This window comes from Phyllobates terribilis, unplaced genomic scaffold (assembly GCF_046119375.1).
Source record: "Phyllobates terribilis strain yellow unplaced genomic scaffold, ASM4611937v1 Scaffold_2__4_contigs__length_985480577, whole genome shotgun sequence".
NCBI lineage: Eukaryota > Metazoa > Chordata > Amphibia > Anura > Dendrobatidae > Phyllobates > Phyllobates terribilis.
This window is the reverse complement of record NW_027362762.1, coordinates 186,190,773-186,479,130: the sequence shown is the minus strand read 5'-3', so window position 1 is coordinate 186,479,130 and position 288,358 is coordinate 186,190,773. Positions and strand designations below refer to the sequence as shown.

The 288,358-nt window shown below is 46.9% G+C and overlaps 2 protein-coding genes across 3 annotated transcripts; one reads left to right on the top strand and one right to left on the bottom strand.

Moving 5' to 3' along the window:
* The first annotated feature begins 89,060 nt into the window (after positions 1–89,060).
* On the top strand, positions 89,061–99,135 carry LOC141201340 (cathelicidin-1-like). The gene is made up of 4 exons (XM_073663367.1): positions 89,061–89,329; positions 94,612–94,713; positions 97,589–97,660; positions 98,836–99,135. Exons 1-4 carry the CDS (start codon positions 89,141–89,143, stop codon positions 98,968–98,970), a joined length of 498 nt encoding a protein of 165 aa, XP_073519468.1. The 5' UTR covers positions 89,061–89,140; the 3' UTR covers positions 98,971–99,135.
* Positions 99,136–115,141: 16,006 nt separating this feature from the next.
* Positions 115,142–244,102, bottom strand: LOC141201287 (retinol dehydrogenase 16-like). Of its 2 annotated transcripts, none has more exons than XM_073663364.1 (5): positions 243,957–244,102; positions 196,602–196,926; positions 184,690–184,948; positions 154,330–154,493; positions 115,142–116,257 (listed from the first exon to the last, which is right to left on the bottom strand). In XM_073663364.1, exons 2-5 carry the CDS (start codon positions 196,912–196,914, stop codon positions 116,064–116,066), a joined length of 930 nt encoding a protein of 309 aa, XP_073519465.1. In that variant the 5' UTR covers positions 196,915–196,926; positions 243,957–244,102; the 3' UTR covers positions 115,142–116,063. The 2 variants fall into 2 exon arrangements, with proteins under 2 accessions (XP_073519465.1, XP_073519464.1); XM_073663363.1 differs by lacking the exon at positions 243,957–244,102 and adding an exon at positions 222,783–222,993.
* Positions 244,103–288,358: the final 44,256 nt, after the last annotated feature.

Genomic DNA, 288,358 nt, shown 5'->3' with positions numbered 1-288,358 from the left:
TGTCTGTGTGCTCCTTGCTCCTCCAGCACTATCAGCACTGGGACTCTCACTACCATCACTCCCAACATCCACTACACTGCCCTGGGGCTGCACTCTTCCCGTGGGGAGTCACACCACCTCAGCTGCATACACCATCAGCCCCAGCGGTCTGCCCAGTAGCGGCGGTTCCTAATGACCGCAAATCCACGGGTGGCGTAGTCGGACATAATCATCAGCGCATAACGGACTACCACTGGCCTGACCACCCTGAGCCACGGAACCGGGTTGCCACTACTACCCCCACCGTTTCCCTATTGCCCGGATCCGAGTGCCCCACGGCCCAGGGGGCGAGTCAGCTTTGGCGTAGTCGGCAGGATTGCAACCAACCCGCCACAAACGGGTATTGCGTGCCTGAAAAAGACTTTGCACTTACCTGAAAAGCGGTTTCCCGCCGTCCGGAGCCGTTTCCCGCCATTTCCAGCCGTCTCCCGCCATCTTCCATCGGTTCCCGCCATCTTCAGCCGTTTTCCCGCCATCGGACGCCATCTTCAGGACGCCGCGCGGGAAGAAGAGGGGCGTGGACGTCCAAACCGCGCGAGACCCGAAGCTCCGCCCCACGCACCGACGCTGCGCAAGGTCCTGGAAGGGAGAGAGAGCGACGCTGACGTCACCAGGACGCGACGCAAGGTCCTCGTCCAGAGCAGCAGCAGCGGAGCCGCGGCCTACAGAAGAGGATTGTCGGAAGGTAGGCCACGCTTAACTAGGGGGGAGGAAGATGTCGGACACAGAGGCGCCCACTACCACCAACGCAGCTGCAGCAGCGGTGATGCCCTTTTCCCTGCCCTACATCCCTGGAGCGGCCTGGCTGCCCAAGTACTCAGGGGAGCCCCATGCCCTAACTGACTTTAAGGAAAGGCTGTACAGTTTGTTCCAAGTCTACCCTCTGACAGAGGAACAGAAGGTCAGCATATTAACAGGGCAGTTAACTGGCGCAGCCCAAAGGGAGGTAAAATCATGGCCCACTGAGGAGAAAAGGACCGAGAAGGGTATTCTGGCCCGGCTGCGGGGTACCTTTGACACACGTACCTCCGCTGAAATTAAAATGAGGTTCTATGGATGTAAGCAGCGGGCACAGGACAGCATCAGAGACTATGCCCTAAATTTGCAGGAAGCCTTGAGGGCCATCCAACAAGCTGACCCTGGCAGCGTGCAGGAAACTGATAAGCTACTAACAGAACAGTTTATAGAAGGTTTGCTATCTAGCGCCCACAGGACCCAGCTGCGCCTCATGTTCTTCCAGAACCCTGACCTGACCTTTGCCCAATTCAAGGACAGGGCCATAAGGGTGCTCCGTGAACCCGCAACCAGTAGCGCTATAAACCCCCGACGTCCTGCTCTCACCTACCACCAGGAGGCAGCGCCATCCCCTATGGACTCTGTGGGGGCTGATGCACAGGCCCTGAACCAAGCCCCGTCGAAAGATCTGCACCACCAAGTCCAGGAGCTGACCAGGAGCGTCGCGGCGTTGACCAGGACAGTCCAGGCGTTACAAGTGGACCCGTCAAGACCCATCGAGCTGGCTTCAAGTCCGGAGGATGTCCCGTGGCGTCGACAGAGGAGGATCTTGTCGTTCCGAGGGAGGCCCACAGACCGCTACGGAGAGGATGGACAGCCCATTTGCCGTCGATGCAACCAGCCAGGACACATTTCCAGGTACTGTAATTTAAACGGGTCCAACCTGGGGCAGAGGGCCAACCCCCAGGCATAAGATCACCAGGCCCTTATAATTGGCGTGATAAGTACGTTGGGGGGCGCCCGGTTTTACCCGTGGTGCTGGACGGTATCCCCATGAGCGCCTTGCTGGATACTGGGTCGCAAGTAACCACTATCCCTTATGTACTTTTTAAGCAGTATTGGACTGATGCTGATATCACACGGTATCCAGACAGTAACTTGAGCATCATCGCCAGTAATGGCTTACCCGTGCCGCAGATGGGGTTCAAGGAGATGACCATTAAGATTGGTAAAGTTGAACTGCCGGCACAGGGAGTAATTATTGTGGACATTGACCGTCGTGAAAGTCACCCTAAAATAACTGTGGGTACTAACGTGATTGAAAATTGTCTTTCAGAGGTAATTGTAATTCTACAACAGGTGGCGGTGAATGCTAGTTCCAGCCAACAGAGAGTCCTCAACAAGGAGATAAAAGCCCTGATGAGACGGCAGCAGGTAGAACTGTCTGGTGGTGAGATCGGTAGCGTAAGACTGAGTGACCCATTCCCCATTTCCATGCCTCCCAAAAGTGAAATGATGATCTGGTGTCGGACTGCAGTCGGGTTGAGAGGTAGAGACTACCAAGCCATGGTAGAACCCGTGTACTCAGACAGCAGGCCCACCATTTTGACAGCCCGGGGGGTGGTTGATGTCCGTCATGGGAGGGTGCCCGTCCGCATCCTCAACATTGGGGAGAGGGAGGTACACTTACCCAGGTACGCTACACTCGCCAAGCTGTTTGTGGTCGAACACAAAGCTATCAGAGCCGTGGAACCCTTGCCCCCATCTCCTCAGGCGGAGGGTAATGGCTCCCAGAAACAAAAGGAGGACTGGTGCCAGAAACTCCATGTGGGTGCTGACTCCACTCCCCTGCACCAAAAACAAGGAGTCTACCGGGTGGTACAGGAGTACGAGAGAGTCTTTAGTAAGCACCCGCTAGACTTCGGCAGAGTAAAGGGGATAGAACACCACATCCCCACAGGGAGCCACCCACCAATAAAAGAGAGACAAAGGCCTGTACCCCCTGCACATTATCAGAACGCCAAGGGCATGCTAAGAGAAATGAAAGAAGCTGGGGTTATTAGAGACAGCTGTAGCCCCTAGGCAGCCCCCTTGGTTCTGGTCAAAAAGAAAGACGGCACCATGAGAATGTGCGTGGACTATAGACAAATCAACCGTATCTCCCACAAAGACGCATATCCGCTGCCTAGAATAGAGGAGTCTTTAGCCGCACTAAAATCAGCTAACTTCTTTTCTACTTTGGACCTTACTAGCGGGTACTGGCAGGTTCCTGTGGCAGAGGCTGACAAGGAGAAGACCGCCTTCACCACCCCGATGGGACTGAGTGAGTTCAACTGTATGCCCTTCGGGCTCTGCAACGCACCAGGGACCTTCTAGAGGCTGATGGAATGCTGTCTAGGGCACCGAAACTTCGAGACGGTCCTCCTTTACCTGGACGACGTGATCGTCTATTCGAAGACCTACGAGGACCATCTGAAGCACCTGGCCGAAGTGTTCGAAGCCCTGGCAGGCTATGGCCTGAAGGTGAAACCATCGAAGTGTCACCTGCTGAAACCAAAGGTCCAGTACCTAGGGCACGTGGTAAGCACGGAAGGAGTGGCCCCCGACCCTGACAAGGTCACGGCAATCAAGAGCTGGCCAAGCCCCTCGAACATCAAAGAGGTGAGACAGTTTCTCGGGTTGGTAGGCTACTACCGAAGGTTCATCCCCGGGTTCACTAAGATAGCGGCTCCCATGCAGGACCTCCTAATCGGACAGTCTAAGTCCAGGAGCCAAAAGCCGCCCTTCAAGTGGGATAAACCGGAAGAGGAGTCCTTCCGCTAGTTGAAGATGGCCCTCAGGGGGATGAGATCCTGGCCTACCCTGATTATGGTCAGCCTTTTATTCTCCACACGGACGCCAGTAATGTGGGACTGGGAGCCGTACTGTCCCAAAACCAACAGGGCAGAGAAAGAGTGAAACCAGGGGAGGAGTCCTGAGGAGATAATTTGCATATTCCCACTGCATTTTGGGGTAAGTGAAGAGTCTCCGCGAGCTCAAAGAACACTGGATTTTGGCTGTTGGAGCTGAAAAGAGGACATCGGTAAACCAGGGGAGGAGTCCTGAGGAGATAATTTGCATATTCCCACTGCATTTTGGGGTAAGTGAATAGTCTCCGCGAGCTCAAAGAACACTGGATTTTGGCTGTTGGAGCTGAAAAGAGGACGTCGGTAAACCAGGGGAGGAGTCCTGAGGAGATAATTTGCATATTCCCACTGCATTTTGGGGTAAGTGAAGAGTCTCCGCGAGCTCAAAGAACACTGGATTTTGGCTGTTGGAGCTGAAAAGAGGACATCGGTAAACCATTTTTAAGCTTTTTTTTGAAGCTTTTATTACTGTTTTCAGAACATTAACAGTAAGAACATGGAAGAGTCCAGGAGCCATTTGGTGAGCTGCATATCCTGCTACATGTTCACAGACTTGCCAGTGGAAAAGCCAAACTTCACATGCCAGAAATGCAAGCTTGTGTCCCTGTTGGAGGAAAAGTTGCGAAATCTAGAAGAGAGGTTAACTACCTTGAAAATCATTAAGGAAGGTGAAGAGTTCTTAGGCAGAGCAGAATTATCTCTTCATGATTCAGAAAGAGAAGAAATTCGAACTGCACCTGACGAAACAGAGAAATGGAAGCATGTGACCCACAGAAGCAGGAGGATCGAGAGGCAGTCAACACCCATACTGCTCAGGAACCAGTACCAGGCTCTCACGCAGGAGAACCATGAAGAAATACAGCAAAATAAGACTTTGCCAGCAATGAATAACCTTGTAAGCCCTCAGAATCCTCCTGGATGGAGAAGGAAGAAGGTTGTGAAGAAAAAACGGAGAGTGGTGGTCATGGGGGATTCCCTGTTGAAAGGAACAGAGGAAGCTATCTGCAGACCAGACATAACCTCAAGAGAAATGTGCTGTCTTCCAGGAGCAAAAATTAAAGATGTGTCTGACAGGATATCAAGACTCTTCAGACCTACAGATCACTACCCATTCCTGCTAATACATGTGGGCACAAATGACACCGCAAGAAAGGACCTGGAAACCATCTGCAGTGACTTTGAAGACTTAGGCAAGAAAGTGAAAGAATTGGGAGCGCAGGTGGTCTTCTCATCCATCCTCCCAGTGGATGGCCATGGAACAATGAGGTGGAATAAGATTCTACAGGTGAACAACTGGCTACGTCGATGGTGCCGTCAACAAGGATTTGGATTTCTGGATCACGGAATGAATTACCTATACGATGGACTACTTGCTAGAGATGGGGTGCGCCTTACGAAGACTGGAAAACATGTATTTGGAAGTCGCCTTGCTACACTCATCAGGAGAGCTTTAAACTAGAACAATGTGGGAAGGGAAGCAAAAGGCCAGAAAAAGCCATACAGCTGACAAATACTATTGAGATCTCTGCTACTAGAAGTGGAAAGGAAGAACAAAGACAAAACAATTTAAATAATAAAAATATGGGAGGAAGAGAAACCAATCACAAACTAAAATGTTTTTATACAAATGCACAAAGCATGGGCAACAAACAAGGAGAATTGGAAATACTAATGCAGGAAAAGAAATATGATGTCATTGGAATCACTGAAACTTGGTGGGACGATACACATGATTGGAATAAAAGGCTAAAAGGATACAACTTATTTGCAAGAAACAGACTTGATAAACGAGGAGGAGGTGTCGCATTGTATGTTAGAAAAGCGTATATCTGCACAGAGATTGAAGCTTCAGAGACTGGGAGTTCTGTGGAAACTGTTTGGGTAAGAATACAAGGAGAGAACAACGGAAAGGACACCCTTGTAGGCATTTACTACAGGCCACCTGGGCAAGCTGAAGATATGGATGAACTCTTTATGTATCAAATGACCAAGTTCTCCAAAAAATATGACGTAGTGGTCATGGGAGATTTCAACTATCCAGACATTTGTTGGGAATCTTTCTCAAGTAAAACTAACAGGTCAAGCAAATTCTTATCCTCTCTTGCTGACAATTTTATCTTCCAAAAGGTAGGGGAGAAAACAAGGGGATCTGCTACTTTGGATCTAATCCTTATAAACAGGGAGGAAATGGTTGAGGAGGTAAAGGTGGCTGGGACCCTAGGAGGCAGCGATCATGCTATTATAGAATTTTGGATAACTAGAGGAGGAAGACATGTGAAGACTCAAACTTCAAGGTTAGATTTTAGAAAGGCAGATTTTAAGAGACTCAGAAAGAGAATAGGAGGGATCCAATGGCTGGATGTCCTTAAGGACAAAAATGTCCAGGAAGGATGGGAAATTTTTAAAAATGAGATTCTCAAAGCACAATCGTTAACAATCCCGAAAAGTAGGAAGAATGGGAAGCATTTAAGGAAACCAGGATGGATGAACACAGAACTTAAACACATGCTAAAAAGAAAGAAAGAAATGTTTATTAAATGGAAAGAGGGAGGCATATCTAAAGAAGATTATAATGCAGTCTGCAGATCCTGTAGGGCACGTATCAGGTTAGCTAAAGCTGACAATGAATTAAGGCTTGCAAGAGATGTCAAAAGCAATAAAAAAGGATTTTGGGGGTATGTCAAAAGTAAAAGAAAAGTCAAAGATGCTATAGGATTTTTACAGGATGAAAATGGAGAAATGGTAAGAGAGGATGTTGAGAAGGTCGAACTTTTTAATTCCTATTTTGAATCTGTTTTCTCTCAGAAAGAAAATGTAACATCAACTTGTCTTCACTGTCCTTTTAAAGGAATAGAGGAATCCAAGTTATCTGTAAACAGAAAGATTGTGAGGGAATATTTAGCTAACATAAATGAGTTCAAGTCTCCAGGTCCAGATGAATTACACCCCAGAGTACTGAAGGAGATCGTAGAAGAAATTTTAGAACCACTCTCCATAATCTTTGAAAATTCTTGGAGAACAGGAGAAGTCCCAGAAGACTGGAGAAGAGCAAATGTTGTTCCTATCTTCAAAAAGGGGAAGAAGGTGGACCCAGGGAGCTATAGGCCGGTGAGTCTGACTTCTATACCAGGAAAGATCTTTGAACAAATTATTAAACAACATGTATGTAAGTACCTGGATAAGAATGAAGTGATTAACCAGAGTCAGCATCGGTTTGTAACTAACAAGTCATGTCAGACTAACTTAATTTCCTTCTATGACAGAATCACTGACTGGGTGGATCAGGGAAATGCTGTAGATATAGTATATCTTGACTTCAGCAAAGCATTTGACAAAGTATCTCACACCATCCTTATTGAAAAAATGAACAAGTATGCAATGGACCAGGCAACTGTTAGGTGGATTCATAACTGGCTTAGTGATCGGACTCAAAGGGTGGTTGTAAATGACTTCACATCCAGCTGGATGAATGTCTCAAGTGGGGAACCACAGGGCTCCGTCCTGGGACCTGTATTGTTCAACATCTTTATCAATGATTTAGATGAAGGAATTGAGGGTAAACTGATTAAATTTGCTGATGACACAAAGCTAGGAGGGATAGCTAATACTAGAGAAGAGAGAGAGAGGATTCAAAAAGACCTAAATAAACTGGAGCAGTGGGCAGCAACCAACAGAATGATTTTAACAGGGAAAAATGCAAAGTACTACATCTGGGCAATAAAAATGAAAAAAGCATATACAGAATGGGAGGAATAGAGCTAAGCAACAGTACATGTGAAAAAGACTTAGGTATACTAATAGATCATAGACTGAACATGAGTCAACAGTGTGATGCAGCAGCAAAAAAGGCAAATACAATTCTGGGATGTATTAACAGAAGCATACAGTCTAGATCACGTGAAGTCATTATCGGTCTTTACTCCTCTTTGGTCAGACCTCATCTGGAATACTGTGTACAGTTTTGGGCACCACATTTTAAAAAAGACATAGACAAACTGGAGCAAGTTCAGAGAAGAGCGACCAGAATGGTGACTGGTCTGCAAACCATGTCCTATGAGGAACGGTTGCAGGATTTGGGAATGTTTAGCTTGCAAAAAAGAAGACTGAGAGGAGACTTAATAGCTGTCTACAAATATGTCAAGGGCTGTCACATTGTAGAACGATCATCTTTATTCTCATTTGCACAAGGAAAGACTAGAAGCAATGGGATGAAACTAAATGGAGGAGACACAGATTAGATATTAGAAAAAACTTTTTGACAGTTAGGGTGATTAATGAGTGGAACAGGCTGCCACGAGAGGTGGTGAGTTCCCCTTCAATGGACGTCTTCAAACAGAGGCTGGACAGACATCTGTCTGAGATGATTTAGTGAATCCTGCTTTGAGCAGGGGGTTAGACCAGATGACCCAAGAGGTCCCTTCCAACTCTACCATTCTATGATTCTATGATCGCGTACGCCAGCCGGAAGCTGAGGCCCACCGAGAGGAACCCAGAGAATTACAGCTCCTTCAAGCTAGAATTCTTGGCGGTGGTGTGGGCCGTGACGGAACGCTTCAAGCATTACCTGGCCTCCGCAAAGTTCACCGTGTACACGGACAACAACTCGTTGACACACCTGGACAATGCAAGACTGGGTGCCCTAGAACAGCGGTGGATGGCCCGTCTCTCCAACTATGACTTCGTGATCAAGTACCGGGCCGGCAAAACCAATGCCAACGCTGACGCCCTATCGAGGATGCCTCACTTACCTGAAGGTGACGAAGACCCAGAAGAGCTGGAGGAGGTAGAACTCCCCGCGTTTCACCGGTATGGAGCCGCTCAATACTCCCACTGCATGAAGGAGGAGAATCTAACAGCCGTGATGATAAATCCCCTACCTCACCACAGCTGGGCCGAGACCCAAGATAGTGACCCTGCCATCCGCCTGGTGAAAGATCTGCTGACCCAGGAAGATGCCCACATAGATCCGGATGCTCCAGAGGAAGCCAATCAGCTATGGAAAGAGAATAGCAAGCTGTTCCTCTACTAAGGCAAGCTGTGCAGAAGGATTGTCAACCACCGGACGCACGAGCTGACCTGGCAAGTCGTGGTCCCAAGGCGGCATGCAGCTATGGTCCTGGGGGCTTACCATGACAGAGCGGGACACATCGGTTGGAAGAAACTGGAGTTCCTGCTAAGAGGAAGTTTCTTTTGGGTCGGCATGATAGGAGCTGTAGAAAAATGGTGCAGAGACTGTGGCCCTTGTCACCTAAGGAGGAAGGACTGTGCCAGCCAGAAGACACCCTTGAGGCCCATCATCACCACGCAGCCTCTTGAGCTGGTAGCTCTGGACCACGTCAAATTGGCTCCCAGCCGGTCAGGATACATCTATGCCCTGACAATCGTGGACCACTATTCCCGTTTTCTAGTGGTGGTCCCGGTAAAGGACTTGACAGCCCAAACAGCGGCCAGAGCCTTCCAGCAATACTTCTGCCGTCCACACGGGTATCCGGAACAGGTCCTGACAGACCAGGGTCCAGCGTTCGAGGCTGAAATCTTCCAGGAGTTCTGCAACCTCTATGGCTGTAAGAAGATTCGGACAACGCCTTACCATCCACAAACCAACGGGATGTGTGAGAAGATGAACAATATAGTTATCGATCTCCTGAAGACGTTGCCCCTGGAGGAACGCAGCCTGTGGCCAGAAAAACAGCCGGACCTGATAGACTTATACAATCATATCCCGGTGAATGCTACCAACTGCACCCCGGCTTACCTGATGCGAGCCAGACCAGGTAAGCTGCCCGTAGACCTGGAGATGGGAGTCCTAACACCTGAGGACACCTCCCCGGATGCGGACTGGGATACGGAAAGGCAACTGCATTACAAGAAGGTACAGGAGAGTGTGGAGAAGAGCCTGGCCCAGGTGAGAGAGAGGCAAGAAAAATTCTTCAACCAACACGCCCCTGCTGGTCCCCTAGAACCTGGTGAGCAAGTCCTGAAGCGGAAGAGAATGCTACATAAGTTGGACGACCAGTGGGAAAGGGAACCCTACACCGTACTGCAGTCTGATCACGACAACCCGAAGGTGTGCGTGATCACCAAGGACGGAGGAGAAACCACTAGCACCGTCTCCAGAGACCACCTCAAAAGATGCCCCGAGCAACTCCATAGTGCAGAAGAGGATCAGAGTGACCTTGAACCCGCAGAGGACAAGGAAGAAATGATCAGCGCCATTCTCGGAGACTTCCCTCAGTCCTGGACTCGCATAAATGATGCCATAGTGGTACCCGTCCTGCATTCCCTGCAACCGGCACAGCAACAACCAACACCAGAGCCGGAAGGTGAAGAGGAGCAAGCGGTTCCAGAGGCAGAAGAGCCTGTACCAGCAGCCCAGGAGAGTTAACCCTCTGCTGACAGTGAGCCTGCCATGCCTGCGGTAAGCCAAAGGACCCGCAGACAGCTGCCTGCCCTACCTGTACACCCAGCTGGTAGCTGCACCCCTAACGCTAGTGGGGAAAGCCAAGTCAGTCCACCACCAGACAGTGGGTTAAGGAGGTCAACCAGGAGCACTAAAGGGCAGATACCCGCTCGCTAGAAAATATAGAGCGTACTAAGATTGTAAATAACCCTGTTGCCAAATGTTGAATTGTTTGCCAAGTTACATGCGTGATTAGTAATTGTGTGTTTCAGTTTCTTGCAGCTACCGTAAGGACTCATAGGTTATGGACTTTTTATAACCGGGACCTTGTATGGACTGCGTTCGGAGCCTAACCCATGAATGAACTAAGACTGTGAAGGACTTGAGGTAGGACAGACCCCCACCTGGTTAAGGCTCCCCGTTGTATTGGTGATATGGACACCCGGTCACAGACGACACTGTGACCTTAAGAACTCAATCTGTGCGTCACTTGTATACTAATGTTTTATGGTATGCATATTGCCTTTGTTTACTGTTAGTCCCGGAGTACTAAATTTCACTAGGGGGGAATGTGTCACCCTGGCCTGGATGCCACAAAATGTAATAAAGCTGTGTCTGAGAGCAAGGGGGAGGTTCTCTAGTCAGGGGAACATTAGCATGCAGTACCTCCTGTCTCAGGCCAGTAGGGGGAGCAGGCTGCCCCTATAAAAGCTGGTGCTGGGGGCAGGGTTAGAGAGAGCTGGAAGACCTGTCTCAGGATTCAGGTCCCAGAGCAGAGAGGGACAGTTGTATTGCACCTAAGAGGAAGTGTGGCAGTAGGAGAGCCACAAGCCAGAGACAAGAGGCGAAGAGAGCCTGTCTTGGCAGATAACGGACTTAATTTACCAGACTTTGGTGTCTGAGGCTGGGAGGATTCCACATTCTCCAGCAGATAACCAGTTCGCAGGGGACCGTATATTCCTTGGCCAAAGAAGCCTGGAGGCCCTGCCACAACAGAAGGGACCAGCAAAGCCGTACAAGGCTGGGAGCAGAAAGGAACCCACGTCGCAGGCCATACAGGCGAGAATACACGGAGAGCTCGGAAATGTGGGCTGTTACCCTATAAGGAGGAGATAGCCAGAAGGAGCACAGAAAGCACGGTAGGCCTACACCCTCACCCTGACCAGGGCCAATTTTCCCGTTGCTCTCAGACATCCAGGTCCCCTCCTAGCTGGGACTGTTTGTGGGTCAATTTACCTGTTCTAGTAAAGACCCTGGACTGCAACCTGTTGTCTGTGTGCTCCTTGCTCCTCCAGCACTATCAGCACTGGGACTCTCACTACCATCACTCCCAACATCCACTACACTGCCCTGGGGCTGCACTCTTCCCGTGGGGAGTCACACCACCTCAGCTGCATACACCATCAGCCCCAGCGGTCTGCCCAGCAGCAGCGGTTCCTAATGACCGCAAATCCATGGGTGGCGTAGTCGGACATAATCATCAGCGCATAACGGACTACCACTGGCCTGACCACCCTGAGCCACGGAACCGGGTTGCCACTACTACCCCCACCGTTTCCCTATTGCCTGGATCCGAGTGCCCCACGGCCCAGGGGGCGAGTCATAAACACTTACCAGAAGTCTCTGTAAGATAAATAAAAAGTCTATGCCAATCAATATGAACAATTTTGATCTCTTTATCTCTTGTTTTTTTGGTTTATCAATCTATCTATCCCATCCATCAATTCATCAACACATTCAGCCATCCATCCATCACTGAGGGGGAGTAGGGTGTGTCGCCCTGCTGCGCATTGGTGCCACAGATCCCAGAGGGGTGCATGGACAGATTCCTCCACAAGAGGCCCTCAAAGCATTCACACACCTCTACCTTCCACCTCAGACCACCAGAGGGAGCCCGTTAGGGATATAAAAAGGGAAGGTGGAGCTAGGCAGTTAGTGAGTCTGGAGTCTAGCCGCAGTCTAGTCTGAAGTCTGAAGCCTGGAGTCGCAGTCTAAAGTCAGTCTGCTGCAGCCAGAGAGGTTGTCAGTAGTGTTGAGCCACCCCCGTAGTGTTCGAGTTCGGTTCGGTTCGTCGAACACCCGTGTGTTCGCCGAACTGTTCGTCGAACTGTTCGTCGAACACCTTCGAACACCGTTAAAACCAATGGCAGGCAAACAAAAACACATAGAAACACATAGAAAACACCTTCAAAGGTGTCCAAAAGCTGACAAACTGCTCAGAAGACACAACTAACACATGGAAAAGTGACAAGTACATATAGTCATGCGAAAAGAAAAGAGGTGGAGGAGTAAAAGGAGGGGGAGACACAGATATAGGCATGTCATGCCCTTCTAAAATCCAAAAAGTGAGAAGCCGACACGTTCAGTCCGCTCCTGCCCGTGCCACCTCCGTGTCGCCGGGTTTGTGCCAGAGCCGCGGTGAACCCTGACGGCCAGCCCCCCTCTCCCAATACTGGTGCCTGTCGAGCGAGCCCCCCTGTGGTGGAGGCAGCTCTAAGCTTTTTAATTTAAATTGTCTCTCTAATTTGAATAAATACACTTTAAATCCATTTACAAGGATCTATTGGAGGGCAAGTCTCATGCCAGCAGCCGCGTAATTCCAGCTCCAGTAGCGTCCACTAAAGCTGCTGCAGTTAAAAAGCTTTTATAAGGATCGAGCTCGGCTGTCCACCGCAAGGCATCCTACTGCCAGTCCGAGACCCTATGCCTTGGGGTGCCTCCTGATGCTCTTCACTGAGTATCCCGTGGTCCCGAAGCATTTCCTTTGAAAAAATGAAGTGTCCAAACTACAGGTGGTGTAGCTTGCTTAACAGCCGGGATAATCCGCTGACTAGCAGACACTGCTACTAGGCACAAAGTATTTCCTGGGCTAGATGCAGTTAAAAATTTGTAATTAGATACTCTCGTTGGATGCTGAGAAAGCATTCCATAGAGTCTCCTGGCACGCCATATATGATTCTCTTAAAAAGCTTGGGGTAGGGGTCTAGGGGACCCTTTTATAGCCAAAATCACGGCCCTGTATCGCAATACGTCACCTAGGCTGAAGATAAATGGAACTGTAGCACCCTGAGGGCTCGGTTGCTACAGAGGTATTGCACCTCACCCAGAGGTGTGATATCTCACTCTCAGGTAAGGATGTAGTGTGGATCAGGACCTGACACCTGCATGCATTACACCACATTGCCGTGGGGCAGGACGACCAATATGCCCCTGAGATGGGCACGACAGTCCCTGTCCCTGGCTGGAGTGGGGGGAGGGAACACTGAGGAAGGGGAACCCTGTAGTGCAGGAGCAGGGAGGAAGCGGTTCCTGGGTGCATTGAGAAGGGAGTATAAAAGGTGGGCACCATCTTAGTTCAGTGCAGAGAAGTCTGAGCAGAAGTGGCAGGGAGCAGGGGCTCTGCATGAGCTCTGCTCCGGAGGCGGGCCTAGTAACAGAGGCCCAGGCCTGGAAGAGGGAGAAGGAAGGAAGAGGAGCGGAGAAGGCTCCAGGAACGAGGAACGAAGGGATCTCAGGGGTGCGGACGGGCGAGTCGCCACCGCACGCCCGAATCCACCTGCGTGGAGGGGTCAGGCCAAAGGGGGAGACCGGTCCCCGAAACTAGTGGAGGCAGGAAACGACCCTCAGCTAGAAACAGGAGGCTGTGACATTTTATGTGGCGCAGCCCCTCGCTACACCCGCTAGGAAGGCACCACATAGGGTCAGGGAAACTGGCGCCAAGTTTACCAAGAGGAGGCCCGAGGCAGCCGGACAGAAGGGTTGGTAAGAAAGGCCAGACAAAGGACACACAAAGGGGGTCCTGTGAAGCACTCCAAAGTTATCTGGGAGTTGTCTGAGCCCCTCACCTGGTGAGCACAGTACGACGTGGGCAGCCGTTACCTGCAGACGTGATCTGGATAATAAGAACTGTGAGTAAAGGCCCTGGACTGCATCACTGACTCCGTGTCATTACTGCTGCTGCCCTGCACCATCACCCCCATCCTCCGCATACACTGCCCTGAGGCTATACTCCTCCCGTGGGGAGTTATGCTATGCTCTACTGCACCCACAACACCAGCCTCAGCGGTCTGCCCTGGAGCGGCGGTTCACTCTGACCGCAATCCACGGGTGGCATAGTCGGACATTTAAACATCAAAACCACATAAATAGTTCCGCCACTGGTTTGACCGCCCTGAGCCACGGAACTGGGTTGCCGCCACGGAGACTACAACCACCAGCATCCACCAAAAAGGGTCCGGCTCCGGGTGTCCCAAGGCCCAGGGGGCGCGTCAGAACATTTTCATCACCTTTCACAATCACCAATGGGACAAGGCAGGGATGTTCTCTGTCCCCTCTCTTATACATCCTAGTGACGGAGCACCTGCTCTCATCAATTCGCCATAACCCCAATATTAGGTGGATTGAGGTGGGAGGCACCGAGTACAAGTGCTCTCTATTTGCTGATGATGTCCTAGTATATATCACTCAATCACATATATCCATCCATGCTGTTATGGCTGAAATAGATCACTTTGTTACATGGTCAAATTTTAAAATCAATGCAGCGAAGTCTGAGGCCCTCGATGTCTCCCTCCCCAAATCCATATAGGATTCCATCCAGTCCAACTTTCCCTTTGCCTGGCCCTCACAGGGTATCAAATACTTAGGAATTCCTATTCATAGAGACCTCTTCCATCTATGTTATCTTAATTTTGGGCCCTTTATTGAACAACTCCATACAGACCACGGTTGGCAAGTTAGAACTGTAAGATTCACTACGTGAACCACTGGTGTTTTGTGGAAAAGCACATGTACACTGTGTTCCAAATTATTATGCAAAAAGTGTTTAGGAGTGATAAGGGAAGAATTTGTTTGTTTGTCAGTTAAACTCATTGATGGTGATGTGTGTCAGGGCTCTTTATATCACTGTAAGCAATTGCAGACACCTGTGCTAATTAGTTTGGCAGGTGTGTCCAATGAAAGGCAAGACTACTTAAGAAGGCTGTCTCACATTATTAAGCAGCCTACATTTTCTGCCAAAATGGGAAAGAAAAAGGATGTGTCGGCTGCTGAGAAGCAACAAATTGTGGAGTGTTTAGGTCAAGGCATGACTACAATCAACATTGTGCGATGATCAGGATGAAGTGTCTTGGCAATCAAGAAGTATGTAGCTGATTCACAGTACACACGTGTGCGTGCTGATAAGGGCAAATTGAGGACTCTTTCCTACAGGCAATTACGTCAGGTTGAAAGAGCAGCGGCAAAAAAGCCTTGTCATAGCAGCAGACAAGTTTTTGAAGCTGCTTGTGCCTCCAACGTCCCCCGAACAACAAGATGCAGGGTCCTTCAGAGGTTTGCAGCTGTGCATACGCCATCCTGTCGACCTCCTCTATCCACTTCACACAAGCAGAAACGGCTCCAGTGGGCCAAACATTACATGAAGACTGATTTCAAAACTGTTTTGTTCACGGATGAGTGCCGTGCAGCGCTCGATGGTCCAGATGGATGGAGTGGAGGATGGCTGGTTGATGGACACCCCACGCAAACACGGCTACAGCGCCAACAAGGAGGAGGTGGAGTAATGTTTTGGGCTGGAATCATGGGGAGAGAGATTGTCGGCCCCTTTAGGATCCCTGAAGGCGCTAAAGATGAACTCCATAATGTATGTGGATTTTCTCAAACAGCACTTCCTGCCATGGTTCAAGAAGAAGAACCGTGTATTTCACAGCAAGATCATTTTTCTGCATGATAATGCACCATCTCATGCTGCACATAAAACATCTGCATCTCTGGCTGATATGGGCATAAAAGGGGACAAACTTATGGTGTGACCCCCATGCTCCCCTGACCTCTACCCCATTCAGAACCTTTGGAGCATCATTAAAAGGAGTGTCTATGATGGCGGGAGGCAGTTCACATCTAAGCAACAGCTCTGGGAGGGTATTCTGTCCTCATGCAAAACAATTGAAGCAGAAACCATCCAAAACCTGACAAATTCAATGGACGAGAGAGTTCAGAAGCTCCTTTCGAACAAGGGGTCCTATGTGAAAATGTAACATCACCTAGAATAAAGTTTTGAGTTGAAAACTGTTTGATTTCAGTTTCTAACAACCTGCTAATGCTTATAATTTCAAAAATGACCATTTTTTTGGTCTTTATTAAAATTAAAAGGTTGATCGAAAAGTTTGGGGGATCTAAGAGTGTGGCAACCCAGTAGTCATGATTACTTCGAATTCTGACAATATGAGGGTCATGCTGCAGGTAGTGCAGCAAGAAGGCACTTATGTGTCTTGCGCATCTCGGAGCCCCAAAATTATTTTCCGGGCTAGATGCAGCTAAAAATTATTATTAATTTTAAATCTGGTGAAGCTTTAGTATAGATGGCCTAATAGGATCAGTGCTGCACACTGCTACAAAGCCCAAATTATTTTCCAGTCAAGATACAGATAAACATGATTAGTAATTTTAAATCTGGTGGAGCTTATTATAGATGGCCTAATAGAATCAGTGCTGCACACTGCTACAAAGCCCAAATTATTTTCCAGCCAAGATACAGATAAACATGATTAGTAATTTGAAAGCTTAAAACGGTTGGTAGGGTGATTTTAACCAATCATCAAGCTTTTACTCTCCCCAGGATGACACAGGGGTAGAAAAGTCGTTTCGGATCCATGATTTGTTCATCTTTATGAACGTGAGTCTGTCTACATTATCAGTGGAGAGCCGCGTGCGCTTATCTGTCAGCACACCACCAGCAGCGCTGAACACACGTTCAGACAGAACGCTGGCTGCGGGGCATGACAAGATCTCCAAGGCGTAAGTGGCTAGCTCCGGCCATTTATCCAGATTGGAAGCCCAAAAAGAGCAAGGGTCCAGTGACACAGTCGTGGCTTCAATGTTTACTTGGAGACACTCCTGTACCATCGTCTCTAGGCGTTGACTATGTGTCAGACTTCTTGTCTCCTGTGGCCTTGCAAAGGATGGGCTAAAAAAGTGGTGAAATGATTCCGCAAAATTGATGTTACCAGCAGATACTGTGGTTCTGTTACGGTTTGAGTGCTGAACACTTGACGGTCCCACGGTTGGCAAGTTGGAACTGTGAGATTCACTACGTGCACCACTGGTATTTTGTGGAAAAGCACATGTAAGATTCTGCAACAGTCTCTGCTGATACTCCTGCATGCGTGCATCCCTTTCTATGGCAGGATTAATTTCTGCAAATTTACTTTTATACCGGGGATCTAACAGTGTGGCAACCCAGTAGTCAGGATTATTTCTAATTCTCACAATTCGAGGGTCATGTTGCAGGTAGTGCAGCAAGAAGGCACTCATGTGTGTTGCGCATCCAGGAGCACCAAGTCCCTGTTGTGTTGGTGGCGAGGTAACAATCATGCTTCCTTCCTCTGTCCTCTCCCCCCAACCTCGCACAACAGAAATGTGATCAAGGTCTCCCTCATCTGATGAGTCTTCCATCAGTTCGTCCTCCACTTCTTCCTGGGCTCCTGCACCTTCCTCACTAGTTTGGCTGCTACCATGCGCCCTGGTAAAACCATCTACCCCACCCTCACATGCCTGCCGCCTTGGTGCTGCCGACCGTCTGGACCTTGCAGATGTTAGCCCTTCCACATACAACTCCTCCTCCTCTACTTCCTCCACCTCCTCTTGTGCCACCACCTGACTCCGAATTCTGTTTAACATGTGCTCCAGCATGTAAATCACCGGAATAGTCATGCTGATAATGGCATCGTCAGCACTAAACATCTTCGTCGCCATTTCAAAACTGTGCAGAAGGGTGCATAGGTCCCTGATCTGAGACCACTCCTCCAGCGTGATTTGCCCCACCTCTGGATCTCGTTGACCCAGGCTATACGTCAGAACGTATTGCACCAGGGCTTGTCGGTGCTGCCACAGTCGCTGCAACATGTGCAGAGTTGAATTCCACCGGGTAGGCACATCGCATTTTAGCCGGTGAAGTGGCAGGCCCAACGACTTCTGTAGAGATGTAAGTCGCTGAGCTGCGGGATGCGAACGGCGAAAGTGAGCACACAGCGACCGTGCCCTCTGCAGAAGGCCATCTAGTCTGGGATAGTGGGCTAAAAATTGCTGGACAACCAGGTTCAACACGTGAGCCATACAAGGCACGTGTGTGACATTGCCCCGGCGAAGGGCCGCACCCAGGTTTGCAGCATTGTCGCACACGGCCTTCCCTGGTTTCAGGTCCAGTGGAGACAACCATTCATGAAATTGGTTCTCCAGAGCTGACCACAACTCCTCAGCTGTGTGACTCACATTTCCCAGACATTTCAATGTAAAAACTGCCTGATGACGTTGAGCCCTACTGCCAGCATAGTAAGGAGGTGTGCAGGATCCCTTCTGTGCAGTTAGAAAGCTTGTGGCATGACCAGACAGGCTTTGGGTGCAGGTGGAAGACCGAGAGGAGGTTGAGGAGGCAGAAGCAGTGGAGGAACTTTGACATAAAGAGGATTGACGCACAACTCGTGGGGACGGCAAGACTTGGACAGCAGCCCCTTGTCCTGCTGTCACCATAGTTACCCAGTGCCCAGTCAGCGACATGTAACGCCCCTGTCCATGCCTACTCGTCCAAGTGTCTGTGGTGAAATGCACCCTGTCACACACAGAGTTTCTCAAAGAAGCGGTGATGTTGTGTGCGACATGCTGGTGGAGCGCAGGCACACCTTTCTTTGAGAAGTAGTGCCGACTGGGCATCTGGTACTGGGGCACTGCGACGGACATAAGGTCTCGAAAATCCTCTGTGTCCACCAGGCGGAAAGGCAGCATTTCTGTAGCCAAGAACTTGCAGATGGTGAAATTCAACCTCTTAGCTTTCTCATGGCTAGGAGGAAATGGTCTTTTACTTGTCCACATCTGAGGGACCGAGGGCTGGCTATTGTGCTTAGACGGGGTTGATAAGGGTGTCCCCGGCAAACTGCCGGTCTGTGAGGAAGATGCAGGCGGACATGTTAGGTTGCCTTGATCCAAAGGTGGTGCTATCGATGTCGGACAGCGCTCAACACCAGCTGGTGTTACCACCTCCAAAGAAAATGATAACCTGCCAATCACGCTGGCTGTTGCGGGTAAAGAGGTGGCAGGTCTGCGCCCCAAAACAGGTGTGACTTCTGTCCCCCCAGTCACAGAGGATGAAGAGGCCGTGGATGCACAAGATATGGCAGACGGTGGTTGGCCCGGCCGGCTAGGCCGCATTGTAGCACGCTGAGCTTCCCACTGCAACTTATGCTTCATGTCCATGTGCCGGTTCATGCATGAAGTACTCAAACTATGTATTTTTTGGCCTCTACTTAGCTTTTGCTGACAAATATTACAGATAACACGAGTTGGGTCATCTTTATCGATCTGAAAAAATGCCCAGGCTATGCAAGGCTTAGCACCCATGCGACCTGAAGAGCCACCACGACTTGTGGTGAGAGGCAAAGTTGTGTTTGAGGATGCAGTTGTTGACGTGCTTCCAGTACTACGTCTCTGTCCAGGAAGGCGCAACCTGACCTCGTCGTCACTAGCATCTTCCTCCACCTCCTCTGCTGACCTCATCTCTTGGCTGACTGTGGGTTGACAGTAAGTGGGATCTCCAACCTCATCATCATCACCCTGTGCGTTATCACACCCGTCGTCCTCAGAGCCAACCTGTTCCTGCCCTGACAAAAAACTAAAGTTGTCGCTCCAATCAGGTATTTGAGTCTTATCATCGTCTTCCTCATTGTCTCCACCAACAGGAGTTACAGTTTGGGAATGAGGGTCTACATTATGGTCAGAACCTTCTGCGTCTGGTCCTGGATCCGACTCATAAAGATTCTGGGCATCAGTGCAGATCATTTCCTCGTCTGGATTCACAGAAGCGCTGGAGTCGACCTCTGATTCCCAGGCTATAGTATGAGTAAACAGCTCTGCAGACTCAACCATCTGTTCTACCTCATACTCAGACGGGCAGCTGGAGATTTGGGAGCTGTGAGGAAGCAAGTGCGATTGGGGTGACACCTTTGAGGACTGGAGTATTTGTGATGTTGAAGTTGATGTGGAGGAGAGCCCACTTAAAGGAGCACTTGATATCCGTTGAAGCATCTGCTGTTTTTGTGCCTCATCTGGAATTTGTAGCGATTGGCGTGGCCGTAAGAAAGGGATCTTATCACATTGTCCGCTAAAAGAAGTAGACATTTTAGTTTGGCTGAAAGATGGTCTTTCTTCTGCAGATGTTACTGTTGCTTTAACACCTACCCCACGGACACAACCTTTTTTCCCCTTCCCAACACGCCTATTCCCCTTTCCACCAGCAGCAGGCCTTTTTCCACTCATTTTGGTGGTTAACTAATTAACAACTCTGGAGTTGTTTGCACAAAAAAACAATGGATGGGAACCGAGCAGAGCTGAGTGGCCAAACTGTGGTATTAGGCCAAAACTATTGGCTGGGTTAGATGCAGAAAAAAATTATATTCAATTTGCAACCTGATGGAGGTCAGTATAGATGGATTAATAGAACAAGTCCCACACACAGCTAGAAGCCCAATATTTTTTCAGAGGTAGATGCAGAAAAAAATATATTCAGTTTGCAACCTGATGGAGGTCAGTATAGATGGACTAATACAACAAGTCCCACACACAGCTAGAAGCCCAATATTTTTTCAGAGGTAGATGCAGAAAAAAATATATTCAGTTTGCAACCTGATGGAGGTCAGTATAGATGGACTAATACAACAAGTCCCACACACAGCTAGAAGCCCAATATTTTTTCAGAGGTAGATGCAGAAAAAAATATATTCAGTTTGCAACCTGATGGAGGTCTGTATAGATGGATTAATAGAACAAGTCCCACACACAGCTAGAAGCCCAATATTTTTTCAGAGGTAGATGCAGAAAAAAATATATTCAGTTTGCAACCTGATGGAGGTCAGTATAGATGGACTAATACAACAAGTCACACACAGCTAGAAGCCCAATATTTTTTCAGAGGTAGATGCAGAAAAAAATATATTCAGTTTGCAACCTTATGGAGGTCTGTATAGATGGATTAATAGAACAAGTCCCACACACAGCTAGAAGCCCAATATTTTTTCAGAGGTAGATGCAGAAAAAAATATATTCAGTTTGCAACCTGATGGAGGTCAGTATAGATGGACTAATACAACAAGTCCCACACACAGCTAGAAGCCCAATATTTTTTCAGAGGTAGATGCAGAAAAAAATATATTCAGTTTGCAACCTGATGGAGGTCTGTATAGATGGATTAATAGAACAAGTCCCACACACAGCTAGAAGCCCAATATTTTTTCAGAGGTAGATGCAGAAAAAAATATATTCAGTTTGCAACCTGATGGAGGTCAGTATAGATGGACTAATACAACAAGTCCCACACACAGCTAGAAGCCCAATATTTTTTCAGAGGTAGATGCAGAAAAAAATATATTCAGTTTGCAACCTGATGGAGGTCTGTATAGATGGACTAATACAACAAGTCCCACACACAGCTAGAAGCCCAATATTTTTTCAGAGGTAGATGCAGAAAAAAATATATTCAGTTTGCAACCTGATGGAGGTCAGTATAGATGGACTAATACAACAAGTCCCACACACAGCTAGAAGCCCAATATTTTTTCAGAGGTAGATGCATAAAAAAATATATTCAGTTTGCAACCTGATGGAGGTCTGTATAGATGGATTAATAGAACAAGTCCCACACACAGCTAGAAGCCCAATATTTTTTCAGAGGTAGATGAAGAAAAAAATATATGCAGTTTGCAACCTGGTGGAGGTCAGTATAGATGGACTAATACAACAAGTCCCACACACAGCTAGAAGCCCAATATTTTTTCAGAGCTAGATGCAGAAAAAAATTATATTCAATTTGCAACCTGATGGAGGTCAGTATAGATGGACTAATAGAATGATGCTATGCCCAAAAGATTTTACTTCACTAGGTGCAGTAAAAAAATTGGTATTCTATACACAGGTGGTATATCTTGCAACACAGATAGGCTACTCCACTGACTAACACACTCTGCAATAGGCCAAAAAGGATTAGCTTTGCTAGATTCAGCCAAATGCTGTGAAAAAAACTTGCACAGCACTGGCACAGACCTGCCTGGCAAAAACTGATAGGAACTGATGTAACCTAGTCCTGAAAAGGACTCCAATTACAATTAGTCTTTACTCCCACAATCTATCTATTTAAGAGCACAGACCTGCCTGATAAAAGTCGTAGGAAATGCTGTAACCTAGTCCTTAAAAGGACTGCAATCACAACTATTCCCTACTCCCAAGCTATCTGTACATTTGTGCGAAAATTGGCTTGAAATTAACAAGGTATAGCGCACACAGCAACAGCGGTGCCGTCTAACACGCAGCTGCAGCAGTGAGAAAATGGTGGCGACGGGGAAAATGGCTTGGTCTTATAGGGCAAGGACATGTGACATACAATGCCAATGACACATGCCCTTGCTTGTGTGAAAAAAAGCACTTCGCTCCGTGTGTGCGCTGCTGATAGTCTGACAGACCTGCCTGATAAAAGTCGTAGGAAATGCTGTAACCTAGTCCTTAAAAGGACTGCAATCACAACTATTCCCTACTCCCAAGCTATCTGTACATTTGTGCGAAAATTGGCTTGAAATTAACAAGGTATAGCGCACACAGCAACAGCGGTGCCGTCTAACACGCAGCTGCAGCAGTGAGAAAATGGTGGCGACGGGGAAAATGGCTTGGTCTTATAGGGCAAGGACATGTGACATACAATGCCAATGACACATGCCCTTGCTTGTGTGAAAAAAAGCACTTCGCTCCGTGTGTGCGCTGCTGATAGTCTGACAGATTGCACCTCCCCACTGTAAATGCGGGAAAGAGAAAAAAAAAATGAAGATCTTCATTGTTCCTGCAGAGATCCATCCCCTGCCCCTCCCCCCACCCCGCTGTACACTCAAACTGCGTATTAACATTAATTTTCATCATTACTGAGAAAAAATCCAGTTATGATTTTGGTGCACGAACAGTTATCGAACATAACCTCGAACAGCCGAATTTTTCTCAAATTGTTCGTGTTCGCCGAACGGCTCGAACACCGCCCAAAACAGCTCGAATTTGAGATTGGCGAACAGTTCGAGTAGAACAACGCTCATCTCTAGTTGTCAGGTCAGTACAGACTCAGTGAGCTCAGTTAGTGAGCCTAAGGCGTGCTGACGCCGTTAGAGCGGTGAAGAGTAGCGAGGCCTACTGCCAGTGTGAAGCCTAGTGAGGGCCCCGAGCGAGGCCGAAGGCAAATGGAGTAAGCGAGCTACATAGGGGGCAGAGGAGCTTAACCAGCTCACCCCACAACCATTTACCGGACACCGGGTCCGCATCTGCAGGGATCCCTAAGGCCCAGCAGAAACAACCGGAACCCCTGGCGAACTACATGTCCCAGGAAGACCAAAAGCTGACTGTTATACCAGGGTCAGGAGTCACTGAGGCCCAAGAGACCAGGGAGTGTGATCTCCAACAGAAGGCCCTACCACTAGGTCAGCCGGTGCAAGACAGAGACCAAGTTAGGCCTAGCTCCAGGCAGGTCATAAACTTATCAGGATAAAGCAAGAACCTGGAGGCCCCACACCCGCTCACTGGGGAGAGTCCTGATATGCACCCTTCACCCTACAGTGCCCTGGACCGTGCCTGAAACACCACCAGTAAAGGTACTGAAGTGAACTGTTGTGAGTGTGCCTATTCTTCCTCTGACCCGGCTGGGTCCCCTTTGTCCTGCATCCCTTCTCCTACGCTGCCCTGAGGACCCGCTCCACCTGTGGGGAGCCGCACCAACTAAGCTGCCTGATCACCGGCCTCAGGGGACTGTAGCAGCGCTGGTGATCCTCACCAGACACCACGGGTGGCGTCACAAACTTTCCCTATCCCATATAACTTTCCCCATTCCTTGCTTTTTAAGAGTGACCCCAGGGTACAGGCCCGGGAGCCGACCACCGCGACATTCCCCAAGGTCAGGCAACAAGAAGGCCCAGGCGCTGAGTCGTCCCCATCCCCTGGGCGCGTCATCTCTTCCTGGCGTCACGAACAGGATTCCGTGCCCGCTGCAATGACGGAGTGTTGTGCCCGTTGCCACCGGTAACTGTGCGCCTTTAATCAAAAACTGTGTATTTAACTGTGGCGAAGATAGCCGCCATTGTTGTGTCGCCGAGCGGGAAGAAGGGCGTAACCGCGGGAAACTGAGAGGCGTACCTGCTGAAGCGAGCGAAGCCCCGGACACGCCCCACGCCTCGACGTCAAACCAGGAAGCGCCAGGTCCTGGAAGGAGCGCCGGTGAACGCTCTGACGTAGGATGCAAGCGACGCAAGGTCCTGAAGAAGACCGTCACCTGCGGTGCTGCGGCCTACCCGAAGAAAAGAAGAGAAGGTAGGCCACGGTTCGCTAAGGGGGGCGCCAGAATGTCCGAAGAAAAGCACAACGCCGGGGTACCGGTTAACCGCCCTGATGTTCAACCCGCGCTCAGCGCCGAGCAGGCCGAAGCAGCTGCTCCACCAGCAGGGCTTGTAACCCCTGTCATACCCATGGCCCTACCGTACATCCCTGGAGCGAAGTGGCTCCCCCAGTACAGCGGCAAACCAGATACCCTGTCTGGATTCAAAAGGAAAATATGCGGTATACTGGACATGTACTCTATGACAGGCAAGCAAAGAGCTGCTGTTGTATTGGGACAATTGACTGGTGCTGCGGAGCGAGAAGTAGAAACCTGGTCGGCCGCAGACCAGGAGTCAGTGTCCGCAATCTTTAAAAAGTTACAGACTGTCTTTGAGAATCGTACTGAGACAGACCTCCGGATGAGGTTCTACAACTGCTCTCAGCAACTGGAGGACAGTGTTCGGGCCTATGCCTGGTGTTTACAAGGGGCCCTGCGAGCTCTGAAACAAGTTAGTCCAACCAGCATCAATGATGAAAATAAAATACTGAAAGAACAGTTTATCCGGGGACTGAGGTCTCAAGAGGAGAGCAGGACTGTGCGTTGGTGGTCTCTGGATCATCCAGATGCCACCTTTGACACCCTTAAGGACATGGCTATAAAAGGACTGCTGCCCCTGGAAACAACTGCTATCCAATGTTACCAGGGTGGGGCCATCCCAGTGCCTGCAGCGTCCACCTTTTCCCCGGTGGCTGCTGAAGCCAAGGTTCCAGCAACGTCCTCTAGTGAGCTGGACAGCCTGCGCTCTGAAGTGCGTCAGTTGAGCAAAACCCTGACCACTGTACTGAGTGCCTTGCAGCTGCAGACGGAGCCCGAGGAGGAAGGAAGGATCCTGCTAGCCAACAGCCCTGAGGATGTCCCCTGGATGAGAAGGAGAAGGAGGACAACGCCACCCCCTGGGAGGATAAGCGACCAACGCCGCCCACCGAGGGACCCTGTCTGCCACCGTTGCCATAAGACAGGTCACGCCGTCCAGAGCTGTCTTTTAAACGAGCAAACCCTGGGGCCGAAGGCCGACACCTAGGCGTAGACCCCCCAGGCCCATTAAAGTGGTACCGCAGGTTCGTGGGAGGAAGACCTTTCCTGTCCATTGTGCTGGACAGCATAGCGACACCCGCTCTGCTGGACACAGGATCTCAGGTAACCATCATGCCTGATGTCGTCTACAAGAGGTTCTGGTCCATAGACGAACTTCACCCACCAGATCCAAATCTTTCCGTTTATGCCTCAAACGGCCTCCCCCTTAACCTAGTTGGGGTTAAGAATGTGGCAGTAAAGGTGGGAAGAGTGGAACTGAAGGACCAGGGACTAATTGTAGTAGAGACTAATCCTGATGATACAGACTTGTATATGGTACTTGGCACTAATATTGTTAGTAACTGTTTGGGAGAAGTGTTGTTGTTGCTCCAACAGATAGCTGACACTGCCAGACCAGGGCAGAGAAGGGCGCCTCAGAAAGAGATCCGAGCCCTTATGTACCAGCAACAGGTAAAGCTAACCGGCGGTGAAATTGGTAATGTACGGGTGACTGACCCGGTACCCATTGTGATTCCCCTGATGAGTGAAATGCTGATTTGGTGTAGAGCAGCAAAAGGTCTCAAAGGACGGAGCTACCAGGCGGTAGTAGAGCCCCTTAGCTCGGAACATAGACCTACACTCTTGACTGCCAGAGGGGTAGTGGATGTACGCAATGGAAGGGTGCCCGTACGCCTCCTAAACTATGGGGAGGATGAGGTTAGATTACCACGCTATGCCACTGTTGCCAAATTGTACACAGTAAATAACAACTCCATACACACGGCGGAGTCCTTAACCTCACCAGACGAAGTGGAGGATAATGACCCGGCAACCCAGGTGGAGGATTGGTGTCAACAGCTCCATGTTGGGACAGACACCACTCCTGCCCATCAGAAGCAGGGTGTACACTGGGTGGTTCAGGAATACGCGCAGGTATTCAGTAAGCACCCACTTGACTTTGGGAGGATTAAGGGGGTTCAACATCATATCCCCACAGGTGACCATCCACCCATCAAAGAACGTTACAGGCCTATACCACCAGCACACTACCAGAAGGCGAAGGAGATGTTGCACGACATGAAGAAGGCAGCGGTAGTAAGGGATAGTTGTAGTCCCTGGGCAGCTCCCCTACTTCTAGTCAGGAAAAAGGACCGAAGCATGAGAATGTGTGTAGATTACAGACAAGTAAATCGCATTACACATAAAGATGCATACCCTTTACCACGTATAGAGGAATCCCTGGCTGCCTTGAAGTCTGCAAATTACTTCTCCACCCTCGACCTCACTAGTGGGTACTGGCAAGTAGCTGTTGCTGAGGAGGATCGGGAGAAGACGGCCTTCACCACCCTGATGGGACTCTGCGAGTTCAATAGTATGCCGTCTGGACTCTGCAATGCCCCCGGAACGTTCCAGAGATTGATGGAGTGCTGCCTGGGACACCGCAACTTCGAGACTGTACTACTGTACCTGGACGCCGTGATAGTGTACTCCAAAACGTATGAGGACCACTTGAAGCACCTGGCAGAGGTATTTGAGTCGCTGTCCCGGTATGGGATGAAGCTGAAGCCCTCAAAGTGCCACCTGCTCAAGCGAAAGGTACAGTACCTGGGGCACATCGTTAGTCCAGAGGGAGTAGCACCAGACCCGGAGAAGGTCACTGCCATCCAGAAATGGCCGGAGCCGAAGAGCCTCAAGGAGGTACGTCAGTTCCTGGGACTAGCCTGGTATTACCGGAGGTTTGTGAAGGACTATACCAAGAAAGCGGCGCCTTTGCAAGATCTCCTGGTAGGACAGTCCGGGAGAGGCAGAAACCCCCCGTTCCAGTGGGGTAAGGAGCAAGCTAAATCCTTTAAGGTGATGAAGGAGATCCTGACCTGCGAAGAGATCTTAGCCTACCCTGACTACAGCCAACCGTTCCTGCTGTACACAGATGCCAGAAATGAAGGATTAAGAGCTGTACTGAGTCAGAAGCTGAATGGCAAAGAAAAGGTCTATGCAAGCAGGAAGCTCCGCCTGACCGAGAGGAACCCAGAGAACTATAGCAGCTTCAAGTTGGAGTTCCTGGCCCTGGTCTGGGCCATCACCGAGCGGTTCAAGCACTACATAGCCTCCAGTAAGTTCACTGCCTTCACTGATAACAACCCCTTGACTCATCTAAAAACAGCCAAGTTAGGAGCCATGGAGCAACGATGGATGGCTAGGCTGTCAAACTACCAATTCACTATTAAGTACTGGGCGGGGGGCAAGAACGCCAACGCCGATGCCCTGTCCAGGATGCCTCACCAGTCGGACACTGAAGAAGAAGTGGATGACCTGGAGGAGATTGAACTACCTGCCTTTCAACGGAATGGGATGGTCCACGAGCAACGAGCCTCCAGGAGGCATCGTGGTAAGACGTTAAACCCCCTGCCTCACCACAGCTGGAAGGAGACCCAGGACAGCGACCCGGTTATCAGCCGTATCAAAGAGCTGATAACCCAGGAAGGTTCCTCCCTGGAGAAGGACGCGTCTCTACAAGCCAAGCAGCTGTGGAATGAGAAGAGCCAGCTGTTCATCTATAGAGAGAAGCTGTGCCGGAGGTACGTCAACCCCAAAACCCATGAGATGGTATGGCAGATAGTGGTGCCCAAGACAGACATCCAAATGGTGTTGGAAGCCTACCACGATCAGGCGGGGCACTTTGGCTGGAAGAAGCTAGAAACCCTGCTGAAGTGTCGGTTTTATTGGGTAGGAATGCGCAGCTCCATTGAGAGGTGGTGCCGTATTTGTGGACCCTGTAGCCTCAGAAGAAAAGACTACAGCAGCCAGAAGGCCCCCCTGCAACCCATCAAGACAACTCTGTCACCCAGCAGGTCAGGATATTCCTATGCCCTGACCATGGTGCATCACTACTCCCGGTTCCTGGTGGTCGCCCCCGTCAAGGACCTGATGGCAGAAACTGCGGCGAAGACGTTTCAGGTGTACTTCTGCAGGCCCCATGGATACCCGGAGCAGGTGCTGACAGATCAAGGCTCAGCCTTTGAAGCCGAATTGTTCAAGGAGTTCTGCCATCTGTACGGGTGTAAAAAGATCCGGACTACACTGTACCACCCCCAAACCAACGGTCTCTGTGAAAAGATGAATAACATCGTCATCGACCTGCTGAAGACCTTACCACTAGAGGAGAGAAATCAGTGGCCAGACCTACTACCTGACCTGGTAGATCTGTACAACCACATACCTGTGAGTTTCACCAATTGTACTCCAGCATATCTCATGCGAGCAAGACCCGGGAAGTTGCCCATGGACCTGGAGCTTGGTGTAGTAGAACCAGAAGCAGATATGTCCACTGAGGACTGGGATACGACCAGACAGGAGTAGTACAGAAGAGTATAGGCCTGTGTCGAAGACAGTCTCACTCGGGTAAGGGACAAGCAGGAAGCCCACTACAATAAAAGTGCGCCCGCAGAACCCTTCACACCACGAGAAGTGGTGTTAAAAAGGAAAAGGAGAAACCACAAACTTGATGACCAGTGGGAGAGAGAACCCTACTCTGTGTTAAATTCAAGATTCGATAATAGGAAGACCTGCCTAATTAGTAGAGACGGAGGAAGAACGACTGCAACGGTATCTAGAGACCATCTGAAGTTGTGTCCCGACCTGCTAAAGCCCCAAGAAGAAGTGCCTCTCACCGTTCCTGAGGAGCCTAAAGAAGCAGTAATCCATACTGACTTAGGAGATTTCCCGGCAGATTGGCCTCAACTAGGAGGAGCAGTAATAATACCTGTGATCCACTTCTTTCAACAGCCAGAAGACCCTCCACAGCAAGTAGAGCCTGTAAGTGCTTCAGAAGAGCCTGCTCAAGAAGAATCCCCGGAAGAAGGATCCCCGGTTGAAGCAGAGCAAGAAGGCCCAGCCAATGGTATACTTGCCAGTCCTGTAGAGAGGATAAGGCAACCCTGCAGTTCCCCAACACTTATAACTGACAGAATGGGAGGTAGTGCAAATACTAGTGCCTCACGCATCCCAGTACCACGTAGGTCGACACGTAGCACACGAGGTCAGACCCCTGTCAAATACAGAAAGTAAAGAAGGAAACTCTGACAGTGTAGATAGTTGCCCCTGGGGTATTATATTGTGTATTTTCATGTATATGTATTTATTAACTTGTGTTTTGCCTTACTAATGGACAATCTAAGTGATATGGACACTTCCCTTGTTACCTCTAGTTACCCGTCAGGGTACATAAAGAACTTTGTGACTGAGGACTATGTGCAGCCCAAAAACTTTTGCTGTAAATAATTGCACTCCCTGGAGTGCCCCTTTAGGTGACCTCAGAACAAAAACCCGTCTGGTGTGGCACAAGCGGAGGTCCAACTCAGGATCGCCATGCCCTGCAGCCACCCCAGGGCCTATGTGGAGGGTTTGCTTTGGACAGGTCCCTCAAGCTACCAAGTACTCTAACCTGTGAGATGGACATCCTGTCAGGGAACCTCACCGGAAGACACTTGAATTCTGGGGTTGCTTATTGAATTGTACATATCTATTTATTATTTATAATGTTTTATATGTAACATTTAAGCAAAGTGCCTCCCATAAAGGGAAGAGTTATTGTTGTTGTAAAAATTACTTCAGTCCGGGAGTACTGAGCTTTGCTAGGGGGGAATGTGGCGCCCCACTGCGCATTGGTGCCACAGATCCCAGAGGGGTGCATGGACTGATTCCTCCACAAGAGGCCCTCATAGCATTCACACACCTCCACCTTCCACCTCAGGCCACCAGAGGGAGCCCGTTAGGGATATAAAAAGGGAAGGTGGAGCTAGGCAGTTAGTGAGTCTGGAGTCTAGCCGCAGTCTAGTCTGAAGTCTGAAGCCTGGAGTCGCAGTCTAAAGTCAGTCTACTGCAGCCAGAGAGGTTCTCAGGTCAGTACAGACTCAGTGAGCTCAGTTAGTGAGCCTAAGGCGTGCCGACGCCGTAAGAGCTGTGAAGAGTAGCGAGGCCTACTGCTAGTGTGAAGCCTAGTGAGGGCCCCGAGCGAGGCCGAAGGCAAGTGGAGTAAGCGAGCTACATAGGGAGCAGAGGAGCTTAACCAGCTCACCCCACAACCATTTACCGGACACTGGGTCCACGTCTACAGGGATCCCTAAGGCCCAGCAGAAACAACCGGAACCCCTGGCGAACTACATGTCCCAGGAACACTAAAAGCTGACTGTCAAACCAGGGTCAGGAGTCACTGAGGCCCAAGAGACAAGGGAGTGTGATCTCCAACAGAAGGCCCTACCACCAGGTCAGCTGGTGCAAGACAGAGACCAAGTTAGGCCTAGCTCCAGGCAGGTCATAAACTTATCAGGAAAAGGCAAGAACCAGGAGGCCCCACACCCGCTCACTGGGAAGAGTCCTGATATGCACCCTTCACCCTACAGTGCCCTGGACCGTGCCTGAAACACCACCAGTAAAGGTACTGAAGTGAACTGTTGTGAGTGTGCCTATTCTTCCTCTGACCCGGCTGGGTCCCCTCTGTCCTGCATCCCTTCTCCTACGCTGCCCTGAGGCCCCGCTCCACCTGTGGGGAGCCGCACCAACTAAGCTGCCTGATCACCGGCCTCAGAGGACTGGAGCAGCGCTGGTGATCCTCACCAGACACCACGGGTGGCATCACGAACTTTCCCTATCCCATATAACTTTCCCCATTCCTTGCTTTTTAAGAGTGACCCCAGGGTACGTGCCCGGGAGCCGACCACCGCGACATCCCCCAAGGTCAGGCAACAAGAAGGCCCGGGCACCGAGTCGTCCTCATCCCCTGGGCGCGTCATAGGGGATAATCTTTATTGCCATGATTGATGCCCATTACAGGTGATCTTGAAGCTATGTGTGATGCTGGTGTTGGAGTTAGAGGGATTTAGGCAGACTTGCAGAGGCTGTGTAATGGATTGTTTGTAGTGTAGCACAAGAAATGAGGAGACATGTAGCCAGAAGGGAGCAGAGGAATCTGAAGAGTTTGTCATGGCTGTGTCATGGCTGTGTAAAGAGGCAAAGCCCTACAGAACTAATACTAAGGAGAGATGTTGTAGAGGGGACGCGGTTAGTGAGTGCTCCGGGTGATGTCAGAGGTCAGCCCCGGAGAATAAAAAGCGAGCGCACCAAAAGCAAGGAGCACTTGGCGCCAAGAAGAGAAACAGTGAAGGACACAGCAGTTCCCAGAGCCATCAATTCTTATTAACCTGTTAAATAAAAGAAATAGACGGTTCCGCCTATGCCTCTGCTGTTGCATTCTGATCAGCTGCTTATAGTTGCAAGAGCAGAGCTGATGCTAGAGCACAGGAAGTGAAGCAGAAAGGTACAAAACAACAGAAAAAAATACATGAGCATCTTTAGGGACATTATCCTTAAGCATTTATGGCAAAACCAGTAACTGAGTGTTATGTCTGCCGGCGTCCCCGCCAGCTTACTCTTAAAGGGGCTGGGCATGCATTTGGTAAATGCTCCCAGCTAACAGCTGAGAGGCATTTAGTTAAAAGTGATCACCTGCAAGATGCCTCCCAGCCTATAGCTGGCAGGCATCTTGTACATAAGGCACCTTCCCCAATAGGGCCTGAGCAACCCCTATAGTTACTGTTAGGTGGTTTTGTGTGTGCAACTGTATATTGCCAGGTCCACCGTCCCTAGTCTGTAGTACTTTTCCGTTTCCTGTGTTTCCATAGCCTATTATAAAGTTACCCTATCCTGTACTGTTTTTGTGGTCGTATCTAGGTTATACGTTACCCTGAAACCGCGTCCGCAGTATCTGTACCCCGTGGCCGCATCGGTGGTACCAGAACTGTTTCCCAAGAGGGCATCCTGTCTGCACAGTCTGAACCTGACCCACTGGCCGTCCTGTCTGCACAGTCTGAATCTGTCCCAGTGGCTATCCTGTCTGCATAGTCTGAACCTGTCACAGTGGCCGTCCTGTCTGCACAGTCTGAACCTGTCCCAGTGGCCGTCCTGTCTGCACAGTCTGAACCTGTCCCAGTGGCTGTCCTGGTTGAACCGGTCTCAGTGGCCTGTACTGTCTCAACCTGTCCCAAGTGGTCATCCTGCCCTGACTAAGAATCTGAATTATTGTTGTATTCCTTGGGGTCAGCTGCTACTGCCAGATGCCGCCCTGGAGTGGTAGCTGGCTGCTACCTACCGTACAAGCCTGACCTCACCACTAGAGGCTCCAGCGAACACCAAGGTAGCTTCTTAGTTATGCCTTCCCAGAGTAAGTCCGGTCTGTGGCACAGTGAGTCAATGAACCAATTGCTCCACCTATGAGCGTAACAGTTTGCTCAGGCCATAGATCCCGCTGATCCCAAGATTCCCCAGGCCTCGGATCTGTATCAAGAAATCTCTCGTCAGCGTGATCAGCAAGAAAATTGTTTGTCATATTTAACCCCTTCACGACCTTAGACATATCCATATGTCCAGGTCGGTAGGTAGTTACTGACCTTGGACGTATGAATATGTTTAGGATATTTTGCACGCACAGAGGATGTAAGCGTGCGATCGCCCCCTGGTGTCAGCTGATACTGCTCTTGGCACTTTAACCCTCTAAATGCTGCGAAACAGCATTAAAAAAAAAAAAAAAAAAACTATTCCTGAATTGCTGTTTTTTGTTCATTCTGCCTCCCAAAAATTGGAATAGAAGGCGATCAAAAAATGTTATGTGCACGAAAATGGTACCAATAAAAACGTCAACTCATCTCGCAAAAAACAAGCCATCACATGACTATGTCAGCAGAAATGTAGCAAAATCATAGCTCTCAAAATATGGCGATGCAAAATTTGTTTCTGCAAAAAAGTGTGACAGCAGCCAAACATAAAAAAACTGATATAAATCTGGGATCACTGTAATCGCACCGACCCAAAGATTAAAATCATCTAAACTCTTATACTTCATGAGGAACGGCGTAAAAAATAAATAAAACTAATTCTTCACCTACTACTGATTTGTTCACTTTTTTTTCTATATTATTCATTTTATTTGCAAGTCTTGTATGTCTACTGTAGTTTATATAATGGTCTATTATGTGGTAATAGCTTCTTTTGGTCTGAAGTATTCATCCCCTTTAGAAATATGATCACTTGTAATGTCCTCCATCCTGATTACCGCGCCTCCCCGCATGGACTAGAAATTTTGTTGTCTTGGCAACATGCTTTTCTGTCCCAAGCTGCGCGCTCCATGTGGATCTGGTCATCCTGGTCACCCAGGCAACGTGTACCTCCGGCCACTCGCCGACTCCCCCTATCCATGACCTGCCCTTGGGTGTGCTCACATCACACGTGGTGAATGGGTGGCTGCTCGGATGCCGCACCCAGGGGTGCCATGGTGTGGACTTCTCATGTGAGAGCCATCATACATCTGCATTCCTGCTCATGTCAGTGCTCTCAGACAGGTGCACTTCCCTCATGGTCATCAGGATCACCACATGGACCGCTTAGAACTCCCCATACAGGTGCTATTGCTGCGTTTTTGGTATAATGCAGCTGATAGGCTGCACCAACATATAAATACACAGCATTCCTCTACTCAGTACACCCTTTCTGAGGAAGCACTAGGCAAAACGTGCGTCAGAGGGTTCAAAATTGGTAAATTTGAAGTGTTTATTTGTAGCTTGAAATGTATTCAAGTCTAACTACTTTCATTATAGACCCTGATATTCATGTGTCTGGACTGTGCCTGTTTCATCCTCTATAAAAGCACTTGCACTTTTTATTCTTAAGATACTTTGGAACCAGGAGCTTCCTGACCCATGAATGTCTGGTAATTTTTGTGTATCTGAGGGTCTCATTTATTTGGCCTTGGATCCATGATTTTGGACATGGCTTTGCTCCTTTAAATAAGTATATGATCTTTGGGTTACAAGCACTTTCACTTTGGTGTATTATGATTGAATATATAATTATTATTTATTCTTTGGTGCCTCCTACTGGTAGATTTACATTAGAATGTCAATCATCTTTTTGGATACTAGGGTATTTTTCATTGAATTCATACACATTATTTCATTCTCAGCCATAAGACATGCATATGTTTGACCACTAGGTGGAGACATTGTACTATTTTTTCATTTAAAAACAATCATGTATGTTTAAATTTTGAATGCTCCTCCTTTTTCTCCATATAGATCTCTAACTGATAGCAGAAGTTCTTTTTAATGAGTTTTGATTGACTAACATTTCTTGAGACTGACACAAAATAATTTATACTTATCTGTTATCTCTGCAGTTCGACTTCTTTTAATTGTTTTTATCTATATTTTTGTTTATATGTATTTCTAATTAAAGATTAATTGTATGTGAACATGAGAGTACATTTGTTGGCTTTATAATTCTTGTATACTCTCATATACTAACAAGACCTTCTATAAGTTACTAGGTACTAAGCATGGAGGTTGCCCAAACTTTTGCATTGGCCCATTTTGCTTTTTGTAATTTTTAAAATGTAAAACATGAAAATATATACATTTTTCCTAAAGTTCAAAGGAAATCTGTCATCTTTAAGTTTAGTCCTTTTAGAGATCATTTCATCTTCACAATAATAGTAATTTTGACCAGTTATGGCCAAGCTTTTACATGCCACTGTATACATACAAGTGCTTCTCACTAAATTAGAATATCATCAAAAAGTTAATTTATTTCAGTTCTTCAATAGAAAAAGTGAAACTCATATTATATAGAGTCATTACAAACAGAGTGATCTATTTCAAGTGTTTATTTCTGTTAATGTTGATTATTATGGCTTACAACCAATGAAAGCACAAAAGTCATTATCTCAGTAAAATAGAATAATTAACAAAAAACACCTTCAAAGTCTTCCTAAGCATTTAAAAAGGTCCCTTAGTCTGTTTCAGTAGGCTCCACAATCATGGGGAAGACTGCTGACTTGACAGATGTCCAGAAGGTAGTCATTGACACACTCCACAAGGAGGATAAGCCACAAAAGGTCATTGCTAAAGAAGCTGGCTGTTCACAGAGTGCTTTATCCAAGCATATTAATGGAAAGTTGAGTGGAAGGAAAAAGTATGGTAGAAAAAGTTGCACAAGCAACCGGGATAACCGCAGCCTTGAAAGGATTGTTAAGAAAAGGCCATTCAACAATTTGGGGAAGATTCACAAGGAGTGGACTGCTGCTGGAGTCATTGCTTCAAGAGCCACAACACACAGACGTATCCAGGACATGGGCCACAAGTGTCGCATTCCTTGTGTCAAGCCACTCATGACCAAAAGACAACGTCAGAAGCGTCTTACCTGGCCAAGGACAAAAACACCTGGACTGCTGCTCATTGGTCCAAGGTGTTGTTTTCAGATGAAAGTAAATCTTGCATTTCATTTGGAAATCAAGGTCCCAGAGTCTGGAGGAAGAGCGGAGAAGCCACAATCCAAGCTGCTGCAGGTCTAGTGTGATGTTTCCACAATCAGTGATGGTTTGGGGAGCCATGTCATCTGCTGGTGTAGGTTCGCTGTGTTTTATCAAGATCAAAATCATAAATTTTAGAGCACTTCTTCCCTCTGCCAACAAGCTTTTTGGAGATGGAAATTTCATTCTCCAGCAGGACTTGGCACCTGTCCACACTGCCAAAAGTACCAACACCTGGTTTATAAACAACAGTATCACTGTGCTTGATTGGCCAGCAAACTCGCCTGACCTTAACCCCATAGAGAACCTATGGGGTATTGTCAAGAGGAAGATGAGAGACACCAGACCAAAACTGCAGACGAGCTGAAGGCAGCTATCAAAGCAACCTGGGCTTCCATAACACCTCAGCAGTGCTACAGACTGATCATCCCATGCCACGCCGCATTGATGCAGTAATTGATGCAAAAGGAGCCCCGACCAAGTATTGAGTGCATTTACTGAACATCCATTTCAGTAGGCCAACATTTCAGATTTTAAAAACATTTTTCAAGCTGGTGTTTTAAAGTATTTAACCCCTTAACAACATTTGACGTACTAATACGCGTCTGTGCCCTGGGACTTAAGAGCCAGACCGGTATTAGTACGTCATGGCGATCGCGCGCACACACAGGCTGTGCGGGCGCGATCGCCGCCGGGTGTCAGCTGATTGTCACAGCTGACACCCGGTACTATGTGCAGGGAGCGGTCCTGCATCGCTCCCAGCACATTAAACCCCGCGATGCTGCCATCGAAGTCGATCGCAGCATTGCGGTGGCAAGGGGAGGTGATCGCAGATACTCACCTCCTTTTTCATTTTTACGAATCAATTTGTGAAGCACCTGGGGGTTCCAAGTGCTCACTATGCATCTAGATAGGTGCCTTGGGGGGTCTAGTTTCCAAAATGGGGTCACTTGTGGGGGAGCTCCAATGTTTGGGCACACAGGGACTCTCCAAACGCAACATGGCGTCCGCTAATTATTCAAACAAATTTTACAATCAAAAAGTCAAATGGAGCTCCTTCCCTTCCGAGCCCTGCCGTGCGCCCAAACAGTTTTTTTTCCCCACATATGGGGTATCTGCGTGCCCATGGGAAATTGCACAACAAATTTTGGGGTCCATTTTTTTTTTTACCCCTGTGAAGATAAAAAAAATTGGGTCTAAAGTAACATTTTTGTGAAAAAAGTTAAATGTTCATTTTTTCTTCCACATTCCAAAAATTCCTGTGAAGCACCTGAAGGGTTAATAAACTTATTGAATGTGGTTTTGAGCACCTTGAGGGGTGCAGTTTTTAGAATGTTGTCTCTTTTGGGTATTTTCTGTCATAAAGACCTCTCAAAGTGACTTCAAATGTGATGTGGTCCCTAAAAAAATTGTTTTGTAAATTTTGTTGGAAAAATGAGAAATCGCTGGTCCACTTTTAACCCTTATAGCTCCCTAACAAAAAAAAATTTGGTTCCAAAATTGTGCTGATGTAAAGTAGACATGTGGGAAATGTTATTTATTAACTCTTTAGTGTGACATATCTCTCTGATTTAAGGGCATAAAAATTCAAATTTTGAAAATTGCAAAATGTTCAAAATTTTTGCCAAATTTCCATTTTTTTCACAAATAAATGCAAGTGATATCGAAGAAATTTTACCACAATCATGAAGTACAATATGTCATGAAAAAACATTCTCAGAATCAGGGGGATCCGTTGAAGCGTTCCAGAGTAATTACCTCATAAAGTGACAGTGGTCAGAATTGTAAAAATTGGCCTGGTCATTAACGTGCAAACCACCCTCGGGGGTTAAGGGGTTAATTGTAAAGTATTCTAATTTACTGAGATAATGTATTTTGTGTTTTCATTGGCTGCAAGCCATAATCATCAACATTAAGGCTGTGTGCCCACGATGCGTTTTTTAAGCGTTTCCGCAGCTGCAAAAACGCTGCAGAAACGCTTGAAAAATGCATGGTAGAAGACCTGCCATGGTCCCCAATGATAATCCGCATGTGCTGTGCACATGCTGCAAAAATTTCCGCTGCGGATTATCATTGTGGAAAAAAACGCAGCACTACCAATTATTTTGCGGAAGCGCTGCGTTTTCGCCGCCATTGACTTGCATTGAATCGCTTGGATTCCGCATCACTGCATCTGTAGATGCGGAATCCAAGCGTTTCAATGGACTCTCCTCCATACCTGGGTACCATAGAACCTGTGAAAAAAAGAATAAAATAAAAAATAAATATTATAGTTACCTCCTGATGGCCCCCACTGCGCTCGTCCTCCCATGCCGGCAGCTCGCGGTGGACTGAAGGACCTGCGCTGACGTCATAGTCATGTTACGGCAGGTCCTTCAGTGCAGTGTATCGTGATCTGCCGGCAGCCAAGACAGAGCGAAGCAAAACTCCGGGGGCCATCAGAAGGTAAGTATAGATTCATTTTTTTATTTTTAACCATTCTTTTACGGTCACACTGTATAAATCCATGCCGTTTGCATGGATTTATATAGTGTGACCAAGTTGACAAGCACTTTCCAAGTGATGCTAAAATCGCTTGGAAAGTGCTTGTCAACCCGCATGTGGAAATGCATGTGAAGAACGCTTCACATCCGCTTGTCCCTGGCAGGAAAAACACATGTACAATCTGCATGCGTTTTTTTCTGCCAGGGAGATGCAGAAACGCTCAGGAAAAATCCGGAGCATTTCTGCATCGTGGGCACATAGCCTTACAGAAATAAACACTTGAAATAGATCACTCTGTTTGTAATGACTCTATATAATATGAGTTTCACTTTTTGTATTGAAGAATTGAAATTAACTTTTTGATGATATTCTAATTTAGTGAGAAGCCCTTGTATGTGTGTGTGTGTAACATACAGTGTTTGTGTCACATACTGTGTGTGTCTGTAGCATCCACATCTATAAATACCGGCAGCGTAGATGGGAGTTGATAGGAGTAAATATGTTGTCAATCACCCAACGAACAAAGTGCTGCTCATTCATAGGGTGATTGGATTGTTTATGCCAGAACAAAAATCATAGTTTTAAGCAGCACATCGCTTGGTGTAAACTGTAGGTGTGCTGCCTATAACAGTATACTGTATGGAGACAGAATGATCTATTAATGATTGTTCTGTGCCCATCATTCTTCATCAGCCTTTGTAAAGAGACCAATAAACAAGCACCAAACTTCTTGAGTATTGTCTGTCACGGCATTTAACAGCCTGAACTTAGCTCATATAAATGCAACCTACATGTTTGTGACGCGCCCCCTGGGCCAGTGTTGTTTGGGGGATACCCGGAGCCGGATCAGATGGGGGTTGTAGTCTCCGAGTGGCGGTGACCCGGTCCGTGCCCAGGGTGTCAAGCTTAGTGTGTGGCAGTCCTACAGATGTTGCTGGATGTTCTTTCGTGTCGACTACGCCACCCGTTGATTTGCGGTCAATACGGCCGCCGCTGCAGCAGGGTCCGCTGAGGCTGGTGGTGTGTGTGCAGCTTCTGGTAGTATAACCCCCAACGGGAAGGGTATAGCCTCAGGGGGTCAGTTGTAGAGGGTGGTGGTTGTGGTGGTGCAGTGAGGATGGTATTGAGACTCAGAGTCGGGCTGTGCAGTTCAGGGTTTTTACTTACTGCTGTTGTTCTGGTCACTCCGGCCTTGAGTGACCGCCCGAGCCGTGCTCCGTCCACCAGGTCCTGGAGTCGGCCAACCCCCAGGTAATTCTGGAGCGTGATCCTGAGCTCCCTTTCTGACGTTCCTTTTCTCTGGCCTTCCCCACCAGGGATCCACCTATGTCCGGCTCCCTCGGGTCTCTTGGTGGGTACACCTCCTCTGGGTTCCCTGACCCTATACTTGGTCTGCCTTCCTGGTGGATTTAGTGGGGGGTCGTGGCAGATCCTGCCCACAACCTCCGGTCTCTGGCTGAGGATTAGTGCCCTCCACCAGCTTGGGATCCGGTACCCTTGTGCCAACCCTTCACCCTGTTGCGTGTATTTGGGCTCTTGGGGTTCCCTCTTCTTCCCCTCTAGGTCCTTCTTTCTCCTCTCTCTCTCTGGGCCTTGGAGCTGCTCTTCTCCTCTGCTCTCTTCCTCTGACTCACTCTACAAAAGACTGACAGACTGACTGACCCTGATCTAAGATGGTTCCCACCTTATATACTCCCTCTATGTGTGAGCTCAGGTGACCAGCACCCAATGAGCTCCTAGCACTACCCAGACTGCTCCCCCTATCTGCCCCTACACTACTGGGATGTTCCACCCCCCTCCCACTCCAGCCAGGGACAGACACTGTCGTACCTGCACATTTCTCTAGTGGGAGTACCATTGGTCTGTCCCCCGGAAATGGGATGTGTGTAGTGCATGCAGCCTACTGAGCTCAGTTCCACACTCCATCCTTACCCGGGAGTGGAATACCACACCTCTGGCTTGAGGTGTAATACCCCTGTAGCAGCCGAATCCTCAGGGTGCTACATTCCCCCCTGGTAAATCACAGCACGTCCTCGGGCTGCTAAAGATAAAAACATCCAAAACATACAATTATTTTTCATAAACATCAACATATAAACATATAAAACATCATATATATATCAGCAATAAAACGTTTTCATAAATAACATTCTTGTAAACATTCCTGTCGCTGGTTCCTCCGGTCACGGTGCAACTTGTGACCGGGTAAAGTGCGACAGTCTCTTGAAGAAAAATGGTTTTCCCATAAAACCAGTAGGGGGCGCTTTAGGAAGCGCAACTATATACAAAGGGGATATGGCCGCTCTCAGTCCTCGGCCAGCTATTAGGAACTAGGGACACACGGGCATCAGTTCACACTTTGTCCCAACGGGGAACATATTTTAAATAAGTAACAGTTCTTGGTACCCCGACGGGCAACTTTATACAGTCTCTCTCTACCGTACTTCAACGACGGCGTCCTCCTGCTCTTTCTTGTTGGTTGGTTTCAGTTTCAGACCCGTCCGGGCCCTCTTGCTCCTCCTCACACCGCAGCTCCTCCTCCGTCAGGCGATGCACATGGAGGGTGTAGGGTCCTTTGGCACACTTGTGCCGGGTGAAGGTGACCTCGTCCCCTACATACAGGTCACGACCTCTGTGTCCCTCCGGCAGATGGCTTTCTACGTCTCTGTGGGTCACAAAGACGTCGCCGGGGGTATGATGGTCTCTAATGAAGCCCCACCCATGCTGCATGTTGAATTTTATCACAGTCCCGGTGGAAGGGGGACCATGAGCTGCACGGGGATTCCTCCTGGTCCGGCTCTTCTGCTCCGCGCTCCTTATCTGTGCTTGCTGTTCCCGGACCCGCCTCTCTCTCCGCTCCCTCTCGAAGACTTCGAGCTGCTGCCGGCAGCACTCTGCACGCTCCGCTGCGGCCGCCCGAGTCTCCTGAGTGAACCCCATGAGGTCTTCTCCGGTGGGGTCCCACTCAAACTGTGCCTCCTCCAGCGGGGGTGAGGTCCTCTTTACAGGCTTCGGAGCCGGAATCAGGGGCTCGCACATGGGCCTTGCTCTCTGGAGTTCCAGTTGGTAGTACTCCTGGGGCCATACAAAGGGCTGCCCATCCAGGCACGTATGCTGGGCAAATAGATTTTCACCCAGGTGCGGCACTCTAGATGTTGAGGGCGCGTTGATGGTAGCGGCGCCCGGGTTGACCAGGCCTTGCGACCAGGCTTGGGGCACCCTAAAGGCAAAGGGCACCGTAAGAACGGCGGCGCCCTGGGTTACTCGGCCCTGCGACCAGGCCGGTGGCTCCGCGGAGGTAGGGGGCGCTGTTGGAATAGCGGCGCCCGGGGGTACTAGGCCTTGCGACCAGGCTGATGGTATTTCCTGCTTGGCCACGCTCGAGGTCGAGGCGTGTGACGTCACAGGGGTCGCGGCCGCGGTTTCCGGTTGAGGCCTAGTCGGCAGCGGTGACGATGCAGCGACGGGCACGGCAGGGGGAACTTCGGGCTCTGCGACGGGGAGCTGGGGCAGGCACGCGGTTTCCCGGCTCGGGGTAGAGACGTCCCCTTTACCTGCCTCCGTCCGTTCAGCTCCCTTCTCGGCGCCGTCTCCGGCCTTCAGTCCTCCTGCACCATCCTCAGAGGCGGTCTGTCTCCTCGTCTCGGGTGGCGTGCTCCGCTGTCGGGTTTCGGTCTGCTGGGCCATCTCTCGGCTCCACTCCGCCAACGTCTCTCGCTGTACCCGGGCCATCCTCCGTGCGAGGCTCTCCAGCGCAGTCTGTGCACACTCCCGGTCTCGGGGGAGCTGTGCCAGGACCTCCACTAAGCCTAGTGGGGTCGTTGCTTGCAGCAGGCTCCTGACCATTGGGTCGGTGCTGCCTGACTCTCCCTCCATCTCCGGGTAGGCTTTCTCTGGACTCTTCTCCAGACTTCTTGTCTCCGGGTGCGCTCTCTCCAGACTGCTCCAGGCGACACCCATCTTTGCTCTCTTGTTCTGTCTCCGCCCACATTGAGGGAGGTCCCGGGGCAACTTTGTGATTGTCAGTTCCAGGGGCAGTTCTCTCACGCTGATGGACACTTCCAGCATCACAGTCTCTGTTGGTGGGTGCGGTTTCCGCTTTTGGCGCCATTCTTCGACCTGGCCCACGATGGGAGGTGGCCTTTTGCCACCCTCTGGCACGCCCATAATGGCGTCCGCTCTTCCAAGGCGGGAAATCTTTGGAAATGGCGGGAATCGTCTCCCAGTGGCGGGAAACTCCATGGATGGCGGGAAAAAGCTGCAAATGGCGGACAACCGGCGGGAAACGACCTGTGATGGGGTCCGTTGGCGGGGACCCTCCGGAACCGGCGGGAGACTTCTTTTTGAGGTAACGATGAACTTTTCTTCAGGCACGCAGTACCCGGTTGTTGCGGGCACGTAATCCTGCCGACTACGCCAAAGTTGACGCGCCCCCTGGGCCAGTGTTGTTTGGGGGATACCCGGAGCCGGATCAGATGGGGGTTGTAGTCTCCGAGTGGCGGTGACCCGGTCCGTGCCCAGGGTGTCAAGCTTAGTGTGTGGCAGTCCTACAGATGTTGCTGGATGTTCTTTCGTGTCGACTACGCCACCCGTTGATTTGCGGTCAATACGGCCGCCGCTGCAGCAGGGTCCGCTGAGGCTGGTGGTGTGTGTGCAGCTTCTGGTAGTATAACCCCCAACGGGAAGGGTATAGCCTCAGGGGGTCAGTTGTAGAGGGTGGTGGTTGTGGTGGTGCAGTGAGGATGGTATTGAGACTCAGAGTCGGGCTGTGCAGTTCAGGGTTTTTACTTACTGCTGTTGTTCTGGTCACTCCGGCCTTGAGTGACCGCCCGAGCCGTGCTGCGTCCACCAGGTCCTGGACTCGGCCAACCCCCAGGTAATTCTGGAGCGTGATCCTGAGCTCCCTTTCTGACGTTCCTTTTCTCTGGCCTTCCCCACCAGGGATCCACCTATGTCCGGCTCCCTCGGGTCTCTTGGTGGGTACACCTCCTCTGGGTTCCCTGACCCTATACTTGGTCTGCCTTCCTGGTGGATTTAGTGGGGGGTCGTGGCAGATCCTGCCCACAACCTCCGGTCTCTGGCTGAGGATTAGTGCCCTCCACCAGCTTGGGATCCGGTACCCTTGTGCCAACCCTTCACCCTGTTGCTTGTATTTGGGCTCTTGGGGTTCCCTCTTCTTCCCCTCTGGGTCCTTCTTTCTCCTTTCTCTCTCTGGGCCTTGGAGCTGCTCTTCTCCTCTGCTCTCTTCCTCTGACTCACTCTACAAAAGACTGACAGACTGACTGACCCTGATCTAAGATGGTTCCCACCTTATATACTCCCTCTATGTGTGAGCTCAGGTGACCAGCACCCAATGAGCTCCTAGCACTACCCAGACTGCTCCCCCTATCTGCCCCTACACTACTGGGATGTTCCACCCCCCTCCCACTCCAGCCAGGGACAGACACTGTCGTACCTGCACATTTCTCTAGTGGGAGTACCATTGGTCTGTCCCCCGGAAATGGGATGTGTGTAGTGCATGCAGCCTACTGAGCTCAGTTCCACACTCCATCCTTACCCGGGAGTGGAATACCACACCTCTGGCTTGTGGTGTAATACCCCTGTAGCAGCCGAATCCTCAGGGTGCTACATTTGTGTTTTGTTTGGTGTAATAAGTGAGCATTTGGAGCCCCACTTTCAACTTTTGCCCAGGGCCCCACTTTGTCTAAATCCAGCCCTGATTAAGGCTCAGTTTCTTCATCCAATTTCACAATGTCTTTCAGAAATAGAGGAGATCTCGATATTTCATCAATTTCCCGTTTCTTAGAACTTCATGTATATTGTAGATGAAAAGAGCACAGGAAGCGATGAGGAAATCACATGAAATTCTCCTGGGGCTCGAATTCTGGAATTTACATGTGAACTTCCTTATCTGTTTGTTACAACACAGAAATAATGTTACAATAAACAAGTTAGGTTTAAAGGCCTGATTTATTTTATTTTTATATCTCATGTTTGTATATCCTGAGATTCTTTTTATATTCATAAAGATTTCTTTATTCTTCTTCAGTGTTTCCCTAACTTCAGTCCTCCCAGCCCCCCACAGGTCACTTTTTCAGGATGTGCTCAGTATTGCACAGGTGAGGGAACCTGTGGCAGTTTCTGATGTCTTAATAATAATTCTGTCACCTGTGCAATACTAAGAAAATCCTGAAAACACGAACTGTTGGGGCCGTGAAGACTGGAGTTTAGAAAACACTGCTCTACCTTATGAGCTGAACAGGATTTGTGTTAGTACCTGTGGCCCCTTCATACTAGATATAGATGGGACTCCCCAAATCCAACATATACAGTGCCTACAAGTAGTATTCAACCCCCTGCAGATTTAGCTGGTTGACACATGCGGAATTAACTTGGCATTGTGACATTTGTACTGTAGATCAGCCTGGAAGTGGGAAATGCACTGCAGCAATTTTTTTTTTTTTTTTTTTTAAACGTTAAAAGTTAATTCAGAGTGTCATTTATTATTCAACCCCTCAAACCACAAGAATTCTGTTTGGTCCCCCTAAAGTATTAAGAAGTAGTTCAGGCACCAAGAATAATGAGCTTCACATGTGTGGATTAAAGATCTCTTTTGCCAGCCTTTTCTGACTATTTAAGACCCTCACCAAACTTGTGAACAGCACTCAGACATGGTCAACATGGGAAAGACAAAGGAGCATTCCAAGGCCATCAGAGACAAGATCGTGGAGGGTCACAAGGCTGGCAAGGGGTACAAAACCCTTTCCAAGGAGTTGGGCCTACCTGTCTCCACTGTTGGGAGCATCATCCGTAAGTGGAAGGCTTATGGAACTACTGTGAGCCTTCCACGGCCTGGACAGCCTTTGAAAGTGTCCTCCCGTGCCGAGGCCAGGCTTGTCCGAAGAGTCAAGGCTAACCCAAGGACAACAAGGAAGGAGCTCCGGGAAGATCTCATGGCAGTGGGGACATTGGTTTCAGTCAATACCATAAGTAACGTACTCCACCGCAATGATCTCCGTTCCAGACGAGCCCGTAAGGTACCTTTACTTTCAAAGCGTCATGTCAAGGCTCGTCTACAGTTTGCTCATGATCACTTGGAGGACTCTGAGACAGACTGGTTCAAGGTTCTATGGTCTGATGAGACCAAGATCGAGATCTTTGGTGCCAACCACACACGTGACGTTTGGAGACTGGATGGCACTGCATACGACCCCAAGAATACCATCCCTATAGTCAAGCATGGTGGTGGCAGCATCATGCTGTGGGGCTGTTTCTCAGCCAAGGGGCCTGGCCATCTGGTCCGCATCCATGGGAAGATGGATAGCATGGCCTACCTGGAGATTTTGGCCAAGAACCTCCGCTCCTCCATCAAGGATCTTAAGATGGGTCGTAATTTCATCTTCCAACAAGACAACGACCCAAAGCACACAGCCAAGAAAACCAAGGCCTGGTTCAAGAGGGAAAAAGTCAAGGTGTTGGAGTGGCCTAGTCAGTCTCATGACCTTAACCCAATTGAAAACTTGTGGAAGGAGCTCAAGAATAAAGTCCACATGAGACACCCAAAGAACCTAGATAACTTGGAGAAGATCTGCATGGAGGAGTGGGCCAAGATAACTCCACAGACCTGTGCCGGCCTGATCAGGTCTTATAAAAGACGATTATTAGCTGTAATTGCAAACAAGGGTTATTCCACAAAATATTAAACATAGGGGTTGTATAATAATTGACCCACACTTTTATGTTTAAAATTTAATAAAATTCAACTGAGCAACATAACTTTTTGGTTTGTAAGATTTATGCTTCTGTTCATAAAACCTACTCTCGTTTGCAGTTTGAAGGCTCTAACTTATTTGCATCTTATCAAACAAGCTAAATCTGCAGGGGGTTGAATACTACTTGTAGGCACTGTATTATACAGTATATATTAAGTATATTACCAATATTTATCCTTCAGGAACCCCCTATATAAAATGGATTTGTAATATTTTAGCCTGAATCTTACCACCTTGAAAGTCTTGTGGCTGTAGCATACACTGCCGGGCCCAGACAAAATTGAGGTGCCTGTCACGGGTGTGTCAGAGGTGACAGACAGTCGCCCTGCAGTTGGTTGCAGGAGATCTCTACGTTTGGCATTGCAGACAGCTTCTTAGATAAGAGGCTGTGTTTAGGACAGAGTGGCTCCTCCCTGTTGCTAATTAGCTCTCTGACCTGGGCGTATATAAACCTGGTGTGTCTGAGAGGGAGTCGCCGGCTCTACTCATTTCTACTTGTGTGGCTTAACAGGAGCAGTACTTCATCCTCTCTGGAGCTTGAGGCTGTGTGCATATTTGGAGTCTTCTGTAAGCTAAGCAATTTGTGACATGCAGAAGTAGTTCTGTTGCAGAGTGTGACTGGTAGAAGTAGTGCTGTTGCTTTAAAAGCATTCAGCTACTATTAGAAGTAACACAAGCACAGGAAGTGTTGTGCTCCAGAAGCATCCAGCAACTAGAGGGGTTAACACAGTCACAGGAGAAGGGGAGTGTTTTAGCAGAGCTCCAGGGAGATTGTGGGGAAGTTGTGTACTGTCTGGCCAGAGCCGAAGAGAAAGGTGGCTTATGATCTGTATCTCACAGAAAGCAAGGGAACAGAATTCAGGTCAGGAGGGAAGCTAAACAAAGGTCAGTTAGACTCCTTGAGCTAACAGTGTGGAGTATTTTCGACCAGGAAGATAAGGACTGGAAGGAAGCCTGTCATAGAGATCATCTCCCTCATCACACCCTTCCCTCCACCATATTCATGCAGGATAAAGAATGCTGTGTATTATTGAGTCCTTCTGAAGGAAAAGCCTGTGGTTGTGTATGCATTAAAATTGTGCTGTACTGTGATACCGGATAATAGAAGGCGTACTGCTGTGCTGCAAAGGAGACTGTTCTGTTATTACTAGAGCCTGTTGCTCAAAGAGACATTTGTATTGCACTGGCTGTGCCTCATTAAATGTTACTGTTCTACTGTTTATGAAGACTCTTGTGAAATGTGTTTGGTCAGCAACTGAATCTAGCGTGTGCCTGAGAGAAGCAGCAGCCTATGGTCACTCTGAGTAACGGTTCCCCCAGGATTCCAACGAATTCATGTAACCAGTCTCGCCCCTATATGAACTTAGGCGGCGTGCGTGTAAAAAAATTCCCCCTGTTTTGTCTTCCCTTGTTGTGTTTAGTGTTTAGTGGAGGTTGACTATGGCTCATCTCCTTCCATCCCTATCCGTAGCCTTACGCCAGAGAAAGTAGGGCGAGGCACACATGCGGCGATTGCTGAAGAGGCAAAATAGGGACGTTAGTTGAGACAGGGTGATGCTAGACCAGACTAGGAGGTCTCCACTTCCCCCTTTCCCTAGTGTCTGGGCTCCATCTCCCTTTTCCCTCTGTGTTACACTAACACCTGGAATGACAGTGCCACACTCATAGAGCTCATACAATTACACTTATATTTAAAGTGGTATTCCCATCTCTAAGATCCTATCCCAATATGTAGTAGGTGTATTAATAAAATTAGAAAATACCTCCAGTTAAAAATGTAGTATAGTTCTTTTCATTTGCAATGTCGCTTACCCCATGTGCAGGACATTGCAGTAGCTTAGATATCCATGCTTACAACCATTAACAGCTAACTAACTGTTACTATATAAGTGGTCGTAACCATGGATACCTAAACTACTGCAATGCCCTGCACATGGGGTAATGGACATAGCGAATCAGAAGAACTATACAACATTTCTAATTGGAGGTAATTGCTAATATTATTATTATTATTATTATTATTATTATTATTATTATTATACCTACTACATATTGGAGATGGGAATACCCCTTTAATGGTCCTCACTATCACAAACAAATTTAGATTCCATTAACTTGACAGCCCCAATGTTGCTGAAGGCGCACCAATCATTTGCTACAGATCTGAAAATATTGACTCATTCTATTCTAACTAATAGGACTACTGTTTTCAAAATTATAAGACCATGTGAATTTAAAAAAAATTAAACTCATGAAATAGTCCTGGACAGAAATGATGGTATTCTTAACTTAATATTTTGTTGAACAACCTTTTGAGGCAATCACTGCAATCAAACGATTCCTGTAACTGTCAATGAGACTTCTGCACCTCTCAACAGGTATTTTGGCCCACTCCTCATGAGCTAACTGCTGCAGTTGTCTTGTGTTTGAAGGTTGCCTTTTCCACACGGCATGTTTCAGCTCTTTCCAAAGATGCTCAATAGGATTTAGGTCAGGGCTCATAGAAGGCCACTTCAGAATAGTCCAATGTTTTCCTCTTAGCCATTCTTGGGTGCTTTTAGCTGTGTGTTTTGAGTCATTATCCTGTTGCAAAACCCTTGACCTGCGACTGAGACCACATTTTCTGACACTGGGCAGCACATTCCTCTCTAGAATCCCTTGATAGTCTTGAGATTTCATTATACCCTGCACAGATTCAAGACACCATGTGCCAGATGCAGCAAAGCAGCCCCAGAACATAACAGAGCATCCTCCATGTTTCACAGTAGGGACAGTGATCTTTTCTTGATATGCTTCATTTTTCCATATGTGAACATAGAGCTGATGTGCCTTGCCAAAAACTTCCATTTTTGTCTCATCTGTCCATAGGACATTCTCCCAGAAGCTTTGTGGCTTGTCAACATGTAGTTTGGCAAATTCCAGGCTTTTTTATGATTTTTTTCAACAATGGTGTTCTCTTTGGTCGACTCACATGAAGTCCACTTTGGATCAAACAACGACGGACATCTGACACTGATGTTCCTTGAGCTTGAAGTTCACCTTTAATCTCTAAAGAAGTTATTCCGGGCTCTTTTGTTACCATTCGTATTATTCATCTCTTTGATTTATCATCAATTTTCCTCCTGTGGCCACGTCCAGGGAGGTTGGCTACAGTCCCATGGATCTTAAATTTCTGAATAAGATGTGCAACTGTAGTCACAGGAACATCAAGCTGCTTGTTTCATTTTTCACATGCTTGTCTATAATTTTCTTTCTAATCTCCTGAGACAACTCTTTCCTTTGCTTTCTCTGGTCCATGTTGTGTGTGGTACACACCATGTCACCAAACAGCACAGTGAGTATCTGTAGCCCAGTACAGGTCCACTGATTGATTACAAGATTGTAGACACCTGTGATGCTAATTAGTGGACACAACTTAATTTAACATGTCCCTTTTCATGGGTACCATCATTTTTGTCCAGGCCTATTTCATGAGTTTCATTTTTTTTAAAATTCTGTGGAAGCAGGGTTGAAAAGCAATCTTTGCACAGGCACCGGGAAGTGACAGTGACTCCCCGGCGCATGCGCAATAGAACCCTGCAGCGCAGTGCACAGAGAGATGGGGCCGGGATGAAGCAAAGCGTGCTCTATGTGAGTGGCGCTTTGCACATGCCCGGGAAGTCAGGGAGCACAGTGCAGGGATGGGGGGAATATGGTAACTAAGCATATAGACGGGATTTCGGGGAATAATAAACAGTTAGGCGGGGATTTCTTGCATTCCAGGGGATGCCAAACCTGTGCAAAACGGGGTTTATAAAAACACTTTTCTCTGCAAATAAACCTCTACTATAGGCCATACAGGTATGTATAGATTTACTTTTCTATAACCTGTATGCCCATAGTAGAGGTCTGATATCTCCCAGGGGGTGACAGATTCCCTTTAAAAAATCTCAGTTTGCTCCAGGGAATCGCCGGTGATACTTCAATGTACACGCAGTCAGTTAGCATATTTTCTAGTGCCCTTGGAGGACAGTTGTCATTCCTCCTCTGGTGTCTGCTCAAGCTAAGGTTATCCCCTTTGTTTGTCTACCTTGTTGTCTTTAATTTGTAGTTGGGCCTGACCAGTGCTTACCCCTCCCCCTCCCTATCTAGGGCCAAGCTCTAGGGTCATCCAGGGTTTAGGGTCCTGCTCGGCAATAGGTGTGAAACCTATATAAGGACGGTAGGGTAGGCAGGGTGATATTAGATCTGCCTAGGGGTCTCCACTCCCACTTTCCCTAGTGTTTGGGCTTCCTCCCCCTCTTCTCTTTGTGTTGCACTTAGTCTTTCCCACACCTTGCATGACAATATCAGCAGCCGTGCATAAATAGAAAAAAAAAACTGAAACGTGGTTTTATTTGTGTTTGGGTTTTTTTTCGGGTGTTTTTTTTTTCTGTTGTCTCTTGGTTCATGGATCCAGTTGCAGAGCTGGCAGGCTGTTTCTGGAGGTAAATGACCTCCGCTATGAGGTTCAGCAGCAGTAACAGCGGCTGCAGTTCCCTAATGTTGGGGTCTCTGGGGGTAGGCCAGTCCAGCTTGAACCCAAGGTTGCCCTCCCGGACAGGTTTTCAGGAGATAAGGACAAGTTTTTTGTGTTCAAGGAAGAGTGCAAACTGTATTTTAAACTTCATCCTTACTCCTCTGGAGATGAGGAACAGCGAGTAGGAATTGTGATCTCACTACTGCTAGGAGATCTTCAATCTTGGTCTTTCTCTTTGCTGCAGGGTTTGGTTTGTCTCCAGTCTGTAGAAGGTTTTTTTGGGGCTCTAGCCTTCATCTATGTTGACCCTGACCGAATCTCCTTGGCTGAGGCGAGGCTGTGTCACCTTCAGCAGGGGAATCGGTCAGTAGAGACATATAGCTCTGAATTCTGCAGTAGAGATGAGCGGTGTTCGACTAGAACTGTTCGCCAATCTCAAATTCGAGCTGTTTTGGGCGGTGTTCGAGTTGTTCGACGAACCCGAACGATTTGCAAAAAATTCGACTGTTCGAGGTTATGTTCGATAACTGTTCGTGCACCAAAAGCGTAACTGGATTTTTTTCACATCATGCAGGGATTGTCTGACACTCACTGTAATGCCACAGCCATGGTGGTTGTGGCATTACAGTGGTTGCCCAAATCGATGGGAACAGTGCTCACAGTGAAACATGAAAAGCCGGCAATTCAGCTGCTGCATACACCGGTACCTGACAATTTAGAACCGAAAGAATAGAGCTTCACACATAGATTAGATAGATATAAACATGTCAGCCACATATATACGAAGTACAGTGACAGTGTTGCTTACTGTACTTGTCATTTAGCGTAAAGGATTTCTCAAAAAAAATAATAGTGTTTTCGTGCACCGTCTCTTTAAAAAAGCCGGCCGGCAATTCAGCATCTGTACCCGACAATTTATAACAGACAGAATAGAGCTTCACACATAGATTAGATAGATAGAAACATGTCAGCCACATATATACGAAGTACAGTGACAGTGTTGCTTACTGTACTTGTCATTTAGCGTAAAGGATTTATCAAAAAAAATAATAATGTTTTCATGCACTGTCTCTTTAAAAAAGCCGGCCGGCAATTCAGCAGCGGTACCCGACAATTTATAACAGACAGAATAGAGCTTCACACATAGATTAGATAGATAGAAACATGTCAGTCACATATATATGAAGTACAGTGATAGTGTTGGTTACTGTACTTGTCATTTAGTATTAAAATAAAGGATTTATTATTAAAAAAATTGGCGTGGGGTTCCCCTTAATTTTAGGCTCTAGCGGAGGTTAAGCAGACGGCTGGGGCAGATGTTTGAAGCCTGGGAAGGGGGTAATACCCACGGAGCTTCCCAGGCTACTAATATCAGCCCCCAGCTGAATACATAGCCTTTACTAGCTATTAAAATGGGGGACACCCCAAAAAAAATGACGTGGGGTCCCCCCTAATTTAATAGCTAGCAAAGGCTAGGCAGACAGCTGGGGGCTGATATTAATAGCCCAGGAAGGGAGCCATGAATATTGGCCCCCTCCCAGGCTAGAAACACCAGCCGTCAGCCGCCCCAGAAATGGCGCATTCATAGGATGCGCCAATTCTGGCACTTAGCCTCGCTCTTCCACGCTGCCCTGGTGCGGTGGCAGGGGGTAATAGGGTTGGGGTTGATGTCAGCTTATAATGCCAGCTGACATCAAGCCCAGGTTAGTAATGGAGAGGCGTCTATAAGACACCCCCATTACTAACCCCATAGTCAAAGTTAAAAAAAACACAAACACCCAGAATAAAGTCCTTTAATTGAAATAAAGACACAATCATTTATTGTTCTAAATTAAACCATACTTACCGTCACGCCCATTCCAGCTGAAGCCAACGATCTCCTGCAATAAAAGAAAAATAATAAAGCAACCTCATCCTTACCTTTCCATGGTTCCCACGACAGCTTCAGCTCTGCTACATCGAGATGACAGGCTGGACCGCAGCAGAACGCTGCCATCCAGCCTCTCATCCCACAGACACTGAGAAGCGCAGGCTTGCTTGCGCTGCTCAGCGTCTCTCTGTGACGACATCCAGATGAGCCGAGTTCATGTCCAATGAACTCGGCTCACCTCATGCACGTCACTGACAGCGTGGGAAAATTCTCACGCTGAAGGGGTGAGTGCAGGAGAATTCTCCCACGCTGTCAGTGACGTGCATAAGGTGAGCTCATGTCCAATGAACTCAGCTCACCTCCTGCACGTCACTGACAGCGTGGGAGAATTCTCCTGCACTCAGCGCTTCAGCGTGAGAATTCTCCCACACTGAAGCGCTGAGTGCAGGAGAATTTTCCCACGCTGTCAGTGACGTGCATAAGGTGAGCTCATGTCCAATGAACTCAGCTCACCTCCTGCACGTCACTGACAGCGTGGGAGAATTCTGCACTCAGCGCTTCAGTGTGAGAATTCTCCCACGCTGAAGTGCTGAGTGCAGGAGAATTTTCCCACGCTGTCAGTGACGTGCATGAGGTGAGCCGAGTTCATTGGACATTAACTCGGCTCATCTGGATGCCCTCACAGAGAGACACTGTGGAGCGCAAGCAAGCCTGCGCTTCTCAGTGTCTGCGGGATGAGAGGCTGGATGGCAGCGTTCTGCTGCGGTCCAGCCTGTCATCTCGATGAAGCAGAGCTGAAGCTGTCATGGGAACCATGGAAAGGTAAGGATGATGTTGCTTTATTATTTTTCTTTTATTTCAGGAGATCGTTGGCTTCAGCTGGAATGGGCGTGATGGTAAGTATGGTTTAATTTAGAACAATAAAGAATTGTGTGTTTATTTCAATTAAAGGACTTTTTTCTGGGTGTTGTGTTTTTTTTAAATACTTTACTAGAAATTCATGGTGGTCATGTCTAATATTGGCGTGACCCCATGAATTTCGGGCTTAGGGCCAGCTGATAATGCCAAGCTGGCCCTAACCCCTTTATTACCCAGTGAGCCACCGCATCAGGGCCCTGGATGAGTTGGGTACAGCGCCAGAAGATGGCGCTTCTATGAACGCGCCATTTTCCGGGGTGGCTGCGGACTGCAATTTGCAGCGGGGGGGGCCCAGAAAGCTTGGGCCTCCCTGCGCTGCGGATTCCAGCCCCCAGCTGCCTAGTTGTACCTGGCTGGACACAAAAACAGGGCGAAGCCCCACGTCAATTTTCTTTAAATTATTTCATGAAATAATTAAGAAAAAAAGGGCTTCCCTATATTGTTGTGTCCGGCCAGGTACAAATAGGCAGCTGGTGGTTGGGGGCAGCCCGTTCCTGCCTGCTGTACCTGGCTGGACACAAATATAGTGCGAAGCCCCACGTCAATTTTTTTAAAATTATTTCATGAATTTCCTGAAATAATTTAAAAAAATTGAAGTGGGGCTTCGCACTATATTTGTGTCCAGCCAGGTACAGCAGGCAGGAACGGGCTGCCCCCATCCACCAGCTGCCTATTTGTACCTGGCCGGACACAACAATATAGGGAAGCCCTTTTTTTCTTAATTATTTCATGAATTTCATGAAATAATTAAAAAAAATTGAAGTGGGGCTTCGCACTATATTTGTGTCCAGCCAGGTACAGCAGGCAGGAACGGGCTGCCCCCAACCACCAGCTGCCTATTTGTACCTGGCCGGACACAACAATATAGGGAAGGCCTTTTTTTCTTAATTATTTCATGAATTTCATGAAATAATTAAAAAAAAAGTACGTGGGGCTTCGCCCTATTTTTGTGTCCAGCCAGGTACAACTAGGCAGCTGGGGGCTGGAATCTGCAGCGCAGGGAGGCCCAAGCTTTCTGGGCCCCCCCCCCGCTACAAATTGCAGTCCGCAGCCACCCCGGAAAATGGCGCGTTCATAGAAGCGCCATCTTCTGGCGCTGTACCCAACTCATCCAGGGCCCTGGTGCGGTGGCTCACTGGGTAATAAAGGGGTTAGGGCCAGCTTGGTATTATCAGCTGGCCCCAAGCCCAAAATTCATGGGGTCACGCCAGTATTAGACATGACCGCCATGAATTTCTAGTAAAGTATTTAAAAAAAACACAACACCCAGAATAAAGTCCTTTAATTGAAATAAAGACACAATTCTTTATTGTTCTAAATTAAACCATACTTACCATCACACCCATTCCAGCTGAAGCCAACGATCTCCTGCAATAAAAGAAAAATAATAAACCAACCTCATCCTTACCTTTCCATGGTTCCCACGACAGCTTCAGCTCTGCTACATCGAGATGACTGGCTGGACCGCAGCAGAACGCTGCCATCCAGTCTGTCATCCCGCAGACACTGAGAAGCGCAGGCTTGCTTGCGCTGCTCAGCGTCTCTCTGTGACGACATCCAGATGAGCCGAGGTCATGTCCAATGAACTCGGCTCACCTCATGCACGTCACTGACAGCGTGGGAAAATTCTCACGCTGAAGTGCTGAGTGCAGGAGAATTCTCCCACGCTGTCAGTGATGTGCATGAGGTGAGCTCATGTCCAATGAACTCAGCTCGCCTCCTGCACGTCACTGACAGCGTGGGAAAATTCTCCTGCAATCAGCGCTTCAGCGTGAGAATTTTCCCACGCTGTCAGTGACGTGCATGCGGTGAGCCGAGTTCATTGGACATGAACTCGGCTCATCTGGATGTCGTCACAGAGAGACGCTGAGCAGCGCAAGCAAGCCTGCGCTTCTCAGTGTCTGCGGGATGACAGGCTGGATGGCAGCGTTCTGCTGCGGTCCAGCCTGTCATCTCGATGTAGCAGAGCTGAAGCTGTCGTGGGAACCATGGAAAGGTAAGGATGAGATTGCTTTATTATTTTTCTTTTATTGCAGGAGATCGTTGGCTTCAGCTGGAATGGGCGTGATGGTAAGTATGGTTTAATTTAGAACAATAAAGGATTGTGTCTTTATTTCAATTAAAGGACTTTATTCTGGGTGTTTGTGTTTTTTTTAACTTTGACTATGGGGTTAGTAATGGGGGTGTCTTATAGACGCCTCTCCATTACTAACCTGGGCTTGATGTCAGCTGGCATTATAAGCTGACATCAACCCCAACCCTATTACCCCCTGCCACCGCACCAGGGCAGCGTGGAAGAGCGAGGCTAAGTGCCAGAATTGGCGCATCCTATGAATGCGCCATTTCTGGGGCGGCTGACGGCTGGTGTTTCTAGCCTGGGAGGGGGCCAATATTCATGGCTCCCTTCCTGGGCTATTAATATCAGCCCCCAGCTGTCTGCCTAGCCTTTGCTAGCTATTAAATTAGGGGGGACCCCACGTCATTTTTTTTGGGGGGTCCCCCATTTTAATAGCTAGTAAAGGCTATGTATTCAGCTGGGGGCTGATATTAGTAGCCTGGGAAGCTCCGTGGGTATTACCCCCTTCCCAGGCTTCAAACATCTGCCCCAGCCGTCTGCTTAACCTCCGCTAGAGCCTAAAATTAAGGGGAACCCCACGCCAATTTTTTTAATAATAAATCCTTTATTTTAATACTAAATGACAAGTACAGTAACCAACACTATCACTGTACTTCATATATATGTGACTGACATGTTTCTATCTATCTAATCTATGTGTGAAGCTCTATTCTGTCTGTTATAAATTGTCGGGTACCGCTGCTGAATTGCCGGCCGGCTTTTTTAAAGAGACAGTGCATGAAAACACTATTATTTTTTTAAATAAATCCTTTACACTAAATGACAAGTACAGTAAGCAACACTATCACTGTACTTATTATATATGTGACTGACATGTTTCTATCTATCTAATCTATGTGTGAAGCTCTATTCTTTCTGTTCTAAATTGTCGGGTACAGATGCTGAATTGCCGGCCGGCTTTTTTAAAGAGACAGTGCATGAAAACACTAATATTTTTTTTAATAAATCCTTTACACTAAATGACAAGTGCAGTAACCAACACTGTCACTGTGCTTCTTATATGTGTGACTGACATGTTTCTATCTATCTAATCTATGTGTGATGCTCTATTCCTTCTTGTCTAAATTGTCGGGTACCGGTGTATGCCGCTGCTGAATTTGCCGGCCGTCTTTTTTAAAGAGAGTGTCTTCTGAGCAGTTTGTCAGCTTTTGGACACCTTTGCAGGTGTTTTCTAAGTGTTTCTATGTGTTTTTGTTTGCCTGCCATTGGTTTTAACGGTGTTCGACGGTGTTCTAAGGTGTTCGACGAACAGTTCGACGAACAGTTCCTCGAACATCCCGGTGTTCGACGAACCGAACCGAACCCGAACACTATGGGGGTGGCTCAACACTATTCTGCAGATGGGTAACTGATACAAAATGGAATGACCCTGCTCTCAGAAGCCAATTTTGTCATGGCCTCACTGAAAGGTTGAAAGATGCTTTGGCAGTGTATGAAACCCCAGAGTCCTTGGAGACTGTCATGTCTTTGGCAATATGTGTTGATAGACACCTTCTGGATTGGTGGGTGAGACCACCTTCTCTGGAGCCCTCTTTTTGGTGTAATGCCCCTTTGCCGGGGGAGCGATCTGGGGTTGAACCAGTACTGGGGGAGGTGGAAGAACCCATGCAGATAGAGGGTGCCTCTGCATCATACTTTTCCCCTGAGATCCGCAAAAAAGGGCGTGTTTTTTTTTTGTGAAAATTTTATTGAGGCCTGTCCCTCGATTCCTAAGCAAAAGGAAACTCCATTAACCCTTGGTAGTCTGGAGTTGGATAATCAAGTGGTGCGTTTATCATCAACCTGCAGTTCTCGGTTTGTCCTGACAGCACAGGTGGTGCTAGAGAGCAATACTGAGAAAATGTATGTGTTTGATGACAGTGGAGCCTGAGTCAGCATGGGTGATGCTGAGTTTGTGAGAACTCATGGTCTTGCTTGCTGTACTTTAGCTAAGCCCATTCCCATCTTCGCCATCGATTTGCACAGAAAGTTATAACTCAGATTGTAGGGTGGGGTCAGTTCATTGTGAGATAATTCCTTGCTATGTACTGGATGGTCTTCCCACTCCAATTATACTGGGTCTACCCTGGTTGGTGAAACATAATCCGTTGGTGCATTGGCAATCCAGAGAGCTCATTGAATGGGGAGATTACTGCAGTGAGAACTGTCTACACATTTCCCTTTCTACAGTCTTTACAGAGACCTTACCTGCATTTTTGTTTGATTTTGAGGATGTTTTTTCTGAGAGGGGGTGTCAGGATTTGCCTCCTCATTATGCATATGACTGTCCTATTAATCTGACCCCTGGAGCTAAACTATCAAAGTCCAAACTGTATAATCTTTCTGGCCCTGAGAGACAAGCCATGAAGGATTTCATTGCGGAAAGTCTGGAGAAGGGATGACTCGCCCCCTGGGCCGTGGGGTACCTGGAACCGGGCTTCTGTACGATGCTAGGGGTAGTAGTGGCAACCCGATCTCGTGGCTCAGGGTGGTCAGACCAAATTGTGGCTGTCTATTTATCAGTGTTTTGTGAATATCCGACTACGCCACCCGTGGATTGCGGTCAAGGATAACTGCCGCTGCAAGGCAGACCGCTGAGGCTGGTGTTGGTGTGCAGCACAGGGGTAGGATAACTCCCCACAGGAAGAGTGTAGCCTCAGGGCAGTGTAGGTGGATGCTGGGGGTGATAGTGCAGGCCGCAATAGTAAGAGTTCAGAGTCCGCTTCAAACAGTCCAGGGTCTTTATTGTAGGTATTATTAATGACCCAACAGTGGTACCGGTTAGGAATGGGCCTGGGTGTCTGAGAGCATTCGGGCGAGCCCCACTGGTCAGGGTGAGTGTGTAGGCCTACCGTTCTCTCTATGCTCTTTCTGACTATCCCCCTCTTCGTGGTGTAATAACCCACGTCCCTGAGCTGGCCGTGTACTTCTCGCCCGTATGGCTTGCAACTTGGGTTCCTTTTACCTTTGGCCTCTTTGTCCCTTCTGTTGTGCCGGAGCCTCCGAGCTTCTTAGGCCAAAGGACGTGAAATCCCTCGCGGGTTGGTTCTCTGCTGCTGGGCTTATAACCCTGACAGCCTCGGACCCCAATGTCCAGTAGATTGGTTCTCTGCCAAGACCGGCTCTCGTCGCCTCTGTCCCTGGCTCGCAGTCTCTCCTCTGCCTTACGGACTCCTCAGCTACAGCTGAACTGTCCCTCCTTCTCTGGGACTAGTCTCAGTCCTGAGCTAGGTCGTCCAGTTCTCTCTAACCCTGCCCCCAGTTCAAGCTTTTATAGGGGTAGCCAGCTCCCCCTACTGGCCTGGGACAGGAGGTGCTGTATGCTAATTGTCCCTAACCAGGGAACCTCCCGCCTGCTCTCAGACACAGCCTTTATTATTTGTGGCATCCAGGCCTGGGGTGACACATTCCCCCCTAGTAAAGTTTAGTACTCCGGACTAAACAGCAAACACAAATACAGGGTATAAATTATAACATATATACAGATACATTTTGTCCTTAAGGCCACGGCGCTTCCGTGACCGGGTGTCCATGTCACCCAACAAGGTGAAGTTTTCCACGGTGTGGGGACCTGTCCCTATAAACCCCTGGCCTTGGGCGTGGCGGCAAGGTAAAAGCTAACTACTTTGGACCACAAGGAGGCCACGCCGGACAGGTTTTTCTTCCGTGGCCATCTTCACAAGAGGGCACCAAGTGCAACTGTCTACAACTCAGTTCTGGCCATTCAGTGTCCATGACCTGTCAGTCCAATGAACTAGAAAAACTGGAAAAACAGTATTAATAACCAGGTAACAAACATAAAATATTTGCAATATACAGCATTTAGATCTTCCAGCGAGCTGGTATTTGCCCCCTAGTGCTCCAGGTTGACCTGCGTAACCCACTGTCTGGTGGTAGACTAACCTGGCTTTCCTCACTAGCATTTAGGGTACAGCTACTAGCTAGGTTTACAGGCATTGCAGGCAGCTGTCTGCGGGTCCTTTGGTTTACCGCAGGCATGGCAGGCTCACTGTCAGCAGAGGGTTGACTCTCCTGGGCTGCTGGCATGGGTTCTTCTGCCTCCGGGGCTGCTTGTTCCTCTTGTTCTTCCTGCTCTCCTGTAGGCTCCTGCTGGGTTGGTTGAAGGAAGTGTAGGACGGGTACCACTATTGCGTCATTTATCCGAGTCCAGGACCGGGGAAACTCTCCAAGAACTGTGCTGATCATTTCTTCCTTATCCACTGCGGGCTCAAGGTCATCTTGATCTTCACTTGGACTCTGCAGTTGCTCGGGGCACCGTTTTAGGTGGTCTCTGGAGACAGTGCTAGTGGTTTCTCCTCCATCCTTGGTAATTACACATACCTTCGGGTTGTTGTGGTTGGACGGCAGTACTGTGTACGGGTCTCTCTCCCACTGGTCATCTAGCTTGTGAAGCTTTCTCTTCCGCTTCAGGACCTGCTCGCCAGGTTCCAGGGGACCAGCAGGTGCGTGTTGGTTGAATAGCCTCTCTTGCTTTTCTCTCGCTTGAGCCAGACTCCTCTCCACACTCCCCTGTACCTTCTTGTACTGTAGCTGCCGTTCCGTATCCCAGTTCGCATCTGGGGAGGTGTCCTCGGGTGTCAGGACTCCCATCTCCAGGTCCATAGGCAGCTTACCTGGTCTTGCTCACATCAGGTAAGCCATGGTGCAGTTGGTAGCATTCACCGGGATATGGTTGTATAAGTCTATCAGGTCTGGCAGCTTCTCTGGCCACAGGCTGCGTTCTTCCAGGGGCAACGTCTTGAGGAGATCAATGACGATATTATTCATTTTCTCACACAGCCCGTTGGTTTGCGGGTGGTAAGGCGTTGTCCGAATCTTCTTACAGCCGTAGAGGTTGCAGAACTCCTGGAAGATTTCCGCCTCAAACGCTGGACCTTGGTCTGTCAAGACCTGTTCCGGATACCCATGTGGACGGCAGAAGTGTTGTTGGAAGGCTCTGGCCTCTGTTTGGGCTGTCAAGTCTTTAACGGGAACCACCACCAGGAACCGGGAATAGTGGTCCACTATTGTCAGGGCATAGATGTAGCCCGACAGGCTTGGAGCCAGTTTCACATGGTCCAGAGCTACCAGCTCAAGAGGCTGCCTGGTGACGATGAGCCTCAAGGGTGTCTTCTGGCTGGTACCGTCCTTCCGTCTGAGGTTACATGGGCCACAGTCCCTGCACCACTTCTCTATGGCCCCTCTCATACCGACCCAGTAGAACCGCTCTCCAGTTTCTTCCACCCGAAGTGTCCCGCTCTGTCATGGTAGGCCTCCAGGACCATTGCTGCATCTCGTCTCGGGACCACTACCTGCCAGGTCAGCTCGTGCGTCCGGTGGTTGACAAGCCTTCTGCACAGCTTACCTTCGTAGAGGAATAGCCTGCTTTTCTCCTTCCATAACTGCTTCGCTTCCTCTGGAGCGTCCGGGCAAGGGCTAGCATCTGCCTGGGTCAACAGGTCTTTCACCAGGCGAATTGCAGGGTCACTATCTTGTGTTTCAGCCCAGCCATGGTGGGGTAAGGGATTGAACATGACGGTGGTTAGGTCTTTGTCTCTTACACAGTGGGAGTACTGAGTGGCCCCATACCGATGGAATGCAGGGAGCTCTATTTCCTCCAACTCGTCTGGATCTTTTCCCTCATCGGGCAAGTGGGGCATTCTCGATAGGGCATCTGCATTGGCATTGGCTCGGCCTGCCCGGTACTTGATGGTGAAGTCATAGTTTGCTAGCCGGGCCATCCACCGCTGCTCTAGGGCACCAAGTCTCGCATTGTCCAAATGCGTCAATGGATTGTTGTCCGTGTACACAGTGAACTTCGCAGAGGCCAGGTAATGCTTGAAACGTTCCGTTGCGGCCCACACCACTGCCAAGAACTCCAGCTTAAAGGAACTGTAATTCTCCGGATTTCTCTCGGTGGGCCTCAGCTTCCGGCTGGCATACGCGATCACCCTTTCTCTGCCCTGTTGGTTCTGTGACAGTACGGCCCCCAGCCCCACATTACTGGCATCTGTGTGGAGGATAAAAGGCTGGCCATAATCGGGGTAGGCCAGGATCTCATCCCTCGTGAGGGCCATCTTCAGCTGGCGGAAGGACTCCTCTTCCGGCTTGTCCCACTTGAAGGGTGGCTTTTGGCTTCTGGTCTTAGATTGTCCTATAAGGAGGTCCTGCATAGGGGCTGCCATCTTGGTGAACCCGGGGATGAACCTTCGGTAGTAGCCCACCAACACGAGGAACTGCCTCACTTCTTTTATGTTAGAGGGGCTTGGCCAGCTCTTTATTGCCGTGATTTTGTCAGGGTCGGGGGCTACTCCTTCTGCACTCACCACGTGTCCCAGGTACTGTACCTTCGGCTTTAACAGATGGCACTTGGAGGGTTTCACTTTCATGCCAAATCCTGCCAGGGCCTTGAACACCTCGGCCAGGTGCTTTAGATGGTCCTCGTAAGTCTTCGAATAGACAATCACGTCATCCAGGTAAAGTAGGACCGTCTCAAAGTTTCGGTGCCCTAGACAGCATTCCATCAGCCTCTGGAAGGTCCCAGGTGCGTTGCAGAGCCTGAATGGCATACAGTTGAATTTACTTAATCCCATCGGGGTGGTGAAGGCGGTCTTCTCCTTGTCAGCCTCTGCCACAGGAACCTGCCAGTACCCGCTAGTAAGATCCAAAGTAGAGAAGAAGTTAGCTGATTTTAGTGCGGCTAAAGACTCCTCTATCCTAGGTAACGGGTACGCGTCTTTATGGGTGATACGATTGACCTTTCTATAGTCCACACACATTCTCATAGTACCGTCTTTCTTTTTTACCAGAACCAAGGGGGCTGCCCAGGGGCTACAGCTGTCTCTAATGACCCCGGCTTCTTTCATTTCTCTCAGCATGCCCTTTGCGTTCTGATAGTGTGCGGGGGGTACAGGTCTGTATCTCTCTTTTATTGGTGGGTGGCTCCCCGTGGGGATGTGGTGTTCTACCCCTTTCACTCTGCCGAAGTCTAGCGGGTGCTTACTAAAGATTCTCTCGTACTCCTGAACCACCCAGTAGACTCCCTGTTTTTTGTGCAAGGGAGTGGAGTCAGCACCCACGTGGAGTTTCTGGCACCAGTCCTCCTTGGGTTTCTGGGAGCCATTACCCTCCGCCTGGGGAAATGGAGGCAAGGGTTCCACGGCCCTGACAGCATTGTGTTCAACAGCAAACAATTTGGCTAGTGTAGCGTACCGGGGCAAGTGTACTTCCCTTTCCCCAATGTTTAAGATCCGGACGGGCACCCTTCCATGGCGGACATCAACCACCCCCCGGGCTGTCAAAATGGTGGGTCTGCTGTCTGAATACACGGGTTCTACCATGGCTTGGTAGTCTCTTCCTCTCAACCCGATTGCAGTCCGACACCAGATCATCATTTCACTTTTGGGAGGCATGGCAATGGGGAACGGGTCGCTCATCCTCACGCTACCGATCTCACCACCAGACAGTTCTACCTGTTGCCGTCTCATCAGGGCTCTTATCTCTTTCTGGAGGACCCTCTGTTGGCTGGAGCTCGCGTTCATCGCCACCTGCTGCAAAATTACAATTACTTCTGAAAGACAATTTTCAATCACATTAGTACCCAAGGTTATTTTAGGGTGACTTTCTCGACGGTCAATGTCCACAATGATCACTCCCTGTGCCGGCAGTTCAACTTTACCAATCTTAATGGTCTTCTCTCTGAACCCCACCTGCGGCACGCGCTGGCCATTGCTGGTGATGATGCTCAAGTCATTGTCTGGATAGCGGTGTAACGGGTCTGGGAGGTGGAACCTCTGAGCAACTATACAAGGTGGCAGTCCTTGTAAGGAAGTGGGTGGCTCCCAGGGAAGGCGGGCAGGTAGTCACGGCTAGTGACGGGGACAGTCTCTGGGTAGAAGGGCAGGAGGTCACGGCAAGTGACGGGGACAGTCTCAAGACAGGCGGGTGGTCACGGCAAGTGACGGCAGAGCCTCCAGGTAGGCTAGCAGGCAGGTAGCAGGTGGACGCTCCCAGGTGAGCGGGCAAGAGTCTCTGGACAGGCAGGTGGCAGGTGGTCACAGCACGTGACGGCGGAGCCTCCAGGTAGGCTAGCAGGCAGGTAGCAGGTGGACGCTCCCAGGTGAGCGGGCAAGAGTCTCTGGACAGGCAGGTGGTCACAGCACATGACGGCGGAGCCTCCAGGTAGGCTAGCAGGCAGGTAGCAGGTGGACGCTCCCAGGTGAGCGGGCAAGAGTCTCTGGACAGGCAGGTGGTCACAGCACGTGACGGCGGAGCCTCCAGGTAGGCTAGCAGGCAGGTAGCAGGTGAGCGCTCCCAGGTGAGCGGGCAAGAGTCTCTGGACAGGCAGGTGGTCACAGCACGTGACGGCGGAGCCTCCAGGTAGGCTAGCAGGCAGGTAGCAGGTGAGCGCTCCCAGGTGAGCGGGCAGGCTGGTCCATAGACAGACTGACAGGTGTCGGAAGGCAGACCGTCGGACCGCAGGCTTGCAAGCAGGTAAGCGGATATCAGGCAGGTATCAAGCAGGAATCTGGCAGGAGACTGGCAGGTAACTGGTAACGGGACCTGAGGGCTGAAGCAGAGTGAAGGCTTTGCAACAACATTGCTCGGGCACCTCCATTTTGGAGGAGGTGCCTTATATATGGGAGGTCCTCCGGAAATTGGCCGGGGACTCCTTAGGACGGCGCGCGTGGTCCCTTTAAGAGAGGGGGAGCGCGAGCGCGCGCCCTAAGCACACTGCCGGGGAAGCAGCGGGGAGAGAAGCGCTGGAGGACGCCGCGCCTGGAGCGGGGAGGTGAGAGGGACGGCGTCTCTGTCTAGTACGGGGCAGAGACACCGATGCTACAGTACCCCCCCCCTTTAGGCCCCCTCTTTTTTTGGCCAGAAAGAAATTTTTCAAGGAGAAGCGGGGCGTTGATGTTCTCGCTGGGTTCCCAAGTTCTCTCCTCAGGACCAAACCCCCTCCAATCCACCAGAAAAAAAGTTTTTTCCTCTTACCCTCTTGGAGGCCAGAATACTCTCTACCTCAAAGACGTCATCAGCAGAAACCGGAGCAGGAGGGGCACCTGGATTATTGGAAAAAGAGTTAAAGACAACGGGTTTGAGGAGAGATACGTGGAAGGAGTTGGGAATCCGTAGGGTGGCTGGGAGTTTTAATTTGTAGGCCACAGGGTTAATTTGCCTGAGGACTTCGAAGGGACCGATGAATCGAGGGCCCAACTTGAAGGAGGACGAGAGCCAAACCTTGTCTCCCGGACGAAATTGAGGCGGATCCAGATGTCTCTTATCAGCATATCTCTTCATCCGCTCAGAGGACAGAAGAAGAGCGGACCTGGTACTCTGCCAAATAGTAGAAAATTCGCTGACAAGAGACTCCGCAGCAGGATTGTCCACAGAAACGGAGACAGGAAGTGGAATCCGGGGATGTTGGCCACCGACTATAAAGAACGGGGATTTGGAAGAGGATTCGCTCTCATGGTTATTGTAAGAGAACTCGGCCCATGGTAGGAGATCCACCCAGTCCGAATGGTGTGCATTAACGAAGTGCCGGAGGTAACTGGTAAGGATCTGATTGATCCGCTCCACTTGACCATTGCACTGTGGGTGGTAAGCGGAGGAGAAGTCCAGGGTGATGTCAAGCAGCTTACATGTGGCTCTCCAGAAGCGTGAGGTGAACTGAACCCCACGATCCGACACGATGTGGAGGGGCAGGCCATGGAGACGGAAGATGTGGCGGATAAAGTCTTTAGCCAGCTCGGGTGCAGATGGGAGACCAGGCAGGGGAATGAAGTGGGCCATCTTAGAAAAGCGGTCGGCAACAACCCAAATGACTGTACAACCGGCAGAAATAGGAAGATCGGTGATAAAGTCCATAGCAATGTGCTGCCAAGGAGCAGCAGGTACGGGAAGGGGCAGGAGACAGCCGGCTGGAAGATGTCTGGGAACTTTGTTACGGGCACAGGATGAGCAGGCCGCGACGAAGTCTACCACGTCCTTACGCAGGGTAGGCCACCAGTAATGCCGGGTAATGAGTTGGAAGGTCTTCTTCTGGCCAGCATGGCCAGCTAGTTTAGAAGAATGTCCCCAGCTAAGAACCCTCTCCCGATGTGGTACAGCTACAAACGTCTTACCGGGTGGGAGACGAGTCAGATCCAAGGGGGCCACATTCATCACCTTGGAGGAGTCGATGATGTGCGTAGGCTCCTCCTCTAGATCGGAGGACAGGAAGGACCGGGACAAGGCATCAGCTTTGACGTTCTTGTCCGCCGGACGGAAATGAAGAATGAAGTCGAAGCGGGCAAAAAACAACGACCACCGGGCCTGGCGAGGATTGAGTCTCTGGGCATTTTGGAGATATGCCAGGTTTTTGTGATCCGTGTAGATAATTACCGGGTAGAGAGCCCCTTCAAGCAGATAGCGCCACTCCCCCAGTGCCAACTTGATGGCTAGCAATTCACGGTCTCCTATGGAGTAGTTGCGCTCAGACGAGGAGAAGATTTTGGAGAAGAAGCCGCAGGTTACCATTCTCCCGGTAGAAGATTTTTGGGTGAGTACCGCTCCGGCTCCGGAGGAGGAGGCATCAACCTCCAGGTAGAATTGTTTATTACAGTCCGGATGGTGCAGGACGGGAGCAGAGGCGAAGGCTTTCTTTAAGGAAAGGAAGGCCTCCTCGGCTTCAGGCGACCATGTCCTGGGATTAGCCCCCTTACGGGTGAGTGCAGATATGGGAGCAGTCTGAGACGAGAAGTGTGGGATGAAAAGACGATAGTAATTAGCGAAGCCCAGGAATCGCTGTATCGCCTTCAAACCTTCAGGACGAGGCCATTTTAGAACGGAAGAGAGCTTCTCGGGTTCCATTTGCAGACCTGTCTGGGAGATGACATAGCCCAAGAACGGTAGGGAGGTCTGGTCGAAGAGGCACTTCTCGTATTTGGCATAGAGGTGGTTCTGCCGAAGCCTAAGCAGGACCTGACGAACATCCCTTCGGTGTGTGGGGAGATCCGGAGAGAAGACCAAGATATCGTCCAGGTATACCACTACGCAGGAGTACAGGAGGTCACGGAAGATGTCGTTGACTAGTTCTTGAAAGACAGCGGGAGCATTACAGAGACCGAAGGGCATCACAAGGTACTCATAGTGACCGTCCCGGGTATTGAATGCCGTCTTCCACTCGTCTCCTTGACGGATACGGACCAGGTTATATGCTCCTCGTAGATCCAGCTTGGAGAAGATCCTGGCGCCCTTGAGACGGTCAAACAATTCGGAGATGAGCGGCAGGGGATATTTGTTTTTTACTGTGATGAGATTGAGTCCTCTGTAGTCAATACAGGGACGCAGCGAGCCGTCTTTCTTTTTGACAAAGAAGAATCCGGCTCCAGCCGGGGAGGTAGATTTTCGGATAAATCCCCTAGCCAGATTCTCTTCAATGTACTCAGACATGGATCGGGTCTCGGCTGCAGACAACGAGTAGATACGCCCACGGGGAGGAGTGGTGCCAGGTACCAGGTCGATCGGGCAGTCATATGGCCTATGGGGTGGCAACGTCTCTGCTTCCTTCTTACCGAAGACGTCCGCATAGGGCCAGTAAGGAGCCGGAAGACCTGGTAAATTTGCTGGAGTAGGCGGAGGGCGAGCTGGGCGAACCGGAACCAGGCAGGTCCTATGGCAGTCTGGACCCCATCGGAGTACTTCACCGGATCGCCAGTTCAATACGGGTTCGTGTGTCTGGAGCCAAGGTAGACCTAGCAACAGGGAGTGAGAAAGTTCGGACAGCACATGGAATGAGATTTCCTCAGAGTGCAGCATTCCCACCTGCAGGGTTATGGGTTCAGTGACGAGCAGGATGGTCTCCGAGAGAAGTCTTCCATCCACGGATGCGACTGACAATGGTTCAGCCAGGGGCTTGGTGGGAATACGGTATCTCTCTACCAGAGACTGGGAGATGAGGTTTCCAGCAGCTCCAGAATCCAGGTGGGCGAGTTCAAAGTGACGGTTTTCTCCCCAAGCAATAGAGACCGGTAAAGTCAGAGACGGAGAGGGCTTACTTTTGTCTAGGACGACCTCTCCGAGCGGTCCTAGACACTGGCGTTTCCCGGCTTTTCCGGGCAGGAACGGATGAAGTGCCCCATATTGCCACAATAGAAACAGCTTCCCTCGGCTCGGCGAGATTCTTGGCGAGATCTGACCATCTTGGTCTGGTCGATCTGCATAGGTTCAGGCGAGGGCGCCCGCGGAGTGACTGGTTGAGAGGCAGGTCTCAGGGAAGTAGGAGCAGAGCAAGAAAAGTCTTTCTCCCAGGCAGTCTCTTTGGCACGTTCTTGGAACCGGATGCCAATCCGGGTAGCTAGTGACACCAGGTCATCCAGAGTGGTAGGAATGTCCCGACCAGCTAACTCGTCCTTAATCCGACCGGAAAGACCCTCCCAGAAGACGGACACCAGAGCCTCATTTTCCCAGGTAAGCTCAGAAGCGAGGGTGCGGAACCGTATGGCATATTGGCCCACGGTGAGACTCCCTTGGCGGAGATGTAGCAGAGAGGAGGCAGAAGAGGTTTTCCGTCCAGGTTCATCGAAGACTTTCCGGAAAGCAGCGAGGAAAGACGGCAGGTCGGACACCAGGGGATCCCCTCTCTCCCACAGGGGATTTAGCCATGCCAGTGCCTCCCCAGTGAGATGGGACATGATGAAGGCCACCTTGGCCCGGTCGGAGATGAACTGGTATGCCAATAGCTCAAAGTGCAGGGTGCAATGGTTTATGAAACCCTGAGCTAAAGTCGGTTCGCCGGCAAAGCGTGGAGGTGCCAGAAGCCGAGGTCCATAGTCAGGTACCATGAAGGGACTGGATTGCGGTACCGCAGGAATGGGCACGGCTGGACCAGAGGTAGACAAAGACGAGTCACACAATGCGCCTAGACGAGAGTTAACGGACCATAGATAGGACAGTACCACCTCCTGCTGAGTTTTCTGACGTAAGACTTCCTGGTGCAGATCGGAGATCTGGGGACCACCGGGTTCCATGGCCCGAGCAAACTGTAACGAGTCTGGGAGGTGGAACCTCTGGGCAACTATGCAAGGAGGCAGTCCTTGTAAGGAAGCGGGTGGCTCCCAGGGAAGGCGGGCAGGTAGTCACGGCTAGTGACGGGGACAGTCTCTGGGTAGAAGGGCAGGAGGTCACGGCAAGTGACGGGGACAGTCTCAAGACAGGCGGGTGGTCACGGCAAGTGATGGCAGAGCCTCCAGGTAGGCTAGCAATCAGGTAGCAGGTGGACGCTCCCAGGTGAGCGGGCAAGAGTCTCTGGACAGACAAGTGGTCACAGCACGTGACGGCGGAGCCTCCAGGTAGGCTAGCAGGCAGGTAGCAGGTGGACGCTCCCAGGTGAGCGGGCAAGAGTCTCTGGACAGGCAGGTGGTCACAGCACGTGACGGCGGAGCCTCCAGGTAGGCTAGCAGGCAGGTAGCAGGTGGACGCTCCCAGGTGAGCGGGCAAGAGTCTCTGGACAGGCAGGTGGTCACAGCACGCGACGGCGGAGCCTCCAGGTAGGCTAGCAGGCAGGTAGCAGGTGAGCGCTCCCAGGTGAGCGGGCAAGAGTCTCTGGACAGGCAGGTGGTCACAGCACGTGACGGCGGAGCCTCCAGGTAGGCTAGCAGGCAGGTAGCAGGTGAGCGCTCCCAGGTGAGCGGGCAGGCTGGTCCATAGACAGACTGAGAGGTGTCGGAAGGCAGACCGTCGGACCGCAGGCTTGAAAGCAGGTAAGCGGATATCAGGCAGGTATCAAGCAGGAATCTGGCAGGAGACTGGCAGGTAACTGGTAACGGGACCTGAGGACTGAAGCAGAGTGAAGGCTTTGCAACAACATTGCTCGGGCACCTCCATTTTGGAGGAGGTGCCTTATATATGGGAGGTCCTCCGGCAATTGGCCGGGGACTCCTTAGGACGGCACGCGCGGTCCCTTTAAGAGAGGGGGAGCGCGCGCGCGCCCTAAGCATGCTGCCGGGGAAGGAGCGCGTGCCGGAAGCAGCGGTGAGAGAAGCGCTGGAGGACGCCGTGCCTGGAGTGGGGAGGTGAGAGGGACGGTGTCTCTGCCTAGTACGGGGCAGAGACGCCGATGCTACAAGCGGGTTATATTAGTGTCACTCCCGTACTGCTTGAAAAGTACATAGGGGATGGTAGTCACTTGGGACCCGGTGTCCCACTAGACAAGGGCCTTCTTATACTGCCCCATTTTATGAGGCCTGTTCTTTGCGGGAATAAGAGACAGAAAGTTCTCCCTGTAGCATGGGTCTAGAAGTGTCACCAATCAATAATGACTGTCACCCAAAATTTGGACTGAGGGATGGCCTCCACCATCAGGTTGCAGAAAGCTTCCGTCTCCACGAGCCTAAAAGGCAACATTTCGAGCGCAAGCATTTGCGAAATGTGTGAATTTAGTAGTGTGTCCTGTGGGGCGTTGGCTGTGTATTTGCATTTGCGTTCCAAGGACTGGGGTAGGGACAACTGAACGCTGCGCTGGGGCAAGGACGTGCTTGCTGATAGTGCTAGTTGAGAGTATTCAACGACAGGTGCAGGGCGGGGGGCATCTTTGCATGTGTCATGGACAGGGGATTGTCGTGCATGCACAACAGGGAAACAGCAGTGGTGTTACACGCAGACACTGTTGCTGGACCCTGAGGTTTGGCCCACTTTGTCAGGTGCCTGATCATGCTTGTGGTGGTCAGGCTGCTAGTTTTGCTACCCCTGCTGATGCTGGCCTGGCAGGTGGTGCAAATGGCCTTTTTGGGGTTATCATCAGAGTCTGTAAAAAATAACCAGACTCGGGAAGACCTAACAATTTTACTGGCGACTTCCGTCGTGGGGCGTTACAAGGAGAGCTTTCCCGTCTTGTGTCTGCGGCTACCACACTGCTTCTTCCTGCCGGTTATGGTGCTATGCCTCCCTTCCCCTGTGTGCTGCTGTCCTCGCTCTGTATGTCCCTCTGCCAGGTTGGGTCAGTTACTATATCATCATGTGATGCTTGTATTTCTCATATGAACTCAAAGATTTTTTTATCTTGGACTCAATAAATTACTATGTTTTAACTTTATCCTACGCTGGAGATTTTCCTCTTTTCTCTTCATTGCACCGACCCGAGCCAGGGCGACTCCCTGCGAGAATCTCTGAACAGAGGATTTACAGACTGCATTCTGGTGAGCTGACTCTCCCCCTCTTTCCCTCCCTGTTTCATATATTTACTATATCATCCACCACCTCGTCTTCCACTTCCGCACCCTGGTCCTCCTCCTGACTTTCTGGCAATTGTGTCTCATCATCATCATCATCCACCTCTTGCGACAGTAATTGCACTTTCCCACCGTCGCCTTCGTGTGATCGTGGCTGCTCCAATATGTGGGCATTGCTACACGCGTTTTTCTCTTGACTCGCTTGAAGCTGGCCAGCCAAGAGGCCCGAATCTACAAATGGAAAAGTGAACAGCTCTTCTGAGTGTCCAAGTGTTGGACTCACGGCTACTGAGACTTGACCGTGTGGAAGACAGGGTGGTGGTGGTGGCCAAGTGACTGGAAGAATTATCTGCTATCCAACCAACAACCTTTTGACACTGCTCTGTGTTTTGTGAGAGCCCTCGTGTGGCCCTGTAACATACATTTTGAAGTGCCCTCCTCTAGAAATTTTGGAGGTGTCTCTTTGGAGGTGTCTCTTGTGTACATTTGAGAGTGCCCTCACTTTTTCATATTGTAGGGCCCTCACTCTATTATTTAACTCATTTAAGGGCAGAGACTACAAAAAAAAGGCCAAGAGACATGGAGTACTAGAAGATAGCAGTGAGTGCGGCCTGCGATCCTCAGGTTTGGCTTAACTCTGTGAACCGGAAAAATAAAGCTGCACTAGTCAACTGGATGACGAGGTCAAATATATCACTTGTGCAAGTCAATGGAGAAAGGATATATGGTGCCCCCCACCAGGATGGGTTGGAGAAGCTTCTCCAAATGGCTCAGAGATTTTGATTGTCAATATTCCTCAGGTTATATAGGAAGAGAAGACTTCTTGATACTGTACTACTTGGTCCAGTGCAGAATATGCATCGTATTTCCAAAAATTACTCCTGGGGGCTGTGTCATAGGTGCAGGAAGTTTCCATGACAAGGGCCCACCTTGACAAACATTATCTACGATGGAGTACTGTAGTAGTTGTCGCCCTCAATTCAAGCTTTCAGAGGGCCATTAGTCAGTCATCAACAGTCAGTGTAAATTTCTATTGAATATGTATCCCCTATCTCAGTCACAATGTGGCACAAACCAGGCATGTTTTTTTGCCAAATAGGGTGACTGACAGTACATTTCTCTTGAATATGTATCCCCTATCTCAGTTACAATGTGGCACAACCTGTGACAAAGGCCTCCAGTGACAAATATTAGTTTGGTAGGACCACTGTACAATCCAGATTTGTCCACTGAACAATGTGCATATTGTTTGTAAAAATTAGCGCTACGGACTGAGTCATTGTTGACACAGGAAGCCACCATCCCAATGGCCTCCAATCACAAATAGTAGTTAGGCTGGAGCAGGAATGCTGTCCTGATTTGTCAACTGCACAATGTGCATAGGGTTTGTAAAAATTAGCCCTCTGGGCTGAGTCATGGTTGACAAAGGAAGGAAACGGGTTTTTATGGGAAGGGGGTGACGATAACAGCAGTAGCATGAATCTGCATTTAGGCTGGCTTGCTGTCATCTGGAGGGATTACAAACTGTGGAGATATCCAGTCCTTTTTGAATTTAATCAGAGTAAGTCTGTCTGCATTTTCCGTGGAGAGGCGTGTGCGCCTATTAGTGATGATTGCCCCAGTGGAACTGAAAATACGCTCTGAAACCACACTAGCTGCCGGGCAGGCCAGCACCTCCAAGTCATATAATTAGAGGTCGGGCCATGTGTTCAGCTTAAACATCCAATAATTAAAGGGAACTGAAGCATCAGAAAGGATGCACGTATGGTCACTTAAGTACCCCTTGACCATGTTCTGCAACCTATCCCTCCTTGGCATTGTTACAGGCACAGATGGCCCTTGCTGTTGTGCTGGTATATTGAAAATTGCCCAATTTGTGCACATTTTCTCCCCACCTCTGTTGGAGCTGGTGTTCGTGTCTCTCCACATTATCCCTTGTCTGTTGAAAAGAGCCAGTACCTCTGCCACCAGCATTGTCTGAGGGTGATGTTTTCAGCAACTGATCTACAGTGGCCCTCTTGAACGATTCCATTGTAAAACTCTTTGGTGACTCCAAAGGGAGAGAAGGAAATTTCTCCTTGTACCGTGGATCGAGAAAGGTGGCCAACCAGTATAGGTTGTTTGATAAAATGTGTAACATGCGAGGGTCTTGCCACAGACATTTACACATGAACTGTGACATGTGGGCCAAGCTGCATAAAGGCAAATGTTCTGAGTCCCCAACAGTAGAAACAGTACCCATCCTCTCCTCACGCTGACTTGCCTCCTCCTCCTCCTCCACCTCCTGGTGTGTGCTTTGTAGCAGGCAGTAGGAAATGTTTTCACTACTGCTTTGCGTAGGGCACTAAACGCCTTTTTAAGTGGACTAATGTGGACAGAAGGCAGGCTGTCACCCCAAAAACAGCGGGGAAAATGGCCTGGTGCGTGCTTGGTTGCAGGCAGTAGGAAATGTTTGGACTATTGCTTTGTGTAGGTTACTAAACGCCTTTTTAAGTGGACTAATGTGGGCAGAAGGCAAGCTGTCACCCCCAAAACCGCGGGGAAAATGGGCTGGTGCGTGCTTGGTAGCAGGCAGTAGGAAATGTTTGGACTACTGCTTTGCGTTGGGCACTAATCGCCTTTTTAAGTGGACTAATGTGGACAGCAGAAGCCAGGCTCTGACCCCTAAAACAGCGGGGAAAATAGACCTTTAAAAAAAAGGCAGCACAAAATGCTACTACTCTGTGTGCTGGAAAAATATTGCTTTGCCTCTGACAAGAGCTGTTTTAAGATGGACACTGGAAGAACACTTTAACTTCTCCCTACCTAATACACAATCTCTCCCTCCTTGTACTCTGACTTTGTTGTGTGTCTTCAGCTCTGAAAAGAGCTATTTTTTGGTGGTATTATGGAGCTAGTGAGCGGCTCCTTTAAACTGTCCCTGCTCGAGTATCTCTCCTTCCCTACTGTACACTGAACTAGTATGCACTGCATATAGTCCTTAAAAGTGCTTTTGTTTTATCAAAAGGCCTAAACACTCTCCCTAGCCGCTCAGCGATCTCGCTCTATGCTTGTAGAACCCAGGCTCCGGACACAATGTGCACAAAATGGCGGTGTCAACGCTTAAATAGACCTTATGACGCTGGGCGGGCAGCCAATCACAGTAATGCCACAACCAAGATGTCTGCAGCATTACTGTGATTGGTTAAGAAGCCCAGCATGTTTAGTGGCTGCAAAGGAGGCGCCAAAACTGCAGGGCGGGACATCCGAATATAGCGAGGCGAGTACACAAATACTCGCAATATAATGAGTAACCCGAACACCGTACTATCCGTGTGAATAGCGAACGAATACACTCGCTCATCAATAGTTGTTATGTCTGACAGAGAACCACGGTTTTAAATAGCAGGCCTGTAATTTACTAATACCATTCTACACAGAGACCTAGTGTGAATAGCTTGACCGACACACTGCAACGGAATGAAAATGGAAGAAATGTCTGATTTTGGAACATTCTTATAGGTGTTATGTCTGACAGAGAACCACGATTTTAAATAGCAGGTCTGTAATTTGCTAATACTATCCTTCACAGAGACCTAGTGTGAATAGCTTGACCGACACACTGCAACGGAATGAAAATGGAAGAAATTTCTGATTTTGGAACACTCTTTTAGGTGTTATATCTGACAGAGAACCACGGTTTTAAAAAGCAGGCCTGTAATTTACTAAAACTATTGTACACAAAGATTTAGTGTGAATAGCTTGACCGACACACTGCAACGAAATGAAAATGGAAGAAATGTCTGATTTTGGAACACTCTTATAGGTGTTATGTCTGACAGAGAACCACAGTTTTAAATAGCAGGCCTGTAATTTGCTAATACTATCCTTCACAGACACCCACCTAGTGTGAATAGGTTGACCCACCCACTTCAATGGATTGAAAATGGAAGAAATGTCTGATTTTGGAACACTCTTATAGGTGTTATGTCTGACAGAGAACCACGGTTTTAAATAGCAGGCCAGTAATTTACTAATACTATTCTTCACAGACACCTAGTGTGAATAGCTTGACCGAAACACTGCAATAGAATGGAAAAGTAGGCCAATATTTTCCACGTTCAGTTTAAATTTCTGGATTTTTATCGCTGAAATATGAAACAGATCTGGCTTTAATCTGCAGTGAGAACAAGCAAATGAAGCAGAAAAATGGTGTACTCCTGATTGCTTTTTAAGCAAATAACCAGGATTAAGACAAAAAAAAAAAATTTCCCTGGCCCTTGATATCTGCGGCTATGTCTGCAAATATCTGTAATTATTACAGCAGCTCAGACAGGACGTTCAATGGACCCTCTTGTTATACACTGAGAGTATGCCACATACACTGTCTGCCTGCCTAGCTCTGATTATATGCAGCTGGATTAGTCCTCAGAAGGACTGTTCGTTCAGATGGATAAATATATGTATATATTTATATATACAGTATATATATACTAGCTATTAAACACGTTCTACACCCGGGTGGCGAGCATTTTTATTGGTATATGGTCTCCCATGCTGGTATGTGTTGCCCCCTCCTGGTATTTGTGCTGCCCTCTTCCTGGTATTTGTGCTGCCCCCATCCTGTCCCCACCATCCTAACCTGGTATGCATGGCACCCCTCATCCCTATCCTAGTATGCATGGCACCCCTCATCCCTATCTTGGCATGCATGGTACTGCTCATCCCCATCCTGGTATGCATGGCACCCCTCATCCCCAATCCTGGAATGCATGGCACCCCTCACCCCCAATCCGGTATGCATGGCACCCCTCACCTCAAATCCTGGTATGCATGGCACCCCTCACCCCCAAAACTGGTATGCATGGCCCCCCTCACCCCCAATCCTGGTATGCATGGCACACCTCACCCCCAATCCTGGTATGCATGGCACCCCTCACCCCCAATTCTGGTATGCATGGCACCCCTCACCCCTAATCCTGGTATGCATGGCATCATTCATCCCTCATCCTGGTATGCATGGCTCCCTCATACCCAACCCTGGTATGCATGGCCCCCTCAGCCTGGTATGGATGGTACCCCTCATCCTGGTATGGATGGTACCCCTCATCCCTATCCTGGTATGCATGGCACCCCATCCCTCATCCTGGTATGCATGGTGCCCCTCATCTGAATCCTGGTATGCATGGCACCCCTCAACCCTATCTTGGTATGCATGGCACCCCGCATCCCTATCCTGGAATGCATGGCATCCCTCATCCCCATCCTGGTATGCATGGCACCCCTCATCCCCGATCCTGGTATGCATGGCACCCTTCACCCCAATCCTGGAATGCATGGCACCCCTCACCCCCAATCCTGGTATGCATGGTACCCCTCACCCCCAATCCTGGTATGCATGGTACCCATCACCCCCAATCCTGGTATGCATGGCACCCCTCACCCCCAATCCTGGTATGCATGGCACCCCTCATCCCTCATCCTGGTATGCATGGTTCCCTTATCCTGGTATGTGTGGCACCCCTCACCCCCAATCCTGGTATGCATGGCACCACTCATCCCTATCCTGGTATGCATGGCACCCCATCCCTCATCCTGGTATGCATGGTGCCCCTCATCCCTATCCTGGTATACATGGTACCCCTCATCCCTATCCTGGTATGCATGGCCCCTCATCCAAATCCTGGTATGCATGGCCCTCCCACATCCCTTTACTGGTATGCATGGTACCCCTCATTCCCATCATTCCTATCCTGGTATGCATGGCACCCTTCATCGCTATCCTGGTATGCATGACACCCCTCATCCCCAATCCTGGTATGTATGGCACACCTCATCCCCAATCCTGGTATGCATGGCACCCCTCATCCCCAATCCTGGTATGCATGGCACCCCATCCCTCATCCTGGTATGCGTGGCACCCCTCATGCCCAATCCTGGTATGCATAGCACCCCTCATCCCCAATCATGGCATGCATGGCACCTCTCATCCCCAATCCTGGTATGCATGGCACCCCTCATCCCCAATCCTGGTATGTATGGCACCCTTCATCCCCCAATCCTGGTATGTATGGTACCCAATCCCTCATCCTGGTATGCCAGGCACCCCATCTCTCATCTTGGTATGGATGGCACCCCTCATTCCAAATCTGGTATACATGACACCCCTCATCCCAATCCTGGTATGTATGGCACCCCTCATCCCCCAATCCTGGTATGTATGGTACCCAATCCCTCATCCTGGTATGCATGGCACCCCATCCCTCATCCTGGTATGTATGGTATCGTGCCCCTCATCCTGGTATGCATGGTACCCCTCATCCCTATTCTGGTCTGTATGGTACCCCTCATCCTGGTATACATGACACCCCTCATCCCAATTCTGGTATGTATGGCCTCCTCATACCAGAAACCTGGTATGCATGGCACCCAATCCCTCATCCTGGTATGCATGGCACCCCTCATCATCAATCCTGGTATGCATGGCACTCCTCACCCCCAATCCTGGTATATATGGCACCCCTCATCCTGGTATGCATGGCTCCCTCATACCCAATCCTGGTATGCATGGACCCCTCACCCCTATCCTGGTATGCATGGCACTCCTCATCCCTATCCTGGTATGTATGGTATCCCTCATCCTGGTATGCATGGCACCCCATCCCTCATCCTGGTATGCATGGTGCCCCTCATCCCTATCCTGGTATACATGCCCCCTCATCCAAATCCTGGTATGCATGGCCCCCCCACATCCTTATACTAGAATGCATGGTACCCCTCATTCCCATCATTCCTATTCTGGTATGCATGGCAACCCTCATCGCTATCCTGGTCTGCATGGCACCCCTCATCCCCAATCCTGGTATGCATGGCACCCCTCATCCCAATCCTGGTATGCATGGCACCCATCTCTCATCTTGGTATGCATGGCACCCCTCATTCCAAATCTGGTATACATGACACCCCTCATCCCAATCCTGGTATGTATGGCACCCCTCATCCCCCAAGTCTGGTATGTATGGTACCCAATCCCTCATCCTGGTATGCATGGCACCCCATCCCTCATCCTGGTATGTATGGTATGGTACCCCTCATCCTGGTATGCATCCCTATTCTGGTATGTATGGCACCCCTCATCTCCCAATCCTGGTATGTATGGCCTCCTCATCACCCAATCCTGGTATGCATGGCACCCCATCCCTCATCCTGGTATGCATGGTACCCCGCATCCCTATTCAGGTATGTATGGTACCCCTCATCCTGGCATACATGGCACCCCTCATCCCAATTCTGGTATGTACAGCCTCCTCATCCCAGAAACCTGGTATGCATGGCACCCAATCCCTCATCCTGGTATGCATGGCACCATCATTCCTATCCTGGTATGCTTGGCACCCCATCCCTCATCCTGGTATGCATGGTACCCCTCATCCCTATTCTGGTATGCATGGCACCCCTCATCCCTATTCTGGTATGCATGGCACCCCTCACCTCCCAATTCTGGTATGCATGGTCCCCTCACCCCCCAATCCTGGTATGCATGATCCCCTCACCCCCCAATCCTGGTATGTGTGGTACCCCTCATCCTGGTATGCATGGTCCCCTCACCCCCCATTCCTGGTATGCATGGTCCCCTCACCTCCCAATCCTGGTATGCATAATCCCCTCACCCCCAATCCTGGTAAGCATGGTCCCCTCACCCCCCAATCCTGGTATGCATGGTCCCCTCACCCCACAATCCTGGCATGCATGGTCCCCTCACACCCCAATCTTGATATGCATGGTCCCCGTCACCCCCAATCCTGGTATTTGTGGTACCCCTCATCCTGGTATGCATGGCATCCCATTCCTCATCCTGGTATGCATGGCCCCCTCACCCCACAATCCTGGTATGTATGGTACCCCTCACCCCCCAATCCTGGTATGTGTGGCCCCCTCACACCCCAATTCTGGTATGTGTGGCCCACTCATCCCCCAATCCTGGTATGTGAGGCCCCCTTACCCCCCAATCCTGGTATGTGTGGCACCCCTCACCTCTCAATCTTGGTATGCATGCTCCCCTCACCCCCCAATCCTGGTATGCATCATCCCCTCACCCCCCAATCCTGGTATGTGTGGTATCCCTCATCCTGGTATGCATGGTCCCCTCACCCCCCAATCCTGGTATGCATGGTCCCCTCACACCCCCAATCCTGGTATGCATGGTCCCCTCACCCCCCAATCCTGGTATGCATGGTCCCCTCACCCCCCAATCCTGGTATTGGCTCATTGGCTCTCTAAAGAGCGCCAAACATGCAGGGAGGGGACCTGAGTTCCCGCCCGAGCAACCTGGAAATACTCGCCAAGCTCGTCGAGCGCAGTGAGCACGTTCGCTCATCACTATACTACAGTCATGGCCAAAAGTATTGATAATGAGACAAATAGTAATTTTTCCAAAGTTTACTGCTTCATTTTTTGTAATGGCAATTTGCATATACTCCTGAATGTCAAAGAGTGATCAGCTTAACAGCAATTACTGTACTTGCAAAGTCAATATTTGCCCAGAAAATGAACTTTAACCCCCAAAACACATTTCAACATCATTGCAGTCCTGCCTTAAAGGAGCAGCTAACATCGTTTTAGTGATTGATCCATTAACACAGGTGTGGGTGTTGATGAGGACAGGGCTAGCGATCAATCAGTCATGATTAAGTAAGAATGACATCACTGGACACTTTAAAAGGAGGCTGGTTCTTGGTATCATTGCTTCTCTTCAGTTAACCATGGTTATCTCTAAAGAAACACGTGCAGCCATCATTGCACTGCACAAAAATGGCCTAACAGGGAAGAGTATCGCAGCTACAAAGATTGCACCTCAGTCAACAATCTATTGCATCATCAAGAACTTCAAGGAGAGAGCTTCCATTGTTGTCAAAAAGGCTCCAGGGCGCCCAAGAAAGACCAGCAAGCGCCAGGACTGTATCTTAAAACTGTTTCAGCTGCGGGATAAAACTACCAGCAGTGCCGAGCTTGCTCAGGAATGGCAGCAGGCTGGTATGAGTGCTTCTGCATGCACTGTGAGGCGGAGACTCTTTGAGCAAGGGCTGGTTTCAAGGAGGGCAGCAAAGAAGCCACTTCTCTCCAGAAAAAACATCAGGGACCGACTGATATTCTGCAAAAGGTACAGGGAGTGGACTGCTGAGGACTGGGGCAAAGTCATTTTCTCTGATGAATCCCCTTTTCGATTGTTTGGGACATCTGGAAAACAGCTTATTCGGAGAAGAAGAGGTGAGCGCTACCACCAGTCTTGTCTCATGCCAACTGTAAAGCATCCTGAAACCATTCATGTGTGGGGTAGCTTCTCAGCCAAGAGAATCGGCTCACTCACAGTCTTGCCTAAAACCACAGCCATGAATAAAGAATGGTACCAGAATGTCCTCCAAGAGCAACTTCTCCCAACCGTCCAAGAGCAGTTTGGCGCCCAACAATGCCTTTTCCAGCATGATGGAGCACCTTGCCATAAAGCAAAGGTGATAACTAAATGGCTCATGGAACAAAACATAGAGATTTTGGGTCCATGGCCTGGAAACTCCCCAGATCTTAATCCCATTGAGAACTTGTGGTCAATCATCAAGAGACGGGTGGACAAACAAAAACCAACAAATTCTGGCAAAATGCAAGTATTGATTATGCAAGAATGGACTGCTATCAGTCAGGATTTGGTCCAAAAGTTGATTGAGAGCATGCCAGGGAGAATTACAGAGGTCTTGAAGAAGAAGGGGCAACACTGCAAATATTGACTTGCTGCATTAACTCATTCTAACTGTCAATATAACCTATTGGTACTCATAATATGATTGCAATTATATTTCTGTATGTGATATAAACATCAGACAAACACTAATAAAAACCAGAGGCCAGCAGATCATGTGAAAATATAATTTTGGTGTCATTCTCAATACTTTTGGCCATGACTGTAGATATTCTCCAAACTGTTTCAAACTCAGATCTAGCCTGCTGTATCACGTTAGGAACAGAAAAAAAATAGATTTTTTGAATCAGCACAAGCTCTGAATACAGCTATGTTTTTACTTTGAAAACAGCTGAGGTTCAATGCCACTAAGATAGTAGGTGGCTTTTAGCAGAGTGTATCACGTTTGCCACACAAAAAAATCTTTGATGGACTGTGGCTAGCAAGACAAAAAAAATTGATTTTTTTAACTTTGAAAACAGCTGAAGTTCACCGCCACTAACGTAGTAGCTGACGTATAGCAGAGTATATGATGTTTGCCACACAAAAAAATCTTTGGTGGACTCTACCTAGCAAGACAAAAAAATCTATTTTTTTACTTTGAAAACAGCTTAGGTTCACCGCCACTAAGATAGTATGTGGCTTTTAGCAGACTGTATCACGTTTGACACACAAAAATATCTTTGGTGGACCGTGGCTAGCAACAGAAAAAAATATTTGTTTTACTGTGCATAAAGCTGAAGTTCATCCTCCAAAAAAATGATAAACTGCGCTAACTTAACACAGCTTGCACATTAGCAAATAAAAAAAAAGTTTTTTGTGCTCTGCACTGACAAGCTCTGCAGATAGCTGAATTTCAACCCCACAACCCCTTCCGATCATGAATCCGAATGTGTCACATTTGTGTCGAACTTAAGTTTGGAGATCGGATTTCGAACATATTTGCTCATCACTAATTTTTTAGACATATCGGGGGCATGTTAAACAGTTGCTTCAGATATTAAGGGATAACAAATTATATGCCAAACTAGAAAAGTGTGTTTTCGCCATCCAGGAGGTGCAGTTTTTGGGGTACCTGTTTTCATCTGAGGGTTTTCGGATGGATCCGGAGAAGATCCGTGCTGTCTTTGATTGGGACTGTCCTGAGAACCTGAAGGCTTCACAGCATTTTCTGGGCTTTACTAATTTTAATTCGAAATTTATCCAAAATTATTTGGTAATTGTGAAACCCCTCACTGGCATGGCAAGGAAGGAGTCTGAACTTTCTAAATGGTCGGATGCCGCCCTGCAGGCTTTTTCCTCCCTAAAGATTTGTTTTGCCAATGCACCTACACTCAGTCAACCCAATGTTTCCCAATCCTTTATTGTGGAAGGTGATGCGTCGGAGGTGGGGGTTGGGGCTGTGTTGTCTCATGGTTCATCCCCTGGTAAATGGTGTTCATGCGCTTTCTTTTCTAAGAAATTATCTTCGGCTGAGAGAAATTATGACGTGGGTAATAGGGAACTTTTAGCAATTAAATTGGCATTCAAACAATGACAACATTGGTTGGAGAGGGTTGTCCATCCTATTACTGTTATTACAGACCATAAGAACCTGTCATATCTTCAGTCGGCTAAATGTCTCAAGCCAAGGCAAGCTAGTTGGTCCCTGTTTTTAACTAGGTTAAATTTTCTTGTCACTTTCTGTCCAGGGGTCAAAAGGGTCAAGGCTGATGCTCTGTCCCGGAGCTTCCCTGGTGGTGGTGACCATGAGAGCCCTGCCCCGATTTTGCAGAAGTGGGTAGTTATTTCGGCATTGCACCTTGAACTGGAGGGTGAGGTGTTGGAGGCTCAGGGGGACGCTCCTGTCTCCTGCCCTTCAAGAAGGTTATTTGTACCATCTAATCTGCACCGCAAAGTAACTAGGTAACATCACAACTCTGTGCTTGCGGTTCATCCAGGTGGTAAGGCAACTGCGGATCTCCTTTCTTGTCGTTTTTGGTGGCCAGGGTTGCATCGGGATGTGATTGAACACATGTCTGATTGTAGTATTTGCGCGTGTTCTAAAGTATCGCATACCCATCCTTCTGGTACTTTTCTTCCACTACCTATTCCTAGCAGGCCATGGACACACTTGTCCATGGATTTTATTACTGACCTACCGGTATCTGCAGGCAAAACTGTAGTTTTGGTGGTTGTAGATAGGTTTAGTAAAATGGTTCACTTTGTCGCAATAATGGCACTTCCGAATGGCAAAACTCTTGCTCAGGTGTTTATAAGTGAGATCGTGAAGCTTCACAGGGCTCCCTCCAATGCGGTGTCAGATCGGGGGACCCAGTTTGTTTCCCAGTTCTGGAAAGAGTTCTGTTCTCGACTGAGGATGCAACTGTCCTTTTCCTCTGCCTTCCATTCTCAGTCGAATGGGCAGACCGTGCGCATTAACCACAATCTGAAGACTTACCTCAGGTGTTTTGTCTTCAAAAACCAGGAGGATTGGGCATCTTACATACCGCTGACAGAATTTGCCATTAATAATCAGCGCCAAGAATCTACCGGCAGGTCAATGTTCTTTTGTGCATACGGTTTCCATCCACAGTTCTGTACCTTTTAGTGGGGGAGGGGCTTCAGGAGTTCCTGAGGAGAAACGTTTTGCTTCGTTGCTCTCTTCGGTGTGGCATGAGCTTCTGAGTAATTTGAAGATCATGGGAGACAGGTACAAATGTATGGCTGACAGGAAACGCTCACCAGATCCGGACCTGAGTGTAAATGACTTTGTGTGGTTGTCTACCAGGAATATCAAGTTGAAGTTTCCTTCCTGGAAGCTGGGACCTAGATTTATTGGTCCCTATAAAATAACTGCACTCATTAACCCAGCAGCATTTCGTCTTGAGCTACCTCAGGTGCTTAAGATCTATAATGTCTTTCACAAGTCTCTGCAGCAGAAATATGTTAAACCTCTTGAGTCTTCTTCCCTACCACCGCCCCAAATCATGGTTGATGGTAATTTGGAGTTTCAGATTTCGAGGATTGTAGATTTTCATCTTCAGCGTCGTTCCCTACAGTACTTGGTGCACTGGAAGGGTAATTGTCCAGAGGAAAGGATGTGGGTGTCAGTATCAGAGGTGAATGCCCCTAGGTTGGTTTGTGCATTCCACACCTCTTATCCCAAGAAACCTGGTCCTGAGTGTCCGGAGACCACTCGCAGAAGGGGGATGTGACGATACAGAGTAAAATCTTAAAAAGCCAGACGTTTAGATTTGGTAAGCCAAGAGAAGTACACTATTGTGTTTAAATTGACTTGTGAATATATATGTATCTCTGTGGCTGTGGACAGACCAGTATTTTTATATTTGTATAACCCTGAATGCTGAATTCTATTCATTTGGAAACAATCATGTTTACAATACTAATGACAAATTATACTAAAATTCAGCTAGAGGTTTATTTGCAATAGCCCCCGTGATACCAACTATGTAAATGGATTAGCTAAAACAATGATAGCTGAGCCATGTGAGGCATCCTCCATGTGAGGCTGCCCTCTAAAAACCCCTTGACCAGTGGATGTGTATTATAAAAAGGAGACATGCTTCTGTAGGAGTCAGTCTTGGGACAGAGATTCAGAAAGACTTGAGAAGGAGAATGAGAAACATCCTTCAGGAAAGTGGATGGATTGCATGGCATCCAAAGAGACACAGATTTGTATGCTACATGATTCTAGCCTAAGGTACGGCCCTGACTGAAAAGATTCGGATCTGCTCCATTAATCATCAGAGAGACATGGATACATTTTGGGGAGTCCAGGAGACGACGAAGAAGTAATCTGGCTCCATGGACATGCTGTTTTGGGGTTGCTAGGAGGGACCCACCGGTCACTTAGAACCCATGGAGACATTTGGTGTTGCCAGGAGGGACCCGCCGCTCCCCTGGCCCCATGGAAACTCTCGGAGAGGCCAGGTTGGGACCCTCGGGTCTTCTGGCCTTGTACCTCGATGGACTGCTATCTGCCTAAGCTTGCCGCTACCTCCTCTCTGTGGGGACCCGCCAGAAGTGGGGGGCCACTAGTTGAGGTAGCTGACCCTGGAAGTCTCCAAAGTTGCAGCTGCTCGATCCCAGGCGGGCAGAGAAGGAAGGGTGAGAATGTGTAATGTTTTACCATCTTGGGCATTTGCTGGGACTGTTCTGTGTGTTTATTGTTCGCTTTGTGGTACAATAACGTATTGCCATGCTGTTTTACCCTCACCCTGTGTTGTCTGATTAGTGTTACGTCCACGGAAGACCCCGGGTATTCACAGGGTGGTACTGTCACGGGTGTGTCAGGTGTAATAGATCTGGATCAGGCTGTCGAAGGTCACTGCGCTTGGCATTACAGACGCTTTCTTAATCCTTCTGCCTTTAGGACCCAGCTGTGACCTCCCTTCAGCTGCTGATTGACACACCCTTGCTTGGGAGTAAAAACACTCAGTTTGCTCCAGGGAATCACCAGTGATACTTCTATGTACAGTCATGGAGCACTAGCAGTTGGCTAGCGTCTTCTTTGGTGCCCTTGGAGGACAGTTGGCATTACTCCTCTGGTGTCTGATCAAGCTAAGGTTATCCCCTTTGTTTGTCTACCATGTTGTCTTTAGTTTGTAGTGGGGCCTGACCAGTGCTCACCTCTTCTCCTTCCTATCTAGGGCCAAGCTCTAGGGTCATCCAGAGTTTAGGGTCCTGCTCAGCGATAGGTGTGAAACTTATTTAGGAATGGTAGGGTAGGAAGGGTGATATTAGATCTGCCTAGGTGTCTCTACTCCCCCTTTCCCTAGTGTTTGTGTGACATGCAGAAGTAGTGCTTTTGCAGAGTGTGACATGCAGAAGTAGTGCTGGTGCTTTAAAAGTATCCAGCAGCTAGAGGGGTTAACACAGTTCCAGGAAAATGGGAGTGTTTTAGTAGAGCCCCAGGGGGATTGTGGGGAAGTTGTTTACTGTCTGGTGGAGCCAAAGAGAAAGGTGGTGTGTGTGTTCTGCATCTCACAGAAGCGTGCATGCAAGTGAAAAGGATTCAAGACAGGAGTGAAGCTAAGCACAGATCAAGTAGAGTTCCTGAACTAGGAGTGCAGAGTATTGTCAGGCATAAAGATAAGGACTGGAAGAAATGGTGTCACAGCCGTAGAGTGGCCCTGGGCCCCGCACTCTGAGGGGGCCCACCCGGAGCTACGCCAGTGTAACTGCATCCGGCGTGTGCAGTGCACTGCCTGTCAGCCACTATGGGGCCCTTGAGCAGGAGGGGGGCCCCCGGTGCCAGCATCAGGCCCCCCCCGCCCGTCACCGCCACAACTTTACTGATGAGAGAGGGAGCTGTGACGGACGTCTCTGATGTCATCACTTGGTGCCCGGCCCACTGTGCTGAAGATGTGTGCGGGCCGGGCAGCGAGGGAACCAGGAGGAGAGGTGAGTACTGTGTTTATTTTTTGCCGGGGCGGGCAGCATTTTATTACAGCCTCAGCCTATGGAGAGGGGGGGAGAGCATTATACTAAAGACTCTGCCTATGGGGAGGGGGGAGCATTATACTAAATAATCTGCCTATGGGGAGGGGGGAGAGCATTATACTTAAGACTCTGCCTATGGGGAGGGGGGGAGCATTATACTAAAGACTCTGCATATGGGTTAGGGGGTTGCATTATAGTAAAGACTCTGCCTATGGGGGGAGCATTATACTAAAGACTCTGCCTATGGGGAGGGTGGGAAGCATTATACCTCAGACTCTGCCTATAGGGAGGGGGGAGAGCATTATACTAAAAACTCTGCCTATGGGGAGGGGGAGAGCATTATACTACAGACTTTGCCTATGGGGATGGGGGAAGTGTTATACTAAAGACTCTGCCTATGAGGGGGGGAAGCATTATACTACAGACTCTGCTTATGGGGAGGGGGGAAGTGTTATACTAAAGATTCTGCCTATGGGGAGGGGGGAGCATTATACTAAAGACTCTGCCTATGTGGAGGGGGGCAAACATTATACTACAGACTCTGCCTATGGGAAGGGGGGGAGCATTATAGTAAAGACTCTGCCTATGGGGTAGGGGGGAAGCATTATACTAAAGACTCTGCCTATGGGGTAGGGGGTAAGCATTATACTAAAGACTCTGCCTATGGGGAGGGGGGAAAGCATTTTACTAAAGACTCTGTCTATAGGGTAGGGGGGAAGCATTATACTAAATACTCTGCCTATGGGGAGGGGGGAAGCATTATACTAAAGACTCTGCATATGGGTTAGGGGGGAAGAATTATACTAAAGACTCTGCCTATGGGGAGGGGGAGCATTATACTAAAGACTCCGCCTAGGGAGGGGGTGCATTTTACTACAGACTTTGCTCCCCCATGGGGGGTGCATTATACTATATGAAGGACTATGGGGAGTGCATTATACTATATTGAGGACTATCTGGTGCATTACACTATATGTAGGCTATTTATACAGTGTGGGAGATAATGTGGGGTCTTTGCACAGTGTGGGGGCCATCATACAGTGTGGGAGATAATGTGCGGTCTTTGCACAGTGTGGGACCATCATACAGTGTGGGAGATAATGTGGGGTCTTTGTATAGTGTGGGGGCCATCATACAGTGTGGGAGATAATGTGGGGTCTTTGCACAGTGTGGGGGCCATCATACAGTGTTGGAGCCATCGGATTGGAGGCTACTAAGAGGTCAGGGGGGTACTATACAGTGAGGGGGCATTATACTATGTATAGGAGAGCATCATACTGAGCTGTACATGGGGGGGTACTCAGGACATTATAAAATCTTAAGTGGGCACTTATCGTTATAGGGGAACTAAGGTGATTGTGACTGTTTGTTTTACCATCTAGAGGGCACACAGCAGGTGCAGTAATAGGGACACATACAGCAACAGAGGATCAGTATTGGGGTATCAGCAGGATGAGGAGTTTGTGCGGGTTGGGAATAGATGGGGACAGTGCCTGAAATGTAAGGAGTCAAATGTCTCTTTGTTGTGATCTCTGCAGACCTGAGACTCTGAGTCCTGGATGGAGGAGTTGTCGTGTCGGTCTGGGCCAGATGGAAAAGACGGGAAAAGTGAACAATTTAATCAGAAAGAACGCCTCCTGTAAGGTATTATATATAACTGTGCTGTGATCTCTCATATGTTCTGCAGGACTGGCATCTATCAATATATGTCACCATATGGCGGTAGTATCAGTGCTGACCTTTGTATAGAGATTATTTTCAGTAACAGCGCGGTCATCTGCTGAGGTTCTCCTATATCCACTATTAGGGTGCGCCACCATAGCAGTAATCAGGGTTACCTGGTTAGGGGCCCACTAAGAAATTTTGCCCCCCCCCGAACCAAAACCCTAGCTACGCCTCTGTGTCACAGGGATCATCTCCCTCAGCAACCCCCCTCCCTCCTCTATCTCACTGTACTGTAAAGAATGCTGTGTTCTTTAATGTGCCTTTGCATTAGAGCTGTGCTGTCCTGTACTACTGGGAAGACTGTGTACTGCAGTGCTGCTAAGGAAGCTGTACTGTTTGTCACTGGAGCCTGTTGCTCATAAGACTTAACTTGCACTGGCTGTGCAGCTTCTTATTAAATGCTACTGTTTTACCATTTATGAGGACTCTTGTCAAGTGTGTCTGGTCAGCAAGTGAAACAACCTATATGTCTGTGCCTGAGGGTCAATACCCCTGTGTGGCTGAGAGAAGCTGCAGCCTATGGTCGCTCTGAGTAATGGTTCCCCCAGGATTCCAAAGAATTCATGTAACCTGTCTCGCCCCTAGCTGAACCTAGCGGTGTGCATGTAACATTTGGGCTTCCTCCCCCTCTTCCCTTCAAGTTGCACTTAGTCTTTCCCACACCTTGCGTGACAGTTATCCAATGGTATTAGGAACATTGACGTGCTGTGTACATCCAGAGGCAGGTGCTCTGTCATTTGAAGTGATCGGCTCAGAGTTCCTTAGTGTGACACTGGTGTTAATAAATCATGAACCAGAAGCAGCCGGAGGCTCCTTTTTAATTCTAACTATGAAGTTCCTTCTGCTGTATGAATGGACTCTGCATCCATATTGGGTTAGGAGGGTAAATCTGTGCTTTTTATACATTCTTGTTTGGAGAAAATATTTTTTTACATGGAATCTTCTCCATGAAATTCTTGCATAAAGGACAATTCCCAAAAATAATATTACAGCTAGAAATACAGCGTTATACATGGGCCCAGAGCGTTAGGTGGAGGAAGGAAAAACCACAATAGAAACATAACTCAAGCTCAAACTAGACCCTTTAATAAATTCAGACCCAGCTCAGACCCCTTAAATATATAGAGATTTCAGATCAAACCCCACAAAGATTTCAGACCCCAGACAAGACCCAAATTACATAATACAGAACCCAGACTAGACCCTGTAAATATATTAAGTCCTCAGACCTTGAAATAAATATAGGTTCCAGAAAAATCTCCAAAATGAATACAGAGCCCCAACCAAATTCCCAAATAAAATCAGACGCCCAGAGCAGATGCCAAAATTAGCAGCTTTATGATGAAATTTAGTAAAATTATTATTTGTGAATTACATAACATACAAATTTGTAAGACAGCGAGACTCTTGTCATCACACAGGAATATGAGGAACTAGAAGCGCAATAAAAAAGAGCATCTGCACAGAGAGCGGACATTACCACTGACGGTGGCCAAGATGAGGAGCTGGACGCTGTCTCTGCTGCTGTTCTCTGCTGTCACATTACACGGCTGTCTCTCTGAAACTGCAGAGCCTGGGATCAATAATGGAAGATCTATAGGAGACATTATCGACCTCTACAACCAGAAGGAAGGGGTCACATACTTATATAAATCCATGGACCAGATCCTCATTTCTCCACCACAGGTAAAGCACAGATTATAAAGACAATTTCATTGACTGCTTGTTATGTAAATTAGATATTTGCATATGAAGCTCCATTTATGCTGCATTCACATCCAAAGCTGATCCTGGATCCTGCGGGGAAGTTATGTGACAGCTGACGCGCCCCCTGGGACATATTCCTTTTTGAGGGGAATACCCGGCACCGGATCAGATGGGGGGTTGTAGTCTCCGAGCGGCTGTGACCCGGTCCCGTGCCCAGGGCGTCAAGCTCAGGGTTATGTGGCAGTCTTTACTGATGTTATTAAAGTTCGTTGTGTCGACTACGCCACCCGTTGTGATGCGGTCACTGTGGCCGCCGCTGCAGCAGGGTCCGCTGAGGCTGATGGTGGATGCGCAGCTTGGTGGGATAACCCCCAACGGGAGGGGTATAGCCTCAGAGGGGACAGGCGCAGAGGATGGGGGTTGTGGTGGTGCGGTGCAGCCGGTAATGATGACAGACTCGGGTAGTGCAGTTAAGGGTCTTTACTTACTGCAGATGTTCCTGGTCACTCTAGCTCCAAGTGACCTCCCGAGCCGTGCTGCGTCCACCAGGTCCTGGATCCGGCCAACCCCCAAACAAGTCCGGAGCGTGGCCCTGAGCTCTCCCTCTGTCCTTTCTTCAGCCGTCCCCACCAGTGATTCACCTAAGTCCAGCTCCCTCGGGCCTTCTGTTGGGCAACCTTTGGCCTAAGGTTCCCTGACCCTTCCTGTGGTGTGCCTTCAGGGTGAATGTAGTGGGTGACCGTGACAGACGCTGCCCACGGTCTCCGGTCTCTGGCTGGGGAATGTCTTTGCCCCCACCAGCTTGGGTTCCGGTACCCTCTTGCTGACTCCTCACCCGGTGTTCTTATTTGGGTTCTTGGGTCCCTTCTTTGTCCCCCTCTGGGTCTTTCTTCACTCCACTCTCTCTCTCTCCAGGGCTGCTGTTTCCTGCTCTCTGCATCTGACTTGTCCTCTGCAGCTGACTGACTCTCTGCGTCTGACCCTGATTCTAGTTGGTGCCCTCCTTATATATCCCTCTATGTGTGAGCTCAGGTGACCAGCACCCAATGAGCTCCTATCACTACCCAGACTGCTCCCCCTATCTGCCCCTACACTACATGGGATGTTCCTCCCCCCTCCCACTCCAGCCAGGAACAGGCTCGGTCGCACCTGCACATTTCTAAGTGGGAGTGCCGTCGGCCTGCTCCTCTGGAATGGGATGTATGTAGTGCATGCAGTCTATCTGAGCTCAGTTCCACACTCCATCCTTACCCGGGAGTGGAATATCACACCTCTGGGTTGAGGTGCAATACCCCTGTAGCAGCCGAATCCTCAGGGTGCTACATTCCCCCCTGGTAAATCACAGCACGTCCTCGGGCTGCAAAGACAAAAACACCAAAACATACAAATTTTTATAAACATATAAAACATATAAAATATTATATATATATAACTTTTTCATATAGACATCATTATAACATTCTCGTCGTCTCTTTCTTTCTTCCTCCTCTGGTCACCGTGCAACTCGTGACCAGGTAAAGTGCGACAGTCTTTTGATAAGCAGTTTCTCATAAAACCAGTAGGGGGCGCCTTAGGAAGCGCAACTATGTACAGGGAAGTTTTGGCCGTTCTCAGTCCCCGGCCAAGTAAAGGGAATGGGATGGCTGCTCACAGTCCTCAGCCTGGTTTGGGTAGGGGACACACGGGTTAAACTGTTCACTGGTCCCAACGGGGACTAAACTTTAAAGCAGCCACGGTTTCAGCTTACTGTGCCCCGACGGGCAACTATATACAGTCTCTACTCCCGTCCTCAACGACGGCTCCCTCCTGCTCTTTCTTGATATGATGTTTCTTCAGACCCGTCCGGGTCCTCTGGCTCCTCCTCTCTGTACTGCAACTCCTCCTTCGTCAGGCGGTGTACGTGGAGGGCGTAAGGTCCTTTGGCACACTTGTGCCGGGTGAAAGTGACCTCGTCTCCGACGTAGAGGTCACGGCCTTTGTGACCTTCCGGCAGGTGGGACTCGACGTCTCTGCGAGTCACAAAAACGTCACCGCGGTTGTTACGGTCCCGAATAAAGCCCCACCCATGCTGCGGGTTGAACTTTATCACTGTCCCGATGGTGCGGGGACAATGCGCTGCACGGGGGTTCCTCCTAGTCCGGCTCTTCTGCTCCGCGCTCTGGATTTGGGCCTGTTGTTCTCTGACCCGCCTCTCCTCCCGTTCTCTCTTAAACTCTGCCAGCTGTTGACGGCAACACTCTGTACGTTCAGCTGCGGCTGCCCGAGTTTCTCCGGTGAACCCCATCAAATCTTCTCCCGTGGGGTCCCACACGAATTGGGCTTCTGCTAGAGGAGGCGAGACCCAAGCCACGGGCTTCGGAGCCGGGATTAGGGGCTCACACAAGGGCCCTAGTCTTTGCTGCCGCTCCAGCTCAGGGTACCCTTCGGGCCAGATGAAGGGCCGCCCGTCCGGCCATGTGAGCTGGCCGAAGAGGTCCTCCCCCAGGTGTGGCACCCTAGGTATTGCGGGCGCGGGCGCGGTGGTGGTGGCGCCCGGGTTGCCCAGGCCTTGCGGCCAGGCCTGGGGCACCTGGAAGGTGAAGGGCACCGTTAGGACGGCGGCGCCCTGGGCTACCTGGCCTTGCGGCCAGGCCGGAGGCTCCGCGGAGGTAGGGGGCGCTGTTGGTGGTGCGGCGCCCGAGGGTACTAGGCCTTGCGACCAGGCTGGTGGTAATTCCTGCTTTGTCACGCTCCGGGTCGGGGCGCGTGACGTCACAGGGGTCGCTGCGGCGGCTTCCGGTCGGGGCCTAGTCCATGGCGGTGACCTGGCGGCTACGGGCACAGCAGGGGGACTTTCGGGCTCTGCGACGGGGAGCTGGGGCAGGTGAGCGGTGTCACGGCTTGGGGTATAGGCGTCCCCTTTACCTGCCTCCATGCGTTCGGCTCCCTCCTCGGCGCCGTCTCCGGCCTTGGGTCCTCCTGCGCCATCCTCAGAGGCGGTCTGCTTCCTCTTCCAGGGTAGCGTGCTCCGTTGACTGGTCTCTGCTTGCTGGGCCATCTCCCGGCCCCACTCCGCCAGTATCTCGCGCTGTACCCGGGCCATCCTCCTTGCGAGGCCCTCCAGGGCAGTTTGTGCACACTCCCGGTCTCGGGGGAGCTGCGCTAGGATCTCCGCTAGACCTAGCGGGGTTGTGGACTCTAGCAGGCTCCTGACCATCGGGTCGGTGCTGCTCTGCTCGGCTTCCGGCAGGCTCCTGGCCAGCGGGCCGGTGCTGCTCTGCCCTCCTTCCTCGGTCTCTAGCAGACTCCTGGCCAGCGGGCCGGTGCTGTTCTGCTCTCTTTCCATCTCCGGGTGAGCTTTTCTGCTGCTCCTTTCCAGGCTTCCTGCCTCCGGGTGCGCTCGCTCCAGACTGCTCCAGGCGACACCCATCTTTTCTCTTCTCTTTCGTCTCCTCCCACTTAGAGGGCGGTCCCGGGGCAACTCGGTGACTGTCAGCTCCAGGGGGAGTTCTTTCACGCTGACAGACACCTCCAGCATCACAGTCTCTGTTGGTGGGGGCGGTTTCCACTTTTGGCGCCATTTTCTGTCCCGGCCCACGATGGGAGGTGGCCTCTTGCCCTCCTTTGGCACGCCCATAATGGCGTCCGCTGCTCTTCCAAGGCGGGAAATCTGCGGTTTTGGCGGGAAGCGTCGCCCAGTGGCGGGAAACTCTGCAGATGGCGGGAACAAGCTGGAAATGGCGGACAATCGGCGGGAAACGACTGGTGATGGAGTCCGATGGCGTGGACCCTCCGGAACCGGCAGGAGTCTTCTTTCTAAGGTAAACTTGCACTTTTCTTCAGGCACGCAGTACCCGGGTGTTGCGGGCACGTAATCCTGCCGACTACGCCAAAGTTGACGCGCCCCCTGGGACATATTCCTTTTTGAGGGGAATACCCGGCACCGGATCAGATGGGGGGTTGTAGTCTCCGAGCGGCTGTGACCCGGTCCCGTGCCCAGGGCGTCAAGCTCAGGGTTATGTGGCAGTCTTTACTGATGTTATTAAAGTTCGTTGTGTCGACTACGCCACCCGTTGTGATGCGGTCACTGTGGCCGCCGCTGCAGCAGGGTCCGCTGAGGCTGATGGTGGATGCGCAGCTTGGTGGGATAACCCCCAACGGGAGGGGTATAGCCTCAGAGGGGACAGGCGCAGAGGATGGGGGTTGTGGTGGTGCGGTGCAGCCGGTAATGATGACAGACTCGGGTAGTGCAGTTAAGGGTCTTTACTTACTGCAGATGTTCCTGGTCACTCTAGCTCCAAGTGACCTCCCGAGCCGTGCTGCGTCCACCAGGTCCTGGATCCGGCCAACCCCCAAACAAGTCCGGAGCGTGGCCCTGAGCTCTCCCTCTGTCCTTTCTTCAGCCGTCCCCACCAGTGATTCACCTAAGTCCAGCTCCCTCGGGCCTTCTGTTGGGCAACCTTTGGCCTAAGGTTCCCTGACCCTTCCTGTGGTGTGCCTTCAGGGTGAATGTAGTGGGTGACCGTGACAGACGCTGCCCACGGTCTCCGGTCTCTGGCTGGGGAATGTCTTTGCCCCCACCAGCTTGGGTTCCGGTACCCTCTTGCTGACTCCTCACCCGGTGTTCTTATTTGGGTTCTTGGGTCCCTTCTTTGTCCCCCTCTGGGTCTTTCTTCACTCCACTCTCTCTCTCTCCAGGGCTGCTGTTTCCTGCTCTCTGCATCTGACTTGTCCTCTGCAGCTGACTGACTCTCTGCGTCTGACCCTGATTCTAGTTGGTGCCCTCCTTATATATCCCTCTATGTGTGAGCTCAGGTGACCAGCACCCAATGAGCTCCTATCACTACCCAGACTGCTCCCCCTATCTGCCCCTACACTACATGGGATGTTCCTCCCCCCTCCCACTCCAGCCAGGAACAGGCTCGGTCGCACCTGCACATTTCTAAGTGGGAGTGCCGTCGGCCTGCTCCTCTGGAATGGGATGTATGTAGTGCATGCAGTCTATCTGAGCTCAGTTCCACACTCCATCCTTACCCGGGAGTGGAATATCACACCTCTGGGTTGAGGTGCAATACCCCTGTAGCAGCCGAATCCTCAGGGTGCTACAACAGCTGAGCCCTGGATGTGTAACTATCACCTGAGCACTAACAATGCACTCCTGTCTGATGAGAGGAAACCAGAGGAATTGTCACTGCAGCTTTGTATGTGACTGGAGTAAACGTTTTTATATTTGTAACTATACAATTTATGTCTTTTCCCCTTTTTTTCTTTTCTTTCAAAAGGAGGATGAAAACCCAAATAGAAAATCTTTCACCATTAAAGAGACGATGTGCCTGAAATCTGAGAATCTGGATTTATCGCAATGTGATTTCAAGGTGGACGGAGTAAGTAAGGGAAATAGTGAAAAAATACATAACTGTAATAAAAGACTTCTTTAATGGAGAAAGCTAATCATAATGTCTGACTCTGTGCTCAGTAATAAACTACAATATACTAAGGCAACATTTCCTGCAGCGTATGTGTCCAGGAATACACCACACCCGATGCGTGTTTTGCAATGAAATGCTTCATTCAGGGGTCAATATATACACTGCTCAAAAAAATAAAGGGAACACTTAAACAACAAAATATAACTCCAAGTACATCAAACTTCTGTGAAATCAAACTGTTCACTTAGGAAGCAACACTGATTGACAATCAATTTCACATGCTGTTGTGCAAATGGAATAGACAATAGATGGAAATTATTGGCAATTATCAAGACACCCTCAATAAAGGAGTGGTTCTGCAGGTGGGGACCACAGATCACATCTCAGTACCAATGCTTTCTGGCTGATGTTTTGGTCACTTTTGAATGTTGGTTGTGCTTTTACACTTGTGGTAGCATGAGACAGACTCTATAACCCACAGAAGTTGCTCAGGTAGTGCAGCTCATCCAGGATGGCACATAAATGCAAGCTGTGGCAAGAAGGTTTGCTGTATCTGTCAGCGTAGTGTCCAGAGGTTGGAGGCGCTACCAGGAGACAGGCCAGTACACCAGGAGACGTGGAGGGGGCCATAGGAGGGCAACAACCCAGTAGCAGGACCGCTACCTCCGCCTTTGTGCAAGGAGGAACAGGAGGAGCACTGCCAGAGCCCTGCAAAATGACCTCCAGCAGGCCACAAATGTGCATGTGTCTGCACAAACGGTTAGAAACCGACTCCATGAGGGTGGTATGAGGACCCGACATCCACAGATGGGGGTTGTGCTCACAGTCCAACACCGTGCAGGACGCTTGGCATTGGCCACAGAACACCAGGATTGGCAAAGTCGCCACTGGCGCCCTGTGCTCTTCACACATGAAAGCAGGGTCACACTGAGCACATGTGACAGACATGACAGAGTCTGGAGACGCCACGGAGAATGATCTGCTGACTGCAAAATCCTTCAGCATGACCGGTTTGGCAGTGGGTCAGTAATGGTGTGGTGTGGCATTTCTTTGGAGAGCCGCACAGCCCTCCATGTGCTCGCCAGAGGTAGCCTGACTGCCATTAGGTACCGAGATCCTCAGACCCCTTGTGAGACCATATGCTAGTGCGGCTGGCCCTGGGTTCCTCCTAATGCAGGACAATGCCAGACCTCATGTGGCTGGAGTGTGTCAGCAGTTCCTGCAAGATGAAGGCATTGAAGCTATGGACTGGCCCGCCCGTTCCCCAGACCTGAATCTGATTGAGCACATCTGGGACATCATGTCTCGCTCCATCCACCAACGTCACGTTGCACCACAGACTGGCCAGGAGTTGGCGGATGCTTTAGTCCAGGTCTGGAAGGAGATCCCACAGGAGACCATCCACAACCTCATCAGGAGCATGCCCAGGCATTGTAGGGAGGTCATACAGGCACGTGGAGGCCACACACAATACTAAGTCTCATTGTGTCTTGTTTTAAGGACATTACATCAAAGTTGGATCAGCCTGTAGTGTGTTTTTCCACTTTAATTTTGGGGGTGACTCCAAATCCAGGCCTCCATTGGTTAATAAATTTGATTTCCATTGATGATTTTTGTGTGATTTTGTTGTCAGCACATTCAACTTTGTACAGAACAAAGTATTCAATGAGAATATTTCATTCATTCAGATCTAGGATGTGTTATTTGAGTGTTCCCTTTATTTTTTTGAGCAGTGTATATATATATATATATATATATATATATATATATATATATATATATATATATTATATGTATATGATCCAGTGTGGTTCTGATTATAATATGCCTGGCTGGATAAGGTAATGTGCAGACAGAGTTTTTTGAGACAATCAAAATCAAATTGGAAACTGCTTCAGGAAACACTCCTTATTTAGGGAGTTTTTGGAAGAGTTTTTCTCTCCCTGAAAAGCCTTTGCAGCTTTCTGATAGGAGAGTTTTTAGTTTAAAGCATTTTTCATCAGGAGTTGCTTCAAAGAAATGACCTGCATGTTCTTTTTTTTCTGTGCAGACTTTTTTTTGAAAATGTGAAAGGAAAAAAAAACATTCCAAGCACAATATATGAACATGAAAGTGGTATTACTATAGAAATGAACAGGAAGAGTTTTTCAAGTGGTTATTTTAGGCATTTTTTCAGGAGTTTTTTTTGAAGCAGACACACTAAAACAACTTTGTGTGCACATATCCAAATGCAATATTTACACATTGTGTTCCCAATATTACTTTTTATTTTATTTTGTTGTAATTTTCCAAAGCCACAATGATTTTATTGTGTGTTTGGAAAGTCATGGTAAAAAATGAATTAGGAATGCAGTGTGTGAGAATGTTAAGAGGGCAGAGAGACCCCCCAATGAACAATAAAAATATCGAACAAGGCCAGCACTCCTATAGGATATAATTAACGCACAAGTGCACATATGCCATGGCAAAAATATAGGCATATATACAAACACTATGTGACAGTACCCTGCACTTAATGAATACAGGAATTCCACTATTGTTACACCTTGGGCCATGCATCTGTACTATTCACCCATTTTTCCCAGAGCCAAGCTAGATCCTATCTCTGTCCCAGAATGGCTCTTCTGGAGGTACATTAAGGGATCCATTTGAATCACATTTTTGGGGGGGGTTAGCTGGAAGCCCTGATGCATAACTCAGGGCACAGCAAAGGAACAATGTGAACAAAGCCTTATATTGTTTTCAGGACTGAAATGAAACATTAATTTGTAAACTTTTGGTTCTTGATTAATGTGATTGGCAGATGATATTTCCCATATCTGTTTTGCAGGATGTGAAGATTTGTGCTCTGGATCTGAGTGATGAGGGCCCTGAGGACATAATGTGTATACGTCAGACAAAGGTAACACAGCATTAAAAGTGAATAACTCCTGTCATGTTCTCCTGCATTTTTTGTTGGTTTTTCAGATGGCCCCATAGCTGTAGATTCATGCACCATGATCTACAGAAGACCTAGTAGAAGACACAGCGAAGTTCTCTACTTTGTTGCTTCTTCTACACTTTCCAGTTTGTTTCTTTTTGTTGGTCTCCTCCATCTCTCATCATTCTCCTCTACATATTGTTTCAGAGAAAAACTCATAATTATTGGTTTCTGGCAGGAATGTCAGGTTTCATACTTCTGCCGTTTTAAGGGGTAAGGTTTCTCCTTGTGGAGAGCACCAAGTTGACATAGGAAGACCAGTTACCAATGCTCCATTAGGAAATTAAATATGCAAATAGTCTCTTCAGAGAGAAAAAGGACAGGAACACCTATTGGATGTAGCAATCCTAAAAGTCAACATTAACCCTTTAAAGAGCCTTGCCACATGACTTAAGAGAAGAAGCCAAACCAGAAACAACATATGCTGACACAAGTTTCCGGCTTTTTGCTCCTTGTCAGTGCCAAGCAGGGGAACTGATTTGGCAGGATGAGATTGGCTCTAAGGGGTAACATTATTCCTTGTGGAAAGTGACAAGTTGGTGTAGGGAGACTCATATTTCTAGAGAATGTGAGGAGACCAGACCTATTTTGAGCTCACTGGAAAGGGTCTAAGATTACCCTGAAATCAATCCTGTCCAATATTAAGTGAGCCGTAATGTTACATGGATGGGATCTAGTCGCTTACACGCTATCACTGCATTTCTCTAATACAAGGCTGGAGAAGGAAGATGATTCACTGTGTCTCTTATGGACAAGTGTGTTTCTGCAAGAAGAAGCAGGATCCAGGATCTGCAGGACCTGTAACTGCACTTTATAAATCAGGAATTTTGATACAACACAAGTGACAGGGAATTAAGGGAGACTTGTGGAGCATGTGCATGGAGGGGGTGTTAAAATATTCTATAAATGGAGATATGAGGATGGAACATCCATGGGAGCTAACATAACAAACAAAGCTCTACTATAATCAACATGACTAACTAATGAAAAGCAAAAATAAAAGTAACTAGTAAAAGGAAAGGAAGGAAACGTGGACTCTTCTCTGTTCTCTTATTTCTGTGTCTTATGTTCTTCATTGTTATTCTGTTCCCTTCCAGGACATCCGTCTGAAGAGGTCTAGTAGAAAACCATGCACGAAGCGGCCATGTCGGCCGAAGCTAACGGGGGGTTTTACTCTTATAGGGAGGCCGGCTAAGAACCAAAATAGAGCTCAAATTGTCCAGACTGTGTGAAGATCTCCGTTCATTCCTACAATCAGTCATGCTATTGCGGCCTTATATTTCAGTAATAAGCTGTTACTTCTTATTATGAGACAGATATTATACAATGTAGCAGTGAATTATTCCTAAAGGCCAAGAGATACAAAGTTGCAAATAAACTTAGAAGCAGAAAATATTTCTTCTTTTCTTTATGAAAAGTGATGATGACAATGTTAAGGGTATGTGCACACGATGCAGAAATGAAGCAGAAAATTTCTGCATCATTTCTGCATCTCCCTGGCAGAAAAAACGCATGCAGATTGTGCATGCGTTTTTCCTGCAGAATACATGCGGATCCACATGCAGATTCACATGCGTTTCCGCATGCAGATTGACAAGCGCTTTCCAGGCGATGTTAGCATCACCTGGAAAGTGCTTGATAACTAGGTCACACTGTATAAATCCATGCAAACAGCATGGATTTATACAGTGTGAACCGAGAGAGTGTATATACTTACCTCCGATGGCCCGCGCTGTCCTGCTCACTCCGTTCTCCCGGCTGCCGGCAACTTTGAATTGAAAGACCTGCCGACGTCAGCGTCACGTGACCCGTCACATGACTCTGACGTCACCGCAGGTCCTACAACTCACTGCAAGTGCCGGGAACCAAGCGGGAGCGCAGCGCGGGCTGACAGATGGTAAGAATACATTTATTTTTTATTTTATTCTTCTTTTTACAGCTTTTTCAATGGTACCTGGGTGTGGATGAGACTCTCCTCTCCTCCACACCCGGGTACCATCCGCACATTAGAACGCACCAATTACGCAAGTACAAATGCTGTCTTGCGGAATTGGCGCGTTCTAATGCAAGTCAATGGCGGCGAAATCGCCGCGTTTCCGCAAAATTAATTGACATGCTGCGGATTTTTGACCGCAGCGTTAACGCTGCGGAAAAATCCGCATCATGGGCACAGCACATGCGGATTTCCATTGGGGAACATTGCTGCCCTTCTACCATGCGTTTTTCATGCGTTTCCGCGGCGTTTACGCAACTGCAAAAACGCCGCGGAAACGCATGAAATACGCATCGTGTGAACACAGCCTAAGAAGAGGATGAATGATGATGGTATATATGAGGGGTGATGATAAGGATGATGGTAATGTTGATGGTGAGAAGGGGGAAGATGATTACAGCCATAATAAAGGGGAATGATGATAATAAATTTGGGAGATGATAAGGATAATTATTATAAAGGAGATAAAAGTGACAATGATCATTGATGCTTATGAGGTACAGGAGAAATGATGATGGTAAAGAGAAGGATGATGAAAGCTATGATAATAGGTGATGTTTTAATAGTACATGATAAAATTATGAAGATCATCAAGAGAAAGTAAAGAAAAAAATATGTCTAATGGATAATGGTAAGAAGAACGATGATGCTGATGAGGAGATAATATAAATAAGGACATTGGTGGCAATGACGTAGAGGAGGAGAATAAAAGATGATGCTATATATTGGGATGATAATAAGAATAATGATTCTGGAGAGGATGGTGGCAATGATGCTTAGAAGATGAAGGACAATAATGAATAATGATCATGACTAGTGATGAGCGAATGTGCTCGCCACTACTCGGTACTCGCCCGAGCATCATGGTGCTCGAAAAGCTCGGCGAGTATTTCTGGGTTGCTCGGGCGGGAACTCAGGTCCCCTCCCTGCAAGATTGGTGCTCTTTAGAGAGTCAATGAACATGCAGGGATTGCCTGCCATGCACTGTAATGCCGTAGCCATGTTGGTTGTGGGCATTACAGGGATTGGCTGGCCGCACAGCGTCATCAGGTGTATATCACACCTGGCGCCGCCATGCTCGTCACAGTCACTCCGGAATCAGGCAGTGTAGGGAGAGCTGCTGCTGAGCTAGGGAGAGATTTGCTTGTGTATTAGGTAGTGTAGGGAGAAAAAACATACATTACACATATCCATCTTAACAAAGAGTCCTTTTGAGGACTAACTAATCCATCTGCAGAGCTATCAGGCAGGCAGTGTATATAGGCAAGCAGGCAGTGTATATAGCAGACTGCAGTGCACATAGCACAAGAGGCTCCATTCCAGTTCTGTCAGCTGCTGCTGTTAGATATTTCTGGAAATAGGCCCAGGTCTCAGGGGCCAAGAATAATCCTCATTATTTGCTTAAAAAGCAATCCAGAGAACACGTTTTTTCTGCGCCATTTGCTTGTTGGCATTGCAGAATACAGCCAGGTCCTTTCCATATTACAGCTCTGAAAATCCATCTATTTAAAACTGTTTTCTCCGTCACATGGATCACATATACGTTTTCAGAAAATACTGCCATTTCTGGCCTCCATTAAAAAATTTTTCAGTGTGTCAGCAAAGTTTTTGACACTGGTTTGCAGTTCAAAACAGTTACCTACAGGCCAAGTATTTAAAACTGTGTTTTCTCCATCACACGGATTACATATACGTTGTCAGAAAATACTGCCATTTCTGGCCTCCATTAAAAAATTTTTCAGTGTGTCAGCAAAGTTTTTGACACTGGTTTGTTGTTCAAAACAGTTACCTACAGGCCAGGTATTTAAAACTGTTTTTTCTCCGTCACACGGATTACATATACGTTTTCAGAAAATACTGCCATTTCTGGCCTCCATTAAAAACTTCTTACAGTGTGTCAGTGAAGCAATTCACAGCAGTTTGCTGGTCAAACTACTTACCTACAGGCTAGGTATTTAAAACTCTGTTTTCTCCGCCACACGGATTACATAAAAATTCGCTCCAAACTCAGTCATTTGTAGTGAGCATGGAAGATACTGTCATCCATTTAAAATGGGCAAGGCACGTGGCAAGGGACGGGGAACTGGATGTGATGGTAATGGTGCATGCAGAGGCCGAGGACAAGGCCGTGGGCAAGCCGAAATTGTGCCACAACAAACACTCACATCTTCTCGCCTGACCTTTCTGTCTCAATTTTTAAGGGACCTCAGCACACCACTATTGAACCTAGAGCAGTGTTAAAAGGTGGTTGGTTGGATAGCGGATAATGCTTCCAGTCACTTAGCCACCACCACCACCACCCTGTCTTCCACACGGTCAAGTATCAGTAGCCGTGAGTCTGGACCGCATATTCCTCACCCTGATCCTCCTTCCTCCCACCACGCCGAGTACCCAGAGACAACTGATCCCACACTTGGATTCTCTGAAGAGCTGTTCACTTTTCCATTTATAGATTCGAGCCTCTCGCCAGGTCCACTTGAAGCGGGGCAAGAGGAGATCGCGTGTAGAGATGCCCAAATATTTGAGCAGCCATGTTCACACGAAGGCGACGGTGGGAAAGTGTCACAAGAGGTGGACGATGATGAGACACAATTGACAGAAAGTCAGGAGGAGGACCAGGGTGCGGAAGTGGAAGACGAGGTGGTGGATGATATAGTAACTGACTTAACCTGGCAGGATGACATGCAGAGCGAGGACAGCAGCACACAGGGGGAGGGAGGCAGAGCACCCCAACAGGCAGGAGGAAGCAGTGTGGTGGCCACAGACAGAAGGCAGGCAACCGTTCCCCGTAACACCAACACAAAGGAAGTTGCCAGTACAACTGTTAGGTCTTCCCGAGTCTGGTTGTTTTTTAAAGACTCTGCCGATAACCCCAAAAAGGCCATTTGCAACACCTGCCAGGCCAGCATCAGCAGGGGTGGCAAAACGACCAGCCTGACCACCACCAACATGATCAGGCACATGGCAACAAAGCACCCGACTTTGTGGGCCGAATCCCAGGGTCCAGGAACAGTGTCTGAGGGTGGCACCATTGCTTCTTCCGCTGTTGTGCATGCAAGCCAATCGCCTGTCCATAGTGCATGCGAAGATGCCTCCTGCCCTGCACCTGTCATTGCACACTCTGAAGTAGCAGCATCAGGAAGCACGTCCATGTCCTTGTCCCAGCCGCAACGTTCAGTTGTCCATACCCCAGTCCTTGGCTGCATATTTTCGCTTGCGTTCCAACGCCCCACAGGCCACACTACTAAATTCTCACATTTCACGACTGCTTGTGCTCAAAATGTTGCCTTTTAGGCTCGTGAAGACGGAAGCATTCCGCAACCTGATGGCGGCAGCTGTCCCTCGGTACTCGGTCCCCATCTGCCACTATTTCTCCCGGTGTGCCGTCCCTGCATTATACAAGCACGTGTCCCAAAACATTAGCCGTGCTCTCAACAACGCAGTTATTGGTAAAGTCCACCTAACCAAGGACACGTGGACAAGTGCTTGTGGGCAGGGACGGTACATCTTGCTGACGGCACACTGGGTTAACATAGCGTAAGCCGGGAATCAGTCGGACCTTGGGACAGAACATGTCCTCCCGACGCCAAGGATTGCAGGCCCTAGGTCAATTAGGGTTGCACCCATGGTCTACAGCTCCTGCACCTCATCCTCCTCAGCCTCCTCCTCCTCTTCAGCCTCCATATCCGAAATGACCACATCAGTCACAAGCTGGAAGCACTGCAGCACTGCCTCGGCCAAGGGGCAACAGGCTGTGCTGAAGCTAATATGCTTAGGTGAAAAACAGCAAAATGCTGAAGAGTTGTGGACAGCTCTGAAAGAGCAGGCAGATCTGTGGCTCACACCGCTGAACCTACAGCCAGGCATGGTCGTGTGTGACAATGGCCAGAACCTGGTGGTGGCTCTGAGGCGAAACGAGCTCATACACGTACCATGCCTGGCCCATGTGCTTAACCTCGTGGTTCAGCGGTTTCTCAAATCCTACCCGGAGATGCCGGATCAGCTTGTTAAAGTACGCCGCCTGTGTGTCCATTTTTGAAAGTCTGCTACAGCTTCCGCCGCCCTTGCAGTGTTTCAGCAGCGTTTGCAGCTTCCGGCTCACAGACTGGTGTGTGATGTCACCACGCATTGGAACTCTACACTGCAAATGTTTGGAAGGATTTGTGAGCAGAAGAGGGCAGTTGTTGAGTACCAGCATCAACAAGGCCATCAGTATTCAATTCAGACTCCACACATAAGACTTCAGGAGTGGACATGGATGTCAGACATATGTACCATCCTCCAAAACTTTGAGGACTCCACCAAGATGGTGAGCAGCGATGATGCCATAATTAGCGTCACCATCCCGCTTCTCTATCTTCTGAAACGCTCTCTGCTCACAATCAAAGAGGATGCATTGCAGGCGGAGCACGATGAGATGGAGCAAGGAACCATAGGAACCATACAGGGTGATTACACACAGCCAAGCCTCATCTCATCCCAACGTGGATTGGGTGACAATGAGGAAGAGGAGGAGGAAGGACAGGAGCTAGTTTCATGCGCTATAGAAGGTACTACATGCACAGCTGTCATACCGTCTGTTCAGCGTGGATGGCCAGAGGACAGAGAGGAAGAGGAGGAGGAGGAGAGCATGGTCAGTCATCCTCTTGGTGAGGACACGGAAGTCTTGCATGTTAGTAGTCTGGCATGCATGGCCGAGTTTATGTTACGCTGCCTTTCCCATGACCCTCGCGTTCTCAAAATTTTGGGTGACAGTCAATACTGGTTGGTGACACTTCTAGACCCACGCTACAAGGAGAACTTTTTATCTCTTATTCCTGAGGCGAATAGGTGTACAAAAATGGGGCTGTGCCAGAAAGCCCTTGTTGTGGAACTATTAAAAAAATTTACATCTGAAAACGCTGGCCGCAGAGGGCACACTTTGTTGGACAACCAAGGAGTACAGGCGAGAGAGACAACGTCAATCCAGCAGAGGCAGGGTAACACTGTCAAAGTTCTGGGAGAGTTTTCTCAGACCCTCACATCGGACAGGCCCTGAGGCGCGGGGTACTCTCACAAGGAGTGCCAAGTTCGGGAAGATGCTGAGAGAGTACCTTGCCGACCGTACCAACGTCCTCCGTGATTCCGCTGTGCCTTATAATTATTGGGTATCCAAGCTGGATACGTGGAATGAACTGGCTCTCTATGCCTTGAATGTCTTCGCCTGCCCTGCTGCCAGCGTTTTATCAGAGCGGGTTTTTAGTGCTGCTGGTGGAAATTATAACTGATAAGCGCATCCGCCTGTCAACTGAAAATGCTGACAGGCTGACTCTTATCAAAATGAACAAGGGCTGGATTGGGCCAGACTTCTCAACACCACCGAATGATAGCAGCGTAACAAACTCAAATCCAGGGTCTTTTCTTGGGAGGTGTATTCCCATGCACCTTTTCACACCTACACATGGGTATACGCTTCCTGATTTTGGCTATTTGCTCTTGTCCTTCTCCTTCTCCACCACCATTTCACCAGGGTGACCGTGGTCCGTGATGCAACACCCACCTAATTTTTTTAAAGGGTGTTTATGATGCCCGTAAAAAAATTTTTTTTATACAGTATGTTCATGTATACTCCCCAGGGGTAAATGTTTGTCAGCCCATACACTTAGTGCATGGACATTACAAGTATAGGAGGCCCGCTCCTTTCTAATGGGAACATTTTTTATGAGGCCCTCCTCCATGTCTCTTCCAAGGGGCATTGAAGTGCCTCCAAATTTTTGGCAGCCCTTGCATTCACTGCATAGGCCAATGTAGCACCCTGAGGATTCGGCTGCTACAGGGGTATTGCACCTCAACCCAGAGGTGTGATATTCCACTCCCGGGTAAGGATGGAGTGTGGACCTGAGCTCGGTAGGCTGCATGCACTACACACATCCCATTTCCGAGGGGCAGGCCGACGGTACTCCCACTTAGAAATGTGCAGGTACGACCGAGTCTGTTCCTGGCTGGAGTGGGAGGGGGGTGGAACATCCCAAGTAGTGTAGGGGCAGATAGGGGGAGCAGCCTGGGTAAAATTAGGAGCTCATTGGGTGCTGGTCACCTGAGCTCACACATAGAGGGAGTATATAAGGTGGGCACCATCTTAGATCAGGGTCAGTCTGTCAGAGTCAGTAAGAAGCAGAGGTCCAGATGAGCCTGCAGAGAGAGAGTGGAGCAGAGAAGGAAAGACCCAGAGAGGGAAAAAGAAAGGACTCTGAGAACCCAAATTCAATCCCCGGGTGAAGAGTCGGCAATAGGGTACCGGATCCCAAACTGGTGGGGGCAAAAGCACACCCTAGCCAGAGACCGGAGGCCGTGGGCAGCGTCTGCCACGGCCACCCACCACATCCACCCCGAAGGCAAACCACGTGGAGGGTCAGGGAACCCAAGGCCAAGGGTCTCCCAACAGAAGGCCCGAGGGAGCTGGACCTAGGTGGATCACTAGTGGGGACGGCCAGAGGAAAGGACAGAAGGAGAGCTCAGGGTCACGCTCCGGACTTGCTTGGGGGTTGGCTGAGTCCAGGACCTGGTGGACGCAGCACGGCTCGGGTGGTCACTTGAAGCTGGAGTGACCGGAACATCAGCAGTGAGTAAATACCCTAAACTGCACAACCCGACTCTGTCTTCACTTAACATCTACGCTGCACCACCACAACCCCCATCCTCTGCACCTGACCCCCTGAGGCTATACCCCACCCGTTGGGGGTTATACTACCAAAAGCTGCACCAACACCATCAGCCTCAGCGGACCCTGCTGCAGCGGCGGCCATAGTGACCGCAATACAACGGGTGGCGTAGTCGACAATAAAGAACTTAATAACATCTGTAGGACTGCCACATACAACTGAGCTTGACACCCTGGGCACGGACCGGGTCACAGCCACTCGGCGACTACAACTCCCATCTGATCCGGCTCCGGGTATTCCCCTAAAGAATATGGCCCAGGGGGCGCGTCACCAACACTATGGGAGACTCTCTCCTTTCTAATGGGAATTGGTCATTACAGTGGCCCTGCTCCATGTGTCTTTAAATTCTTAGTGGTGTTTTTACTAAAATTGGTCAGCCGTTGGACTCACTGCATACCCTATAACTGTATAGCAGACCCTCTCCTTTCTAATGGGAACATGTCGTACCTTGTTACTGTGGCCCTGCTCTATGTGTCTTTCAATTCTTAGTGGGGTTTTTCCCAAATTTTGGCAGCCCTTGCAGTCACAGCATGGGCATTACCACTATGGGAGACCCGCTCCTTTATAATGGGAACATTTTTTTACTGAGACCCTCCTCTATGTCTCTCCACCGAGCTGAATACAACAATCAGCAAAAAAAAAGTTGTGGACTGGCTCTGTACCGTCCCTGGCCACATTCACCTGTCCACGTGTTTGTGGTTAGGAGGTCCTTCCCAGTAAGAGGGCACAGGTAATGTTGTGGGACCCGTGCTTGTGGAAGGTGGAGGCGATACCGGGAAATATAGTGGCGGCTGGGGACCGAGTATGGACACCGACTGCCGCCGGCATGAGGTTATGAAAAGCTTCTGCCTCCACGAGCCTAAAAGGCCACATTTCAAGTGCAAGCAGCTGTCAAAAATTTGGCAGTATAGTATTGCAGCTTGTGGGTGGGTGGCTGGCTCCCAGCATACTTGCGCTTGCATTCCAAGGAATGGGGTAGGGACAACTGAACACTGCAGTGGGACAAGGACGTGGACGGTGATTGTTGCAAGTCGGCAACGACAGGTTCATGGCGGGAGGCATCTTCGCATGCGTCAAGGATCACTTATGATGGGCACACTTTTAGGCAGTGACCTGGGAGTCAGAAATGCTTCCAGAGGTCTTCTCCATGCTGTTCCCATGACTTTTCAGCACTGTATGCATGTGTCTAATGATGTGTCACACACCACATGGCCAGATAAGGTTGTAAAATGTTAAAATGAAATTTCCCAGTGAATGCATTTGTCTTGGTTGAAAGCAATGCAAAAGTGCAAAAACGCATCAAAAACGCTACATGTGAACATAGCCCAAGGTGTGGAGGAGTATTTTTGTTTTTGGTTATTTATTTTGCTTTATATACATTGTACATGTCATGGAAAGGATGTTCCTTAACATATTTCCCAGGAAAATCCATTTTGGTTTCGTTTTGGTATATTTTATTTTGAGTCCATAAAAGTGGCGTAATACCTCTGACAACGTTGTTGACAGAAGTGACCTGGTAGTCAGAAATGCTTCCAGGGGTCTTCCCCTGCTGTCCCCATATCATTTGAGCACTGTTCCCATCGATTTGGGCAATTTTTAGGCCCTCTGCAGACCGCCGGGGGGAGCCGCCTGAAAAATGCTCGAGTTTCCCATAGACTTACATTGGGCTTGTTGCTCGGGTCGAGCACCCGAGTATTTCAATTTGCTCGACCCGAGCAAAGAGTACCCGAGCATTTTAGTGCTCGCTCATCACTACTTATAAGTGGTTGTGTGCACACACAACCCATCCAGGTGAGCGCAATCATGCATATCCTTTTATATTGTTACACAGATAAGACCCTATTTGTGCTTTGTCTCCTCTAGTTTCTCTCTCTTTGAACTTGACCTTGTCACACTAGCTAACGAACTCTAACTAACTCTATCCAGGAAGCACAGTCCTGTCCTTATCACTAAGTATGTATTTACACATACCGCACATGGGGATGTCCAAGGTAAGCTTTAAATATACACTTTTAGAATATATTTAATGACAGTGAATGTTCCATGGAGACCGTGCAATTTGATTATATAAAGAAGATATTTCACAATAACTTTTTAAAGTTGATTAATTGGTAAAGAAGATGAACAGTTAGCCTATGTACTTGGAAGACATGGGGCTGGAGGAAATGGAGGACATGACTCAGACAACAAACCATGTTGCTGTCTCTGTCAGCTTTAGTGGTAGGGAAACTGGTAGTGTCAGCCTAGGTGGTATTGGCATGCTGAATCATAGCAAATCTAGAGGTAGGAATCATGTGGGGGACAAGGAGTTCATGACTTTTTCCACACAGAGATCTGTCAGCCAAGTCAGGGATGATGCTGATGATTCTGTGGTAGACAGGACCTGATGACCATATCGAGGTGACAAGGCGGCAATGTCTTCAAAGAAATAGAGTTGTGGCAATAAAGGGCAGAACCAATGTGCAGCCAAAAGAGATACAAAGGGCAGATCTTCTACATCTGTGGTCGACTCAGAAGTAGGTGATGCCTCACACGCTGTTGGTGGACAAGGGTCAAAAGCTTCAAAAATGTTTGGTTGAGGTCAGGCTGAGTACTACATGTGGCCTTCCTGTGTGATGGAGTTTTTTTTTTTCACTTTGCCACTGCCAAATTGTTTGTAATGTGCATTCCCTGCAGGAGGAAAATAAGTTGTGGATGTTACGGCATTGGGGAAGGTGTGTGGGGGAAAACAAGGCAATAGCCCAGTGCCCCAGTGATTAATAGCAGAAACTGAAGTGATAATACAAGTCCTGCATTATCAGTGAAGTTTCCAATGTTAAAAGTGCAGTAGGTCTTTTGGTGAAATCAAATTCATGTAACCCATTATGGGACCAATGGTCATATACCATGCGGCAGTCTAGAAGAACTAAACAGCAGGAGACAGTCTGGTAAGTCCTCTAGAGTGTGTATACATGTATGTGTTTTGTGCATACGTGTGTGCTCTGTGTATACAGATGTATGTGCTCTATATGTACATGTATGTGGTCATGTGTACATGTATGTGTATACAAATGTGTATATGTGCCTCATGTATATATGTGTATGTATATGTGTGTATTTGCTCTGTGTATTCATGTGTGTATGTGCTCTGCGTATATGTGTGTATGTATGTGCATACAAATGTGTATATGTGCGTATGTATATATGTACTCTGTGTATATACGTGTATGTGCTATGTATATGTGCTGGTGACGAGCTTACCTGTGTGTATGTATGTGCTATGTGTATATACAGTACAGACCAAAAGTTTGGACACACCTTCTCATTTAAAGATTTTTCTGTATTTTCATGACTATGAAAATTGTACATTCACACTGAAGGGATCAAAACTATGAATTAACACATGTGGAATTATATACTTAACAAAAAAGTGTGAAACAACTGAAAATATCTCTTATATTCTAGATTCTTCAAAGTAGCCACCTTTTGCTTTGATGACTGATTTGCACACTCTTGGCATTCTCTTGATGAGCTTCAAGAGGTAGTCACCGGAAATGGTCTTCCAACAATCTTGAAGGAGTTCTCAGAGATGCTTAGCACTTGTTGGTCCTTTTGCCTTCACTCTGCGGTCCAGCTCACCCCAAACCATCTCGATTGGCTACAGCTCTGGTGACTGTGGAGGCCAGGTCATCTGGCATAGCACCCCATCACTCTCCTTCTTGGTCAAATAGCCCTTAAACAGCCTGGAGGTGTGTTTGGGGTCATTGTCCTGTTGAAAAATAAATGATGATCCAACTAAACGCAAACCGGATGGAATAGCATGCCGCTGCAAGATGCTGTGGTAGCCATGCTGGTTCAGTATGCCTTCAGTTTTGAATAAATCCCCAACAGTGTCACCAGTAAAGCCCCCCCACACCATCACACCTCCTCCTCCATGCTTCATGGTGGGAACCAGGCATGTAGAGTCCATCCGTTCACCTTTTCTGCGTCGCACAAAGACACGGTGGTTGGAACCAAAGATCTCAAATTTGGACTCATCAGACCAAAGCACAGATTTCCATTGGTCTAATGTCCATTCCTTGTGTTCTTTAGCCCAGACAAGTCTCTTCTGCTTGTTGCCTGTCCTTAGCAGTGGTTTCCTAGCAGCTATTTTACCATGAAGGCCTGCTGCACAAAGTCTCCTCTTAACAGTTGTTGTAGAGATGTGTCTGCTGCTAGAACTCTGTGTGGCATTGACCTGGTCTCTAATCTGAGCTGCTGTTAACCTGCGATTTCTGATGCTGGTGACTCAGAAAAACTTATCCTCAGAAGCAGAGGTGACTCTTGGTCTTCCTTTCCTGGGGCGGTCCTCATGTGAGCCAGTTTCTTTGTAGCGCTTGATGGTTTTTGCAACTGCACTTGGGGACACTTTCAAAGTTTTCCCAATTTTTCGCACTGACTGACCTTCATTTCTTAAAGTAATGATGGCCACTCGTTTTTCTTTACTTAGCTGGTGTTTCTTGCCATAATACAAATTCTAACAGTTTATTCAGTAGGACTATCAGCTGTGTATCCACCTGACTTCTGCACAACACAACTGAAGGTCCCAACCCCATTTATAAGGCAAGAAATCCCACTTATTAAACCTGACAGAGCACACCTGTGAAGTGAAGACCATTTCCAGTGACTACCTCTTGAAGCTCATCAAGAGAATGCCAAGAGTGTGCAAAGCAGTCATCAAAGCAAAAGGTGGCTACTTTGAAGAACCTAGAATATAAGACATATTTTCAGTTGTTTCACACTTTTTTGTTAACTATATAATTCCACATGTGTTAATTCATAGTTTTGATGCCTTCAGTGTGAATGTACAATTTTCATAGTCATGAAAATACAGAAAAATCTTTAAATGAGAAGGTGTGTCCAAACTTTTGGTCTGTACTGTATGTGCATGGGTGCTCTATGTGTACATGAGCGTCTGCGTGTATATACTTTTGTATATATGTATGTGTATGTGCTCAGTGTATTCAGGTGTGTGTGTATGTGTGTGTATGTGCCCTCTGTAGACGTGTGTGTGTGCTCTCTTTATGCAGGTGTATATATGAATGCTTTTTGTACAAAAGTGTATATGTATGTGCTCTGTGTATACAGGTGTGTGTGTGCTCTGTGTATACATGAATGTATGTACATGCTCTATGTATACAGGTGTATGTGCGTTTATGTATGTGCCTTTGTAGAAATACTGTATGTGTGTGTCAGATATGTGTGTATACATATGTGTGTGTGCTGTGTAAATAAAGTGTGTATATACAGGGAAGGAAATAATTATTTGACCCCTTGCTGTTATTGTAAGTTTGCCCACTGACAAAGACATGAACAGTCTATAATTTTAAGGGTAGTTTAATTTTAACATTGACAGATAGAATATCCCCCTAAAAAAATCAAGAAAATCACATTTTGTAAATTAGATAAATTTATTTGCATTTTGCAGTGAGAAATAAGTATTTGATTCCTCTGGCAAACAACACTTAATACTTGGTGGCAAAACTCTTGTTGGCAAGCACAGCAGTCAGACGTTTTTTGTAGTTGATGATGAGGGTTGCGCACGTGTCAGGAGGAATTTTGGTCCACTCCTCTTTGCAGATCATCTTTAAATCATTAAGATTTTGAGGCTGTCACTTGGCAACTCGGAGCTTCAACTCCCTCCATAAGTTTTCTATGGGATTAAGGTCTGGAGACTGGCTAGGCCACTCAATGTCCTTAATGTGCTTCTTTTTGAGTCACTCCTTTGTTGCCTTGGCTGTATTTTTTGGGTCATTGCCTTGCTGGAAGACCCAGCCACGACCCATTTTTAATGTCCTAGCGGAGGGAAGGAAGTTGTCACTCAGGATTTTACGGTACATGGCTCCATCCATTCTCCCATTGATGTGGTGAAGTAGTCCTGTGCCCTTAGCAGAGAACCCCCCCCCAAAACAATCTTTCCACCTCCATGCTTGACAGTGGGGACGGTGTTCTTTGGGTCATTGGCAGCATTTCTCTTCCTCCAAACACGGCGAGTTGAGTTAATGCCAAAGAGCTCAATTTTTGTCTCATCTGACCATAGCACTTCTCCCAATAACTCACAGAATCATCCAGGTGTTCATTGGCAAACTTCAGACGGGCCTGCACATGTGCCTTCTTGAGCAGGGGGACCTTGCGGGCATTGCAGGATTTTAAACCTTTAAGGCGTAATGTGTCACCAATGGTTTCCTTGGTGACTGTGGTCCCAGCTGCATTGAGATCATTAACAAGTTCCCCCTGTGTAGTTTCAGGCTGATCTCTCACCTTCCTCATGATCAAGGATACCCCAAGAGGTGAGATTTTGCATGGTGCTCCAGATCAATGTCGATTGACAGTCAATTTGTATTTCTTCCATTTTCTTACTATTGCACCAACAGTTGTCTCCTTCTCACCAGCGTCTTACTTATGGTTTTGTAGCCCATTCCAGCTTTGTGCAGGTCTATGATCTTGACCCTGACATCCTTAGACAGCTCTTTGGTCTTGCTCATGTTGTAGGGGTAAGAGTCTGACTGATTAATTGAGTCTGTGGACAGGAGTCTGTTATACAGCTGAGTATGTAAGACAGCTGTCTTTAATGCAGGTAACAAGTTGATTAGGAGCGTCTAACTGGTCTGTAGGAGCCAGAACGCATAATGGTTTGTAGGGGATCAAATACTTATTTCTCACTGCAAAATGCAAATAATTTTAGCTAATTTATACAATGTGATTTTCTTGATTTTTTTTGGATATTCTATCTCTCAATGTTAAAATTAACCTACCCTTAAAACTATAGACTGTTCATGTCTTTGTCAGTGGGCAAACTTAAATAAACAGCAAGGGATCAAATAATTATTTCCTTCAGTGTAAATATGTGTAATTTATGTAGCACCCACATTTATAAATACCTGCAGCGCAGACGAGAGTTAATAAATGTAAACATGCTGGCAATCACCCAACATTGTTTTTGGCAGCACATCAGCCATTGTAAACAGGAGAAGTGCTGATAAGGCATTCTACTGAGATTTTCATTACAACCCCTGGCAAAAATTATGGAATTACCGAGCTCGGAGGATGTTCATTCAGTTGTTTAATGTTGTTGAAAAAAAGCAGATCACAGACATGGCACAAGAAATCAAGATTAAAAATGTGGTACTCAGTAAGGGTAATTTTTTTCAGACCAAGCAGAGGGAAAAAATTATGGAATCACTCAATTCTGAGGAAAAAATTATGGAATCACCCTGGAAATTTTCATTTCCAAAACTAACACCTACATCAAATTAGATCTGATCGTTAGTCTGCATCTGAAAGGGAGTGATCACACCTTGGAGAGCTGTTGCACCAGGTGCACTGACATGAATCATGACTCCAACACAAGAGATGTCAATTGTAACAAAGGAGAGGATTATCAAACTCTTGAAGGTAAATCATCACGCAATGCTGCAAAAGATGTTGGTTGTTCACAGTCAGCTGTGTCTAAAATCTGGACCAAATACAAACAACATGGGAAGGTTGTTAAAGGCAAACATACTGGTAGACCAAGGAAGACATCAAAGCGTCAAGACCGGAAACTTAAAGCAATTTGTCTCCAAAACAGGAAATGCACAACAAAACAAATGAGGAATGAATGGGAGGAAACTGGAGTCAATGTCTGTGACCAAACTGTATGAAAACACTTAAAAGAAATGGGATTTACATACAGAAAAGCTTAACATAAGCCATCATTAACACCTAAACAGAAAAAAACAAGGTTACAATGGGCTAAGGAGAAGCAATCGCGGACTGTGGATGACTGGATGAAAGTCATATTCAGTGATGAATCGCAAATCTGCATTGGGCAAGGTGATGATGCTGGAACTTTTGTTTGGAGCCGATCCAATGAGATTTATAAAGATGACTGCATGAAGAGAATATGCAAATTTCCACAATCATTGATGATATTGGGCTGCATGTCAGGTAAAGGCACTGGGGAGATGGCTGTCATTACATCTTCAATAAATGCCCAAGTTTACATTGATATTTTGGACAGTTTCCTTATCCCATCAATTGAAAGGATGTTTGGGAATGATGACACCATTTTTCAAGATAATAATGCATCCTGCCAAGGAGCAAAAACTGAAAACATTCCTTGAAAGAAGATACATAAGGTCAATGTCATGGCCTGCAAGTAGTCCAAATCTCAATCCAATTGAAAATCTTTGGTGGAAGTTGAAGAAAATGGCTCCAACCTGCAAAGCTGATCTGGCAACAGCAATCAGAGAAAGTTGGAGCCAGATTAATGAAGAGTACTGTTTGTCACTCATTAAGTCCATGCCTCAGAGACTGCAAGCTGTTATTAAAGCCAGAGGTGGTGCAACAAAATACTAGTGATGTATTGGAGTGTTCTTTTGCGTGTTTGTTTTTCATGATTCCATAATTTTTTCCTCAGAATTGAGTGATTCCATAATTTTTTCCCTCTGCTTGGTCTGAAAAAAATTACCCTTACTGAGTACCACATTTTTAATCTTCATTTCTTTTAGTGTTTCTTAGAGCCCTAAAGTTGCCATTTGAAATTACTTTAGTTTTGTGAAATGTCTGTGATCTGCTTTTTTTCAACAACATTAAACAACTGAATGAACATCCTCCGAGCCCGGTGATTCCATAATTTTTTGCCAGGGGTTGTATATCTAGACATTCTTGTGGGTCAGGTAATGTGTAGCACAAAGGAAACAAACCAGATGAAATTCTAAGGTTCTATTTACTGGATCTCATGCAAATATCTGGATAGTGATCAAGGAGGATTTATGGCTGACTAGTACAGACCTTCATTCCCTCCAAATATTGACATATTCTCTGCATCAATCATTAATAGTATTTTTTGGATAGCAACACACAGAACTTCAGAATAACATAAAAAACAACATATTGAGATATGGATAAAATCTCAAAGAAGGAAGAGAACTAGAGAAAAAAAATATTTATGATAAAATGATTAAAAATGCAACACTAAATGTAGGGAACACGATGTATACCTGAATTAGAATAGATCACAATCACAACTCAAATAATTGAGCATATGAGGTATAGGAAGAAAAATCAATGAAGTACAAAAAGAATATATATTGAGTATATCCCTCTTACCATAAGGTAGACTTGCCAGTCCTGATGATAAAGTAGTACCCAGTGCGGTCAGCATGCAAATAAACAGTTATATGGGTATAAGTACCTCCAATAATAGAGTCATTACTGCTGGGAATATGCCAGGCACCGTGTCCCTTCACCATAAATAGGTTTTTTTCCTAATAAATTTGTATGAACTTTGATATTTTACCCATATCTCAATGTGTTGGAGCATGCCACAATTATTTTTCTTCCAAGTATAAAATTTGAAGCATATGAAGGAACAATAATTCTACTATGCACTATTATGGGTGTTGTATTTTGGCTCTGTGCAATGCTGGAGCATGAGCTACAAAGAAGGGTATGCTAGGATATATTAATGTAGCTGTCCTTTTTTTTCTGTATTAGATTTCCATAAGATCCCATTTAGTCTATCTAATGTGGACTACAGCCATGTGAAATTGTAACCCACAAGAAAATCTTTTTACAATATTGCTCATCCTCTCTATACCTAGAAACCATTCTGAGCTATTCTCAAACTTTATTTCTGTGATAAGAAATAATCTGCTACTGCAGTTGGGCAGTATGAAAGAGGTAAGAACAAGAGTTTGGCATCTAAGCCGACAGAATAGCGTGTCTGAGGATGGACAGCAGTCAGGGCATGTTCCATACAGTCTGTGACCAGGTGCAGCTTCGGACTGGTATTTGATAGGCCTTTCTCCATTGTCTTGCAATCTGTGTGAACAAATGGTAAATTTAGCAGTGAGTCAATTACTCTGATGACAGCCACATACCATCATCAAAAATATTTCTCTTTACAGATGATGCTCACATATAGGAAATCTCTTTAGTCTCAACTAGTGATGAGCAATCACTAAAATGCTTGGGTACTCGTTGCTCGGATTGGAATGCTCGAGTGCTCGGTCCGAGTAACGAGCCCAATGTAAGTCTATGGGAAACTCGAGCATTTTTCCGGCGGCTCCCCCGGCAGTCTGCAGAGGGCCTAAAAATTGCCCAAATTGATGGGAACAGTGCTCAAATGACATGGGGACAGCATGGGGAAGACCCCTGGAAGCATTTCTGACTCCCAGGTCACTCCTGTCAACAACATTGTCAGAGTATTACGCCACTTTTACGAACTCACAATAAAACAAAACCAAAATGGATTTTCCTGGGAAATATGTTAAGGAACATCCTTTCCATGACATGTACAATGTATATAAAGCAAAATAAATAACCAAAAACAAAAATACTCCTCCACACCTTGGGCTATGTTCACACGTAGCGTTTTTGATGCGTTTTTGCACTTTTGCATTGCTTTCAACAAAGACAAATGCATTCACTGGGAAATGTCATTTTAACATTTTACAACCTTATCTGGCCATGTGGTGTGTGACACATCATCAGACACATGCATACAGTGCTGAAAAGACATGGGAACAGCATGGGGAAGACCTCTGGAAGCATCTCTGACTCCCAGGTAACTGCCTAAAAGTGTGCCCATCATAATTGATGCTTGGCACATGCAAAGATGCCTCCCGCCATGCACCTGTCATTGCTGACTTGCAACAATCACCGGCAACGTCCTTGTCCCAGTGCAGCGTTCAGTTGTCCCTACCCCATTCCTTGGAATGCAAGCGCAAGTATGCAGTCAGCCACCCACCCACCCACAGGCTGCAATACTATACTGCCAAATTTTTGACAGCTGCTTGCACTTGAAATATGTCCTTTTAGGCTCGTGGAGGCGGAAGCTTTTCATAACCTCATGCCGGCGGCGGCCGGGTGTCGATACTCGGTCCCCAGCCGCCACTATTTCTCCCGGTATCATCTCCGCCTTCCACAAGCACGGGTCCCACAACATTACCCGTGCCCTCCCCATTGCACTTACTGGGAAGGACCGCCTAACCACAAACACGTGGACAGGTGAATGTGGCCAGGGACGGTAAGGAGCCAGTCCACAGCTTTTTTGCTGACAGTTGTATTTAGCTCGGTGAAAGGACTGGCATAGAGGGAAACCGTATCAACTATGACTGTCATTTCTCCGTCACCAGGTTCCGCCCATTGTCACACACGACCATGCCTGGCTGTATGTTCAGAGGTGAGAGCCACAGATCAGGCTGCTGTGTTACAGCTTTCAACAACTCTGCAGCGCTGGGCGGTTTGTCAATTAAGCATTAAGTATGTTCTCTTCAGCACAGCCTGTTGCCGCTTGGCCAAGGCAGTGCTGCAGTGCTGTCAGCTTGTGACTGATGTGGTCATTTTGGAGATGGCGGAGGAGGTGCATGAGCTGAACAATGTCATTATATTGAGGTTACATTGGTGATGCTGTTTTTTTATACTAAAGAAAGATCCTATTGTTTTGTTTTTTTTACGTTATTTTTTAAGACAAATGCATTCAACGGGAAATGTCATTTTAACATTTTACAACCTTATCTGGCAATGTGGTGTGTGACATCACCAGACACATCCAGTTTTATTTATGATGGAGGGACTCTGAAAGTCATAAAGCCTATTGTTAGAGAGCCATCAGCCGGCTATGCTTTGTTGTTCCCATTATTAACAAGTGGGTCTCCTATACTGTTATTGCGTATCCAGTGACTGCAAGGCCTGCCAAAAATTTTGACGCAACCCAATACCCCTTTGAAGAGACATAGAGTAGCGTCTCAGTAAAAAAAAATGTTCCCATTATAAAGGAGCGTGTCTCCTATAGTGGTAATGCCCATGCTGTGACTGCAAGGGCTGCCAAAATTTTGGAAAAACCCCAATAAGAATTTAAAGACACATAGAGCAAGGCCACAGTAACAAGTACGACATGTTACCATTAGAAAGGAGAGAGTCTGCTATACAGTTATAGGGTATGCAGTGAGTCCAACGGCTGGCCAATTTTAGGAAAAACCCCACTAAGAATTTAAAGACACACAAAGCAAGGCCACAGTAACGATAAATTCCCATTAGAAAGGAGAGAGTCTCCCATAGTGTTGGCCTATGCAGTGAATGCAAGGGCTGCCAAAAATTTGGAGGCACTTCAATGCCCCTTGGAAGAGACGTGGAGGAGGGCCTCATAAAAAAATGTTCCGATTAGAAAGGAGCGGGCCTCCTATACTTGTAATGCCCATGCACTAAGTGTTGGGGCTGACAAACATTTACCCCTGGGGGGTATACATGAACATACTGTATAAAACATTTTTTTTACGGGGATCATAAACACCCTTTACAAAAATTAGGTGGGTTAGGCCAGGACCCTCCAAGGCATAGAGAACCAGTTCATTCCACGTATCCAGCTTGGATACCCAATAATTATAAGGCACAGTAAAATCACGAAGGACGTTGGTACGGTCGGCAAGGTACTCCCTCAGCATCTTCCAAAACTTTGCACTCCTTGTGAGAGTACCCCGCGCCTCAGGGCCTGTGCGATGGGAGCGTCTGAGAAAACTCTCGCAGAACTTTGACAGTGTTCCCCTGCCTCTGCTGGATTGAAGTTGTGTCTCTCTCGCCTGTACTCCTTGGTTGTCCAACGAAGTGTGCCCTCTGCCGCCAGGGTTTTCAGATGGGAATTTTGTTTAATAGTTCCGCAACAAGGGCCTTCTGGTACAGCCCCATTTTTGTACACCTGTCCGCCTCAAGAAAAAGAGATATAAAGTGTAACATACCTGGTGGCGGGCTTGCATGGTGCACCATCCCTCACTATGCAAGATCGCAAACTTGATCTTCAGTCCAGTCTGCTAGCCTGGCTTCTATTCATGCTGTCTGTATGTCTCTGTTCTGACTGCTTAGGGCGGCGGCCCGGTTACTTCCTGTTTCTTGTAGCTGCTGTGGGCACACCCCTAATGTGTCCTCAGCCTATTGCTGTCTGTCACTGGATATTTAAACCAGCTCCACCTGGAAGCTGGTGCCTGAGCAACTCTAGCATTCAGTGTGCTCCTTTGCTCTGAATGTGCCAGGTCCTGTCTGAACTATCTCCTAGCCTGTTGTCTGTCCGCCTTCCTGGAGGCTGTATTTCCAGGCCAGTCTGAACACGCTCCTAGCCTGTTCGTCCCGCCTTCTAGGGGCCGCATACCTAGATCTGTTATCTGTGTTTTCTTGCCTGTCTGTCCGCCTTCCTGAAGGCTGTATTTCCAGGCTAGTCTGAACACGCTCCTAGCTTGTTCATCCCGCCTTCTAGGGGCCGCATACCTAGACCCGCTCCTGTATCTCGCTGCAGTGTCAGTTCTTGTCTGAACACTCTCCTAGCCTGTTACCTGTTTCTCTGTCCGTACCTTCCCTTTTCCTGCAGAGTCTGAACCCGCACCTAACTCCTACTCGTTGTCACTGTATTTCCATTTGTGAGTTTAGAGTCCATTCGCTACTTCTTTGCAAGTACCTTGTGTGTATCTGGTTCTGCCTTTCCCTTCCAGTCTGTCCCGTGTGAACAGAGCCCTGTCTCCTCTGCTCTGCCATTGTTCACTGCTCCGGCCGTCCCGCTGTGCTCTGCCTTGCTCATCGCTCCGGCAGTTCCTGCCTGCTCTACCTTGCTCACCGCTCCGGCGGTTCCTGCCTGCTCTGCCTTGCTCACCGCTCCGGCGGATCCTGCATGCTCTGCCTTGCTCACCGCTCCGGCGGTTCCTGCCTGCTCTGCCTTGCTCACCGCTCCGGCGGTTCCTGCCTGCTCTGCCTAGCTCACCGCTCCGGCGGTTCCTGCCTGCTCTGCCTAGCTCACCGCTCCGGCGGTTCCTGCCTGCTCTGCCTTGCTCACCGCTCCGGCGGTTCCTGCCTGCTCCGCCTTGCTCACTGCTCCGGCGGTTCCTGCCTGCTCCGCCTTGCTCACCGCTCCGCCTTGCTCACCGCTCCGGCGGTTCCTGCCTGCTCTGCCTTGCTCACCGCTCCGGCGGTTCCAGTCTGCTCTGCCTTGCTCACCACTCCGCCTGTTCCTGCCTGCTCTGCCTTGCTCACCGCTCCGGCGGTTCCTGCCTGCTCTGCCTTGCTCACCGCTCCGGCGGTTCCTGCCTGCTCTGCCTTGCTCACCGCTCCGGTGGTTCCTGCCTGCTCTGCCTTGCTCACCGCTCCGGCGGTTCCTGCCTGCTCTGCCTTGCTCACCGCTCTGGCGGTTCCTGCCTGCTCTGCCTTGCTTACTGCTCCGGCAGTTTCTCCCTGCTCTGCTTGCTCACCGCTCTGGCGGTACCTCTCTGCTCTGCTTGTCTACCACATCTGCGGTTCTATTCCTGAATCCCAGTCTGTATTGGACCCTATCCAGCCTGTGCTCCAACCTGCTAGTACCTCCCCGTCTGCACGCCAGCCGTACTTGTCAGTACCCTCCTGTCTGCATATCAGCCGTGCCTGACAGTATCCTCCTGTCTGCACTCCAGCCGTGCCTGCCAATACCCACCTGTCTGTGTGCCAGCCTAACCTGCCTGTTCCTGTATTCCCGGTGTGGGACAACTGCCGTTTTCGGGGTCTGGCCTGGAGTAGCACCTGGTCCCTCTGCTCGGTTTCTCCCTAGTGCACGGCGTCGTTAGCTGTCGTGCGACCTTGTTGATGCTGGCACTCAAAAACTGCCCTCTTCTGCTCACAAATCCTTCCCAACATCTGCAGTGTAGAGTTCCATGCGTGGGGACATCACACACCAGTCTGTGAGCCGGAAGCTGAAACGCTGCTGAAACACTGCAAGGGCGGCGGAAGCTGTAGCTGATTTTCTAAAATGGGCACACAGGCGGCGTACTTTAACAAGCAGATCCAGCAGCTCCGGGTAGGATTTGAGAAACCGCTGAACCACGAAGTTAAGCACATGGGCCAGGCATGGTACAAGTGTGAGCTCGCCTCAGAGTCGGCACCAGGTTCTGGCCATTCTCACACACAACCATGCCTGGCTGTAGGTTCAGCAGTGTGAGCCACAGATCTGCCTGCTCTTTCAGAGCTGTCCACAACTCTTCAGCATTGTGCGTTTTTTCACCTAAGCATATTAGCTTCAGCACAGCCTGTTGCCGCTTGGCCGAGGCAGTGCTGCAGTGCTTCCAGCTTGTGACTGATGTGGTCATTTCGGAGATGGAGGATGAATAGGAGGAGGAGGCTGAGGAGGATGAGGTGCAGAAGCTGTAGACCGTGGGGGCAACCCTGGTTGACCTAGGGCTTGCAATCCTTGGCGTCGGGAGGACATGTTACGTCCCAAGGTCCGACTGGGTCCCGGCTTCCATTATGTTAACCCAGTGTGCCGTCGGCGAGATGTACCGTGCCTGCCCACAAGCACTTGTCCACGTGTCCGTGGTTAGGTGGACTTTCCCGGTAACTGCGTTGTTGAGGGCACGGCTAATGTTTTGGGACACGTGCTTGTGTAATGCGGGGACGGCACGCCGGGAGAAATAGTGGCGGCTGGGGACCGAGTACCGCTTCCATCTCCACGAGCATAAAAGGCAACATTTCGAGCGCAAGGACTGGGGTATGGACAACTGAACGCTGTGCTGGGACAAGGATGTGCTTCCTGATGCTGCTATTTGAGAGTGTGCAACAACAGGTGCAGGGCAGGAGGCATCTTCGCATGCACCATGGACAGGCGATTGGCTTGCATGCACAACAGCGGAAGAAGCAATGGTGCCACCTGCAGACACTGTTCCTGGACCCTGGGGTTCGGCCCACAAAGTCGGGTGCTTTGCTGCCATATGCCTGATCATGCTGGTGGTGATCAGGCCGGTCATTTTGCCACCCCTGCTGATGCTGGCCTGGCAGGTGGTGCAAATGGCCTTTTTGGGGTTATCGGCAGAGTCTTTAAAAAACAACCAGATTCGGGAAGACCAAACAGTTGTACTGGCAACTTCCTTCGTGTTGTTGTTACGGGGAACGGTTGCCAGCCTTCTGTCTGCGGCCACCACACTGCTTCTTCCTGCCTGTTGGGGTGCTCTGCCTCCCTCCCCCTGTGTGCTGCTGCCCTCACTCTGCATGTCCTGCCAGGTTGGGTCAGTTACTATATCATCCACCACCTCATCTTCCACTTCCGCACCCTGGTCCTCCTCCTGACTTTCTGGCAATTGTGTCTCATCATCGTCCGCCTCTTGTGACACTTTCCCACCGTTGCCTTCGTGTGACCGTGGCAGCTCAAATATTTGGGCATCTCTACACGCGATCTCCTCTTGCCCTGCTTCAAGTGGACCGGGCGAGAGTCCCGAATCTATGAATGGAAAAGTGAACAGCTCTTCAGAGTGTCCAAGTGTGGGATCAGTTGTCTCTGGGTACTCGGCATGGTGGGAGGAAGGAGGATCAGGGTGAAGAATATGCGGTCCAGACTCACTGCTACTGAGACTTGACCGTGTGGAAGACAGGGTGGCGGTGGTGGCCAAGTGACTGGAAGCATTATCCGCTATCCAACCAACAACCTTTTGACACTGCTCTGGGTTCAATAGTGTGCTGCGGTCCCCTAGAAATTGGGACAAGAGGGTCAGGCGGGAAGATGTGGGTGTTTGTTTTGGCACAATTTTAGCTTGTCCACGGCCTTGTCCTCGGCCTCTGCATGCACCATTATCATCATGTCCAGTTCCCCGTACCTTGCCACGTGCCTTGCTCATTTTAAATGGAGGACAGTATTTTCCACGCTCACTACAAATGACTGAGTTTGGCGCGAACTTATATGTGATCCGTGTGACGGAGAAAACAGAGTTCTAAATACCTGGCCTGTAGTTAAGTAGTTTGACCAGCAAACTGCTGTGAATTGCTTCACTGACACTAAAAGAAATTTTCAATGGAGGCCAGAAATGGCAGTATTTTCTGAAAATGTATATGTGATCCATTTGACGGAGAAAACACAGTTTTAAATATCTGGATTTCTAGAGCGGTAATATGGAAAGGACCTGGCTGTATTCTGCAGTGCCAACAAGCAAATGGCGCAGAAAAACTGTGTTCTCTGGATTGCTTTTTAAGCAAATAATGAGGATTAAGATCCAAAGAAAAGTATTCCTGGCCCCTGAGACCTGGGCCTTTGTATAGAAATATCTAACAGCAGCAGAAGGCAGAATTGGAATGGAACCTCTTGTGCTACATGCACTGCAGTCTGCTATATGCCCTGCCTGCCTGCCTATATACACTGCCTGCCTGATATCTCTGCAGATGGATTAGTTAGTCCTCAGAAGGACTGTTTGTTAAGATGGATATGTGTAATGTATGTTTTTTCTCCCTACACTACCTAATACACAAGCAAATCTCTCCCTGACGCAGTAGCACCTCTCCCTACACAAGCAAATGGCGCAGAAAAATGGTGTTCTCTGGATTGCTTTTTATGCAAATAATGAGGATTAAGATCAAAAGAAAAGTATTCCTGGCCCCTGAGACCTGGGCCTTTGTATAGAAATATCTAACAGCAGCAGAAGGCAGAATTGGAATAGAGCCTCTTGTGCTATATGCACTGCTGTCTGCTATATACACTGCCTGCCTACACACCCTGCCTGCCTGATATCTCTGTAAATGGATTAGTTAGTCCTCAGAAGGACTGTTTGTTAAGATGGATATGTGTAATGTACGTTTTTTCTCCCTACACTACCTAATACACAAGCAAATCTCTCCCTGACGCAGCAGCACCTCTCCCTACACTGTCTGATTCCGGAGTGACTGTGATGAGCATGGCGGCGCCAGGTCTGATATAGACCTGATGACGATGTGCGGCCGCCATTCACTGTAATGCCACAACCAACATGGCTACGGCATTACAGTGAGTGGCAGGCAATCCCTGCATGTTGATTGGCGCTCTAAAGTGCGGCAAACGAGCAGGGATGGGACCCGAGCTCCCGCCGAGCAACCCGGAAATACTCGGCGAGCGCCGAGCATCTCGAGCAGTGAGATGGTCCAGCAAGCACCGAGCAGTAGCAAGCATGCTCGCTCATTATTAATCTCCACTCAATGTTGCAGGGATAAACACCACAGGGTGTCTATGATATCAATACAAATGTCTTCAGATTTTTAATATTACCAGGTTAAGATAAGAAATTAACCCTTTCTGTGTAAGTGCGGTGCAAAATATTCAATTTGGGGGAAAAAATATAATAGTTGCAATTTAATTTCCAATTACTGGATTAATGCAACCTGTTTTATTAATTAAGTGATTTTGTAAGGACGGGAGTGATGAGGCAGCAATTTTATTCATAGATCTGTTAATTTTGCTGACTCCGGGAAGTTGGATAATTATTTGCTATGATGGCAGGAAGCATTGTTTTATTACTTCTGTTATGACTGCTGATTATACGGATCTTAGCTCAATATTTGCATTCGTTTTAGATGAAATTATTGTAGTACAAAGTCTACAGACTATTTTTTGGCCGGACTATTTGCAACTCATCTTATCTGCATGATTCTAAATAGAAACACGTTATTTCGAAACAAACACTCTTTTAGGTCAGCCAATCACTGTAATGCCCACAACTAGTGATGAGCGAGTATGTTTTGTTAACCCTTTCGCCGAGTATGCTTGGGCGAGCACCGAGTAGTTACAGCTGCTCGGTGATATGTTTGAATCACTCCCGTGTGCATGATTTGCGACTGTTTGACAGTTTTAATACATATGAGGAATGTCTATTTCTTACACATTCCTCAAATATATTAAAGCTGTCAAACAGTCGCAAATCATGCACACGGGAGTGATTCAAACATAACACCGAGCTGCTGTAACTACTCGGTGCTTGCCGAGCCACTACTCGGTATGTAATAGTGGGGAAGGGCGTAGCCTTCCCTTGGTACTGAGATAGTTAAAGGAAGTGTCCCTGAGGTCAGACCTCCCTAACTGTGGTAGACCAAGCTAAGGGGGTTAGCTTTAGTGGTCCAGTTAGTAGAGTAGAGGGGGAACTTAGTGCCCTTAGCAAGCCTAGAGAGATATAGAGCTTGTTCCTGGTATAATTCCTTCTGGGCTGTAGTACCTGAAAACAGCCACAAGATGCTACTGTTCTGGGTGCAGATGTCAGGTTGAGTCTGCCAGCAAAGTTATAGACAGTGATGGGTTAAAGTTCTGTGATGACAGCTCACTGAGGGTGGGCATATTAGGAAAGTCTCTGTTTAGTTTCCAGAATCAGGAAGTGATTCTTCAGTACGAGTTGAGACTGCAAGTTGATCAGACAGCCTGACTATAGTGGCTGCTAGGGTAGACGGGAGCTCCGAACCCTCAGACAGTGAGATCCCAGTGCGCAATTCTCCCCACACAAGAGCACGAGTCCTGTTCGCCCGCCGGAGAAACTCATCAAAGCGTAGTGGGGACACGGGGCACTTCTAGTCTGCAGGAAGCAGAGGAAGCTAAATAGGACTTCAGGCTAAGACGTGAGGGAGAGATATCGGATCCAGGTCACTGTCAATACAGTGGAGTCTCTTGGGCCAGGGATTATAGCCACAGAGATGCTCCGCTTAAAGAGGGAACCAGGGCTGAAGCAGTTAACAGCGCCTGTGAGAGAAATGATAGATGATTGCCTGTCGGGCCTTATCCATTATATCTGACTGTAAATATTGTATATATTCTTCTTCCCCAAGTAAAGTCCAAGTTCTGGTTAAGAACCTCGTGTCCTCTGAAATTACTGCTGCCCTGGTCCCAGAAGAAAATTGCCTGGAGACAGCCGCGATCGGATGGCTTGAAGTAAGTGAAGAGCACTACATACACAGCCACACTTCAGAGGGAGGACATGTATTGTCTGTAGGGTGCCATAGCGAGAGGGGGCTACAGCTCGCCCATGACTACCTCGCTGGGGCACCTTACATTTGGCGTAGTCGGCAGGATGCGAGCTCCTCGCATGAAGAAAGCGGGGAAGAGCTGACACAGAACACTGAGGAGAAAGTGTTGGAAGGCATGCGGCCCAAGATGGCGGCCCGAAGCATGGATTCCAAGATGGTGACGACGGCGGTAAAGTCTGGGAGAAGAACCGCCCATCGTGGGAGTGGACGGCGCTGGAGAGCGCGAAAAGATGTCCAGCCCCTACGAGTTCCGGCCCGAAGAGGAATAGGCCCAGCGGTGAAGATGCGTCCCAGGATGGGACGTCCAGAGAGACTGAGGGCGCGGCGTAAGGTGAAGCCCGGCCCCGTGAGTATCAGCGCGCACAGAGAGGGGGCGCGGCTGAAGGCGGAGCGGCCGAGAGTGACGAGTGACGCGGCGGTCACGTCAGGGGTCCGGCCTAGGAAGAGGCGGAGCTGGACGCGCAGGACGCGCGTCACCGGTAAGCGACCGGCGCCATTTTCTGTCCGACACGTCAGGAGAAGGAGATCCGGCAGCGGACGTCTTGCAGGAATGGCATCCTCAGGGCCTAACGGCGTGCGAGAGACCGACGAAGAGTTGGAACCCCCGCAGATTGTTACCCCAGGGGCCACGGCTGGAATCCGTTCGCCGGCGGGCGCTGCCCGCGAACCGTTGCCTTTACCCCCAGTGGCTGTTCAGTGGGCCACTAGGCCCGATCCGGAGCTGGGCCTGCTGCTTCACGAGCTCCGTGTGTGGTGCTGGAGCCGGATACCGGAGGAGTCATCCCCCTCGGCTGAGGGAGGAGAACACCCAGAAGGGGCCGGAGCAATCGTTGCAGCGGAGAAGGTGAGCGGTCCATGCCCCAGCGGCCGGTCACCCCAGTAGGACCTGCCCCAGCAGCCTCGGCGACAACAGAAGCCCTCAGGCCCCACAAGAGAGCTTCTGGTCATTGGCCATGGAGGCCCTACATTCCCCCTCCACAGAGCGGTACACCAAGCCCGGGAGTCCACAGTGGGCCACCCGCGACCCTCCGATGACCTCGCAGGAGCAGCGGAGGTGGACCGACACCTTCCTAAGAGGCTGGCTGGAGGGATCCAACGCGGCGCGGAGGGAGTAAGTGGAGGACTCCCAGACCCGGGGGCGGGTTGTGGAGTTCCGTGTCCGCGAGGGATACGGGTTCCTCGAGGAGGAGTGGACTGGGCATGAGGTGTTTATCAGCCGGGAAGCCATCAAACGTGAGTACCTGCCCGATCGCCTCCACAACCTGCGTGAAGGGGACATTGTCCTCTTTGTAAAATGTGAATGTGCAAGGGGGTGGTACACAGCTGCGATCACCCGCCCATATAAATGGGAAGACGTCCTAGAGAAGGACCGTCAGGTCTTCGAGAAGAGGGCCAAAAGGGAGGCTAAGCAGCGCTGGGCTAGGGAAGCCCCTAAAGGCTTTCTGTCCCCATCCCCACCTAAGGCCAGTACTCCACCAATAGAGGATCCTAGGAGGCGGCAGTGGGGAGATATTGTGAGCGACGAGGAGGAGGATGTCGCAAGCGACAAGGAGGCTGAGTTCCTTAGTGAGGTGCCAGAGAAGGGGCCGGCACCACAACACCCAGGAGGGGCTGAGGCAGTTGAGCCAGGGACTGCCAGAGAGACTCAGGCTGGTGCCCATCAGGAAGTCCATCATTTCTCTGTTACCAGCTACGGCCCTACCCAGGTCGGTTGTGGCAGTGCTACGTCCTCGGACAAGGACCCCGGGCCTAGCAGATGCCCCGATCAGCCGTGGAAGTGGAGGAAGCCACCTTCATCTGCAGCATGGGCCACCTTCATGAAGGAGCGGAAGGAGGCCCGGAAGAAATGAGGTGGTGAGTTGAAAGGTCCGTTGGCCTTTTACTTTCCCTTTTTAGGACCCATCAGCGGTGGTCCTGTATTCCTTTTGGGACTGTTACCCAATGGGTGCGGAATGCCCCATAACGAGGTAAATTAAAAAAATGGAGGACTGTTCCCCTACCTCCCAGGCCAGGAAGGCCTTAAGCAGCACCCAAAAGTTGCGTGCCCAGGAGAGCTGCTCTTTTTGTTTTTACTTTTGTTTTCTTTTTGTTGTGCTTGTTGCGCCTTTTTCTGCTGGAATTTAAAGCGCTGAGGCACACCTTGAGGATGGATACCCTCCAAATCTAAGAGACTTGCGGCCTAGCGGGAAGAACCGGTGACCCCCGCTAGGGCCAAGAAGAAAGAGACTCACAGGGTGTTACCTGTGACTGTGTGCCTCAGAATGCAGCCCCAGGAGGGGATTGGGGGCTATTGAGGTGTTGACCTGACTTAAAAATATGGACATGGACACTGCGTTTCCAGGGTCCTTACCAAGAAGGACCGGTACCTCTGAAAAAGTTGATAATGGACTGTCCTGAATTGCTGTTCCGGGGCCCTTAACCGAGAAGGGCCGGTCTTTCATCCAAGAAGATGACCTCAGGACTAGTGTTGAGCCACCCCCGTAGTGTTCGAGTTCGGTTCGGTTCGTCGAACACCCGTGTGTTCGCCGAACTGTTCGTCGAACACCTTCGAACACCATTAAAACCAATGGCAGGCGAACAAAAACACATAGAAACATAGAAAACACCTTCAAAGGTGTCCAAAAGCTGACAAACTGCTCAGAAGACACAACTAACACATGGAAAAGTGACAAGTACATATAGTCATGCGAAAAGAAAAGAGGTGGAGGAGTAAAAGGAGGGGGATACACAGATATAGGCATGTCATGCCCTTCTAAAATCCAAAAAGTGAGAAGCCGACACGTTCAGTCCGCTCCTGCCCGTGCCACCTCCGTGTCGCCGGGTTTGTGCCAGAGCCGCGGTGAACCCTGACGGCCAGCCCCCCTCTCCCAATACTGGTGCCTGTCCGCTGGTGGGTCGAGCGAGCCCCCATGTGGTGGAGGCAGCTCTAAGCTTTTTAATTTAAATTGTCTCTCTAATTTGAATGAATACACTTTAAATCCATTTACAAGGATCTATTGGAGGGCAAGTCTCATGCCAGCAGCCGCGTAATTCCAGCTCCAGTAGCGTCCACTAAAGCTTCTGCAGTTAAAAAGCTTTTATAAGGATCGAGCTCGGCTGTCCACCGCAAGGCATCCTACTGCCAGTCCCAGCCCCTATGCCTTGGGGTGCCTCCTGATGCTCTTCACTGAGTGTCCCGTGGTCCCGAAGCATTTCCTTTGAAAAAATTAAGTGTCCAAACTACAGGTGGTGTAGCTTGCTTAACAGCCGGGATAATCCGCTGACTAGCAGACACTGCTACTAGGCACAAAGTATTTCCTGGGCTAGATGCAGTTAAAAATTTGTAATTAGATACTCTCGTTGGATGCTGAGAAAGCATTCCATAGAGTCTCCTGGCACGCCATATATGATTCTCTTAAAAAGCTTGGGGTAGGGGTCTAGGGGACCCTTTTATAGCCAAAATCACGGCCCTGTATCACAATACGTCACCTAGGCTGAAGATAAATGGAATTATAGCACCATGAGGGCTCGGTTGCTACAGAGGTATTGCATCTCACCCAGAGGTGTGATATCTCACTCTCAGGTAAGGATGGAGTGTGGATCAGGACCCGACACCTGCATGCATTACACCACATTGCCATGGGGCAGGGCGACCAATATGCCTCTGAGATGGGCACGACAGTCCCTGTCCCTGGCTGGAGTGGGGGGGAGGGAACACTGAGGAAGGGGAACCCTGTAGTGCAGGAGCAGGGAGGAAGCAGTTCCTGGGTGCATTGAGAAGGGAGTATAAAAGGTGGGCACCATCTTAGTTCACTGCAGAGAAGTCTGAGCAGAAGTGGCAGGGAGCAGGGGCTCTGCATGAGCTCTGCTCCGGAGGCGGGCCTAGTAACAGAGGCCCAGGCCTAGAAGAGGGAGAAGGAAGGAAGAGGAGCGGAGAAGGCTCCAGGAACGAGGAATGAAGGGATCCCAGGGGTGCGGACGGGCGAGTCGCCACCGCACGCCCGAATCCACCTGCGTGGAGGGGTCAGGCCAAAGGGGGAGACCGGTCCCCGAAACTAGTGGAGGCAGGAAACGACCCTCAGCTAGAAACCGGAGGCTGTGACATTTTATGTGGCGCAGCCCCTCGCTACACCCGATAGGAAGGCACCACATAGGGTCAGGGAAACTGGCGCCAAGTTTACCAAGAGGAGGCCCGAGGCAGCCGGACAGAAGGGTTGGTAAGAAAGGCCAGACAAAGGACACACAAAGGGGGTCCTGTGAAGCGCTCCAAAGTTATCTGGGAGTTGTCTGAGCCCCTCACCTGGTGAGCACAGTACGACGTGGGCAGCCGTTACCTGCAGACGTGGTCTGGATAATAAGAACTGTGAGTAAAGGCCCTGGACTGCATCACTGACTCCGTGTCGTTACTGCTGCTGCCCTACACCATCACCCCCATCCTCCGCATACACTGCCCTGAGGCTATACTCCTCCCGTGGGGAGTTATGCTACGCTCTGCTGCACCCACAACACCAGCCTCAGCGGTCTGCCCTGCAGCGGCGGTTCACTCTGACCGCAATCCACGGGTGGCGTAGTCGGACATTTAAACATCAAAACCACATAAATAGTTCCGCCACTGGTTTGACCACCCTGAGCCACGGAACCGGGTCGCCGCCACGAAGACTACAACCACCAGCATCCACCAAAAAGGGTCCGGCTCCGGGTGTCCCAAGGCCCAGGGGGTGCATCAGAACATTTTCATCACCTTTCACAATCACCAATGGGACAAGGCAGGGATGTCCTCTGTCCCCTCTCTTATACATCCTAGTGACAGAGCACCTGCTTTCATCAATTCGCCATAACCCCAATATTAGGTGGATTGAGGTGGGAGGCACCGAGTACAAGTGCTCTCTATTTGCTGATGATGTCCTAGTATATATCACTCAATCACATATATCCATCCATGCTGTTATGGCTGAAATAGATCACTTTGTTACATGGTCAAATTTTAAAATCAATGCAGCGAAGTCTGAGGCCCTCGATGTCTCCCTCCCCAAATCCATATAGGATTCCATCCAGTCCAACTTTCCCTTTGCCTGGCCCTCACAGGGTATCAAATACTTAGGAATTCCTATTCATAGAGACCTCTCCCATCTATGATATCTTAATTTTGGGCCCTTTATTGAACAACTCCATACAGACCACGGTTGGCAAGTTAGAACTGTAAGATTCACTACGTGAACCACTGGTGTTTTGTGGAAAAGCACATGTACACTGTGTTCCAAATTATTATGCAAAAAGTGTTTAGGAGTGATAAGGGAAGAATTTGTTTGTTTGTCAGTTAAACTCATTGATGGTGATGTGTGTCAGGGCTCTTTATATCACTGTAAGCAATTGCAGACACCTGTGCTAATTAGTTTGGCAGGTGTGTCCAATGAAAGGCAAGACTACTTAAGAAGGCTGTCTCACATTATTAAGCAGCCTACATTTTCTGCCAAAATGGGAAAGAAAAAGGATGTATCGGCTGCTGAGAAGCAACAAATTGTGGAGTGTTTAGGTCAAGGCATGACTACAATCAACATTGTGCGATGATCAGGATGAAGTGTCTTGGCAATCAAGAAGTATGTAGCTGATTCACAGTACACACGTGTGCGTGCTGATAAGGGCAAATTGAGGACTCTTTCCTACAGGCAATTACGTCAGGTTAAAAGAGCAGCGGCAAAAAAGCCTTGTCATAGCAGCAGACAAGTTTTTGAAGCTGCTGGTGCCTCCAGCGTCCCCCGAACAACAAGATGCAGGGTCCTTCAGAGGTTTGCAGCTGTGCATACGCCATCCTGTCGACCTCCTCTATCCACTTCACACAAGCAGAAACGGCTCCAGTGGGCCAAACATTACATGAAGACTGATTTCAAAACTGTTTTGTTCACGGATGAGTGCCGTGCAGCGCTCGATGGTTCAGATGGATGGAGTGGAGGATGGCTGGTTGATGGACACCCCACGCAAACACGGCTACAGCGCCAACAAGGAGGAGGTGGAGTAATGTTTTGGGCTGGAATCATGGGGAGAGAGATTGTCGGCCCCTTTAGGATCCCTGAAGGCGCTAAAGATGAACTCCATAATGTATGTGGATTTTCTCAAACAGCACTTCCTGCCATGGTTCAAGAAGAAGAACCGTGTATTTCACAGCAAGATCATTTTTTTGCATGATAATGCACCATCTCATGCTGCACATAAAACATCTGCATCTCTGGCTGATATGGGCATAAAAGGGGACAAACTTATGGTGTGACCCCCATGCTCCCCTAACCTCTACCCCATTCAGAACCTCTGGAGCATCATGAAAAGGAGTGTCTATGATGGCGGGAGGCAGTTCACATCTAAGCAACAGCTCTGGGAGGGTATTCTGTCCTCATGCAAAACAATTGAAGCAGAAACCGTCCAAAACCTGACAAATTCAATGGACGAGAGAGTTCAGAAGCTCCTTTCGAACAAGGGGTCCTATTTCAAAATGTAACATCACCTAGAATAAAGTTTTGAGTTGAAAACTGATTTCAGTTTCTAATAACCTGCTAATGCTTATAATTTCAAAAATGACCATTTTTTTGGTCTTTATTAAAATGAAAAGGTTGATCGAAAAGTTTGGGGGATCTAAGAGTGTGGCAACCCAGTAGTCATGATTACTTCGAATTCTGACAATAGGAGGGTCATGTTGCAGGTAGTGCAGCAAGAAGGCACTTATGTGTCTTGCGCATCTCGGAGCCCCAAAATTATTTTCCGGGCTAGATGCAGCTAAAAATTATTATTAATTTTAAATCTGGTGGAGCTTAGTATAGATGGCCTAATAGGATCAGTGCTGCACACTGCTACAAAGCCCAAATTATTTTCCAGTCAAGATACAGATAAACATGATTAGTAATTTTAAATCTGGTGGAGCTTATTATAGATGGCCTAATAGAATCAGTGCTGCACACTGCTACAAAGCCCAAATTATTTTCCAGCCAAGATACAGATAAACATGATTAGTAATTTGAAAGCTTAAAACGGTTGGTAGGGTGATTTTAACCAATCATCAAGCTTTTACTCTCCCCAGGATGACACAGGGGTAGAAAAGTCGTTTCGGATCCATGATTTGTTCATCTTTATGAACGTGAGTCTGTCTACATTATCAGTGGAGAGTCGCGTGCGCTTATCTGTCAGCACACCACCAGCAGCGCTGAACACACATTCAGACAGAACGCTGGCTGCGGGGCATGACAAGATCTCCAAGGCGTAAGTGGCTAGCTCCGGCCATTTATCCAGATTGGAAGCCCAAAAAGAGCAAGGGTCCAGTGACACAGTCATGGCTTCAATGTTTACTTGGAGATACTCCTGTACCATTGTCTCTAGGCGTTGACTATGTGTCAGACTTCTTGTCTCCTGTGGCCTTGCAAAGGATGGGCTAAAAAAGTGGTGAAATGATTCCGCAAAATTGATGTTACCAGCAGATACTGTGGTTCTGTTACGGTTTGAGTGCTGAACACTTGACGGTCCCACGGTTGGCAAGTTGGAACTGTGAGATTCACTACGTGCACCACTGGTGTTTTGTGGAAAAGCACATGTAAGATTCTGCAACAGTCTCTGCTGATACTCCTGCATGCGTGCATCCCTTTCTATGGCAGGAATAATTTCTGCAAATTTACTTTTGTACCGGGGATCTAACAGTGTGGCAACCCAGTAGTCAGGATTATTTCTAATTCTCACAATTCGAGGGTCATGTTGCAGGTAGTGCAGCAAGAAGGCACTCATGTGTGTTGCGCATCCAGGAGCACCAAGTCCCTGTTGTGTTGGTGGCGAGGTAACAATCATGCTTCCTTCCTCTGTCCTCTCCCCCCAACCTCGCACAACAGAAATGTGATCAAGGTCTCCCTCATCTGATGAGTCTTCCATCAGTTCGTCCTCCACTTCTTCCTGGGCTCCTGCACCTTCCTCACTAGTTTGGCTGCTACCATGCGCCCTGGTAAAACCATCTCCCCCACCCTCACATGCCTGCCGCCTTGGTGCTGCCGACCGTCTGGACCTTGCAGATGTTAGCCCTTCCGCATACAACTCCTCCTCCTCTACTTCCTCCACCTCCTCTTGTGCCACCACCTGACTCCGAATTCTGTTTAACATGTGCTCCAGCATGTAAATCACCGGAATAGTCATGCTGATAATGGCATCGTCAGCACTAAACATCTTCGTCGCCATTTCAAAACTGTGCAGAAGGGTGCATAGGTCCCTGATCTGAGACCACTCCTCCAGCGTGATTTGCCCCACCTCTGGATCTCGTTGGCCCAGGCTATACGTCAGAACGTATTGCACCAGGGCTTGTCGGTGCTGCCACAGTCGCTGCAACATGTGCAGAGTTGAATTCCACCGGGTAGGCACATCGCATTTTAGCCGGTGAAGTGGCAGGCCCAACGACTTCTGTAGAGATGTAAGTCGCTTAGCTGCGGGATGCGAACGGCGGAAGTGAGCACACGGCGACCGTGCCCTCTGCAGAAGGCCATCTAGTCTGGGATAGTGGGCTAAAAATTGCTGGACAAGCAGGTTCAACACGTGAGCCATACAAGGCACGTGTGTGACATTGCCCCGGTGAAGGGCCGCACCCAGGTTTGCAGCATTGTCGCACACGGCCTTCCCTGGTTTCAGGTCCAGTGGAGACAACCATTCATGAAATTGGTTCTCCAGAGCTGACCACAACTCCTCAGCTGTGTGACTCACATTTCCCAGACATTTCAAAGTAAAAACCGCCTGATGACGTTGAGCCCTACTGCCAGCATAGTAAGGAGGTGTGCAGGATCCCTTCTGCGCAGTTAGAAACCTTGTGGCATGACCAGACAGGCTTTGGGTGCAGGTGGAAGACCGAGAGGAGGTTGAGGAGGCAGAAGCAGTGGAGGAACTTTGACATAAAGAGGATTGACGCACAACTCGTGGGGACGGCAAGACTTGGACAGCAGCCCCTTGTCCTGCTGTCACCATAGTTACCCAGTGCCCAGTCAGCGACATGTAACGCCCCTGTCCATGCCTACTCGTCCAAGTGTCTGTGGTGAAATGCACCCTGTCACACACAGAGTTTCTCAAAGAAGCGGTGATGTTGTGTGCGACATGCTGGTGGAGCGCAGGCACACCTTTCTTTGAGAAGTAGTGCCGACTGGGCATCTGGTACTGGGGCACTGCGACGGACATAAGGTCTCGAAAATCCTCTGTGTCCACCAGGCGGAAAGGCAGCATTTGTGTAGCCAAGAGCTTGCAGATGGTGAAATTCAACCTCTTAGCTTTCTCATGGCTAGGAGGAAATGGTCTTTTACTTGTCCACATCTGAGGGACCGAGGGCTGGCTATTGTGCTTAGACGGGGTTGATAAGGGTGTCCCCGGCAAACTGCTGGTCTGTGAGGAAGATGCAGGCAGACATGTTAGGTTGCCTTGATCCAAAGGTTGTGCTATCAATGTCGGACAGCGCTCAACACCAGCTGGTGTTACCACCTCCAAAGAAAATGATGACCTGCCAATCACGCTGGCTGTTGCGGGTAAAGAGGTGGCAGGTCTGCGCCCCAAAACAGGTGTGACTGCTGTCCCCCCAGTCACAGAGGATGAAGAGGCCGCGGATGCACAAGATATGGCAGACGGTGGTTGGCCCGGCCGGCTAGGCCGCATTGTAGCACACTGAGCTTCCCACTGCAACTTATGCTTCATGTCCATGTGCCGGTTCATGCATGAAGTACTCAAACTATGTATTTTTTGGCCTCTACTTAGCTTTTGCTGACAAATGTTACAGATAACACGAGTTGGGTCATCTTTATCGATCTGAAAAAATGCCCAGGCTATGCAAGGCTTAGCACCCATGCGACCTGAAGAGCCACCACGACTTGTGGTGAGAGGCAGAGTTGTGTTTGAGGATGCAGTTGTTGACGTGCTTCCAGTACTACGTCTCTGTCCAGGAAGGCGCAACCTGACCTCGTCGTCACTAGCATCCTCCTCCACCTCCTCTGCTGACCTCATCTCTTGGCTGACTGTGGGTTGACAGTAAGTGGGATCTCCAACCTCATCATCATCACCCTGTGCGTTATCACACCCGTCGTCCTCAGAGCCAACCTGTTCCTGCCCTGACAAAAAACTAAAGTTGTCGCTCCAATCAAGTATTTGAGTCTCATCATCGTCTTCCTCATTGTCACAGGAGTTACAGTTTGGGAACGAGGGTCTACATTATGGTCAGAACCTTCTGCGTCTGGTCCTGGATCCGACTCATAAAGATTCTGGGCATCAGTGCAGATCATTTCCTCGTCTGGATTCACAGAAGCGCTGGAGTCAACCTCTGATTCCCAGGCTATAGTATGAGTAAACAGCTCTGCAGACTCAACCATCTGTTCTACCTCATACTCAGACGGGCAGCTGGAGATTTGGGAGCTGTGAGGAAGCAAGTGCGATTGGGGTGACACCTTTGAGGACTGGAGTATTTGTGATGTTGAAGTTGATGTGGAGGAGAGCCCACTTAAAGGAGCACTTGATATCCGTTGAAGCACCTGCTGTTTTTGTGCCTCATCTGGAATTTGTAGCGATTGACGTGGCCGTAAGAAAGGGATCTTATCACATTGTCCGCTAAAAGAAGTAGACATTTTAGTTTGGCTGGAAGATGGTCTTTCTTCTGCAGATGTTACTGTTGCTTTAACACCTACCCCACGGACACAACCTTTTTTCCCCTTCCCAACACGCCTTTTCCCCTTTCCACCAGCAGCAGGCCTTTTTCCACTCATTTTGGTGGTTAACTAATTCACAACTCTGGAGTTGTTTGCACAAAAAAACAATGGATGGGAACTGAGCAGAGCTGAGTGGCCAAACTGTGGTATTAGGCCAAAACTATTGGCTGGGTTAGATGCAGAAAAAAATTATATTCAATTTGCAACCTGATGGAGGTCAGTATAGATGGACTAATAGAACAAGTCCCACACACAGCTAGAAGCCCAAATATTTTTTCAGAGGTAGATGCAGAAAAAAATTGTATTCAGTTTGCCACCTGATGGAGGTCAGTATAGATGGACTAATAGAGAAAGTCCCACACACTGCTAGAAGGCCAAATATTTTTTCAGAGCTAGATGCAGAAAAAAAATTATTTTTAATTTGCAACCTGATGGAGGTCAGTATAGATGGACTAATAGAGAAAGTCCCACACACTGCTAGAAGGCCAAATATTTTTTCAGAGCTAGATGCAGAAAAAAATTATATTCAGTTTGCAACCTGATGGAGGTCAGTATAGATGGACTAATAGAACAAGTCACACACACAGCTAGAAGGCCAAATATTTTTCAGAGGTAGATGCAGATAAAAATTATTTTTAATTTGCAGCCTGATGGAGGTCAGTATAGATGGACTAATAGAGAAAGTCCCACACACTGCTAGAAGGCCAAATATTTTTTCAGAGCTAGATGCAGACAAAAAAATATTTTGAATTTGCAACCTGATGGAGGTCAGTATAGATGGACTAATGAGAAAGTCCCACACACTGCTAGAAGGCCAAATATTTTTTCAGAGCTAGATGCAGACAAAAAATTATTTTTAATTTGCAACCTGATGGAGGTCAGTATAGATGGACTAATAGAGAAAGTCCCACACACTGCTAGAAGGCCAAATATTTTTTCAGAGCTAGATGCAGAGAAAAATTATTTTTAATTTGCAACCTGATGGAGGTCAGTATAGATAAACTAATAGAGAAAGTCCCACACACTGCTAGAAGGCCAAATATTTTTTCAGAGCTAGATGCAGAAAAAAATTATATTCAGTTTGCAACCTGATGGAGGTCAGTATAGATGGACTAATAGAACAAGTCCCACACACTGCTAGAAGCCCAAATATTTTTTCAGAGCTAGATGCAGAAAAAAATTATATTCAATTTGCAACCTGATGGAGGTCAGTATAGATGGACTAATAGAATGATGCTATGCCCAAAAGATTTTACTTCACTAGGTACAATAAAAAAATTGGTATTCTATACACAGGTGGTATATCTTGCAACACAGATAGGCTACTCCACTGACTAACACACTCTGCAATAGGCCAAAAAGGATTAGCTTTGCTAGATTCAGCCAAATGCTGTGAAAAAAACTTGCACAGCACTGGCACAGACCTGCCTGGCAAAACTGATAGGAACTGATGTAACCTAGTCCTGAAAGGGACTGCAATTACAATTAGTCTTTACTCCCACAATCTATCTATTTAAGAGCACAGACCTGCCTGATAAAAGTCGTAGGAAATGCTGTAATCTAGTACTTAAAAGGACTACAATCACAACTATTCCCTACTCCCAAGCTATCTGTAGATTTGTGCGAAAATTGGCTTGAAATTAACAAGGTATAGCGCACACAGCAACAGCGGTCCCGTCTAACACGCAGCTGCAGCAGTGAGAAAATGGTGGCGACGGGGAAAATGGCTTGGTCTTATAGGGCAAGGACATGTGACATACACTGCCAATGACACATGCCCTTGCTTGTGTGAAAAAAAGCACTTCGCTCCGTGTGTGCGCTGCTGATAGGCTGACAGATTGCACCTCCCCACTGTAAATGCGGGAAAGAGAAAAAAAAATGGAGATCTTCATTATTCCTGCAGAGATCCATCCCCTGCCCCTCCCCCCACCCCGCTGTACACTCAAACTGCGTATTAACATTAATTTTCATCATTACTGAGAAAAAATCCAGTTATGATTTTGGTGCACGAACAGTTATCGAACATAACCTCGAACAGCCGAATTTTTCTCAAATCGTTCGTGTTCGCCGAACGGCTCGAACACCGCCCAAAACAGCTCGAATTTGAGATTGGCGAACAGTTCGAGTCGAACAACGCTCATCTCTACTCATGAAAAAAATTTTTCAATGTGTCAGTGAAGCAATTGACACCAGAGGAGGAGAGCATGGTCACTCATCCTCTTGGTGAGGACACGGAAGTCTTGCCTGTTAGTAGTCTGGCACGCATGGCCGAGTTTATTTTACACTGCCTTTCCCATGACCCTCGCGTTCTCAAAATTTTGGGTGACAGTCATTACTGGTTGGTGACACTTCTAGACCCACGCTACCAGGAGAACTTTATATCTCTTATTCCTGAGGCGGACAGGTCTACAAAAATGGGGCTGTACCAGAAGGCCCTTGTTGCGGTTCTTTTAAAAAAATTCCCATCTGAAAACGCTGGCGGCAGAGGGCACACTTCGTTGGACAACCAAGGAGTACAGGCGAGAGAGACACAACTTCAATCCAGCAGAGGCAGGGGAACACTGTAAAAGTTCTGGGAGAGTTTTCTCAGACCCTCCCATCGGACAGGCCCTGAGGCGCGGGGTACTCTCACAAGGAGTGAAAAGTTTGGGAAGATTCCAACGTCCTCCGTGATTCCTCTGTGTCTTATAATTATTGGGTATCCAAGCTGGATAAGTGGAATGAACTGTCTCTCTATGCCTTGGAGGTCCTGGCCTGCCCTGCCACCAGCGTTTTATCAGAGCAGGTTTTTAGTGCCGCTGGTGCAATTATAACTGATAAGCGCATCCGCCTGTCAACTGAAAATGCTGACAGGATGACTCTTATAAAAATGAACAAGGGCTGGATTGGGCCAGACTTCTCAACACCACCGAATAATAGCAGCGTAACAAACTCCAATCCAGTGTCTTTTCTTGGGAGGTGTATTCCCATGCACCTTTTCACACCAACACATGGGTATACGCTTCCTGATGGTGGCTATTTGCTTTTGTCCACCTAATTTTTTAAAGGGTGTTTATGATGCCCGTAAAAAATTTTTTTATACAGTATGTTCATGTATTCCCCCCAGGGGTAAATGTTTGTCAGCCCATACACTTAGTGCATGGGCATTACAAGTATAGGAGGCCAGCTCCTTTCTAATGGGAACATTTTTTATGAGGCCCTCCTCCACGTCTCTTCCAAGGGGTATTGAAGTGCCTCCAAATTTTTGGCAGCCCTTGGATTCACTGCATAGGCCAACAATATGGGAGACTCTCTGCTTTCTAATGGGAATTTGTCGTTACTGTGCCCTGTGTGTCTTTAAATTCTTAGTGGGGTTTTTCCTAAAATTGTCAGCCGTTAGACTCACTGCATACCCTATAACTGTATAGCAGACCCTCTCCTTTCTAATGGGAACATGTCGTACCTTGTTACTGTGGCCCTGCTCTATGTGTTTTTAAATTCTTAGTGGGGTTTTTCCCAAATTTTGGCAGCCCTTACAGTCACAGCATGGGCATTACCACTATAGGAGACCAGCTCCTTTATAATGGGAACATTTTTTTTACTGAGATGCTCCTCTATGTCTCTTCAAAGGGCTATTGGGTTGCGTCCAAATTTTTGGCAGCCCTTGCAGTCACTGCAGTATAGGAGATCCACTTGTTAATAATGGGAACAACAAAGCATAGCCAGCTGATGGCTCTCTAACAATAGCTAGGGCCGACTGCTGGCCTATTAAGAATAGTAAGGGCCGTCTGATGTCCCTATAAAAATAGGCTTTATGACTTTCAGAGTCCCTCCATCATAAATAAAACAGGATGTGTCTGATGATGTGTCACACACCACATTGCCAGATAAGGTTGTAAAATTTTAAAATGACATTTCCCGGTGAATGCATTTGTCTTAGAGAAAAAACATAAAAAAAAACAAAAAAAAACACAATAGGATCTTTCTTTAGTATAAAAAACAGCGTCACCAAATTAACAACAATGTAATCACGTTGTTCAGCTCATGCACCTCCTCCTCCATCTCCAAAATGACCACATCAGTCACAAGCTGACAGAACTGCAGCACTGCCTTGGCCAAGCGGCAACAGGCTGTGCTGAAGATAACATACTTAATGCTTAATTGACAAACCGCCCAGCGCTGCACAGTTGTTGAAAGCTGTAACACAGCAGCCTGATCTGTGGCTCTGACCGCTGAACATACAGCCAGGCATGGTCATGTGTGACAATGGGCGGAACCTGGTGACGGAGAAATGACAGCCGGTGTAGATATAGATACAGTTTCCCTCTATGCCAGTCCTTTCACCAAGCTAAAGAATATGGCTGTGGTGAAATACAACTCCCACTGAGAAGCTGTTTCAAATTGAAAAACATTGTGCCCACCAGAGGATTTGATTCTGAGGGCTAACCTTTCTCACCCACTCAAGAGCCCCATAGCAGCTGCAAAGTTAGCGCTATCATGAACTCTCTTGAGGTAGAAGCCAAGGCACACCAGAGAATTCTCTGGTGGGACCGTCCAACCCTGCTAAGAAGCAGTCCTGGCTAAGAAAGTGTGTGGAAAGGTTCCCAGACACGCTATGGCTGCTTTTTTACTGAGGAGGAAACAGACGCAAACACGGGGAGGACATACAAAGTCCATGCAGATGTTGTCCTTGCTGGGATTTGAAGCCAGGATCCCAGCGCTGCAAGTCTTCAGAGCTAACCACTGAACCAATGTGCTGCCGTTCACTCTCTAATATCTAACAGGCTGGAGAAACTTGCACCTACTGCCACTCTATCTTCAGCTCCTTTGTGAGAAACTAATGTATTTGGGCAGCCACTCAGTCTACCAAATAGAATTACTGAGAAGGAAATTGGGGATGGCTTCGCTACTGGTTCTGCGGGCAGTGCTAATACCATGGCATCGTTCCATAGTTTGCTGGAAATATTCCAGGCTGGTAGGAGGCAAGCAAATTCCCACAGAAAAGTACCAGCAGTAATGTTCAGGGACCCACGCTTGTAGAAGACGGAGACAACACCGGGAGAAATAGTAACGGCTGGGGACCGAGTATGGACACGAGGCATGAGGCATTTGGTTGTGAAAAGCTTCCGCCTCCACGAGCATAAAAGGCCACATTTCAAGTGAAAGCAGCTTTACAGGACTTCCTGTGAGAAATGACAAGCAGGGTAGATAGGGTTTCCCTCTATGCCAGTCCTTTCACCGAGCTAGATACAACTGTCAGCAAAAAAAGTTGTGGACTGGCTCCGTACCATCACTGGCCACATTCACCTGTCCACGTGTTTGTGGTTAGGCGGTCCTTCCCAGTAAGTGCACTGGGGAGGGCACGGGTAATATTGTGTGACCCGTGCTTGTGGAAGGCGGAGGCAATACCCGGAAATATAGTGGCGGCTGGGGAACGAGTATGGACACCCGGCCGCCGCCGGGATGAGGTTGTGAAAAGCTTCTGCCTCCATGAGCTTAAAAGGCCATATTTCAAGTGCAAAAAGCTGCCCAGAAATCTGGCAGTTTAGTGTTGCGGCCTGTGGGTGGGTGGGTGGATGGCTGCATACTTGCACTTGCATTCCAAGTAACAGAAAACTAAGCAGATGGTGGCCTTTATCATCATCATGGCCTCACCTCGGCACTATGAACTCTCCTGAAGGAGAAGCCAGGGCCCGCCGGAGGAGTCTCTGGTTCTCTGGTGGGCCCGTCCAACCCTGCCGAAAAGCAGCCCTGGCTAAGAAAAGTGTGGGGGAAGGTTCCCGGACACTCTATGGCTGCTTTTATAATGTGGATCGGCCATGCTTATACATGTTATTTCTCAAACCGCTTTACAGATCAGGCCATTGTCCAACTCTGTATTCAAGAAATTAAATGTGCAAAGAAAGATGTGTGTGTGTCAAAGCACCACAGACAAGGGCGAATTGATGTTGGACGGGCTGCCATTGCTTCTGCAACAAGCTGCATTAAAGGACTTCCTGTGAGAAATGACATGCAGGGTAGATAGGGTTTCCCTCTATGCCAGTCCTTTCACCAAGATAAATACAACTGTCAGCAAAAAAAGTTGTGGACTGGCTCCGTACCGTCCCTGGCCACATTCACCTGTCCATGTGTTTGTGGTTAGGCGGTTCTTCCCAGTAAGTGCACTGGGGAGGGCACGGATAATGTTGTGGGACCCGTGCTTGTGGAAGGCAGAGGCGATACCGGGAAATATAGTGGCAGCTGGGGACCGAGCATGGACACCCGGCTGCCGCCGGCATGAGGTTGTGAAAAGCTTCCGCCTCCACAAGCCTAAAAGGCCACATTTCAAGTGCAAGCAGCTGTCAAAAATTTGGCAGTATAGTATTGCAGCCTGTGGGTGGGTGGCTGCCTGCATACTTGCGCTTGCATTCCAAGGAATGGGACAACTGAATGCTGCAGTGGGACAAGGACGTGGACGGTGATTGTTGCAAGTCTGCAACGACAGGTTCATGGCGGGAGGCATCTTCACATGCGCCAAGGATCACTTATGATGGGCACACTTTTAGACAGTGACCTGGGAGTCAGAGATGCTTCCAGAGGTCTTCCCCATGCTGTTCCCATGACTTTTCAGCACTGTATGCATGTGTCTGATGATGTGTCACACAGCACATGGCCAGATAAGGTTGTAAAATGTTAAAATGAAATTTCCTGGTGAATGCATTTGTCTTGGTTGAAAGCAATGCAAAAGTGCAAAAACGCATCAAAAACGCTACGTGTAAACATAGCCCAAGGTGTGGAGGAGTATTTTTGTTTTTGGTTATTTCTTTTGCCTTATATACAAGTCATTATCCTGGAAAGGATGTTACTTAACATATTTCCCAGGAAAATCCATTTTGGTTTCATTTTTGTATGTTTTATTGTGAGTCCGTAACAGTGGTGTAATACTTTGACAACGTTGTTGACAGCAGTGATCTGGGAGTCAGAGATGCTTCCTGGGGTCTTCCCCATGCTGTCCCCATGTCATTTGAGCACTGTTCCCATCGATTTGGGCAATTTTTAGGCCCTTTGCAGATCGCCAGGGTGAGCCGCCAGAAAAATGCTCGAGTTTCCCATAGACTTACATTGGGCTCGTTGTTTGGGTCGAGCACACGAGTATTCCAATTTTCTCGACCCGAGCAACGAGTACCCGAGCATTTTAGTGCTCGCTCATCACTACCCACAACCAACATGGCTACGGCATTACAGTGCACGGCAGGCAATACCTGCATGTTCATTGGCTCTCTAATTAGCGCCAAACATGCAGGGAGGGAACCCGTGTTCCCGGCGAGCACCCAGCAGTAGCGAGCATGCTCGCTCATCACTAGTCTCAACTTGTAGCTTGTGATTTGGTCAAGCAAAACTAGACAGAAACAATCATATTGTAGACCGTGAACCGGGGAGGTCTCTCTCAGAGTACAGCAGGCCGAGGACAAAGGATAGTAGCAGACACTTAGCTGGGGAATCACTTTTTACTAAGAACAAAAACTGGGTTGCTCCGGCAACGCAAGCAAAGAACACAAACTTCACACATATCCAGCTCTGACAGCTGGGACCCCTGTGCTGCACAACTGACAGGACCAGGAAATACTACAAGATGAACTATAATTTGCCTAACCAGTGGTTCCGCCTAGTGCGGTAACCGAGTGTTACCCAGAGAAATGATATAATCAGATGGGTGCACTAGGTGGCCCCTGCAGTGGTTGCAGCGCAAAAGTTCACAAATTTAACAACATTCTACGTTTACAATACTGTTATTCTATCTATGCACAAGCTCACCACTGGGGGGAGTCTCTACCTGAGGTTCACCCAAACCTGCCTAAAACTAATGTCTTTAATTGAGAACCTGTGTCCTGACCTTGTCACAGGAGGGCAGATGCCCTTGGGGGAATCCAACTCAGCATCCAACCGTAGTCATCCCCCCAAGGTGATTCTTTCTCTTTGGCCAGAGTAACAGGCAAGGTTTCACCTTCACTCAAAGGTCTGTTATGCTCCCAGCATGCTGCACACACTGAGCTCTTAGGATGCAGCACCACACTGCCCTTCCTCTCTTCACTACTTGTTTTTGCAGACTCACATACGATCAAGTTCACCACAGAGTCACTTTTAGAGGCAACAGAGACCTCTTGTGGCCGGAGGCTGATAACGCAGCAATGTCCACACATTTCCTTTTCACATGCCACCCACTAGAGGTTGGCATCCTTCCGATATGAAGTCGTCCTGCACATAGCATTGTGGCGGTATGCCCGTGGTAGTCCGAATGATCCTTCGCAGGACTGGGACTGTCGACTTCCCTGGTGCATTAATGCTGGGGGTAGTCACAGGTTGAGCAGGGGCAGTCATTTCACAGGTTGTGAAACAGTTTCTCTGGAGGGCATTATTACATCAGAAGGGGTTCCCGTTTGCAAGGGAGCGGATGCGGCCCACCCATCAGCATCCATGGGCGGGTTCACTTCCCTCGGCTCAGGTTCAGGATTTGCATTCGCAATAGTCGGTTCTCTAAACTGATACCGTCACAACATGTTGCTGCAACTCTGAGGGTAGGTAAATCTGACGGCATAAGAGACCTTGAACCACATTCAGCTTATCCCAGTGAGGCAGCAGTTTTTCACCTTACGGGGAAAATGTCGCTCGCTCCTCTGGCCAGGGCCATACATTAGCCTTGACCCAGCGTTTCACGCATCTCACATCTCTGTTCTCATGCTGGGCCCGCTCCCAATCTGCAGTAGTTTTTCCAAGCACTGTAGGCATTCCAGAGGCCACCCCACTTGAATGTACCATGCTCTGGAAGACAGGCCGTTGTCCCAGGTCAGGCGTCTCAGTGTCCTCCAGTTCATCATCGATACTCCCCACCGGTGGCCCCATCAGAACCCGAGATAGTGCGTCTGCGTTTCCATTCTCTCTTCCTGATCGGAACTTGATATGGTAGTTGAACAAAGTCAGCCATGCCATCCACCTCTGCTTCAGTGCTCCCAGTTTGGCGTTCTCCAGATGGGCCAGTGGATTGTTATCCATCATGACTACCACTTCAGCCCCCATTAAGTACTCCACACATCATTTAATCATCGCCCAAACCAAGGCCAGCAGCTCTAACCTGAAAGAACTATAATTCGGGGGGTTACGTTCTGTCTCTCTTAGGGAACGGCTTCCATATGCGATCACTCTCTCCCGGCCATCTTGTACCTGGAACAACACTGCTCCCAAACCATGCAGGCTCCCATTGGGGTAGAGCAGGAAAGGAGCATTAAATCGGGCGTAAGCCAGGATCAGTGCTGTGGTTAGGGCGGCTTTCACGTCATCAAAGGCCTTCTGCTGTTGAAAGCTCCACTGAATGGGGTAATTCTTGGGTTCTCGAGTTGTGCCTCTCAGGAGTTCATTCAAGGGACTAACCAGATGAGTGAACTTGGGGACAAACCGTCGTTAATATCCCGCTAGTCCTAAAAAGGCTCTCACCTCTCACAACATTCTCGGCTGAGGCCACTTCTGGATAGACTCAACCTTACTGGCAGCTGGTTGTACTCCTTAGGGAATCACCACATGACCCAGGTATTCTATATGGTCTTGAAACAATTGCCATTTTTGAGGCTTAAACTTCAACCCGTGGTCACGAAGTCGATGTAGGACCACAGCTTCTGAAGATGATCTTCAAACGATGTCCCGAATACCACCACATCGTCCAGGTAGATCAACACGCACTCGAAGTTGAGGTCACCCAAGCAATGTTCTATTAATCGCTGAAAGGTTCCAGGCGCATTGGAAAGACCAAATGGCATTCTGTTAAATTCATAGAGTCCCATGGGTAGGATGAATGCCATCTTCACCTTGTCTTTCTCAGCCACCGGGACTTGCCAGTATCCACTGGCCAAATCGAGAGTAGAAAAGTACTTAGCCCGACCCAAGGCTGATAGCGATGCTTCAATCCGGGGGAGAGGGTAGGCGCCCCGTACAGTGTGGGCATTCAATTTTCGGTAATCGACACATAATCGAAGGGACCCATCTTTTTTTCGTACCAAGACCACTGGCGCTGCCCATGGACTCTGGCTCGCTCGTATGACCTGGTTGTCCAGCATGTTGGCTACCATGTTCTTTACTTCTTGATACACCTTCGGAGAGATCTGTCGATAACGTTGCTGAATTAGTGGAGTGTCCGCAGTTGGAATCTCATGCTCGATGGTAGAGGAACACCCAAAATCTTCGCCATGACGGAAGAAAGCCTCCTAGAATTCCCATAGGGTATCCTCCAGGAGACTCTGTTGGGCAAGGGTCAGGGCCCTTTGTCGGAGTATCTCTCCATCAGACGCATAGACACCAGCGACGTACCCTCGGGTATAGTAACTTCGCTATACAGCACATTAATGAAACGGATAGGCACACAGCCATCTCTCATCGTCGCTAGTGCACGGGCCACCAAGGGTTTCGTCTGGGTCGTTTCCTCGAACATTGGCTCAATCAGTACTTCCAGACCATTCAGCCTCTGCGAGGTTCCCACAGGCAGCATCAGAAGTTGTTCTCTGTTCGGTGCGATCACCACTGGAGTACGGGAAGAAACCTTGATTAGGCCTATGGGTCAACCAGATATGGCACTTTTCTTAAAGCTACAACATCTCACCATCCGCTGAAGGACCCTCTGGGGTGTCCAGTGGGTTTTAGTGTGTTGCCAGTACCGCGGTCCTTCCTTAGTGAACAGGTGGTGATCCAGATCTCGTAATACGTTCATACATTCATCCCCTAAGGGTACGTCCATTCCTCTCGTAGGGGGATGATTCACCAGGACCACTCCTTTCAGATATCTTCACTCTCATCCACACGATTCCCTAGCAGCTGGCCATTGTTTGCTACTGTAAGACGAAAAACGCTCCAGTCTTCTGGTTCCATCATATGGCCGAAGAAGCTCTCGAAGATCTCTAGAGGCATAATGGTGCATTCAGACCTGGTATCCACCAAATACCTCACCTTCTGTCCTTCAAAATCAGCCTCTAGCATCGAACTGCATGAATACAAATCGTGTTCTCCACGTTGTGGGCTTTGCAAATCGGGGACTGCTGCAGGGTGCCCAGCTACTGCAGCGGTTGGTAGTTTAAAGTTGGTGCCGTCATCTAGAGGTCAGTACTATCATCTCAATCCCAGGTAAGGTGGCCAAAACGCTGACAATTTCTGCAGAAAGGCCTCCTGAGTCTCTGTGCACCAGACGTTTTTCCTCCATTTGGCCTCTGCACCCAAGTCGGGACAGATGGAGGATCTCTGGGACCTGGAGCTGTCTTCAGAGGTTGGACCAAACTCATTTGCATCTGGGACACTTCGAGTCATAGATCTTTTATTTCTGCCCACAGAGCCTGGACCACATTCTTCAGAGTCTTCGCATCTTCAGACCTCGTCCGGATGTCCATCACTTGAGCGCTACTCACTGCTTTCTTGACCACAGGCATGGACTGCTCTTCCCTCTCTATTGCAGCAAGGTAAACATTGTAAAATGTCAGATCAGCCATCATCCGGGTCATTTCTTGCAATTTGTCCCGCAGGAATTTTTTGGCTACCCCAGCAATGAACTGATCCCGAAACAGCCTATCCACCTCCTGGAAAGCTCCCATAGCCTTGGGATCCCACCGATGTACTTCATTCAATGTTTCTTGCAAGGCATTGGAGTATTGCATTAGAGTCTCGCCTTCCCGCTGTGGCCAGTTGAAAAAGAAACTTCATAGTTGAGTCACTTTGGCACTACCCCCATGGGTTCCATCCAGCAGCACGAGTATTTTGTCTAAGGTGTCCCTTTCGGACTAGGGCAGTACCATTACTGTCCGCCTGGCATCACCCTCTGGTGCATTCAATGCCATCTCTGCTCGCAACACCGGGATCAGATTGCACATTTTAATCATACTCTGCATCCATTCTATCCAATTTTGCAACAACATGTTTTTACCATCATATTTTGGCAAATGCAATAATAGCGCCCCAGCCAGAAGGTATCCGGCTGAAGCTGAGGTGGGGGGAGGCGGGTTCAGTACTTGGGCCGGGACCACCGCTAATGAGGGGTTGTCTCCCTCCATGTCCCCGTCCAAGGCAATTGCTGTATCCTGCCGACTACGCCAAGTTGTAGACGGTGTACCGGGGAGGTCTGTCTCAGAATACCGAGGACCGTGGACAAAGGATACTAGCAGACACTTTGTTAGGGAACCACTTTTTACTGAGAACAAAAATAGGGTTGCCTTGGCAATGCAAGAAAAGAACACAAACTTCACACACACGCAGCTCTGACAGCTGGGACCCCTGCGCTGCACAACTGACAGGATCAGGATGCACTACAAGATTAACTATAATTTGCTTAACCAGTGGTTCCGCGTAGTGCGGTAACCGAGTGTTACCCAGAGAAATGACGTAATCAGATGGGTGCACTAGGCGACCCCTGCAGTGGTTGCAGTGCAAAAGTTCACAAACTTAACAACATTCTGATTCTACGTTTACAATACTGTTATTCTATCTATGCACAAGTTCACCACTGGAGAGAGTCTCTAGCTAAAGTTCACCCAAACCTGCCTAAAACTAATGTCTTTAGCTGAGAACCTGTGTTTGGCGCCAAACTCTTCCTGCTATTTGCATGCATGCATTCACCGGGATCCCTGTGGTGATGCCTGAGCTCAGGACTTACCGGCCGTTAACTGTTCTCTGAAGAAGCTGTCTGATCGTCTGATTGGACATTTAGCTGGGAGACTGAGGAGAGGGTCCTGACCTTGTCACAGGAGGGCAGTTTTCAGTCTGGCAGACTAGCAGAAGGCCCTTCACGTCACTCAGATGCCCTTTGGGGAATCCACCTCTGCATCAAACCATCCCCCCAAAGTTATTCTTTTTATTTGGCCAGAGTCACATTCAAGGCTTCACCTTCACTCAAAAGTCTGTTACGCTCCCAGCACGCTGCACACACCGAGCTCTTAGGATGCAGCACCACACTGTCCTTCCTCTCTTCACTACTTGTTTTCGCAGACTCACACACCATCAAGTTCACCATACAGTCATTTTTAGAGGCAACAGAGACCTCTTGTGGCCGGAGGTTGATACCGCAGCAATGTCCACACATCTGCTTCTCACAATATCACAGACAAAAAGTTGAAATCTTTGTTCCATTTGTAAGAAAAGTATTTTTCTTTACTTGTTGAAAGTGAGATGATTTATGGAAAAAAAACTATAGTCCTAATTTTTGCAACCAATTTGCCACATGTGAATATACACTAAATGGACAAAAGTATTGGCAACCAGCACATTACACCTCCAGGAGGTTTTGTTACATTCTATTCTAAATTCATAGCCATTAATTTTGAAGTGCTCCCCTAGCAAAAAAGCATGTTCACTCTTCTGGAATAGCTTTCTATAAGATTTTGAAGTGTATTTGTAGAATTCATACAGAAAAGCATGTGTGAGGTCAGAGACTAATATTTAATGTCCTTGCTTGCAGTGGCGTAACTTGAAGCTCATGGACCCCAATGCAAAACTTCCAACGGGGTCTCCAATTATTGCAAGTTTTTAATAGTATTGGTCTTTTTGTAAAGATCAAAGGAACTTATTGGGCCCCTTAGGCTTCAGGGCCCAGGTGCGATTGCAACCCCAGCATTTATTGTAGTTGTACCCCTGTTGGCTTGTAATCTGTATTCTAAGTCATTAGGTGTTTCGGGGTTGAGGTCAGACTCTATTCTTTCACACCAGTCTCAGTCAACAATGCTTTCATGGACCTTGCTTTGTGCATTGTAGTACAGTAATGCGGAAACAGAAAAAGACCCAGACTGTTCCCAGAAAGTTGGATGCACATAATTGTTCAAAATGTCTTGGAATGCTGAAGCATTAAGATTTCTCTCCACTTTAAGTTAAAGAGGTATTCCCATCTCCAAGATCCTATCCTAATATATAGTAGGTGTAATAATATTAATATTAGTAAATACCTCCATTTAGAAATGTAGTATAGTTTTTCTGATTCGCTGTGTCTCTTTCCTCATGTGCAGGCATCGCAGGACCTTAGGTATCCATGGTTATGACCACTAGCAACTAGCTAACTGTCACTACAGCAGTGGTCACAACCATGAATGCCTACGGTCCTGCAATGCCCTGCACATGAGGAAACAGACATAATGAATTAGAAAAACTATACTACATTTCTAATTTGAGGTATTTGCTAATATTATCATTATTACACCTACTACATATTGGGATAGGATCTTGGAGATGGCAATACACCTTTAAGAGCCTTGACCAATCCCAGAAAAGAAACCTCAAAGCATTATAACTCCTTCACCAAACTTTATAGTTAGCAAAAAGCAGTCAGGTTTGTAACATTCTCCTGGCATTTGCCAAAGCCAGACTAATCCATCAGGCTGCTAGATAGAGAAGCATGATTCATCACTCCACAAAAGACATTTCCCCTGATCCAGAGTGAGGTGGTGTGCTTTACACCACTCCATCTGATATTCGGCATTATGCTTGGTAGTGTATGGCATTATGCTTAGTGATGTTAGGCCTGTATGCAGCTGCTAGGCCATGGAATCCATGCCATGAAGCTCCTGGCATACAGATTTTGCACTGATGTTAGTGCTATAGGAAGTTTGGAGCTCTGCAATTGAGTCAGCATAGTATTAGCAACTTTTACGCATTATGCGCATCGGAGACCCCGCTCTTAAAGGGGTATTCCCATCTTCAAGATCCTATTCCAATATGTAGTAGATGTAATAATAATAATATTAGCAAATACCTCCAATTAGAAATGTAGTATAGTTGTTCTGATTCACTATGTCACTTACCCGATATGTAGGCAGTGCAGGACCTTAGGTATCCATGGTTACTACCACTAGCAACTAGCTAACTACTTGTCACTACACTCCCTGACAGAAGTTATGTCGCTTATCCATGTTATGTAAATAAAAGCTTATAACCTAACGTTAAATTTTTCCATTGGTTTTATAAATTACTCTTTTGAAAGCTGAAACCCTCCCAAATTTTGTTTAGGTTAAGAAAATAAATTGCCATCAATGCTGAAATATTGATCATTTAATGAACACGGAATGGTCAGATTTTGGCAAGACAAAACTTTTGTCGCCCACAGAAAGTAATGTGATATTTAAACAAATAATTATCTTAAAATACAAATATATGTTGCATAACATTGGTGAATAAAGTTGTGGTGCTATTAGAGTCATATTTAATATTTTGTGACTTCCATGAGCTTGAAGGACTGCATCCATGCGGTTCAACAATGATTTATACAATTTATTAATGAAGTCATCAGGAATAGCAAAGAATGCAGTCTTACATGCCTCCCAGAGTTCATCTAGATTCTTTGGTTTTGTCTTCCAAGCTTCCTCTTTCATCCTACCCCAAACATGCTCAATGATGTTCATGTCTGGTGACTGGGCTGGCCAGTCCTTGAGCACCTTGATCTTTTTTTACCTGGAGGAACTTTGTTGTAGAGATGGATGTATGAGATGGAGCACCATCCTGCTGCAGAATTTGACCCCTTTTACGCATTGGAATGTAAGAGGTAGCTAATACTTCTTGATATTTTAGGCTATTGATATTGCCTTCCACCTTGCAAATGTTTTGCACACCCCCATACTGAATGTAACCCCAGAACATGATCTTTCCACCACCAAATTTAACTGTTTTCTGGGTGTATTTTGGATCCATATGGGCTCCAGTAGATTCATCAGAGAAATCCACCTTCTGACACTATTCGAGCGTCCATCTGTTTAGCAGGCTGTGGGACTTTTGCAAATGCCACATGGTTTTTTATTTGCCTTTTGTTTAGTGCTGGCTTCTGGGCACTGATTCGACCATGGAGGCCATTTCGAGACAGAATCCTACAAACTGTTCTAGTTGACACAGGGACTTGAGGTCACCAGGCCTGTTGGAGCTCTGCTGCAGTGGAAGAGGGGCTTGCTTTGGATTTTCTAACCAACAAACGTTCCTCCTGAGCAGTTGTCTTGCAGGGTCTGCCGGACCTGGGCTTGTCAAACACATCTCCAGTCACTTCAAATCTTTTTTTAATTCTTTGTACTTGACGCTGAGACACATTAAAGGTGCCAGCCACCTCTCTAGTGGATCTAGTCTTCAGCCTCTTGATAATCAAGGCTTTGGTCGCAGGGTGGATTTGTGGCATGTTGTCAGAGCTCAAGTTGCAGTTCAAGTGAAGGTCTGGGGTGCTGGGTTTCTTTTTATACACACCCACTAATTAACCGATCATTTACTGAGCACTGGTGAGGATGTAAATTAGGATTGGGTGCATTATATGACCAGGCGACAAAACTTTTGTCTTGCCAAAATCTGACCATTCTGTGTTCATTAAATGATCAATATTTCAGCATTGATGCCAATTTATTTTCTTTACCTAAACCAAATTTGAGAGGGTTTCAGCTTTCAAAAGAGTAATTTATAAAAACAATGGATGAATTTACCGTCAGGTTATAAGCTTTTATTTACATAACATGGATAAGCGACATAACTTCTGTCAGGGAGTGTATATCAGTGGACATAACCATGGATACCTAAGGTCCTGCAATGCCTGCACATGAGGAAACAGACATAGCGAATCAGAAAAATTATACTACATTTCTAATTGTAGGTATTTGCTAATATTATTATTACACCTACTACATATTGGGATAGGATCTTGGAGATGGGAATACCCCTTTAACTTTACACAGTCTGACACTTCGTGGCCGCATTGCTGATGTTTTTACAGTCTCCCACTTTTCAATACTACCTCTTGAAGCTCATCAAGAGAATGCCAAGAGTGTGCAAAGCAGTCATCAAAGCAAAAGCTGGCTACTTTGAAGAACCTAGAAGATAAGACATATTTTCAGTTGTTTCACACTTTTTTGTAAAGTATATAATTCCACATGTGTTAATTCATAGTTTTGATGCCTTCAGTGTAAATGTACAATTTTCAAAGTCATGAAAATATAGAAAAATCTTTAAATGAGAAGGTGTGTCCAAACTTTTGGTCTGTACTGTATGTGACTCACAGATGTATGGATGAGGCCTCAGAGCTGGGTGCTAATACTTTTGCTCACATAGTAGTACATTCAGGTCACATTCAAGCGTGGAGTCAATTTACAGTACCGTAAATGTGAATGGGGTTTTAAAAAAATCTATCCACACGTAGTGAAAAGGGATCTGTTTAGCAAATCAAACTGACCACTCAGCTTGTTAAGCATGCATGTTCATTTCAATATGGAGGATAAATAAGTAGTTGCCCAGCATGAAAGAACCTACGTTTTCCTCACATTACCACCAGGAGAAAGTAGGGAGGTCACCACATGTTAGATTTGATACTTTTACTGTACATTAGATCAAAACATATTGAGTCTGCTGATTTTTTTAATGTGTCCACCCTTATTTTAATGACTTTCTTTCTTGCACATGCAGAATATCCTGAAACTGTGATCAATTGTATATAGTTTACTATCATAATTTCTAGGTATGGTGTTTTTTTAAATTTGTACTTACATTTTTCAAAGAATTGCTGGCCATAGGCACTACGGACTTCCTCCGGAGCATTCTCCCAAAGGGAACGAAATTTTCCCATAAGTATTTCTGGATCACTTACTAATGTTTTGAAGTAACCAGGCTCTAGGATACTGACTTTTACACCAAATCTGACGATTTCACGTCTGTAAAATGTAAAGAATATATAGTGTCAGGAAAGATTATTCCATGTTTAAAGGTGTTTTCCAACTGGATGTCATCTGTTTAAAAAAAATGTTCTTGTGCTGAGATAATCTTATAAATGTACCCCTGCTGTGTACTGTGTAATGGCCGCGTCTGACCATACAGGGACATGGTCTGATCATACCACATCTCCTGGGCAGGAGAGGGGCAAAAGAGTATACAGACAGGACAGCATGGCATCGCAAATAATTATTTCTTTGAGGTAAAATATTGCTTAAAAATAGGCAGTGAAATGTTTTACCTCATAAAAAGAATAATTTGTGATCCCAAGCTGTAAAATCTATATACTCTTTTGCATTCCCCACCTGCCCAGGAGCTGTGGTATGATCAGACCATGTTCCTGTATGGTAAGACACAGCCATTGTGTAGCGGTGTTCAAAGAGCACCGCAAGGCAGGTTTCAAGTATGGCACAGTAGACGAGAAGGTTGAAACAAAACTCCGGCTTTATTATGAACAAAGGGATTATATACCGGGAAGTCAGAATAACAGTATTTACAATGACAATATCAATAACATGAATACAGGAAGAAATAGCTGGAGAACTAGGCTTCAGCTATGGCAATGAAAGATCAATACAACAGTACACATTAGGTTTTACAAAACTACTCTAGGCTAATCCCCTATCTGGCTTTCCACTAATCGGGCCACACTGCTACAGTGTCCTAACAGAAGAAAACTAACCAAATCCTAGCACAGTTCACCACCGGTGAGTCACTCACTGTTGCACAGATCAGACACAGATAACACATCAGCTTGCCATTCATAATGATTAGTGATGAGCGAGCACTAATATGCTCGCGTACTCGTTTTTCGAGTCGAGCAAATTGGAATGCTCGAGTGCTCGGTCCGAGTAACAAGCCCAATGTAAGTCTATGTAATTAAAGAAAAGACAAGGAGGGCTGTTGAGCAGAACCTGATGTACCAGTTAAGATTGAAATGGAGGGGCCAAGAGGTTGCTCACCTGGTGAGGTTGTGCAACCCTGCACAACCCCGGTGAAGAGCGTGAGTATCCGGAGACCGGCGTGGTATCTCGCTGCTCTTCCTGGTCCATGTCACGTGACCACTGCGAGGCGTCACCGATGATGACACGTCGAAGGTCCTAACACCACGGAGGTTAAAGCTAACCCGAAGCTGCTCCTGATGCGTACCCTCAGAAGGGAATGAAACAAGGCAATGGGAAAAACACCACAGCAAAAGAAGCGCTAGAGTAAAGGGATAAAAACTAACGGACCTTTATTCTATTCTTTAAGTTCTATAGTGTGTTGCTATTGAAACGCGCTATCTTACATTAGCTGGATATACATCTGGCAAATAGACCAAATCAGGAAGCTTATACCCATGTCTGGGTGTGAAGACAGAGGTGCATGCGAATAGAGTTAGCCCTCCCAAAAAAAGACACTGTATTTGAGCTTATGCTACGCTGCTATCATTCGGTGGTGTTGAGAAGTCTGGCCCAATCCAGTCCTTGTTCATTCTTACAAGAGTCAGCCTGTCAGCATTTTTAGTTGACAGGCGGATGCGCCTATCGGTTACAATTCCACCAGCGGCACTAAAAGCCCGCTCTGACAAAATGCTAGTGGCAGGGCAGGCCAGGACCTCCAAGTCGTAGAGAGCCAGTTCATGCCATGTATCCAGCTTGGATACCCAATAATTATAAGGAACAGAAGAATAACGGAGGACGTTAGTATGGTTGGCAAGGTACTCCCTCACCATCTTCCGAAACTTTTCCCTCCTTGTGAGAGTACCCCACGCCTTAGGGCCTGTGTGATGACAGTGTTCCCCAGCCTCTGCTGGATTGCATTTGTGTCTCTCTCGACTGTACTCCTTGGTTGTCCAACTAACTGTGACCTCTGCCGCCAGCGTTTTAAGATGGGAATTTTTTTAATAATTCCGTAAGAAGGGCATTATGGTACTGTCCCATTTTATTAGGCCTGTTCAGCAAGGGAATAAGAGACAGAAAGTTCTTCTTGTAGCGTTGGTCTAGAAGTGTTACCAACCAGTAATAACTTTCACTTAAAATTTACTATACCATCCACCACCTCGTCTTCCACTTCCGCTCCCTGGTCCTCCTCCTGACTTTCTGGCAATTGTGTCTCATCATCATCATCATCCACCTCTTGCAACAGTAATTGCACTTTCCCACCATTGCCTTCATGTGACCAAGGCTGCTCAAATATTTGGACATCGCTACACACGTTCTCCTCTTGACATGCTTGAAGCTGGCCATGTGAGAGGCGCGAATCTACAAATGGAAAAGTGAACAACTCTTCTGAGTGTCCAAGTGTGGGATCAGTTGTCTCCGGGCACTCGGCATTGTGGGAGGAAGGAGAATCAGGGTGAGGAATATGCGGTCCAGACTCACGGCTACTGAGACTTGACCGTGTGGAAGACAGGGTGGTGGTGGTGGCAAAGTGACTGGAAGCATTATCTGCTATCCAACCAATAACCTTTTGATACTGCGCTGTGCTCAATAGTGGTGTTCTGCGGTCCCCTAGTAATTGGGACAGGAAGGTCGAGCGACAAGATGTGGGTGTTTGTTGTGGCACAATTTCAGCTTGCCCACGGCCACGTCCTCGGCCTCTACATGCACCATCACCATCACGTCCACTTCCCCGTCCCTTGCCACGCATCTTGCCCATTTTAAATGGAGGACAATATTTTCCACGTTGATTTTGGAACACAGATATATGTGATATGTCTGACTGAGAACCACGGTTTTAAATAGCAGGCCTGTAATTTACTAATACTATTCTTCACAGAGACCTAGTGTGAATAGCTTGACTGACACACTGAAACGAAATGGAATGCAGAAATGGCTGATTTTGGAACACAGTTATATATGTGATACGCCTGACAGAGAACAAGCCTGTAATTTACTAATACTATTCTTCACAACTTCACAGAGACCTAGTGTGAATAGCTTGACCGTCACATTGCAATGAAAAGGAAGGCAGAAATGGCTGATTTTGGAACACAGTTATATGTGAGATACGTCTGGCAGAGAACCACGGTTTTAAATAGCAGGCCTGTAGTTTAGTAATACTAATCTTCTCAGAGACTTAGTGTGAATAGCTTGACTGACACTGCAACAAAATGAAAATGTAAGATATTATATTCCGCTGTCAGTTCAAAATGTCTGGATTTTTATCGCTGTAATATGGAAAATATCTGGCTGTATTCTGCAGTGCTAATGTGGCGCCCCTGAGGGTTCGACCGCCACAGGGACGCTGCACCTCTCTAATGGGGTGTAGTATCCCTCCTTCGAGGTAAGAACGGTGCAATGATCAGGACCTCACCTCCACATCCAACACCACACTTCTCCCACCAGAGGGGGCTAGTAGGCACTAGTGTGCTGCCCCTACTGGGAATTGAGAGACTGGGGAACCAAGAAATAGGGGGAACCAAGTAGTGGGTGAGGGTGGAGGACTCACATTTAGTTTACACTTAATATTTCATATTTAATACAAAGTCATCTTGGCTCTTGGTTCTTTGATTGTGATCTCCATCCCTGACCGTGGCTTCTGGGTGAATCTGCAGCGGATGGAGACATGGCCCTCGTACCCTGGCCTTGGGTCAAGGGGCAGGTTCGAGTTAACATATGTCTCAACCTGGTCAAGGACCTTGACCAAGAAGGCCCGGAGCTTAGGAGTGTAGCTCCACCGCAAAAGGATCCCAGGAGGATGCAGACGGAGCGGTATAAGCCACCTGTCCTCGCTATTCTGATCTATTCAGAGGGATTCCGGCTGCAAAAGGGGTACCGGCCCCCGACACCTGACTTTGCTACTCCACGTCCTAGTCAGGGAAGCCCGGCAGGCCCTGAGGATCCCACCGGGTAACGGACGGAGCGGAGCAGCCACCCGTACCCTGTTTCTGAGCTAGTACAAAGGGAGACCCGGCCTATCTACACACACAAACAGACAGGAAAGGACTCGGTCTGAAGTCTAGGAACACTCTTGTGCGGGGTCCTGATTAAGCACTGTAATTACTCGGAGGTTGTCAGACCCCGTCCCTGGTGACCGCAGAACTCCGTGAGGAGCAGGGAGAAGCCTTGCAGCTGCACTCTCCACCGTGAGTAAACAACCCTGGAAGTCAACCCCTATGGCCTCCGGACTCGTTATTTCTGCACCACACCACGCAGCACCAGATATCCTACACTACGACTCCCTCCATCATTTTCTTCTGCCCTGAGGCCCTGCTCCGCCTGTGGTGAGTAGTATCAACGACGGCTGCCACATCCCGCCTCAGAGGACTGCTGCAGCGCTGGTGGTCATCACCAGGTACCACAGGTGGCGTAGTCGATAGCAACCACTCAACCCTGATAGCCCTTACATCCTTTTTAATGTGACGGTCCTGGGCACGGGACGGGTCCAGGCCACGGCTGCATCCCACCTTCCATAGGACCCGGCCCCGAGTTAACCCCCCATCTTTCCAGGGCAGGGCTGCGAGCGTCACACTAACAGCAAATAGAGCAGAAAAAAATGTGTACTCTGGATTTCTTTTTAAGCAAATAATCAGAATTAAGATAAAAAAATTGGCCCTGGCCCCTGATATATGGGGCAATGTCTACAAATATCTGTAACAACAAGAGCAGCAGCAGGAAAGTACTATGGACCCTCTTGCACTATATGCATTGCAGTCTGCTTAATTGAGAATGAAATAACGAAGGGATTGCCCACACCTGTCCATGAAATAGCCTTGGAGTCAATTGTCCAATTACTTTTGGTCCCTTTAAAAACAGGGTGGAACATGCTAAGGAGCTGAAACTCCTAAACCCTTCATCCAATTTTAATGTGGATACCCTCAAACGAAAGCTGAAAGTCTGAACTTCAACTACATCGGAATTGTTTTGTTTAATCGGTTCAGGACCGCCCACTGTACATAAACGTCGGCGCTGCCTGGGCTCTGTGCAGCGCCGACGTTTAAAAACGGTGGGTGGTCCCGCAGCACTCAGGACCCCCAGGGTCCTGCTAGCGCTGCGGTACCGGTTCAGAGCGATAGCTCTGACATGTGGCATCATGGGGACCTGATTGGATCAGGTCCCCATGATGTTAACCTGTTCCTATCTTCTAGATGCCGCGATCCATAGCGATCGCGGCATTTAAAAGATAGGGACAGCCGGTGGTCGGCGATCGGGACCCCCCACATACCTGTCAGCGGCGGGGATCCCGGTGCTGTGACGTCTGACATCATCGAGACCTGATTGGCTCAGGTCTCGATGATGTCAGCGTCACACCAGCCAATCAGAGAGATCACCAGGGAAGTTTGTTTTAGCAACAAACTTTCCCGGGCGATCTGCCTGATAAATGCAGTTTCTCCTCCGATTTCAGTGAGAGAGCAGAGGAGAAACAGTGTGACAAGAGCTGTCAGCCTTGCCACTGTGAAAGTAAAAAAAAAAAAACATAAAAAAGAAAGTAAGAGTTAGGGTTAGTGAGTCTGTCAGATCAGTCAGTCCTGTCAGATCAGTCCAGTCAGATCTGTCAGTCCTGTCAGATCTGTCAGTTAGTCAGTCCTGTCAGATCTGTCAGTCAGTCAGTCCTGTCAGATCTGTCAGTCAGTCCTGTCAGATCTGTCAGTCAGTCCTGTCAGATCTGTCAGTCAGTCAGTCCTGTCAGATCTGTCAGTCAGTCAGTCCTGTCAGATCTGTCAGTCAGTCAGTCCTCTCAGATCTGTCAGTCAGTCAGTCCTCTCAGATCTGTCAGTCAGTCAGTCCTGTCAGATCTGTCAGTCAGTCCTGTCAGATCTGTCAGTCAGTCAGTCCTGTCAGATCTGTCAGTCAGTCAGTCCTGTCAGATCTGTCAGTCAGTCAGTCCTGTCAGATCTGTCAGTCAGTCAGTCCTGTCAGATCTGTCAGTCAGTCAGTCCTGTCAGATCTGTCAGTCAGTCAGATCTGTCAGTCAGTCAGTCCTGTCAGATCTGTCAGTCCTGTCAGATCTGTCAGTCAGTCAGTCCTGTCAGATCTGTCAGTCAGTCAGATCTGTCAGTCAGTCAGTCCTGCCAGATCTGTCAGTAAGTCAGTCCTGTCAGATCAGTCAGTCAGTCCTGTCACATCAGTCAGTCAGTCCTGTCAGATCAGTCCGGTCAGTCCAGTCCGGTCCCGTCCTTTCAGTCCGGTCCGTTCAGTCCAGTCAAAAAATATAAAAATAAAATGGCCCGTCAGACTTATACCGCAGAGGAGGTGTATGCCCTGCTGTGTTCTGACACTGATGACAGCGCAATCTCAGATGGAGATATGGATTTTGAGGGCTTTAGTAGCGGCGACACTGAGAGCCCAGAAATGAGCAGTGATTCTGTTCCATCCTCAAGCCCAAGGACCAGTACAGCAATAGGGGTAAATAGCGGTACTGGAGAAACGTCTCCAAATCAGGGAACACTGCCCAGTACAAGCGCTGTCCCTGCTACTAGTGAATTGGCGCACGCCAGTGTACAAGGGGCGTTGCCACATGATCTAGCATTTCCCAGATGGGAGGCTTCAGATTCGGCTGCTCCATTCAGCCCTGATTTCAACGCCATTCCTGGTATAAATGTGGAGGTGGAAGATTTTGGACCAATTCATTTTTTTAATTTGTTTTTTACAGACAGCTTGCTAGAGCATATTGTCGTGCAAACAAATTTATACGCGTCCCAATTCATAAGCCAGAATCCCCGATCTTACTATGCTAGGGCAAATTTATGGACACCAACTAATGTCCCGGAAATAAAAAAAATTTTAGGACTTACATTTGCCATGGGGCTTGTTAAAAAACCGAGCATTCGATCCTACTGGTCCAACCACCCTGTTCAAGCCACCCCTATGTTTTCAGTCATTCTGCCTAGGACCCGTTATGAAATGCTCATGCGGTTTTGGCATTTTAACGACAATAGTCAATGCCTGCCCAGAAATGCCCCAGAACATGACAGGTTATATAAAATTAGACCCATCATTGAAAATTTGTCAGAAAAATTCTTAAGCCTCTACACCTGAGGAGGCCTGACAGGAAGTGGTGGAGGCGGAGCCTGCCGTGTGCTGCAAGAGTTGTGCTGTGTGTGGAGAGAGCTCCTGGGAAGGGAGGAGAGCCAGGCGGAGGTGACCGAGCGGACCGGGAGGACCAGTAGGAGGCGACCGGAGGGACGAGCGCAAGAGAGCGCTGTGGCAGCGTGCAGTGCCGGCCAGCGGAGGGTGCCAGGTGGTGGTGACCAGGAGGTGATCAGGAGGACCGGTAAGAGGCGACCGGAGGGACAAGCGCGCTGTGATAGCGTGCAGCGTCCCTAGAGGAGGTGAGTGAGGGGCAGGAGGCCGCGATAAGCGGCCCTACTGAACCCAAGTGTGTACTGTACTGTATTGTATTTGTATCTGTATTGTAATTGTATTGTATTCCCTAGTCCATATTTAATTGATTACCCCCCCGTCCATATTTAATTGATCACCCCCGTCCATATTTAAATTGATTCCCCTGAACACCCCCGTCCATATTTAACTGATCCCTCTGACCACATTAAATTGACCCCCCGTCCTCATTTAATTGATCCCCGACCACCCCCCGTCCATATTAAAGTGATCCCCCTGACCACATTTAAATGATTGACCCCCCCAGCCCATAATTGAGTGATCCCCCTTGTCCTATTTAATAGATTCCCCTTGTCCACTTTTACTCATCCCCAGTCCCTATCTATTTGCCTTATCCCCCACCATATTTAATTAACCCCTGTCCATAATTAATTGATTGATTCCCCAGACCACAATTAATTATTTCCCCAGTCCATATTTATTGATATTATTGATACTTATTGATCCCCAGTCCTTAGTTAATTGACCCACCGTCCATACCTATTTATTTGCTTTACCCCCCATCCTATTTAATTAAACCCCCTGTCCATAATTAATTGATTGATTCCCTAGTCCACAATTAATTAATTCCCCAGTTCATACTTATTGATCCCAGTCCATAGTTAATTGACACACCGTCCATACTTAATTAATCCACCTGACCCACTCAGCTGATTCCCCGTCCATACTTAATTGATACTTAATTGATCCCCCGTCCATACTTAACTGATCCCGCGCCGATATCTAATCGATACACTTGCACATCCCTAATTGATCCCCATCCATACACCTATATATAAATAATTGTGTTTTGTACTTTTACATATATACTGACTGTATCCCCATATTTAGAATGACGTCCATGTTGGCCGGAGCCGTGCAGTGTACATCTTGCGCAATGTATGCATTCCCTGAGCTACCGCTCAGGGATCCATACTGCTGCGAGAGATGTGAGCATATCGTGCACTTGGAAGCCCAAATCCTGGATCTAAGTGCTCAGATAGCGGTACTGAGGAGCATCGACAACATGGAACGGAGTTTGCTGCTCACCGAGCAGACACTCAATGGGTCAACACTGGGGGTGGAGCTTAGTGGGGAAGCGCAGGCTGAACAGGCAGGGAGCTGGGTAACAGTTAGAAGGGATAGAGGGAAGAAGTATAGGAAGGCTGGTTCAGAACCGGCATTATTGGAGCACGACAGATCCTCTGACCGCCGGGGGAGTGTATGCTCCAGTAATGAGGGGGAGGGGGGAAGTGTAGGGCAGGCTAGACAGGTCCTGGTAGTGGGTGACTCTATTATTAGGGGGACAGACAGGGCAATCTGTCACAAAGACCGGGATCGCCGAACAGTGTGCTGCCTCCCTGGCGCTTGAGTCCGGCACATCGCGGATCGGGTTGACAGGTTACTGGGTGGGGCTGGCGAAGACCCAGCGGTCATGGTCCACATTGGCACCAATGACAAAGTGAGTGGTAGATGGAGGGTCCTTAAAAATGATTTCAGGGATCTAGGTAGGAAGCTTAGGGCAAGGACCTCCAAGGTAGTTTTCTCAGAAATACTACCAATCCCGCGAGCCACACAGGAGCGCCAACGGGAGGTTAGGGAGGTGAATAAGTGGCTAAAGAGTTGGTGCAAGGCAGAAGGGTTTGGGTTCATGGAGAACTGGGCCGACTTCGCTGTCGGCTACAGGCTCTACCGTAGGGACGGGCTGCACCTCAATGGGGAGGGTGCAGCGGTGCTGGGGAAGAAGATGGCTAATAGGTTGGAGGAGTTTTTAAACTAGAGACGGGGGGGGGAACCAAGGAAATAGGTGGGATGTGAGGCAAGCAAGGGGGAAGGGGAGAAGTGAATATAATGAGGGTGGAGAGGGGGGTGGGGATAGTACATTTAGATCGTTAGAGAAGAATAGGATGCTAAATAACCCCAAAGTTTTATCTTGCATGCTGACCAACGCAAGAAGCCTGACCAATAAGGCGGATGAGCTGCAGGCGCTTATATCGGAGGAGAGGTATGACATCGTAGGTATAACAGAGACTTGGCTAGACGATAGCTACGACTGGGCGGTAAATTTATTAGATTATAGTTTATTTAGAAGGGACCGGAAACAGGGGAAGGGCGGAGGAGTCTGATTATATGTAAGGTCACGTGTAAAGCCCAGACTAAGGGTAGATATAGGAGAGGGAGAAGAGGGGGTCGAGTCCATGTGGGTAGAGATAGAGGGGGCAAAAAATAATAATAAAATATTACTGGGGGTCTGCTATAAGCCACCCAATATAACAGAGGAGAATGAGAAACTGCTATTAGGACAAATAGACAAAGTAGCAAAACATAATGAGGTGATTGTAATGGGGGACTTCAACTACCCGGATATTGACTGGGAAACAGAAACCTGTAGATCGCAGAAAGGAAAAAGGTTCTTGACAAATATCAAGGATAATTATCTCTCCCAACTAGTGCAGGAACCAACGAGAGGGAAGGCCGTGTTGGACTTAATATTGACTAATAGACCTGATAGAATAACTGAGGTACAGATAGGGGGGCACCTAGGTAATAGCGATCATAATATTATCAATTTCAAAATGCCCTTCAGTAGGGTTATCAATAAGGGAACAACTAAAACATTAAACTTTAGGAGGGCGAAGTTTGATCAGCTGAAAGAAAACCTTCAACTTATAGACTGGGACAAAGTTCTTAATCAAAGGAATACGAATAGTAAATGGGAAACCTTCAAAAGAATTCTGAATACTCAGTGCGAGAGGTATATACCGTATGGGAATAAAAGGGCCAGAAATAAGAGGAAACCAATATGGTTGAATAAGAACGTAAAAGGGGCGTTAAATAGCAAAAAAGAGGCATTCAAGAGATTAAAACAGGAAAACAGCAAGGAGGCACTAATGTGTTACAAGGAAAAAACGAGAACCTGCAAAAAACAAATAAAAATAGCAAAGGAGGAAACAGAGAGACGTATTGCTAGGGAAAGTAGATCAAATCCCAAACTGTTCTTTACGTATATAAATAGTAAAAGGATTAAATCGGATAATATTGGACCGATAAAAAGTGATGAAGGCAAAATCATAGAGAAAGATGAGGATAAAGCTAATCTATTAAATAAATTTTTTTCGTCAACTTTCACAAAGGAAAAAGAACTAACAGGCGAAATGAGAAGTGACAAACTTAATCCTCCACTAAGTATGACAAATCTAACCCAAGCTGGGGTACAGAAACGCCTCAGTAACATTAAAATAAACAAATCACCAGGACCTGATGGCATACACCCACGGGTACTAAGGGAACTAAGTAATGTGATAGACAGACCGTTATATCTTATATTTAAGGACTCTGTTGAGACTGGGTCTGTGCCACTTGATTGGCGACAGGCGAATGTAGTGCCAATATTCAAAAAGGGAGCGAAAAGTGACGCCGGAAACTATCGGCCGGTGAGTCTGACGTCCGTTGTGGGCAAAATTTTTGAAGGCTTTATTAATGAGGCAATTACGGAGCATCTTGATGCTAATAATCTATTAACCCCGAACCAACATGGATTCATGAGGAATCGCTCCTGCCAAACAAACCTGATTGACTTCTACGAGGAGGTTAGCTCTCGAGTAGATCAGGGGGAACCAGTGGATGTCGTGTATCTCGACTTCTCAAAAGCGTTCGATAGCGTGCCACATAATAGGTTGGTATACAAAATGAGAATGATGGGGCTGGGGGAAAATGTCTGCAAGTGGGTAGCTAACTGGCTAAAGGATAGAAGGCAGAGGGTGGTTATAAATGGAATATACTCAGATTGGGTAAGCGTCACTAGTGGGGTACCACAGGGGTCTGTACTAGGCCCAATGTTATTTAATATCTTTATTAACGACATAGTCAACGGGATAAATAGTAAAATATCAATATTTGCAGATGACACAAAGTTATGTAAAACAATTAATACAAAAGAGGACAGTGCAGACCTACAGAGGGATTTGGATAAGCTAGGTAGGTGGAGCATTAAATGGCAAATGAGGTTTAACGAGGAGAAATGTAAGGTCATACATATGGGAAGGAAAAATGGAAGTCACCAGTACTCACTGAATGGGAAATCATTGGGGAATTCAGAGATGGAGAAGGACTTGGGCATCTTGATTGATAGCAAACTAAATTGGAGTGCCCAAAGTCAGGCCGCTGCTGTAAGGGCAAACAGGGTAATGGGATGTATCAGAAGAGGTATAGCTGCAAAGGAGGAGAACATTGTTCTTCCACTGTACAAAGCACTGGTCAGACCACACTTGGAATACTGTGCTCAGTTATGGGCCCCAATATATAGAAAGGATATAAATGAGCTTGAAAAGGTACAAAGGAGGGCAACAAAATTAATAAAGGGAATGGAGGGACTGCAATACCCAGAGAGGTTGGCAAAACTAGGACTATTCAGCCTGGAAAAGAGAAGGTTGAGGGGGGACATAATAAATGTGTACAAATATGTTAGGGGACAGTATAGAGACTTTGGCCGGGATTTGTTCAAAAGGAGGGATATTACGGTAACAAGAGGGCATTCACTAAGACTGGAAGAGAAAAGGTTTCAGCACCAGCATAGGAAGGGGTTCTTTACGGTAAGAGCAGTGAGAATATGGAATTCACTGAGTGAGGAGACGGTAATGTCGGATTCACTACACCAGTTCAAGCGGGGACTGGATGCATTTCTAGATACCAGGCAGATTTCAGCATATACTTAAAAATAAAATAAAATAGTAGGTTGATACAGGGATTTATTCTGACTGCTGGTTTCAGAGTCGGGAGGGAATTTTTCCTCAGGTGAAGATTGGCCAAATCATTTGGGGTTTTTGCCCTCCTTTGGATCAACCTTAGCAATTACAGAACTAACAGGTCGAACTTGATGGACGCAAGTCTTTATTCGGCTTTACTAACTATGTACTATGTACTATGTACCCCAACACAAAATATTTCTATAGCCAAGTCCCTTGTAAAATTCAAAGGAAGACTGCACCTCAAGCAATTTATCCCATCTAAAAGGGCAAGGTTTGGAATAAAGCTCTTTAAAATGTGCGAAAGTTCAACCGGATATACATCCGCTTTCGCATATATGAGGGGAAAGATAGCCAACTAAACCCACCAGGATGCCCTACTTATCTGGGGACATCTGGAAAAATTGTTTGGGAGCTGATAAGTCCATTTTTTCAAAAAGGCTACAATCTATATGTGGACAATTATTACACCAGCATACCCCTATTTAAAAGTCTGGTTGAACACAACATCGGGGCTTGTGGGACCATCCGTAAAAACCGTCAGGGGTTTCCACAACCATTGGTCAACCAAAAGTTTCAAAAGGGGCAGTCGGAGAGCTGCTTGCCCTGAAATATAGGGATAAGAGGGATATTTTTGTCCTCAGCTCGATCCACACAGATGCCACAAGGGCCACTGTAGAACTAGGATCCACCACTCCGAAGCAAAAACCTGTGTCAGTCATTGACTACAACAAACACATGGGGGGTGTGGACCTTGCAGACCAGGTTCTACAGCCATACCAGGTATCAAGAAAGTCCTATACCTGGTATAAAAAGTTGGTTATTTATTTGTTTCAGGTGGCCACATACAATTCTTTTGTGTTGTACAAAAAAGCAGGAAATTCAGATCCTTTTCAAGATTTTCAAAGTGTTAGCCCCGCTCATCCATTAGAATCTGAGGATGTGAAAAGACTCACTGAGCGACATTTTATTGCACTTATTCCAGCAACTGAAACAAGAAGGAACCCCCAGAAAAGATGTCGTGTATGTACTAAGAGAGGAATGAGGCGTGATACCCGCTACTATTGCCCACAATGCCCATCATTGCCAGCCTTATGCGTCACTGACTGCTTTAAAATCTTCCACACAGAACCACGTTTTTAAACTGTAAAAATGTATCCCAATTTGTCATTCAAACATTTGGTTCATTTAGTGAATGACACATTCGAGTAGAGCTCACTTAATTTCCAGGGGGGGGGGGGGGGGTTCTCCAGAATCTAAACCTTCCATTGCGTGCTTGTTTCTGGAAATCATCCATTGAGTTAAAATGGTCACTAAACCCATAGATGAATTCCCAGAGGGGTTTCATTTCCAAAATGGGGTCACTTCAGGGGGGATTCTTTAGCTCTGGTACTCTGAAAAGTGCCAGAACAGCATAATCCCCCCTGAAGTGACCCCATTATAGAAATGACACCTCTGTGGGAATTCATCTATGGGTTTAGTGACCATTTACCTATCTACTTATTTTCCCACCACTAGATTAATTTATACAGAGGAGTAGATTGTAAAATTCGGTCACTTGTTGTGGGTTTCCTCTGTTTAGGCACCTCAGGGGCTCTCCAAATGCAACATGGCGTCCGCTATCCATTCCAGTCAAATTTCCATTCCAAAAGTCAAATGGCGCTCCTTACCTTCCAAGCCATGCCGTGCGCCCAAACAGTGGCTTTGCACCACATATGGGGTATCAGCGTGCTCAGGAGAAATTGCACAACACATTTTGGGGTCCATTTTTTCTGGCTGCCCTTGTGAAAATTAAAAATTTGAGGCTAAAGTAGCAGTTTTGTGTTAAAAATGTGTTTTTTTATTTTCACACTTCAACATTATAAAATTCTGTGAAGCCCCTGGGGGTTCAAGGTGCTCACCACACATCTAGATAAGTTCCTTGAGGGGTCTAGTTTCCAAAATGGGGTCACTTGTTGGGGGTTTCCTCTGTTTAGACACCTCTGGGGCTCTCCAAATGCAACATGGCGTCCGCTATCCATTCCAGTCAAATTTCCATTCCAAAAGTCAAATGGCGCTCCTTATGGGGTATCAGCGTGCTCAGGAGAAATTACACAACACATTTTGGGGTCCATTTTTTCTGGCTGCCCTTGTGAAAATTAAAAATTTGAGGTTAAAGTAGCAGTTTTGTGAAAAAAAGTTAAATGTTCATTGTTTTCTTCCACATTCCAAAAATTCCTGTGAAGCACCTGAAGGGTTAATAAACTTCTTGAATGTGGTTTTGAGCACCTTGAGGGGTGCAGTTTTTAGAATGGTATCACTTTTGGGTATTTTCTGTCATAAAGGCTCCTCAAAGTCACTTCAAATAAGATGTGGTCCCTAAAAAAAATGTTTTTGTAAATTTTGTTGTAAAAATGAGAAATCGCTGGTCAACTTTTAACCCTTATAGCTTCCTAACAAAAAAAAATTTTGGTTCCAAAATTGTGCTGATGTGAAGTAGACATGTGGGCAATGTTATTTATTACCTATTTTGTGTGATATATCTCTCTGATTAAAGGGCATGAAAATTCAAAGTTTGAAAATTGCTAAATTTTCAAAATTTTCGCCAAATTTCTGATTTTTTCACAATCAAACGCAAGTGATATCAAAGAAATTTTACCACTATCATGAAGTACTATATGTCACAAAAAAAAATCTCAGAATCAGGGGGATCCGTTGAAGCGTTCCAGAGTAATTACTTCATAAAGTGACAGTGGTCAGAATTGAAAAAATTGGCCCGGTCACGAAGGCAAAAACAGGCTCTGGCGCGAAGTGGTTAAAATTCATTGCGGTAATGTCTAAAACCAAAATTAGAAAAATGTTGTCTCTGTCCAAATATATATGGACCTAACTGTATATTATTCCTCAACCCACAGTTTGTTTAAAGAGAATCTGTCCCTAACTTCGTGCTATCCAAACCATGGGTTTGGCTGCACTATTGCAATCAAGTATGTCTTACTCTGAAACGCTCCAACTTGTCAAAGAAAACATAGTTTGAAGACCTGACCACAGACTATAGCAAGAGACGAGAGTAATGCGGTGCCATCCCAGGCCGGCTTCTCCCTGCTTCGCTTCAGGTGATTAACTGGTGGCTTACATATGTGTACATAGGGAGAGACCTATCAAACACTTGGAGTGATGCCGGGAGAAACCATCTGAGGGAGGTGCTGGACTAGTCTAGTCTCTCAATATAAATCCCAACCAGCTATTCTAATGAGTCTAATCACAGGTTCCTTTATAAAGGGAATCTGTCAGTAGGTTTTTGCTATTTAATATGAGAGCAGCATAATATAAGGCATGAGAGCCTGATTTCAAGGATGTGTCACTTATTGGTCTGCGTGTTGTAGTTTCAATACAATCAGTATTTTATCATCATATTATCACTAGTGTTGAGCGAGCACTAAAATGCTCGGGTGCTCGAAGCTCGGGCAGAGCTCACCGTGATACTCGGGTGCTCGACCCGAGCAACGAGCCCAATGTTAGTCTATGGGAGACAAGAGCATTTTTGCGGCGGCACCCCCGGCAGTCTGTAGAAAGCCTAAAAAGTGCCCAAAACGATAGTGACAGTGCTCAAATGACATGGGGACAGGATGGGGATCGCCCCAGGAAGCATTTCTGACCCCCAGGTCACTGCTGTCAACAACGTGGTCAGAGGTATTAAGCCACTTTTAAGGGCTCACAATAAAAAGTTCAAAAAAGAAACAAACTTTCCAGGGTAAAGACTAATGTATAAGGTAAAATAAATAACCAAAAAAAATACTCCTCCACACCTTGGGCTATGTTCACAAGTAGCATTTTTTATGCGTTTTTGCACTTTTGTATTGCTTTCAATCGTGACAAATGCATTCACCGGGAAATGTAATTTTAACATTTTACAACCTTATCTGGCCATGTGCTGTGTGACACATGCATACAGTGCTGAAAAGACATGGGAACAGCATGGGGAAGACCCCTGGAAGCATCTCTGACACCCAGGTCACTGCCTAAAAGTGTGCCCATCAGAAGTGATCCTTGGCGCATGCGAAGATGCCTCCCGCCATGAACCTGTCGTTGCAGACTTGCAACAATCACCATCCACGTCCTTGTCCTACTGCAGCGTTAAGTTGTTGCTACCCCATTCCTTGGAATGCAAGCGCAAGTATGCAGGCAGCCAGCCACTCACCCACCCACAGGCTGCAATACTATACTGCCAAATTTTTGACAGCTGCTTGCACTTGAAATGTGGCCTTTTAGGCTTGTGGAGGCCCCCAGTCGCCACTATATTTCCCGGTATCGCCTCCGCCTTCCACAAGCACGGGTCCCACAGCATTACCCGTGCCCTCCCCATTGCACTTACTGGGAAGGACCGCCTAACCACAAACACGTGGACAGGTGAATGTGGCCAGGAACGGTACAGATCATGCTGGTTGTGGTCAGGCTGGTCACTTTTCCACCCCTGCTGATGCTAGCCTGGCAGGTGTTGCAAATGGCCTTTTTGGGGTTATCGGCAGAGTCTTTAAAAAACAACCAGACTCGGGAAGACCTAACAGTTGTACTGGCAACTTCCTTCGTGTTGGTGTTACGGGGAACGGTTGCCTGCCTTCTGTCTGCGGCCACCACATTGCTTCTTCCTGCTTGTTGTGGTGCTCTGCCTCCCTCCCCCTGTGTGCTGCTGTCCTCGCTCTGCATGTCCTCCTGCCAGGTTGGGTCAGTTACTATATCATCCACCACCTCATCTTCCACTTCCACACCCTGGTCCTCCTCCTGACTTTCTGACAATTGTGTCTCATCATCGTCCACCTCTTGTGACACTTTCCCACCGTCGCCTTCGTGTGACCGTGGCTGCTCACATATTTGGGCATCACTACACGCAATCTCCTCTTGCCCGGCTTCAAGTGGACCAGGCGAGAGGCCCGATTCTATAAATGGAAAAGTAAACAGCTCTTCAGAGTGTCCAAGTGTGGGATCAGTTGTCTCTGTGTACTCGGCATGGTGGGGGGAATCATAGAATCATAGAATGGTAGAGTTGGAAGGGACCTCCTGGGTCATCTGGTCCAACCCCCTGCTCAAAGCAGGATTCACTAAATCATCTCAGACAGATGTCTGTCCAGCCTCTGTTTGAAGATGTCCATTGAAGGGGAACTCACCACCTCTCGTGGCAGCCTGTTCCACTCATTAATCACCCTGTCAAAAAGTTTTTTCTAATATCTAATCTGTGTCTCCTCCCATTTAGTTTCATCCCGTTGCTTCTAGTCTTTCCCTGTGCAAATGAGAATAAAGATGATCCTTCTACAATGTGACAGCCCTTGACATATTTGTAGACAGCTATTAAGTCTCCTCTCAGTCTTCTTTTTTGCAAGCTAAACATTTCCAAATCCTGCAACCGTTCCTCATAGGACATGGTTTGCAGACCAGTCACCATTCTGGTCGCTCTTCTCTGAACTTGTTCCAGTTTGTCTATGTCTTTTTTAAAATGTGGTGCCCAAAACTGTACACAGTATTCCAGATGAGGTCTGACCAAAGAGGAGTAAAGACCGATAATGACTTCACGCGATCTAGACTGTATGCTTTTGTTAATACATCCCAGAATTATATTTGCCTTTATTGCTGCTGCATCACACTGTTGACTCATGTTCAGTCTATGATCTATTAGTATACCTAAGTCTTTTTCACATGTACTGTTGCTTAGCTCTATTCCTCCCATTCTGTATATGCTTTTTTCATTTTTATTGCCCAGATGTAGTACTTTGCATTTTTCCCTGTTAAAAACCATTCTGTTGGTTGCTGCCCACTGCTCCAGTTTATTTAGGTCTTTTTGAATCCTCTCTCTCTCTTCTCTAGTATTAGCTATCCCTCCTAGCTTTGTGTCATCAGCAAATTTAATCAGTTTACCCTCAATTCCTTCATCTAAATCATTGATGAAGATGTTGAACAATACAGGTCCCAGGACAGAGCCCTGTGGTATCCCACTTGAGACATTCATCCAGCTGGATGTGAAGCCATTTACAACCTCCCTTTGAGTCCGATCACTAAGCCAGTTATGAATCCACCTAACAGTTGCCTGGTCCATTGCATACTTGGTCATTTTTTCAATAAGGATGGTGTGAGATACTTTGTCAAATGCTTTGCTGAAGTCAAGATATACTATATCTACAGCATTTCCCTGATCCACCCAGTCAGTGATTCTGTCATAGAAGGAAATTAAGTTAGTCTGACATGACTTGTTAGTTACAAACCCATGCTGACTCTGGTTAATCACTTCATTCTTATCCAGGTACTTACATACATGATGTTTAATAATTTGTTCAAAGATCTTTCCTGGTATAGAAGTCAGACTCACCGGCCTATAGTTCCCTGGGTCCACCTTCTTCCCCTTTTTGAAGATAGGAACAACATTTGCTCTTCTCCAGTCTTCTGGGACTTCTCCTGTTCTCCAAGAATTTTCAAAGATTATGGAGAGTGGTTCTAAAATTTCTTCTACGATCTCCTTCAGTACTCTGGGGTGTAATTCATCTGGACCTGGAGACTTGAACTCATTTATGTTAGCTAAATATTCCCTCACAATCTTTCTGTTTACAGATAACTTGGATTCTTCTATTCCTTTAAAAGGACAGTGAAAATCAGTTGATGTTACATTTTCTTTCTGAGAGAAAACAGATGCAAAATAGGAATTAAAAAGTTCGGCCTTCTCAACATCCTCTCTTACCATTTCTCCATTTTCATCCTGTAAAAATCCTATAGCATCTTTGACTTTTCTTTTACTTTTGACATACCCCCAAAATCCTTTTTTATTGCTTTTGACATCTCTTGCAAGCCTTAATTCATTGTCAGCTTTAGCTAACCTGATACGTGCCCTGCAGGATCTGCAGACTGCATTATAATCTTCTTTAGATATGCCTCCCTCTTTCCATTTAATAAACATTTCTTTCTTTCTTTTTAGCATGTGTTTAAGTTCTGTGTTCATCCATCCTGGTTTCCTTAAATGCTTCCCATTCTTCCTACTTTTCGGGATTGTTAACGATTGTGCTTTGAGAATCTCATTTTTAAAAATTTCCCATCCTTCCTGGACATTTTTGTCCTTAAGGACATCCAGCCATTGGATCCCTCCTATTCTCTTTCTGAGTCTCTTAAAATCTGCCTTTCTAAAATCTAACCTTGAAGTTTGAGTCTTCACATGTCTTCCTCCTCTAGTTATCCAAAATTCTATAATAGCATGATCGCTGCCTCCTAGGGTCCCAGCCACCTTTACCTCCTCAACCATTTCCTCCCTGTTTATAAGGATTAGATCCAAAGTAGCAGATCCCCTTGTTTTCTCCCCTACCTTTTGGAAGATAAAGTTGTCAGCAAGAGAGGATAAGAATTTGCTTGACCTGTTAGTTTTACTTGAGAGAGATTCCCAACAAATGTCTGGATAGTTGAAATCTCCCATGACCACTACGTCATATTTTTTGGAGAACTTGGTCATTTGATACATAAAGAGTTCATCCATATCTTCAGCTTGCCCAGGTGGCCTGTAGTAAATGCCTACAATGGTGTCCTTTCCGTTGTTCTCTCCTTGTATTCTTACCCAAACAGTTTCCACAGAACTCCCAGTCTCTGAAGCTTCAATCTCTGTGCAGATATACGCTTTTCTAACATACAATGCGACACCTCCTCCTCGTTTATCAATTCTGTTTCTTGCAAATAAGTTGTATCCTTTTAGCCTTTTATTCCAATCATGTGTATCGTCCCACCAAGTTTCAGTGATTCCAATGACATCATATTTCTTTTCCTGCATTAGTAGTTCCAATTCTCCTTGTTTGTTGCCCATGCTTTGTGCATTTGTATAAAAACATTTTAGTTTGTGATTGGTTTCTCTTCCTCCCATATTTTTATTTAGATTTTTTTGTCTTTGTTCTTTCTTTCCACTTCCAGTAGCAGAGATCTCAATAGTATTTGTCAGCTGTATGGCTTTTTCTGGCCTTTTGCTTCCCTTCCCACATTGTTCTAGTTTAAAGCTCTCCTGATGAGTGTAGCAAGGCGACTTCCAAATACATGTTTTCCAGTCTTCGTAAGGTGCACCCCATCTCTAGCAAGTAGTCCATCGTATAGGTAATTCATCCCGTGATCCAGAAATCCAAATCCTTGTTGACGGCACCATCGACGTAGCCAGTTGTTCACCTGTAGAATCTTATTCCACCTCATTGTTCCATGGTCATCCACTGGGAGGATGGATGAGAAGACCACCTGTGCTCCCAATTCTTTCACTTTCTTGCCTAAGTCTTCAAAGTCACTGCAGATGGTTTCCAGGTCCTTTCTTGCGGTGTCATTTGTCCCCACATGTATTAGCAGGAATGGGTAGTGATCTGTAGGTCTGAAGAGTCTTGATATCCTGTCAGACACATCTTTAATTTTTGCTCCAGGAAGACAGCACATTTCTCTTGAGGTTATGTCTGGTCTGCAGATAGCGGCCTCTGTTCCTCTTAACAGGGAATCCCCCATGACCACCACTCTTCGTTTTTTCTTCACAACAATCTTCTTTCTCCATCCAGGAGGATTCTGAGGACTTACAAGGTTATTCATTGCTGGCAAAGTCTTATCTTGCTGTATTTCTTCAAGGTTCTCCTGCGTGAGAGCCTGGTACTGGTTCCTGAGCAGTATGGGTGCTGACTGCCTCTCGATCCTCCTGCTTCTGTGGGTCACATGCTTCCATTCCTCTGTTTCGTCAGGTGCAGTTCGAATTTCTTCTCTTTCTGAATCATGAAGAGATAATTCTGCTCTGTCTAAGAACTCTTCACCTTCCTTAATGATTTTCAAGGTAGTTAACCTCTCTTCTAGATTTCGCAACTTTTCCTCCAACAGGGACACAAGCTTGCATTTCTGGCATGTGAAGTTTGGCTTTTCCACTGGCAAGTCTGTGAACATGTAGCAGGATATGCAGCTCACCAAATGGCTCCTGGACTCTTCCATGTTCTTACTGTTAATGTTCTGAAAACAGTGAAAAATGCTTCAAAATCCAGTGTTCTTTGAGCTCGCGGAGACTCTTCACTTACCCCAAAATGCAGTGGAAATATGCAAATTATCTCCTCAGGACTCCTCCCCTGGTTTACCGATGTCCTCTTTTCAGCTCCAACAGCCAAAATCCAGTGTTCTTTGAGCTCGCGGAGACTCTTCACTTACCCCAAAATGCAGTGGAAATATGCAAATTATCTCCTCAGGACTCCTCCCCTGGTTTACCGATGTCCTCTTTTCAGCTCCAACAGCCAAAATCCAGTGTTCTTTGAGCTCGCGGAGACTCTTCACTTACCCCAAAATGCAGTGGAAATATGCAAATTATCTCCTCAGGACTCCTCCCCTGGTTTACCGATGTCCTCTTTTCAGCTCCAACAGCCAAAATCCAGTGTTCTTTGAGCTCGCGGAGACTCTTCACTTACCCCAAAATGCAGTGGAAATATGCAAATTATCTCCTCAGGACTCCTCCCCTGGTTTACCGATGTCCTCTTTTCAGCTCCAACAGCCAAAATCCAGTGTTCTTTGAGCTCGCGGAGACTCTTCACTTACCCCAAAATGCAGTGGAAATATGCAAATTATCTCCTCAGGACTCCTCCCCTGGTTTACCGATGTCCTCTTTTCAGCTCCAACAGCCAAAATCCAGTGTTCTTTGAGCTCGCGGAGACTCTTCACTTACCCCAAAATGCAGTGGAAATATGCAAATTATCTCCTCAGGACTCCTCCCCTGGTTTACCGATGTCCTCTTTTCAGCTCCAACAGCCAAAATCCAGTGTTCTTTGAGCTCGCGGAGACTCTTCACTTACCCCAAAATGCAGTGGAAATATGCAAATTATCTCCTCAGGACTCCTCCCCTGGTTTACCGATGTCCTCTTTTCAGCTCCAACAGCCAAAATCCAGTGTTCTTTGAGCTCGCGGAGACTCTTCACTTACCCCAAAATGCAGTGGAAATATGCAAATTATCTCCTCAGGACTCCTCCCCTGGTTTACCGATGTCCTCTTTTCAGCTCCAACAGCCAAAATCCAGTGTTCTTTGAGCTCGCGGAGACTCTTCACTTACCCCAAAATGCAGTGGAAATATGCAAATTATCTCCTCAGGACTCCTCCCCTGGAGGAGTCAGGAGGATCAGGGTGAGGAATATGCTGTCCAGACTCATGGCTACTGAGACTTGACCGTGTGGAAGACAGGGTGGTGATGGTGGCTAAGTGACTGGAAGCATTATTCGCTATCCACCCATCAACCTTTTGACACTGCTCTGGGTTCAATAGTGGTGTGCTGCAGTCCCCTAGAAATTGGGACAGGAAGGTCAGGCGAGAAGATATGGCTGTTTGTTGTGGCACAATTTCGGATTGCCCACGGCCTTGTCCTCGGCCTCTGCATGCACCATTACCATCACGTCCAGTTCCCCGTCCCTTGCCACGTGCCTTGCCCATTTTAAATGGAGGACAGCATCTTCCACGCTCACTACAAATTACTGAGTTTGGAGAAATGTTATATGTGATCCGTGTGACGGAGAAAACAGTTTTAAATACCTGGCCTGTAGGTAAGTAGTTTGAACAGCAAACTGCTGTGAATTGCTTCACTGACACACTGAAAGAAATTTTTAATGGAGGCCAGAAATGGCAGTATTTTCTGACAACGTATATGTGATCCGTGTGACCGAGAAAACACAGTTTTGAATTGTAGGCAACTATTTTGAACAGCAGTGTCAATTGCTTCACTGACACACTGAAAAACATTTTTAATGGAGGCCAGAAATGGCAGTATTTTTTGACAACGTGTATGTGATCCATGTTACGGAGAAAACAGAGTTTTAAATAGATGGATTTTTAGCGCTGTAATATGGAAAGGATCTGGCTGTATTCTGCAGTGCCAACAAGCAAATGGCGCAGAAAAACGGTGTTCTCTGGATTGCTTTTTAAGTAAATAATGAGGATTAACATGCAAAAAAAAATATTCCTGGCCCCTGAGACCTGGCCCTTTGTATAGAAATATCTAACAGCAGCAGAAGGAAGAACTGGAATGGAGCCTCTTGTGCTATGTGCACTGCAGTCTGCTATATACACCACCTGCCTGCCTATATACACTGCCTGCCTCATATCTCTGCAGATGGATTAGTTAGTCCTCAAAAGGACTGTTTGTTAAAATGGATATGTGTAATGCACGGTTTTTCTCCCTACACTACCTAATACACAAGCAAATCTCTCCCTGACACAGCAGCAGCTCTTCCTACACTGTCTGATCCGGAGTGACTGTGACGAGCATGGCGGCGCCAGGTCTGATATATACCTGATGACGTTGTGCGGCCAGCCAATCACTGTAATGCCCACAACCAACATGGCTAAGGCATTACAGTGCAAGCCAGGCAATACCTGCATGTTCATTGGCTCTCTAAAGAGCGCCAAACATGCAGGGAGGGAACCCGAGTTCCCGCCCGAGCAACCCGGAAATACTCGCCGAGCTTGTCGAGCACCATGATGCTCTGGCGAGTACCGAGTAGTGGCGAGCATGTTCACTCATCACTAGTGAGCACTGGTAACTATTATGTATAGGTAATATGTATACATGGACTTAAGACAGAGCATTGTGCAATGTATGTGATCACATATATTAAGTGATTGAATATGCACTAAGTACTTTATATTAGCGTATATCTACATATTTTCAGTATTATTATAAACTATACGCCTTTCTTTCCCATATATTGCACATGCAGCACCAAATTTCTTAAGTTTGGAGGCACTTATATATTTTTTAAATCCATGCTATACATCTTACATATGGGTCTAAAAACTAATAGAGAAATTGCAATCTGCATAAATGGCCTGTTTATATTAAAAGTCAGACCACTATGTGGCAGTACTCTGTTTGCATATTCTGTCAATGTTTACATGAGTAGTGATCTAGATTTTTTCAGTTTTTCAAAACTATACTGATTGTCCTTTACATACAGTACAGACCAAAAGTTTGGACACACCTTCTCATTTGAAGATTTTTCTGTATTTTCATGACTATGAAAATTGTACATTCACACTGAAGGCATCAAAACTATGCATTAACACATGTGGAATTATATACTTAACAAAAAAGTGTGAAACACCTGAAAATATGTCTTATATTCTAGGTTCTTCAAAGTAGCCACCTTTTGCTTTGATGACTGCTTTGCACACTCTTGGCATTCTCTTGATGAGCTTCAAGAGCTAGTCACCGGAAATGGTCTTCCAACAATCTTGAAGGAGTTCCCAGAGATGCTTAGCACTTGTTGGCCCTTTTGCCTTCACTCTGCGGTCCAGCTCACCCCAAACCATCTCGATTGGGTTCAGGTCTGGTGACTGTGGAGGCCAGGTCATCTGGCGTAGCACTCCATCACTCTCCTTCTTGGTCAAATAGCCCTTACACAGCCTGGAGGTGTGTTGGGGTCATAGTCCTGTTGAAAAATAAATTATGGTCCAACTAAATGCAAACCGGATGGAATAGCATGCCGCTGCAAGATGCTGTGGTAGCCATGCTGGTTCAGTATGCCTTCAATTTTGAATAAATCCCCAACAGTGTCACCAGCAAAGCACCCCCACACCATCACACCTCCTCCTCCATGCTTCACAGTGGGAACCAGGCATGTAGAGTCCATCCGTTCACCTTTTCTGCATCGCACAAAGAAATGGTGGTTGGAACCAAAGATCTCAAATTTGGACTCATCAGACCAAAGCACAGATTTCCACTGGTCTAATGTCCATTCCTTGTGTTCTTTAGCCCAAACAAGTCTCTTCTGCTTGTTGCCTGTCCTTAGCAGTGGTTTCCTAGCAGCTATTTTACCATGAAGGCCTGCTGCACAAAGTCTCCTCTTAACAGTTGTTGTAGAGATGTGTCTGCTGCTAGAACTCTGTGTGGCATTGACCTGGTCTCTAATCTGAGCTGCTGTTAACCTGCGATTTCTGAGGCTGGTGACTCAGATAAACTTATCCTCAGAAGCAGAGGTGACTCTTGGTCTTCCCTTCCTGGGGCGGTCCTCATGTGAGCCAGTTTCTTTGTAGCACTTGATGGCTTTTGCAACTGCACTTGGGGACACTTTCAAAGTTTTCCCAATTTTTCAGACTGACTGACCTTCATTTCTTAAAGTAATGATGGCCACTCGTTTTTCTTTACTTAGCTGCTTTTTTCTTGCCATAATACAAATTCTAAGTAAAGAAAAACGAGTCACAAAGTTAAAAGAACGTGGGTACTGCTGCCAGCTTCATGTCAGGACAACTTCAGGTTTGTCAAGTTGTTTTTCGGAAATATCCTGGATTTGGGAATACATGAACATGTGTAATGTGTGTATGTTATAACTAACTTATTGCTCTTTTACATTTCCGGATAGAACTCAGAATTTTGATCTATTCAGTTCTGGTTGTTTTATTATTTCTAAGATATTTGTATGTAGACAGAAACATAAGGTACATACGAAAAATAAACTTTGATGTAAAGTTACATAGCGGTGCCTTTGCATCAGAGTACTAAGAGGCATCATGCCAGGTGTCTACTTTCAGCCGGTCAGACACAGCAGACAGCCGGATTGGGTGAGTGTTCAATGTTTTTTGTTTTTTTTAAATACAAAGAGGGAAAAATCTTATGAAACATCTATTGAAGAAGGAGACCCATTAGATAGTCGGCCCATTCACATTTAGATTATTCAGCTCAAATCCTCTTCTAAGGTCTGTATTGGGTTTGAAGCGATAGTCTTGTATTGGTTTTTAGCTTTTGAATGTACGAAAGAAATTTTTCATCTGCTGGTATTGAAAATGGTGAGGGATTTTATGCACAAAGAATATTAGAATGATGAAGAATTTTTCTCTAAGAAATTATTAGATTTTATAGTATAAACTGGAAAAAAACACAAACACAAATCACAAAAACACCAATGAAAAAATGAAAACTTCTTAAAAGGGTTGTCCAATACCCCTTCCTCCCAATCTGTCCTCCTAACAAGAAGCATAATTACAATTGTCTTTTTTTACATCACAGAAAACAGTGTAGAGACGCATAGAATCACATGGTTGGCAAAAAAGTGCCAGCTTACAAGTGTGCGATGAAATAAAAGAAAATTACATATATGCTTGTCTGCAGGTGGTAAGGCAGATGGGGGCAGGTTAAAATTTAGTGAACAACGGCTTTAAAATACTGTGCGTGAATTCACCAAATTAAGTACAAACCTTCACTAGAATATATACCGTATGTTAGTCAGCAGCTGACCTGGCAGCATGAATCAGACACTAACTGCGTTAATGCAGCCATGTACGTTTTACACTTTGAAAAACACGGCCGGGAACAAGGCCAGTCTCTGTCACTCTCTTCTTGCTCTGCTCCCCTAGACTAATTCATATCTCCCTATGTGTGTGCTAAAGGAGTGATCTGTTAGTCTAAGGGAGCAGCATGGGGATTCTTGGACACAGTCCCTGGCTAGCTTTTCAAAATATGTGTTCACTGACACATAGCAGTGTTTCTGAGTAAAATATACATGGCTTAAAAACCTAGTTTGCACAGCATGAATCTCCTGACAGGTTTCTTTTAATAATACAACCTCAAAGCTAAAAAGTTGTGTAAAATGTAAAGAAAATAAGAATGCAATGATTTGGAAATCTCTTGTAGCCATATTTCATTCACAACAGAACATAGAACACAGATTAGATGGTGAAAGTTAGTTTTCATTTGAAAAAAATTAACTCATTTATAAATTGATGGCAGCAACACATCTCAAAAAAGTTAGGACACTGTCATGTCTACCATTGTGTACCATCCCCTCTTGTTTTTACAACAGTCTTTAAACATCTGGGAAGTCAGGAGACCAATTGCTGGAGGTTTGGGAGAGGAATGTTGTCACAGGTTTAACGTGATAGATAGGTGCCAGAAGTCCATGGTGTCTGATTCTACATACTCCTGCACTGATTAGAAGCACTTCACCGTCATATTAAACGGTGAAGGTTTCTGCTAGCAGTGCAGGGGTTAAATCTTCTCTGAAGCTTTCCTGCTTTGATGATCTCTGCTATTCAGTGTTGGTCACTCCCCTCTGCTATTTATATTCACCTCTAGCAATCAGGATTTCCAGTGTTAGTTTCATACTGCCTTGTTTGGAGTGGGAGGTGTGTGTTGAGGACACGTTTGGAGTGTTGTTCAAAAGACTGTTGCTTGGTGATTTGTCTGTGTGCATATCCTCATCCTCTCCTATTTAATTTTCCTTCCTTTTACTTCTCAGTGTTCCTCTCTGTTGTTTGTGAGTGCATATTTGTATGATTGGTATTTTCATTTATCCCTGTACGTCATCCCTTTTTAGTCTGGTTGGTGTATTCTTATATACAACTACTCCCCACTTCCATGGGTGGATGAGGGGACAGATAAGGACTGATTCAGGAGCTCAGCAAGGTACATGGCCCTGGCATCTTCACCTTTAGAAGTAATCTGGGGAGCAGGGATAGCTAGAGCAGGAAAGGAGCCCCTAGCCCCAGGATATCAAACGGTCACGTGATAGTTGTCCCAATTCTTGTCTGATGTAGGATTCTTGCTACTCAACAGTCCTGGGTCTTTTTTGCTGGATTTTTTGTTTCATAATGCGTCATGTTTTCTATTGGTGAAAAGTCTGGACTACTGGCAGCCAGTTCATCACCCAAACTCTTCTTCTGTGAAGCCATGCTGTTGAAATATGCAAGGCCTTCTTTGAAATGGACATTGTCTGGATGAGAGCACATGTTGTTCTAAAACCTCTATATAATGCTCAGAATTCATAGTTATTTCCAAGATGTGTAAGCTGCCCGTGCCATATGCACTAATGCAACACCATATCAGAGATGCAGGCTTTCAAACTGTTTGCTTATAATTAGCTGTATAGTTCTTCTCCTCTTGAATTCAAAGGACACTTATGGTTTCCATAAAGAATTTCACATTTTGATTACTCTGACCACAGAACAGTATTCCATTTTGCCTTAGTCCATTTAAAAAAGACAGTATTTCTAGATTGTGTGGATATAAGGTGTCTTCTTTGCATGATAGAGCTTTACCTTCATTTGTGGATTGCAAGGTGAACTGTGTTCACAGACGATGATTTCTGGTTGTATTCCAGAGTTCATGCCGTGATCTGCATGAACGAATCATGCCAGTTTTAATTCAGCATTACATGAGTGCCCATAGATCACTAGCATCCAATATTAACTGACGGGCTTGTTCTTCATGCCCAAGGATTTCTCTAGAATCTCTGAATCTTGTTGACATTATGTAATGTTAATGGTGGGATATTCAAAGTCTTTTCAATTTTATGTTGAGAAACATTTTTCAGAAATTGTTCCACAATCTTAAGATTCAGTTATTCACAGATTGGTAAATTTTTAATCATCTTTTCTTTTGCGAGACTATGCCTCTCTAGCATGCTTGATTTTATATAACCATTTGATCATCAATTGACCCTTTAGCGGTTTTACATTAGTACTGTGGCGCCCCTGAGGGTTCGACCGCCACAGGGATGCTGCACTTCTTTAATAGAGTGTAGTGTTCCTCCTCTGAGGTAAGAACAGTGTGATGGTCAGGACTCCACCTCCACATCCAACACCACATTTCTCCACCAGAGGGGGCTAGAATTCACTATGTGCTGCCCTCCTGGTTACAGGGAGACTGGGGAACCAAGAGTTAGGGGAACCATTTAGTGGGTGAGGGTGGAGGACTCACATTTTAGTGACACTTAATAATTCATATTTAAAAAAGAACCATTTTGGTTCTTGGTCCCTTTTAGTCTAGTCTTTTGATGGTTCTTTGACTGTCTTGGTACTGTGATCACCCTCCCTGAGCGTGAATCCTGTGTGGACCTGCAGCGGATGGAGACACAGCCCTCGTACCTTGGCCTTGGGTCGAGGGGCAGGTTGTAGACAAGGGATGTCTCAACCCGGTCAAGGACCACGACCAAGAAGGCTCAGAGCTTAGGAGTGTAGCTCCACAGCAAATGGATCCCAGGGAGGATGCAGACGGAGCGGTGTACGCCACCTGTCCTCACCACCTGATATATTCAGAGGGAGTCCGGCTGCAAGAGGGGTACCGGCCCCCGACACCCGACCTTGCTACTCTATGTCCTGGTCGGGAAAGCCCGGTAGGCCCTGAGGATCCCACCGGGTATCGGAAGGAGCAGAGCTGCCACCCGTGCCCTTTTTCTGAGAGGAGTTCAGAGGGAGACCCGGCCTATCTACCCACACAGACAGGAAAGGATACGGTCTGTAGTTCAGGAACACTCTGGTGCGGGGTCCTGATTTAACGCTAAACTTACTCTGAGGTTGTCGGACCCCCGTTCCCGGTGACCGCAGAACTCCGCGAGGAGCAGGGAGTCGCCTTCCTACTGCCATCTCTTATGTGAGTAAAGCCTTGGAAGTTCACCCCTTTGGCCGCCGGACTCGTTATTCTGCGCTACACCGCACTACGCAGGCTTTCTAGACTACAACCCTCGCCATCCTGCCTCTCTGCCCTGAGGCCCTGCTTCGCCTGTGGGAAGTAGTAACAACGCCAGCTGCCCTAACACCAGGCCTCAGTGGACTGCAGCAGCGCTGGTGGCCTTCACCAGGTACCACAGGTGGCGTAGTCGTAATCAGCCACTCAACCCGGATAAGCCCATACCACCCTTTTTAAATGTGACGGCCCTGGGCACGGAGTGGGTCCAGGCCACGGCTGCACCCCCATCTCTCCATCACAGGACCCGACTCCGAGTCCCCCATCTCCCAGGGTAAACAGGGGCTTCCGAGAAGAGGCGTCACAGTACCACTTAGATTCCCAGCCTTCTGTAATCCCTGCTCCAACTTTTTTTGAGATGCGTTGCTGCCATCAATTTCTAAATGAGCTCATTTTTTAAAATCAAATGGAAAAATGTCTTTCAACTTTTGATCTGTGTAATATGTTCTGTCATGAATAAAATATGGCTATAAGAGATTTCTAAATCATTCTATCTTTGTTTGCTTTACATTTTACACAGCGTCCCAACTTTTTTGGAAGTGGGGTTGTACAATAGATGGAAAAAAAATAAGTGAACACAAATTAAAATGCTAACTTATCCCCTTGTTGAGTATATAGGTAAAGAACGGTACTCAGTAATACTGCTTACCGGAGATTGTCTGAGAAGGCTTCCACCCCATATTTCGATATGCAATATCCTCCACCACAGATGCTTATTCTTCCAGCAACGCTTGCCATATTAACAACGCGACCTCGAGCTCTTCGAATCATAGGCAGCATTTTGAGTGTCACATCAATAAGTCCTAATAGATTCACATTTAAAATTTTGATAAAATCATCTTTAGTCAGCCATTCATTGAGCGCAATAGGGATGGAGGTGCCAGCATTATTCATCAGACCCCAGAGACCTGTAAAACATGTGCATAATTAAAGAAAATTATTGGGAAAAAAAGTTACATTTCTTGTTTATTTGCATAGGAAAAGTAACATTTTGTAATATGGATTTTAATAGAAGCTGTAAAATTATCATAGTTCTCTTAAGCCCTTGTAATACTTGAAAGGAAGCTTCATGACATTCCCAGTCATATGGTGGCCATTGACATAGAAATCAAACATCCATTTTGCTGACCTAATCTGTATTAACCAAAAAACATTAGAAATATATGCGTATGCATAGCAAATAACAAGCATACCATCATAGAAGGTGCTAAACATAATCAGATTTAAGATATATAAACAATATTAACATTGGCAAGGCTGCAAGGAATTTGTATGTTCTCCCCATGTTTGCGTGGGTTTCCTTTGGGCTCTCCAGTTTCCTCCCACACTCCAAAGACATACTGATAGGGAATATAAATTGCGGACCCCAATGGACAGAGATAATGGTGTCTGTGGAATATGATGGAGCAATATAGTTGAATAAAATAAATAAATAATAAGCTTCTGCTGGGGGTAAGATAAAAAAATACATCATGCAAGAAGAGAAATTCCAAAAGACCAAATTCATACATCTGCAACACTACAGGCCTTGTTGGTGTCATAGTGAACATATGAAGGGGGCACATAAAATTAGATATATGATTGATATTTGATGTGCTCACCATAGCTTAAAGTGAACCTGCCAGCGTGATTGTGCTAAGTACATACACTGTCAGGTGGGCGCCGTTACACTGATTAAAATGATACCTTGGTTGATTAAATCCATCCTGTGGTTCTTGTTTAATCTTTATTTACAGTTTGGAGATAATTCGATTCTTGTGCTTTGGGGCGAGCTTGTGGGCGGGGCTTTATGTGGTGTACTGCTTACATATTCATATGCATGCTCTTATGACAGGTCACTGTGCCTTCAGTGACCTGCCTCCTATTCTACATAGTATATGCATTATGTGAGGTTAGAATTTTTTTTTTACATCAAGCAAATTGGCGCCGGCACCCACGCAGGTGCAGTAGGATCTATAGCTTGCTGATAGATACTACTGCGCATGCGCCACTTCCATTTTGTTGGAGCAAAAAAAAATTAGTCTCCAGCAAAATGGCCGTGGCGTGTGCAAAAGTTGCTTCTATCACAAGCGATGCTCTTAATCTGTGCAAGCTGGTAGGCGGCGCTTATTCAGATTAAGAGCATCGCTTGCCGATAGATGCAACTGTGCACATGCTGTGGCCATTTTCCTGGAGGCAGATTTTTTTTGCTCCAAATCTTGCTCCAGCAAAATGGCAGCGGCGTGTGCACAGTTGAATCTACCAGCAAGTATCCGGAGTACGTTCAGAAATGCTAGGAACGGATGGCGGAGGCATACAACATAGCATCCAAAGTGGTTACGCAAGGACAGAGCAAGAGTAAGGAGTACTATGATCGAAAATGTTATGGAGCAGAATTGGCACCGGGAAGCCTGGTGCTAATCAAGAATGTACGTGAGATAGGCAGTCCAGGAAAACTTCGTTCGTACTGGGAAGACAAGGTGTATGTGGTCATAAGGAGGAAAGCTGATGACAGCCCACTGTATCAAGTCCGATTGGAAACGGGAGACAAGAAAACAAAAAAATAGTCCATCGAAATTTACTACTACCCTGTGATTATCTCCCACCACAACAAGACTTCCCAAAAGTAGACCAACATTGTCCGAGATCGACTAAGGGACCACCACAGACTGAAGCTCCGGAGGTGGATAGTGACCTTGAAAGTTCCGATGGAGAAGAACACACCGTTGTATTTCTCGGACCGGCAAGGAGAGGGATGTACCATCCTCAGGAGAGTGAACTAAGTCCTGAGGCTCCAGAGTTCATGCCAAGGAGTACAGATAAAGTCCAATTCAGATCTGATTATCGATCACCAGTCCTTGAAGAGACCGATCAACACTCAGGAGGAGCGGAATTACCAGACCGTGCGTTTACAGGCAACTCAGGAGAAGTACATGAACTTACAGAGGCAGCTCCAAGAGCATCTGAGGAAGCACGGGAAAGGAGTGCGGTGGAAGAAACTTCTGTGACCGAAGAACCTGTGGTATCTGAGGAACAACCCACCAGGAGGATGTCGACTCGAGAAGTGAGGAGGCCCGTGATGCTGACGCATGAGACATTTAGTGGACTGAGTCAAGTACCAAGGACTGTCGACTGGAAAGAGATATCTCTGCCTGTGAACCAGGTAAGCCCACTTGAGTGGTATTCACCACCAAGAGGCAGTATGGAAGATGTTGCCTACTGGAAAGACTTGTTTTCATGCTTTGATTTTCCTTAAAAGACTTTGTAGAAACAAAGAACTGTTAAAGAATAGATAGAGAGAGAGAGCTGGTTGAAGACGTATGAGAAGCTCCAGCTGAAGAGATGCTGATTGTTTTAATTGTGTTAATTATTTATTTCTTACAGGCATCCTACAAGAAAAAGGTCGTAAGATTAGGTTGTTATCAATTTTTATGAATGTTATACCAATTTCACAATGCTAGTTTGTATATAAAGTTTTCCAATTTTCACCACTGTCTCAGAATTGGTCAGATTGACCAATTAAGACGAATGTCGAGGACGACATGCAAAAAAAGGGAAGAGTGTGACATGTAGAAGTAGTACTGTTGCAGAGTGAGACATGCAGAAGTAGTGCTGTTGCTTTAAAAGCATTCAGCAACTATTAGAAGTAAGACAACCACATGAGACATCACACAGGAAGTGTTGTGCTCCAGAAGCATCCAGCAACTAGAGGGGTTAACACAGTTACAGGAGAAGGGGAGTGTTTTAACACAGCCCAGGGGGACTGTGGTGAAGTTGTTAACTGTCTGGCTGGAACCGAAGAGAAAAGTGGTGTGTGTGTTCTGCATGTGATAGAAGTGCCCCTGCAAGTGAAAAGGATTCAAGTCAGGAATGAAGCTAAACACAGGTCAGGTAGAGTTCTGAACTAGCAGTGCAGAGTATTGTCAAGCAGAAAGATAAGGACTGTAAGAAATGGTGTCACAGGGATCATCTCCCTCAGCAAACCCTCCCCCCCTCCTCCTCTTACTGTGCTGTAAAGAATATTGTGTTCATTAATGTGCTTTTGCATTAGAACTGTGCTGTCTGGTACTACTTGGAAGACTGCGAACTGCTGTACTGTTTGTCACTGGAGCCTGTTGCTCATAGGACTTAACTTGCACTGGTTGTGCGACTTCTTATTAAATGCTACTGTTCTACAGTTTATGAGGACTCTTGTCAAGTGTCTCTGGTCAGCAAGTGTCTGTGCCTCAGGGTCAATACCCCTGTGTGTCTGAGAGAAGCTGCAGCACATGGTCTATGGTCGCCCTGAGTAACGGTTCCCCTAGGATTCCAAAGAATTTGTGTAACCTGTCTTGCCCCTATCTGAACCTGGCGGCGTGCGTTTAACACTTTGACTGAGCACTCTGCCTCTATGCCACAAGCGGTTTTAATTGCAGCAAGATCTTATTATCCCACACACAAGCAGACATATGTCTCTTAAAGAGGAGTTCACATTCATATGGTCCTGGTATTTTGAGAATCGCCTTAACGTGGCTACCAGGTACACATAAATTGGCCAATTTATATGCTAAGATTTCTCATTTATTTCTATTTTCTACAGCAATAATGCTATTCAAATTTCATATATTTCATGTTCGCATACTTAACGTTACAGTATGCTGCTTTGTTTGTTTGCAGTATTGTAGATGCTTTCCTCCAATTGTCTCCTTTATATTCATCCCTACATTTTACATCACCACCTCGCTCCCACGGAACCCCCTCCCCGTTTCCACAAATGAACACTCATAACACCTTTGGATAAACTGGACAAATCGGTCTTTTATTAATACAAACATTACAATAAATAACTTTTTAGTAGGGATGTTCTTGGAGAGCCAAAAACTGTCAGAAAACAGTAAATAATGATTAACCATCCACCACTGCCTCCAGCCACAACTAGAGATGAGTGACTGTTTCAATATTCGATTCGGATTACAATCGCCAAATTTGCCATATTCGCCGATTTATTCGTTGAATGTTCGTCAAACGTTACCGAATGACATAGGATTCAATGGCCAAAAAAAGATGCATACGCAACACCTTAAAACCGGCCCAAAAGCAGCCAAAACACATCAAATTAGGGGTTGACACCTGGAAAGTACCATCAATTGATCCAAAGTACAAGTACTATAATTTGTTACGCACACGCCCGGACTGACTGGCGTGAGCGTGGTTAGTGATCCCACTGGACCATGAACCGAGGAGTGCCTGGAGGGGCATGACTAAGTATCAACTCGGTCCGACCAAGGTCGCACGGCGGCTCAGTCAACTCTGTGAACCAGGGAGGAACCGAGCAGAGGGACCAGGTGCTACTCCAGGTCAGACCCCGGTCACAGTTGTTGACCCACACAGGGGAATGCAGGAATGGGCAGGCACAGCTGGTATGCAGACAGGTGGGTACTGGCAGGCATGGCTGGTATGCAGACAGGCAGGTACTGGCAGGCACGGCTGGTATGCAGACTGGCAGATACTGGCAGGTAGGAACGCAGGCTTTATAGGGACCAGTACAGACTGGGATACAGGAACAGAGCCGCGGGTGCGGTGGACTAGCAGAGCAGAACCGCAGGCGTGGAGGACAAGCGGAACAGAGCAGAGCGAAACCGCAGGTGCGGTGGACAAGCAGAGCAGAGAGAAACCGCAGGTGCGGTGGATAAGCCGAGCAGAGCGAAACCGCAGGTGCGGTGGACAAGCAGAGCAGAGAAAAACCGCAGGTGCGGTGGACAAGCAGAGCAGAGCGAAACCACAGGTGCGGTGGACAAGCAGAGCAGAGCGAAATCGCAGGTGCAGTGAACAAGCAGAGGAGAGCGAAACCGCAGGTGCAGTGGACAAGCAGAGCAGAGCGAAGCCGCAGGTGCGGTGGACAAGCAGAGCAGAGCAAAACCGGAGGTGCGGTGGACAAGCAGAGCTGAGCGAAACCGCAGGTGCGGTGAAAAAGCAGAGCAGAGTGAAACCGCAGGTGCGGTGGACAAGCAGAGCAGAGTGAAACCGCAGGTGCGGTGGACGAGCAGAGCAGGAGGTGCAGGCAGACAGGACAGGGCTCTGTTCACATTGAACAGACTGGAAAATACAGGAAGATAGTTAGAACACAGGAGGTAGATACAGAGGCAGGGAAACAGGACAAGCAGAACCAGATACACACAAGGTACTTACAATGAAGTAGCGAGTGGACACCAAACTCACAAACAGAAGTACAGAGACAACGAGTTGGAGTTAGGTGCAGGTTCAGACACTGCAGGAAAAGGGCCGGTACGGACATAGAGACAAACAGGTAACGGGCTAGGACACAGTTCAGACAGGAACTGAACCCGGAACAAGATACAGGAACGAGCCTGGGAACTCAGCCCCCAGGGTGGCGGAAACAGACTAGAAGTCACAGATACAGATAATGGGCCTGGGTATACAGCCCCCAGGGTGGCGGAACAGACTAGAAGTCACAGATAACGGGCCTGGGTATACAGCCCCCAGGGTGGCGGAACAGACTAGAAGTCACAGATACAGGTAACATGCCTGGGTATTCAGCCCCCAGGGTGGCGGAAACAGACAAGATACAGGACAGGACCTGGCAACTCAGTTGCACAGAACACACTGAAAGAAAGTGTTGCTTAGGCACCTCCTACTGGGCGGAGGGGGTTTAAGTATCCAGTGACTCACAGCAATAGGCTGGGGATGCATTAGGAGTGCGCACACAGTAACTATAAGAATCAGGCAGTAACCGCATCGCCGCCCTAAGCAATCAGACAAGAGACATGCACACAGCAGGTACTGGAGCAAAGTGTGCAGCCTGGACTGATAGGTAAGATGGCGGCCTTGCATGGTGGGAGGTGGTAAGCCATGCCAGCACGCCGCCAGGGATGTTACATAATTATTATTACATGTCAAAAGGGGTCACCGACTGGTACAACAGGAGAGAGGACCCTGCCCGCCAGGGTGCACAAACAATCTACAGAGGATGGGTGAGGATACAGTCGGTCAGGGTACAGCAAGTTGTGCAACGGTATACAGGAGAGAGGGTTCCCGCAGATTGTACGGTTGTCACAAGAAGTGGGTCTTCAGCTTCCTTTTCAAGGTTTCCACGGTAGGCGACAGTCTGATGTGTTGGGGTACAGCGTTATGACAGTAGGGGAGATGCACGGGACAAATCTGTCGAGAGCCTAAATCACTTTAAACTTGCAGGAGTTCACAACTGAGCAGATTAACCCATGCACCAATTAATATGAAGGCATAAGGCTTCTTTTTAATGACTGCAGGAGTGGGAGGAATCAGACGCTGCGGTCTTCTGGCTCCTCTCTGTCACGGTAAACCCGTAACACCTTGCAAGCTTCAACACAATGTTCACAAGGTTGACAACAGCGGTGGTAGGTCTCCTTGACAACAAGCTAACTCCTTTATGAAGATAGAGGACAACATCTGCAAGTAGCTTGTATGTTCTCCCTGTGTTTGCGGGGGTTTCCTTCAGATTCTCCGGTTCCCTCCTCAGTAAAAAAGCAACCATACAGGAGTGTTCGCAAATCAAAAAATTAGGGCCTGACACCACCATTTCCATGGCCAACAGATCAGAGATGGTGGATTTCCACATCTTAGCTTTGTCATGTGTGGGAGAAAACAATTTTTTATGTGACCACAAATGCGGGACCGAGGGCTGGCTGCGGTGCTGAGAGAGGGCGGAGTACGGTGAAACGGACAAACTGCTGGACTGTGAGTGAGGCGCAGGGGGACATGTTACTGTGGATTGAAAAATGTGTGGTGTGCTCGGTGAAACAAACACAGCATGAATGTCCGCTCCGTTACAGCTGACGGGCTTTCACTCAGCCTGACTGGAGCAGGTAGAGAGGAAGAGGTTCTACAGTGGGAGACCTGCATGGCAATACTTGCCATGGTAACAGAGGAGGAGGAAGAAGCAGCGGATGAGGTTGATGGGGCCGCTGATGTTTGCTGAGGTCCGCTGGTCCGCATTTTATCGCAGTGAGATTGCCAGAGTAACGCATATTGATTGCGCATGTGAAGGTTCATGCATGTAGTAGTAAAATTATTGCACTTTTTCCTTCTACCGTGCTTTTTATTGCAAAGTTTTCAGATAACGTGAGTTGGCTCATCCTTTGCTGTCTCAAAAAAGGTCCAGGCTAGGTAGCCCTTGCCGCCCCTGCGAGCTGCAGACCAGCGACCGCTGCTGGTCACTGCCACGGTTGTGGCTAAGGATGTTATGCTCCTTGTGCTTGCATCACTCCTTGTCTGCGCCATAGGACGTAATGTAACCTCCTAGTCTTCCTCCTCCACCTCTTCAGATGAGCTATTCAGATGCGTGCCTCTGGGTTCACACCAAGTTGGATGTGCAACCTACCCATCATCCAATGTGATATCCCATTCCTCGCCCTCAGAGTCACTCTCCTCTTCTTCTTGCCCTGACAGCACAGTAAAGTCGAGGGTCAGGAAGCTGCTCGGACCTAACCTTTTTTTTTCCCCCTGTGTGGAGAAGAGTATCTGCCCCAAACAGTTTTAAGCTGAGATGCAGTCTGCTTTATATACCCATGTTGAGTTTATCAGGTCTGTGTACCCCAGTGTGGAGAACAATACCTGCACCAAAAAATTATTTTCCCTAGAGTATAACTATTATAAAGGAGACCAAACCATCTTCCACTGCAGCCAAGTCAACACATGGAGACCCAATCAGGAGTGTTCACATTTCTCTAAATTAGGGCCTAATACCACAGAAGTGGCATCAATTTCAGTACTGTAGAAATTGTACAATTAGGAACGACACCTCTTCCACTACAGCCAACGCAATAGATGGAGACCCAATCAGGGTTCCCCACATTTCCAAAAATTAGGGCCTAAAACCTGCAAAAGTCCTTTGAGATCCATGACTTGTTCATCTTGATGAAAGTTAGGCGGTCAACACTTTCATGGGACAGCCTGGTGCTCTTATCCATCAGGACACCTCCAGCTGCGCTAAACACAAGTTCTGAGAGAATGCTGACTGCCGGGCATGATAAAACCTCCAGGGCGTGACAGGCGAGCTCAGGTCATTCATCCATTTTTGAAGACCAAAATGTAAAAAAGGTCAGAATCCTCACTGATGGTATTCGTATTGAGCTCTAGATAGTCCTCCACCATCCTCTCCAGTCGTTCTCCACGTGTCAGACTTGTACTCTGTTGTGCTGGTGCACGAACTGGTCTAAAAATGTGTGAAAGGACTCACAGAAATTGCTTCTGCGACTTTTTCTGCTGCTGCTAATGTTTTGGCGTTGCCGAACTGACGTGCTGGAGGCTGAAAGACTACAGCTGCGATGCACACTGTGTTCCTCTCTCCTATCTTGGGGAAAAGCTCTATTAAGGTTGCTTAAAAGCTTGTTTCGATACTCCAACATTAGGGTGTCCCTTTCCAGGGCGGGAAGAATCAGGCAAAATTAACTCTTATAACATGGATCTAACAGAGTGACAACCCAGTAGTCAGCATTATTTTGAATCCTAACTATACGGGGATCATGTTGCAGGAAGTGCAGCAAGAAGGCACTCATATGTTGGGTGGTGGGAATTCGCTCTGCACTGTTGGAACACGTGCCTCGTTAAGTCAGAGGTTGATTGCACAGGTGGAGGCCCTAGAGGAGGTGGAGGATGCAGAAGCAGTGGAGGAAGTGTGAAATACACAGGTTTCTTCTGCAAGACCTTAGTGATTCCAAGATTTGTGGAGCAGCCCCTTCCCCGTCTGTCTCCACAGCCACCAGAGTCACCCAGTGCCCAGTCAGCAAGATGTAACGCCCTTGGCCATGCTTGCTCGTCCTGGTGTCTGTGGTGAAATGCACCCTGGCAGATATAGATTTAGTCAAGGAACAGGTGATGTTTTCTGCGACATGCTGGTGTAGCGCAGGAACAGCTTTCTTAGAGAAGTAATGGCGACTAGGCAGCTGGTACTGGGGGACTGCAAAGGCCATCAGCTTTCGCAAATCATCTGTATCTACCAGGCGGAAAGGCAGCATTTCTGTGGCCAACAGATTTCAGATGGTGGAGTTCAAACTTTTAGCTTTGTCATGTGTAGGATGAAACAGTCTTGTACTTGACCATAACTGCAGGACCAAGGGCTGGCTGCAGTGCTGAGAGAGGGCGGAGTACGATGAAACGGACAAACTGCTGGACTGTGAGTGAGGTGCAGATGTTACGGTGGATTAAGAAATGTGTGATGTGCTCTGTGAAACAAACACAGTAGGCATGTCCACTTCCGTTACAGCTGACGGGCTCTCACTCAGCCTGACTAGAGCAGGTAGAGAACCAGAAGTTTTGTGGTGGTAGACCTGCATGCCAATGCTTGGCACGGTAACAGAGGAGGAGGAAGAAGCAGCGGATGCGGTTGATGGGACAGCTGATGGTTGTTGAGGTCCGCTGGTCAGAATTTTATCGCAGTGAGATTCCCAGCGCAACACAAGGTTCATGCATGCAGTAGTTACATTATTGCAGTTTTTCCCTCTACTGAGTTTTTTCTTGCAAAGTGTGCAGATAATGTGAGTTGGCTCATCCTTTGCGGTCTCAAAAAAGGCCCAGGCTAGGCAACCCTTGCCACCCCTGCGAGCTGCATACCCACGACCGCTGCTGGCCACAGCCACAGTTGTGGCTAAGGATGCAATGCTCCTCGTACTTGCATCACTCTGTGTCTTCACCGTAGGGCGGAAGGAAACCTTCTCGTCTTCCTCCTCCACCTCCTCAGATTAAATACTCGGCTGCATGACTGAGTTCACACCAAGTATGATCTTCAACCTCGTCATCATTCAATATATTATCCCATTCCTCGCCCTCAGAGTGACCCTTCTCCTCTTGTTGCCCTGACAGCACAGAAAAAAATGGGCATGAGCCTCAGGTATCTGAGTCTAATCAGGATCACCTCCCTCCCCAGTGGTTAACGTCTGGTGACAAGGGTCAGGAACCTGCTCGGATCCTACTCTGTCCTGCCCCGAATCCAACGTAAAAAATGTTGGGCATCGGTGCAGATGCTTTCCTCCTCTTCTTGACTCTGTGAATGTTTGGAGTACACTTCTGATGCCCATGGTATAGAACGGGTGAACAGTTCTACAGACTAGCCCATCTGTGATTCACTAAAGTCAGTTGGGTGCTTGGACAGTTGTGACATGGGGGGAAGCAAGGGTAATTGAGGTGACACCTCTGTGGACTGTACTGTGTGTGATGTTGAGGTGGAGGAAGAAGAGGAGAGGCCACTTGAAGCAGCGTTTGCCATCCACTGGAGCACCTGCTCTTTCGGGCCCTTATCAACAAGGCGTATCGCAGTGCGGCTGCCAAAGAAAGGGAGTGGAGTAGCCCGTCCAGTAACAGAAGTTGTCAGTTGTCTTTGGATAGGACATGACGGTGTTGGTTCACTAGTTCTTTCACAAAAAATACCACCTACCCCAAGTATACCTTAAACACCAAGCCTATTCCCCCTTCTACCACGACCTCTCTTTTTCCCACTCATGCTCAGATACTGTAGTAGGAGCACGCTATTAGCAAAACAAAAATAGATTTTTTCCTCTGCAACAGCACTGCACACACCTGAATTTCAGCGGCACTAAAGGACAAGGCAAGATATGGCTTGCCGTATAATGTTACTAACCGAACAAAGTTTTTTTTTACTGAGGATGACACCAATATAACAGGAGATTTTCTCCAAACTATTTAAAACTGAGATATTCCTGCAGTATAGTGTTAAAAACCGAACAAAGTATTTTTTTTTACTGGGGATGACGCCTGTATAACATAGATATTCTCCAAACTATTTCAAACTGAGATGTCCCTGCTGTATAACGTTAGGAACCAAACAAAGTATTTTTTTTACTGTGGATGAGGCCTGTATAACATAGGAGATATTCTCCAAACTATTTCAAACTCAGCTCTAGGCTGCTGTATAATGTTAGCAATAGCAAAAAAAAACTGATTTTTTTGACTCTGCACAAGCTATGAATACAGCTGAATTTCACCGCCACTAAAAGCACTAGGTGGCTGTAACACGTCTGCGACACAAAAAAATCTTTGGTGGACTCTGGCTAGCTACAGCAAAAAAATATTTGTTTTACTGTGCATAAAGGTGAAGTTCATCCACCAAAAAAATGAGGGCAGACAAAGACCCGGGTCCCAGACTGTGAACACCAACCAAGGGAAGCTTCCTAGAGCTGGTTTATACAATTAAAAGCTTCCCTTGGCTGGTGTTCACAGTTTGGGACCCGGGCCTTTGTCTGCCCTTATTCACACAGAGGTCAACTTTCACACATGGTAAGGTTTTTAATATTAGACAGAGTAGGTTCTATCCGGAATGGGTTCACCTTGTCGTTGGTGGGATAGCTTTTATGCTATTTTTGATCAAAAACAGTGTTTCTAAGAACCCTATTTTATTTAAATGCATTTGCTTTTTATTTATTTACAGCAGGGTTTATGTTCATTTTGCTTCTTGTAGGTTTTTCTGATCTATGGCCATAGTGAAACATGCATTTATATGCTGCATGTATACCAACTTATACCAAGCTCAAATTTTGTGTTTTTTTCTGGTGAAATGTAAAAAGCTGCTGTCTGTCTATTCATGTAACCCACCTTTATCTTGGACGATACCACTGACCCACTCTGCTGCAGCGCTGACACTCTGGCTGTCGGTGACATCTAAAAGTATTGTCTGCAATCTGGTTGATGTCTCCTTCTTTAGCTCCTCTACCCCCTTATCAGTCAGACAAGCTGCCAAAACCTTCATTCCACGCTTGTCCAGCTGTTTTGCCAGCAGATTTCCAAATCCAGAATCACATCCGGTGATGAAAACATATTTGTCTGTGAGATTCTCCAGGATCAGACCATATCTGTATCGTCTGTATAGGAAGATCAGACTCAGGGGCACCAACAGAAGGAGCCACATAGTGACGAGGTCCTATGGCAATACAAAGCGGGATTAAAACAGAGTTGCACTTGTATATAAAACAATATATGAATGAACTATGCAAATAAACACATTTTGCCTTTTTTTGATACAGCACTTAAAGGGGAGTACAAGAATACAAATTTGAGTAATAGAATTAAGCAAGTATTAACATGTGCAAGTTACTATGACTGCAGTACAGGCAGTCTCCAGGTTACAAATTACATACGTTCAGTAGATTTGTTTGTAACCCAGATAGATATTTAAGTTGGAACAGGGCTGGAAAAAAATAAATCTAATACCTCACTGCAAACCGCACCGCCCGCTCCGCTGCTAGTCTCCCGTTCCTCAACTTCCGGCTGTGTCCAATCACAAAAGGTCACTGCACTTCGTAAAGTCACAACATTGACGTCACAACCTTATGATGCGCAGTGACCTCCGGGGCTTGGAAGCGGCCAGAAGTCTTGTAGATGGGGCACACAAAGGCAGACAGATACGGCATGCAGCGAATGGCCGTAGAGGTATTAGTTTTTATATTTAACAAATACTCACCTCACAGTCTGGTCCTGTTTTTTCCATCATTAGCGCCACATCTTCAGCCTTTTGACTAAAGGTCAGGACTTTCGGAAGCGTCCAGGAAGGAGCTTACAGTGCATCATAAGGTTGTGAAGACAACAGTCTCGTAAACTATAATAGGTACAAGTTATTACCGTAGAAAATATGAATAGAACTCATATGTAAAAACCTGACTTCTGAGCTCAGACTGATGGGAGGGTTGCTCAGACAACTATCGAGGTCTTCAATTGTTCGCTACAAAAAAGATAATCTGTTCAGCACCTCCTAACAGAATGAAGCGAATGCGAAGAGGCGCAAACTGCTATTCTAAGGCTGTATTCACATAGCCATGATTTCCAGTCCAAGTACAGACCGGACTGCACAAACTGGCCACAGATCTCTTGACCCGAACTTGATTGCCTAACAAACAGGCAATCCCTGCATGTGTCGTGGCTGTCTAACAGCCACGAGTCATGCAGCCTTGGCGACTCGAGCATAGTTTTCAAATTGTAAAATAGTAAATAGTATCTAGTAAGAAAATGAAAATATAGCTCACAGAGGAAAGTGTATGAGATCAATTTATAAATACAAACCTGAGAAAGGGTTAATAGGACAACAAATTATATATGAGAAATATGTTACATGCACGCCGCCTAAGTTCAGATAGGGGCGAGACCGGTTACATAAATTTGTTGGAATCCTGGGGGAACCGCTATTCCGGACGACCATAGGCTGCAGATTCTCTCAGGCACAGGACAGATTCAATTGCTGACCAGACACATTTGACAAGAGGCCTCATAAACGGTAGAACAACAACATTTAATGAGGCACGACCAGTGCAATGTAAATGTCTCTGAGCAACAGGCTCCTGTAATAACAGTTCAATCTCCTTTGCAGCACAGCAGTACACAGTCCTTTATCCTGCAGCACAGTACAGCACAGTTTTAATGCATACACAACCACAGGTTTTTCCTTCACAAGGACTCAATTGTACACAGCATTCTTTATCCTGCATGAAGATGGAGGGGGGGGTGATGAGGGAGATGACCTCTATGACAGGCTTTCTTCCAGTCCTTATCTTCCTGGCTGATAATCCTCCACACTGTTAGCTCAGGGAGTATAACTGACCTTTGTTTAGCTTCCCTCCTGACCTGAATTCTGTTCCCTTCCCTTCTGTGAGATACAGATCATGAGCCACCTTCCTCTTCGGCTCTGGCCAAACAGTAAATAACTTCCCCACAATCCCCCTGGGGCTCTGCTAAAACACTCCCCTTCTCCTGTGACTGTGCTAACCCCTCTAGTTGCTGGATGCTTCTGGAGCACAACACTTCCTGTCTCCTGTGCTTGTGTTACTTCTAATAGTAGCTGAATGCTTTTAAAGCAACAGCACTACTTCTGCATGTCACAAGTATCTCCCATAGTAAGGTAAGTAGATATCCAGTGGCATGTAAAAGTTTGGACACCTTTGTTCAAAATTACTGTTATTGTGAAAAGTTCAGCGAGTTGAAGAAAAAAAATGATCTCTAAAAGACCTAAAGTTAAAGATGACACATTTCCTTTATATTTTAGACCAAAAAAATATATTGTCAGCTTTTTCATTTTCAAAATTACAAAAAGGGAAATGGGCCGATGAAAAAATTTGGACACCCTTGGAGATTTGTGTGCTCAGATACCTTTGACCAAGATTTCAAAAATTAGCCTGTTCGGGTTATGGCTTGTTCACTATCATCATTAGGAAAGGCCAGGTGATGCAAATTTCCCAGCTTTATAAAAAGCCAGACTCTTCTTGCCTTGTGCCAAAAAACAGCAGCCATGGGTTCTTCTAAGCAGCTGCCTAGCACTCTGAAAATGAAAATGGTGGAGGCCCACAAAGCAGGTGAAGGCTACCAGAAGATAGCAAAGCGTTTTTAAGTTGCCCTTTCCTCAGTTCAAAATGATATTCAAAAAAGGCAGTTAACAGGAACAATGGAGGTCAACATAAGGTCTGGAAGACCAAGCGAAATTTTAGTGAGAGCTGCTCATAGTATTGCTAGAGAGACAAATCTGAACCTCCGCTTGAATTCTAAAGACCTTCTGAAATATTTAGCAAACTCTGGAGTTGTGGTACATTGCTTTACTGTTCAGAGACACCTGCACAAGAGAGTCATCAGAAGAAAACCTCTGTTGTGTCCTCACCATAAAATTCAGCATCAGAAGTATGCAAAAGAACATCTAAACAAGCCTGATGCATTTTGGAAACAAGTCCTGTGGGCTGATGAGGTTAAAATAGAACTATTTGGCCACAATGATCAAAGGTATGTGTGGAGAAAAAAAGGGCAAAAAAATTCAGGAAAATAACATCTCTCCAACCATACCATTAAGCATGGGGGTGGAACAATCATGTTTTGGGGTTGTGTTGCAGCTAATGGCACAAGGAACATTTCACGAGTAGAGGAAAGAATGGAATCAATTAAATTTCAACAAATTCTTGAAGTAAACATTACACCATCTGTAAAAAAAAGCTGAAGTTTAAAAGATGACTTCTACAAATGGATAATGATACTAAACTCACATCAAAATGCACAATAGAGTACCTCAAAAGATGCAAGCTGAAGGGGATGCTACTCTACATACACATATATATACATATACACACATATATATATATATATATATATATATATAGATAGATAGATAGATAGATAGATAGATAGATAGATATATACAGTGCCTACAAGTAGTATTCAACCCCCTGCAGATTTAGCTGGTTGACACAAGCGGAATTAACTTGGCATTGTGACATTTGTACTGTAGATCAGCCTGGAAGTGGGAAATGCACTGCAGCAAATTTTTTTTTTTTTTTTTTTTTAAATGTTAAAAGTTAATTCAGAGTGTCATTTATTATTCAACCCCTCAAACCACAAGAATTCTGTTTGGTCCCCCTAAAGTATTAAGAAGTAGTTCAGGCACCAAGAATAATGAGCTTCACATGTGTGGATTAAAGATCTCTTTTGGCAGCCTTTTCTGACTATTTAAGACCCTCCCCAAACTTGTGAACAGCACTCAGACATGGTCAACATGGGAAAGACAAAGGAGCATTCCAAGGCCATCAGAGACAAGATCGTGGAGGGTCACAAGGCTGGCAAGGGGTACAAAACCCTTTCCAAGGAGTTGGGCCTACCTGTCTCCACTGTTGGGAGCATCATCCGTAAGTGGAAGGCTTATGGAACTACTGTTAGCCTTCCACGGCCTGGACAGCCTTTGAAAGTGTCCTCCCGTGCCGAGGCCAGGCTTGTCCGAAGAGTCAAGGCTAACCCAAGGACAACAAGGAAGGAGCTCCGGGAAGATCTCATGGCAGTGGGGACATTGGTTTCAGTCAATACCATAAGTAACGTACTCCACCGCAATGGTCTCCGTTCCAGACGAGCCTGTATGGTACCTTTACTTTCAAAGCGTCATGTCAAGGCTCGTCTACAGTTTGCTCATGATCACTTGGAGGACTCTGAGACAGACTGGTTCAAGGTTCTATGGTCTAATGAGACCAAGATCGAGATCTTTGGTGCCAACCACACACATGACGTTTGGAGACTGGATGGCACTGCATACGACCCCAAGAATACCATCCCTACAGTCAAGCATGGTGGTGGCAGCATCATGCTGTGGGGCTGTTTCTCAGCCAAGGGGCCTGGCCATCTGGTCCGCATCCATGGGAAGATGGATAGCACGGCCTACCTGGAGATTTTGGCCAAGAACCTCCGCTCCTCCATCAAGGATCTTAAGATGGGTCGTAATTTCATCTTCCAACAAGACAACGACCCAAAGCACACAGTCAAGAAAACCAAGGCCTGGTTCAAGAGGGAAAAAGTCAAGGTGTTGGAGTGGCCTAGTCAGTCTCCTGACCTTAACCCAATTGAAAACTTGTGGAAGGAGCTCAAGAATAAAGTCCACATGAGACACCCAAAGAACCTAGATAGCTTGGAGAAGATCTGCATGGAGGAGTGGGCCAAGATAACTCCACAGACCTGTGCCGGCCTGATCAGGTCTTATAAAAGACGATTATTAGCTGTAATTGCAAACAAGGGTTATTCCACAAAATATTAAACATAGGGGTTGTATAATAATTGACCCACACTTTTATGTTTAAAATTTAATAAAATTCAACTGAGCAACATAACTTTTTGGTTTGTAAGATTTATGCTTCTGTTCATAAAACCTACTCTCGTTTGCAGTTTGAAGGCTCTAACTTATTTGCATCTTATCAAACCAGCTAAATCTGCAGGGGGTTGAATACTACTTGTAGGCACTGTATATATATATACACACACACATATACACACACACATATACACAGTGGGGGAAATAAGTATTTGATCCCTTGCTGTTTTTGTAAGTTTGCCCACTGACAAAGACATGAACAGTCTATAATTGACAGATAGAATATCCCAAAAACAAAAATCTAGAAAATCACATTGTATAAATTAGATATTTCTCACTGCAAAATGCAAAAAAAGTAAGCATTTGTTCTCCTACAAACCATTATGAGTTCTGGCTCCTACAGACCAGTTAGATGCTCCTAATCAACTCGTTACCTGCCTTAAAGACAGCAGTCTTACATACTCACCAGTATAAAAGACTCCTGTCCACGGACTCAATTAATCAATCATACTCTAACCTCTACAACATGGGCAAGACCAAAGAGCTTTCTAAGGATGTCAGGGACAAGATCATAGACCTGCACAAAGCTGGAATGGGCTACAAAACTATAAGTAAGACGCTGGGTGAGAAGGAACTGTTGGTGCAATAGTAAAATGGAAGAAATACAAGAATGCACATGTTCAGGCCCATCTGAAGTTTGCCAATGAACACCTGGATGATTCCTTGAGTTATTGGGAGAAGATGCTGTGGTCAGATGAGACAAAAATTGAGCTCTTTGGCATTAACTTAACTCGCCGTGTTTGGAGGAAGAAGGATTAGTACAACCCTAAGAACATCGTCCCTACTGTGAAGAATGGTGGGCGAAACATACTTTGGGGGAGCTTTTCTACAAAGGGGACATGACGACTGCACCGTACTAAAGGGAAGATGGATGGGGTCATGTATCGCTAGATTTTGGCCAACAACCTCCTTCCCTCAGTAAGATCATTGAAGATGGGTAGTGGCTGGGTCTTCTAGCAAGACAGTGACCCGAAACATACAGCCAAGGCAACAAAGGAGTGACTCAAAAAGAAGCACAGTAAGGTCATGGAGTGGCCTAGCCAGTCTCCAGACCTTAATCCCATAGAAAACTTATGGAGGGAGTTGAAGCTCTGAGTTGCCAAGCGAAAGCCTCAAAATCTTAATGATTTAGAGATGATCTGCAAAGAGGAGTGGACCAAAATTTCTCCCAACATGTGAGCAAACCTCATCATCAACTACAAAAAACGTCTGACTGCTGTGCCTGCCAACAAGGCTTTTGCCACACAGTATTAAGTGTTGTTTGCCAGAGGGATCAAATACTTATTTCTCACTGCAAAATGCAAAAAATGTATCTAATTTATACAATGTGATTTTCTTGATTTTTTTTGGATGTTCTATCTCGCAATGTTAAAATCAACCAACCCTTAAAATTATAGACTGTTCATGTCTTTGTCAGTGGGCAAACTTAGCTAAGGAAGCGGCCCTTGTCAGAGCGTACGCACGGCCGAGGCCCTTATCAGAGCGTGTGCGCAGCTGAGGCCGCGAGTGCAATTGAGAGTACGCACACAGAAGAAGAGGTAAAACCTGTAAAGGGGAGAATAGCGCTGTCAGTGCGGTCTGTATATAGCGCTGTCAGTGCGGTCTCAATATAGCGCTGTCAGTGCTGTCTGTATATGACGCAGTCTGTATGTAACGCTGTCTGCATTCTGTATATAGCGCTGTCAGTGCGGTCTCAATATAGCGCTGTCAGTGCTGTCTGTATATGACGCAGTCTGTATGTAACGCTGTCTGCATTCTGTATATAGCGCTGTCTGCAGTCTGTATATAGCGCTGTCAGTGCGGTCTGTATATAGCGCTGTCAGTGCGGTCTGTATATTGCGCTGTAAGTGCGGTCTGTATATAGCGCTGTCAGTGCGGTCTGTATATAGCGCTGTAAGTGCGGTCTGTATATAGCGCTGTCAGTGCGGTCTGTATATAGCGCTGTCAGTGCGGTCTGTATATAAAACTGTCTGCATTCTGTATATAACGTTGACTGCATTCTGTATATAGCGCTGTCAGTGCGATCTGTATATAATGCTGTCTGCAGTCTATATATAGCGCTGTCAATGCTGTCTGTATTTAATGCTGTTTGCATTCTGTATATAGCGCTGTCTGTAGTCTGTATATAATGCTGTCAGTGTGATATGTATATAACGCGGTCTGCATTCTGTATATAACGTTGTCTGCAGTCTGTATATAGCGCTGTCTGCAGTCTGTATATACAACCCCTGGCAAAAATTATGGTATCACCGGGCTCGGAGGATGTTCATTCAGTTGTTTAATGTTGTTGAAAAAAAGCAGATAACAGACATGGCACAAAACTAAAGTCATTTCAAATGGCAACTTTAGGGCTTTAAGAAACACTAAAAGAAAGCAAGATAAAAAATGTGGTACTCAGTAAGGGTAATTTTTTTCAGACCAAGCAGACGGGACAAATTATGGAATCACTCAATTCTGAGGAAAAAATTATGGAATCATGAAAAACAAACACACAAAAGAACACTCCAATACATCACTAGTATTTTGTTGCACCACCTCTGGCTTTAATAATGCAGTATCTGAGGCATGGACTTAATGAGTGACAAACAGTACTCTTCATCAATCTGGCTCCAACTTTCTCTGATTGCTGTTGCCAGATCAGCTTTGTAGGTTAGAGCCTTGTCATGGACCATTTTCTTCAACTTCCCCCAAAGATTTTCAATTGGATTGAGATCCGGACTATTTGCAGGCCATGACATTGACCTTATGTGTCTTATTTCAAGGAATGTTTTCACAGTTTTTGCTCTATGGCAGGATGCATTATCATCTTGAAAAATGATCTCATCATCCCCAAACATCCTTTCAATTTATGGGATAAGAAAACTGTCCAAAATATCAATGTAAACTTGGGCACTTATTGAAGATGTAATGACAGCCATCTCCCTGGTGCCTTTACCTGACATGCAGCCCCATATCATCAATGACTGTGGAAATTTGCATGTTCTCTTCATGCAGTCATCTTTATAAATCTCATTGGAACAGCACCAAACAAAAGTTCCAGCATCATCACCTTGCCCAATGCAGATTCGCGATTCATCACTGAATATGTCTTTCATCCAGTCATCCACAGTCCATGATTGCTTTTCCTTAGCCCATTGTAACCTTGTTTTTTTCTGTTAGGTGTTAATGATGGCTTATGTTTAGCTTTTCAGTATGTAAATCCCATTTCCTTTAGGCGGTTTCATACAGTTCGGTCACAGACATTGACTCCAGTTTCCTCCCATTCATTCCTCATTTGTTTTGGAGACATATTGCTTTAAGTTTCTGGTCTTGATGCTTTGATGTCTTCCTTGGTCTACCAGTATGTTTGCCTTTAACAACCTTCCCATGTTATTTGTATTTGGTCCAGATTTTAGACACAGCTGACTGTGAACAACCAACATCTTTTGCAACATTGCGTGATGATCTACCTTCTTTTAAGAGTTTGATAATCCTCTCCTTTGTTTCAATTAACATCTCTCGTGTTGGAGCCATGCTTCATGTCAGTCCACTTGGTGCAACAGCTCTCCAAGGTATGATCACTCCTTTTTAGATGCAGACTAACGAGCAGATCTAATTTGATGCAGGTGTTAGTTTTGGAAATGAAAATTTACAGGGTGGTTCCATAATTTTTTCATCAGAATTGAGTGATTCCATAATTTTTTCCCGCTGCTTGGTCTGAAAAAAATTACCCTTACTGAGTACCACATTTTTAATCTTGATTTCTTTTAGTGTTAAAAGCCTTAAAGCCATAAAGTTGCCATTTGAAATTACTTTAGTTTTGTGTCATGTCTGTGATCTGTTTTTTTCAACAACATTAACCCCTTAAGGACCGAGCCACTTTGTAGGTTAATGACCGGGCCAATATTTTCAATTCTGACCACTGTCACTTTATGAGGTAATTACTCTGGAACGCTTCAACGGATCCCCCTGATTCTGACATAGTTTTTTCGTGACATATTGTACTTCATGATAGTGGTAAAAATTTCTTTGATAACTCATGCATTTATTTGTGAAAAAAACTGAAATTTGGAGAAAATGTTGAACATTTTGCAATTTTCAAAATTTGAATTGTTATGCCCTGAAATCAGAGAAATATGTCACACAAAATAGTTAATAAATAACATTTCCCACATGTCTACTTTACATCAGCACAATTTTGGAACCAAAATTATTTTTTTTGTTAGGGAGCTATAAGGGTTAAAAGTTGACCAGCGATTTCTAATTTTTCCAACAAAATATACAAAACCATTTTTTTTAGGGACCATATCACATTGGAAGTGACTTTGAGGGGTCTATATGACAGAAAATACCCAAAAGTGACACCACTCTAAAAACTCCGCCCCTCAAGGAACTCAAAACCACATCCAAGAAGTTTATTAACCCTTCAGGTGCTTCACAGGAACTGAAGCAATGAGGAAGAAAAAAATTAACTTTTACGGTAACTTTTTTTCACAAAATATTAAATTTAGACCAATTTTTTTTTATTTTCACAAGGGTAAAAGATAAAAATGGACCCCAACATGTATTGTACAATTTCTCCCAAGCATGCGGATACTAAATATGTGGCGGAAAACTACTGTTTGGGCACACGGCAGGGTTTGGAAGGGAAGGAGCGCCTTTTGACTTTTTGAATTCAAAATTTGCTAGAATAATTAGCGGACGCCATGTTGCATTTGGGGAGCCCCTGATGTGCCTAAACAGTGGAAACCCCCAACAAGTGACCACATTTTGGAAACTAGACCCCTCAATGAACTTACCTAGATGTGTGATGAGCACTTTGAACCCCCAGGTGCTTCACAGAAGTTTATAACATAAAGATGTGAAAAAAAAAAAATAAATTTACACAAAAATTGACCTCATTTTGTTGTGCAATTTCTCCTGAGTAAGCCAATACCCTACATATAATTGGCAACTACTTTTGAGGCACAGTGCAAAGGTCAGGAAGGAAGGAGCGCCATATTATAGTACAGATTTTACTGTTATGGTTTGAGGGTGCCATGACCCACTAGGAGATCTCCTGAGGTGCCAGAACAGCAGATTCCCCCATAAATGACCCCATTTTACAAACTACACCTCTCAATGAACTCATCCAGGGGTGCAGTGATCATACTGACACTACGGGTGTGTCACAGAATTTTATTCCATTGGGCAGTGAGGAAAAAAATAACTACATTTTTACGCAAAAATTTTGTTTTAGCCCCAGATTTTACATTATCACACTGGGATAATGGATAAAAATGGCACCAAAATTTGTCCCATAATTTCTGCTGAATGTGGCAACACCTTATATGTCGTTGTACAGTACTGCTTGGCCACACGGCGAGACTCGGGAGGGGAGGAGCGCTATTTGCCTCCTGGAGCACAGATTTTCCTAGAATATTTTGCGGACTCCATATACAGAGCTCCTAAATGCTCGAATCCCCCTTCAAGTGACCTCATTTTGGAAATAATACCCCTGCCAAACATGTGGATACTAAATGTGGTTTAGACACACTGCGGTGCTCAGAAGGGTGGGGAGATTTGGATGCGCAGATTTTGCTGAATTTATTTTGGGGGATGAGGAGCCATTTAGCTTTTCCAGAGCCTTTGTACTACCCGTAACGTGGAAGCCCCCTATATTTCCATTAACGCATGACAGACTTGAGTGGGGGCTTTTATGTGAAGCTTTTATTGGGAACATTTTACATAACATTTTAGATCACATTTATCCGTCACTCTACGCTAAGCACTTACTTTGGGGTCTCCATCTAAATCTCCGAATGACGTGATTCAGATGAAACCCCGGAGGGATCCATTCACTATATTCCCTGGAGCATGGGAGCATTCTTCGAAAGGTCACTGGGTTTCCGCTTACTATGAATATGGAGCATCAGGAGCAGATTGACTTATTTGTACTTGCTAAATTGCCTTCTCCGGTCATCCTGGGGTTGCCCTGGTTAAAAGTGCATAATCCTTTGCTGGACTGGTCGTCTGGTTCCATAAGATCCTGGGGTCAGGGGTGTTATGCTAAGTGTTGTAATGTTCACATTGCGGCTGTTGTGAAGGGGGAGTTACCTGAACCCATTCAGGAATTTTGTAGGGTTTTTTCGGAGGTGGAGTCGAAAGCTTTACCATTTCATAGAGATAACGATTGCGCTATTGAGTTAGTCCCTGATGCTAAGCTCCCAAAGAGTCGGTTGTTTAATCTTACAATTCCCGAGAGGGAGGCTTTGAAAGAATACCTTCAGACTAGTTTAGCTGCAGGTCGCATAAGACCCTCTAAGTCTCCTGTGGAGGTTGGGTTCTTTTTTGTCAAAAAGAGGGATGGGGGTCTCAGGCCATGTCTGGATTTTCGGGAGATTAATAAGATTACTGTGCGCAATCCTTACCCATTACCACTTATTCGGGATTTGTTTAACCAATTGACCGGAGCTAAATGGTTTTCTAAGATTGACTTTCGTGGGGCATATACTTTGCTGCGGGTGAAGGACGGAGATGAATGGAAGACAGCTTTTAACACCCCGGAAAGTCATTTTGAGTGTTTGGTGATCCATTTGGGCTTACTAACGCTCCTGCACTTTTTCAAAATTTCATCAATGACATTCTGAGACCCTTGATCGATAGGAGTGTTATTGTTTATCTGGATGATATTTTGATTTATTCATCGGATCTTGAGTCTCATTGGCAGAGAGTGTACGAAGTTCTTCAGATACTGAGAGATAACACACTCTTTGCTAAATTGGACAATTGTCAGTTTGCTGTCCATAAAATTAGTTTTTTGGGGTTACTTTGTCTCTTGTGATGGTTTTGAGATGGACCCGGTGAAAGTTCAGGCTGTGCTGGAGTGGCCGAGGCCTGAAGGTTTGAAGTCCGTACAGAGGTTTTTGGGGTTTGCCAATTATTACAGGGAATTCATAAAGAATTTCTCTGTCATCGCTAAACCCATTACTGATCTCACCAAGAAGGGTGCTAATACAGACAATGGTCCACTGAGGCTATTGAAGCTTTTAAGTATCTCAAGGAGAAGTTCAGCTCTGCTCCTGTTCTTATCCCGACGGATGAGTCCGAGTCATTTTTGGTTGAGGTGGATGCCTCATCTATAGGCGTGGGGGCAGTTCTGTCCCAGGAGGGAGAGGATGGGGTGCATCCCGGTGCTTTCTTTTCAAAAAAATTTTCCGAGACAGAGCTCAACTATGATGTTGGGAATCGTGAGTTGTTGGCTATTAAACTTGCGTTCGAGCATTGGCGACATTTTTTGGAGGGGGCTCGACATCCTATAGAGGTTTTCACTGATCATAAGAATTTGATTTATCTGGACGCAGCTAAATATTTGAATGTCCGTCAGGCTAGGTGGGCACTGTTTTTTTCCCAGCTCAATTTTTCCGTAACCTTTGTCCCGGGGACAAAGAATGTTAAGGCTGATGCTTTGTCTCGTAGTTTCTCTCCAGCAGTGAATGCTGAGAGGGAGGAGTGTATTTTGCAGAGAGGGGTGGTGGTGGCCGCATTGGATTCTGAGTTGGAGAATATCATCCTAGGAGCTCAGAGTGCGGCACCAACTAACACTCCGTGTGGTAAATTGTTTGTGCCTAGAGCCTTGAGGAGAGCATTGTTTGTTGAATGTCATGAGTCTCGGTTGGCGGGTCACCCAGGGATTTTGGAAACTAGGAAGTCTATTGGTCGGAGTTTCTGGTGGCCAGGGTGGCAAAGGGAAGTCATCAAGTGGGTGCGTCAGTGTTCTGTGTGCGCTAGGTCGAAGGCCTCTCACACTCTGGCTGCGGGGTTGCTGTGCCCCTTGGAAGTTCCTAGCTCGCCATGGACGCACCTTGCAATGGATTTTATCACTGATCTGCCTGTATCGGAGGGTTTTTCTGTCATCTGGGTTGTTGTGGACCGGTTTAGTAAAATGTGTCATCTGGTTCCATTCAACAAGTTACCTTGCGCCAAGACTCTTGCTAAGGCTTTTGTGAAGGAGATTGTCTGGCTCCATGGTGTTCCCATGGACATTGTTTCCAATAGAGGACCACAGTTTGTGGCTCACTTTAGGCGTGTTTTTTTTGACAGATTGACAAATGAATTTGTCATTCTCGTCGGGGTATCATCCAGAGTCCAATGGACAGACTGAAAGGAAGAACCAGGTGAGCAGTTTTTGAGATGTTCTGTGGCAGACAATCAGGAAATGTGGTCGGAATTTCTACCACTTGCAGAGTTTGCCCTTAATACTCAAACTTCTTGCTCAGCTGGGTGTTCTCCTTTTTTTTGTTGTACTGGCAGGTATCCATCTTTTGGTCCATTTTCCAAAGTTGGGGCTGCTGTACCGGAGGATGACAATTTTTCTGGTGATTTGGAGAGGGTTTGGACCAGTGTACACCTGAACCTTAAAGAGGCTAACAGGAAATCAAAAAGGTATTTTGACAAAAAAAGAAAGGAGTCCTTGTTTGCTGTTGGGGACATGGTTTGGTTGTCCTCTATGAATCTTCATTTGAAAATTCCTTCTAAAAAACTGGGGCCTAAATTTGTGGGTCCTTTCAAAGTGGTTCAAACTGTCAACTTGGCAGCGGTGAGGTTGGGCATTCCCTCGTCCTGGAGGATTAATTCTGTGTTTCATGTGTCGTTACTCAAGAAGGCGGACACGCCTGATAAGCAGGCGAAGCCTTCTGCTCCTCCTGTTGATGAGGACGGTGAATTTGAGATTCCTTGCATTTTAGATTCCAGGTGGCATAGAGGGAGATTACAGAAACTTGTGTCCTGGAGAGGTTTCGGCCCCGAGGATAATTCCTGGGTGAAGGCCGAGGATGTCTCGGCCTCAAGGCTAATTAAGGCTTTTCACAGGAGATTTCCTGGTAAGGCTCAGCCTAGAGGATCCAGAGGATCCTCATAAAAAGGGGAGGTACTGTTAGAATCTATGTTTTACTTTTCGGCCATCTTTTTGTGGTTTGCTGGCTTCTAGTCTTTTCCTCTGGTGCTGGTTGTCTTGGTCATGTGATCTCCTCACTCTTTATTACTCAGCACCCGTCTCCCACTCCTTGCTGGACATCAGTGTTGTTACGCTTGTTCTCTGGCTAAGTAGCCATGTTAGTTCTTTGTGCTTAGGACAATTGATATCCTGGGACTTCTTGTTCCACCAGTTTTATTCCCTTTAATTTTCGTTTCTGCAACTAAATTTTCTGTTAGGAGGTCTCTTGTTTTTGCTCCCAGTCCTTAGATCTTTTAGGGACCCCTTTCCTCTTCCTTCAGGTCTTCTTTTGAGTTCAGTGCAGGAGTGTCAGTGGCACTATTCACAAGGAATAGGGCACCCACCCCAGCATAGGATTTAAGCTTAGTCCCAGTGCAGGGACAGCTTTGCCCCCCTATTCCTTAGTTGCAGTACATAACATTTTCATTGCTTTAAACGGTGAAAAAAACATTCTGAAAGTCCCATTTTTTTCAGGGCCATTAGGCGGCCGTCACTATTTGTAGAGGGCCATCAGGCAGCCTTTACTATTGTTAGAGGGCCAGCAGTCAGTCCCCACTATTATCAGAGGGAGATTTGGCTGCCCTCACTCAAATTTTAGAGGGCCAGCAGCCAACCCTCACTAAGAATTTTTGGAGGGCCAGCTATGCTTTGCATAGCCATATATTGCTACTGCAATATCATGTATCCATCTGAGGTGGTCACATTTTTTTTTCGTATATGTTCTGTAAAGTTTGAAATTTGGAGCGCCATCAGGCGACCTCCACTATTTTTACATGCCAGCAGGCGTCTTGTGGACAGATGAGACCAAGATAGAGATTTTTGGATTGCTACTTCATCAGTCCTGCTGGGGAATATAGTGAAGCGTTTCGCATCTACTCAGTCTGATATGTCAGTGTATGTTCCGCTGCTATCATCCGGTGATGTTGAGAAGTGTGAGCCAATCCAGCCCTTGTTCATTTTGATAAGAGTCAGCCTGTCAGCATTTTCAGTTGACAGGCTGATGCGTCTATCAGTTATAATACCCACAGCGGCACTAAAAACCCGCTCTGACAAATTGCTAGCAGCAAGGCAAGCCAGGACCTCCAAGGCATAGAGAGACAGTTCATGCCATGTGTCTAGCTTGGATTATCAATAATGTTAAGGCACAGAGTAATCATGGAGGATGCTGGTACAGTCGGTAAGGTACTCCTTCAGCATCTTCCAAAACTTTTTCCTACTTGTCAGAGTACCCCAAGCATCAGAGCTTGGGCGGTAGGAGGGTCCGAGAAAACTGGCCCAGACCTTTGATAGTGTTACACTACCTCTGCTGCATCTGGTGTGTGTCTCCCTTGTGTCTACTCCTTGGTTGTCCAAGGAACTCTTGGTTGACCTCTGCCACTAACATTCTCAGATGGGAATTTTTTTTATTAAATCTTCAACTAGGGCCTTTTGGTACTGCAATATTTTCGTAGACCTCTCCACCATGGGAAGGAGAAATGGAAAATTCTCCCTGTAGCATGGGTCTAGAAGGGTCACCAACCAGTAATTAGGGTTGGCCAAAAATGTGTACAACACAAGGGTCACAGAAAAGGCAGCAGAACAGACTGCCAACAGTCAAGAATTCCCTGTCCCCACCAAGAGGACAACTGTCCATCTCCTCCTCCTCGGCTTCAGGCCATTCACGCTGAACAGAAGGGATGAAGGTGGTGTGGGTACTACAGTCTGTAGCGCATGTAACAAGCTCAAGTTCCTCATCCTACTCATGATCACCCAATCCGCATTGAGAATATGAGAGGAGGCTGGGCTGTGTAGCATCACCGTGTATAGTTTCTTGATCCATCTCAACTTGCTCCGCTTGCAAAGCCTCCTCTTTAATTGTGAGCAGCGAGAGTTTCCGTAAACAGGGAATTGGGATGGTTACGCTGATGGCATCATTGCCACTCACCATTTTGGTCGAGTCCTCAAAGTTTTGGAGAACGGCACAGATGTCAGACATCCATTCCCATTCATCAGCTCTTATGTGCTTATCCTGCTTTGAGCAGGGGGTTGGACCAGATGACCCAGGAGGTCCCTTCCAACTCTACCATTCTATGATTCTATGATTCTATGATTCTATGTGCAGAGGCTGACCGGAATATCAATGGGCATGTTGTAGCTGTAATACAACTACTGCCCTCTGCTGCTCACAAAGCCTTGCTGTCAGGATTTCATAGGGACGACACCGGGGAGATCACACAATATCCCACCGCTGCCGTCACTCTGTCAAGATTTGCGCACACACAATCCCGATTACTCACAACGTAGCCATCAGCCAGCGAGCAGAGAGCCAGTGGCGTACCGCCAATGGTGGCAGACCACGCGACTGCTATGGGGCCCGTGAGCCGGGGGGGCCCCATAGCAGTCCAGGGGTGGACATACCGTCGCCGGTGCAGCTGCGCCGGGTCCCCACCATGCAGCTGCACCAAGGGGCCCGCAAGGTGCAGCTGCTCACTGCACGCGGTGGTCAGGGAGCGATCCCTGCAGCTCCGCTGCTGTCAGGAGGAGAATAGCAGCGGAGCTGGAGGGTTCGTCCTCTGCTTCCTCCCTGACCCAGGCGCGTGCAGCTTGATGACGTCATCATGCAGCGCGCGCCTGGGTCAGGAAGAAAGCTGCCGGCAACCAGGAGGATGCTGCTGCAGGGGAGCGAGCTGAGGTAAGTTGTTGTTTTTTTTGTTGTTTTTTTTACTGAAATGCTGGGGAGGGGAGGTGGGGGGAGAGCAATGGTGGGATGGTGGGGCTGGGGAGAGGAATGATGGGGCTGGGAAGAGCAATAATGGGGCTGATGGGACTGGGGAGAGAAATATTGGGGCTGGGGAGAGGGCTGATGGGGCTGGGTAGAGGAATAATGGGGTTGATGGGGGTGGGGAGAGCAATAATGGGGTTGATGGGGCTGGGGAGAGGAATAATGGGGTTGATGGGGCAGGGGAGAGCAATAATGGGGCTGATGGGGCTGGGGAGAGGAGTGATGGGGCTTGGGATAGGAATAATGGGACTAATGGGGCTGGGAAGAGCAATAATGGGGCTGGGGAGAGGAATGATGGGGTTGATGGGGCTGGGGAGAGGAATAATGGGATGGTGAGGCTAGGGAGAGCAATGATGGGGCTGGGGAGAGGAATGATGGGGCTGGGGAGAGCAATGATGGGGATGGTGGGGCTGGGGAGAACAATGATGGGATGGTGGGGCTGGGGTGAGCAATAATGGGGCTGATGGGGCTGGGGAGAGGAATAATGGAGTTGATGGGGCTGGGGAGAGGAATGATGGGATGATGGGGCTGGGGAGAGCAATGACGTTTTGCTGGGAGAGAGCAATGATGGGGGTGCTGGGAGCGAGCAATGATGGGGGTGCTGGGACAAAGCAATGGTGGGGGGCTGGGAGAGAGCATTTATGTGGGGCTGGGAGATAGCAATGATGGAGGTGCTGGGACAGAGTAATGATGGGGGTGCTGAGAGGAAATGATGGGGTGCTGGGAGAGCGCAATGATGGGGGTGCTGGGAGAGAGCAATGATGGGAGGGCTGGGAGAGAGCATTGATGGAGGTGCTGGGACAGAGCAATGATGGGGGTGCTGGGACAGAGCAATGATGGGGGCTGGGAGAGAGCAATGATGGGGGTGGTGGGACAGAGCAATGATGCGGGTGCTGAGAGAGAGCAATGATGGGGGTGCTGGGAGAGAACAATGATGGGGATGCTGGAAGAGAGCAACGATGAGGGTGCTGGGACAGAGCAATGACGGGGGTGCTGGGACAGAGCAATGACGGGGTGCTGGGAAAGAGTAATGATGGGGGTGCTGAGAGAGAGCAATGATGGAGGTGGTGGGAGAGAGCAATGACGGGGGTGCTGGGAGAGAGCAATGATGGGGGTGCTGGGAGAGAGCAATGATGGGGGTGCTGGGAGAGAGCAATTATGGGGGTTTCACTTTGCTTGTACTGTGAAGCCTTGTATGTTTTCCGTGTGCACATAGCCTTACAGTTAATTGGGGAGAGTCACAGAGACTGAATAATTTATATTATTGGCCGGTGCAGATTATAGTTAATGGGGGGCACAGTGCTGCTTATCACTTTATATTTTGATTACTAAGTGGCTAATAGTATATTAATGGGGGGGGGTTACATATCTGTATTCGAGGATGCAGAGCAGGGGAGACACATGTATGCATACAATATGTGACCTTGTTATTTTCTAGGCTGGAGATCATCGTGACAAGACGAGTCGTGGTTGGGAGATGTCGACATGAAGGTCTGACCAGATGGAGAAGAAGCAGCAGAAACCGGCTCTGATCAGTGAGACGTCAGCGGTAAGTGCCTGGATGTAAATATTATTCTATATCTGCACTGTGTGACTTGAAGTGATAATGTTATCTGTAAAATCCCTTAGGCCACATTCTCACATTTGTGTGAAATGTCCGTGTGCTGCCAGATCTTTTTATCGGATGGTCTACAGACTTGTACAGTTTTATAGATCCATTCACACATCCATGAAAATCACGTGTCTGAGAATGAGACCTAAGAGGGTCAGAGAATGTTCTGTTCTGATCTGATTTTGAGGATTAGAATAGGACATGCTCAATGCGTCAGTAAAACAGGGCAGCACACTGACACTGCACACAGATGCAGGAATGTAGCCTTATTATGTATAGCACAGTCCCTTAGTATATAGTGTACTCACTTATTATGTATAGCGCCATCCTTAGTTATATAGTTTCCTCTTTTATTATGTATAGCGCCGTCACTTATTATGTACCATCCTCTCTAGCGGCTCACAGTTGGGGGATCATACTGTGTTGGGGTCAGCATACTTTACCCTGGGAGTTGAGGTGGGGTACAGTAGGGTCATTATACTGTGCATGTGGAGGAATTCACCATGGGGGTTTCATACTGTGTTTGGGGGGCCCTTTTATTGGCATCACACTTTATGGGGCAATGAAAGAGAGATCTAGGATGTCAGCAGGAGGAAAATTACTATGTAAAGGATGGAAAGTTGTGAGATCTGATCTTTGGTGACCCTGACAATTATTTACATTTTTTTTGGGGGGGGGCCCAATTAGAGCTTCTGCTATGGGGCCCCATGAATCCTATGTACGCCCCTGCAGAGAGCGTATGGTGTACAAACCTCTGGATTCCAATGCAATGAATGTGCAAATGCCCCCAGTACGGTCACTGCTAGCTCCACAATAGCCCAATTAATATTATTTGCTGCCACCACCGATCAATTTTAAAATATAATACAGGCCTGATTGGATGCCTACTTTCTTGTAGTGTATATGGCTTTCGGGGAGGAACAATTACAGGACAAAAGAAACAGGATTATTAAATTTTATATTTAATCCAAAAGGAAGGCAGTGTTTATGAAAAATATACAAAAGGTTTTACAAAAGGAGACATTGCAATACAGAATATACAGTTAAATAAATAAAATGAGATTAAAGAAGAACTTACTAAAAAGATCGCAGAGATTATTCCGTTTAGCTGGAGAGAAGTGCTCCAATGCCCGTTCAGCGAACGTGACCTGTGCTACACATAAATATATGTAACTTCCAACATGAGTCCTGACCCATCCTCGGCTGGGTCTTTTATGTTGAAGGGGGGACCTGCCAACACACCCCCTGTGATGACATCATGTGGGCTGGGCTCCACCTTTCATATTTTTATTAAAATCTCTAATTTCTGGGATAACTTCTCGCTGGTTAATCGCAGAAGTTTGCGACATATTCTTTATTATGAATTTACGTTTCCTTAGTGACTACACATGGCATAGTTGTGGTCAGTTATTCTGGTACTTTTGTGCCACAGCTCACCGGAGGGGCCCCCAGCTATGGAAAACTATGCATATTGTTCCTTAGCTGTACCTGCCACTAAAAATGTGTCCCATTATTATCGGAAGTATAGAACTTCCGATATTCCATATTTCATGTCGTTGCCGGCGAGACTGTAGATTTCTGTTGAGCAAAAGAGGGATGCCATGGGGTGAGAGTGAATTTTTTTGAAGCAAGGAATTGCATCCTTCTCACCTAGGTGTATATTTGTCACAGGCCAGCTTCACTAGGAATTACACTCGTATGTTAATTGGGTTAGTAGCTCCCATTGTACTAGCATTTGCCAATTAGCCACTTCTCCTGTGTGTGCTAATTTGCATAGACAGCTCTGTAGATTGCCAGCTTTTCTACTCTGACAAATAGTATAGAGGAGGGGGAATGAGGGGTTTGGAGAAATCCTCAATATTTCTATGACACTTGCCAACATATGTAACGTTGAGTTCCATTGCGTGGTGACGTCACTCACCAGTCGGTGAGCTAGAAGTTGCAAATGCTGCTGATGCACTACCAGGGTGGTGGAAGCTGTAGCTGACTTGAGGAAATTGGCAACAACACGGTGTACTTTCATTAGCAGCTCATGCTGATCTGGGTAGGTTTTCAGAAACCGCTGAACCTCTAAGATGAGCACGTGGGTCAGGCATCGTACGTGTGTGAGGTTGCCAAGATTCAGAGCTGCCATCAGGTTACGGCCATTGTCACACACAACCATGCCTGGCTGAAGATTCAGGGGTGAGAGCCAAGATCAGTCAGGTCTGTTAGACCTTTCAACAAGTCTGCGGCATTGTGCAGTTTATCACCTAAGCAGATTAGCTTCAGCAGGGCCTGTTGCTGCTTGGCCAAGGCAGTGCTTCCAGCTTATGACTGATATTGACGTTCCGGAGATGGAGGGTGAGGGACAGGAGGCGCAGTAACTGCTGTAGAAGGTGGAGCAGCCCTGATTGAATCAGGAAAAATCTTATTAAAGAAGGAAATATCAAACTTTAAACATTCATATGCCCTAGAATACCTCTACAGACACAAAACCTGCAAAAAAGGTACCCACAACAGGCCTCTATTTCATAATACAATCTTTATTAAACAAAATAATATTAAAAATTATACACATACATAAATACAGATTAAAAATTAATGTAAATATAATTATTTCATTGTCATATACCAAAAATCAGACTAAATTAATGCACTGGATCCATATAGTTAATATAATCAAATTCATTAATATACACAGGATATGAATGCTGAGTTCATTACAAAAAAAATACAATACATTCAGTTTAATAAATGAATACAAAACCAAATTGCACTGAATCCCATATAATACTAAACATGGGTAGTCCACATAGTCATAACGTTAAATGCAGTGCTGACCAACGATCCTCTCATTTAAATCTGCTATGGCAGGAAATTCAAAATCTGATATAACATTTCTCAGCTTAATATTACTCTTTCCCCACAACTTGTCCTCTTTTCCATAGATCTAGAATCTTTTCCAAATAAGTATAGACACATAATATGTCATATTTTGTTAGTTACCAAACATTTGTTTGCTACAAAACGGAAACAAACACAAATCCCAACCATTACTGAAATAATCCAAAGAGTTTCAGCATACAATGTTTATGAATACAATTTTTCACTAAGACACAAAAAAATTCTGAAGATACAATTTAAGGTGGCTGCCTTGGTCCAAAAAATGTATGCCTAATTTATGTTTAAGCGAGTCCTAACAAAAATGTTCGTCATCTTCATGCTACGATATTGCATTTGAATATTTTATTAACAGCTATTATATGAAAGGAATATAATGCATTTCTTGATCCTTATATTGTCTGCTTTACAAAGTATCCTTCTTTCCCCCTTTTTTCCTATTTGTCGCTTGTTTCCCCATGCTTTTCCTAATGACTTCACCTTTTCTGTTTTGTATCCCTTCCCCCATAATATTTTAAAATACTTTCCATAAAAACATTTTGAACACAAACGATCCTCTCATGAGGTTACTCCCTCAATCCAAGGTGCAGTTCAATCCTAAATAGGAGTATATTAAAGTGCAGTGCAAGTGTAAACAGTGCTATAAAGGACCTATGACATTAGAGTTCGCTATTCCACAAAGTAATAAGATAAATTAGTTCATGTATAATCCTCAAGTGAGGCCACTCAATACTTGGGGAGCACAGTGCACTAAATAACATATAAAGATAAAAACATATAACAATGCAGTACTGGCAGAATAAGGCTTATAATGAAAGGGACATACCACAACCCCCTCACACCACTCCAACGCCGTTACACTCCTGCTTCATTAGGGAGTGTGGTGTGAGGGTATGTGGAAGGGTTATATAATGAAATAATCAGCTGCTGCTGATTACCAACCGAGTAGCACCATGGTACCTGGCGCCGCTATCCACGCATGCGCATCGCCGCTGCAGCCTGAGTGGAGGAGACTGATAAGCCTCATAGAAGGACACGCCTCAGTTGGAATTTGATGATATTAACTATATGGATCTAGTGTACTAATTTAGTCTGATTCTTAGTATATGACAATGAAATAATTATATTTATTTGGGACATACCCATCCCCCTCTTACATCAATTTTTAATCTGTATTTATGTGTATTTTTAAATGTCCTTGTGTTTATGTAGGTGTATAATTTGTAATATTATTTTGTTTAATAAAGATTGTATTATGAAATAAAGGCCTCTTGTGGGTACCCTTTTGTAGGTTTTCTGATTGAACCAGGGCCTGCAATTCTCTGTGTTGGTAGCATGTGTTCCGTCCCTCTGCGCTGCTGTCCTCAGTCTAAATATCACCTTCCGAGGTTGGGTTGGTGATTTCATTGTCCACCAACTTGTCTTCCACTTCCACACCCTGGTCCTCCTCCTGACTTGCTGGCAATTGTGTCTCATCATCTTCCACCTCTTGCACTTTCCCACTGTTGCATTTTTGTGATCGTGGTTGCTTTATATATATTTGGGCATTGCTACATGCGATCTCCTCATGTCGGGCAGGGGGAGAGGCCAGAATCTATAAATGGATTTGAGAACAGTCCTTTGGAGTGTCCAAGTGTGGGATCACTTGTCTCCGGACACTCGGCATGGTGGGAGGAAGGAGGATCAGGGTGAGGATTATGTGGTCCAGGTTCACGGCTACTGAGACTGGACTGTGTGGAAGATAGGGTGGTGCTGGCAAACTGATTGGAAGCATTATCTGCTATCCAACCAAGTATATATATATATATATATATATATATATATATAATTTTTATTTATATAGCGCCAACATATTCTGCAGCACTTTACAATTAAGCGGGGACATGTACAAACAATAAATTCAATACAAGGTCAGACAGTTTAAACAGTTACATCAGGAGTGAGGTCCCTGCTCGCAAGCTTACATTCTACAAGGAAATGGGGGGGACACAATAGGTGGAAAGTGCTTGTTATTTCAGGTCTGGCAATTATAATAAGTCGGGATTATTATATAAAGCTGTATGATCCGGTCATCAGCCTGTATGTTCAAGTGCGATACTCAATTACAGAGTGCCGTTATCGTGTGCATGGAGGGTGTAGAGACAGATGAACAGTAGGGAGCAGATTCTGAATAGTATTTAGGAGAGAACAGGGGAAAGTTAGTTTACTGGGTATTTGAGGTGGTAGGCTTGTTTAAAGAGATGGGTTTTTAAAGCGCGCTTGAAGACATCGGGGCTAGGCATCAATCAGATCGTCTGGGGTAGAGCATTCCAGAGAACTGGCGCAGCACGAGAGAAGTCTTGGAGACGGAGGTGCGAGGTACGGATTATGGGGGATGTTAGTTTTAGGTCATTTGTGGAACGGAGGGCATGTGTAGGACGATAGACTGAGATGAGAGAAGAGATATAAGGTGGTGCAGAACTGTGGAGAGCTTTGTGGGTGAGAGCAATGAGTTTATATTGGACCCTGTAGCGAATGGGTAACCAGTGTAATGACTGGCACAAGGTGGAGGCATCGGTGAAGCGGCTGGACAGAAATACGACCCTGGCTGCCGCATTCAGGACAGATTGGAGAGGGGAAATTTTGGTAAGAGGGAGACCAATCAGAAGAGAGTTGCAGTAGTCCAGACGAGAGTGAATAAGAGCGACAGTAAGAGTTATAGCAGTTTCAAAAGTGAGAAAAGATCGGATTCTGGAGATGTTTTTAAGATGCAGGTGACAAGAGCGAGTGAGTGATCGGATATAGGGAGTAAAGGAAAGGTTAGTGTCTAATATGACCCCGAGGCAGCGGGCGTGCTCCTTGGGAGTTATGGTTCAACCCTCCAAGGTAATTTCGATGTTAGGTAGAGTTAGGTTAGTAGAGGGGGGAAACACAAGAAGTTCAGTTTTGGAGAGATTCAGTTTAAGATAGAGGGAGGACATGATGTTAGACAGAGCAGACAAACAATCCTTGGTATTTTGTATTAGGGTAGGGGTGATGTCAGGGGAAGAAGTGTATAATTGGGTGTCGTCAGCATAGAGATGATACTGGAACCCAAATCTGCTGATTGTTTGTCCAATAGTAGCAGTGTATAGAGAGAAGAGGAGGGGGCCTAGGAATGAGCCCTGCGGAACCCCGATAGTAAGGGGACGAGGAGAGGAACAAGAGCTGGCAAAAGATACAGTGAAGGAGCGGTCAGAGAGGTAGGAGGAGAGCCAGGAGAGAACGGTTTCCTTGAGGCCTATAGAGCGGAGCATAGTGAGGAGGAGCTGCTGATCCACAGTGTCAAATGCTGCAGAGAGATCCAGGAGAATCAGCAGGGAGAAGTGACCTTTGGATTTGGCTGTTAGTAGATCATTAGAGACTTTAGTGAGGGCAGTTTCAGATTGTAGAGGGTCGAGGAGAGAGTTATCTGAGAGATAGCGGATTAGACGGGAGTGGACCAAGCGTTTCAGAAGTTTAGAGATGAAAGGAAGGTTAGAGACAGGTCTGTAATTAGCAGCGCAGTTCTGGTCCAGGGATGGCTTTTTAAGTAAAGGGGTTATGATGGCATGTTTAAATGAGGAGGGAAAGGTACCTGAAGAAAGAGCGAGGTTAAATATTTTAGTCTGGTGAGTGGTGACCACCGGTGAGAGGAACTGCAGGAGATGTGAAGGAATATATTATATATATATATATATATATAGTAAGGTGACTGTTAGACACATAGTGATTGGGAGATAAACCTGGAGTAATGCTTTAGTACATATAGGTATAAAAGGGGTTATTCGGCCATGACAGGTTGATTATGACCATCTGTTTGTCTCACAGATTGCTGTAGACGGCAAGAAGTGTAACACATCACCATACCTTTTATTGTTATTGACCTGGGGCTGCATTAACCACACATGGACCGCATCCTGAGTCGAACCGTTAATAAAGATACGTTACACCAATGTTGGGTTATGTGGGTTGGCCACAGCTTTCTAGTTTACCAAAAAACTCCATACATACATTGCCAAAAAAATATTCCTTGTCCATGCTCATTTAATGCTTTATAACCAACCAAATTTCCAAAGGCCAACCGCTGGTGTACAGCGGGGCTTGCAAATAAAACTTATCGAGCATGGATGAGAACCACCACGGTGGAAGGCAATGTACAACTACATTGAATTCTGACCAACCCCACCCGAAAATAATAGCGCTCTTTCCAACCCATCCTGTAACCCTGATGGAAAAATATCCATCCCAATCTCATTAAGATGAACCCCATCACTCCTAAGTACATCCCCTCCTAGCTCTTTATGCCTCACTACCACCCCACCAAATGCTTGAACATATTTTGAAACCCTAACATTGAGTAAACATCTTGATCGCTTGACTCCTGCTATGCTCCTGGCCTCTCGCCAATTGATTCTAGGCACAATTTCTGACCAGACGATAGTAAAGAAATGCTTAAATCTTGCAAAATCCTGTTTCATCAAGGCTAAAAGATGTTCTACCTTTATTTTGCATAAGTCATTACTACCTGTGTGGATTATCAGAATTATGTTGCCTCCGAACTGACAGCTGCATTGCACAACCATCGGAAGCAGCCATGTTCATCGAAGGCCTCTAACTCCTTTCCAAAAAACCTAGACCTGAGAATTGCCGAAATTTAGACCACCAGGACAAAAAGCCTGATTTTTTCTTTGCCCAAAAATTGAAAGAATGTCCTATAACAAAAAGTTTGTTTCCGTGCAAAACCTGCAATAAAAAGAACAAAAAACAACTAACCATAAAGTAGACCGTTACATAAACTATATATACACACATGTGTTGCTTTCAATAAAGGGAAAAATTAAACAGCAACAACGCTTATACAACTAAATCGGGGCAGATGTAGCTACTAAAACAATCCGATTTCCACCTACCCAATACTTTGACTTCCCCTGATGACATATCGCATGCATCTGCTGTCGTCGCTGCCGCAATACGGAAAGCTTGTGTCCCAAATTCTGAGGGTGCTAAACCCAATTCGCTAATGCCCTTTTTAAAAACTGCCAAAAATTGGTAATGAGTCAATGGTGTATTATCTTTGTGCAACGAAAAAAAAAATCTACCTTCACTTCTAACCGCCAAATACTCCTTTATCAATTTTACTGTGCAGAAATCAAAGTTCAACTCGTTGACTGATAAGCAAGTGCCCCGTCCGAACACATCAGTCTTTGACCTTCTGACACATATTTCAATATTTTCCCGTTAATCAACACATCCCTGAACAACAGACTGTTCGTTGCATTCTTAGATTGTGGAACTAATTCCCAGATCCTTAATGCCCCAAAGAATGCCAATGAAAATGCTGTTCTAAATAAAGCTAATTCATCCCCATCCCTACAAATCACAACCAGAATCCACATTAATTTAATCAACAATTGATACAAGATGGGGCGGCGCTTGTGATAAGCCCCCGTCTCCTTACGCCATTCTTTTACTATTTGTCTTAAAACGAAAACTGTTGTAATATCCCTTTTACAAGGGACACTTTGACACCTTGTTCGCCAAAGCACCCCTATGTCTTAACTCACTTAAATAATCTAAAAGTTACCGATAACAAATCCGCTGACTCCTCAGGAACCACATCTTTGCACATTCCAACCAATCCTTCCATGCTATTTCATGTCCTCGCCAAGTTTCCACCGATAATGAGTTCTTTACTAAACTAATATGTTCCTCCCTACTATGCTCCATAAGAAAGTGGCCAATGCCAACAGGATCCTGTGATGGATGAATATTCCAGAATGCCTGCACTTGAGAATGGGATAACGCATCAGCCACAAGATTCTGTGATCCAGGAACATGCTTGGTCCTCAGCCAAATGTTTTGTTGGAGACATGTGAGCACTAAATGTCTTATCAAAGCTAAAACCGGTGGGGATGATGATGTTTGTGTATTGATTGCCGACACCACCACTATATTATCCGTCCAGCAACAAAGCCTTTTGTTGCTAAACTGATAACCTCAAATTTCTAACGCCACCACTATTGGGAATAACTCTAAAACTGCCATGTTTTTGATCACACCCACTTCCACCCAATACTGAGGCCATTGCCCCTTGCACCACTGATTACCAAAAACTGCTGCAAATCCACCCCCTCCAGCTGCATCTGTGAAAAGGCTAAGGTCGTCACTGGAAACCTCCTCCTATTGGAATAGCATCCTACCATTGAATGTCTGCAAAAATTTATTCCAAACCATTAAATCATCCTTCATACTTCGTGTCACCCTAATAAAATGATGTTTTTGCAAAATGCCCCTGGTTGCAAGAGACAATCTCCTAGAAAAAAACTCTGCCCATGGGTATCACCTTGCACGCAAAATTCAACAGACCCAATAAAACCCGCAACTGATGTAGAGTAACCTTTTTTGAACTACTGACCTGATCCATGCAAAACTGCAATTTTTCAATTTTCTCTATTGTTAAACTGCTCTGCGTCAATTTCTATCTAAAAATGCCTAACAACTCACTGGAGACACCCAATTCCTAAATCAATTTATGAAAAGTATGTAACAAATACCGGCAAACCTGTGAGTCACCTGGACCTACAAACAAAAATCATCAAGATAAAGCGTCGAGGAACATAAACCTGCAGCAACCATTCTAAAAAACAACTAAACATTTCAAAATAAAAACAAGAAATAGAACACCCCATAGGTAAGCACATAACAAAAAAAAATTCACTGTCCAGATGGCAACCTAGCAAGTGTAGACAATCCACATGAATTGGCAAAAGCCTAAATGCCACTTTGATATCCGACTTTGCCAATGAAGTGCCTTTACCTGCTTGTGTCACCAAGAAGATTGCCCTATTATCAAGCAACCTATATTTTACCCTCGCTTCTTCTTTTAATATACCGTCATTGACTGATGACCCATGTGAAAATGAAAAACATTGAATGAGGCGGTACTTGCCAGGCTCCTTCTGCAGGACTAAACCAAAAAGAATACTCTTAGGTTTCCAAAAGGAGTGGCAGAAAACGGTCCCGCCATCCTGCCAAGCGCCACCTCCTTCATCAGTTTTTCCTTCACTACCTTCTTTTTATCCTGAGCTAATTTTAAGTTTGAACCGAACAGCGACACTGCTGAAAATTGAAAAGGGATCCTGAAACCTTCAAACAACCTCTCCCGCAGCACCTTTGCTTTCTCCCTCTTGTGGTACTGGTCTAGCCAGTGCAGAAAACCTTCCTTCTTCACCAGCATTCTCGTTTGCACTGGCTGGACCCATGTTAGTATTCTGTTTCTGTCTACGGAAGCACTGCAATGCTGCATGTGCTCCCCCACATACTGTGCATTCATGCTTAAATTTAGACGTGGCATAAAAACGGCAGTGTCCCTCCCTGTATAATCAACATGGCCCGCTAGGTCTGGGAGCAACAGCCACTTGGAGCTGACCGGTGGAAGAGGAGCTAACAGGAAAGGACCGTTGCTGAGGTCGATGTTAAAATTAACTGAATCCAGACATCCGTAGATTTTGTTGCCCATCCAATCCCTGGACGTAGCACCAGGCGTCAGTGGAACTCCTTGTCATACTTCCACCAGGCCGACCCCCTGTGCAGTTTATGAGCACTAAATATAGTGTCCATGTAAACCAACAATTCAGGGCCCTTCACTTACTGTAGGCGACAGATCTCGTGCGCCAAGACCAGAAAAGCCTGTAACCAATTACTGAATGTCTTGACTACTTTTACCTTCCTATCATTCCTTTAAAAACAATGCTCCTTGTCGATGGTCACCTGGTTGGCGGAAACAAGGGACAGAACATCAATATATTCACCACACCTAATCTCCCTTGTTTCCCCAACCAGGTGAGAGCCCAAAGAAGCTACTCTGCAATAAACGAAGTCCCGGAAAACCAAACCTCGAGCTATGGAATCCACCTAAGGCTGAGGAGGACACTCCCCACCCAGTACTAAAGGTGGGTTGCTTTGCTCACGTTACTGTTCTAAACCTGCTAAAACATTTTTTAACACTGTAACTAAATCCTTATTTGAAGTGTGTGTGAAGTGGTGAGGACCATGCCTGTAGCACAGGACACTCACCCTCCGAGCGATGATGATGCACTGGCTGGCTCCCTGACTTGTAGATCCAGCTCTGTTCTCTGTTTATAAACTCCAGCCACCGATGGTGCAGACATTCCAGCTCCCTGCACTTCAAAAGGATCACTCCCACAACCACGAGAGACCGTGGGCAGCTTGTTTTGTCCTTTTTCAGGCAAAGAGGATGAAGTGCTGGACCGAGAGGATGAGCGCCTATCGGTATGTGAGCTCCTTCTCCCATCATGTTGTCTTCCACCGTATCTGTGATGCCCCCTTCTGACACTCTGTCTCCAAGCCGACCTTTCAGTACTCCTGCCGGACCCTGCAAAAGAATGATCCGAAGACGAAACCGCTTCCAAAATATTTCCATCCATGCGACGAGAGCAGCTACGCCCGCGATCATCCCTCACAGATTTACTATTCCCCCCACTGAAACATTCAGCCCCACATTTATAAGTGGACCAAGCTCTGATTCATAAACCCTGCAATGACTGATGCTCAATTTTCCCCATTTGCAGGACAACCACTTCTCTCCACTGATTCCTCTCTTCCTGCCCTCCATTCTGTGATCATCTATAGATTAGTCCCACTCTGCAATCCTCCTGAAGGGGTTAACTCTCAATTGCCTGCTGTCACATCCCTCCTCTGTGCCTCCTGGCAGCATGCTCCTCCCATGCCCTCCTCTGGCAGGCCACAGCTCCCTTACCTCCAGTGTAGTGCTAATTCCTGTGCTACTGCAGCTCCGCATTCTCCTCCTGACTCCTGGGACTCATCCCCACCACCATATCTTGTCTCTCCCTGATTAGCGGCCGGTGCACTAACCCACGCATCATCCGATGACATCATCCATACGCGCCTAACGTCTTCCGGTTCCAGAACCCGTGCTGGGGCTCAGACGTGATGGGGTCCTTGCGTGCCACTTCGGTCAGACCGGTGGTGATAAGATATCCTGCGCTGGCCTCCAGAGGGGGAGGGTGCAATAGGAAAGCCAGCAGCCAGCCGACCCCTTTCTGGGCAATCTTCTCCCTAAGCTGATCCTCCAGGCTTGACATCTTGATTCTCTTCACTGGTAAGACACTGTCTAACTGACCCTCGGTGCCTTTTCTCCCATGTTAGTTATGTGGCGGCCCTGAGGGTTCAGTCGCCACAGGGGTATCTCCTCTCCCAGGTAAGGATGGAGCATCACTCAGGACCCCAATTCACACTCAACACTACACCACTCCTGTCCTGTAGGGGGCCTAAATGCACCAGGGTGCTGCCCCGGCCCGGGATAGAGGAGATGGGGGGAACCAAAGATAGGGGGAACCAAGTAGTGGGTGAGGGTGGAGGAAACACTTATAGAATCATATAAAATTCATGGTCATCTTTAGTTCAAGGTCTTTGATTGTGGGTCTTCTGTCAGGGTCCAGCAAGAGTCTGTAGCTGGCTGAAGATTCGCGGTCCTCGTTCTCTGGCCTTGAGACGAGGAGCGGGTTGGAGTTAACGAGTGTCTCTGCCCGGTCAGGGTCCTGTCCTAAGAAGGCCTTGGAGGGGAGCAGAGGAGATAGGCTCCACAGGCAAAAGGATCCCAGGGGGATGCGGACGGAGCGGAGTCGCCACCTGTATTCTTCACTCTGGCCTAGCCAGAGGGATTCCTGCTACAAGAGGAGTGACTGGCCCCCGATATCTGACTGTGTACTTCACGTCACTGTTGGAAAAGCTTAGTGGATCCCAGGGAGGAACACAAGCGGGAGGAGAGTAGAAGGAGAGGAACACACCAGCGGGGTCTTGACAGGTGCTCCTGATCTACCTGGGAAGTGCTGAACCCCCTTCCCGGTGGCCGCAGTACGCCGTGTGTAGCAGAGAGAAGCTTTGCGGCTGAAAGTGCATCTAAAGTGAGTAAAGACCCCGATGACTTCATTCACAGCCTCCGCTTGTTTATTCCTGCACGGCACTGCACCCACCATACCTCCACACAGTTCATCAATCACTGCCCTGAGGCCTACTCCACCTGTGGGGAGTAGTACCGACCAAGCTGCCAGAACACCAGCCTCAGGACTGTTGCAGCGCTGATGGCCTTCACCAGAAACCACAGGTGGCGTAGTCGAACAACCACTCATCCAAAAAGCCCATTTTTCATGTGACGGCCCTGGGCACAGAACGGGTCAAGGCCACGACTGCATCCCTGCGACATCTGCAAGGCCCGGCTCCGAGGACCCCACCGCTCACGGAGGGCGAGTCAGTTATCCTTTTGCTTACCACACCCTATTTAACCATTTAGAGGGCCACCACCAACTCTCTCACAGTCCTAGGCCCTTTCCATACTCTGTTCAAGGCCATATATTTATGGAAGTGTGCAGATCTCCGGGAGTGAGTGCGTTTGCTAAAGGACTCAGAAGCTGGACTCTAAACCAGGCCTAGAGCGTCATTACAACTTCTTCTAGCCAGCGTTCAGCTGCAGAGATTACAACAAAGACACATTTGACTTCTCATATTTCCAGCACCATCCACATCTATTCCCAACCTGCACAAACTCCTCATCCCATACCAGCGCTGAGCTGCTGCTGGCGTATGTGTCCTTATTACTGCACCTGCTCTGTGACACAAAAACAGTACTTCTCTTACTGCCCCACAGAATAATGCCCACCACTGTGCCCCTTACAAAGTAATAATTCCTCGTTTGTGCTCTCTAGATGGTAAAATTGTCGCCTATAAAATATTAGTGCCCTGTGCAAGTGACCTCGAAAAGTTTCAACTAGTGATGAGCGAGTACCATAATATTCGTAATCGCTATACTCTTAACGAGTAGTTTGTAATAATCTCGTATTTGTTCCGAATAGCGAGTACAATGTAAGTCAATGGAAAATGCGAGTAATTTTCTGCTGGACCCTACAAAGGGGCCTGGGGGACTGAGAAAAAGGCTGAAATGGATGGGAAAGTGATGAAACAGAATGGGAAGAGCCTGGATAATGTGCCTGCATGCATTTCTGACTCACATATGGTTTCTGGGAATAAGTTTGTTGCAACATTACGTCACTTTTACAGACACACAAGAACAACTACCAAACCTTACCTAAATTGCATTTAACAGGCCAAAAAGATGAAGAAACAGTTTCTTGCATAATCACTTGTATATAAGGCTAAATAAACCAGAGAAACCAAAAAAATATCCCTTTTAGCCTTTGTTCACACATACTGTTGTGGCTTTTTTACAATCGCCTTTTACAATTGGAAGGGCCCTGACTTATACATTTTGTAGGTCCCGCTGTCATACATCATTTTTAGTTCGCTATTCCCCAGCACTTTACAAGCACAGCTAGAACACACCAGTAGGTATGTTGATCTTCGACCTGAGAAGCCTCAGGTGGCTCTGTAACACGCATTTTGGAGGGACAGCTGTTACTTAGACATTTGGGCGGTCCCTCCATCATTGACACTCAGATAGTTGAATACATATTCCACAGCAGTTTACAATGTGCCCATTGTAGCGTTGGGCTTGACCCTCCTCCTCCTCCACCACCATGTGATACTGTGGCCCTAAATTCAAATGTTCAGAGGGCCTGCAGTAGGTAGGAAAGCTGAGTTTTGTGAGAGCCCTCGTATGGGCCTGTAACATACATTTTAGGTGCCCTCCTCCATAAATTTTGGAGGTGCCTCTTGTGTACTTTTGAGAGGGCCCTCACTATTATTTAACTCATTTAAGGGCAGAGACTACAGAGAAAATGGCCAAGAGACATGAAGTAGTAGAAGGTAGCAGTGAGTGCGGCCTACGATCCTCAGGTATGGCTGAACTCTGTGAACCGGAAAAATAAAGTTGCACTAGTCAACTGGATGACGTGGTCAAATATATCACTTGTGCAAGTCAATGGACAAACAATATATGGTGCCCCCCTCCAGGATCGGTTGGAGAAGCTTCTCCAAATGGCTTAGAGATTTTGATTGTCAATATTCCCCAGATTATATAGCAAGAGAAGACTTCTTGATACTGTACTACTTGGCCCAGTGCAGAATGTGCATCGTATTTCCAAAAATTACTCCTGGGGCTGGGGGCTGTGTCATAGGTGCAGGAAGATTCCTTGGCAAGGGCATCCCTTGACAAACATTATCTACGATGGACAACTGTAGTAGTTGTGGCCCTCAATTCAAGTTTTCAGAGGGCCATCAGTCGGTCATCAACAGCCAGTGTAAATTTCTATTGAGTATGTATCCCCTATCTCAGTCAGAATGTGGCACAACCTGTGACAAGGGCCTCCAATGACAAATATTAGTTTGGTAGGAGTACTGTACTTTCCAGATTTGTCCACTGCACAATGTGCATTGGGTTTGGGAAAATTAGCCCTATGGGCTGAGTTATGGTTGATGCAGGAAGCCACCATCCCAAGGGCCTCCAATCACAAATAGTAGTTAGGCTGGAGTAGGAATACTGTCCAGGTTTGTCCACTGCACAATGTGCATAGGATTTGTAAAAATTAGCCCTATGGGCTGTGTCATGGTTGACTCACTATTTTGGCTGTGCCTGTGACAGCTAGCTTGGCTTGTGCCATCAACATCTGAAAATCTGTAAACAAAACCCAAAATGGTAAAAAAGCCTGTTAAGGAAGTGGACGTGGTGTTGTCAGTGTTGCGCGAGAAGGCACTCGGTCTGTGTCAGGTCAGAAGCTTGATGCATCCACTATGTTCCTGGAAAAAGTTCCCGTTCTGGAACGTAAACGTGTGTGAAAGACAGAAGTGTGAGAGCAGATTCTGCCTTGGATAGCAGACAAGTCCTCTACACATTTGTCAAGCAGCAACAAATTTTCCACAAACACACAGTCTACTGTGGATACCCAGGAGACATATGACCCAAAGCTTGGCCACTCCGAGGATCTGTTTGGTACGTATCCTTTGGTTGGCACTGGCATATCACCGTGCAGCATTGAAGAGGGACAAGAGGAGGTGGCGTGCGTTGATGCTCAAGTATTTGAGGACCTACGGCCAGAAGAAAGCCACTTGGAGGAACGTCATTTAGTGTCTCCATAGGTGGAGGCTGATGAGGATGAGAAACAGTTGCCATCAGGTCAACCTACAATGTCAACTGGGAAGGAGGATGAGATAGAAGACGAGGTGGTCGATGATGAGTCCACTGATCCGACCTGGACCGTTGGCACGCATAGCCATGACAGCAACACAGAGGAAGATGGATATGTAGCACCAACACAGGCACCAAGGGGTCGTGGTTTGCCAAGAGTGAGAACTGGGTCAACTGTTCCCAAGAGCACCCCCGCTGTGCACCAAGTCAGGGCTAGGGGGCATTCAGCGGCTGTGTGGAATTTTTTTTTCTGAAAGTACTTCAGAGAAAAACATTGTTGTCTGTAGCATCTGCCATACCAAGTTGAATAAGAATAAGAAGAATAATAATCTTTATTTATATAGCGCCAACCTACTCTGCAGCACTTTACAATTCAGAGGTTCATATTCAACAGTCATAAATAATATAGCTAAAGATAATACAATAATTAATGCAAAAATAATGACGACCCTGCTCGTAAGAGCTTACGATCTACAATGAGGTTGGGGTGACACAAAAGACATGGGGCTTATTTACAATGATGGTCCAGCGATCTTGAGGTGATGAGGGATAGATAAAGGCTGCATGAGCTCATCACCAGCCAGTATCTGTAGTGCTTTTGGGTTCGGTGGAGACTTATGCTATATAGCCTGGGCTATGTCCTTCAGAATCTGCTGTTCAAGAAGCAGACGCTCATACCTCCTGCCCACGAGCTGCTGTTGCTCACACACAACAAACATCAACCACATCTACTTCCTTGTGCCAGCAAAGCGTCCAATTGTCCGTGTCTGAGAGCTTGGAAAGAAAGTGTAAATACCCAGCCACGCATCCACAGGCACAAATACTAAACTCACACATTGCCAAATTGCTAGCTGTTGAGATGTTGCCATTTAGGCTTGTGGGAGCACAGTCTTCCGTGATCTCTTGGCTGTGGCTGCCCCACGATACAGTGTTCCCAGCCGTCACTATTTTGCCCCTTGTGCCGTCCCTGCGGTACATAATCACATTTTAAACAATCTGAACCATGCTCTCACCAACGCCATAACAACAGACACCTGGACAAATTGTTGTATACAGGGACGATACATTTCTTTCATGGCACACTGGAGGAACCTGGTGGAGGGTGGGACAAAGGAGCAAACTGGAACATCACACATCCCACCCACGCTAAGAATAGCAGGCTCAACTTCTGTCAGGGATTCCACTTCTTGATATTCCACTTCCTCTCTCCCTTTCTCCTGCTCCTCATCCTCTGCTGAATTACCCTCCCCATCACTGCCAAGCTGGGACCTGTGCAACAGCGCATTGGCAAAGTGGCAAGACTCTCTGCTGAAGCGGATCTGTTTAGGTCAGAAAGCACATACTGCAACAGAGCTGTGGCAAGCTTTAAAACAACAGACCAATCAGTGGTTCTCCCCGCTGCACCTACAGCCTGGTCTGGTAGTCGTGGGCGTAATCTGGTGGCGGCTTTAAAGATCGTAAAGCTGGTACACATGCCATGCATGGCTCACGTGCTGAACCTAGTTGTTTACAAATTTCTGAAAACTTTCCGTGACTTGCCGTACCTACTTGAGAAGGTGCGCCATATTAGCGCCCATTTCCACCATTCCTCTACTGCTTTTGCTGCTTTTACAGCGCTGCAAAAGCGCTTGAATTTGCTGAGTCACCGACTCATTTGCGACCTGCCCACGCGGTGGAACTCCACCTATCATATGTTGGCGAGGATTAGTGAACAGCAGAGAGCAGTAGCTGAATACCAGCTTCAGCATGCCGGTCAGACTGAGAGTCAGCCACAATACATATCAACTGTCGAGTGGGTGTGGATCGCTGACATTTGTGAGGTTCTTGAGAACTTTGAGTACTGCACCAACCTTGTGAGCATTGATCAAGCTATTATCAGCGTAACCATCCCGCTGCTGTTTCTCTTGAAACAATCACTGCATAATCTCAAAGAGGAAATTGGTATGGAGCCAGATTTCCCAATGGGTGATACTACCCAGCCTAGCCAATATTCTGAGGCAACATTGGGTGATGAGGAGGAAGATGAGAGAGAGGACTTGTTCTTCTGTGCTACCCAGGGGACTCGTAATGTTACAGAGGGGACACCCAACCCAAGCTTCATGTCTGTCCAGCCTGGATGGGCTGGAGAGGAGGCGAGTCAGCGTGAGGAGGGGATGGGTACTGTTTCTACTGTTGAGGACACAGAATATTTGCCTTTTTGCAGTTTGGCCCACATGGCTCCGTTCATGTGTAAGTGTCTGTGGCAAGACCCTCGCATGATACACATTTTATCCAACAGTAATAATTATAGTAATTTTTATTTATATAGTGCTAACATATTCCGCAGCACTTTACAATTAAGCAGAGACATGTACAAACAATAAACTTGGTTTAAACAGTTACATTAGGAGTGAGGTCCCTGCTCGCAAGCTTACATTCAACAAAGCAATGGGTGGACACAATACATGAAAAATGCTTGTTATTTCAGGTCAGGCAATTGTAATTGTAGGGATTTTCATATAAGACTGCATGATCCGGTCATCAGCTAGTATGTTTAAGTGCAATAATCAAGTATCAAGTGTAGTTATCGTGTGCATGGAGGGTGTGGAGACAGATGAATAGTAGGGTGCAGATTCAGAATAATATTTAGGAGGGAACAGGGGAAAGTTAGTTTACTGAGTAGTTGAGGTGGTAGGCTTGTTTAAAGAGATGGGTTTTTAAAGCGCGCTTGAAGACGTGGTGACTAGGCATCAGTCGGATCGTCTGGGGTACAGCATTCCAGAGAACTGGTGCAGCACGAGAGAAGTCTTGGAGACGGAGGTGCGAGGTTTGGATTATGGGGGATGTTAAGGTACCGTCACACTTAGCGACGCTACAGTGATCCCGACAACGATACGACCTGGCAGGGATCGTTGCTGCGTCGCTATGTGGTCACCGGTGAGATGTCAAACAGTCAGATCTTCCCAACGACACAGCAACGATACGGCAACCCGTAGCGATCTGTATAACGATGTCGGTGGTCATCGGGACCCTGTCACATAGCAGCTACTCTGACAATTCAGACCTCGATGAGGGACGACTTCTCAGTTCGGAGTCGCCAATGAGGTCGTTGGTAAGGTGTCAAACACACCGATGCATGCTACCCAGTGGGACCTCAACAATCAAAAAATGGTCCAGGCCATTTCGACACGACCAGCGATCTCATAGCAGGGGCCTGGTCGTTGCCACGTCTCAAACGTAGCGAGATCGCTGCTGAGGTTGCTGTTGCGTCACAAAACTTGTGACTCAGCAGCGATCTCGCTAGCGATCTCGCTTAGTGTGACGGGGGCTTTAGTCTTAGGTCATTTGTAGAATGGAGGGCACGTGTAGGGCGATAGACAGAGATGAGAGAAGAGATATAAGGTGGTGCAGAACTGTGGAGAGCTTTGTGGGTGAGAGTGATGAGTTTATATTGGACCTTGTAGCAAATGGGCAACCAGTATAATGACTGAAACAAAATGGAGGCATCGGTGAAGCGGCTGGACAGAAATACAACCCTGGCTGCTGCATTCAGGATGGATTGAAGTGAAGAAAGTTTGGTAAGAGGGAGACCGATCAGAAGAGAGTTGCAGTAGTCCAGACGAGAGTGAATAAGAGCGACAGTAAGAGTTTTAGCAGTTTCAAAGGTGAGAAAAGGTTGGATTCTGGAGATGTCTTTAAGGTGCAGGTGACAAGAGCGACCTATACAGGTTGGCCACCTTTCTCGATCCACGGTAGAAGGAGAAATTTCCTTCTCTCCTTTTGGAGTCAACAAAGAGTTTTACAATTGAATTGTTCAAGAGGGCCATTGTAGATCAGTTGCTGAAAACATCACCCTCAGACAATGCTGGTGGCAGAAGTACTGGCTCTTTTCAACACCAAGGGATAATGGGGAGAGACAAGAACACCAGCTCCAACAGAGGTGGGGGGAAAATGTGCACAAATTGGGCAATTTTCAGTAGACCAGCACAACAGTAAAGGCTATCTGTGTCTGTAACAATGCCAAGGAGGGATAAGTTGCAGAACATGGTCAAGGGGTACTTAAGTGACCATACATGCGTCCTTTCTGATGCTTCAATTCCCTTTAATTATTGGGTGTCTAAGCTGAACACTTGGCCTGACCTCTCCTTATATACCTTGGAGGTGCTGGCCTGCCCGGTTGCTAGTGTGGTGTCTGAGCGTGCTTTCAGTTCCACTGGGGCAATCATCACTGATAGGTGCACACGCCTCTCCACGGAAAATGCAGACAGATTTGCTCTGATTAAATTCAACAAGGATTGGATATCTCCACAGTTTGTAATCCCTCCAGATGACAGCAAGCCAACCTAAATTCACCAAAAAAGCAGATTCATGCTACTGCTGTAAGAACCCATTTCCTTCCTGCAACCATGACTCAGCCCATAGGGCTAATTTTTACAAACCCTACGCAGATTGTGCAGTGGACAACCCAGGACAGTATTCCTACTCCAGCCTAACTACTATTGTGATTGGTGGCTTCCAAAATATTGGTTAAGATGGCCTGGTGCTTGCTTTGTAGCAGGCAGTAGGAAATGTTTGGACTACTGCTTTGCGCAGGGCAATCAAACATTTTTTACATAGACTAATACAGACAGAAGGCAGGCTGACACCCCAAAATAGTGGTTAAAATGGCCTGGTGATTGTTTGTAGCAGGCAGTAGGAAATGTTTGGACTGCTACAAAAAAAAAAAAAGAGGCAGCACACAATGCTACTTCTGTGTGTGCAGGAAAAATATTGCTTTGCCTCTGACAAGAGGTGTTTTAAGATGGACACTGGAAGAACACTTTATCCTCTCCCTAGCTAATGCACAAGCTCTCCCTCCCTGTACTCTGACTTTGTTGTGAGTCTTCAGCCCTGAAAAGAGCTATTTTTTGGTAGTATTAGGGAGCTAGTGAGCGGCTCCTTTAAACACTGAACTAGTGTACACTGCAGGTAGCCTTACAAGGGCTTTTGTTTGATCAAGAGGCCTAAACACTCTCCCTAGCAGCTCAGCGATCTCTCCCTATGCTTATAGATTCAGGCTCCAGACACAATGTGCACAAAATAGCCGCAGCAGGCTTAAATAGACCCTATCACGCTGGGTGGCCAGCCAATCACAGTACTGCCACAATCAAGATGTCTGCGGCATTACTGTGATTGGTTAAGAAGCCCAGCATGTTTAGTGGCTGCAAAGGAGGCGCCAAATCTCAGGGCGGGACATCCGAATATAGCGAGGAAAGTACACAAATACTCACCGAATAACGATTAACCGGAATACCGTACTATTTGTGCAAATAGCGAATAGTAATGAATACACTCGCTCATCACTAGTGTCATGTCTCTTAGAAAGTAATAGAGTCCCATTTGCACCTTTGATCGTCACAATACTATGAATGCCCCTATAACAATAATAATGCTTCTTAACTGCCCATTTAACATTTAATAATGTCACCTGAGTCCCCCCATGTACAGCTCCACTACACACAGTATAATGGCCCCACACCTCCCCTGTACACTGTATGATCGGTCCACAGCTCCACTGTACACAGTATGATAAGCAAACAGCTCCCCTATACACAGTATTATGGGCCTACAGCTCCCCTATACACAGTATGACGTTCCCACAGCTCCTCTATAAACAGTATGATGGACTCACGGCTCTCCTCTGCACAGTATGATGGGCCCACAACTACCCTATACACAGTATGATGGGCCCACAGCTAGACTATGTACAGTATGATGGGCCCACAGCTAGTCTATGCATAGCATCATGGGCTTATATACAATAAAATGCTCCACACAGGTCTCTTATACAAAGTGTGATGCCCCCCAACACACAGCAGGCTGGGTCCACAGCTTCCTCACACATATCAAAATTGTCTCACAGCTTCCCCACACACAGCCGGATGGGGCCTAGTAGATACCCCCCCCCCCCCCAACACACACACACGCTGCATGCCCCAGTAGCCACTCCACATTCAATGCTGGTGCCTAGTAGCCCCTCCACATTTTATGATAGCCCTCAGTAGCCCCTCCACATTGTATGATGGCCTCTAGTAGCCCCTCCATGTTGTATGATGTACTCCAGTAGCCCCTCCACATTCTATGATGGCTTCCAGGAGACCATCCATGTGGTATAATGGCCCCCAGTAACCCCTCCATATTGTATAATGTCCCCCAGTAGCCTCCAAGTTGTATAATGTCTCCAGTATCCCATAACATTGTATAATGGCTGCCAGTAGCACCTCCACTTGTATGATGGCCCCAAGCAGCCCCTCCACTTATATGATGGAACCCAGCAGCCCCTCCACTTGTACGATGGTCCCTAGTAGTCCCCACAAGTTCATTAAAATAAATAAAATTGTATACTCACCTATCCTCTGGTCTTGATGAGTCCGCCGACACACAGCTACAAGGCAGACCAATGGGGTGATAGCATTCTGTCGGGGCACACAAAGGACGTCAGTGTCTAGCTGCTGTGATGTCATCACATCTCCCTGCTGTGTTGCAGGCCGCAGGACAAAAACAACCTGCGGTCTACAGAACAGGGAGCAGTAGTGCAGTGAGCTCTGCACAGTTACAGCCAATACAGTTAAGAGTGACAGTACCCTCTGCTCCCCCGGTAGCTACACTATTAATTTGGGGCAATCTTTTTACAATGTACAAATATATGAATGGACTGTACAGAGATTTAATGATCTTTTTACACCTAGGCCTGATGATGACAAGGTGGCATCCTCTATATTTAGAGGAAAGAATGTTTAACCATCATCACAAATGCAGATTTTTTACTGTAAGAGCAGTGAGACTATGTAACTCTGTCCCACATGATGTTGTAATAGTTGATTCACTACAAAAATACAAGGAGTGCTTGGATGCCTTTCTTCAAAAATACAATATCACAGGTTATGGATACTAGATTCTGTGATGGAATGTTGATCCAAACAACTAGTCTGAATGTCGTTTGTAGAGTCGGGAAAGAATATGGGGCTAATAGCATCTGCCTCATGGAGTTTTTGCCTTCCTTTGGATCAGCATGTTAGTCTACAGTAGAAGTTTAACTCTATTTATGTCTACCTTCAACCTAAAACATCTACGAAACAACAAAACTGATATTCAAATCGTGTGACAAGTTATGATGTAAAAAAAATAAAAAACCTACATTTTCCATAGCTGCTAGCTAGTAACTGCAGTGCACACTCTTAAAGAGCAACTATCATTTTAATTTAATTTCCATAAATCAATAATACTTGTAAAAGAAACGTAAAATATATAAATCAGAAAAATCTGCTTTTTCGCCTCTGAACTGATCATTATTCTCAATTAGCGTGAACAATCTGTCCTTAGTGAATACAGATTTTTACATTACTGGAATAGCAGTTGGTGGTCATACAGGTCTGATGAAAACGGTAACTGTCGTTTCATGAGAACTTACAATAGAATGTCTGTGTCTTCCTTTTTAGCTAATTTCTCCGTTATATAATTTTAAAAGCACCAGCTGCCATCTCCTCTCTCACTAATATGAAAATATGTCTTTAACCCCTTTACCCCGGGCCATTTTCAGTTTTCGTTTTTTGTTCCCCTTCTTCCCAGAGCCATAACTTTTTTAATTTTCCGTCAATATGGCTATGTGAGAGCTTATTTCTTGCGGGACAATTTGTACTTTTGAAGGACACCATTCGTTTTACCATATCGGATACTGGAAAAAAAATTCCAAGTGCGGTGAAATTGCAAAAAAAGTGCAATTCCACAGTTGTTTGTTTTTTTTTTTTTTACCATGTTTACTAAATGCTCAAACTGACCTGCCATTCCCCAGGTCATTACAATTTCGTAGATACCAAATATGTATAGGTTCTTATTTATTTAAGTGATGAAAAAAAAAATCCAAAGTTTGTTAAAAAAAAAGTCGCCATTTTCCAAGACTTGTAACGTCTTTATTTTTCAGGATCTAGGGCTTATTTTTTTGTGCGGCATGCTGATATTTTTATTGATAGCATTTTAGGGTAGATATGATGTTTTGATCGCCCGTTATTGCATTTTATGGTTGACCAAAAAACTGTAATTTTGGTGTTTTTTTTTTTTTTTCTCATTACGCCGTTTACCGATTGGATTAATTATTTATATATATTGATTGGGCAATTTTGAACGCGCCGATAACAAATATGTGTATATATATGATTTTTTTTCTTTATTGTTTTATTTTGAATGCGGCAGAAGGGGGTTGATTTAAACTTGTATTTAAAAACATTTTTTTTTAATATTTTTAAAAACTTTTTTTTTACTGTACACATGCTTCAATAGTCTTCATGAGAGACTAGAAGCTGCGATTGGCTACAAACAGGCGATGATCAGATCACCTGTGTGTAGCAGAAATGCTCACTGGCAATGAGTACCGACCACTGGGCGCAGCTCATGGCATCCTGTCAATGACAACCGCAAGGGGTCTCCTGCAGGCCCTGGGTTGTCATGCCAACCCATCGGCAACCTGCGGTCATGTGACACAGGAGCCAATGGGCCGGAGTTATGACGTCCTTCCATTGTGGCCGTGTTATATGCAGCTGTCAGAGATTAACAGCAGCATTTATCATGTTAACAGACGCGGGTGGATTGCGATTCCACCCTTGGCTATTAGGGGCATATGACAGCTGATCAGATCAGCTGTCATTTGCCCTGAAAGGTGCGGGCTCAAAGGGAGAGACCCGGGCATATGTCTGAAAGTGGTTAATTAATTGAGAGTGAAAGATCAATCCAGGAGCTGAAGGAAGCAGCTTTTTCTGATAACTTACATTACAAAGTTACTTATTTCCATGTGTATGTAGTAGAGGCAAGAGAGCCTTTAAGAGAATTCTTACAGGATGCATCAAAGATGGAGAGAGATTGCCATCTGCCGGTCAGGCACAGTCAAGCGGAACCAAGATGTGCAAGGGAAGTTGAAGGGGAAGTTGAAGGGGGAGCAGATTTAGACGCTGGACCAAGTCAGTCAGGTGACTTCCAGGAAGGAGTTCCTGGGTATAAGAGGCCAGCGCGCCAAGCCTGAGGTGGTTTTGGCGCCAAGCAGATGTGCTCCCTATGTGCTGAGAAGCCCCATGTGGCAGTCCTAAGCCAGAGGCCTGCGAGGTACCACAGCCGGACAGCGGTGGATGAGCTCCAGATCCCTCACAGATGTGACCCGAGTTCTGTGCCTACTGAGGAGAGTCGGAACCTGCTTGTGGTGCTGAGCGAGTTCGATGTCGCACGCCGACAGATGAGGTCTGGACCCACCTATCCACTGCTTGAGAGACTGCCTCCAACGGCCAGGAAGAGAGGAGTTGGGAGACGGCTGAGCCAGGAAAGTCACGCCAGTGAAAGCAGAGGAGCTGCATACATGAATAGGGCCGTCACTTCCACTGTTCACTCTCGGTACCGGGGCCAGTTGGGCTTAGGTACTCAGGCTGGGAGGGGAACGGTTGGGGCGGAAGAAGCTAAACGTGATTTAATTGACTTTGTCCGGAAAAGCCTTTTGGCCTAGTGGGAATAACCGGTGACCCCCGCTAGGGCCATATACAGAGTTAAAGAACTGACGTGGTGACTCCCATGATTGGGTGCACCACACTACCTTGAGAGCCTTCGCATTTTATTAATATTTCAAATTACTGTTCATTACCCCTGTTGCCATTCCCTTGTTCAGATTACCTGTTATGTCTATATATAAACTGTTTATATTCATCTGACTGTCCTCGCCTTGTGTCTCTGCGTTGCATTCCGGCACCTGCATTACATGTACTATTGATTTACGAAATACAGATTAATACAGCTGTTACTCTTTAAACTTTTAATCAATGGGACAAATGCTTCAATAACAGTGAGTTATACTTATATTTGCAATCAGGCTGGGGAGCAACCGCCCAACCAGTATTTACATAAGGAGGTAGGGCCCAGTAAAAAATGCTAAAATCAATAGCAAAGGTCAGCAACTTTGTGTATTAAATCATTACATGCAAAGTCAGGTAACCTTATGCTTGAATTATACACTCCTCTTTGCTCGCCTCAAACTAGAAATGTCATCAGTATCAGGACTAAATCAAGTATGAGATTGGAGCCAGCAGAAGACTTTTGCAAGAAAGAAGAGTGCTAAAACCGTTCACATTTAGTTGGAAAACATGAAACTTTGCCTTTAAGCAATTTACACATGTGTTAGGCCACGTGCACACGTTGAGTATTTGGTGAGTTTTTTTACTTCAGTTTTTGTAATCCAAATCCAGGATTGGGTGAAAAATACAGAAGTGGTGACGTGTTTCTATTATACTTTTCCTCTGATTGTTCCACTCGTGGTTTTGGCTTATAAATACTGATGTAAAAAACTCACCAAATACTCAATGTGTACACGTGGCCTTAAAAAAAATCACAACTGAATAATAGACAATTAGGGTGCAATCACATGTCAGCAAAAAAAAAATTTCCTAAGTATGTTAGATCCGATTTTAGTCCATTTTTGATCTGTGTGTAATTTTCCAACATCCATTGACATATTTTTTCTCGTATAAGTAAGACCTCATTGGGATATCAGTTTTTGCAAACGAGTTCTATCCATTTACAGATAGGTGAACTTGTGCCTATGATAGTCTATGAAGCTGTTCACATGTCTGTATTTCTGCGGACTGAGAGGTCTGCGTAAAATCACAGAGGCGTATCTGATTTTCATCAGCGTCTCGTATCAAACTTGCAAACGCAAGTATATGGATCCGATGCATCAAGACGGCATTGTTCACGCTGGTCAAGATGAGAGTGTGTGCCATAAGCCACATGCACACGTAGGCTACGGCCCCACTATCAGAATTTGGTCAGTATTTTTCCTCAGTATTTGTAAGCCAAAACCAGGTGAGGAACTATCAGAGAAAAGGTATAAGGCCACGGTCCCACTATCAGCATTTGGTCAGTATTTTTTTTCTCAGGAGTGGGAACCGAAACCAGGTGAGGAACAATCAGACGAAAAATATAATAGAAACACATCACCACTAAGGGTATGTGCACACGATCCTTTCTGGCAGCGCTTTGAATGCAGTATACTCTATGCTGCGTCCAAAGCTCTGCAGGCAGGTGAATCCGCATGTGTTCATTGAACCATGCGGATTCACCGCATCCTATACATTGCACTGATAGAATTTCTCTTGTGGAGACTAGTGTCTCCGCAAGAGAAATTGACATGCTGAGGTCTGTGAAGACGCGCCGCATGTCCGTCTCCGTGGGTGATTCACAGGAGCACACAAATACATAGTTTGCATGTGATTTCTTGAAATCCCATCCACTATGCTGTAACATCTGGCCGCTGTGGATTGCACACAGCACAAGTGTGCTGCGTCCAATCCGCAGCCATTCCTGACCATGTGCACATACACTAATGCTTTTGGCTTACAAATACTGATGTAAACTACTGACCAAATAATGATCGTGTGACCGTAGCCTTAGTCAGATGCTCTTGATTCATGAAGAGGCCTTAAGCGGTTTACACCTCTGTGTGCGCCTCGCCACAAATTAAACTTCAGGCCCTGCTGGAGTGAGATTTGTGGCATAGAGAACACCACCACTCATTTAATGAGTGGCGGTTACCATGCCTTGACCCAAAACTGAAGTGAGAATGCCAAAAATCACAACATTTTGGCACAACTCCGAGTTGCAGATATATTTTGCGACTTTAAAAAGCTTCTATGCCAGAATTCTTTTGTGAAAGCTTTTATGCATCAGGCCCAATGGGTTAGTGAAAAACTGGACAGCACTCGGATTTTTTCACAAACTGATATAAGATTGAGAAATTTTTTTTTGATCCGAGAAACTGATGAAACTGATCAAAAGCACAGATGAAACTCAGACAAAATTTTTCGCATTAAAACATCACTGACGTCTGAATGAGGTCTAAAAAAAGCTGATGGAAAAAAAAAGCTGATGGAAGTTTCACAAGTTTCTTTCAGCAACATGTGGGTAAAAGTGAGACAGCAAACAAATGTCATGCATGGTCTGTCCATTTTTATTTTTGCAGAACCATTCTACAAATTGGCACAAACTCATGTGACCATTGTATATTTTTTTGCAGACAATCGGAGAGGTAAAGAAAAATGGACATTTTTTAAATAATTTGCCATTGTGCTATGCATAAAAGAAAATGAATGGCACATGTATGTGAAACTTGGGCATATACTTGTAAGTGGGGCTTTAAATTGTCAATCTGAAGCTCGCAGATATCACTTATTTATTTTACTCACAAAGTTTCAATTGAAGAATCGTCCCATAACGTCTGGACCCCAAAACCCACCCACAATGGTGAATATAAGTAAAAAACAAGCAAATACGGTACATTGAAAACAGATGCAAAAAAGGTGCAAATTAAATAAAGACTAGACCAAAAAGGCACAAATGCGAAAATGAGTCGGGTCCATAGTGTTCTGAAGGCACTGACACCCATGCTTCACTTGACTACATCTTAAAGGGGTTGTGTCATAAAGAAAACCCCAGTCCATATAGTATTAGAGCATATGGATTGAAAGCTGCTTTCCTTCCGTGGCAGACCTGGCCTCTGTAGATTTCTTGACTTTTGGGCATGTAATGCTACTTTCTGTGTGGCCAGAATCAAGTTTGCTCGGTACTAAAAGTCCATGGTCAGGAGGTAAAGAACCTGAATCTGTGATGATCACTAAGTATAAATTAGAAGTTTACAAACTCTGCTGACCAGTGAATCCACTACACACATTATTTTGGTTCTCTCATGTGAGCCTTCCAGCTATTCACTTGTTAATAAAGGGTTACTTGTCTCCAACTTGTTGCCAAGAAATGTGAAACCTCTACTCCAGATTGCTCTACAATATATCAACTTGCCAGTCATAGCCTGATGTGACTGCAAATCAGTAATCTAGTTTTGTAATTAGTTAGTAAACTAGCATGCAGCAAATACGTTATAAAGACGATAGATTCTGACATATTTGAAAACCCTTTCACTTACCCGAGTGTGGAGTGTAGAAAGCTGGCTGAATCAAGAGAAAAACAGCTAGAAAAAGTCAAGGGAGGGAAAGACTGTTCTGATCCTCCCTTTGCTCTGTTTATGGGTATAGTGTCCTCTTTGTTCTGACATAACTGCTAGCCATGGCAGGCTCGTATACGAAATGGGATATAAAAGTGAAGAATTTATCATTAACTGAACAAGTTGAACAACTTCGAGTAACTATATATATATATTAAAATATTTTAACAAGGGTTGTCCACTATTCAGAAGACCCCTTCTGAATCACTATGTTTCCACCCACTAAGATAATAACAGGTAGGCTACGGCCCCACTATTAGTATTTGGTCAGTAATTTTCCTCATCATTTGTAAGCCAAAACCAGGTGATGAACAATCAGAGAAAAGCAGGGGCGGACACTGACTGCTTGGGGCCCCTGTGCAAGAAATGTGTCTGGGCCCCCCACCTTTTATGGCGACAAAGCTACAGTTGTATATATAGCCATACACACATATATACTGTACCTCTTACATAGCCTCCTTTATTATGTATATTGCCGTCCTTTATTACACAGTGCCCTCTCTTGTTATGTACAGCACTGTCCCTTACATATAGGATAATATAGCAAGCTGTTTTTTATTGCATACTGTCCTCTCTTGTTAGAAATATAATGCAATGACGGCTGATGGAGCATGGGAAAGCTTCTTTTCTGATGGACTGGTCTTCTGGTACACTATATACTAAGGGACTGTGCTATACAAAATAAGGCTACATTTCTGTATCTGTGTGCAGTCTCGGTGTGCTGTCCGCTATTACAGACGCATTGAGCATCTTCTTGTGGCGCCCTGCTCTGTACAGGTGCCACAGAACCCAGTAGGGTGCATGGATGGACTTCTCCACAAGAGGCCCTCACACATTCACACACCTCCACCCTACCACCTCAGACCACCAGAGGGAGCCCGCTAGGGAGATATATAGGGAGGGTGGAGCCAGGCAGCTCAGTTAGTAGTTAGTTGTTGGAGACCGTGCTGACGCTGAGAGCAGCGAAGAGGCAGCTCGTCTGCTGCTGCCGTAGTGAGGGCCCTGAGTGTGGCCGACGGCAAAGAGGAAAGGAGAGAGCAATGAAGGGGGCAGAGGAGCGTACCAGGCTCACCCCGAAATATACACCGGACACCGGGTCCGCGCCTACAAGGTCATTTACACCCAGTAGGGACCACCGGACACCTGGAGGACTACAAGTCCCAGGTCGACCAACGCTGACTACAGTACCAGGGCTAGGAGTCACGGAGGCCCCAGCGTCCAGGGGGAGTGATCTCCAAGAGAAGGCCCTATCACCAGGTCAGCAGTTGCAAGAGAGACAGTGATTAAGCCAGGCCAAGCTCCAGGCAGGTCAGAAGCTTAGCAAGTGGAAGCAACGGATCAGGAGGCCCTATACCCGCTCACTGGGGAGAGTCCAGAAGTGCACCCTGCCTACTGAGTACCCTGGACCATACCTGCAACTACACCAGTAAAGGTACCGAAGCGAACCCCCGTGTCCGTCGTTTCTCCCTGACCCGTCCTGGCCGTCTCTCCCCCCTGCACCACCATCCAGTACCTCACGCTGCCCTGAGGCCCGCTCCACCTGTGGGGAGCCGTTCCATCACAAGCTGCCCTAACATCTGCCTCAGAGGACTGTTCCGCATCGGCGGCTCCCTTTAGCCGCATTCCACAGGTGGCGTCACGAACACCTTACAAATCCCCTATATATAATCCCCTTTTTGGCGACCACCCTGGGCCATGGAGACACCACCAACCACACAACTGAGAAACAGATTCCAAGGACTTGTGGAGGACGAAGATGGCACACCTAAGGATGAGGAACTACCAGCAAGCAAAAAAGAAAAGAGCACCCAGAAACACCCAAAAGCGACAAGAAAAAGGACAGCCAAGAAGGGAAGAAGAGTGGTGGTGGTGGGAGACTCACTACTGAGAGGAACAGAAGCAGCTATCTGCAGACCGGCCATAACCGCAAGAGAAGTATGCTGCCTCCCAGGGGCGAAGATCAAGGATGTTACCGATAGGATACCGAAGCTCATCAGTTCCAAGGATGTCCACCCATTTCTTCTGATACATGTTGGCACCAATGACACGGCAAAGAAGGACCTACCGACAATCTGCAAGGACTTTGAAGCATTGGGGAAGAAAGTAAAAGAACTGGATGCGCAGGTAGTTTTTTCTTCTATCCTTCCAGTAGACGGGCATGGCGTCAGGAGATGGAACAGGATCCTTGATGTGAACAACTGGCTGAGACGATGGTGCAGACAACAAGGATTTGGATTCCTGGACCACGGTGTGAATTACCTCTATGACGGACTCCTTGCCAGAGACGGACTACACCTCAACAAACCCGGGAAACACACATTCGCCAGGAGACTCGCAACACTCATCAGGAGGGCGTTAAACTAGAAGAGGGGATGGGAAGAAAAATGCCGGACACGAACATGCAACCAGAGAACATACTAATGAAAGATATGAAGTGCGACAAAGAAGGTCCAAGACAAGATACTTGGAAGGGAGGTAAGAAAATTTGTAATACAATCCACAGGGAGAAGATTGGAACAAAACAAAATCGTGTAAACTGCATGCTAGCAAATGCCAGGAACCTGACAAACAAGATGGATGAACTGGAAGCAGAAATATCTACAGGTAACTATGACATAGTGGGAATAACCGAGACATGGTTAGATGAAAGCTATGACTGGGCAGTTAACTTACAGGGTTACAGTCTGTTTAGAAGGGATCGAAGAAGTCGGAAAGGGGGTGGAGTCTGTCTATATGTAAAGACGTGTCTAAAGCCTACAATACGGGAGGATGTATGGGAGGGAAATGAGGAGGTCGAGTCCTTATGGGTGGAGATACATGGGGCAAAAAACAATAATAAAATTATCATAGGAGTCTGTTATAAACCACCAAATATAGCAGAAGCCACGGAAAGTCTATTAATGAGACAAATAGACGAAGTAGCAAAAAATAACGAGGTGATTATTATGGGGGACTTCAACTACCCCGATATAGACTGGGAAACCGAAAGCTGTAGATCTCAGAAAGGAAACAGGTTTCTGTCAATTATCAAAGACAATTATTTGTCACAACTTGTGCAGGAACCAACTAAAGGGACGGCCCTTTTAGACTTAATATTAACTAACAGGCCAGACAGAATAACTGAGGTGCAGGTCGGGGGGCACCTGGGAAATAGTAACCACAACATTATACAATTCCACATGTGCTTCAGTAGGGTGCCCAGCAAGGGAGTCACAAAAACACTGAACTTCAGGAGGGCAAAGTTTGATCAGCTAAGAGATGCCCTTCACCTTATAGACTGGGATAGTATCTTTAGTAATAGGAGCACGGATAGAAAATGGGAAATTTTCAAAACAGTCCTACATAGTCACTGTAGAAGGTACATACCTTATGGGAATAAAAGGGCTAGGAATAGGAGGAAGCCAATGTGGCTAAATAAGGAAGTCAAGAGGGCAATGAAAAACAAAAAAAGGGCTTTCGGTAAACTTAAACAAGAAGGCAGCGAGGAAGCGCTAATATCTTATAGGGAAAAAAACAAAATCTGTAAGAAACAAATAAGAATAGCAAAAGAGGAGACAGAGAGACTAATTGCCAAGGAAAGTAAAACGAATCCCAAACTGTTCTTTAACTATATAAACAGTAAAAGGATTAAAACTGATGTAGTTGGCCCATTGAAAAATAACCTGGGTAAAATCATAGAGGGCGATGAGGGTAAAGCAAACCTACTCAATAGCTTCTTCTCCACTGTTTTCACAAAAGAAAACAATTTATCGGAGGAAATGCAGAGTGATAAAGTAAACCCTCCGCTAAATATCACCCACCTAACCCAGGAGGAAGTTCAGAAACGCCTAAATAATATCAAAATAGACAAGTCACCAGGCCCAGATGGCATACACCCCCGGGTACTAAAAGAATTAAGTAATGTGATAGACAGACCGCTGTATCTTATATTCAAGCACTCTTTATTGACAGGGACTGTGCCACTAGACTGGCGCCAAGCAAATGTGGTACCAATATTCAAAAAGGGGTCTAAAAGTGACCCTGGGAACTATAGACCAGTAAGCTTAACGTTTGTTGTGGGTAAATTGTTTGAAGGATTTCTTAGAGATGCTATTGTAGAATATCTTAATGATAAAAACTGCCTAACTCCATATCAACATGGATTCATGAGGGATCGCTCATGCCAAACAAACCTGATCGCCTTCTACGAAGAGGTGAGCTCACAGCTGGACCGGGGAGAGTCAGTGGATGTTGTATACCTTGACGTCTCCAAAGCGTTTGATACCGTGCCACACAAAAGGTTGGTTTATAAAATGAGAATGCTTGGTCTTGGGGATAATGTGTGCAAGTGGGTAAATAGCTGGCTGAGTGATAGAAAGCAGAGGGTGGTTATCAATGGAGTAAGCTCAGGGTGTGTCAGGGTTACTAGCGGGGTGCCTCAAGGGTCTGTCTTGGGCCCTATATTATTTAATATATTTATTAATGATCTAGTGGAAGGGTTGCAGAGTAAAATAGCAATATTTGCAGATGATACTAAACTTTGTAAAGTAGTTAATACAGATGAGGATAGGGCACAGCTACAGGAGGATTTAGATAAATTGGGGAGTTGGGCCAAAAAATGGCAAATGGGGTTCAATGCTGATAAATGTAAGGTCATGCACATGGGAAAGAAAAACAGCAGTCACCCATACATATTAAATGGGAAACCGTTGGGGAAATCTGACATGGAGAAGGACCTGGGCATCTTGGTAAATAGCAAATTAAATTGGAGTGCCCAGTGTCAGGCAGCAGCTGCGAAGGCAAATAGAGTCATGGCATGCATCAGAAGAGGAATAGGGGCATATGATGAGAACATTGTTCTTCCTCTGTATAAAGCGCTGGTAAGGCCGCACTTAGAATATTGTGCACAGTTCTGGGCTCCGGTGCTCAGGAAAGACATATTGGAGCTAGAGAGGGTACAAAGGAGGGCGACTAAGGTAATAAAGGGAATGGAGGGACTAGAATACCCAGAGAGGTTGTCAAAATTAGGCCTATTTACGTTGGAAAAGAGAAGGCTTAGGGGAGACCTCATAAACATGAATAAATACATCAGGGGGCAGTACAGAGATCTCTCCCATGACCTGTTTATACCAAGGATGGTGACAAAGACGAGGGGGCACACTATGCGTCTGGAGGAAAGGAGGTTCCTGCACCAGCATAGAAGGGGATTCTTTACGGTCAGAGCCGTGAGACTCTGGAACTCTCTGGGAGAGGAAGTGGTGATGTCCAACTCACTTAATGAGTTCAAGAGAGGCCTGGACGCCTTTCTTGAGAACAATAAAATTACATCTTATGCTTAGTGATAGTTAATTAATCCAGGGATTTCATCTGACTGCCAGATTGGTGTCGGGAAGTGAATTTTTCCTCAATGATGTAAATTGGCCTATACCGCATGGTTTTTTGTTGCCTTCCCCTGGATCAACGCTGCGGAATAGCTGCAGTGCACAAGAAATAGGCTGAACTGGATGGACGCTTGTCTTTTTTCGGCCTTATAAACTATGTAATTATAATGCACACCGATAGAGTTTCCTTAGGGCGCCAGTATTCTGCACATGTGCTGCCCCTGCCTTTATCATGGAGGCTTTCTGCATCCTGCAGTGCATTGTTAACCTGGCCTGATGTTGCTAAGGTATTATCTTTTACTGTGATGCTTTTTGAAATGATGTCTAATGTTAACCGGTTTAATGTTTAGTGTTAGGACTCGCAAGTATGAGGACCCTTGACATTGGGTTGCGAGCTTACCTATTCTGGCCAAAATATCGACTAATACCTCATATGGTGTATTTATCTTATACACCATTTTTCATATTTTTTGCACATTTTTATGCAGGATGCACCCAGGTCTCTTTAGTGTTGGCTGGGTGAATTGGGGCGTCTGTCTTGTGTGGGTGCATGTATTATAGTGCTGGGCAGCCTGCTTGATCTAATAGTATGGGCATCATCAATAGGCTGCAAGCCAGACACTGTGCATCACACATATCTGTGTGACTGGCGCCCTAAGCAAACTCTTATCGGTGTGCATTATAATACTACACAGCCACCCCCTCCATGAAGTGGTAGGTTAGTGAGTGGCTGTTTGCATCAGTATTCTGCACATGTGCTGCCCCCGCCTTTATCATGGAGGCTTGCTGCATCCTGCAGTGCATTGTTAATCTGGCCTGGTGTTGGTAAAGCACACGGACATTTCACACAAATGTGAGAATGCAGCCTAAGGGGTTTTACAAATAATATTATCACTCCAAGTCACACAGTGAAGATACAGAATAATATTTACATCCAGGCACTTACCGCTGACGTCTCATCTGATCAGACTCGGTTTCTGCTGTTTTTTCTCCATCTGGTCAGACCTTCATGTTCACATCTCCCAGCCATGTCTTGTCTTGTCACAATGATCTCCAGACTAGAAAATAACAAGGTCACATGTACTGTATATATACATGCGTTTCATCCGCACTGTGCCCCTGACTACAGATATGTACCCCCCCGTTAATATACTATTAGCCACTTAGTAATCAAAATATAAAGTGATACGCAACACTGTGCCCCCCATTAAAGGGAATCTGTCACCACTTTGGAGATATATCAGACCTCTACTATGGGCATACAGAGTATAGAAAAGTAAATCTATACATACCTGTATGTCTCATAGTAGAGGCTTGATTGCAGAGAAATCTGTTTTTATAAACTCAGTTTACCACAGGCTTGGTGTCCGGGGGACGCCAAGAAATCCCTGCCTATGAGTTTATTATTCCCCCAAACCCCTGCCTACATGCTTACAGGGGAATATATTAATTAAGCATATAGGCGGGGATTGCTTGGCATCCCCTGGACGCCAAGCCTGTGAAAAACTGAGTTTATAAAAACAGATTTCTCTGCAATCGAACCTCTACTATGGGCCATACAGGTATGTATAGACTTACTTTTCTATACCTTGTATGCCCATAGTAGAGGTCTGATAACTCCAAAGTGGTGACAGATTGCCTTTAACTATAATCTCCACCGGCCAATAATATAAATTATTCAGTCTCTGTGACTCTGCCCAATTATCTGTAAGGCTATGTGCACACAGACAATATACAAGGCTTTACAGAACAAGCAAAGTGAAACCCCCATCATTGCTCTGTCCCAGCACCCCCATCATTGCTCTGTCCCAGCACCCCCATCATTGCTCTGTCCCAGCACCCCCATCATTGCGGAACATGTTGACATGTCTTTCTAGTAATGAGTTCATATTACTGACAGTATAAATTTCTCCTGCAATGACTTAGTCCGGCCATTCGGGGTCAGCAAGAGACAAGTAAAGAAAAAGCCGGGGATCTGTAAAAAGCCTGGGAAACACAGAACCAGGAAGTTCTCTGAGGAGACAAGATGTGTCTAATGCCCAGGGATGTTTGGCGCTTGTACAGATTTGAGCCGGACGGTGTGTCCAAGAAGAAGCTGTGCCTTGTGAGTAACTGAGATATGTGACCAGTCACCAATTGTGTAGTCAGTTAAGGAAAACTAGTTAGTGATTCCAGTAGTGCTGAGAACTGCCTGGTGTATATCACTGCTGATGGACTGAGCACGCTTGATCCAGAGATTGTGAAGGATCTGGTATACTAAGACTCTTTGTACGTGGATACTACAAAGGAGCCCTATTGTGAACTACACTTTGAGACTGGGATTGATTCTAATTCCTGCTTACACCTGGATGTGCTGGAGAGCTTGGTGAGAAGGAGAAGCTGATCAAACCCTGTGGCCAGAGATCAGGGTCTAATAAAAGGTTAATGTTTGTTAACTGTTTGTATATGTATTAAGTCTGAGAGATTTCTCTTTGCTCTTGTAGGAAGAGAAACTGTATACTGTGTAGGTAACGCGTTGGCTAAATATATATGCGTGTTCTTCAAGGGGAAAACAAGGTTACCCGGATCCCATTGTATTAGTGTGGGAGGGGGGTGTAAGGTTATATTCCTGGGAGGACCACGTGCCACGTCCTCGGCAACATCCTGGGTAGGCCCTGTACTGAATAAGGGTGGGTGCGGCATAGCCCAGGGGTAGTTTGGCTCAATCCCGCGAGATTGGCGCTTGGGCTCTCTCAGGCTGCATAACTTGTATTTTGTGTTCGTGTCTGTTGTGGCCCATATTTTGTAGAAACGTTTAACCCTGTTATTTGTTTGACCAGTATAAAGAAAGTTATTTGCCACTATTCCGAGGTCGGAGTCATTCATAGCAGTGATGTATCCCTCATACACATTCGACCGGCGTTACGGTCATTACAATTGCTCTGTCTGTTAGAACCCTCCTGTTAGGTTTTTCTATTTTGCTGGTCACGTGACTTTTTGCCTATTTAATCCAGCTCCACCCTCCTGGCCTTGCTGGACTTCAGTGTTACATTTACTCAAGCCAGGTGCCTTGTACCTTACTCTGTAGTTTGCTTGGTCTTTTGACCACTAGTACTTCTGTTTGTTTGTTTGTCTTTGCTCTGCTACAATTTCTGCTAGGAGGTGTCCAACTATATCCCAGTCCTTAGTTCTTGTAGGGACCCCTCCCTTATATCTATAGGTCTGCGTTCAGACTAGCCGAGGACTTAGGCGGGTCTGTTCACAAGGAACAGGTTCCCCGCTGCATCGTAGGGAATTAGCTTAGTCCTATTGTAGGGACAGTTTACCTTTCTTTCCTTAGTGTTTGTAGCAGTTCCTAACAGTAAGTCCAGCCCAAAAATAAAACACTCTAAGGAATGAAATCCTGATTTCAGCATGGTATTGGTTCAGGAGTTGGCTCAACGCCTGCAGGACTGTCTTTGGAGGTGGCCGAGCTCCAGCAACACATGAGTAGCTGTCCTGGAGCGCATTTTGTCGAACCGAAGGTAGGACTGCCAATTTTTTTTTATGGTAAACGGCAAGATTTTTTTTCCTTTAAAAACCCTTGTTTATTATATTTTCATTTAAGACCCAGATCCTCGGGGAATGAATCACAGCGCATTGGGTTTATAATGTCACTTTTGCGCAAAGAACCACAGGGATGGGCCTTTTCTCTACTACCTAATGATCCGTGTTTTAGATCTGTGGAAGATTTTTTTCTGCTATGGGGTTGTTGTATGATGATCCTGATCGAGTCTCATCTGCTGAAACTGAATTAAGACGTTTGAAGCAGGGATCAGGTGATGTGGAAAATTATTGTACATACTTCAGAAGATGGTCGGCTGAAGTGGAATGGAATGACTCAGCATTAAAATGTTTGTTTCTTGATGGTCTAGGTGAAAGGGTTAAGGATCTGCTGATTGCCTTCCCAAAACCTGGAACCTTGCAGGAGGCAATGCAATTAGCCATACGTGTGAACAGGAGACTGCGTGCTAGGAGTAATGAAGAGAGATCTACTGCTATGGTAGCTCCTAGTTTTCAGAGGGTCTGTTAGGAGGGTGGAGAACTGATGGAGATTGGGGCGATGTCACCCCACTCTCAGGAAAAAGACCGCAGGTTTGCTAAAGGATTGTGTTTTTATTGCAGTAAATCTGACCACTTTATTAAGAACTGTGTGCTTCGTTTGAACAAAGAAAAAAAAAGAGGTCAGTTACGCCCGCATAGCTTGTTTAAACTCAAAAGGAGTATTTCTTTCTGGAAGCACCTCATTCCAGGAGGAGTTGATTGAATTTCGGGTATTTGTGGATTGTGGTTCTACACTCAATGTGATTGATGAGGGTTTTTTGGAAAAATTTAAATTAGAATCCAAACTTTTGTCATCTCCTATTTCTGTGGTTGCTGTTGATGGCTCTCCCTTGAAAGGTATTACTCACAAGGTTTTTGAATTTCTCCTCACCATTAATGGTATCCACCAAGAGAATTTGGATTTAGCGGTATTAAATAATTTGCCTGCTCCAGTGGTTTTGGGATTACCTTGGTTAAAATTGCACAATCCTGTACTGGACTGGTCTACCAATGAAATTGAGTCTTGGAGTCCTAAGTGTTATGATAGATGTTGCAACGGTTGCATTGCTGCTGTGGAAAGAGGGGAATTACCTGTACCTATTCAGGATTTTTGGAAGGCTTTTTCAGAGGAGGAGTCGCAAGTTTTGCCTCCTCATAGGGACTATGATTGTACTATTGAGTTTGTCCCTGGAGCAACTCTTCCCAAGAGTCACTTATTTAATCTTACTATCCCTGAGAGAAAGGCCTTGGAGGAATACATACAGACAAGCTTGGCCGCTGGTCACATTAGACCTTCTAAGTCACCTGTGGCTGTTGGATTCTTTTTTGTAAAAAAAAAGGACGGCGATTTACGTCCATGTCTGGACTTTCGCAAAATTAATAAAATTACAGTACGCAATTCCTACCCACTGCCTTTAATTCCTGACTTGTTCAACCAGTTAGTGGGGGCCAAGTGGTTCTCTAAGATTGATCTTCGGGCGGAATACAATTTGTTACGTATGAAGGAAGGTGATGAGTGGAAAACTGCTTTTAACACTCCAGTGGGTCATTTTGAGAATCTGGTTATGCCCTTTGGTCTTACCAACACACCAGCGTTTTTTCAGAACCTTATTAATGACATCCTAAGACCGTTGATCGGTAAAAATGTGGTGGTGTATTTGGATGACATTTTGATTTTTGCGCCGGATCTGGAGTCTCATTGGCAGAGCGTACGTGAGGTATTGCAGTTGTTAAGCGACAATTCACTTTTTGCTAAGCTGGAGAAATGTGAGTTCGCTGTGCAGAGAATTAGTTTTTTGGGCTACATTATCTCCAGCGAGGGATTTGAGATGGACCCGGTGAAGGTTCAGGCGGTTCAGGAATGGCCTAGACCTATTGGTTTGAAACCAATACAGAGATTTTTGGGTTTCGCCAATTATTACAGAAAATTCATTAAGAATTTTTCTATTATTGTTAAGCCGCTGACCGATCTCACCAGGAAAGGTGCGAATACGGTCCAGTGGACTACTGAGGCCATTGAAGCTTTTGTGTATCTCAAGGAGAGGTTCAGTTCTGCCCCCATACTTATGCAGCCTGATGAGACCAAGCCTTTTTTGGTCGAGGTTGATGCTTCTTCGGTGGGGGTCGGTGCTGTTTTGTCTCAGGAAAACAAGGATGGAGTACATCCCTGTGCTTTTTTTTCAAAAAAAATTTCTGAGACCGAACTTAATTACGATGTCGGTAATCGGGAATTTCTGGCGATTAAACTCGCATTTGAACATTGGCGTCATCTCTTGGAAGGTGCTAAATTTCCCATTCAGGTTTTTACTGATCATAAGAATCTGAACTATCTTGATGCTGCCAAGCGCTTGAATGCCAGTCAAGCTAGGTGGGCACTTTTTTTTTCGCGGTTTAATTTTTCTGTTACTTACACTCCGGGTACCAAGAATGTAAAAGCTGATGCTTTATCTCGCAGTTTTTCTCCCATGGTTGGTACCGAGGAGGAGGAGAGCATTTTATAGGAAGGTGTTGTGATAGCAGCATTGGACTCCGTTTTGGAAGATGGGATTCTGAAAGCCCAGGAGGATGCCCCATCTAATACTCCCCATGGGAGGTTGTTTGTGCCTAGGAACTTTAGGAGAGATTTGTTTGTGGAGTGTCATGAGTCTCGGTTGGCAGGTCATCCAGGAATTTCGGAGACTAAGAGACTTGTAGGTCGCAGTTTTTGGTGGCCTGGGTGGCAGAAGGAAGTCATTAAGTGGGTGCGTCAATGTACTGTGTGTGCTAGATCTAAGTCTTCACATGCTCCTGCTGCGGGGTTGCTTTGCCCTCTGGAGGTTCCTAGTGCTCCTTGGATGCATCTTGCTATGGATTTTATTACTGACCTTCCTGCCTCTGAGGGTTTCACTGTTATCTGGGTGGTCGTGGACCGTTTTAGCAAGATGTGTCACTTGGTTCCCTTCATCAAACTGCCCTGCGCCAAGACACTCGCTAAGGCTTTTGTTAAAGAAATTGTCAGGCTCCATGGCGTTCCTACCGACATTGTTTCCGATAGGGGACCTCAGTTCGTGGCTCGTTTTTGGCGTGCCTTTTGTGACAGGTTGGGAGTCCATTTGTCATTTTCATCTGGTTATCATCCTGAGTCTAATGGACAGACAGAAAGAAAGAACCAGGATGTTGAACAGTTTTTGGGTTGTTTTGTGGCTGACAATCAAGAGGGGTGGTCTGAGTTTCTGCCACTGGCTGAATTTGCTCTTAACAACCATACATCCTCTTCTGCTGGGTGTTCTCCTTTTTTTGTTGTACTGGGAGACATCCGTCGTTTGGGTCATTCTCCAAATTGGTATCGGCTGTGCCGGAGGAGGAGAATTTTTCCGGTGATTTGGAGAGAGTTTGGACTGATCGTCGTAACCTTCAAGAGGCTAACAAAAAATCCAAGAGGTACTTTGACAGGAAACGTCAAGAGGTTTTGTTTACTGTTGGTGACATGGTTTGGTTGTCCTCTAGGAATCTGCGGTTGAGGATTCCTTCTAAGAAATTGGGCCCGAAGTTTGTGGGTCCATTTAAGGTGCTTCAGGTAGTTAACCAATCTGCTGTTATGTTGGAGGTTCCTACCTCCTGGAAGATTAATCCGGTGTTTCATGTTTCCTTGTTGAAAAAAGCTGATGTTTCTGATAGGGACGCCACTGTCTCTGTTCCTCTGGTGGAGGAAGACGGTGAATAATAAATTTCTCGCATTCTTAATTCTAGATGGCATAGAGGGAGATTGCAGTATCTGGTCGCTTGGAAAGGTTTCGGTCCCGAGGATAACTCCTGGGTAAATGCGGATGATGTCTCTGCTCCTAAACTTGTAGGAGCGTTTCACAGGAGGTTTCCTGATAGACCTGGGCCTGGAGGATCCGGAGGATCCTCTTAGAAGAGGGGGTACTGTTAGAACCCTCCTGTTAGTTTTTTCTATTTTGCTGGTCACGTGACTTTTTGCCTATTTAATCCAGCTCCGCCCTCCTGGCCTTGCTGGACTTCAGTGTTACATTTACTCTTAAGCTAGCCAGGTGCCTTGTACCTTACTCTGTAGTTTGCTTGGTCTTTTGACCACTAGTATTTCTGTTTGTTTGTTTGTCTTTGCTCTGCTACAATTTCTGCTAGGAGGTGTCCAACTATATGCCAGTCCTTAGTTCTTGTAGGGACCCCTCCCTTATATCTATAGGTCTGCGTTCAGACTAGCCGAGGACTTAGGAGGGTCTGTTCACAAGGAACAGGTCCCCCGCTGCATCGTAGGGAATTAGCTTAGTCCTATTGTAGGGACAGTTTACCTTTCTTTCCTTAGTGTTTGTAGCAGTTCCTAACACTGTCCCAGCAACCCCCGTCATTGCTCTCTCTCAGCAACCCCAGTCATTGCTCTCTCAGCAACCCCCATCATTGCTCTCTCCCAGCAACCCCCGTCATTGCTCTCTCCCAGCAACCCCAGTCATTGCTCTCTCCCAGCAACCCCCGTCATTGCTCTCTCCCAGCAACCCCCGTCATTGCTCTCTCCCAGCAACCCCCGTCATTGCTCTCTCCCAGCAACCCCCGTCATTGCTCTCCCCATCCCCATCATTGCTCTCCCCAACCCCATCATTGCTCTCCTCATTGCCACAATTGCTCTCCTTAGCTCCATCATTGCTCTCCCCATCACCACCATTGCTCTCCTTAGCTCCATCATTGCTCTCCCCATCACCACCATTGCTCTTCTTAGCCCCATCATTGTTCTCCCCATCATTGCTCTCCTTAGCCCCATCATTGCTCTCCCCATCACCACCATTGCTCTCCTTAGCCCAATCATTGCTCTCCCCATCACTACCATTGCTCTTCTTAGCCCCATTATTGCTCTCCCCATCACCACCATTGCTCTCCTTAGCTCCATCATTGCTCTCCCCATTGCCACCATTGCTCTTCTTAGCCCCATCATTGTTCTCCCCATCACTGCTCTCCTTATCCCCATCATTGCTCTCCTTAGCCCCATCATTGCTCTCCCCATCACCACCATTGCTCTCCTTAGCCCAATCATTGCTCTCCCCATCACTGCCATTGCTCTTCTTAGCCCCATTATTGCTCTCCCCATCGCCACCATTGCTCTCCTTAGCCCAATCATTGTTCTCCCCATCGCCACCATTGCTCTCCTTAGCCCCATCATTGTTCTCCCCATCGCCACCATTGCTCTCCTTAGCCCCATCATTGCTCTCCCCATCGCCACCATTGCTTTCCTTAGCCCCATCATTGCTCTCCATAGCACCATCATTGCTCTCCCCCACCTCCCCTCATTCTCCTGTTCTCCCCAGAGTTTCAGCATTTAAAAATAAAAAAAGCACACAACTTACCTCTCAGCGCGCTCCCCTGCAGCATCGTCGTCACCGGCAGCTTCTTCTCTGACACATGCCGGTGCTGCAAGATGACATCATCAAGCAGAGCGGGCCTGTGTCAGAGAGAAAGCCACAGCGGCGTGCAGGAAGCAGAGGTGAGGATGGATCCCTGCAGCTCCACTGCCATTTTCTCTTGTCAGCAGCGGAGCTGGAGGGATCGCTCCTTGCCCACCGCCTGGGGCTCCGAGAAGCAGGCCAGATTGCCCTCATCATTATTCACACAGCAAGGGCCCCACTGCACCATCGAGCCCCTGTGCAGTTGCACCAGCTCCATCGGTGGTAGGTCCGCCCCTGGAGAAAAGGTATAAGGCCACAGCCCCACTATCAGTATTTGGTCAGTATTCAGACCGAATACAGACCAAATACTGATAGTGGGGCTGTGGCCTTAGAAGGATCTCTCACTAGATATCACAATACTGTACACACACATTATAAACTAGGTCTCTTGGACTTTATTGCTTTCTTTTAAAAACTATTTCAGAATAACAATAAATATTTGGAAAGTTTTTCCATCTTATATTAAAATGAGCATAGATTTATCTAGAGAGAATGATTTCATGAGTCCAGTATATTCATGAGCTAAGCTCAATTAGGTTCACCTAGATGGATTGATAGCTTCTATGTCCTTCCTCCCCGCAGTTGCTAAATTATTACATAGCTCAGTACATACTGCAGCTTCTCAGTTACGCTAGGAGGTTGCATTTAACTCCTGAATACCCTGGATTCATTTGCTTTTTTAGTCGGACTTGTGGGATTGGAGCTCACTAAAGCAGAAAGAGGCACCACAGAGCTGACATAGTTACTACACGACTCATCTATTTTACCGCAAAATAATCTGTTGGTGAAGTTTAGGGGATTCCATACACATTGGATTAGGTATAGGTAGCCTTTGTGAGGTGAAAATCTACTAAAATATAAAATGTACTTAAAGGGAACCTGTCACCAGTTTTTGAGTCTCTCAGCAAATGCCACCACCTTTATCTACTCCTGTGCTGCATTCCACACAAGTGTCTACTATATGATTCCCACTGTATATCCCCCAAAAATACCATTTGCTCCGGTGCTATATTTAAATGAGGATAGTCCTGCCCAATCGCCGTCCTCGCTGTGGCGTTTGTGCCTCCTCTCTGCTCCTATCTGCTTTCCTCCAGCTTTGATTGAAAATGATGATGCATCTACGCAGGTGTACTTTGCTCTGTCCTACTGTAGGCAAAGCATAAAACATTGCTGTGCAAATGCCAAACGACGTAATTCCGGCTCCTATGTACTCTGCCACCGGAAATGGCTGGAATGACATCGCTCGGTGCTTCTGCAGGGATGTTTTATGCTCTGCTCCCAGCAGGGCAGAGCAATGTGCACCTGCATGGGTCGGCGAGGCTACTGCGCAGACGCGATATCTTCTTTAGCTACGTGGATGATGCATCACTTCGAAATGTGTGACTATAGGCCCGTTGTGCCCATTGAAACCCTTCAACTTATCTATTAAATAAAAGCACAACACACTGCGTGACGTTGGAATGTTAAGGCCACAGCAGCCTCGTTTATTCAAAAAACTATAATAACAAAATTCTTAAATAACCAGCAAAAGGAGGGGGGGAGTTGAAGGTTGAATCCCCATTTAATACGTGATGCAACGACAGCTATTCCCCACCGCCCCAGCCGTACCACATGGGTTCGGGGGCACCAAGCTGTCTGCTGCCTGAACAGAGTTGTCCCGCTGGACCTAGCCCAGTATGGACTCGCCTCCCACTTTAAACCTTCCAACATCTTGGGAATCAATCCCGGCACAGGACTTCCACCGTCCTTCAGTGCGGCCACCTCCTTCAAAACCCCCCTTCTTTGACGCCGATTGCTGTAACAATTAAAATGCAGTTACATTAACCAAAACATATGATAGAGGTGGGAGGCGGGACGTTTCACATCTCAGCTCCACAGTATAATGGCCATCCCCCAAGGGCACCCCCTTTTATCTAGATCCCCGCAGGACCACCCACCGGCCTATCAGGTAAGCCTAATACAAACAGCTACCTACTGCTCCTCCCCCAAAAACTCTCCCACAAACCCCACTCTAGACACTTTAACCCATAACTGTCAACTATTCGGGCCTAGCAGCCCTACTAAGTCATGTGGCCCTCCCCTCTAGACCCTTGTTAAGGGGCGCAATCCGGGCAATTACTTTACACGTTATTCACTTCAATCAATGCCGGAGGAAGGCGATTAGGAACAGAGAGGAGGCACAACCGCCGCAATGAGAACACCCATCGAACCGGACCATCCTCATTTAAATACAGCATGGGAGCAATTAACATAGTATTTTTGGGGGTTTACAAGGAGATTTAGGAGACAATATGCACGTCAGTGTAATGCAGCTCAGGTGCAGATAAACGTGGAGGCATTTGCTAAGACACAAAAACTGGTGTCAGGTTCCCTTTAAGTTCTACTGTGCGAAAAATGTCTTTACATAAAAGCCACATGCTCTACTTTTTATGAGGTTGTTCCACATTTTCTCTCTTCACTATGACTTTCAAATATCCTCTGCAGCAAACTTGAACACATTAAAAGAGTTGTCTGAAACCTGTTATATGATTTTTTTTTTTTTTTTTTTTACATGAAACGGATAGACAAAGTAAAAGAAAGGAAAAAAAAAAAAAAAGTACTTTTCTAATATACCTTTAATTAAAGAATTGTCCACTACTTTTTCATTGATGCCCTATCCGTAGGATAGGGCATCAATCTTTGATTAGCCGAGGTCCCGCACCCGGCACCCCCGCCGATCAGCTGTTATCGGTGCCGGCTCCGGCAACACCTGGCCGGAAGTACTTACGTGAGGTGCTTGGCTGTCTAGCTGTAGTGGCCGTGGGGTGCTACACATCCGCCTCCCATTGAATTGAATAGGCGGATGTGTAGTATCCTGCGGCGGCCACTACAACTAGATGGCCAAGCACCGCACGTACTTCTGGCCGGGTGTCGCCGCCGGCAGCGGTAACAGCTGATCGGCGGGGGTGCCGGGTGCAGGACCCTGACCGGTCAAACATTGATGCCCTATCCTAAGGATAGGGAATCAATGAAAAAATAGTGGACAACTTCTTTAAGTTTCCCTACTGTTCCATCTCTACTCTAACTTCTATGTTTATTTTCTTCTGATGACCTTCGTTTGAGATTTTTAAATGAGACGTTTACAATGGGCTGGTGCTCCGATCAGGAGTGGATTAAGAGTAGCCAGGGCCCCGGGCTGTATAGAAGGAGTGCTCCCCCCCCATCCCCGGTACCTGATGTGTCACGGGACATGTCACATGATCCGCTTTGATAAATCCTGTGATAGTTCATGTGAGCAGCACACAGGTGCTTTGGTGCATATCTGTAGATGGAAAATAGCAGATAGCGCAAAGTTTTCCCTTTTGTACAGCATTATACATAACACAGCGTTATACGAAATAGAGCAGAAGTGGGAGATCAATTTTCCCAAGGGGCCACATTAGAGACCATGACTGTTGTGGAGGCCAAACAAATAGTCTGAAATTAATTCTGCACAATATTAATAACATATTAATTATAATTATTTGTCTACATTAATTTAATGACTTAATATAGAGCACAATTAAGTATGCTGACATCCTCCTACATACAGTATGAGCCCCCCAAAGCTGGTTATATATGGTATGAGCTCCCCATAGCTGGTTATATACAGTATGAGCTCCCCATAGCTGGTTAGATACAGTATGAGCCCCCCATAGCTGGTTATAAACAGAACTAGCTATTGAGCCGGCCTACGCACGGGTTGCGAGTAGAGATGAGCGTTGTTCTAATCGAACTGTTCGCCAATCTCAAATTCGAGCTGTTTTGGGCGGTGTTCGAGCCGTTCGGCGAACACGAACAATTTGAGAAAAATTCGGCTGTTCGAGGTTATGTTCGATAACTGTTCGTGCACCAAAATCATAACTGGATTTTTTCTCAGTAATGATGAAAATTAATGTTAATACGCAGTTTGAGTGTACAGCGGGGTGGGGGGAGGGGCAGGGGATGGATCTCTGCAGGAACAATGAAGATCTCCATTTTTTTTTCTCTTTCCCGCATTTGCAGTGGGGAGGTGCAATCTGTCAGCCTATCAGCAGCGCACACACGGAGCGAAGTGCTTTTTTTCACACAAGCAAGGGCATGTGTCATTGGCAGTGTATGTCACATGTCCTTGCCCTATAAGACCAAGCCATTTTCCCCGTCGCCACCATTTTTCTCACTGCTGCAGCTGCGTGTTAGACGGCCTCTGTTACTCGGCCCGCCTCCGGAGCAGAGCTCATGCAGAGCCCCTGCTCCCTGCCACTTCTGCTCAGACTTCTCTGCACTGAACTAAGATGGTGCCCACCTTTTATACTCCCTTCTCAATGCACCCAGGAACTGCTTCCTCCCTGCTCCTGCACTACAGGGTTCCCCTTCCTCAGTGTTCCCTCCCCCCACTCCAGCCAGGGACAGGGACTGTCGTGCCCATCTCAGGGGCATATTGGTCGCCCTGCCCCACGGCAATGTGGTGTAATGCATGCAGGTGTCGGGTCCTGATCCACACTACATCCTTACCTGAGAGTGAGATATCACACCTCTGGGTGAGGTGCAATACCTCTGTAGCAACCGAGCCCTCAGGGTGCTACAGTTCCATTTATCTTCAGCCTAGGTGACGTATTGCGATACAGGGCCGTGATTTTGGCTATAAAAGGGTCCCCTAGACCCCTACCCCAAGCTTTTTAAGAGAATCATATATGGCGTGCCAGGAGACTCTATGGAATGCTTTCTCAGCATCCAACGAGAGTATCTAATTACAAATTTTTAACTGCATCTAGCCCAGGAAATACTTTGTGCCTAGTAGCAGTGTCTGCTAGTCAGCGGATTATCCCGGCTGTTAAGCAAGCTACACCACCTGTAGTTTGGACACTTAATTTTTTCAAAGGAAATGCTTCGGGACCACGGGATACTCAGTGAAGAGCATCAGGAGGCACCCCAAGGCATAGGGGCTGGGACTGGCAGTAGGATGCCTTGCGGTGGACAGCCGAGCTCGATCCTTATAAAAGCTTTTTAACTGCAGCAGCTTTAGTGGACGCTACTGGAGCTGGAATTACGCGGCTGCTGGCATGAGACTTGCCCTCCAATAGATCCTTGTAAATGGATTTAAAGTGTATTCATTCAAATTAGAGAGACAATTTAAATTAAAAAGCTTAGAGCTGCCTCCACCACAGGGGGGCTCGCTCGACCCACCAGCGGACAGGCACCAGTATTGGGAGAGGGGGGCTGGCCGTCAGGGTTCACCGCGGCTCTGGCACAAACCCGGCGACGCGGAGGTGGCACGGGCAGGAGCGGACTGAACGTGTCGGCTTCTCACTTTTTGGATTTTAGAAGGGCATGACATGCCTATATCTGTGTCTCCCCCTCCTTTTACTCCTCCACCTCTTTTCTTTTCGCATGACTATATGTACTTGTCACTTTTCCATGTGTTAGTTGTGTCTTCTGAGCAGTTTGTCAGCTTTTGGACACCTTTGAAGGTGTTTTCTATGTGTTTCTATGTGTTTTTGTTTGCCTGCCATTGGTTTTAACGGTGTTCGAAGGTGTTCGACGAACAGTTCGACGAACAGTTCGGCGAACACACGGGTGTTCGACGAACCGAACCGAACTCGAACACTACGGGGGTGGCTCAACACTAATAATCATTGCTCAAATCACTGAGAGCAGCAGCTATAATCATCCCCCTCCACTGTTAAGAATTAAAAAAAATTAAAAATATTATATTTGGTATCATAATAAAAGTCCAGTCTATCAAAATTATTTAAATACAGAAATGACCTGTACAGGAAAGGGAAAACAAATAGAAACAATGTAAAAAATTGGTATTAATAAAAATGTCAGATCTAGAGATGAGCGTTGTTCTACTCGAACTGTTCGCCAATCTCAAATTCGAGCTGTTTTGGGCGGTGTTCGAGCCGTTCGGCGAACACGAACAATTTGAGAAAAATTCGGCTGTTCGAGGTTATGTTCGATAACTGTTCGTGCACCAAAATCATAACTGGATTTTTTCTCAGTAATGATGAAAATTAATGTTAATACGCAGTTTGAGTGTACAGCGGGGTGGGGGGAGGGGCAGGGGATGGATCTCTGCAGGAACAATGAAGATCTCCATTTTTTTTTTCTCTTTCCCGCATTTACAGTGGGGAGGTGCAATCTGTCAGCCTATCAGCAGCGCACACACGGAGCGAAGTGCTTTTTTTCACACAAGCAAGGGCATGTGTCATTGGCAGTGTATGTCACATGTCCTTGCCCTATAAGACCAAGCCATTTTCCCCGTCGCCACCATTTTCTCACTGCTGCAGCTGCGTGTTAGACGGCACCGCTGTTGCTGTGTGCGCTATACCTTGTTAATTTCAAGCCAATTTTCGCACAAATCTACAGATAGCTTGGGAGTAGGGAATAGTTGTGATTGCAGTCCTTTTAAGGACTAGGTTACAGCATTTCCTACGACTTTTATCAGGCAGGTCTGTGCTCTTAAATAGATAGATTGTGGGAGTAAAGACTAATTGTAATTGGAGTCCTTTTCAGGACTAGGTTACATCAGTTCCTATCAGTTTTTGCCAGGCAGGTCTGTGCCAGTGATGTGCAAGTTTTTTTCACAGCATTTGGCTGAATCTAGCAAAGCTAATCCTTTTTGGCCTATTGCAGAGTGTGTTAGTCAGTGGAGTAGCCTATCTGTGTTGCAAGATATACCACCTGTGTATAGAATACCATTTTTTTTACTGCACCTAGTGAAGTAAAATCTTTTGGGCATAGCATCATTCTATTAGTCCATCTATACTGACCTCCATCAGGTTGCAAATTGAATATAATTTTTTTCTGCATCTAGCTCTGAAAAAATATTGGGCTTCTAGCTGTGTGTGGGACTTGTTCTATTAATCCATCTATACAGACCTCCATCAGGTTGCAAACTGAATATATTTTTTTCTGCATCTACCTCTGAAAAAATATTGGGCTTCTAGCTGTGTGTGGGACTTGTTCTATTAATCCATCTATACAGACCTCCATCAGGTTGCAAACTGAATATATTTTTTTCTGCATCTACCTCTGAAAAAATATTGGGCTTCTAGCTGTGTGTGGGACTTGTTCTATTAATCCATCTATACAGACCTCCATCAGGTTGCAAACTGAATATATTTTTTTCTGCATCTACCTCTGAAAAAATATTGGGCTTCTAGCTGTGTGTGGGACTTGTTCTATTAATCCATCTATACAGACCTCCATCAGGTTGCAAACTGAATATATTTTTTTCTGCATCTACCTCTGAAAAAAATATTGGGCTTCTAGCTGTGTGTGGGACTTGTTCTATTAATCCATCTATACAGACCTCCATCAGGTTGCAAACTGAATATATTTTTTTCTGCATCTACCTCTGAAAAAATATTGGGCTTCTAGCTGTGTGTGGGACTTGTTCTATTAATCCATCTATACAGACCTCCATCAGGTTGCAAACTGAATATATTTTTTTCTGCATCTACCTCTGAAAAAATATTGGGCTTCTAGCTGTGTGTGGGACTTGTTCTATTAATCCATCTATACAAACCTCCATCAGATTGCAAACTGAATATATTTTTTTCTGCATCTACCTCTGAAAAAATATTGGGCTTCTAGCTGTGTGTGGGACTTGTTCTATTAATCCATCTATACAGACCTCCATCAGGTTGCAAACTGAATATATTTTTTTCTGCATCTACCTCTGAAAAAATATTGGGCTTCTAGCTGTGTGTGGGACTTGTTCTATTAATCCATCTATACAGACCTCCATCAGGTTGCAAACTGAATATATTTTTTTCTGCATCTACCTCTGAAAAAATATTGGGCTTCTAGCTGTGTGTGGGACTTGTTGTATTAGTCCATCTATACTGACCTCCATCAGGTTGCAAACTGAATATATTTTTTTCTGCATCTACCTCTGAAAAAATATTGGGCTTCTAGCTGTGTGTGGGACTTGTTCTATTAATCCATCTATACAGACCTCCATCAGGTTGCAAACTGAATATATTTTTTTCTGCATTTACCTCTGAAAAAATATTGGGCTTCTAGCTGTGTGTGGGACTTGTTCTATTAATCCATCTATACAGACCTCCATCAGGTTGCAAACTGAATATATTTTTTTCTGCATCTACCTCTGAAAAAATATTGGGCTTCTAGCTGTGTGTGGGACTTGTTCTATTAATCCATCTATACAGACCTCCATCAGGTTGCAAACTGAATATATTTTTTTTCTGCATCTACCTCTGAAAAAATATTGGGCTTCTAGCTGTGTGTGGGACTTGTTCTATTAATCCATCTATACAGACCTCCATCAGGTTACAAACTGAATATTTTTTTCTGCATCTACCTCTGAAAAAATATTGGGCTTCTAGCTGTGTGTGGGACTTGTTCTATTAATCCATCTATACAGACCTCCATCAGGTTGCAAACTGAATATATTTTTTTCTGCATCTACCTCTGAAAAAATATTGGGCTTCTAGCTGTGTGTGGGACTTGTTCTATTAATCCATCTATACAGACCTCCATCAGGTTGCAAACTGAATATATTTTTTTCTGCATTTACCTCTGAAAAAATATTGGGCTTCTAGCTGTGTGTGGGACTTGTTCTATTAATCCATCTATACAGACCTCCATCAGGTTGCAAACTGAATATATTTTTTTCTGCATCTACCTCTGAAAAAATATTGGGCTTCTAGCTGTGTGTGGGACTTGTTGTATTAGTCCATCTATACTGACCTCCATCAGGTTGCAAACTGAATATATTTTTTTCTGCATCTACCTCTGAAAAAATATTGGGCTTCTAGCTGTGTGTGGGACTTGTTCTATTAATCCATCTATACAGACCTCCATCAGGTTGCAAATTGAATATAATTTTTTTCTGCATCTAACCCAGCCAATAGTTTTGGCCTAATACCACAGTTTGGCCACTCAGCTCTGCTCGGTTCCCATCCATTGTTTTTTTGTGCAAACAACTCCAGAGTTGTGAATTAGTTAACCACCAAAATGAGTGGAAAAAGGCCTGCTGCTGGTGGAAAGGGGAATAGGCGTGTTGGGAAGGGGAAAAAAGGTTGTGTCCGTGGGGTAGGTGTTAAAGCAACAGTAACATCTGCAGAAGAAAGACCATCTTCCAGCCAAACTAAAATGTCTACTTCTTTTAGCAGACAATGTGATAAGATCCCTTTCTTACGGCCACGCCAATCGCTACAAATTCCAGATGAGGCACAAAAACAGCAGGTGCTTCAACGGATATCAAGTGCTCCTTTAAGTGGGCTCTCCTCCACATCAACTTCAACATCACAAATACTCCAGTCCTCAAAGGTGTCACCCCAATCGCACTTGCTTCCTCACAGCTCCCAAATCTCCAGCTGCCCGTCTGAGTATGAGGTAGAACAGATGGTTGAGTCTGCAGAGCTGTTTACTCATACTATAGCCTGGGAATCAGAGGTCGACTCCAGCGCTTCTGTGAATCCAGACGAGGAAATGATCTGCACTGATGCCCAGAATCTTTATGAGTCGGATCCAGGACCAGACGCAGAAGGTTCTGACCATAATGTAGACCCTCATTCCCAAACTGTAACTCCTGTTGGTGGAGACAATGAGGAAGACGATGATAAGACTCAAATACCTGATTGGAGCGACAACTTTAGTTTTTTGTCAGGGCAGGAACAGGTTGGCTCTGAGGACGACGGGTGTGATAACGCACAGGGTGATGATGATGAGGTTGGAGATCCCACTTACTGTCAACCCACAGTCAGCCAAGAGATGAGGTCAGCAGAGGAGGTGGAAGAAGATGCTAGTGACGACGAGGTCAGGTTGCGCCTTCCTGGACAGAGACGTAGTACTGGAAGCACGTCAACAACTGCATCCTCAAACACAACTCTGCCTCTCACCACAAGTCGTGGTGGCTCTTCAGGTCGCATGGGTGCTAAGCCTTGCATAGCCTGGGCATTTTTTCAGATCGATAAAGATGACCCAACTCGTGTTATCTGTAACATTTGTCAGCAAAAGCTAAGTAGAGGCCAAAAAATACATAGTTTGAGTACTTCATGCATGAACCGGCACATGGACATGAAGCATAAGTTGCAGTGGGAAGCTCAGTGTGCTACAATGCGGCCTAGCCGGCCGGGCCAACCACCGTCTGCCATATCTTGTGCATCCGCGGCCTCTTCATCCTCTGTGACTGGGGGGACAGCAGTCACACCTGTTTTGGGGCGCAGACCTGCCACCTCTTTACTCGCAACAGCCAGCGTGATTGGCAGGTCATCATTTTCTTTGGAGGTGGTAACACCAGCTGGTGTTGAGCGCTGTCCGACATCGATCGCACCACCTTTGGATCAAGGCAACCTAACATGTCCGCCTGCATCTTCCTCACAGACCGGCAGTTTGCCGGGGACACCCTTATCAACCCCGTCTAAGCACAATAGCCAGCCCTCGGTCCCTCAGATGTGGACAAGTAAAAGACCATTTCCTCCTAGCCATGAGAAAGCTAAGAGGTTGAATTTCACCATCTGCAAGCTCTTGGCTACAGAAATGCTGCCTTTCCGCCTGGTGGACACAGAGGATTTTCGAGACCTTATGTCCGTCGCAGTGCCCCAGTACCAGATGCCCAGTCGGCACTACTTCTCAAAGAAAGGTGTGCCTGCGCTCCACCAGCATGACGCACACAACATCACCGCTTCTTTGAGAAACTCTGTGTGTGACAGGGTGCATTTCACCACAGACACTTGGACGAGTAGGCATGGACAGGGGCGTTACATGTCGCTGACTGGGCACTGGGTAACTATGGTGACAGCAGGACAAGGGGCTGCGGTCCAAGTCTTGCCGTCCCCACGAGTTGTGCGTCAATCCTCTTTATGTCAAAGTTCCTCCACTGCTTCTGCCTCCTCAACCTCCTCTCGGTCTTCCACCTGCACCCAAAGCCTGTCTGGTCATGCCACAAGCTTTCTAACTGCGCAGAAGGGATCCTGCACACCTCCTTACTATGCTGGCAGTAGGGCTCAACGTCATCAGGCGGTTTTTACATTGAAATGTCTGGGAAATGTGAGTCACACAGCTGAGGAGTTGTGGTCAGCTCTGGAGAACCAATTTCATGAATGGTTGTCTCCACTGGACCTGAAACCAGGGAAGGCCGTGTGCGACAATGCTGCAAACCTGGGTGCGGCCCTTCGCCGGGGCAATGTCACACACGTGCCTTGTATGGCTCACGTGTTGAACCTGGTTGTCCAGCAATTTTTAGCCCACTATCCCAGACTAGATGGCCTTCTGCAGAGGGCACGGTCGCTGTGTGCTCACTTCCGCCGTTCGCATCCCGCAGCTCAGCGACTTACATCTCTACAGAAGTCGTTGGGCCTGCCACTTCACCGGCTAAAATGCGATGTGCCTACCCGGTGGAATTCAACTCTGCACATGTTGCAGCGACTGTGGCAGCACCGACAAGCCCTGGTGCAATACGTTCTGACGTATAGCCTGGGCCAACGAGATTCAGAGGTGGGGCAAATCACGCTGGAGGAGTGGTCTCAGATCAGGGACCTATGCACCCTTCTGCACAGTTTTGAAATGGCGACGAAGATGTTTAGTGCTGACGATGCCATTATCAGCATGACTATTCCGGTGATTTACATGCTGGAGCACATGTTAAACAGAATTCGGAGTCAGGTGGTGGCACAAGAGGAGGTGGAGGAAGTAGAGGAGGAGGAGTTGTATGCGGAAGGGCTAACATCTGCAAGGTCCAGACGGTCGGCAGCACCAAGGCGGCAGGCATGTGAGGGTGGGGGAGATGGTTTTACCAGGGCGCATGGTAGCAGCCAAACTAGTGAGGAAGGTGCAGGAGCCCAGGAAGAAGTGGAGGACGAACTGATGGAAGACTCATCAGATGAGGGAGACCTTGATCACATTTCTGTTGTGCGAGGTTGGGGGGAGAGGACAGAGGAAGGAAGCATGATTGTTACCTCGCCACCAACACAACAGGGACTTGGTGCTCCTGGATGCGCAACACACATGAGTGCCTTCTTGCTGCACTACCTGCAACATGACCCTCGAATTGTGAGAATTAGAAATAATCCTGACTACTGGGTTGCCACACTGTTAGATCCCCGGTACAAAAGTAAATTTGCAGAAATTATTCCTGCCATAGAAAGGGATGCACGCATGCAGGAGTATCAGCAGAGACTGTTGCAGAATCTTACATGTGCTTTTCCACAAAATACCAGTGGTGCACGTAGTGAATCTCACAGTTCCAACTTGCCAACCGTGGGACCGTCAAGTGTTCAGCACTCAAACCGTAACAGAACCACAGTATCTGCTGGTAACATCAATTTTGCGGAATCATTTCACCACTTTTTTAGCCCATCCTTTGCAAGGCCACAGGAGACAAGAAGTCTGACACATAGTCAACGCCTAGAGACGATGGTACAGGAGTATCTCCAAGTAAACATTGAAGCCACGACTGTGTCACTGGACCCTTGCTCTTTTTGGGCTTCCAATCTGGATAAATGGCCGGAGCTAGCCACTTACGCCTTGGAGATCTTGTCATGCCCCGCAGCCAGCGTTCTGTCTGAACGTGTGTTCAGCGCTGCTGGTGGTGTGCTGGCAGATAAGCGCACGCGGCTCTCAACTGATAATGTAGACAGACTCACGTTCATAAAGATGAACAAATCATGGATCCGAAACGACTTTTCTACCCCTGTGTCATCCTGGGGAGAGTAAAAGCTTGATGATTGGTTAAAATCACCCTACCAACTGTTTTAAGCTTTCAAATTACTAATCATGTTTATCTGTATCTTGGCTGGAAAATAATTTGGGCTTTGTAGCAGTGTGCAGCACTGATCCTATTAGGCTATCTATACTAAAGCTTCACCAGATTTAAAATTAATAATAATTTTTAGCTGCATCTAGCCCGGAAAATAATTTTGGGGCTCCGAGATGCGCAAGACACATAAGTGCCTTCTTGCTGCACTACCTGCAGCATGACCCTCATATTGTCAGAATTCGAAGTAATCATGACTACTGGGTTGCCACACTCTTAGATCCCCCAAACTTTTCGATCAACCTTTTCATTTTAATAAAGACCAAAAAAATGGTCATTTTTGAAATTATAAGCATTAGCAGGTTGTTAGAAACTGAAATCAAACAGTTTTCAACTCAAAACTTTATTCTAGGTGATGTTACATTTTCACATAGGACCCCTTGTTCGAAAGGAGCTTCTGAACTCTCTCGTCCATTGAATTTGTCAGGTTTTGGATGGTTTCTGCTTCAATTGTTTTGCATGAGGACAGAATACCCTCCCAGAGCTGTTGCTTAGATGTGAACTGCCTCCCGCCATCATAGACACTCCTTTTAATGATGCTCCAAAGGTTCTGAATGGGGTACAGGTCAGGGGAGCATGGGGGTCACACCATAAGTTTGTCCCCTTTTATGCCCATATCAGCCAGAGATGCAGATGTTTTATGTGCAGCATGAGATGGTGCATTATCATGCAGAAAAATGATCTTGCTGTGAAATACACGGTTCTTCTTCTTGAACCAAGGCAGGAAGTGCTGTTTGAGAAAATCCACATACATTATGGAGTTCATCTTTAGCGCCTTCAGGGATCCTAAAGGGGCCGACAATCTCTCTCCCCATGATTCCAGCCCAAAACATTACTCCACCTCCTCCTTGTTGGCGCTGTAGCCGTGTTTGCGTGGGGTGTCCATCAACCAGCCATCCTCCACTCCATCCATCTGGACCATCGAGCGCTGCACGGCACTCATCCGTGAACAAAACAGTTTTGAAATCAGTCTTCATGTAATGTTTGGCCCACTGGAGCCGTTTCTGCTTGTGTGAAGTGGATAGAGGAGGTCGACAGGATGGCGTATGCACAGCTGCAAACCTCTGAAGGACCCTGCATCTTGTTGTTCGGGGGACGTTGGAGGCACAAGCAGCTTCAAAAACTTGTCTGCTGCTATGACAAGGCTTTTTTGCCGCTGCTCTTTCAACCTGACGTAATTGCCTGTAGGAAAGAGTCCTCAATTTGCCCTTATCAGCACGCACACGTGTGTACTGTGAATCAGCTACATACTTCTTGATTGCCAAGACACTTCATCCTGATCATCGCACAATGTTGATTGTAGTCATACCTTGACCTAAACACTCCACAATTTGTTGCTTCTCAGCAGCCGACACATCCTTTTTCTTTCCCATTTTGGCAGAAAATGTAGGCTGCTTAATAATGTGAGACAGCCTTCTTAAGTAGTCTTGCCTTTCATTGGACACACCTGCCAAACTAATTAGCACAGGTGTCTGCAATTGCTTACAGTGATATAAAGAGCCCTAACACACATCACCATCAATGAGTTTAACTGACAAACAAACAAATTCTTCCCTTATCACTCCTAAACACTTTTTGCATAATAATTTGGAACGCAGTGTACATGTGCTTTTCCACAAAACACCAGTGGTTCACGTAGTGAATCTTACAGTTCTAACTTGCCAACCGTGGTCTGTATGGAGTTGTTCAATAAAGGGCCCAAAATTAAGATAACATAGATGGGAGAGGTCTCTATGAATAGGAATTCCTAAGTATTTGATACCCTGTGAGGGCCAGGCAAAGGGAAAGTTGGACTGGATGGAATCCTATATGGATTTGGGGAGGGAGACATCGAGGGCCTCAGACTTCGCTGCATTGATTTTAAAATTTGACCATGTAACAAAGTGATCTATTTCAGCCATAACAGCATGGATGGATATATGTGATTGAGTGATATATACTAGGACATCATCAGCAAATAGAGAGCACTTGTACTCGGTGCCTCCCACCTCAATCCACCTAATATTGGGGTTATGGCGAATTGATGAGAGCAGGTGCTCCGTCACTAGGATGTATAAGAGAGGGGACAGAGGACATCCCTGCCTTGTCCCATTGGTGATTGTGAAAGGTGATGAAAATGTTCTGATGCACCCCCTGGGCCTTGGGACACCCGGAGCCGGACCCTTTTTGGTGGATGCTGGTGGTTGTAGTCTTCGTGGCGGCGACCCGGTTCCGTGGCTCAGGGTGGTCAAACCAGTGGCGGAACTATTTATGTGGTTTTGATGTTTAAATGTCCGACTACGCCACCCGTGGATTGCGGTCAGAGTGAACCGCCGCTGCAGGGCAGACCGCTGAGGCTGGTGTTGTGGGTGCAGCAGAGCGTAGCATAACTCCCCACGGGAGGAGTATAGCCTCAGGGCAGTGTATGCGGAGGATGGGGGTGATGGTGCAGGGCAGCAGCAGTAACGACATGGAGTCAGTGATGCAGTCCAGGGCCTTTACTCACAGTTCTTATTATCCAGACCACGTCTGCAGGTAACGGCTGCCCACGTCGTACTGTGCTCACCAGGTGAGGGGCTCAGACAACTCCCAGATAACTTTGGAGCTCTTCACAGGACCCCCTTTGTGTGTCCTTTGTCTGGCCTTTCTTACCAACCCTTCTGTCCGGCTGCCTCGGGCCTCCTCTTGGTAAACTTGGCGCCATTTTCCCTGACCCTATGTGGTGCCTTCCTAGCGGATGTAGCGAGGGGCTGCGCCACATAAAATGTCACAGCCTCCGGTTTCTAGCTGAGAGTCGTTTCCTGCCTCCACTAGTTTCGGGGACCGGTCTCCCCCTTTGGCCTGACCCCTCCACGCAGGTGGATTCGGGCGTGCGGTGGCGACTCGCCCGTCCGCACCCCTGGGATCCCTTCATTCCTCGTTCCTGGAGCCTTCTCCGCTCCTCTTCCTTCCTTCTCCCTCTTCCAGGCCTGGGCCTCTGTTACTAGGTCCGCCTCTGGAGCAGAGCTCATGCAGAGCCCCTGCTCCCTGCCACTTCTGCTCAGACTTCTCTGCACTGAACTAAGATGGTGCCCACCTTTTATACTCCCTGCTCAATGCACCCAGGAACTGCTTCCTCCCTGCTCCTGCACTACAGGGTTCCCCTTCCTCAGTGTTCCCTCCCCCCACTCCAGCCAGGGACAGGGACTGTCGTGCCCATCTCAGAGGCATATTGGTCGCCCTGCCCCACGGCAATGTGGTGTAATGCATGCAGGTGTCGGGTCCTGATCCACACTCCATCCTTACCTGAGAGTGAGATATCACACCTCTGGGTGAGGTGCAATACCTCTGTAGCAACCGAGCCCTCAGGGTGCTACAGTTCCATTTATCTTCAGCCTAGGTGACGTATTGCGATACAGGGCCGTGATTTTGGCTATAAAAGGGTCCCCTAGACCCCTACCCCAAGCTTTTTAAGAGAATCATATATGGCGTGCCAGGAGACTCTATGGAATGCTTTCTCAGCATCCAACGAGAGTATCTAATTACAAATTTTTAACTGCATCTAGCCCAGGAAATACTTTGTGCCTAGTAGCAGTGTCTGCTAGTCAGCGGATTATCCCGGCTGTTAAGCAAGCTACACCACCTGTAGTTTAGACACTTAATTTTTTCAAAGGAAATGCTTCGGGACCATGGGATACTCAGTGAAGAGCATCAGGAGGCACCCCAAGGCATAGGGGCTGGGACTGGCAGTAGGATGCCTTGCGGTGGACAGCCGAGCTCGATCCTTATAAAAGCTTTTTAACTGCAGCAGCTTTAGTGGACGCTACTGGAGCTGGAATTACGCGGCTGCTGGCATGAGACTTGCCCTCCAATAGATCCTTGTAAATGGATTTAAAGTGTATTCATTCAAATTAGAGAGACAATTTAAATTAAAAAGCTTAGAGCTGCCTCCACCACAGGGGGGCTCGCTCGACCCACCAGCGGACAGGCACCAGTATTGGGAGAGGGGGGCTGGCCATCAGGGTTCACCGCGGCTCTGGCACAAACCCGGCGACACGGAGGTGGCACAGGCAGGAGCGGACTGGCCGTGTCGGCTTCTCACTTTTTGGATTTTAGAAGGGCATGACATGCCTATATCTGTGTCTCCCCCTCCTTTTACTCCTCCACCTCTTTTATTTTCGCATGACTATATGTACTTGTCACTTTTCCATGTGTTAGTTATGTCTTCTGAGCAGTTTGTCAGCTTTTGGACACCTTTGAAGGTGTTTTCTATGTGTTTCTATGTGTTTTTGTTTGCCTGCCATTGGTTTTAACGGTGTTCGAAGGTGTTCGACGAACAGTTCGACGAACAGTTCGGCGAACACACGGGTGTTCGACGAACCGAACCGAACTCGAACAATACGGGGGTGGCTCAACACTAGTTGCGACCATTTTTATTGGTATATAGTCTCCCAAACTGGTATGTGCTGCCCCCATGCTGGTATTTGTGCTGCCCCCATCCTGTTCCCCCATCCTGTTATGTGCTGCGCTCATTCCTATCCTGGTATGCATGGCACCCCTCACCCCCAATCCTGGTATGCATGGCACCTCTCACCACTAATCCTGGTATGCATGGCACGCCTCATCCCTATCCTGGCATGCATGGCACCCCTCACCTCCAATCCTGGCATGCATGGCACCCCTCACCTCCAATCATGGAATGTATGGCACCCCTCATCCCTATCCTGGTATGTATGGTACCCCTCATCCCTATTCTGTTATGCATGGCACCCCTCATCCCCCAATCCTGGTATGCATGGCACCCCTCATCCCCCAATCCTGGTATGCATGGCACCCCTCATCCCCCCAATCCTGATATGCATGGCACCCCTCATCCCCCAATCCTGGTATGCATGGAACCCCATCTCTCATCCTGGTATGCATGACACCCCTCATCCCAAATTTGATATGCATGGCACCCCTCATCCCAATCCTGGTATGTATGGCACCCCTCATCCCCCAATCCTGGTAATGCATGTCACCCCCCATCCCCCAATCCTGGTATGTATGGTGCCCAATTCCTCATCCTGGCATGCATGGCACCCCTCATCCCCCAATCCTGGTATGCATGGCACCCCTCATCCCCAATCTTGGTATGCATGGGACCCCATCTCTCATCCTGGTATGCATGGCACCCTTCATCCCCCCCAATCCTGGTATGCATGGCTCCCCTCATCCCCCCCAATCCTGGTAAGTGTGGCCCCCTCATCCCCCCCAATCCTGGTTAGTGTGGCCCCCTCATCCCCCCCAATCCTGGTTAGTGTGGCCCCCTCATCGCCCCCAATCCTGGTAAGTGTGGCCCCCCTCATCGCCCCCAATCCTGGTAAGTGTGGCCCCCCTCATCGCCCCCAATCCTGGTAAGTGTGGCCCCCCTCATCGCCCCAATCCTGGTAAGTGTGGCCCCCCTCATCGCCCCCAATCGTGGTAAGTGTGGCCCCCCTCATCATCCCCAATCGTGGTAAGTGTGGCCCCCCTCATCGCCCCCAATCATGGTAAGTGTGGCCCCCCTCATCGCCCCCAATCGTGGTAAGTGTGGCCCCCCTCATCGCCCCCAATCGTGGTAAGTGTGGCCCCCCTCATCGCCCCCAATCGTGGTAAGTGTGGCCCCCCTCATCGCCCCCAATCGTGGTAAGTGTGGCCCCCCTCATCGCCCCCAATCATGGTAAGTGTGGCCCCCCTCATCACCCCCAATCATTGTAAGTGTGGCCCCCCCTCATCATCCCCAATTGTGGTAAGTGTGGCCCCCCTCATCGCCCCCAATCCTGGTAAGTGTGCCCCCCCCCTTCATCCCTTTCACGCTGCACACATACAAAAAAAATTAAACACTTATACTCACCTTTCTTCCCTGTGCTCCAGAGCTGCTGTATCCTGTTCTGACGGAGGCCGGGGGAGGAGTGTGGCGCCGGAGTACATGCATGCCCATACAGCGCTGTCCGGCACGATTTTGCTGAAGACACACTGCAAATGTGTCTTCAGTAAAACTGCACCGGATAGCGCTATGCACATGCGCCGATTCCGACGCCTTCACTCCAGCCCCGGTCTCCAGCAAATAGAGGCGCCACGGAAACGCATCTCCCAGTCAGGTAAGTATGTAAGTATGGCGCCGGAAATCACGGTATGTGTTCAGTGTCTACGCATACCGTGATCTCTGGCGCCAAACAGACTTCTCTTACCTGTAACTGCTCCATGCGTACTTCTGTCTGGAGCTGGACTGAGCAGGCATGTCGCGCTTGCACTTTATATAAAGGCTTCAGACAGAGATGCACATCCCCGGTTATATTACAGATGAGCCCCTCATAGCTGGTTATATACAGTATGGGTCCCCATAGCTGATTATATACAGTATGGGTCCCCATAGCTGGTTATATACAGTATGGGTCTCCATAGCTGGTTATATACAGTATGGGTCCCCATAGCTGGTTATATACAGTATGGGCCCCCATAGCTGGTTATATACAGTATGAGCCCCCCCTATAGCTGGTTATATACAGTATGAGCCCCCTCTATAGCTGGTTATATACAGTATGAGCCACCCCTATAGCTGGTTATATACAGTATGAGCCCTCATAGCTGGTTATATACATATATATATATATATATATATATTAATAATAATTAAAAAAAAATAAACACAAGACATACCTCACTTCCGTACCCCCTGACGCTGTGCTCCGGACGGTACCCGGGGCCATTCCTGCTCTTCCTCACGTCATGAGGCAGGGTGGGCCCAGCATCTGTGCGCGATGGTGACAACATGCGGCCGCGGCGGCCGGCTAGGAGTGGCTGCGTGTAGTGAGTGAGCACCTAACTTTTAAATGGAGGCGCCCGGCCGCCCGCACTGTGCATGCTCTGCCTGGCGTCATGTGGCATGGCGGGCTCAGCATCATTCAAGCACCAGCTGCCGCGGACCCACGGCGGTGACCAAAAAAACACATGGGATTGCGAATTATAATGGGGGCAATTCATGGGCCCCCCCAGAGCCTCGGGCGGTAGCCCAGATTGCCCACATTATAATCCGCCTATGGCTCCGATCACTGCTGCAGCTGCTCTCACCAACGAATAGTCATCAAGGACAACCATTTCAGGGGCTGTGCTATTCTTTGCTATAATGAGCATGTGCCAGTCATCAATACTGTGGGTAATATTACACTGAGATCACAGGTTTTTCTTTTTATGCCCATTAAAATCTTTGGCTAAGTTCCCACTATGAGTATTTGGTGCACTTTTCTACTGCTTATTTTCGTGTGAAAAAAACAGTGTATTACAGTTCCCACAAAGTGGATAAGGTTTGTGTAAATCTAATGCCCACTGTATTGTTTTTTAACTCTCGGAAAATTGATCAGCGGTGTGTTTTAAAAATCCGCAGCATGACAATTTTTCTTGCTGATAATATGCATTATATTTGTGGATTGTCCCCATAGGGTTAAATTAGATGTGGAAAATGCGTTGATAAACTCAAACATCTGCGTTTGTAATGCCATCTCTTTTAATGCCTTGGAAAATTTTACAAATCACTGATGTCAAACTTACCTATTTGTAGTTGCCTGGATCCACCTTCTAACCTCTTTTGAATATCAGTACCACATCAGTTATCAGTAGCATTATTGGAGTCCTATGGGCCCCAGTGCAAAATTTGGGCCAGGATTCCCCACCAGCATGTTGGTCAGGTCTATGGGACCCTAAAATAATATCCTCAACCCTGACCTCTATTATGCAGTAATGTTCCACATCCTATAATAATGACCCTAATCCTGACCTCCATCTTGTAATCCCTGTCCTGTAATAATGTACTTAATCTGAAATAATATCTCCGATCCTGCCCTCCATCCTGTATTAATGTCCCCCATTCCCAAAGATGCGAGAAGGAGGGGGATGGGGATGCACTACCAATATATAACTTGATGTCGGTGAGAGTGCTACGTCATGCAAAAAAAGACAACATGATCATGTAATAGAAAAGCACTACATAAAAACGTGCACACCTATAATCCTGCTAGCTATTGAGCCCGTTCTACGCCCGGGTGGCAAGCATTTTTAGAGGTATATAGTCTCCCATGCTGGTATTTGTGCTGCCTCAATCCTGGTATTTGTGCTGCCCCATCCTGTTATGTGCTGCCCTCATTCCTATCCTGGTATGCATGGCACCCCTCACACCCAATCCTGGTATGCATGGCACCCCTCCCCCCAAATCCTGGTATGCATGGCACCCCTCACCCCAAATCCTGGAATGCATGGCACCCCTCACCCCAAATCCTGGCATGCATGGCACCCCTCATCCCCAATCCTGGCATGCATGGCACCCCTCATCCCCAATCCTGTCATGCATGGCACCCCTCATCCCCAATCCTGGCATGCATGGCACCCCTCATCCCCAATCCTGGCATGCATGGCACCCCTCATCCCCAATCTCGGCATGCATGGTGCCCCTCATCCTGGTATGCATGGCACCCTTATCCCTATCCGGGTATGCATGGCACCCTATCCCTCATCCTGATATGCGGCACCCCTCATCCCCAATCCTGGTATGCATGGCACCCCTCATCCCCAATCCTGGTATGCATGGCACCCCTCATCCCCAATCCTGGTGTGCATGGTACCCCTCATCCCTATCCTGGTATGCATGGCAACCCCCATCCCCTATCCTGGTATGCATGGCACGCCTCATCCCCTATCCTGGTATGCATGGCATGCCTCATCCCTATCCTGGTATGCATGGCACGCCTCATCCCTATCCTGGTATGCATGGCACTCCTCATCCCTATCCTGGTATGCATGGCACGCCTCATCCCTATCCTGGTATGCATGGCACGCCTCATCCCTATCCTGGTATGCATGGCACCCTTCAGCCCCAATCCTGGTATGCATGGTACCCCATCCCTCATCCCTATCCTGGTATGTATGGTGCCCGTCATCCCTATCCTGGTATGCATGGTACCCCTCATCCCTATCTTGGTATGCATGGCCCCTCATCCGAATCCTGGTATGCATGGCCCCCTCAGATCCCTATCCTGGTATGCATGGTACCCCTCATCCCCAAATCCTGGTATGCATGGTACCCCTCATCTCCAAATCCTGGTATGCATGGTACCCCTCATCCCTCAATCCTGGTATGCATGGTACCCCTCACCCCTCAATCCTGGTATGCATGGCACACCTCATCCCCCTATCCTGGTATGCATGGCAACCCTATCTCTTATCCTGGTATGCATGGCACCCCTCATCCCAAATTTGATATATATGGCACCCCTCATCCCAATCCTGGTATGTATGGTACCCAATCCCTCATCCTGGTTTGCATGGCACCCTTCATCCCCCAATCCTGGTATGCATGGCACCCCTCATCCCCCAATCCTGGTATGCATGGTACCCCTCATCCCCCAATCCTGGTATGCATGGTACCCCTCATCCCCCAATCCTGGTATGCATGGTACCCCTCATCCCCCAATCCTGGTATGCATGGTACCCCTCACTCCCCAATCCTGGTATGCATGGTACCCCTCATCCCTTCCACGCTGCACTCATACAAAAAAAAAACACTTAAACTCACCTTTCTTCTCTGTGCTCCAGCGCTGATGTGTCCTGTTCTGCCGGAGGCCGGAGGAGTAGTGTAGCGCCGGAGTACGCGCGTGCCCATACCGCACTGTCCGGCGCCAGTTTGCTGAAGATACACTGCAAATGTGCCTTCAGTAAAATGGCGCCGGATAGCGCTATGCGCATGTGCCGATTCCGAATCCTTCACTCCACCCCCGGTCTCCGGCCAGAAGAGAGGAGCCACGGCAACGCTTCACCTGGTCAGCTAAATATGGCGCAACAGATTGCGGTATGCGTTCAGTGTCTACGCATACCGCGATCTCCGGCGTCATACACTCCTCTTACCTGTAATGGCTCCATGCGTTCTTCTGTCTGGAGGGAGACTGCGCAGGCGTGTCGCACTTGCGCAGTCTATAGAGGCTTCAGACAGAGGGACGCTTGTTGCGTTATATTATAGATACAAATATGTATATGTTTATTTGCTATTTGGGGACACTTTATGTACCATTTTCATGGTTTTTAAATGTTTTTAGTATTGTATGTCGATGTTCAATAAACTTTCTTTGTATATATGATCATAGGAGGTGTTACCGCCTTTATGTAGTGTTTTTCTCTTACATGACCACTTTCCCAAAGGACACACATTCTGAAAACAGGCCGTTATCGGCAGGCCTGCTAACTCCACGAACCCAGTTGTTATGCTTCTGTCAGCTATCCTCCAATCTTGTGGCACTGACCTTGTTACAAGAGAGTCTAAGAAGATGAGATACACAGCGGTCAGTCAATTACTGACCTCAACTGCGTCAATATCCATGTATGAATGTCATCCTGCCAGGGGCTTTGTCAAATACACCTTTGGCCTGGGACAGCTCATAGTCTCACGGCTTTCAGCATCACCTCTATGCTGATGACACACAGATCTACCTCTCTGGACCCGATATCTCCTCCCTACTAACCAAAATCCCACAATGTCTGTCCGCCATCTCATCCTTCTTCTCTGCCAGATTTCTAAAACTCAACATGGATAAAACAGAGTTCATCATCTTTCCACCCTCTCATTCATATCCCCCATCTGACTTATCCATCAACGTCAATGGCTGTTCACTCTCCCCAGTCCCACAAGCTCGCTGCCTTGGGGTAACCCTGGACTCTGATCTCTCCTTCAAACCACATATCCAAGCCCTTTCCACTTCCTGCCGACTTCAACTCAAAAATATCTCCCGGATCCGGGCAATCCTCAGCAAAGACTCTGCAAAAACACTAGTGCATGCCCTCATCATCTCCCGCCTCGACTACTGCAACCTCCTGCTCTGTGGCCTCCCTTCCAACACTCTTGCGCCCCTCCAACCTATCCTAAACTCTGCTGCTTGACTAATCCACCTGTCCCCACGCTATTCCCTGGCCTCCCCCCTCTGTCAATCCCTTCACTGGCTCCCCATTTCCCAGAGACTCCAGTTCAAAACCCTAACCATGGAATACAAAGCCATCCACAACCTGTCTCCTCCATACATCTGTGACCTAGTCTCCCGGTACTTACCTGCACGCAACCTCCGATCCTCACAAGATCTCCTTCTCTACTCCTCTCTTATCTCCTCTTCCCACAATCGCATGCAAGATTTCTCCCGTGCATCCCTCCTACTCTGGAACTCTGTACCCCAACACATCAGACTCTCGCCTACCATGGAAGCCTTCAAAAGAAACCTGAAGACCTACCTCTTCCGACAAGCCTACAACCTGCAGTAACCACCGCTCCACCACATTACTGCATGACCTCCTCTACCCCCACCTACTGCATCCTCACCCATCCCTTGTAGAAAGTGAGCCCTCGCGGGCAGGGTCCTCGCTCCTCCTGTACCAGTCGCTGACTCGTTTTGTTAAGATTATGTAAATGTTTTTGCTATGTATATCCCTATCACATGTAAAGCGCCATGGAATAAATGGCGCTATAATAATAAATAATAATAATAATAATATGCAACCCCTTTAAAGCTTGTGGCATATTAGTACGCCCCAGGCCATCACCCCCGGTTAAGTGAGGGCTCCGGTGCTGAGCCCGCACTGAACCGGGCACATGTCAGCTGATTCTTACAGCTGACATGTGCCCGCAACAGCCGCGGGTGGAATCGCGATCCACCCGCGGCTGTTAACCAGTTAAAAGCCATTGTCAATCTCTGACAGCGGCATTTAACAGGGCCGCGCCAGAAGCGCGGCCTTAGCCCCGCCCATCAGTAACCCCGTCATGTGATGGCGGGTCACTGATGGGTGGGCATGGCAACCCGGGGTATGCAGCAGACCCCAGTGGTTATCATGTCTTGCTAGCTATGAGCGCCACCTAGTGGTCAGCGCTCATAGCACAGGAGCATTTCTCCTGCGATCTGCTCGTCACCTGTATGCAGTAGAAATGATCAGAAAACTGCAGCTTCTAGTCTCCTATGGAGACTATCGAAGCATGCAGAAAGTGTAAAAAAATGGTTTTAAAAATATATAAAAAAATATATATATAAAAGTTTAAATCACCCCCCCCTTTCGCCCCATTCAAAAAAAAAATAATAATAATTCCCACATACACATATTTGTTATCGCCGCGTTCATAATCACCCGATCTATCAATATAAAAAAAGAATTAATCCGATTGGTAAACGGCATAACGAGAAAAAAATTCTAAATGCCAGAATTCCTTTTTTTTGGTCATCACAACATTGCAATAAAATGCAATAACGGGAGATCAAAACATTGGATTTATCCCAAAATTGTATCAATAAAAACATCAGCTCGGCACGCAAAAATGGGGACGCTACGGGTCTCGGAAAATGCCATCATTTTTTTTTTTTTTTTTTAGCAAACTTTGGATTTTTTTTCACCACTTAAATAAAAAATAGCCTATACATGTTTGGTGTCTACAAACTCGTAATGACCTGGAGAATAATAATGGCAGGTCAGTTTTAGCATTCAGTGAACGTGGTAAACAGAAAAATAAAAAAAACATCTGGAATTGCATTTTTTTGCAATTTCACCACACTTGGAATTTTTTCCCATTTTCCAGTACACGATATGGTAAAACCAGTGATGGCGTTTAAAAGTACAGCTTGTCCCACAAAAAATAAGCCCTCACATGGCCATATTGATGGGAAAATAAAAAGGCTATGGCTCTGGGAAGAAGGGGAGCAAAAAACGAAAATGCAAAAACGGAAAAACCCAAGGTCCTTAAGGGGTTAATTTACCTAGATGCATCTGTACTTATGAAAAATGCTGTACAGCAAAAATGCTTTAAAAAATAGAAGCTTATTTTTATCAATTAACAAAAGGCAAAGTGAATGAACAAAAGAGAAATCTAAATCAATTCAATATTTGGTATAACCACCCTTTGACTTTAATCAAAGTATTAAAGCAGTAATTCTCCTGGGTACACTTGCACACAGTTTTTGAAGGAATTTAGTAGAGAGGATGTTCCAAACATTTTGGAGAACTAACCCTTCTTGCGCAAATCCTTTCGTTCCTTCTTGTAATCCCAGACTGACGCAATAATATTGAGATAAGGGCTCTGGGGGAGCCTTATCACCTCCAGGACTCCTTATTCTTCACTACACTGAAGATAGTTCTTGATGACATTTGCTGTATGTTTGGGGCTGTTGTCCTGCTGCAGGATGCATTTGGAACAAATCAGATGTCTTCCTGATGGTATTACATTTTGGATAAGTGTCTACTTGTATTTCTTGAGAACACCATTAATCTTGATTCTTGACCTAATTCCCAATTCCATTTGCTGAAATGAAGCCCCAAATTTGCAAGGAACCTCCACCATGCTTCAATGTTGCCTGCAAACATTCATTATTGTACCACTCACCAGCCCTCCAACAAAGAAACTGCCTTCAGTTACAGTCGAATATTTCACATTTTGCATCAATCTAGAACACCTGCTGAGATTGTTTTGCACATCAATTCCTATTAGTGTTGAGCGAGCACTAAAATGCTTGGGTGCTCGAAGCTCGGGCCGAGCTCACTGTGATACTCGGGTGCTCGACCTGAGCAACGAGCCCAATGTTAGTCTATGGGAGACCCGAGCATTTTTTCCGGCGGCACCCCCGGCAGTCTGTAGAAAGCCTAAAAAGTGCCCAAAACGATAGTGACAGTGCTCAAATGACATGGGGACAGCATGGGGATCGCCCCAGGAAGCATTTCTAACCCCCAGGTCACTGCTGTCAACAACGTGGCCAGAGGTATTAAGCCACTTTTACGGGCTCACAATAAAATGTTCAAAAACGAAACTGAAACTGCTTTCCTGTGAAATATGTTAAGGAACATCCTTTCCAGGGTAAAGACTTGTGTATAAGGTAAAATAAATAACCAAAAACAAAAATACTCCTCCACACCTTGGGCTATGTTCACAAATAGCATTTTTTATGCGTTTTTGCACTTTTGTATTACTTTCAACCGTGACAAATGCATTCACCGGGAAATGTCATTTTAACATTTTACAACCTTATCTGGCTATGTGCTGTGTGACATATGCATACAGTGCTGAAAAGACATGGGAACATCATGGGGAAGACCCCTGGAAGCATCTCTGACACCCAGGTCACTGCCTAAAAGTGTGCTCATCAGAAGTGATCCTTGCCGCATCAGAAGATGCAGACTTGCAACTATCCCCGTGGAAGTCCTTGTCCCAGGGCAGTGTTCAATTGTACCTCCTCCATTCCTTGCAATGCAAGCGCAAGTATGCAGCCTGCCACCCACCCACCCCCAGGCTGCAATACCATACTGCTTGCTTGCTTGCACTTGAAATTGGGCCTTTTAGGCATGTGGAGGCGGAATCTGGCCACCACGTCATGGTTGTGTCGGCGGCCTGGTATTCATACTCAGTCCCCAGCCACCAGGGGGCGGCCGGGTGTCCACGCTAAGTCCCCAGCCGCCAGGGGCGGCCGGGTGTCCATACTCGGTCCCAAGCCACCCCTATTTGTCCAGGTAACCTTCCCCACACGTTTCTTAGCCTGGCCTGTTTTAGGGCAGCATTGGCCAAGCCCACCAGACAACCAGACTCCTCCGGTGGACCCTGGCTTCTACATCAGGGGAGTTGAGAGTGCCAAGGTGAGGAGCATGATGATGATGATAGAAGTTAGCATCTGCTTTGTTTTCTTGGAATGCAAGCGTAAGTGTGCAGCCTGCCACCCACCCACCCCCAGGCTGCAATACCATACTGCTAGCTTGCTTGCACTTGAAATGAGGCCTTTTAGGCTTGAGGAGGCAGATGCCGGCCACCATGTCATGGCTGCGTCGGCAGCCTGGTATCCATACTCAGTCTCCAGCCGCCCGGCGGCCTGGTGTCCACACTCGGTCACCAGCCGCCAGGGGGCGGCCGGGTGTCCATACTCGGTCCCCAGCCACCCCTATTTGTCCCGGTGCGCCCTATACACAAGCGCGCATACCAAAACATTGCCTGTGCCCTCTCCAGTGCATTTAGCGGGAAGGACAGCCTAACCATAAACACGTGGACAAGTGAATGTGGCCAGGGATGGTCCATCTCACTGACGCCTTCACACTGGGTTAATATTGTGGAAGCCGGGACACAATTGAACACTGGGATGCAACACATCCTCCAGACATAGAGGATTGCGGGTCCTGGGTCAATTAGGCTTCAAAACAAAGTTCAGAAGGTAGACAGCAGCAGTGGTCGGCCTCCTACACAACGAGTAAATTATTCATGATCATGAGGCCATCCATCTCCTTAGCTTTCTGTTCCTTGGAATGCAAGCGCATGTATGTAGTAGTGGCTAGGCCTCAGGTGGTCAGCGTTTTGGCGCATATCCTACCTCCTCCGAGGATTGCTGGATGTTTTCCTGCTACTATCTCAGTTCTATGACTCCCGTTAAAACAAACCTTCAGGTGATGAATGATGGATGAGGTGGTGGAAAAGGAGAAAGCGCAGGAGGAACAGGGACCATTCACATCAATATCAGGCCAGTCAACCACACATGTCTTGTAGGATATGTTTCTGTACCAAAAGTAGCGGTTCGGCTACACAGTTATAGGGCATACAGTGAGTGCAATGCCTTCCAAAAATTTCGAGGCACTCCAATGCCCCTTGGAAGTGACATGGAGGTCAGAGGGCCTTAACTAAATCGTTTTTTCAATTTATAGCAACTGGGTCTCCTGTACACTGTTGGCCTAAGCAGTGAATGGAAGGCTTTCCAAAAATTATGAGGAACTGCAATGCCCTTTGAAACAGACGTGGATTACAGCGTACTAAAAACCTTCTACCCATTATTGGGGAGTGGGTCTCCCTTAGTGTTCGCCTATGCATTGAAAAGCAAAAGCTGACTAAAATTAGGAGGAAATGCAATGCCCGTTGAAGAGTCGTGGAGGTTAGAGGTAATTAAAAACAACATTTCAATGCCCCTTGGAAGAGTGGTGGAGGTCGCAGTGGAATAAAAAGACAATATCAATGCCCCTTGGAAGAGATGTGGAGTTCACAGCAGCTTAACAAGACGGTTTTAATGCCCCTTGAAAGAGACGTGGAGGTCACAGTAGCTTAACAAGATGATTGTAATGCCCCTTACAAGAGCCATGCAGTACAGCATATTAAAAACAGTATTCCCATTATTGGGGATTGGGTCTCCCATAGTCTTTGCCTACGCCTTCCAAGCAAAAGCTGCCAAAAATTAGGACGGAGGAACTTGCAATGCTGGAAACACAGACCACGGTCACCCTGGTAGTATAGTGGTGGTGGTGGAGGCTGAGGATAAGGAGAAGAGCAAAAAACAGCCGAAATTAGGAAGTGTATACCCATGTGTGGGTGTAAAGCGGTGCATGGGAATACACCTCCCTAAATAACACAGTAGATTTGACTTTATGTTACTCTGCTGTCATTTGGTGGTGATGAGAAGTTTGGCCCAATCCAGCCCTTGTTCATTTTGATAAAGGTCAGCTTGTCAGCATTGTCAGTTGACAGGTGAGTGCGCTTATCTGTTATAATTCCCCCAGCGGCACTAAAATCACGCTCCGATAACACGCTAGCGGCAGGGCAGGCCAGGACCTCCAAGGCGTACAGAGCAAGTTCATTTCAAGTGTCCAGCTTGGATACCCAATAATTAAAAGGCACAGAGGAATCATGGAGGATGCTGGTACGGTCGGCACGGTACTCCCTCACCATCTTTTGAAACTTTCCACTCCTTGTGAGAGTACCCCGCGCCTCAGGGCCTTTAAGCTGGGCGGGTCTCAGAAAACTGTCCCAGAATGTTGACAGTATTCCCCTGCCTCTGCTGGATTGGAGTTGCGTCTCTCTCGCCTGTATGCCTAGGTTGGGCAACGAACTGTGACCTCTGCCGCTAGCGTGTTCAGATGGGAATTTTTTTAACAGTTCTGCAGCAAGGGCCTTCTGGTACTGCCCCATTTTTGTAGACCTCTCCACCTCAGGAATAAGAGTGAAAGTTCTCCTTGTAGCGGGGGTCTAAAAGTGTCACCAACCAGTAATGACTGTCACCCAACATTTTGACAATGCGAGGGTCACAGTTAAGGCAGCGTAACAGAAAGTCAGCCATGCGTGCCAGACTGGTAACGGGCAAGACTTCCGTGTCCTCATCAAGATGACGACTGACCATGCTCTCCTCCTCCTCCTCTTCCTCCTCCCCCCCTGTCCTCAGGCCACCCACGCTGAAC

Bases quoted from the DNA above. Each gene is read 5' to 3' on its own strand.
- LOC141201340 (XM_073663367.1), top strand. From the start codon at position 89,141: ATGAGGAGCTGGACGCTGTCTCTGCTGCTGTTCTCTGCTGTCACATTA. The intron at 89,330-94,611 runs GTAAAGCACAGA...TTCTTTCAAAAG, and splicing joins TCCTCATTTCTCCACCACAG to GAGGATGAAAACCCAAATAG. The intron at 94,714-97,588 runs GTAAGTAAGGGA...TCTGTTTTGCAG, and splicing joins GTGATTTCAAGGTGGACGGA to GATGTGAAGATTTGTGCTCT.
- LOC141201287 (XM_073663363.1), bottom strand. From the start codon at position 222,821: ATGCATGCGATATGTCATCAGGGGAAGTCAAAGTATTGG. The intron at 196,927-222,782 runs GTAGGTGGAAAT...GTATTGCCATAG, and splicing joins AGGGGAAGTCAAAGTATTGG to GACCTCGTCACTATGTGGCT. The intron at 184,949-196,601 runs GTGGGTTACATG...CATGTTTTACAG, and splicing joins TGGTATCGTCCAAGATAAAG to GTCTCTGGGGTCTGATGAAT.